At 37.6% G+C, this 288,358-nt stretch overlaps 4 protein-coding genes and 1 pseudogene across 17 annotated transcripts; 1 reads left to right on the top strand and 4 right to left on the bottom strand.

Annotated features, from left to right (window-relative positions):
* The first annotated feature begins 153,524 nt into the window (after positions 1-153,524).
* On the top strand, positions 153,525-269,305 carry LOC308553266 (uncharacterized protein). 3 transcript variants are annotated; one of them, XM_081129072.1, is made up of 8 exons: positions 153,525-153,760; positions 197,867-197,983; positions 204,316-204,410; positions 212,214-212,277; positions 212,368-212,457; positions 224,599-224,676; positions 227,587-227,686; positions 228,036-232,920. In XM_081129072.1, exons 1-3 carry the CDS (start codon positions 153,579-153,581, stop codon positions 204,320-204,322), a joined length of 306 nt encoding a protein of 101 aa, XP_080985198.1. In that variant the 5' UTR covers positions 153,525-153,578; the 3' UTR covers positions 204,323-204,410; positions 212,214-212,277; positions 212,368-212,457; positions 224,599-224,676; positions 227,587-227,686; positions 228,036-232,920. The 3 variants fall into 3 exon arrangements, with proteins under 3 accessions (XP_080985198.1, XP_080985199.1, XP_080985200.1); XM_081129073.1 differs by lacking the exons at positions 224,599-224,676; positions 227,587-227,686; positions 228,036-232,920 and adding exons at positions 241,461-241,637; positions 266,915-269,305; XM_081129074.1 differs by lacking the exons at positions 212,214-212,277; positions 212,368-212,457; positions 224,599-224,676; positions 227,587-227,686; positions 228,036-232,920 and adding an exon at positions 209,710-209,977.
* On the bottom strand, positions 158,285-197,956 carry LOC308553265 (uncharacterized protein). 6 transcript variants are annotated; one of them, XM_081129068.1, is made up of 8 exons: positions 197,648-197,956; positions 191,932-192,022; positions 188,883-189,027; positions 186,758-186,887; positions 182,906-183,007; positions 160,765-160,828; positions 158,994-159,100; positions 158,285-158,355 (listed from the first exon to the last, which is right to left on the bottom strand). In XM_081129068.1, exons 4-8 carry the CDS (start codon positions 186,761-186,763, stop codon positions 158,308-158,310), a joined length of 327 nt encoding a protein of 108 aa, XP_080985194.1. In that variant the 5' UTR covers positions 186,764-186,887; positions 188,883-189,027; positions 191,932-192,022; positions 197,648-197,956; the 3' UTR covers positions 158,285-158,307. The 6 variants fall into 6 exon arrangements, 5 of the variants coding, with proteins under 5 accessions (XP_080985194.1, XP_080985195.1, XP_080985196.1 ...); XM_081129069.1 differs by having other exon boundaries at positions 188,883-189,021; positions 197,648-197,735; XM_081129070.1 differs by lacking the exon at positions 186,758-186,887.
* LOC308553331 (ATP synthase F(0) complex subunit C2, mitochondrial-like) lies at positions 172,878-173,387 on the bottom strand (annotated as a pseudogene). The gene is made up of 2 exons: positions 173,082-173,387; positions 172,878-172,974 (listed from the first exon to the last, which is right to left on the bottom strand). The product of its transcript is annotated as an ATP synthase F(0) complex subunit C2, mitochondrial-like (transcript).
* Positions 248,715-253,516, bottom strand: KCNRG (potassium channel regulator; the record flags this gene model as incomplete). Its single annotated transcript, XM_081127895.1, has 2 exons — positions 248,715-249,267; positions 252,936-253,516. The coding sequence occupies 2 exons, from the start codon at positions 253,514-253,516 to the stop codon at positions 249,027-249,029; spliced, it is 822 nt and encodes a 273-aa protein (XP_080984021.1). The 3' UTR covers positions 248,715-249,026.
* Positions 254,715-267,574, bottom strand: TRIM13 (tripartite motif containing 13). 6 transcript variants are annotated; one of them, XM_081129061.1, is made up of 3 exons: positions 267,408-267,574; positions 266,615-266,716; positions 254,715-256,597 (listed from the first exon to the last, which is right to left on the bottom strand). In XM_081129061.1, exon 3 carries the CDS (start codon positions 256,589-256,591, stop codon positions 255,368-255,370), a length of 1,224 nt encoding a protein of 407 aa, XP_080985187.1. In that variant the 5' UTR covers positions 256,592-256,597; positions 266,615-266,716; positions 267,408-267,574; the 3' UTR covers positions 254,715-255,367. The 6 variants fall into 6 exon arrangements, with proteins under 6 accessions (XP_080985187.1, XP_080985188.1, XP_080985191.1 ...); XM_081129062.1 differs by having other exon boundaries at positions 254,821-256,597; positions 267,348-267,436; XM_081129065.1 differs by having other exon boundaries at positions 254,821-256,597; positions 267,355-267,432.
* Positions 269,306-288,358: the final 19,053 nt, after the last annotated feature.

Genomic DNA, 288,358 nt, shown 5'->3' with positions numbered 1-288,358 from the left:
CTCCAAGACGGGCTTAGGCAGGTGGGCTAAGCCATGTGCCATAACTGCAATCAGGTAGATGGAATGCTTTGATGCCCCAGGTCTGAGTCATGTGCCTGCCTCTGGGTTCAGTGTGGAGTCAGCTCCATTAGAACCTCAAGGCCCAAGTATTGGGAACAAATGGTACCCACAGGCAGACAAAAATCTTGCCCACCACAATAACTACATCGCATGGTACTACTCTGGCAGTCAAGACTGCAGCCTAAGGCTCTGGAAATTTATCAAGTGTCACTTCTCAACTATATGTACAGTGTTACTAACCTGAGATTGTAAAATGCCTAGTCTTGAATCATAGCCAGAGGGAAAGTTTAAGGAAGACCTGCAGGGGCCACCAGGGCTCTGAATTTAGATGAGAAATGTTTGCAATGAGATGTATCTGAGTGCTAGAGTCTTAACTCCTGGTTTAGCATATGTATCAGCATGCATATCAGCACAACTCCACTACAGCTTCCCGACTTGGGATGCAATGCTGTGAAATTCAACGAAATGGCATTCATATTATTTTGATGTACATGTGAAAACATTACGATGACACATCTTTGGATATCTTTTTGGCAGCTTTATGTCATACAAAGGACCAAGATTTCTGCAGGCTATAAGGACCAAAGTTGATAGTCTTAATTTTTTATATAGATCTCTCTAGATGTTATATTATTTGTTTTCTTAATACTGTATTATATCACCAGCCATTTAAGAAAAAAAATATTCTTGTCAACATGAATATTTTGAAAATACAATTCAGAATATAACTGTACTTATAGCTTTAGCATATTACTCAGTATTTATCATGAATCTCTTGTCACAAAAATGTATCTTTTGAAACAAATGCTCTAGAAAATCAGAATATCTCCAACCAGGTTCCTAATAATTAGCCCCAGAATATGTAATATATGTGCAGTGTCCCAAGAATTTTAATGTTCAAACAAGGGAAAGTAGACTCATAATATGAACGAACAGTGTAACACCATGACCAATTTGAACAGCAGACCCTTGGCTTTTCTAGTGAGAGATAAGGCTATGATGAGGGATAGGGATTCTAGTTTGAGCTTAAGCTGTATCTACTGCTAGAATTCAGACTTCTGGGGTCATGTCTAAAAAATAAGTGAAACATCTCTACTATAATGTATTAGTTAGAAGTGAGAAACAAGTTAAAAATAATTCATTGTGAGGTGAAAAAATTTGCATAAGCTTGGCCCAAGATTAATGCCCCAGGCTTAGAGGGCACAGCATGGTGTCAGACTAGCAAAAAAAAAAAAAAAAGGTGGGGGAGGACACAAAAGCTGTAAAAGGTTTTCTGTTGAAAATGATGGACAGAACACACACTTAAGAATTTGCTGCATCCCAAAACCATACTAAAATAAGAATAAAGAGATTTTCTTAATGGCATAAGCCCATAAAGATAAATGTGAAGATGAAAAAGATGATAACAGCAAAAAATTTAGACCCTAAAAAGCTGATGAAAATATGATAACTGACATCACAGAACAAAAAAAGTTGAATCCTTATATGACATTTGGGGAAAGCCCAGAAGCAACCCAATTTATACCTCAGAACCTACTAAAGGCTTGGGCATCTCTGAAAATAGAGAAAAAGGACAGACTAAAATAGATTTGTTTATAAGTCTTCAGGTCCCAACACTTTCCCCCATCCCCACCCCCAAGATGACAAAGGCTTGTTCTGAAGAGAGGGTAGAACAGATCTCTGTGTTGCAAGACAACAGCCACCACTGAGGCGGGTGTGCCATATTGAAAACAAGACTCCAGGACCTTTCCTCACTCAGTTCCCATAACACTAATAGTCAGGCTCATACCCTCTGGCAAGAGGTTGGAAGAGCCTGTTCTGGGAAATCTAAGCAGCCCAAGAGAAAAAAAAACACCTAGTTATTTAACATCAGAAATTCACCCCACAAGCTGCCCAGGCACATCACCCTCAAGTGCACCACACATACACAAAGGGTTTCCAATCTGCTCCTGATACCCCATATTTGCATATGAGCAGGCAATTAAGGATACCAGACACTGGAAGAGAAGTTCTATTGTGAAACACAAATACAAAATAAACAAAAAGAAAATAGCACCTTGGAGGAAACTGACAGTGCAAAACAGACATGCAGGGAAAAGAATGTTTTACCAAAACAATAACAACAACAAAATATATATCTATCAGTAATAACCTCAGAGAGAGAAGGGAGAATATTGCACTTAAGAAAAAAAAGAAACCTGATGTTTTAAAGTATTCAGAGAACAAAATAAAGAAACTCTTAGAAATTAAAAATGTATAGCAGAAATGAAAAACTCATTAAAAGGGCTAGAAGTTAAAATTCAGAAAACCTTCCATTAAGTACAAAAAGAAACAAAACTAAGATGAAAAATAGGGGAGAAAATATTAAAAATGTATTAAGTATAACAACATATATAAATATATTGAAATATATTGATATATAAAATACAATACATCAATATACATACATAAAAAATATATGAAACACCTCCCAACTCCACACACCAAAACATATTTCAAATGTGTGTATATATATAAATATTATATATTTATGTGCCATATATGTATATCATCTAGATATTATAAGCAAGCATAGAAAATCTTATAAATTCTTCCCCTAAGCAGCTAACCAAACATGCTCCTTCAATGGAAATGGTAGAGAACGAGGAGAGAGGTGCTGCAGAGGATGAAGAGACTGCCACCCAAGGACAGTCACTGGATCCTCTGGAATCTTGATGATGATGGCAAAGAGTGATTTAAATCTCAACAGGAATGACTGAGGTGGCATCTATTTGGGTGGGGGCCACTTTGGGTCACAGTTCTAGGGGCTAACTGTGAACTCCAGGAAGGCAAGAATGGTGCCTGCTTGGATTGTATAATCAGACCATTTCAAAAGCCTGATTCCAGCCTCTGTGTCAGGGAAGCTTCATTTCCATTGAGCCACTTAGAACACATGAACTCCCCTCCATTCACACAACCGCCAAGCCTTACTCACAGCACTTAGCTAAGAAGGGTGGGAAGTGTTCTTCAGTTGCATTCTCAGGGCACAAGCATGATTCTATAGAATTCTTCAAGGGGGACAGGCCAGAGCATGGGAACAAATATGGAGGTATGCTCCAGGGGTCCGTGGGGGTAAACACAGACCTGGAGGATCAAAGCTCAAGGCATGGCACATGTAAGCTCTTCACCCCACTCACTCCCACCAGTGCCATAACATGCATTTACACCATGTGATGTGTTTAAAATGAACATTATAGACTATATCTATATCTCTATAAGGTTTATAAGACCACCCTACTTGTGGCTGAATCCCAATTCATGCAACCAAAAGTAATTTCAAAATAATTCAAACAGCAGGAAGAACATACATAGATCCCATTCACACTGCTTAATATCACCTTCCTCCTTCTCCCTCTATTGCCTTCACATACTAAAACTTCTCCCAAACCTGTCTCCTGAGTACTTAATCCCAAATGCTCTTCCAGCCCTTGACCTGCGGCTGCTGGGATAGGTCACCTCCCTTCCCCCAGACCCAGAAGAGCAGAATCTTGCAAGTAGGGGGACAAGTTTAAAAACAGGGCCTGGCCAACATGGCTCAGTGGTTGAGCATTGACTTATGATCCAGGAGATTGCTGTTCGATTCCAGGTCAGGGCACATGCCCAGGTTGTGGGCTCAATCCCCAGTGGGGGGCATGCAGGAGGCAGCCGATCAATTAGTCTATCTCATCATTGATGTTTCTATCTCACTACTCCTCTACCTTCTTCTCTCTGAAATCAATAAAATATATATTTTAAAAAAAAACACTAGAAGTGTTCTTATATTAAAAATTTTTATTCTGTCACATTCCAAAAAAGAAACAGGAAAGACATTAGCCAAAGAGGTCTTCTAAGCAGGGTGTGTGTGTGTGTGTGTGTGTGTGTGTGTGTGTGTGTGTGTGTGTAAGACAGGAGAGATTTAAGCTTGTCTTCAGACAAGTGATGTTGTTGGGTACACCTGCATTCTATAAACTGGATTTAGGAAATGAAAATGACTGTCAAGAGAAATTGTGGAGAGTGACTAATGTACAATTCATAACCTGGTCAAGTCTGTTCACACGGAGAGCTCCAACACTAGTGCAAACACAGTAAATAAATATATTCAACACCAATAAAGCCAAGCTGAAGTTGAAAAGAAACTTGGAAAGTCAAAAATCCTGCTGGTTGAGATAAATTTTCTCCAGTGAATTGAAAACCAGCTTCGGGGACAGTCCACAGAGAGAACAGATGGCTAGAGATATGACCACTGGCTCTCATTAGCTACTTCAAGCTTGCTATGAACAACTTAAAGAGAAAAGAAAAACCATAATAAGGCTGTGTTGATTATATTTCACTTGTAGTGCTTTTATTTTGGTGAGCTATTCTTTCCTTTAACTTGACCACACAAATGACATGTGGTTTGGTTTATCATGTTGTGAAAGGAAAGAAAACTGGAGCAGAGGTGCAAAGCAGAGAGGACAGTGGTGTGAGATACTGTTGTCCTATATCAACATAAAGTCAAGTCCCCAAGAGCACACACAGACCATACAAAAACACAGTCTCCATAAAAGGAACATTTTTCTCTTAACATTAAATGGGCCTTTTCCAAGTTGTGTGCAATAAGCAAGGATCACTTTTATAATCAGAAAAATAAATTAATATTGAATGGGCCTTCTTTCTTTGCTGCTTTAACTTTTCAACTCTGTATGCATGCAGCATTGCTTAAAATCTCTTAATAGTTCTAAATGTGCTAGTCAGTGAATTCTTTAATGACAATATCAGTGCTTGAGAGATTTCAAATGGCTGTGACACTATTTGGAGGTATCACTGGGCTGTCATTCCCAAAGTATTACAACAGCAACAACCTATAATAGTCATTCCAGGTCCAGTTGACTGATAACTTGCCTGTCACCAACTTAGCAGACTAAGGCTTCCTGCCCAGAAACTCCTGAAAATGCTCGACATTTGACCATTCAAAGAGAGAATACGAGAGAAACAAGGGGCAAAAGCAATACCAAGAACAAGAATGAGTTCATCGTGCAGGTTATTGTGGTACTTTCCTTGAAAGAATAATACTTCACTTTTGAGAGATTTTCATTCTAAAAATAAAGAATGCAAATAGGAACACACAGTCCAGAACAGATGGAAATATTCAGAGACTGAAAAATAAATATATGTTGACCTTTATTCTATTAGGCATCTTGCTAATAACATTCCTCAAGACAAGACCTTTCTCTTTCTCATTAGCTTCCCAGTTGTTCCCAAAGAGTAAGAAGGCATCCCATCCCCACAGCTTTTCCAAACACTAATTCATTCCAAATTGAGGGAAGGCTAGCTGGGCAGAACTGAGTCCATTGCACCTGTGCATGAAATTAAAGATTCTGTTGACTCTTACTCTCCTTTTGAACAGCAAAACAATATTTCTTTAACTTTGATTTTTTAATTATTATTATTGATTTCAGAGAGAGGAAGGGAGAGGGAGAGATAGAAACATCAATGATAAGAATCATCGATCGACTGCCTCCTGCATGCCCCCTACTGGGGATTGAGCTGGCAATGCAGGCCTGTGCCCTGACTGGGAACTGAACTGGCGACCTCTTGGTGCACAGGACAATGCTCAATCAACTTACTACACTGGTGGGCTAACCTTGATTTTTTAGTTTCACATTACTATTATATATATTGTTCACTTTTTCAAGTTATCAACTCTTTGTGTGCACAGAATTGTATTAGAAGAGCAAATATATGTTCATTCTTTTAACATCGCTTGGATGTACTTAGGTAGGGATTTCCTGAATCACAAGATTTGTGTAAATGAGACTAACCTTTGATGTCACAACTATTCTCTATAAAGTTAAAACGTGTTAGAGTGGGGAGATACAGGCATTAGGAGAAGGCAGTACTTAGCGCCAAGGTCCCTGCTTAGAAATGCTATTGCTAGCATACTTTCTTCCAGTGAATTATACCGTAACATGCACTGAATTTTGACAGTGGGCTATCTGAAGTATATATGAACCATTTTTTCTATGAAATTTTTAAAAATTTCTTGGGGAATGTCTCTGAAAATAGACTTAAAAGACACTCTTCAGAGCTTGCATAAATTCTCATTCTTAGAGCTCTTTCTAAAAAGCATCCTGGCAGGCAGCTACATGCTATAGATTGAATGTCACTCCTGAAGTGCATAGACAATACACTGAAACCATAAGGACAAGAGTGAGAGGGGGACTTTCCAGTCCCAACAAGTATGTCCCAAAGCCACTGAGCTCTCTAGACTTTTCCCCCAAACTAATTCTCAGCTAGGGAACACTAGGTTGAGAAACATCATAAGCTGCATGTGATCAGAAGATTGATATGCCTTAAAGGGCAATGGATACACTGAAAACGAATAATAGGGTGTAGGTAAACAAAAGCATTTGAGGAATATGCTTTTTACACTAGTGGAGGACCTTCCAAAATTTGTATGTGGTCTGCATAATGTTTTCCCAATTTATTAGTGTTGTTTAAATATAACAGTAGAATCAACTCAATGTGTATCCTGGAAATTCCAGCCCTTTTTCCAAAAACACTCTCTTGTCACCTGAGACATCGCAATCCTAATCAATGTCATGTCTCAGACAATAAAATGGCAGAGGAAGAGAAAGAAGAAAAAAAATATTGCTCAGAAACCTAACCACTACTAAGCCCAACACCTCCAAATTAGGAGGTGTTGCACAGTTACCACCTCCCTCTGAGCTGAATCACCTCAACTTAGGCTTCATCTTGCATGGCTAAGTGAAGACATTTTTCCAATGTCACATCATAAGACACATCAGTTGTTTACATTTCTTCATCTCCCACTCACTCCTCAACCCATTCCAATCTGCCCTTATTATTCCACCAAAACAGCTTTTATTAAGTCCACCAAGATCTGAGATGACCATGTGTCCAAACCTCACCTTACTAGATTTCTCAGCAGCAGTAGACCCTGGTGACCACTCCTTCCTTGAAGCCCTGTCTTCCTTTGGTGTCATTGACATCACTCTCCTGGTTTGCCTCCCAGCTCTATGTTGCTTCTCTTCACTCTCCCTTAATAACTCTTTCCTCCCTTCTGGTCCTTAAATGTTGAACTTATTCAAAATTTCGTCATAAAAGCTCACTTTTCTACTCACTCTATATTCCTTTCCTAGGTCATCTTTCCACATCCATGGCCACCACTTTGCACAGTTCAAGAGACACTATTTACATTTACCACAGTTTATGTAAATGGCTCCCCCTCGAGTTTTACAGTGCATGGATTGTGTGGTCATAAGAGCTATTCTATCCACATCTATAGCTTTAATTACTATCTATACATCAATAACTGCAGAATGTATATCACAGGTCAAGACAATGATGAAACTTGAACCCCCATACACAACGGACAACTTGAGATCCACTTGTTCATCTCAAAGGCACTTCAAATAACATTTCCAAAATTGAACCCATGCTCTTCATGGACAAATATGATACTCCTTCAGGATTCCTTATGTGGGTGAATGGCACCAACATCCATCCAGTTTCCCAACCTAGAACTTGAACACAATCTGTCACTTCCCCCTCTGGAGCCATCAACAAAAGATCTGTTTGCATGTTTTTCTCTCTCTCTTCCTCCATTATGATGTAATCCCTTCAAATGTTGAAATCTGTCATTCACCATCACATCTCTAGAACTAAAGGGATGTCTGGAATATGACATTTGTTGAATGAAACAATAGAGTTCTATTGATTTTACCACGTATTTCTCTCTTACATCATCTCTTTCACCACCCAGTAGCTTTGCCTAGATTGTTCTTTCAAGTTTCTCCCCCTTTTTAGTTAATGTCTATTCATCTTTCAGATCTCAACTCAATATCACTCTCTCAAGGAACTTCCTCTGATGCCCCAAACTGGATCAGGTCCCCTTTATATGCTATCATGGCTCTTCTTACTTGACACTTCTTCCCCTCTGTTTTCTACAACATTTTTATATTTTGTCTAACCTCTATCTAAATCATTCTTCCCTCTTCCACTCCTTCAAAATTTTTCCTTAATTCATCCAAAAATGTAGCAAATCCGGGGTACTGAGAATCCTGAGAGAATACATCTGAATAAGTAGTTCAGAGAAGGATAGGAGAAAAGGACATGCAAACAGACATATAAGACAATATGTAATATCTGCCACATGTAAATATGAGAGATCACAGAAGAAAAGGTGACTAATCCCATCCAGATAGGGGTGGTCAAAGAAGTCTCAGTGAGTGGGTTTTGCAAGGTAGATCTTTCATTCTTACATCCTCACAGACTATTCAATATTCAGAACATTTGTGAAAATTGTTGAAATTTTCAATATTTTCTTTTAACCCAACCCTCAGGGCCAGGTTTAGACAATTTGAATATGGAAAACCTTGCTGTCCATCTCCAAGACCTCTCCTTCATATGGACTCACCACAACCTTGAGTGTCTTCATTCTCCTTTAATTTCTGTTTATTTTCCCCACCCTAAGTTTTTTGCCCATTCTCTCCTTTCTCTTTCTTCAAAAAAGTAATCTATTGCACTCACTCCCAGTATGTGTTAAAAGTTGTATCTTCTTAGAGTAAGTAAATTTAACAAGAAATTCTTGAAATTGCTACTTGAAAAATGAGTCTCCATGTGAGTGGAGGGTCTACTTCAAACATTTAATTCACAACAACAGGCAAGACCTTGTATTCTGCCTGTAAGGCCAACATTACCAAAACAAACATGACTTTCCAAGTTTGCTGATTCTGTGCACTTCTTGGGTTATTTCTCTTTCCAACAAATATGAAAACAACTTGAAATAATCATCACCTTCTACTTTTGCAAAAAACCCTTACCTATTGTGAAAGATTTTGAATTTCAAGAAAATCTGACAACCCTCAGCTCATCCGTGATACTTGCCTGGGCTGCTCTACTGCTTTGTACATGTTTGACCAACTCGTATACTTCACTCAGCCTAAGCTCAAACATCTTTAAGAAAGCCTTTTTGAAGACTCTCCTGACTCTCACTCTCATGTGCTTCCCCTTCCAAAATATTTACACACATGTGTAATTACATGTTTAATCTCCACAAGAGATGTCTATATCTTGTCTTCAGCTGTATCCCTGGGCTTAACACAGTGCCTGGCACATAAAAAGTCCTCAAAGCCAGTATTTATTGAATTGAATTGCTATATCTGTGCCCTATACATGCTTCTATTGCTACAGCTATCACACTATATTGTAATTTATTTGTTTCCATGTCTATCTACTTCTCTTCACAGCAAGTCTCTTAAAAGAAATAATAAATTATTCTTTGTTTTTTTAAATCCTCACCCGAGGATATTTTTTCCATTGCTTTTCAGAGAGAGTGGAAGGGAGGAAGAGAGAGAGGAAACATCAATGTGAGAGAGACACATTGGTTGCCTCCCTCTCACACCCTGACTTGGGGGGAGCCTGCAACCGAGGTGTGTGCCGTTGGCCAGAATCAAACCCAAGACCCTTAAATCCTTTGGGGAATGCTCTAACCACTGAGCCAAACCGACCAAGGCCAAATTGTTCACTTTTGAATCCCCAGAGTCTATCACATTGCCAAGGCCCTCAATAAATGTGGAAGGAAAAGATCAAGGAAAGAAGGGAAGTAGGGAAAAAGAAAGGGAGATCTCACTGGTTGACATTTCTACAATTCCACTAAGGCCTTAATAAAAAACAAGCCAATATATCTGTAAGGAACCACAATAAACACTGTAAAAGCAGAGAATAAAACTTTCAGTTTTTGAAGATTCAAAGATTCAGAAAAATTTCCAATTTCTTGAAAGGTTCTTTAGTCAGCGTGTTTACCAAGACCTATAGCATTCTGATCACTCTCCTGTGAAAAAAGAAGAGAAACCTAACATTTCTGAACACCTATGATATGCCAGGTTCTTTACATACACCATCATTAGTTCAGCAATAGCCTAACTGAATATGCATTGAGTTGCTACTAGGTTCCTTGCACATGACCCTGATGATCAAAGATTTGTTAGTATCTATTTAAAAAAATATGACTGCTAGAACTAAACACAGTATTTCTGCTGTATTCTGACCAATGCAAGGGTTTGGGATGCTCTGTCTTTATTACTTCAGCCTAGGATTCCACTAGACCATATCACAACTATAGACTTTGGGTTCCTAACAGCACTTGTGGTCAACTAACTCACAAGATTATTATAATTTAAACACCCTCAAATCAGGTTTTCCCCAGCTTGTATTGGGTCAATTGATTTCAAAATCTAAGTGGAATACTTTACACTTTTTGCTTTACATTGATTTTACCATTTCTCAAGCTTGTCAAAAATGTTTAATTCTTGATTCTATCATCAAAAATATAAGACTGGCAACCTGAAACTAAAAAGCCTCTTAACTTCTCTGAACAGAGCTGCCATGTTGAATAACTTCAGGGGACCCCATTCACACCATATTCTATGCAAATGGCACCTTCTGAAGTTGAGCAGTGGCTCAGGCTTGGGATCTGCCATTGCTCATCTATAAAATCAATGGGTTGGATCAAAACCTCATTCCATGATTTTGGGTTTACTTACACTTTTGATAAATATTCCTTGTATGCTTTCATCCTATTTAATGATAAAATTACTGAGTAAGGGCAAAATGACAAAGAAGCATGTGTGTACCCCAGGTTTCATGTTCTGTTCTTGGGAGGCTGCTCTAACTAGGTCAGCTTCACTTCCTTTAGAGCACCATAGGCCTTCAAGAGTGTGGAGAAGAGCAAATTGCCACTTCCGTGTCACACTGAGCAAAATCCTCATGAGCTACAACATGTAACAATGTGAAACATATATTCTGAAAATCCCTGAAAGAAGAAAGCTGATTTTCATTCAATCAATCTTATCAACCAAGGTAGTAGAATAATTGGTCTGAAAGTCACTGATATTTGGCATTGCAATCTATTGTGTGCCTTTCTCTTTCTGTTTTGCTTAGGCTAACATCTGTAATAGCAAAACCTGATTGGCTGTTCCTGAAAAGACAGAGAAATGCCATGCAACATAGTGCTGGTTGAAGATGAAACCAATAGTATTATATGCCTTTAAGTTACTAATTATATTTCTTGAAAATGAGTACTAAATTAGCAAAAAGTGAAAGGAAATATGGTAAATGTGCTTTTATCTATAAAAGTCAAAACATGGATGTGCAAAAGCCTTGCCTACAATGGAAAAGAGCTTAGTGGATTCAAGAACCAAGATGGTAGGAAAATAGTGGGAGATAAGCCAAGAAGTACCAGATAATACACATTTGTAGGCCATCTTAAGGATCTTGGGCTTTATCCCAAGTGTGATTGAATTCCATTGTCCAACAGTATAGGAATGGGTTAGTAAATTAGGTTATCTCAATACCAAGACTACTACCCATTAGTGATTTCCAAGGTGTGTTCTAAACACTTATTTGTGGAACAGATATTTCACTGTATATATTTTTTAAGTTTCATGTTAAAGTTACTTGAAGAAAATGTCATATTTTCATCTTATTTCTTTATATAATATTATAGGCTTTGAAAAACCCTACAGTAAAGGATATGTTTACTTTTACAACCTCTCAAAGTTATCTGACCTCAGAGATGTTTTCTTTTCCCCCAAGTAACATCAGTTAAAATCCCTAGAAAACTAGAGTTCTATAAAGTATCTTTTGTAAACATTTCTATATATACATTTTAAATGATCATAGATAGAAAGTCCATAGAAAAATAAAAGGGATATCATGATTGCAATTATATAAAAATATGTATCCATGAGAAGGTAACATGAAACAATTAAAATATCTGTTGCTAAAGATGACAGATTTCTCAGTGATTTTATTTCCTTACTGTACTTCTTTAATTCTGATATTAAATCATTTTTTCAATTAAAATTATAAAGTAATAAAAAGTTATGAGCCGTATCTTTTAATGTACTTGAAGTTTTGCCAATTCAATCTATGGGCTGCTGCACAAACTTCACTTCATTAGTGTGTCTAGAGACTGTGCAAGCTAAATACTTTATGATGGAGAATAAACTAGTCATCTTAATACCAGTTCTAATCCCCTTGCTGGCAGGGTGATCTAATTAACATCTCTTAATTGGATGAATTAATTTAAACCAAAACACAGCTTGATTCATACCATATTTAACTACATACTTTCTTCATACGATTCATGGAATCCTCTGAACTTACCTTTTAATCCTATTACTACCCAGAAAGCCATTTCAAAGAGTATTTCATATGTACCAATCAAAACCTTTTTATAACTTTGGTGTTGGGGCAGAAATTAAATCCTGTATTTTTATTCATTCAACAAACATTGTTGAGATCATTAGACTATGCCTAAGAACATAAAAATTTTAAAGACAAAATTCTTGTCCTGGCCAGTGTGGCTCAAGGGTTAGAGTCTCAGTTGTGCACTGAAGGGTCACAGGTTCGATTCCCAGTCAAGGATGTGTACCTGGGTTACAGGTCAGATCCCTGCTCCTGTCGTGGTATGTGGGCAAGGTAACCAATGGATGTAAGGGAAATGTTTCTCTCTCTCTTTTCCCTTACCTCTCCCTCCCTCCCTTCCACTCTCCCTGAAAAGTCTCTAAAAAGCAATAGAAAAAATATCCTAGGGTGTGGATTAACAAAAAAATAAATTTAAAAAAAAAAGACAAAAATTCTTATCCACAATTAATCCTCAGTAGGTGATACAGACATGCAAAAACAAACCAAAAAAAACAACAAAAAACATAATACAGAATAAATACTTTGTCTTTGCTATATATTGGCAGGAAGAGAAACTGGTTCTTCCCAAAATAGGGAGAGTGGGTCAGAAAGCCTTCAAAAAGGATGAAATGTTTGAGACACACCTTCAAAAATGAGCAAGAGTTTGCAAGACAGATGAAGTTGGGAGCATTCCAGGCAGATGAGAGCATGTACAAAGTATAGATGTATGATCCAGCACAAGTACCAGGTGGGACATATAGTAAGAGGGCACAGGAAATCTGCCATGGATCCACCAAATAACATAAAGATTAACAAGTGACCAAGAAGCAGCACCCACTATAAAGCAAGATTATTTTCAGAGAACTGAGGAAGGCACAAACTGCTGTCAAGTGAAGAGTGAATGGTCTCAGGGGCACACTGAGTAAGCCCAGTCATTTGTGGGGTAACATTTTGACAAGTGATATTCTTAACTCATGTAATAAGCAGGCGCTTATAATGGGATTCTGTTGTGCATATATATAATCATACAAAATATATTTTGTAACTCTGGGCTTTTAATCTATGGCACTAACAGAATCTAAAGTATAGAAGATTCTTACGATGTCGAGCAGACTATCCTTTCACTTCTTTAAAAACAATAGTACTTAATGACAGGTTGTAGACAAATCTTTATATCCTCAGATGAAAAATGCTATATAAATATAAAGGGTAATTTATTCAATTCACTTCAAGTCCAAAGATTACCACAGTACCTGGCACAGAAGCACAAGATCCAAGATCTTCCCTGAAACAAAGAGAGTGATGCATATTCATAGTGCTACTACACTTTAAATGTTTGTGACAGCATTTCTCTAAGGGTTGCAGGACACTTTCTAAGTATAAAGAGAATGGTCTGTGCTCACATTTAATGAGGGGTAAAGAGGTCACATTATAAAATGCAAGAATTGCAAGGGATCTGAGGAACATCTATCCAACCTCTTCATTCTATAAATGAAGAAACAGAATCAGATAGGTTATTTAGGTTGCCCACATCTCACACAGTGAGTCAGAGCTGAAACTAAGACTGTAACACAAGATCCCAGCTTCCAGTAGTCTGGTGTGTTTGTTTTCACTGCACCCTCCTGGCCCATCCCAAAAGCCAAACTAAATCAGAAACAGACCTAAGAAGTCAGTTAAAAATTGAGTCAACAATACAGTGATCCTCTTACCCCTCACCCTGTGACTTAAAATGTATTTATAGTGAGTGTGGGGAAAGGAAAGTCACTGTGAACACCTGATATATGCCAGCCACTTTGTTGGGTACTGACCATACATTCACAATACAATGATGTAAATTTATTCTCTCATTATTTCATAGTCAGTCAGTAAACAGATATTTCCTAGAGGGATACTTTGTACCAAAGACAGTCCTAGGCCCGAGATATCATCCTGAACAAGATAGAGTCTCTTCCTACATAGAATAACATTCAAGTTGGGGGAGACTGATAATTAATAAGTCAAATAATGAATACACAAGAGAGTAATAAGTTACTAGACAGAGAAATAAAATGCAATGATGCAATAAAGTGTGATAAGAGGGAAGGCAGGAGAGTGGGCACTGCCTCATCTTGTATGGTCAGCGAAGGCTTCCTCCAGATCTTCTCCTCACTAGCTGATAAGGACATGCAATAGGACATCAGGCATGACCCTTCACAGGCCTAGAACCTGAAGTCATAGGGGTAAACCAAGTCACAAGTTAAGGCAGGGCATGTGTAAGCCTATGTGTGGAGGCACATATCTGTCCAAGTATCACCAACAGAAGCAGGAGGGAATGGGCTGAAAATTCAAAATAATTTTCTGTAATAGTTTGGGGCTGTTTCCTTTGGCTTTTATTAAGCTGAGCTACTTAATATGCAATGGTTTTCACCTTGTGGCCTTCATTCCTCAAGGCTCCAATAATGTTCAATTGCCCCCCTTCTTCTTTCTACATGACTCCTCTCTTGTTTTAACTGGATATGACTGTTTCATAGCTGAGGGGTTGAAGAAAAGTGATAGAGATAAGATCAAGATCCCCATGCTAATCACAAGCATTTCCTTGACCAAGATGGATGGGGCAGAAGGGTGGAAATGTGGGTCTAATGGGCTTTCAAATAAGCATAAACAGATTGAACCCAAAATGTGTTCAATACCATCAGGACTTCTTAAGGGAAAACAGCAACAAGATGTTGGAATTAATTTGAGGCCTCTGACACTGACAGAGTTGGAAGCAATATGTAGCTCAAAAAGTCAATCTGCTTTGGGAATGTTAAAAGGAAACACTTGTTTGGAAAGAATTTTTAAGTATGAAGAAGAAAGACTATTTTCAGTGGAATTTCTGAGAGTAATCCTGACCACACACTGGGGTCTGAGAAAAGATGTATCACTGAGGGAACTGTGGATCAGCTCCCAGGAGTTTTCATGCCCAGCACCCAACTGAGAAATCGTGTGCTCTGATTAACGTCCGCAACATGCCAGAGAAGTCCACATCAGACTCTCAACTCCAATCTCGGTCTTGTTGACATTCTTTTTTCCTTGCCCCAGCAGTCCCTAGTTTCTTCATTCCGTGGTACACTTAATGACCACACACCTTGAGTTTTACTGTTTCACAAATCACTTCCCCATTCTCTACTGGTAAGTACTATGCATGTTCACACAGAATGCAGGATTTCTGTGAGAAGATTCTGTTTGTACCCATTAGATCACACTTCCTCTAGCACAGCCCAGACCAGGCTGAAGTCATGTGAAGGGAGTCCACACCTGAAGCAGGTCTGCCCACTGCACATCTGGGCTAGCTGTGGTGTGTTTTATGACATCTCTCCCTACTATTCCTTAGTGTTAGGAGGGACACTCAATCCTTTATTTGCCTTTTGGTGTGATATTCAGGAACATTTGGGATCACTGAAGTAAAAGATTATATACTTCTCCAGTTCATCATCTTGGTTAGCTTTTTCTACCACTGCACTAAGGACCAGCGTATCCCTTTTATGATCAACATGCATTGAAAATGTCCAGTCATCTCCCTGACTCCATCATTCTCCTGCACCCATGAAGATGAGGTGACAATTTTATACGTGCCCTATGACACTGAGTTACAAGAGAAGCTGAAATACATCTGGGAAGCCTCTGTTGCAGACCAAAGGGTGTCTTCCTATTCTGAAACCTCTATTTCCTATTTCTTTGTTCTGTTAATCCAAAAAGACAAAACTCCCCTTTGCCTCTCAGTGAAAGTTCCTAATAATGTATTCCATATGATCACTGTCCTTGGAATGGTTAATTTTCCACTTAAAAGTTAAGGCAACTTGGCTTCATAGTATTTGAAATATAAAAGTTCTTTGCCCTTTGAAGAGATTAGAGACATAAACTTGGAAATGATTTTTATAGTGTGATAATAACAATAGATATCTCCTGCTGACCATTCTTCACCATGGTGAAGGAGGAAAATTTTTAAATATTTTAGGTTAGATTTACAGTGTTTAGATTTTAATATTTTTTAGATATAAAAACAGTATTTCAGGTAATAGCTAAAAATTGTCTCAGTTCAACTTTTTCCACTGAAATAAAGGAAATTTTTACATTGTGAGCTATACAGATGGTGAAATATGATGTGCTATAAAAATATAAAAAAGGCCTGGCTGGGCATGGCTCAGCAGTTGGGCATTAACCTAGGATCCAGGAGATCAAAGTTCGATTCCAGGTAAGGGCACATGCCCAGGTTGCAGGCTCGATCCCCAGTGTGGGGCGTGCAGGAGGTGGCCGATCAATGACTCTCTCATCACTGATGTTTCTATCTCTCTCCCTCTCCCTTCCTCTCTCTGAAATCAATAAAGATTTTTTTTTTAAACATACAAAAAAGTATAATAATATATACAATATTTATCGCCTAGAGGTTTAAAGCTTAACAGATCGTATATTTTAAATTTTTGTCGCTCACCTCATAATCTAATTTTCTCATTTCAGACCTTCTGAATCAAAGATATGGAATTAAGAACCATGATTTATATAGTTATATATAATATTTTATAACATACATGTAATAAATTGCATGTTTTGTTTTATTAAATATAATGATATACTGTGCACATTTAATGAATATACAGTCAATCTTCATTATTCACGGATTCCATATCTGCAAATTCCCCTACTTGCTAAATTTATTTGAAACCCCAAAAGCAATATTCACAGCCCTTCTATGGTCATTTGCAGGCATGAGGAGCTGTGAAAATTTTGGATCATCTGATGCACACATTTCCGGATGGGGTCCAACAAGGGTGACACTCTGCCTTCTCGTTCAGCTTTTACAGTATAAACAAGTGTCCTTTTCACAGTCTTTTTAGTGTCCTGTTTTTTGCATTTTTGTGCTTTTTATTGGTAATTTCACTGTTTAAAAAGGCAGCCAAACAGTGCTGGTGTGCTGTCTAGTGTTCCTAAGTGCAAAAAGGCTGTGATATGCCCTACAGAGAACGTACCAAGAGCTGAGTGCAGTTCAGAGGCTGCGTCCCACAGGAGCTATGACAGGACTGAGGCATGACCAGGTTATCTCACCTGACTGGGGCAAGATGAGAAGGGAGAGACAAGAGGAGAACCAAAAGGGTCAGAAAGTGAGCTGGGCAGAGGTTCACTGGGAAGACAGGAAGGCAGGGTCTGGAGGGATGACTGTGTGGGGGTCGAAGAGTTTTCAGAGCAGTTAGATGTGGAGATCATGACCTTTGGCCTGGAGGAAAAGAGCAAAGCAGCCAAAGTGCTGACAGGGAGTGAATGCTGCTGATGGCTGCCTGAGGAACCTCTGAGGGAGGTGAACAAAGTCATCCCCAAGGTCCTTCCATTTCTTTGGGTGAATGATGATAGGATGATGATAAGAAGAATAGTGCAGATCAGCTTTGTTCATTTTTATTGGAATGTTTGCCTGCCATCAGTGCCCTTAAAAGAAACAAATGTATTTTGGGGACCATGGTTTCACCAGTCTCTAGTAGTAAGTAGTGTTAAGTAATGTCTTTTTACTTTCTTAAGCTGCAGCAAAACAAATGATACAAATATATTTTCTATTGCCTGTTTATCTCCAATTGTTACATCAGTATAGTCTTTTAACTTTTATTATAAAACTTCTCAATCATACATAAAAATAAAGAAAATCATCTAAAGGACTCTTATGTACTTACCACGTAGTTTCAATAATTTTCAACATTTTAGCCCAGATTTTTCATCCTCTTATTTGACTAACAACACTTCCATATATTTTTCCACTTAACAACTATTTATTAAGAAACTGTTATGTCAGGTACTTTTAAAGTACTAGAGATCTATGAGTGGGGGAAAAAAGAAAGAAAAAATATCTCCTGTCAAGAAACTTGTATCCTAGGAAGATAAATAATAGCTATTTTACTAATAGCAATAGGCCATCACTGTTCTGGACACTTTACTTCATGTATTCCTCACAACAATCCAGTGAGGTAGGAGCTCTTATTTTCCCGCTTTAGGCTGATGAGGAAATTATAATACAGAGAGGTTAGGTAACTTGCCCAAGGTCACAAAACCATCAAATATAGATGGTGTTCAGACTAGCTCCAGAGTCTGTGCCTTTAACCACCATGCACACTGCTTCCCAATGCCTCAGTAAGTCCTACCTCTTTCAAAACCCACTTCTATGCAGAATGTTGAGCATCTCTGACTTCTCTGACATAATAAGAATTACAACAACTGAGTAGATGTTAGCTATATAAACCTTTTTCTTCATTTATTTTTACATCATGGAATTTTTATTTTTTTAATTTATCTTTATTGTTGAAAGTATTACAAATGTCCCCTTTTTTCCCCCATTGGTCCCCTCTGCCTTGCACTCCCTCCCTCCAGGCCTTCACTACATTATTATCTGTGTCCCTGTATCATGCAAAAATGCATATAAGTTCTTAAGTTATTCTCTCCCCAACCACCTCCCCATGTCTGCCTTCCCTCTGAGATTCATCAGTTTATTCCATGCTTCTATGTCTCTGGATCTATTTGTTCATCATTTTATTCTGTGTGTTAGAGTCCACATATGAGTAAGGTCATGTGATACTTGTCTTTCTCGACTGTCTTATTTCCCTTAGCATATACTCTCCAGGTCCCACCATGCTGTCTCAAAGGGTAAGGGATCCTTCTTTTTCACAGCTACATAGTATTCCATAGTAAATGTCTGAGAAAGTGCTTGATGTAATTTCAATCTTCTTGAACTTGTTGAGACTTGTCCTAACATGTGGTCTATCTTTGAGAATGTCCTGTGTGCATTTAAGGAGAATGTATATCCTGCAGCTATGGGTGAAATGTTCTGTAAATGTCAATTAAATCCATCTGATCTAGTGTGTCATTTAGAGTCACTGTTTCCTTATTGATTTTTCCTCTGGAAAATAATTCCAGTAATGTCAGTGGGGTGTTAAAGTCCTCTACTATGACTGTATTGCAGTCGATCTCTCCTTCAAAGACCTCTAGAAGTTTTTTGGGATTTTTTTCATCCTGTGTGAGTCTTCTGTTCTGAGGTGGGACTCTTGTAGACAGCATATATTTGGGTCATGTTTTCTTATTCATTCAGCTACCCTATATCTTTTGATTGGAACATTTAATCCATTTATATTTAAGGTTGTTATTGATAGGTACTTATCTATTGCCATTTTATTTCTTTATGACTATGTTTCTCTTTCTACTTCAGCTTCTTATTTCAGCAGTCCCTTTAACATTTCTTGCAATGCTGGGTTGGTAGTGATAAACTCCTTTAACCTTTTTTTGTCTGGGAAGCTCTTTATTTCACCATCTATTTTGAATAATAACCTTGCTGGATAGAGTAATCTTGGTTTCAGGTCCTTGCTTTTCATTATTTTGAATACTTCATGCCATTCCCTTCTGGCCTGTAAAGCTTCTGATGAGAAACCAGCTGACAGCCTTATGGGAGCTCCTTTGTAGGGAACTGATTGCTTTTCTCTTGCTGCCTTTAAGATTCTCTCCTTGTCTTGAATTTTTTGGCATCTTAATTATGATGTGCCTGGGCATGGGCCTCTTTGGGTTCTTCCTGCTTGGGACTCTCTGTGCCTCCTAAACTTGTGTGACTTTTTCCTTGACCAGGTTAGGGAAGTTTCCTGCCATTATTTCTTCAAACAGATTCTCTAACACTAGTCTACTTTCTTCCTTTTCTGGCACTCCTATGATGCGAATATTGTTACATTTCATGTTGTCCCACAGCTCCTTTAAACTGTCCTCCTGTTTTTTAATTGTTTGTTTCTTTTTGGTTCTCTGATGGAGAGATTTTTCCTATCCTGTCTTCTAATTCGATGATCCAATCCTCAGCTTCCCCTATTCTGTTATTTATTCCTTCCATTGTTTGTTTTTTTAAATTTCTATTATGTAATTCCTAATTTCCTTCATAGTTTCCATTTCTTTTCTCATGCTGTTGAGCATCCTTATGATCAGTATTCTGATCTCTATAGATTGCTTATCTCCATTTCATTTAGTTCTTCTTCTGGAGAATTATTTTGTTCTTTCACCTGGGGCTTGTCTTTTGTCTGCCTATTTTGGCTGCCTGTTTGGATTTGTTTCTATGTATTAGGTAGGTCTGCTAGACTCCCAGTCTTTTGGATGGTCTCTGGTGCAAGTCAATGTCAGACACTGTTTGTGACTGGCCTTGAGTACCCTGTTTGAAGCTTTCTGCACTTCACAGCTTATGGTTCCTTCTGCTGGGGCAGGGTGCATTTGGAAAGGACCAAGGTGCACACCAAGGTCTGCTTTTCCAAGCCATGGATTCAGAAGCAAATCATGTAAAGACTCAAAGCACTCAGAGGCTGACTGTTATTCAGTCTCTAAATGAGCCTCAGGCTGTAGAAACTCCACAGGGTGAGGTGAGAGGTTTTCAATGGGTGAGGCAATTGCTATCCCTCCACCCCAGGCAAAAGCTGCTTGGTCAGTAAATGTCTACCTGAGAAAGATGTCTTCTGCTATATGGGGGAATGACTCAGCACAGGAATCCAGATAGCTGCCCTCTGAGCTCTATCCCCCAAACCAGCAGGCCTCATGGAATCTTTAGATTAAAAAATTGTGGCCATTTGTCCTTGTTGATCCTATATCCTCTTAAAAGACTTTCTTGTGTAGATTCCAGTCCAAACATTATAGCAAATTAGAATACTTTTTCTTAATTATCAAAATCCTAAGTTTTCTACACTAATATTAGAACAGTTAATGTTTATTGAGCCTTTGCCATGTGCCAGGCATTGAGTTGAGTACTTCGGGTACCTTCACATAGACCTCATAACAACTTTATAAGATAATTATTATTGCCATGCTACAGATGGACAAATAGAGGCACAGATTATGTAACCTATCCAAATTCACGTGTCCAGAAAGTGGCAGAACCAGAACTTGTCCTTATTCTACATTCTTAACTACACTGCACCCCTCCCACATACACCTTAGAGAAATTCTCTATACTATAAAATCCAGAACTCTTCTGAGGTTCAGTAAAAATATTTTACATGTATTATATAATAATATTTTTCAAGACAAAGCTTTTCAGCTTTGTATCATCCCAATCTACATTTCAAATTTCATTAGAAACTTGAGTTAGTTCTCTAAAGAGCCTTGGGAGTATTAATTTTTGAATTAATTATCTCATCCTATTTTATCATGTAAGACTGCAGCAAACCAACACATGTGGAGTTCTTATGACTAGGCTATGCTCTCATATTAAAGGTGACTGGAGAGACAGCAAAGGGACACAGAACCAGAACAGAAATCACATACTGAGGAAAACAATCTGTAAGGTAAATCCTATTTTAAGCCATAAGTCACCAAAATAAGGACTAGTAGAGTGCATGGCACATAAAAAATGCTTTCTAAGTTTGATTTAATTAATTAATTGGCTTTAAAGTCATATGCAAATAAATCAGACTTTCCTTTTGAAATCCCATAACAAGCTATTTATGTAACTGAGAAGGTGGGGTTATTTAATATGTTCCACTGGGTAATAAAAACCTCCCTAACCTCCACTCTGGGTTAGATGCACCTATTGGATGCTCTTATACTTCTCTGCACATCTTGTAGATTTAGCACTCTGTAATAATTTGTCTATACTCCTTCCCAAGAAAATAATAAGTGCCATGAAGGTAAAGATTTCTGGATCATGTTCACTGCTATATTTCTAGGGCTCAGTACAGTGCCAAGTTAATACAAGATAAATCAAATAAATTTCATTATAATGAGTGAATTAATGAATAAATTAATGAAGGAATGAAACAGGTATTCTAGTATTAGACAGAACAATGAAAGCTATCCATTTTAGCTTGGATCCATCTTTCCTCAAGCCACAAGAAAGTTCAAGTACTAATATTAACAGTCAGGCTTTTTTCAGAGGAGTTCTCACTGCTGTCCTATCATCCTCTCTTTCTTCCTTTCTTCTTTCTATTTTTTGTTCTGAGTTCATCTCTTTTCGTCTTAGTGTATCTATCTATGTTCTTTCTTTTTCAATATATCTTTATTGATTCCAGAGAGAGAAAAGGAGAGGGAGAGACAGAGATAGAAACATCAATGATGAGAGTCACTGATCGGCTAGCCCACAACCCGGGCATGTGCCCCTACCGGGAATCGAACCTTGATCGCCTGGATCCCAGGTCGACGCTCAACCACCGAGCCAAGCCCGGCCGGGCAATCTATGTTCTTTCTTAAACCATTTTAACTCTTCTTTATTAAAAAACACATAAAGCTAAATTAATAAATAACCTATAAATATTCCACTTTAACTTATGATGAGTAACATGACTACTAGAGAATTCTCTATGCAAAAGAAATGTTCCAAATCCTTATTTCTGGCCAAAGACCTGTGTATTATTTTGACTTTCCCAGAGTCAATAACATAACCTTTATGTTATTGAATTTTTCACATATGGTTAGATGATTTGCACACTGATGATTTGGGAATTACATTGACCCTAAATTGACCCTTTTCTGTCTAAAATTAAACTGTGTAGCTATCCCAAAACATTAGGAAATATAATGTCCCTGAAGGCTTTGTATTTAAAGCCATAACACAAGGGCTTAACATTAATAGGACCCATTTCTGATTTTCTGGAATTATTTTGAATTTATAAAATGAAAAAAAGGGGGAGAAAGAGGGGAAATGGTAAAAAGGCGTCATGCTTTCCTGGTATTTCTCAACATTACTGGCACCTCCTTTTCATTCCTTTCAATGAAGCCACTGGACTCTGAAGTGAGTTCAGAGATGGGGTTAGAGAGCATTCTGGACTGGACTCTGACTTCCCTAGTCAGTTATTCTCCCTGACCCAGGTTCAGAAAAAAATCTCCATCCATGGCCAGGAAGTAAAAACTCACCTGACCACCTGACTCAGGTGCTATACCTCCAGCCACCTCCAGATGAAACTAGACCTGTGGATCATGAGTCTACAATATTTCTCATCCCTGCTATTTTGCAGAATGCTAATAACAGGCTCATCAATGGAGACCTAAGGTTTGGACACAAACCTATGAAGGGGATCATTTGATTCTGAGAATGTCACATAATAGGAAGGGTGCTGTGCTCAGAGTCTGATATATAAGTCTTAACGCCAGTTCTACCACTAGCTTGTGTGACAGAGATAGGTTACTTTATCTCTCTGCACTGTAGGAAAGGGAGACTTACTCTGCCAACTTCACCCATATTTTGTGAAAACAAATCAGCAGATGACAGTACTTTGAAAAGTTAAAGCACCTTGCTAATGAACACATTAGTATGCAGCACTCTCCCACATCCCGTTTCCAAAACTCATTGGGTTTTTATTTGTTTTTGTTTTTGTTTTTTTGCTAAGACCCTCCAAAAAGCCCTCTTAGGCAACAGAACAAAGCCTTCCCTTCAGCACACTGGTAATCTCCCAAGGTGTAGACTGGAAGGGAAAAAATCCCCCACCATATTAATGGCCTATTCTTCCTCCTCCTCTTCCTCCTATCAAAAAGAAAAATAGCAACAACTACAACTATCACTATTGAGCATTATATCAAATATTCATTTTGCATTGTCTCATTTGATTTCCATGAGCAACACTTTGGTAAGAATCAGTTGCCTTATTTTAAGTATCAGTATCATTTTACCAATTACTAATCAGTTGTAAGTATCAGTAGCTTCATTTTACCCATGAGACTGAAAATGAGTTTAAAAACTTGCCCCACTAAAATATCCAGGGACTCCCAAACCCTAGTGTTGGGGAGGAAGAAATCCCTTCAGGTCAGAATTTCAGGCATTGTGGCAAGCAGGTCAGAAAGAGTATTTTTGTTTGAGGATCAGGAGACTAACTTTTCTAAATTATCCTTCAAACCTCCCTTCAGGGAGGACTTATAAAAATAAGTCAATTCCGGAGTTCTCACCCAAATCTCAGTTTTGAGAGCCCTGGCTTCCAAAACAAAAAAGTATCCAGTGTGATTTAAAAAGAGGAGAGGCACACAAGAAAGAAGAATGTCAAAGTATGCACAAACAAGTTTTCATTCCACCACCAGGCATATTTACAAGTGACCACGTAAATTGTGATTTAATGGTCCAGCATGTGGTATAAAATGTCAGCAACTTTCACAGTTTTGAAAACTGAGCAAAAGAGAGACAGAGAGAGAAGTCTGCTCTTTACACCCACACAGTATTGTACACATGGCTTGAGCGCCCCGAAAATTCCCCTCAGCATTTTTATCGTTACGTATCACTTATATCACTTCACAATTTAGTCAGCCAAACCATATCCTTTTCCAGCTTTAGATAAATTGCCTTTTGAAAAACTGCAACAGACAAAATATCACAAAGTCTCCAAGTTGTAATCTCTACCCTGTTTTTCTACCAAGATGAGTAAGATTTTCCTATTTAGTTTTTTTAATTACATAAGCAGCAGATGTATATAACATACGAGTGTCATCATTAGTATGTTTACTCACTCTTTTCTTGCGTTGTATTGTTTTATCACTCCCTTTGCCTGATTACAGCACTTGCAAAATGTAATAAAGAAAATTACAGTGCAAGAATATATTGTTTGGAAAAAGAGGTGGTTTTTGCCCTTTCTAACTCTTGTTATAATGGATAAAGCTTTAGCTGTATTTTGGGAGAAAATAGAATCAAAAAGTGCAAGATGCTTTGTCACTTTTACCAAATTTATAGTCAACATTTAAATAAACCCTTTAGGACACTATAGAGAAGCCAAACTTTATAAACCACTACAAAATGTTTAAGCATAATTCATTTTAGCAAAGTCAAATAAGAAGTCAACTCACCTTTCTGTGCTGTGAACAGAGTTTGTTAATATTGAAGAGGATACAGTAACTAAAATTTTATTCATCCAGCTAACATTAATCTTAAAACTAGTGTTAGAGAGAGAAAAATAAGTTCAAAATCCCTGGTGAGCCTACACCTATTAAGGCTGCAAACATATTAGAAAGGTATTTGTCACATAAATAAGTAAATACAGCACTTTGCCAAGCTAATGAAACTGTTGTAATAGGACACACACACACTTGGAAAGACTAGCAGCCACTGGCAAAATAGACCAGTAATTGCTCTAAGAACAGCAGTAGAAACAACACTGATACCTGGTGCCTAACAATGCCTGGCACATGGCAGGAACTCTATTTGTTCATGGATACTGATGTGTTTTAACCCTGATATAAATTTCTTAGGGAGAACTGTAAAAATGCTGGACACCAGGAGTAAGTAAAAGGCAAAAGTGTTGAACATTTTTCACATCTCAGTTTTGTTTCACTTGTTTTTTACAAATTTCCTTCTTGAAATTAGTGTTACACAAGTTGCTGAGTTTATTTTCACATCCTAAGGTGTATGAGTTTTACTTTCAGTTTTTACCTAATGTGATGCATGTTTAATCAATACACATTTAATTCACACAATTCTCTACAAGGTCAAGTGCTTTCAAAATGATTGTACTCTGTACTTTTAGAGCACCTTAGAGTTTTCAATCATTTTCGTGCCCTTTATCTCATTTAATGCAAATAGCAACCACTGGAGTAAAAAATAAAAACAGCTTCATTGTCCCCACTTTACAAGTGGGAAAACAGCTCAGAGAAATCAAAGTGTCTGGGCCAACATCACAGAACTGAATGACAAAACTAGGACTAGACTCCAAGCCTTCTGGGTTTTCCTTTAACGTGCCCCCCATACATAGTCAGAACAACAAACTACAACCATAAAATTAATCACAGAGAAACTATTTTTTACTGTCTCCAATCATTGAACAAGTGTCTGTGCACTACTTATACAGGTTAGACACTGAACTAGAAAGATAGAGAGTAGTTCAACAGCTCTGCATGCTTTTCCAGGAGTTTTGTTTGATTCTTTTCTTTCTTCTCCCAGTTTCCAAGAGTAGCCTGGACTTTCTTCCTTAAGCTGTCCAAAATAAACATGGCAACAGCTTGAAGTCAGAGCATGCAATGTGAGTACTGCAATGAAAGCATCTCAAAGTTCATTTTGGGGAAATTTTCGAGGCCTTCCTTGAAACCTCAACCTACTGAATATTGCAGATACAGTAGAGAGACATGACTCTGTTCTGCTTAGGAAACATGATTTCGTGATACAGGAAGATTATCTATTTAATGCCCCACTGATTTCCTCCCCCATCATCTATATGACTACATCATAAAAGGTGACTTGTTAATTGTCCTCCCACTGCCCATTCACTTCTTTGGGTGCATGCCATTCACTAATCCCCCACTCACTCACCTAGGTCTGAACATCTAGCCAGGACTGTTCATGTTGGTACTTTGTAGATATCTAAGAATATCAAAATTTCTTAATACAAAATTTCTCCTTTCTGAAATAATATCATTCTAGTTTTATTTTTTTGTTGTTACATACTGTTCCCTTCATTCAGTTTGTTTTTAAAATGTTAATGCTGGCCCTGCCAGGCGTGGCTCAGCGGTTGAGCGTCGACCTAGGATCCAGGCGATCGGAGTTTGATTCCCGGTCAGGGCACATGCCTGGGTTGTGGGCTCAATCAATGACTGTCTCATCATTGATGTTTCTGTCTCTCTCTCTCCCTCTCCTTTCCTCTCTCTGAAATCAATAAAGATATATTAAATAAATAAATAAATTTTAAAAATAAATAAATAAATAAAATGTTAATGCTGTCAGAAAAACTACTATAAGAAGTTTCTATTGCCTTAACATGAATTTGATTACTGTGAGCTTTCCCTTCCTTTGCAGGCAGGGAAGAGAACAGGAAGGAGAGGGCTGCCTCAAATAAAGCTCTCCAAATTCTCAGTTGTGTCCAATGAAGCTCTGAAATAATATTTGCTCCTGAAGATATAATATCCATTGGGCAATTTTTCTGCCTTTGGTTCTTTCTTAATTAATTTTTAATGAAAAAATGGAACTCTGTCTTTTATGGGGAAAATGCATGAATTATTTTATGTTTGAAAATTCCCAGGTGTGGGAGAGGGAAGATGGCGGCCCTGTGAGAAACAGCAGAGGCCCTGCTCCCAGCCACAGACTTGATTTACTCCTAAAATCCTATGTAGCCAGCTTGGAAAAAACAGAGAAACATACCTGAGTGGATGGAGTGCAAGGAGGGAGCACTGAAGAAACATCATGGAGTCTGGTAAGAGAGGGGGGGGTGTAGAAACGGGGTGTCCCTCTGAAGCCTGTGCTGGCCTCCGAGCCCAGAGGCTTGGAGGCTGCAAAGCTCCCTCCCCTCAGGAGTGCGGACGGCATCCAAAAGCGGGGATTTCACACCCGGAGTGAAGAGAGGGGAAGGAGCACCCCGCGCACAGGGCAGAGGGACCCAGGGGAGCTGTGAGTCCCAGAGGGGGGACGGTGCCTTCCTAGGAAACAAAGCCTCTAGTGGCTGACGCAACCAGGGTCTAGTGCTCGAGGTGCCAACCATAGAAAGGGCTGTCCCAAAGTATGTGGCACCCGAGTAGTAAGGGACCAGAGGACTGCACTGAAGAGCCTCACACAGGGACCCTCTGCCTGCCTGTGGGGCATTGTGTTAAGCCCCAGAAAGCATTGAATCTGCATAGCGTGGGGGAGGAGAGGAGCTCTCCTGCCCTAAGCTCCCAGTGCCCAGGGAGTGGGATCTGTGACCAGCCCTGAGGGTGCCCTGGTGCCCCTGAGCTCCTGGTGCAGAGAGTCTGGGATCTGTGACCAGTCCTGAGGGGCACCATGGTGGCACATCAAACTGCCCCAACTTTGCTGACATAAGGGGTGTGGGAAGCTGCGTTGACCTGACTTTTGGTCCCCTCCCATTGGGCACCTTGGCCCACAGGCAGTGGGGCCTTGCGGTGCACTCTTTGCCTGGGTGTTGCTTTGTGCGTTTTTGAGTTTCTGATCCCTGAACTGGCTCCCACCTTCACAGCGTGAACTGTGCAGACAGACCAGCAGAGGCTGGTATTGGGGTGTACACAACAGACTGATTGAGGGACAGGCCTGGTGCGACCAGCTAACCAGAGCTGAGCAGGGAGGGGTGGAGCCCGCCTGCCTCTCCTGCAGCTGGGAGCACCACCCCCAATAGGAAAGGGGTGGGTCCCGCTCACTGAGGCCCCAGGCACCTCCTCAGGGCACAGTCCTGAGGGGGAAGGGAGAGCAGCTCACAGGAGGACATTACAATAATAAGACTCTCAGGGACTGTTGTTTGGGAACTGGAGGAAATGCTGAAAACCCTTGCTGGGGGCTGGGCAGGCAAAGGGCTCACCAGAATGTTCTTTAATCAAATCCCCTGAGTCCAGGCTGCTGAAAGGGCCCATATAGAAAAGGCGACAGACTAATATCAGTCTGAAGCTGCAGCAGGCCAGTGCATGGGGAACTAGAATCAGAGGACAAGGTAGGGACTGAGGAGCTGGCGGTGGAACAGAGACTAACTCCAGCAGAGTAAGTGCCTGACAGCGAAACCTCTAAATGGAGTGATATCCTGAGCTGCACTAGCCCTCGTGCACACTAAAGACTCTACAGAAGATTCTGGAGTAAGACCAGGCAACTACAAGGTTACAAAATAGCTGACAAGAGGAGGTGGTCCACAGAGAACCTCAGATCAACCATCTACCTAAGGACACCAGAGCCAAACCTAGACGGCTCCTCACATTGGCTGATACACAAGGACCTCCCAGGAAAACTGAAATCAGCACACAAAACAGTGACCCTCAGACAGCATAAGTTGCCCAGAAGAAACTCACCTGACTGACAGTTTTTCTTCTTTTTTTGTTTGTTTTCTTTTTGGGTTTGGGTTCCTTTTGTTTGTATGTTTGCTTGTTTTTTCTCTTTTTCCTAAGGGAAGGCGGAAATTTTTATTTGTTTTTTCTTCTTTTTTAAATTTTATAATTTTAAAAAAAATTTTTTAAAAACATTTTTTAACTAAATTTTTATTTTTTTATAAAAGAATTTTGTCTTGCTTAGCTTGTTTTTAGCTTTGTTACTGTTTTGTTTTATTTGCTTTGTTTTGTTGTATTCTTGCTTATACTATCAAGAATTTCTTGATATCCCTGCTTACTGACTGGGACTTTATCATTATAACCAAGTTTACTGCTTTTCTCTATACTTTCCCTCAAATCTCTTACCAGACTCCCTCCCTGCCCAGGCTTTATCTCTCTCTCCTCTCAATCCATTGAAATAGCTTTTTTTCTTCTTCTTCTTTTTTCCTTTTCTTCTTTTCTTTCGTTCTTTTGTTCTCCTCCATTCAGTCTTCCTGTCTTTTTGTTCGATTGTTAGTTGCTCTTATTCTCTTTATTGTATTTTTATTTTCTCATTTTCAACTATTACCCTATTCCTATTCTCTCCCTTAATTTTTTGCTTTCCCTCATTCAGAATCTTTTCTTTGATTCGGTTATCTCCCAGTAGATTCTCCATTTTTTACATTTTAGTTTATTATTATTTTCTAAATTTTAATCACTATTAAAAACAATATACATCTCTCTCTCTAAGCATTACTTTTCTTTCTCTCTTTCTTTTTTTTAACGTTTTTTATGTGTGAGTTCTCCCTTCACACTCTGAGTTCTATTTTTACTTGAGTTGTTTTCATTGTGACTGTCAAGATATTTTGTAAGATACCCCTTGTTTTCTGGAAGTTTAGTTGTGTATTGTCCTGCCTTGCCAGCACATGTACAACAGCTTACACGATGAGGTTGGGGCTGAGACACAGTTAGCCAACCTGAGAGGAGAATCCTCCCAAGGATTGGTCAACAACAATCTAGACCCAACCACAACAGGAGAATATAAAGAAGCCACAAAAGGGACATCCATAAAAGGGACACGCCTAGAACAAAGAGATCAGAAGAATAAGGAAAACACACCTCTGGGTTCCACTGGACCCACAAGACAAAATCCCACCCCACAAGACTGGGAAACAGTAAATATATCTAATATATAGATACAAACACTAAGAACTACCAAAAGGGAAGAAACAACCCCCAAATTAAAGAAAAGGAAACATCACCAGAAAAAGGCTTTGATGAGATGGAGTTAAGCAGCCTATCAGAAACAGAGTTCAGAGTATTGATGATGAAGATATTCAAGGAACTTAAAGAGAAAAACAAGGAAACAGAGGATAAGATCGAGGACTTTAGGGAAAACATGAAAAAAGAGAAACATAACATAAACAAAAATCAAACAGAAATAAAGAATGCTGTATCTGATATCAAGAATGCACTGGAAGGAATTAAAAGTAGGCTCAATAAAGCAAAAGATAGAATAAGTGACTAAGAAAACAAGATAGAAAAAATCAATCAGAGCAGCAAAAAGAAAAAACACTTAAAAAGTATGAGGACAGTCCAAGGGAGCTTTGGGACAACATGAAGCAAAACAACATTCGCATTATAGGAGTACTAGAGGGGGAGGAAAGAGAGCAAAGGATAGAGAACTTGGTGGAGGAACTTCCTAGGTTGGTGAGGGAGAAAGTCAAACAAGTTCAGGAAGCACAGAGGGTTCCAAACAAGAGGGACCCAAAGAGACCCACTCCAAGACACATCATAATTAAAATGGTGAATGGAAAGGACAAAAAGAAAATATTAAGGGCTGCAAGAGAGAGACAAGCAGTGACCTACAAGGGAACCCACATAAGTCTGACAGCTGATTGCTCAACAGAAACTCTTCAGGCCAGAAGGGAGTGGCATGAAGTTCTCAAAGTAATGAAAAGCAAGAACATGCCACCAAGATTGTTTTATCCAGCAAGACTATCACTTAAAATTGAAGGTAAGATAAAGAACTTCCCAGACAAAAAAAGGCTAAAGGAGTTCAGTACCACCAAACCAGCATTGCAAGAAATGCTTAAAAGGCTACTTTAAGAAAAAGAAGAAATAGTGAGAGAAAGGTACATAAGCATAAAGGGGGAAAATGGCATTAAGTAACTTTATATCAATAGTAACCTTAAATGTAAATAAAATAAATGGTCCAATCAAAAGACATAGAGTAGCTGAATTGATAAGAAAATAGGACCCAAGTATATGCTGTCTACAAGAGACCCACCTGAGAGCAAAAGAACACACAGGCTAAAAGTGAAGAGATGGAATAAAATATTCCATACAAATGGAAAGGAAAAGAATACTGGAGTAGCAATTCTTATTTCTGACAAAATAAACTTCAAAATAAACATCATAACAAGAGACAAAGATGGTCACTACATAATACTAAAGGGAAAAATTCCAACAGGTGGAAATAACCCTTAAAAACATTTATGTACCCATTAGGGGAGCATCTAAATATATAAAAAATTTCTTGGAGGACTTTAAGGAAGATATTGACAGTAATACAACCATAGTAGGTACTTTAACATCCCATTGTCAGCATTGAACAGATCATGAAGACAAAAATCGACAGGGGAAAAAAGACCTTAAATGACTCACTACACCTAATGGATTTAATTGACATTTTCAGAACATTTCATCCCAAAGCAGCAGAATACACATTCTTCTCAAGTGCACATGGAACATTCTCAAAAATAGACCACATGTTAGGGCACAAGGCAAGACTCTATAAATATAAGAAGAATGAAATCATATCAAGCATCTTCTCAGATCACATTGCCGTGAAACTAGAAATCAACCACTATAAAAAAACTCAAAAATATTCAAACACATGGAGGCTAAATAGTATGTTATTAAACAATGAATGGGTTACCAATGAGACCAAGGAAGAAATCAAGCACTTCATGAAAAGTAACGAAAATGAACAGACAACAACCCCAAATCTATGGGACACGGCAAAAGAAGTCCTAAGAGGAAAATTCATAGCATTACAAGCATATCTCAAGAAACAAGAAAAAGATCTAATGAACCATCTAACACAACAACTAAAGGAACTAAAACAAGAACAGCAAGAAAAGCCCCAAGGAAGTAGAAGAAAGAGAGCAGAAATTAATGACATAGAGACTTAAAAAAAACAATAAAAAATCAATGTAACCAAGAGCTAATTCTTTGAAAAGATAAATAAGATTGATGCACCTTTAGCCAGACTCACTAAGAAACAAAGAGAGAGGACCCAAATAAATAAAATCAGAAATGAAAGAGGCGATATAACAACTGACTCAATAAAAATACAAAGGATTGTAAGAAAATACTATGAGCAACTATATGCCAACAAATTGGACAACATGGGGGAAATGGACAAATTCCTAGAAGCATATAATCTTCCAAAGCTAAATTAAGAAGAGGCAGGAAACCTGAACAGGCCAATAACAACTAATGAAATTGAAGCAGTAATCAAAAAACTCCCAGAAAACAAAAGTCCTGGACGAGATGGATTTACAAGCGAGTTTTACCAAACATTCAAAGAAGAATTAACACTTATTCTATTCAAACTATTCCAGAAAATTCAAGAGGAGGGAAAACTTCCAAATTCTTTTAATGAGGCCAGCGTCATCCTAATCCCAAAACCATATAAAGACACTACAAAGAAAGAAAATTAATTACAGGCCAATATCCCTGATGAACATAGATACTAAAATCCTTAACAATGTAGTAGCAAACCAGATCCAGCAATACATTAAAAAGATCATACACCACGACCAAGTGGGATTTATTCTGGGGATGCAAGGATGGTACAACATTCACAATTCAATAAATGTGATACATCACATAAACAAAATAAAGGAAAAAAACATATGATCATATCAATAGATGCAGAAAAAGCATTCAACAAAATCCTGCACCTGCTTCTGATAAAAACTCCCAGCAAAGTGGGAATAGGGGGATCATACCTCGACATAATAAGGGCCATATACGACAGACCTACAGCCACCATCATACTCAATCGGAAAAAACTAAAACCATTTCCATTAAAAACAGGAACCAGATAGGGATGTCCACTTTCACCACTCTTATTCAACATAGTACTGGAAGTCCTAGCCACAGCCATGACAAGAAGAAAACATAAAAGTATCCAAATTGGAAAGGAGGAAGTAAAACTGTCATTATTTGCAGATGACATAATATTGTACAGAGAAAACCCTAAAGACTCCATCAGAGGACTACTAGATTTGATAAACGAATTCGGCAAAGTAGCAGGATACAAAATCAACATCTGGAAATCAATGGCATTCTTATACACCAACAATGAACTCTCAGAAAGAGAAACTAAAAAAAAATACCATTTACCATTGCAACTAAAAAATAAGATACCTAGGAATAAACTTAACCAAGGATGTAAAAGACCTGTACTAGAAAAACTACGTGATGCTGAAAAAAGAAATAGAGGAAGATTTAAACAGGTGGACGAATATACCATGCTCATGGATAGGAAGAATTAATACCATTGAAATGTCCATACTACCCAAAGCAATTTATAAATTCAATGCAATTCCTATTAAAATTCCAACAGCATATTTTCACAGACCTAGAACAAACATTTTGAAAATTTATATGGAACTAAAAAGGACCCTGAATAGCTGCAGCCATCTTGAGAAAAAAGAACAGAGTGAGAGTGAACATATTACCAGATTTCAAGCTGTATTACAAAGCCATTGTAATTAAAAAGGCCTGGTATTGGTACAACACAGACATATAGATCAATGGAACAGAACAGAGACCCCAGAAAGAGATCCACACCATTATGGTCAGTTAATATTTGACAAAGGAAGCAAGATGATCCAGTGGAGTAAAGACAGTCTCTTCAATAAGTGGTGCTGGGAAAATTGGACAGATACATGCAAAAAAATGAAACTATACCGCCAGCTTTCACCATACACAATAATAAACTCCAAATGGATAAAAGACTTAAATGTAAGTCATTAAACCATAAAAATCCTGGAAGAAAACATAGGCAGTAAAGTCACAGGCATCCCACATAATGGAATTTTCACTGATACGTTTCCTAGCGCAATAGAAACAAAAGAAAAAATAAATATATGGGACTACATTAAACTAAAAAGTTCCTGCACAGCAAAAGAAAACAGCCTCGAAATACAAAGGAACTCCATGGTCTGGGAACCATATTTGCCAAGGATGTATCTGATAAGGGGCTAATTTTCAAAGTGTACAAAGAACTCACACTACTCAGCAAGAGGAAAACAAACAACCCAATTAAGAAATGGGCAAAGGACCTGAATAGACACTTCGTCAAAGAGGACATACAGATGGAAAAGAGACACATGAGAAAATGCTCAACATCACTCATCATCAGAGAGATGCAAATTAAAACCACAATGAGGTATCACTTCACACCTGTAAGAATGGCTCCATCAACAAATCAACAAACGACTTGTGCTGGCGAGGGTGTGGAGAAAGGGGAACCCTGGTACACTGCTAGTGGGAATGCAGACTGATGCAACCACTTTGGAAAACAGTATGGAGGTTCCTCAAAAAATTAAAAATGGAGCTGCCTTTTAACCCAGTGATTCCACTCCTGGGAATGTATTAAGAATCCTGAAACACTAATCAGAAAAAATATATGTACCCCTATGTTCACAGCAGCACAGTTTACAATAGCTAAGATCTGGAAACAGCCCAAGTGCCCATCAGTTGATGAGTGGATAAAAAAGCTGTGGGACATATACACCATGGAATACTATGCAGCTGCAAAGAAGAAGGACCTCTTACCCTTTGGGACAGTATGGATTAACCTGGAGAAAATTATGCTAAGGGAAATAAGCCAGGCAGAGAAAGACAAACATTACATGATCTCACTTATATGTGGAATCTAAAGAACTTAATAAACTGATGAACAGAATAGATTCAATGACATGGAAGCATAGATCAGACTGAGGAATGTCAGAAGGATGGAAGAGGGTGGGTGGGTGGAGGGGGAGATAGTAACCAAAGAATTTATATGCATATATGCACAGCTCAAGGACATAAACAATGGTGTGGAGAGGGACGGGGGAGGGGGAGGGGTGGGGTGGAATGGGTCATTGGGGAGAAAAAGGGACATCTGTAATATTTTTAACAAAAATAAAATTAAAGACATAAACTTTTAAAAAAATAGTAAGAAAATTCCCAGGTGCCTAAGAAATTTCTACCCAAGTATATTACCAAATCATCCAAAAAAATTATCACCCTCAAATTTTTCCCAGAAACTGCCCCATAAGTATTGTTTTTCCACAAATCCACAATTTAGTCTAAGACCTTAGGAATCTTTCGATCCATTCTTTGTCTTTCTCTCTATATCTGATCTATCACTGATCCCTGATGTTTCTCTCTTCAAGCCATCCAATTTGTTTGATTCCCTGTGACCTCTTTCCTTTTCGTTTCACCCCTGGACTACAGCAGTGGCCTGAGTTGCATCCCATGATTCTCTGCCTTGGTTTAACCTGAGGAAGTTTTAAAATACAGATACCTGTGGTTCACCACAGAGATTCTAATTTAATTCTTTGTGGTACAGCCTGGGAATTAGAGTTTGTTTTTGTTGTTGTTTGTTTTTAATTGTAGTAAAATACATAATAAATAAAATAACAAAATTTACCATCTTAACCATTTTTAGGTGTATAGTTCAGTAGTGTTAAGTATATTTACATGGTCTATAACCTATCTCCAGAATTCTTTTCATCTTGTAAAACTGAAATTCTCTGCCCATTAAACAATAACTGCCTATTCTCACCTTCCCAATCCTCTGGCAACCACCATTCTACTTTTTGTCTATGATTTTTACTATTCTATGTACCTCATATAAGAAAAATCATACAGTATTTAGCTTGTTACTGGCTCATTTCACTAGTCCTCAAAGGTCATTCATGCTGTAAGCTGAGTAATATTTCATTGTCTGTATAAACCACATTTTGCTTATCCATTCATCCATCAATGAACACTTGCGTTGTTTCCATTTCTTGGTTATTGTAATCATGCTGATATGAACATGAGCATGTAAATATCTCTTTGAGACCCTGTTTTCAATTCTTTGAGGGTATACCCTGAAGTGGAATTTCTGCCTTTGGCCTTTTTTTAATTATTGAGTTTATTGGGATGACAATGGTTAATATGAACATATAGGTTTCAGGTGTGGGATTCAATGTTATAAGATCTGTATATTGCTCTGTGTGCCCACTACCCAAAGTCATATCTTCTCCCATCACTATATATTAAGACCCTCTTCACTCTCCACCCCCTCATCTCTGGCAACCACCACACTGCTGTTTGTGTCCACAAGTTTCAGTTTTATATCCCACATATGTTTGAAATCACATGATTCTTAACTTTTTCTGACTGACTTATTTCACTTAGCATAATATTCTCAAGGTCTATCCATGTTGTTGCAAATGGAAGTATTTCATCCTTTCTTATGGCTAAGTAGGATTCCATTGTGTACATGCACCACACCTTCTTTATCCAGTCCTCTATCACAGGACACTTTGATTGTTTGCATGTCTTGGCCACCATGAATAATGCTGCAGTGAACATAAGGGTGCATATATCTTTGTGAATACATGTTTTCAAGTTTTGGGGGTATGTACCCAGGAGAGGGGTTGCTGAGTTGGCCTTTTAAATGCCCATACTGGTGGTGATAATTTATTCTGCTGTCAACAAACTGGGTATGACTTGAAACATTACACCCCAATAGATGAGCATTCCCTTCCCAGGGCTTCTGAGTCTGGCAGCACCTTTTCTTTAGTACAAATAGTATGCAGAGCCTCACACTGTCCTGATGGCATGGAGGCTGAGCTTGAGCTATGTCTTCACCAACATGGAAAACGGAAAAGGTGGGAATGGACGAGAAAGGATGGCAGGGACAATCCTGGTTCTCTGGGATGGAGGGGCAGATCCTGCATCAATGATTTAAGGGCTTCTAAGGCCATGAGCACTGAAAAGATTATTATGCCCACTCTCCAGTTGTAATTAAAATTGCAAACAACTTCAAGGTTTAGATCTTAAAATAAGTATAATGGAAACCTACCAAGTTTTGGTGTTCCCCTATCATATATATCAATCTCAATGTTTTTATATACACACATATACACACACAGACTTATAGGCATAACTCAAAGATATTGCAGGTTTGTTCCAGACCACTGCAATAAGTAAGCATCACAAGAAAGCAAGAATAAATCAAGTCATAATCTTTTCAAAGAGAGGAAGGGAGAAGGAGAGACAGAGATAGAAACATCAATGATGAGAGAGTCATTGATCGAGCCCGCAACCCGGGCATGTGCCCTGCCCGGGAATCGAACCCCAATAGCTTGGATCCTAGGTCGACGCTCAATCGCTGAGCCACGCCTGGCTGGGCAAGCAAGCCATAATCTTTTTGCTGGTAGAGAGTCTTGCCATTAATTTGTTTAAAAAAAGAGAAAAAAAAAGAGGAAAAGCAACATCTGTGAATTGCTATAATGTGAAGCTCAAAACAAGGCATCAACTATTTTATACATATATAATATAGATCTCAAATATTTAAAGCTTTTCAAGACATTATTTTCTTCCTTGAGGGCCTCCTTCTTGCCATTGCTAACAGCCATGTTGACTCTACCATCTGGACACCCAGTACTGTCCATCACTCTGGTGAAAATTAAGGTTGGAACCCAGTGAATGATTCGGCATCTGGCTCAACTCAAAAAACCCTGAATAACACTTCCTGGCCCTCTACATATTTGACAGGGTCTGAAAGCAGGATATTATGACCTAGTCCTAATGCTTTATATTTTTCAGGGCACCTCCCATATATTACACCACTAAATCTTGAGGGGAGGAGGTGCTGTGTTTGCACACATTTATGACAAGAAAGTCAAAACCTAGCCAAAAGTCACACAGAAAATCAGTGTCTCAGCCTGCTGTCCTGCCTCAGTCAACTGCTCTTGTCCACAGTACTCTTGGCACAAATACTCCACCCTACTGCTTTTTCTAGAGGCAACCAGAAACCGTGGAGACAGCTACTCTCCCTCAGTAGTGTACTGAGTCTTAATTCCCCTGTGATCCCTGAGAACTAGCCCATCCCTACCACAGTTTCTCCTAGGGTGGCCTAAGTGAGGCCATAATTTGAACAGATGTTTCACAGTAGAAAAAAATAGGGTAGCAATAGAAATTATCAGAAAAGTGCCACAACACCTTAAATAAAAGAGAATTTTTAAAAATTGATTGAAATATCTAAAAAGGTAAGAAATCAGGTCACCTCAAAGGTATCTTTCCCTAGAGATCAACCAAACAGAAATCCAATGAGGAAATATCGGCCTTAAATGACACATTAGGCCAAATAGGCATAATCAATATTTACAGAACTTTCCATCCCAAAATGACAGAGTATACATTTTTCACAAATTCACAAGGAACATTCTCAAGGGTAGACTATACACTGGGCACAAGCTTAGTCTCAATACATTTTAAAAGACTGCAATCATATCAGAAAGAAAGCTGGCCCGTCAGGGAGTGGCTCAGCGGTTGAGCGTCGACCTAGGATCCAGACGATCGGGGTTCAATTCCTGGTCAAGGCACATGCCCGGGTTGGGGGCTGCAACCGATCAATGACTCTCTCATCATTGATGTTTCTATCCCTCTCTCTCCCTCTCCTCTCTGAAATCAATAAAGATATATTTAAAAAAAAAAAGAAAGAAAGAAAGAAAGCTGGAAAAACCACAAATATGTGAAGATTAAAAACATGCTACTGAACAATTACTCAGTCAAAAAAAAAAAAAGAAGAAATCAAAAGATACATAGAGACAAATGAGAATGACAGTAGGACATAACAAAATTGTTAGCGTGTAGCAAAAGCAGTAATAAGAGGGAAGTTTATAGCATTACAAACATACCTCAAAAAACAAGAAAAATCTCAAATAAACAATACAACATCCATCTTAAAGAACTAGAAAAAGAAGAAAAATGAAGCCCAAAGTCAGCAGAAAGAAGGAAATAATAAAAAAATACAGAAAAATTAAATGAAATAGAGGACAAAAGACTATTTAAAATTAATTTTTTTAAAAAGCAGTGGTTCTTTGAAAAGATAAATAAAGTTGACAGACCTATGGCTAGACTCACCAAAGAAAAAAGAGAAAAGATTCAAATAAATAAATTAGAAGGACAGAGAAGTTGCAATGGACACCACAGAAATACAAGAGATTATACAAGAATACTATGAAAGGCCATGCACCACTGAATTTGATAGTCTGGAAGAAATGAACAAATTCATACAAATATATAACCTTCCTGATTGAACCATGAAGGACTGAAAACCTTAAGGCAATCAACAGTAAAGAAGTTGGCCAGGCCCACCCCTTTGACGGGGCATTCACAGTTTGCCTGCTGGCCTGACTATCCTGCTGGGCCACCTTGACGTGGTGCACGCAGCCTCCCTGCCTGCCTGCCTCGCCTCCTAGACAAGACCCACCAGGCCTGCCTTCTGGACTCCCTGACTCCTGGATACAGAGTGACCAACCTACCTGCCTACCTGGCCTACAGCCTTGACTACCAGACCTGGCTTTGCCATCATGACCCAACACCTCCCAAACACATTGGCCTACCATCAGGACCTGGCTGATGGACCCAGGGCCCTGGGACTACTGGAAACAAGGCCCTGTTCATGCCCTGCAGCCTTGACCTGGTACCCTGGGACAACCAGCACAATAAAATGGGGAGACAAAGAAACAACACCCAAATGAAAGAAAAGGAGAAATTGCCAGAAAAAGAACTAGGTGAAATGGAGGTAAGCAAATTATCAAATATAGAGTTCAAAATAATGCTTATAAGGATGCTCAAGCAACTTAATAAGAATCAATTGGAAATTAAGAATGACATAGCTGAAATAAAGAATACACTGGAAGGAATCAACAGTAGATTAAAAGAAGCTGAAGACCAAGTCAATGAATTAGAAGTCAGGGTAGGAATAAACAACCAATCAGAGCAGCAATTAGAAAAGTAAATTAAAAAGCAAGAAGAAGGCAGTTTTAGGTAGTTTTGGGACAACCTGAAATATAACAATATTCACATCATAGAGGATCCAGAAGGAAAAGAATCCAAGCAAAGATTAGAGAATGTGTTTGAGGAAATAATGATGGAAAACTTTCCTAACCTGGTGAAGGAAAAAGTCACTCAAGTTTGGGAAGCACAGAGAGTCCCAATCAAAATGAACCCAAAAAGATCCACACCTAGACACATCATAATTAGAATGGCAAACATTAAAGATAAAGTATCTTAAAAGCAGCAAGAGAGAGACAGAAAGTTACCTACAAGGGAGCACCCATTAGATAGACAGCTGATTTCTCAATAGAAACACTTCAGGCCAGAGGGAGTGGCATGAAGTATTAAAAGTAATGAAAAATAAGAGACTGAACCCAAGACTACTCTATCCAGGAAGGCTACCATTCAAAATTGAAGGTGAAATAAAGAGCTTCACAGATAAACACACACACACACACACACACACACACAAAAGTCTAAAGGAGTTCTTTACTATCAAACCAGCACTAAAAGAAATGCTAAAGGGGCTGGTATAAGAAGAAGAAATGTAGAGAAAGAGGAACAGAGGCATAAAAAGAAAGAATGGCAATAAATAAGTACCTATCAATAATAATATTAAATGTAAACAGCTTAAATGCTAAAATCAAAAGACATAGGGTAGCTGAATAGATAAGAAAACATGACCCATATATATGCTGTCTATAAGAGACCCACCTCAGAACAAAAGACACACACAGAATAAAAGTGAAAGGATGGAAAATAATATTCCATGCAAATGGAAATGAAAAAAAAAGGGGAGGGGATAGCAATACTCATTTCTGACAAAATAAACTTCAAAATGAAGACCATAAGGAGAGACAATGATGGTCACTACATGATACTAAAGGGATCAATCCAACAAGAGAATATAACTCTGATAAACATATATACGCCCAATATAGGTGCAACCAAATATATTAAAAAAACTTCTGTAGGACTTTATGGGAGAGATGACAGCAATACAATCATAGTAATAGTAGGAGGCTTTAACAGCCCATTGACATCACTGGATAGATCTTCTAGACAAAAAATCTCAAGGACACAGCGATCCTAAATGACACACTATATCACAAGGAATTAACTAACATTTACAAAACATTTGACCCCAAAGATACACAATATACATTCTTCTCAAGTGCACATGGGACATTCTAAAAGATAGACCACATGTTAGGGCACAAAGCAAGTCTCTACAAGTTCAAGAAGATTGAAATCATATCAAGCATCTTCTCAGATCACAATGGCATAATATTAAAAATCAACTACAATAAAAACACTAAAAAACATTCAAACACATGGAGGCTAAATAACATGCTATTAAACAATGAATGGGTTTCCAAAGAGATCAGGGAATAAATTTTAAAATTCTTGAAAAAAACAAAAATAAACAGACAACAACCCAAAATCTATGGGACACAGCAAAGGCAGTCCTAAAAGGGAAATTCATAGTACTACAGGCCTACATAAAAAAAAAAAAAAAAAACTTCTAATAAATTACCTAACCCTACAACTAAAAGGCTTAGGAAGAAAACAAGAAAAGCCCAAAGTAGGCAGGAGGAAAGAAATAGTAAAGCTCAGAGTGGAAATAAATTGCATAGAGACTAAAAAACATTACAAAAGATCAATGAAACCAAGAACTGGTTCTTTGAAAAGATAAATAAAATTGATCACCTTTAGCATGACTTACCAAGAAACAAAGAGAGAGCCCCCAAATAAAATCCAAAATGAAAGAAGCGATATAACTGACCCAGCAAAAATAGAAAGGATTGTAAAAAAATACTATGAGCAACTATATGCCAACAAACTGGACAACCTGGGTGAAATGGACAAATTCTTAGAAGCATACAATCCTCCAAAACTGAATCAGGAGAAATCAGAAAACCTGAATAGGTTGATAAAAACTAATGAAATTGAAGCAGTAATCAAAAAACTCCCAGCAAAAAAACACACCTCTGGACCAGATATATTTACAGGAGAGTTTTACCAAACATTTAAAGAATAATTAACACCTATTTTCCTCAAACTATTCCAGAAAATTCAAGAGGAGGTAATACTTCCAAGATCTTTTTATGAAGCCAGCATTATCCTAATCCCAAAATCAGATGAAGACACTACAAAGATAAAAAATTACAGACCAATATCCCTGATGAACACAGATGCTAAAATGCTCAACAAAATATTACCAAACCGGATCCAGCAGTACATTAAAAATATCATACACTATGACCAAGTGTGATTTATCCCAGGGAGGCAAAGCTGGTATAATATTTGCAAATCAATAAATGTGATACTTCATATAAACAAAATGAAGGACAAAAATCATATGATCATATCAATAGATGCAGAAAAAGCATTCTACAAAATCCAGCATCCACTTCTGATAAAAACTTTCAGCAAAGTGGCAGTAGAGGGGTCATATCTCAACATAATAAAGCCCATGTATGACAAACCTACAGCCAACCTCATACTCAATGTTCAAAAACTAAAACCATTTCTCTTAACAACAGGAACAAGACAGGGTTGTTGGCTTTCACCAATATTACTCAACATAGTACTGAAAGTCCTTGCCACCACGATGAGATAGGAAGAAAACATAAAAGGCATCCAAATTGGAAAGAAAGAAGTAAAACTGTCATTATTCACAGATGACATGATATTGTACATAGAAAACTCTAAAGACTCCACCAAAATACTACTAGATTTGATAAATGAATTTGACAAGGTAGACGGATACAAAATTAACATCTGAAAATTGAAGGCATTTTTACAGACCAGCAATGAACTTTCCGAAAGAGAAACGAAAAAAACAACACCATTTACCATTACAATTTAAAAAATTAGATACCTAGGAATAAAATTAACCAAGTATGTAAAAGACCTCTACTCAGAAAACTACAGTACACTGAAAAAAGAAATACAGGAAGACATAAACAAGAAGAAGAATATACCATGTTCATGGATTGGAAGAATTAACATCATTAAAATGTACATACTACCCAAAGCAATCTATGGATTCAATGCAATTCCTATTAAAATACCAACAATGTATTTCACATAGCTAGAACAAATATTCGAAAAATTTATATGGAACCAAAAGAGACCCTGAATAGCCACAGCCATCTTGAGAAAGAACAAAGTTGGAGGGATCACTTTACCAGATATCAAACTATACTACAAAGCCATTGTAATCAAAACATCCTGGTATGGGTACAACAACAGACATATAGATCAATGGAACAGAACAGAGACCACAGAAATCAACCCAAGACATTATGGTCAATTAATATTTGACAAAGGAGGCAAGAGCATACAATGGAGCAAAGAGAGTCTGTTTAATAAATGGTGCTTGGAAAATTTGAAAGGTACATGCAAAAAAATGACACAAGATCATCAAATTATTCCATACACAAGAATAAATTCAAAATGGATAAAAGACTTAAATATAAGTCATGAAACCATAAAAATTCTGGAAGTAAACATAAGCAGTAAAGTCACAGACATCCCACATAGTGGAATTTTCACTGATACATCTCCTAGGGTAAGAGAAACAATGGAAAAAATAAACAAATGGGACTACACCAAACTAAAAAGCTTCTGCACAGCAAAAGAAAACAGCCTCAAAATACAAAGGAACCCCAGGGTATGGGAGAACATATTTGCCAAGGATGTATCTGATAAGGGGTTAATTTTCCAAAGTGTACAAAGAACTCAAAAATCCAATTAAAAAATGGGCAAAGGATCTGAATAGACACTTCTCCAAAGAGGGCATAAAGATGCCCAAGAAACATATGAAAAAAATGCTCAATGTCACTAATCATCAGGGAGATGCAAACTAAAACCACCATGAGGTTTCACTTCACACCTTTAAGAATGGCTACCATTAACAAATCAACAAACAACAAGTGCTGGCAAGCATGTGGAGAAAGGGAACCATGGTACACTGCTAGTGGGAATGCAGAATGGTGAAGCCACAATGGAAAATCGTATGGAGGTTCCTAAAAGAAATTAAAAATAGACCCAGTGATCCCACTTTTAGGAATGTATCCTAAGAACCCTGAAACACTAATCAAAAGAATGTATGCACCCATATATTCATAGGAGCCTGATATACAATAGCTAAGATCTGGAAATAACCCAAGTGTCCATCAGTAGATGAGTGGATAAAAAAGTTGTGGGACATTTACACCATGGAATACTATGCATCTGTAAAGAAGAAGGATCTCTTACCTTTTGGGAAGTATGGATGGACTTGGAGAAAATTATGCTAAGGGAAATAAGCCAAGCAGAGAACAATAAATATCACATGCTCTCACTTATATGTGGACTCTAAAGAACATAATAAACTGATGAACAAAATAGATTCAGTGACATAGAAGCATGGAACAGACTTAAGAATCTCCGAGGGCAGGTGGGTGTGTGGGGGTGGGGGTGGGGAATGATTAACCAAAAAATTTATATGCATATATGTATAACCCATGGACACAGACAATAGTGTGGTGAAAACCTGGGGTGGGGAGTGGGTAGGGTGTGGAAGGGGTTAATGGGGTAAAATAGGGGACATTTGTAATATTTTCAACAATAAAGATGAATTTAAATAAGTAGTAAGGAATTTCAAGCTCTTATCAAAAACTTCCCAAAAAACAAAAGTCCAGGACCAGATGCTTTCACTAGTCCATCTGGTATAATGTTTGGTGAATGCTACCAAATATTCAAAGAAGACTTACTACCTATTCTTCTCAAGCTCTTCCAAAAAATTGAAGAGGCAATACTTCCTAACTCATTTTTTGAGGCCAACATTACCCTGATACTAAAACCAAGCAAAGACAACACAAAGAAAATAAATGAACATAAATGCAAAAATCCTCAACAAAATACAAGCAAATCAAATACAAAAATACATTGAAAAGATAATACATCATAATTAAGTGGGATTCATTCCAGGGATGCAAGGATGGTTCAACTTTTGCAAATCAATGAATTTGATAAACCACATTAACAAAATAAAAGATAAGAATTATATGATCATATCAATAGGCGCATAAAAAAGCATTTGACAAGATACAATACCCACTTATGATTAAAACACTCAATAAAATGAGTATAATAGAAAAGTACCTCAACATAATAAAGGCCATATATGATAGAGCTTCAGTTAATATCATATTCAATGGTGGAAAATAAAAGCTTTCCCTCCAAGACCAGGAAAAAGACACTCTCACTGCTGTTATTCAACATAGTACTGGAAGTCCTAGCCAGGGCAATTAGGCAAGAGAAAGAAATAAAAGGCATCCAAACTGAGAATAAAAAAATAAAACTGTCACTTTTTTGGACAGTGTGATTCTATATATAGAAAACCCTAAAGCTCACCTGGTATGGCTCAGTAGATTGAGTCATCCCAAGCACCAGGAGGTCACGGTTCAATTCCCTGTCAGGGTACATGCCCTGGTTAGGGGATCCAATTCCAGTAGGGGGCGTGCAGGAGGCAGCCAATTGATGTTTCTTTCTCATTGATGTTTCTATCTCTCTCTTCCTCTCCATTTCTCTCTTTCTAAAAAATCAATAAAAACATTTTTTTAAATGTAAATGTGTGTGCATATGTGCATACATCTACTTTAAAAAAGAAAACAGGAAAACCCTAAAGACTGCAGCAAAAGACCATTAGAAACAATAAAAAATATAGTAAAGTCACGAAATATAAAAACAATGTACAAAAATCTGTTGTGTTCTTATATACAAACAATAAAATACCAGGAAAAGAAATGAAGAAAACATCCCATTTTCAATTGCAACAAAAAAGATAAAATACCTACCAATAAATCTTAACAAAAGAAGTGAAGAACCAATACACTGAAAACTATAAGACAATGTTGAAAGAAACTGAAAAAAAACACACAAAGAAATAGAAAGATATTCCGTGTTCATGGATGAGAAGAATTAACGTAGTTAAAATGGCCATATTATCTAAAGCAATATACAGATTTAATACAATCCCCATCAAAATCCCAATGGCATTTTTCAAAGAAATAGAACCAAAAAATCTTCAAATTTGTATGAAGCCACAAAAGACCCTGAATAGCAAAAGCAATCCTGAGGAAAAAAAGAACAAAGCTGAAGGTATCACACTCCCTGACTTCAAATTATACTATAAAGCTACAATAATCAGAACAGTAAAGTATTGGCAGAAAAATAGACACAAGAAACTAATGGAACAGAATTGAGAGCTTAGAAATAAGCCCACACATACAGTGGGAACTAATTTTCAAGAAAGGAGCCAAAAATATACCAAGGAGAAAGGAAAGCCTCTTCAATAAATGGTAATGGGAAAATTGGAAAGCCAAATGCAAAAGAATGAAACTAGACTGCTATCTGACACCACAGACAAAAATTAACTCAAAATGGATTAAAGACTTGAGTATAAGACCTGAAACAATAAAATACATAGAAGAAAACAGATCCTAAACTTATGGACGTTGGTCTCAGAGGGGTTTTTGTGAATTTGACTTCAAATGCAAAGGAAGTAAAAGCAAAAATAAATAAATAGGACTACATCAAATTAAAAAGATTCTGCAGAGCAAAAGAAACCTTCAATAAAACAAAAAGGCAACCAACTGAATGGAAGAAATATTTATAAATGATACTTCCAATAAGGGGCTAATATCCAAAATCTACAAAGAACTCAACAACAAGAAAACAATCCAATTAAAAAATGAGCAGAGGACCTGAACAGACGCACTTATCAAGAAGACATGCGGATGGCCAACAGATATGTAAAAGCTCTAAAGTGAGAGCTTCACCTCCTCATACCTGTTAGAATGACTACTATCCATAAGGCAGGAAATAACAAATGTTGGAGAGGTTGCGGAGAAAAGGGAATCCTTGACACTCCTGATGGGAATGTAAATTGGTGCAGCCACTATGGAAAACAATATGAAGGTTCCTCAAAAAATTAAGAATAGAGCTACCATATGACCTACGAATCCCTCTCCTGGGTATCAACCTGAAATAATTGAAAACACTTATTCATAAAGATATATGTACCCTATGTATGATTTATAACAGCCAAGACATGGAAAGCAACCTAAGTGTCCTTTGACAGATGATTGGATAAAGAAGATATGGTGTAGATATGCAGTGAAATACTACTCAATGACTTTGGCTGGTTTTGATATTAGGGTAATGCTGGCCTCATAGAATAAGTTTGAAGGTACTTCAAACTTTTGTCTTCTGAAAGACATTGTAGAGAACTGGTATTATTTCTTCCTTAAATGTTTGGTAGAATTTACCAGTGAACCCATCTGGGCCTGGTACTTTATGTTTTGGAAGGTTATTGATTATTGATGGAATTTATTTAATAAATATAGGCCTATTCAAGTAGTATATTTCTTCTTGTGTGAGTTTTACCGGATTGTGTCTTTCAAAGAATTGATACAGTTCACCTAAGTTACCAAATTTGTGAGTATAAAGTAGTTCATATATTCTAGCATGGTCCTTTTAATGTCAATGGGCTCCGTAGTGATGTAGTAAATGTATCTTTCCCTAGCTTTAAACAACACTAACATCCCATAAGACTATAGGTTAAATTCTCCAACTGGACCCTACACATCCCCCTTCATAAAATTCCAGCAATTTGTCTCTGTTTTCTGTCTTGTTACTGGACAGCAAGTTTTTCCAGTGTAAAAACCACATCTGTTTTATTCTTGCTCGAATCCCCAGCAGGTTCCACAGTCCTAGATTATCATAAGTGCTTGATAAAATATTTAATTGTTTTCTTGACCAGTTGTGGAAACTTGAGTAAGTCATGTCCTCTCTTTGAATTTCATTTCCTTCATTTATCAGCTCACAGGTTTGATCTCTATAGTCAAAAAATCTAACCATGTGTGTGGCTAACATTTCCCAAAAAGAAATGGGTTGAAATGAGGCACGCCCAACCTAGGACAGAGCCAGAGACCCTGCCCCTACTTTCATTGTGCAACACCAATCTCAAGGGGACACCTGATGTGGGATTTGAAGGACAGACAGAAGATTCAGGACCCATTGTGAAAAGACCCCCAATTGGGAATTAGGAGACCTGGTTCCACTACTGGTTCTGCTAGTCCCATCTGTTACCCAGAGAAAATCCACTGTGGGCTTCATATTTCCTAGTCCATAAAATGACTGGGTGAGCACCAAGGAAAGTTCCCTCCAGATATAAGAGCTCTTTTTTTCTCTTCAGAGCCAAAAGTTGCTCAGTCAGAGCTGTGATGGCCGTAGAAGAGATCTGAACCCATTATTATTGCTAATATTCCTACAGTCTCCTGAGCTCCAGATCTGCACATTTTCACAGGGGTATGGATGGGAGGTTGGATCAACCAGAATAAAAAAAGAGACTCAGTTTCCTCTAACCTAAACCATATTACACTACCGGGGGGGGGGGGGGGGGGGCAGGCTATCAGTAAGGAAAATTTGGAACATCAATATAATAACTCCCCAAGCTGGAATAAATGCACTTTTCAATTTTGCATCTGTGTTGTCACTGGGGAGTTATCCTACTATGTCTGTGTTTTAACATCTGTCAGCTAAATCAGAGACTTAACTGCAAAAATTGTAGAGCTCAGAAGCACCATGTGGTTTTGACACTCCCTAGATGACACAGGGTCAAGAAAGCAATAAATGAATTGCCATGAGACCCAATATAACATTTTCATCAGTAACACAGCCCTTGTTTGTTCTAAAAAGCTTTTGCTCCAAATAACGTGTACCCATTTTCTCCAAAACCATATTTGGAAATTTCAAAGGAGCAGTCCATAACAACTAGCATCTGGGATGAACAAATGGCTTTCTATTTAAAGAGTGTCATGTCTCTAAACATAACAGAATTGACATTGCTCATCAGAATCTACTCCAGGTATGTGGAGTATCATCTTGAGACAATATATGTGTGCTTTATTATCTACTACACAGTATTACAGGTACTCTAGCCATGTGGGCATACATTAGTATGTAACTGCTTCCTATGGTCCCACTGTTTTAACCAGAAACCTTCAACTTCCTCTGTTTTGTACATAAAAAATTAAGCTAGGAGGCAGTGAAGTGACCCATCATCTCAAACAGTCTGATTTACATTACACTTTATGTTACACTTTACATTTCAGGATTTGAAATCACAGAATTCTCAAGATTCATATAAAAATTGAGTTACCAAATCACTCTCACTTACACAAAGCAGAAGTGCAGTATCAATGTTTCAGAACACCAGGTGGCCCATCAGCAAACCCACATAGCAAGTCTTCCTTTGGGGTGGCATTTCCTCCCCTAAAGGAGCCCACATTTTTAATACTACCTACTAATTCCAAGCAGGATCTCTTGACTCTAAATGTGATAACTAAAACCCTATGAAAAGAATAATCAATTTCTATACTACATTTCCACTTAAGCTTCTATTTCAAAAGTTAATGTTTGCTAAAATGAGGGATTCTGAGTTCCTTTGCTTTTCGCAAGTTTTGAACTCTACACCCAGTAGACATAACAGAAGGCCTCACTTAAACACTTACTCTGTACTAACCAGAAACATGAATGTTTTCTTGCTTTCCCTGCCCTTGGACAGCAGCTATAGCTCATTTGATATATAATTGTAAATATTTAGTTCTTACTATAATGCACCCACTGTTGTAAGCTCTATAGATGTATTGCCTCATTTAATCTTCAAAACAACCTTAGGAAGTAAGTACAATTTTGTCATCCCATTTTATAGACATAGAAACCAAAGACATGGGAAGGTTAACTTATTCAAGGTAAAGTAACTCAGTAAGCTAATAACTGATGAAATCAGGATTTGAACTCAGGCTTTTCTGCTGTAATAACTAAGCTCCATGAGAACACAGACTTTTTAATTTTCTACTGTGTTCTCAGCCATCGACACAATACTTAAAGCCCTATGAAAAGAATAATCAATTTCTATACTACATTTCCAATACTTAATATAGAGTATGTGCCTAATAAATATTTATTGAATGAATACACTGTACATCCTCAAACCAAGAGAATAACCCAGTATCACAAGCACCAACTTGAACCAAGAGTAAGTTGCTTAGAGAAGAATTTGGGAGATAATTCTTCATGCTACACCTAGGCTTTGCATAATGCAAAAGCCCCTTGTGTCTGCCTGAGAAGAACTGGGAGAAATCCTTCTGACTCATTTCTTATAAGCTGCTGCCTAGACCCCTTCTCCCAGGCCACTCTGATTAGGTCACTGCTGAAATAAGGTCAGTATTTAAACACTGTAGTCATCTTCCAATGCTTTAATCATTCAAGTTTACGCAATCATCTGCACATTAAAGAAAGTAACTGCTACTCCAAATCACAACCCCCAGAATCTCCTTTAGATCTGTCTACAGAATCATGTTAAGACATAGACTTAGAGTTTGCCTTTAGTTTATCACAAAGTAACTCTTCCAGAACTTGACTGAAGACCATGCGGCCTCACTCTTCCACTCCCCACCCTTCATCAGAAGGCCACCTAACTCCTGTCTTCTGCCACTCTCCCAGGCTCCTTCTTAAATTAAAATTTTGGCTTACCCAGACTATAATGCCTATTTAAAATAAAACCTAAATTACTACCTTATGTTTGGGGCAAGTCAACACTACGTCTGGCATCTCTCATTTCTGTATGAGATTTGAACAACCCACCCGGCACAAGGGGAAAATTGGTCTTGCATCACACACTCGGTTGGGATCACCACATTTGGAATTCTAGGTTTATTCTCCCACAGAGTCAAATTTAGCCCAACCCTAGAGAACAGTTCTGTGCACTTTGACATTCAAAATAATATTTGCTAAAAAGTGTGGGGGTTTGCAAGCAACTTGAGCTGCAGCAAGAGGCATGTTATTACTGACTCAACTCCTACATGGGTCCCATCTTAATCATCAGGCACATGGTCACAGCCTTGGCTTGGTTTCACAACCTCCCCCTCTTTTTCAGTTCAACCTCAGAGGACACAGGTATGTTTTATGGAGTTATTGTTTTGCTTTGTGAAAGCCTAAGAGTAAGCTTTAATGGTTATAGTATTTCCTTTTAAGAAAAACTCACCAAAGGTGAGACTAAACCTATATAGAGGCAAGTATGCCTTGGATAAATAGAAATAATGTTGGTTGTCTCCAAAGTAGCCAGCACTGAAGAAGGAAGTGGTAATCTTTAAAACTCTGCCTGATTTAAAACCAAATTTCATAGCTATGCTTGATTCCCAGTTGGATTTATCCCTCCTGCTGCCAGTTTTCACTGTTCATCAGCCACACTGGCAGATGGCATTGTGAAGGATAATTTCTCTTTTGTAGTAAAGATTAAGCATATTTAGGTTAGCTCATTTATTTAAGTGATAAGTGAGCTAGACCTGGCTCAGAAAGTATCAGAATCCTAGGTAGTCATTCTCTTCCTTCTCTCTATAATCACATCTCTCCCTCTTGACATGTTAGTTTCATTCTTTCCCTTTACCAACTGACCTCCATGTAACTTCAACTTGCATCTAACCAAAACGGCTGCCTTGGTTTGAAGACCACCACATGACCTTTTTAGCTAGCCGACCTAAGCTGTGGTCCCCCATCTTCTGATTCTGAAGGACCCATAATATCTTTGTGGGCCAGTGTACACAGGTGCTGGTAACTGGTCAGTAAGGCTGGAGAAGTCCCTGGATATGAAGTCAAGAACCCAACAAGATCCAGAGAGACAAGGCGAGATTGTGTAGTATACAATGTAATTATTAAGGGACTGTGGGTGGTCAAGGAATGCCTGGCATCTGCAGTACAAATGTTTTTAAATTTTTGTTCTCATTGAGAGCAAATTTGTGTTCAGCCACCATTTAAAATTAAGGTTTAATACTACTCTATTTTTTAATCCTCTCTCATTCTTCTTTGTAATTGAGCTAAAATTAACATATTATCCTCCCTCATTCTTAAAAGTAAAATTGGACAAAAACTTTAAATGGTAAATATGGTCATAATTTGAAAATCTCTGAGAGTCTTTGATCCAGTGGAATAATGTCTGAACTCTTGAGTCTTTCAGAAAGCTGTTTGTCAGTAAATGTCCTCTCCAAATTATCCCAGTATCACCAAGAACCTAAAACATGTAGGATGCACACAGTTTGAAGTAAAATCAATAAACATTGGTTAATGTCTCTCAGCATCTCTGTTTTCTACAACCTGCACCTACCTCCTGCAGTTCACAAATGCTCAGAAAATAATAAGACTGCCTATTGGCAATTCTATCACAGTTTCACATGCCAGTTCTTGACACTCTCTCCAATTTTCTTTCTGATATTAAGAATAACATTTACAATGTGATAACAGCACATTCCCAGTGTGAGTATGGCCAACAGTCATAAAAGCAAACACCTAGGGCCATCTCTGCAGAATGTGCTTTACAGGACTTGATCCCCATGGGACAAAGTAGCCCAGTGTGGTGAGGGAATTGTAGAATAAGTATCCATTGACCTGCCGTTGAACTTACCACTTGCTGTTTTTCTCTTATAATCTAAATCTGGAAATGTGCTGTCTGGTCAGCAGTACACTATCAAGTTATTCAGCAAAGTGCTCCAGATGACATAAAAGCGTGCCTGTGTGTTAGAAAATGGACTTGTAAAATATAGTCTAAGGATTGTGTGAAGGCCATATTTCAGACAGCCAAACTGCTTCTGCCCAGACACCTTTGTAATGCAGCCAGGCGGCAGCTATGTGTATTGTAGACCCTGTGGGTGTGAGTCTGTCTGTGGAGTCACAGCTGACCTTGCCACTAGCCTGCCTTGTCACTGAACACCCTCGCTGGGACAGCATCCTGAATCCATCTCACTGGGCACTGACAACTTTCCAGGCCTGCCTCAGAGAGTTCCTTTCTAATCAACACTCTCTTTAGTCTAACTTCATAAGACACATCACTACTCTCCAACCACTGCAAAGTAAAACACAGACACAAATCATGTGACAAATCTTATATAATTTGATAAAGAGCAAGCCAATTTAAAAAAACAAAAAACCGTAGTATCTATTTTGATGGAATAAATTGTGCTCAAAAATATACCAAGCAGTCCATAATTATACTTGGGATTTTTGTTTTTCACATGGGGACTTGGTTTTAATTTATCCTTGGGTATATTAGTTAAGTTGTTGTTTTGTCTTTTCTTTTGCTTTTTAATAAATACTATGTGTAGATTTTTTTAATAAAGCTACCTGTGTATTTATGTTATCTGTATCTATAAATTATGTTATCGCTCCACAAACATTTTTGTTGACTCTGTCTCCTAATTTCCCCTCAATTCAGTTGACTAATCTTCAGAACAATCACCCTGTCTAAGCCTCCATCAGTATTAGCCTCTTAACTAGTCCGCTCACTTGCCATTGCTCTCCCAATCCATTCTATATGCTGCACGCAGAGTATTGGTTTTTAAATACAGGTTCCCCCCACTATCCGAAATGGTGTCAAGTGAAGAAGCAATTACCATTAACAGTCATTTATATGGAAAAAGTTTGAGTGTTCCTAGACCCAAAAAATAACCTACCAAATCATATCAAATTCGCTTAATTACATCCAGTTTTACACTAAGTATAACACCCTTACAAACTCTCTTAGGCTTTTCTGATAACTCAGGACACATTTTGCTAATAATGCACAAAATAAATTGAGATAAAGCACAGATGCTCACAGACACAGTTCAAAGCTCTGGCAGCTGATACTGAGATACCCCGTATGGTTCCAAGGCAGGAGCTGGCGGGGCCACTCTCCCTGCTTGGAGTGCCACCGCCTCCATATGGCTCTCTGCAAAACAAACGCAGGACACCATTTTTTATTTTCACCTTTTTACATAAAAGTGAAAATCCCCTTTTGATTTTGTGTGTGTGTGTGTGAAAACAGGTACTAATTTAGATCTTTCATGAAAGCAAAGGGGCGTAACTTTTCAGAAAGCAAAGGATACCTCTACATATCTGACCAAGACACCTCAGGGCTTAAGAACTTTCAGTGACTACCTAATGACCCCCTTCCTATTTCCTCACTTTAATTTCACGTCAACCTTCTCTTTCTATCCCCCAACCCAGCACCTGTCCCTGCACCTCAGGGCTACAGGAGTTTTCTTTCATTCCTCCTGAACCCTTGTCCCTTCAAACATCCCCTCTGCCAGAAACACCCTCCCCACCACTTCACCTGAAGTACTCCCATTGGTCCTTCCTCTCAACTTAAACTATACGCCCTGCAGAACCTTCTCCAACTGCCAATCCAGGCAAGATCTTGTCATTTACTCTGAAAGCACCCTGTTTTTCATCATGCATATGATCATATTTGTACTTAATTATGTGCAATTAGCAGTTGAATGTGAGGTTTCTGCCTGTGTTCGCCTTGGTCTCTCCCAAACGTCTGACATAATAGGCACTCAGCAAATACCTGCCACGGTGGAGTGCATCACCTTCACAAGATATGATAAAAGTTCAAAAGGACAAATTAAGCTGCACATACAGTAAGGCTCGGAGGTGGGTCTGAGAGGGCTTTCCACTAACGCAAACAATTTTCCCTCAGTACTTCCTGTTGCCCTGAAGTCCACAAATAGAATGAGAGGCTAACTGGTGAAACTTAGAGCCCAAACTCAACTGGTCAAACTGTATGGGAATCTTGAGCTAAATAGAAGGAGTCTCAAGACTTTATTTCTTTCTAGATGTTAATGTCTAACAATCCAATAAGCTCTTAATTACATTTTCCCATTACTTACTTTTCTCTTAATAAACTTTTAATTTTAGAACATTTTTTAATTATTGTGAAAATAGTACAACTTCTCATATACCCCACACCTAGTCTCCCCTATTATAAGCATCTTATACTAGTATACTGTGTATGTTTTTCACAATTAATGAGCCAATAGCCATACATTATAATTAACTAAAGTCCATACTTTCAAATTTCCTCAGATTTTCCCTAGTGTCCTTTTTCTAACCCAGGATCCTATCCAAGACACTAAATTACATTAAGCAATCAGGTTTCCTTGGGCTCTTCTTGGATGTGACAGTTTCTCAGACCTCACCTGTTTTTAATGACCTTGACAATTTTGAAGATTACTAAACAAGTATTTTGTATACTCTCTTAATTGGCATTTTCTTAAATTGAGATGTAATTCATATACATAAAATTCACCCTTTTAAAGAGTACAGTTCAGTGGTTTATAGCAGACTCAAAATGCTGTACAACTATCACCGCTATCCAATTCCAGAACATTTTCATCACCCTAAAAAATAAAAATCCAGTATCCATTAATAGTCACTTCCCATTTCCCTGTCCCCTCAACACCTGCCAACCACTGATCCATTTTCTGTTGCTACAGATTTGCCTATTCTAGACATTTTATAGAAATGGAATCATACAATATATGGCCTTTTGTGTCTGACTTCTTTCAAGTAGAATGTTATTCATTCACATTGCAGCATATGCCAGTACTTAATTCCTTTTTATAGATGCATACTATTTCAATGTAAGAATATACAACATTTTGTTTATCTCTTCATCAGTTGATGAACATTTGGATTGTTTGCATTTTTTAGCTTATGAATAATGTTGCTATGAACATTCATGTACAAGTTCTTGTGTGGACAAGTCCTTTCAGTTCTCTTAGGTAATACCTAGGAGTGGGATTGCTGGGTTGTACATAGTAACTCTATGTTTAAAATTTTTAAAAACCACAAAACTGTTTCTAAAGCAGCTACAACATTTATATTACCAACTTCTACACATCCTCACCAACACTTCTTGCCTGTTTTTTTTACTTTTAACCTTTCTATTGGATGTTAGATGGTATTACATTGTAGTTTTGATTTGCATTTTTTTAATGTCAAATGATGTTAAACATCTTTTCATGTGCTTATTGGCCAATTGTAGGCTTCTTTGGAGAAATATCTATTCAAATGTATTGCCCATTTTTAAATTGAGCTATTTATCTTTTTATTGTTAAATCAGAACAATGCTTTGTATATTCTGGCCACCTTTATCCGATGGATGATTTGCAAATGTTTTTATCCATTATGTGAGTTTATTTTCACTTTCTTGATAGTGTCCTTTATGTCCAAAGTTTTTTATTTTGCTGAAACCCAACTTATCTATGTTTTCTTTGTTTGCTCATGATTTGGGTGCCTTACCTAAGAAACCACTGCCTAACCCAAGGACAAAGATTTGCCCCTGTTTTTTCCTAAGAGTTTTATACTTTTAGCTATTACATTTGGGGTTTTTTTTAGTATGTTGATTAGACAGTAAAATTTTCAATAAGGAACAAAACTATATTTAATATGAACAACCACAGCAATGTAAATTGAAAGGTCTGTATTACAGGTCCTGTTGTACCTCTGAACAATTGTGTGAATGAAGGGAGCACTTCACCTTTCTTACCTTGTTTTTCTTATCTATAACATGGGGTAATGAAATACTGTCTCTAAGGGAAATATCAGCTCTAATAATCTATAAAATAATAAAATCAGGTGGAACAAGGCACATTATTTGTAGAAGAAAATATTGACTATGAAATTAGACATAAGAATCATGTTAATCATGACACTAAATCATGTCAGCAAGATTTCTTCAATTGATGTTCATACTTGCTGAGAAACAAAGGTATAAAATATTCAAGAAATACCACAAAAAGAAGACATAAATCCAAGTCTATGGTTTGGGATATTTATCTAGATATTTGGGGTATTGACACTTTTTTAGTTAATTTTTGTATATAGTACAACTTCATTCTTTTGCATGTAGATATCCAGTTGTTCCAGTACCATTTGTTGAAAATGGCTATTGTTTCCCCAATTGAACTAACACTTTTGTCAAAAATTAATTGACCATACAATTAATCTATGACAAAGGAGGCAAGAATATATAATGGGGTAAAGACAGTCTCTTCAATAAATAGTATTGGAAAAATTGGACAGATACATATAAAAAGAAATGGAACTCTATCACTTTCTCATACCTTATACAAAAATAAACTCAAAATGGATTAAAGACTTATGTGTGAGACCACAGAACTCCTAAGAGAAAACATAGGTAGTAAACTCCTTGACATTGTTCTTAGTAATAATTTTTTGGATATGTCTTCTCAAACAAGAGAAACAAACAAACAAAAATAAACAAATGGGACTTCATCAAACTAAAAAGATTTTGCACAGTGAAGGAAACCATCAAAATAAAAAGACAACCTACCGAATGGAAGAAGATAGTTGCCAATGATACGTCCAATAAGGAGTTAATATTCAGCATATATAAGGAACTCTACAACTTAACACCAAAAAAAAAAAAAAAAATTCTGATTAAGAAATGGGCAGAGGACCTGAATAAACATTTCAACAAAGAGGACATACAAATGGTCAATAGACATATAAAAAGATGTTCAATATCACTAACATCATAGAAATGCAAATTAAAACCACAATGAGGTATCACCTCACAACTGTCAGAATGGCTGTTATCAAAAAATCAGCGAACAAGTGTTGCTGAAGATGTGGAGAAAAGGGAACCCTTGTGCACTGTTGGTGGGATAGTAAATTGGTGCAGCCACTATGGAAAATGATATGGAGTTTCCTCAAAAAAATTAGTAAGAGAATTACCACATGACCCAGCAATTTATTCCACTTCTGGGTATTTATATGAAGAAACCCAAAACACTAATTCAAAAAGACATATGAACCTCTATGTTCACTGCAGCATTATTTACAATAATCCAGAGATGGAAGCAACCTAAGTGTCCATCAATAGATGAATGGATAAAGGAGAGTGCATATACACAGTGGAATCTGATTCAGCCACAATGAGAATGAAATCCTACCATGTGCAACAACATGGATGGACGTAGAGTATTATGCTAAATGAAATAAGTCAGAGAAAGACAAATAACATATGATTTCACTTATATGTAGAATCTAAGATAACAAAATAGATGAACAAACAAAACAGAAACAAACTCATAGAAACAAAGAAAAAATTGATGGTTGCCAGATGGGAGGGGGTTCGGGGGATGGGTGAAAAAGGTGAAACAGGTTAAGGAGTACAAATTGCCAGTTATAAAAACAGTCATGGGAGGTAGAGTACAGCATAGGAAATATAGTCAATAATATTGTAATGCCCTGCCGGGAGTGGTTCAGAGGTTGAGCGTTGACCTGGGACCCAGGCGATTGGGGTTCGATTCCCGGTCAGGGCACATGCCCTGGTTGTGGGCTCGATCAATGCCTCTCTCATCATTGATGTTTCTGTCTCTCTCTCTCCCTCTCCTTTCCTCTCTCTGAAATCAATAAAGATATATTTTTTAAAAAAACCAAAAAAAAAACCCTTCTTTAATAAATAAATAAATAAATAAATAAATAAATAATATTGTAATGAATGTGTATGGTGTCAAATGGGTACTAGACTTATTGGAGTGACCACTTCATAAGGTATATAAATATCTAATCACTATGTTGTACACCTAAAACTAATATAATCCTATATGTCAACTGTAATTGAAAAATAAAGTTTAATAATAAAATAAAATTAGATAAATAATCCTTTTTAACAAATGATCATAAATGCATGTATTTATTTCTAGACTCTCAGTTCTGTTCCACTGATCTATATGTCTATTGTTACACTATATAATCTTTTGCTTTGTGTTAATTTTCTAAATTAAAAAGTGAGAATACTCTGTTCTTTTTTAGATTGTTTTGGCTATTCTGGGTTCTTGTATTTCTGTATGAGCTGTAGAATTAGTGATAACTGCAAAAAAAAGCTAAGATTTTGATAAGAATTGCACTGAAACTATATATCAATTTGGAAAAAATTGCCATCTTAAAAATTTTATGTCTTCTAATCCATAAAGTTGGAATAACATTTCATTATTTAGGCCTTACTTAATTTATTACCACAATGTTTTATAGTTTTCAGTGTATAGGTCTTACACTTCCTTCACAAAATCTATTCCTAAGTATTTTATTCTTTTTGATTCCTTTTTAAATTATTTTATTAATTTATTTTTAGATTGTTCATTACTAGTGTGTAGAAATATAATTGATTTTTGCATGTTCATCTTGCATCATATAAATTTGCTGAGTTGCTTTATTATCTCTAATAATTTTTTGTAGCTTCCTTTGGATTTTCTATATACAAAATCATGAATCTACAATAGAGATCATTTTAATTCTTCCTTCTCAATTTGGGCACCAGATTTCTTTTTCTTGACTAATTATCCTGGCTAGAATTTCCAGGATAATGTTGAATACAAGTAGTGGGAGCAGATATCCTTGTCTTATTCCTAATCTTAAGGGAAATCTTTCAGTTTTTCACTACTAAGTTTAATGTTGGCTTTGGATCAGACTGATGAATATTAGAGTAAAGGTGGGGGGTGGGTTGGTGGGTGGGTTGGGAGAGATTAACCAAATAATTTATATGCATTTATGCACATAACCCAAGGACACAGACAATGGTGTGGTGAAGGACTGGGTAGGGGGATGGAAGGGTGGAAGGGATCAATGGGGGGAAAAAGGGACATCTGTAATATTTTGAACAATAAAAAAATATAGACTATTTCAATTAAGTTATTGTTTTGAGATCTTTCATCTTTTTTAATATGAGCATTTAGAGCTGTAAATTTTCCTCTAAGCACTGCTTTAGCTGTGTCCCATAAGTTTTGGTATGCTGTATCCTCCTTTTCATTCATTTCCTTTCTGATTTATTTTACCCATTGGTATTTTGTAATGCTTTGTTTAACATTTTCTCAAATTTGGAAAGTTTGTGGCCATTATTTCTTTATAAGAATAATATTCTTTCTGCCCCTTCCTTTCTCTTTTGTTATTCTGGGATTCTCATTATGTGTATGTTGGTACTTTTGGTGGTGTCCCGCAGGTCTCTGAAGTTCTGTTCATTTTTCATAGATCTTGTTACTTCTCTTCAGACTAGATAATCTCAATTGACTTATCTTCAAGCTCTCTGATTCTTCTGCTTACTCAAATCTACTGCTGAGCCTCTCTGTAAATGTTTTATTTCACTTACTGTAATTTTCAAGTCAATAATCTCTACTTGGCTCTTTTTAATAATTTCTATCTCTTTTTGATAGTTTCTATTTGGTGAGACATCATTTCCCTATGTTCCTTTAGTTCCTTAAATATATATAAAATCAATTTATTTAAAATATTTTTCAAGGAAACCCAGTATCTGGGGTTCTTCAGATACAGGTTCTGTTGACTACTTTTTTCCTGTGTATGAGCTATACTTTCTTGTTTCTTTGCATAGCTCATCATTTTCTGTTGAGAACTGGTATTGTAAATAATATAATGTGGCAACTCCAGAATACAGATTATCCCCCTTCCCTAGGGTTTAGCTCTTATTGTTGTTATTGCTATTTGGTGGGGTGATTTAGTAACTTTCCTGAACCAATATTATAAAGTCTGTATTCTTTGTCATGTGGCCATTGAAATCTTTGCTCAATTAGGTGTTCAACTAATACTTAGAAATTTCTTAAGATGTCTGGAATCAACAAATTTCCCAGTCTTTGCTGAAGGATTCTGCATGCCAATATTTGGGCATACTTTCAACCATCAGCCAGGCAATTTACAACTCCACCTTAGCCTTTACATTTTGCTTGTGCAGAGCCTCAAGATTAGCCAGAAGTAACAAAATGTGAGAACTTACGGGTCTTTCTTGATTATATGAACAGCCTTAGGCCTGCACAAACCTATGCATGCATGTGGCCTTTTAGATTCTCAGGAATAAGAGCTTTCTAAAGTCCCCTATGTACATCTCATTCCCCAGGTTTTCCTTTTAAGCCTTTAGGTTATCCCATTGTTTGCCACAACTGTTATCTATTGCTTCAAGCATTTGAGATTTCAACATTTGCACAAAGTTCTAGATTCTTACAAAATTCAATCATTTTTCTTAAATAAATGCTCCCTGAATTGCTTCAAGCCCTTAGATCTGAGAAGCTCAATGAATCACAAGTCAGATAAATACACATATATAAACACCAGGGTACATCATTATCAAGTTGCTGGAAACCTCAAAACAGAGAAACAAGATATATCATAGAGAACAATAATTAAAAATATCACTGACTTACACCGGAAATAATGCGAACCAAAATACAATGGAATATCATCTATAAAGCACTGAGAGAAAAGGTTATAAGCTAAAATTCTATATGCAGTAAAAAATATATTTCAAAAATGAAGGGAAAATAAAGGCATATGCAGAAAAAATAAAGATGAGAGAATCCATTGCCAACAGACCTTAAGGTGGAAGATACATATGTGAATAATATTGTCAACCAATGGTCATTGGTGCAATTTAATGCCAAGAGGAACATCCAATTTGGGGAGTAGTGAAGGAGGAGATTTTTATTCAGCACAAACAGCTCAATTGTGATACAGTACAGCTGTGAAACAGCATGATTGTGAATCAGCCTTCAGGAGAGGCCCCTGTCCCGCTAGACAGCTGTGCTCTGCTCCGTTCTAGTCCTCTCTGCTCCTCTCTACTGAGACAGGATAGCTCCACTCCTCTTTGGCAGAGACTTCAATGTTTCAGCTCTGTGTTTCAGCTCCAGTGGGAGAAAACAGTCTTTAGTCTTCTGTGGAAATGGAAAGTGAGCTCCCTGAGCCAGAGGGAAGCTGATTTATATAGACAGAATTCCCCACTCCTGGTTCCTGATTGGTCAGTCCTCATGCAAATGAGGACTCCAAATCTTCAATCTGGATAATCTGAAACTCTCCAACAGAATCCACTGTCCTAATTGGTCAGAACGGAACTGCTCTGATTAGTAGGTAAAGATGCTAATGAGAATATAGATGTGCAGCTCCAATTGGCCATGGAAAGTTTCAATCCTATTGGTTGAAATAGGATTCCAGGAACTCCTTTATAAAGGTTGGCTCAAAAGGCAGGAACTCAGTGCAGGCAGGTAGGTCAGTGGAAAAGAAAGGCAACTTAGCGCAGGCTTCTCCCTGAAGTGTGGCTTGTGTAAGAGGCCCCGGTTTAGCAATGGCTGCTAAGCTCTATTTATAAATTAGAGCTCTGTTAGCCACCAGGAGCCCTTCTCAACAGGTACATTCATTCTTGGGGTCAACAATATGAATGACCTTTTTCTCATTTATTAATTCATTAAAAGTTTACTGATTATTTAAAGAAAAAATAATTACAGTGTAGTATGTGATTCATAACATAAGTCTTCTGGTCTCAAGGCTCCCCTCTGTCTGTGGATTTCTTTTAATCAGCATGGAATGATAAACTGACATATATTGCTAAGTAATATAGCAGCAGAGAACAGAGACACCAGGCCTGCATTTGAGCCTAAACAATACCCCCCCACACAAAATTCATCAGAAGCAGATATACTTTTTTATTACCCACATACACCTTGTACTTCTCAAGCTTTTGCTCCCTTTCCCTTTTCCTCTGTAGCTTGAAATAACTTCCCCTACCTGTCTGAAATCTGACTCTCAGAATCCCATTCAAATCCTTCATCTTTTATGAAGCTTCTCTTGACTTACCCAGGAATATCTAGCTGGTTAATGGCAATGCTAGAGTTAGAACTTAGTCCTCCAGACACTTTGTTCAATGTTCTTTATATCATATCAATGGTTCTCAAAGTTTTTCTGGTGGAGGGTTGCATGAAAGTAATGATATTCTTGCAAAGCACTCTGAAATATTTATATATTTAAATTTTTTTAAATCCTTAGCTGAAGGCATGTTTTGTTTTGTTTTTAATTGTTTTTTTGTGTGTGTGGTGTTGTTTTTTTTTTCAGAGAGAAACATCGATCAGCTGCCTCCTGTATGCACCTTGACCAGGGATTAAACCCACAATTTAGCTATGTGCCTTGACTGGGAATTGAACCTGCAACCTTTTGGTGCACGGATGACACTCCAACCAACTGAGCCACCTGGCCAGAGTTATACATTTAAGGTTTTTAAAGTTAATGTGCTATGATTAATCAAATACTCTCTTACACTAAATTATAGTAGAAATCAGATATCAAAGCTTAAGAAAATATTGGGCCCTGGCCAGGTGGCTGTTGGTTGGGCACCATCCTGTGCACCAGGAGGTTGCTGGTTAGATTCCCAAAGGCACATGCCCAGGTTTGGGGCTCTATCCCTGGTAGGGGGTGTGCAGGAGGCAGCCAACTGATGTGCTCTCACATTGATGTTTCTCTCTCTCTCCCCCTTCCTCTCTCTCTAAAAATCAATAAACTATTTTTTTAAAAAAGAAAAAAAATATTGGAGTAAAATATTGCTAGGAAAATTTTTTTTCTTTAAATCAAGGAAAGGCATTCATTTTTCCAGTATTTTAGTGGCAAAACAACTTGGTTTTGCCTAAAGAATAACAGTGTTCTGCACAACAATTCAAATCATTGTACCAGGTGCCATCCTGAAATTTTACTCTCTATGAAAGTTTCTGAGCAACACTTTACTGAGACCAAACTTCATCCTGGTTTCCAAGGAGATATACAGAAAAAGAATTTTCCTCGTATCATATTGCCCTAAAATAAAACGAGCTCTTTGTAATTGGGCAATGTTTTATTTTAGAACAACAATATTTGGATTGATGGCCTAGGGTATAGTTTGTTCCATTATTCTAGATGTAAGCTCAAATAGACTCTCTAGTCTCAGGACACGTTCTCTAATGTGTCTCATAACAAACTAATGTTAAAGTGAGAAAAACCTGACATAGAGAAGAGATCCCGTTTCTACTTCATATGGCACTAATTAAGGATCTTGGTGCTGAAAGTTTGGCTCTGTCTGGAGCACATGTGGAGTTCTAGGGGCATGTGAAGTACTCCATTACCTGTTGTGCTTGTTACCAAGAGAGGTGCCAAAATGTTTGCTATTCATTCCTGAAAGAAGTCCACCTTTCTCACCAGAGGCCTGATAAATCACATATCACCCCACTGAGATATGCAGTATGACTTACGCTATAACCAAGTCTGAAGAAAAGTAATTCCATGTTCTCCATAGAGGAGACAAGGACACGGGCCAGGCTGGTTCTCCAAGGTTAGGCCCCTTTGGAAAAGCTACAGCTTCCAAGTTCCCAGAGTATTCAGAGGTGGGCGTACAGCTGGCTTTAGCCACCACTAAGTACAGAACAAGGGGAAATGAATCTAAACCACATCAAAAGAAATTTAGGTTAGACAAAAATGATAATCGATAAAGACCGTTAGCAGGACACAATGCCCATGTGTTTGCCCAGCATTTTGAAAATTAGTCAATTGTCCTCACCAGTGGCTCTGACTAATTAAAAATCATGTCACCATATCCAGAAATGAAAATTGGCTATCACCACAGTCAATATCAAGAATATATTATTATGCCTTGGGAACTGATATAAAAGTCTTGTTCAACCCAGAAATGGTTCCTGGAATATTTCTATACAATGTGAAAAATCCAAAAATTTAGTTTTAAGTGACTACTGAAATTAACTGTGTGAAGCAAGCAAGCTACATGAAGATAAGTAAATCAGAGGGTGTTTTAAAATGTGTTTATTCAAAATTGGAGAAAAGCTACATAATTCACTATATAGCAAGCCTAAGCTTAGATATCTCAACAAAACAGTCAGAACCCCCTATCAGTAATAAGGAATCTTTGATTTCAAAAGTGCACACTGTTCTTTGACTAAAAAGCTTAATCACTTATATACAGAGTAATCTCTTATCTCTTTAATTTATTGCACTTCCTAGGACCAACAAAAACTTACCAAATACCTATTATGTGCCTATTTGGTGTAAAGCTTTTTATAAACATAAAACTAAAAATTTAAATATAAGAAAAAAGTTAAGGAAGAAAAATACCTCTTAAAGATTTTTAAAACTATTTAGCATGTTTTGACAATTGCATTATACATTTTAGACATGATAATGTAATTTAACTAGTTCCTGTGTTTTTCCTTCTCCAGCTTGTAAGACCCATATAAAATTCATTTTCGAATAATATTTTTAAGAGCCGAAAGAACGCACTTTAGAACACTAGTTCACACAAGTAAATCCAGCGATGTGTATATGCAATCAATACTACCCCCAGCCCGCCCTCCCACCTCTCACTTCCCTCCCCTCTACTCTCCGCCCCCCCTCATTCCCCCGCGATCCCCGCCTCCCCCACCCACCCCTGGGGATGTCTGATCTCCAGTCTGGGAAAGGAAAGTGCCTCCTCCACTTCCTCTCCCAGGGTCTCTCCCCAGGCCGGCGTCCACGGGGAGAAACGCTGACTCACAGCCTCCCGAGTTAGAAGCTCTCCCTTCCCTAGCCCTGCTAAGTGGGAAAACAAAGCAGAGCAACCCCGTGGGTGTGGAGAAATTGTCCTTAAGTTCTCCGGAGGGCTGTGAGAAAAAACACCCCAAAGCCTAGTGAGTCTGGCAGACTATAGGAGCTACAAGCAAAACCTCAAGCACAGGGGTCAGAATGTTCCGCCGCCACAGGGGAATGACAGAAAGGGAAGAGAAAGAAAAGAAAGGAAATTAGAACTCAAGAGCACAAAGAAGGTAGAAAGAAAAGAGAAAAAAAGGCGTGCCTAAGGTGAAGTCATCAGCGACCTGCACACTTTTCTTGGGGGTTCACTGCTCTTCCCGTGCCTCTCCCCCCAAGGTTGGGGTCCTCTCTGGAAGATGTGTCCCTGCGCCTAGGGCAACCAGCCAGCAGAATGGCTCCCTGCTTTCAGCCGACTGAAAAATACAGTAATCTTTGGCCAGACACCTGCAAAATTGTGATTGTTTGCTCACTAGATTCCTTTCCAAAAGCTCTTCACTTCTTCATTCCATAAAGGAGAAAATTTAATGAAAGTGACTTGCCCAAGAACATAGCTCAAACTGTTTTCCTCAACCAGACCCAAGAGTAAGCTACTGCTCTGCCCCATAAAACTCCACTGGTAATACTCTATGATTCTGTGTACTTTAAGACCCTAAGATGTATGGTTCGTCATCCCAAAAATTTAAAGTGTTAACAATAAAATAAAATAAAAATTTATTCTCTAAAGCATTTGTAAAATTCTAGTTGTAAGTTCTAGAATAGGTAAAACTAATCTATGATAGGAAAAAATCAGAGCAGTTGTTGCAGGGGGAGGGGAGGAGGTGGAGAATGTGGATTGGCTGGGAAAGACCAGGAAGGGAGCTTTCTGAAATGATAGTAATATAGTAATGCTATATATTTAATACTACTTTGGGTTACACAGCTATATGCATTTCTCAAAGCTTTTCCAGTGGTACATTTAAGATTTGTGCATTTTACTGTATGTAGATTTTATATCAAAGGGGGGAAAAATCATAGAAAATATTTACCTCAAGTTAAAGATAATGCATACTGAAGTGTGTAAGGATAAAGTGTTTTGATGTCTGCAAGTTACTTTGAAATGTATCCAAAAAAATCAGATGTGTTGAAAGGATAAAGGGGTAGGCATATGGAGATCTATATGTGATAAAGCAAGCAGAGTAAAATGTTAATTATGAAATCTAAATAGTGGGCATATCATTATTCACTCTAAAACTTTTTCAACTTTTCTGGAATTTTGAAATTTATATAATGAAATAATGAAAAAAAGCATTTGACAAGTGTTACTGGGTGTGAGATTTTATATATTTAGGTATATCCTTATGGAGCAAGTGTTATATCTGACTCATATCTATAAGATATATACATATAATGCACCTATTATATGTATACATATGCTACAGATACACACACACATAATGTGTTTTATGTTAAAATAGAGTGCTTTAAAAGGCATAATGAATTAATAAATAGTATCAAAATTTTATATTACATTCCCAAGATGACTTTTGTTAACATGACACAATAATTTTTATCTATTGATTCACAGTTTTATGTGCAAAGAGCAAGCAGAGAAGTATACTGGGCACCAAATTTATGGATAGATTTCTAGGGAGCTGTTACATAATGTTATATGTGGGGTGACAGAAAAATATCCCTTACATCTCCCCTGTGTTTATCCTTATATGACATATGACATTTCCACATTGCTAACTCCTTTACATTACAAGTGGCCATTTTAAAACTAACTTAAAAAAGACACGTGGAAACAGATATGAGTATGTGGGGGAATTGGGGAATTAAACTCATATTGAATAGTAACAACTTGGTATCTATTTATGACTGGAATCCCTCTCTAAAGATTTTGAAATGCAATAATTGATAAAACTAAATAGGAAGAACATTAGGACTAAGGAAAATATGAATGATTGTGGTGGTTTTAGACCAACACAAAGAAAAACATAGGGGAGAGGATAAGATGGTGGAGGAATAGGCAGACCTTTCTTCCACCTTCTCTGAAGGCCAGGCTGGAAATAAAACTAAACTAGGGAACATTCACCCAGAATTACCAACTGAGGTCCAGCTGAGGAGCAGCCTTATAACAAGAAAGGGCAGAAACCACCTGAAGACTGGTAGGAAGGGCAAGGTCAAGAGAGGGGTTGGCCAGCTTCCATGGGCAGCAGGCTGAGAGTGAGAAGGGACCTCTGGCTGCAGGGAGAGTTTTCCCTGAAAGGATTGAGGCCTGGACCCCAGGTTGGACTCCCCAGTCTGGAGCACCAGAACTGAAAACAGCAGCCCACGTAATATCCAGCTGTGAGAGAGGTGGTGGGGCTTCTGGCTGCCAGGGAGAAGAAGCTAGGCAGAGATAAAGCCACAGTTTGTTTTTTAAACCCAGAACACAGGATTTTCATTTGCAGCTACTCACCTGAGGCTGGGGGGGTGGGTAGCGTGTGGACTGGAGTTCCCTGAGGAGAGGCTGGGGCGGGAAGCAGTGGGGAGAGATGTGGAAAAGTGGCAGCTGGGAGACCTGTAATCGGTTGTACCTCCCCAAAACGAAGCAGCCATTCTTCCGAGAAGCCCAGGCCCCTCCCAGCAGCCACAGCTCAGGAAAAGGAATATAGCCCACCTTAAGGGATACAGCTTACCCCTCCCTACCTCCCTCAGGAGGCCTGCCTGCCACAACCTGCATCTTAACCTTTGCTGAGGAGACAGTAGCAGAGGCCAAGCCTACCAGTCTGAACAGTCTTAGGGAGCGTCAGTGACTGGCTTGGGGGTTAGGCCATCTGCTACACTGTCCCAGGAACCTCACTGGCACTTCCCCTTCAAGGAAGAGCTGATAGAAACTCCCAGTTTCCAGCAGATCCCATTGGACTGCCCAGCCGAGGTTAGGGAAATACTCTGGGAAACTCTCAGAGGAGTAGCTCTGGAACAGGAAAACACACCCACAACTTAAATCTGAATAGCACCTCCGGTCCACAGGAGATCCAGAGGTCTTATACTCCTGATTCTGCCTAAATCCCTTACAGAAACAGACTTTTCAGTGATTAAAACTGAATAGCTGGCTGGCAGGCGAAGGTGGGTGGAGGCAGAGCCTGGGGAACCTGGGGGAGTTTGATGACCTGTCGCTGGGCCCCATGCTGCTAACAAACTAGCCTCAGAGCACAGTTTGGCCCATTGATCACAACCAAGTCCTGTGGAGACAGCCACAAACTGTGGAGCACTTGAAGCTTCAAACTGGCTGCTGAGAGCAAAAGGAAGACAGTTTCTGACAGGGGCTAGCACCAAAGTACCTCCCAGGAGGCCCAGAATCGGCAGACAAAACAGCTTCAGTCATCAGAAGAGCAGGATCTGAAGGGAGCTCCCAGGAGGCACTAAACTTTGCTGAGATGAATGCCACTTTTTTTTCCCTTTATCTTTATCTGTCCTCTTTGTTGATTTGTTATTATTGTACTCTCTATTTTTTCTTTCATACATCTAATTTTTTTCTTCCCTTTTCTTACTCTATTTTTTTCTTCTTTCTCCTGCTTTCTCTTCTCTTTTCCTTTTCTTATTTTTTGTCTTTCTGCTTTCTCTTCTTTTTCCCTTTTCATAATTTTTTTTTCCTCTTTTCTTTTATACCATTTTCCTCCTCCAGTTCTTAATTTTTATTTTCTCTCTTTCACCTCTGCCCTTTCATATTCCTTTTTCTTCCCCTTTTTTCCCTTTCTCATACTTTATTTCTTTTCTTCTATTTTCTCTTTTCTCTTTCCTAATTCTCTTTGCTTTGGGGGTTGCTTTTGTTGTTGTAGGGGGTCTTATGTATGTTTTTGTTTTGTTGTGTTGTGTTGTTCTATCATCACCTGCACAGCAACTTGCACAAAATAGTCAGGAGTGAGCCTTGCAGTCAACCAGCCTAAGAGGAGATCTCGCCCATGAACAGGAAATATCAAGACACAGTTACAACAGGAGATCTCAAATAATCCACACAAGGGACATTCTTAGAGCACTCAGCTCAGGAAGTCAAAGAGACTGACCACTGGATTCAGCAGAACACTTGCCACATAAGGCAACACCATGAAGACTAGGAGGCATAGCAGTTTGATCCAAAACATGGAAACAAATGCAAAGGGATAGCAAAACTAGGGAGACAAAGAAACAACCCTGAAATGAAAGAAGAGGAGGCAATTCCAAAAAAAAGAGCTAAATGAAATGGAGGCAAACAATTTATCAGAGGTAGAGTTCAAAGTAATGGTTATAAGGATGCTCAAAAAACTTAGTAAGAATTATAAAAAACTTAGTTGGATCTACAACAGTATGAAACAAGAAATATAAACTATAAATAAGAGTAAGTCAGAAATGAAGAATAACATATTTGACATCAAGAAAACACTGGAAGGAATCAAAAGTAGATTGATTGAGGCAGAAGAAAGGATCAATGATTTGGAAGACAAGGTAGAAAAAATCACCCAATTAGAGCAGCAAAAAAAAAAAAATTAAAAAGGATAGTTTAAAGGAGCTTTGGGACAACATGCAACAAAAAGACATCCACATCATTGAGAATGCAGAAGGAGAAGGAAGTGAGCAAGAAATAAAGAACTTGATTAAAGAAATAATGAAAGAAAACTTCCCTAACCTGGTGAAGGAAAATGACAAACATTAAAGACCAAGAAAGAATCTTAACAGCAGCAAGACAGAAACAGAAAGTTATATCAAGGGTGTACTCATTAGAATGTCAGCTGATTTCTCAGCAGAAACACCTCAGGCCAGAAGGGATTGGGATAAAGTATTCAAAGTAATGAAAAGCAAGGACTTGAACCCAAGACTACTCTATCCAGGAAGGCTATCATTTAAAATTGAAGGGGGAATAAAGAGCTTCCCTAACAACAAGAAAAGGCTAAAGGAGTACATTACCATCAAACTAGTATTGCAGGAAATATAAAAGGGAGGGCTTTAAGAAGAGAAAGAAATAGAAAGAGGAGCATAGTTATAAAGAAAAAATGACAATAAATAATTTCTATCAACAACAACCTTAAAAGTAAATGGTCTAAATACTCCAACCAAAAGACATAGGGTAGCTGAATGGATAAGAAAACAAGACCCATATATATGCTGTCTATAAGAGACCCACCTCAGAATAAAATATTCACACTGAAAGTGAAGGGATCCGTAAAAAATATTCTATGCAAATGGAAATGAAAAAAAAGCTGGGGTAGCAATACTTATATCTGACAAAAGTGATTTCAAAACAAAGGACATAAAAGAGACAAAGAAGGACACTACATAATAATAAAATAATACTAAAGAGATGGTTCCAAAAAGAGGAACCACACTGGTACACATATGTGCACCCAATATAGGAGCACCTAAATATATTATTAAAAAACTCTTGGAAGACTATAAGGCAGAGATAGATAGCAATAGAGTCATAGTAGGGAACTTTAACACCATACTGACATCATTAAATAGATCTTCCAGACAAAAAATCAGCAAGGAAACAGAGAGCTTAAACAACACACTAGATCAGATGGATTTAATTGATATTTACAGAACATTTTATCCCAAAGCAGTATAATATACATTCTTCTCAAGTGCACATGGATCATTCACAAAGATAGACCACATGTTCACACAAAGCTAGTCTTAACAAATTCAATAAAATTGAAGTCATATCAACCATCTTCTCAGATCACAATGGCATGAAACTAGAAATCAACTACAATAAAAAAGCTCAAAAACATTCAAACACATAGAGACTAAATAGCTTGTTATTAAACAATGAATGGATTACCAGTGAGATCAAGGCAGAAATCAAAAACTTCCTGGAAACAAATGAAAATGAATACACAACAACCCAAAATCTGTGGGACACAGCAAAAGCAGTCCTGAGAGGAAAGTTCATAGCATTACAGGCCTACTTCAAAAAATGAGGAAAAGCTCAAGTAAATGATCCAACCCTACAACTAAAGAATTAGAAAGAGAACAATGAGAGAAGCCTAGAGTAAGTAGAAGGAAGGACATATAAAGATCCTAGCAAAAATAAATGACATAGAGACTAAAAAAAAAATACAAAAGATCAATGAAACCAAGAGCTCATTCTTTGAAGAAAAAAAAAAAAAAATTGGTGAACCTTTAGCTAGACTTATCAAGAAACAAAGAAAGAGGACCCAAATAAATAAAACCAGAAATGAAAGAGGTGAAGTAACAACTGACATCACAGAAATACAAAGGATTGTAAAAAAAAATACTTTGAACATCTATATGCCAAAAAACTGGACAACCTGGGCAAAATGGACAAATTCTTAGAAACACACAATCTGTCAAAACTCAATCAGGATGAATCAGATACCCCGAATAGGCCCATAACAACTAATGAAATTAAAGCAGTAATCAAAAAAACTCCCAGTAATAAAAGTCCTGGACTGGATGACTGCACAGGTGAGTTTTACCAAACATTCAAGGAAAAATTAACAATAATCCATTCCAAACTGTTCTATAAAATTTAAGAGGTGGGAAGACTTGCAAGTCCTTTCTACAAGAGGCCAGCATTATCCTAATTCCAAAACCAGATAAAGACACGACAAAGACACAGAATTACAGGCCAATATCCCTGATGAACACAGATACTAAAATCCTCAACAAAATATTAACAAATGGAATCCAGCAATACATTAAAAAGATCATACAACTTGACCAGGTGGGATTTATTCTGGGGATGCAAGAATGTTTAAATGTTCACAAACCAATAAACGTGATACAACACATAAACAAAATGAAGGACAAAAATCATGTGATCATATCAATAGACACAGAAAAGGCATTTGACAATATCCAGCACCCATTTTTGATAAAAACTCTCAGCAAAGTGGGAATAAGAGGGATCATACCGAATAAAGGCCATATGTGACAAACCCACAGCCAACATCATACTCAATGGGCAAAAACTAAAAGGTATCCAAGTTGGAAAGGAGGAAGCAAAACTGTCATTATTCACAGATGACATATTGTTCATAGAAAATCCTAAAGACTCCACCAAAAACCTGCTACATTTAATAAATAAATTTAGCAAAGGAGCAGGACACAAAATTAACACCAGGAAATCAATGGCATTTTTATATGCTAATAATGATCCCTCAGAAAGAGAAACTGAAAAAACAATCCCATTTACCATTGCAGCTATGAAAAATAAGATGCCTGAGAATAAGCTTAACCAAGGAGGTAAAAGACCTGTACTTAGAAAACTATAGGACATTGAAAAAGGAAATAGAGGAAGACACAAAAAAGTGGAAGCATACGCAGTGTTCAAATAGGCGGATTTAACATCATTAAAATGTCCATACTACCCACAGCAATCTATAGATTCAATGCAATCCCTATTAAAATACCAATGGCATATTTCACAGACCTAGAACAAATGCTCCAAAAATTTATTTGGAACCAAAAAAGACCCTGAATAGCTGCAGCAATCTTGAGAAAGAACAAAGTTGGGGGGATCACAACACTGGATATAATACTATACTACAAAGCCATTGTAATCAAACAGTCTGGTACTGGCACAAGAAAAGGAATATAGACAAAATGGAACAGAACGAAGGCCCCAGAAATTGACCAACACCCATATCATCACTTAATATTTGACAAAGGAGGTAAGAGCATACAATGGAGTAAAGATAGTCTCTTCAATAAATGGTGTTGGAAAAATTGGACAGGTACATCCAAAAAAATGAAACTAGATCACCAACTTACTCCATACACAAGAATAAACTCAAAATGGATAATAGACTTAAATGCAAGTCATGAAACCATAAAAGTCCTAGAAGGAAACAGGCAGTAAAATCTCAGACATCTAACATAGCAGTATTTTCACTGATACATTTCTTAGGCAAGAGAAACAAAGAAAAAAATTAACAAATGGGACTACATCAAACCACAAAGCTTCTGCACAGCAAAAGAAATCAACAAAATGAAAAGGGAGCCCACTGTAGGGGAAAATATATTGGCCAATGATACTTCTGATAAGGGTTTAGTTTCCAAAATATACAAAGAACTCATACACCTCAACACCAGGAAGACAAGCAATCCAATTAAAAATAGGCAAAGGACCTGAATAGACACTGCTTCAAAGAGGGTATACAAATGGCTAATAGACATATGAAAAAATGTTCAAAGTCACTAGTTATCAGAGAAATGCAAATTAAAACAACAATGAGGTATCACCTCACACCTGTTAGAATGGCTACAGTCAATAAATCAACAAACAACAAGTGCTGGCAAGGATGTGGAGAAAGGGAACCCTAATATATGTTGGTAGGAATGCAGACTGGTGCAACCACTGTGGAAAACAGTATGGAGTCACCTCAAAAAATTAAAATTGGAACTGCCATTTGACCTAGCAATCCCACTTCTGGAAATATATCCTAAGAATCCCAAATCACCAATCAGAAAGAATATATGCACCCCTATGTTTATAGCAGTATTGTTTACAATAGCTAAGATCTGGAAACACCTCATGTGCCCATCAGTAGATGAGTTGATTAAAAACAAACAAACAAACAAACAAAAAACTGTGGTCATTTACACATGGAATCCTATGTAGCTATAAAAAGAAGGATCTCTTACCCATTGAGACAGCATGGATGGACCTGGAGACTATTATGTTAAGTGAAATAAAGCAGTTAGAGAAAGTCAAATATCACATGATCTCACTTATATGTGGAATATAATGAACAAAATAAACTGACCAACAAAATAAGTCCAAAGGTATGGATGCATGGAATAGAATAATTTATCTCAGTGTGTGGGGGGGAATGGTGCAGGAAGAGATTAAGCAGAAAACATATATGCATATATACATAACTCATGGACAGGACATAGCATGGGGAAGGCCTGGTCTGGGATGGGGATTGGATAGAGGGGGGTAAAGAGGGAGAAAATGGGAGATGTCTATAATACTGTCAACAACAAAATAAATTTTTAAATAAACAAATATCACAATATAGGAGCCTAGAATAATAGCTATAGATGAGCTTTATATCTGTCTCTGAGCCACAGAAAAATGTATGTTATATTTAACTTTCTAATTTAATATTTACCACAATGTTCTAAAGCAATTTTGTCATATGAAACATTCCAATTATTCAGTGATGTCACTGACAGTCCCCTCAATACCATCCCTACCAGAAAAAAATGGACTAAATTACTTTCTATGTCTATTTCTTGTCATATTCTTTAATAAAAGCATCTGCCAACCAATGGTTGTTGACACTTGTTCAATGGTAATAGGAATCCCCAATTTAGGGTGTGGTGAAGGAAGAGACTTTATTTAGTGCAAATAGTTCAATTGTGATGCAGCACAGATGTGGGACAGTTCATGTTACAGCTCATTTATGAAACAGCACAGCGAAACAGCTCTACTATGCTCTAGTAAGGTAGAGATGGCTTTAGTGTTTAGCTCCAGCCAGTGGAACACAGTCTTCTGTCTTCAGTGAAAAGAGAAAGTGTGCTCCCTGAGCCAGAGGGGAGTTGACTTATAGAGACAGAAATCCCCACCCCTGGTCTCTGATTGCTTAGTCCTCATGCAAAAAAGGACTCCAAATCCTCACAGTTTGATTGGTCCAAGATGAACTGTCCTGATTGGTCAGAGTAGAGCTGCTCTAATTGGTTGGTGAAGATACTAATGAATATATACCAGCACTGCTCCAATTGAATGGGGGAAGTCTCAATCCTATTGGTTGAAATACAATTCCAGAAACTCCTGTATAAAGATTGGCTCAGAAGACAAACACAATGCAGTCAGGAAGTTCAGTGCAGAAATCAGGCAATTTAATGCAGGCTTCTGCTTGAAGCATGGCTTGTATGAGCGGCCCCTGCTCAGTAGTGGCTACTAGGCTCTTGTTTTGTTTTGTTTTGTGTTTTAATTTGAGCTCAACTAACCACCAGGAGTCCTTCTTGATAGGTATTTTATTTCTTCAGGTCAACACAGCTAAGACATAATGGTTATCCTGAAAGCAAAAACTTTTAGTAATGGGAATTTCAGGTGATAGAAATATATACCACCTCCAAAAGCTGTTTAAGTGGATAGAAGTAGGTAAAATAGAAGTAAATAAGTTTTTTTTCATGGTCTGTGCCCTGTAAAAGATAAAAACATGGCAATATTTTTTTCTTTAAACATACTAGAATGTAATAGATGCCCTTTCTCTGAAAACTATCCACTTCCTCTATCTGCTCCTCTCCCCAGCCCTAGCCAATAACATTGAGGGGGTGCACAAACCAACTTGTTTACTCTGCTCATAGACATGTGGGTTCCTGAATCAAAGATGTTCAGAAGGCTGGGTCTGCAAGGAAATAAAGGAATGAAGCAGTAACTAGAGGTGCAGATGAGTCTTTCTGATCTTTGGTCTTCTCATTGGTCTTCCCTAAGACCTGGGGGAATTCTTCCAGAGAGTTCTGTGAGACAACACCATTGTGGCTATTTAATAAACTTCCTGGTTTTTCTAGTTTAATATTAAAATGCAACCAATGAATATAATTTCATGAGAAACTTAGAAAATATATTCCAAGAATGAAAATGTCTGTTGGTTTGGCTTGATTCAAGCATAGAACTTGTAGCATCTAAAGGAAAAAATGAATTCAAAATCATCTTCCATAAATATACTTTTCTCAGCCAAACTTTGATGAAGGTGTTGAAGAGTAGACAATTTGACATGTTATGCTCATGTAGGGCCTGGGATGCTGGTGCTCTGTGCTGATCCATTTGCTCCAAAAACCTCACAAGAAAATGATGAGGTATTATCTTTTTTGAAAACTGGGTAGACTCTGCTCTGGATTCATCCAGATGAACTCAGTCAGACCCATAAGGATAATCAAGGTCAGCAATCTAGGGATAATCAGAACTCACCAGGTAGAATGGATTTTAAACAGTTTTAGTAGCAATAGGTAGTCCTTGAGCTTTAATAAATGTAATCCTCTTGATCAAAAGTATAGAGGTTCACTATGTCAGAGTCTAAATGGGGCTAATTGTTCAAGAACTACAGAGTTTGGAGAAGCAAAACTTCCAGATGTAAAGTGGCCATCCAGAGTCTCCAAGGACAATTTTCATATTGATTCATTGTTATTTTTACTATAAAAATAATACATACTTATTGCAAAAATTTCAGAAAATGTGGGAAAATGTTTTTAATAGAAGGTAATTTATAACTCAATCTCTTAGAATAATCATTATCAATATTTGGCTGTATATCTTTCTAGACTTTTTTCTAAGCTTATGAAAACAATTTTTCCTATAAAAATGTTTCACTTATACATACTGTTTTACAACCTTAACAATATATTATAAATATGTGTCAATGTTAATAGCTTCTACATCATTATTTTAATAACTACACATAACATTCCAGTGAATGCATATACCATCATAATTTATTTAATTGGTCCATTACTATTGGGTGTTTAAATGATTTTTTATTTTTGATTATTATAAAAATCACTGAAATGAACATTCTTATACATAAGTTCAAATTTACTTGTCCAATCATCTTCTTGGGATAAATTCCCAGCACAATTCTTCAGTCAAAGAAGCTTAAAAAGCTCTTTCAAGTTTGCTGTGTTACACTCACCAGAAGGATGTTCTTGTGGAAAGTTCATAATAAGATTAAATCAGATGAATTTGCAAATGGTTCTTCCATGTTCTTTCTTGCAGCATGACACCTTACACTGACCAACATTTTCTAGGGCTTACAGGTTTTGTTTGGCAACTTTTGGTTCTTGTGGGCACCAATCATTTTTTTCAAATTACAAGTCTATGAGCAGGCTCATATTTACTCCAACAAGAAGCTTCTTCTTGAGGGAAATCCAGATGCTCCGACAACTGGAAAGCACTGGGTTAACTGAAAAGCCCTTCCTTCCACCACAGTCTGTGTAATGACCTAATTTCAAATGTACAATTATGTGTGCAAATGGGACCAGGAATGACACAGTCAAACACATGACAAAGAAATGCCTGTTTTTGGAACACTAGGGATGCTGTTAGACTCATTCAATACCATCTATACTTGCCTGTACAATGGAGACACTAGTAAAGACAAAGGTAAGATAAATTTTGTGACACTTAGCAATATTAATGATATAAGTTCATTGAGCAGAAAATTCATTTTCTGCCTCAAATTTTATAACTACATCAAGAGGAGTGATCCATGGAGAAATAATTCTCATAACCTTCATCACATAAGGCCTTATCATCAGAGAATTATAGCCACTGCTTACTCAAAACACATGAAGATGAAAAGATTATCAAATGGTGGCCAGATATGCAAACAGACACCTTGGAAGAAAGGATGGAAACATATGACATGCTGATACCACCTCCAACAAAGCAACAGAATCTGGAAAAAACTGGTCCTTGTTGTATGAGCAAGATACACAAAGACCACTTTCAAACCTCCTGTTATGGATTGAATTGTGTCCCCCTAAAATCCATATGTTGAAATTCTAGCCACCAATATCTCAGAATGTGACTTTATTTGGAAATAGGGTCATTGCAAATATAATTACTTAAGTTAGGATGAGGTGATACTGTAGTAGAAATAGCCATATAAAAAGGGGAAAATTTGGACACAGACAGACACGGAGAGAACTATCAGAAGCTAAGAGGCACAAATTTCTCCTTCACAGCCCTCAGAAGGAGGCAACCCTGCTGACATCTTGACTTCAGACTTCTGGCCTCCAGAACTGTGAGATAATAAATTTCTGTTGTTCTAAACCACCCACTTTGTGGCACTTTGTTACAGCAGCCCTAGCAAAATAATAAACCTTTCTATCCACCTTTGACACCAAAAAGAAGAAAGGGATGAAACACTAAAAAATAAAGGAATTCAATTGCCAAAATCCTGCTCCTTTTTGGAGATATAAAAATGTTAAACTACAGAAATGAAGTCATAGCATCAGCTATTTGATTAGAGCCCAAAAGAGAAAAATCCCTATCATTAGGAAATGAAATAAATCGCTCGCAGAGCTATTAGGTGAAAGAGCTGAGGTTCGGCCTAAGCCTGTTCAGAGACAGTCATCCCACTCTGTGATACCTTTCGCAAGCCTTTCGCCTCTCTTCTGAGCCCTAACCCATCTCCCTTTTACCTCTTTTTGGCCCTCAGATACACAACACCCACATGCTGCCTCCAGCCATAGCCCTCACTGCAGCACCCTACCCAAACCAACCCTCCTCCAGAAAGCCACATTTCAAAATGCACCTTCCTTCCTCCCCTTTGATCCACAGACAAAACTCCTAGGCCTTCAGAATCTGCTCTCTGCTAGATTTTCAGAAGAAATCAATATGAACGTCTAAAGCATTTTACACAAACTTGTATATAACATATACAAATGGCAGAGGAATTTGTAAATCAAAATATCTCTATTTGGCAAAATGTATGGGGCAAATAACAGAAGGCACATTTTGGGTGTTACTTGATGATTCTGAACAACTTCCTTTACTCTTCTACCCTCCCCCTTTCTCAGAGTCTACAACTCCTGGTCAGGGATCTAGGAAGTCATTAACCAGGCCCACAAATACCTTTCTTAATTACATTCATTCTTTTATCCTGTGTTAAAATGTACATGTCCCTGGGAAATTTGGCCTCTTCCAAGACCCACTGAGAGTTGAAAGGAAAAGTGCCCATACCCCAGGTTGGAGGGTGAGGGAGATATGTCACGGGGAAGAAGGTGACAAAAGATAGCCTATCTATAAGAACTGAAAGATCATATTTAGCCTGTCCCACCATTTGGCCTACCACAGAAATAAAAAATTTGGTGAGAGGTTTGTCTCTCAAGTGCTTTTAGATGCCATGTCAATAGCAGCTTTACTGAGCATTTCCAATGTCTCTCAGCCACCACCCGCAGCACTTTTTAGGTATTAACTCATTTCACCTTTTTTTTTTAATTTATTGGGTGACACTGGTTAACAAAATTATACAGATTTCAGGTGCACAATTCTACAACACATCGTCTGCACACTGTACTGTGTGTCCCCCACATTAGGTCAAGTCTCCTTCCATCATAATTTATCTCCCTTTTACCCTCCTCCACCTTCCCCCAGCAATCACTGTCCATGAGTTTTTTCTCTTTTTTTTCTTTTTTTGCTCAATACCTCCACCACCCCCAGACCCCCAACCACCGCCCGGATATTGTGAGCCTGCTCTCTATCTATGAGCCTGTTTCTATCCTGCTTGTTAGTTCATTTTGTTCATTAGATTCCACATATGAGTGAACTCGTATGGTACTTGTCTTTGCCTGACTGTCATATTTCACTTAGCATAATGCTCTCCAGGTCCATCAATACTGTCACAAAGGGGAAGATATTCTTCTTTTATTAATTTATCTTTATTGTTGAAAATATTACAGGTGTCACATTTTTTTCCCCATTGACCCCTTCCACCCCACACTGCACCACCACACACACCCCCCCCCCCCCGGGCCTTCACCACACTATTCTCTGTGTCCATGGGTTATGTATATATGCAAATAAATTCTTTGGTTAATCTCTTCCCACCCCCCACCACCCCCACCTTCCCTCTGAGGTCCCTCAGTCTGTTCCATGCCTTTATGTCTCTGGATTTATTTTGTTCATTAGATTCCACATATGAGTAAGATCATGTGGCACTTGTCTTTCTCTGACTGGCTTATTTCGCTTAGCATAATACTCTCCAGTTCCATCTATGCTGTCCCAAAGGATAAGAGATCCTTCTTTTATACAGCTGCATAGTATTCCATCGTGTAAATGTATCACAGCTTTTTTATCCACTCATCTACTGATGGGCACTTGGGCTGTTTCCAGATCATAGCTATTGTAAATTGTGCTGCTATGAACATAGGGGTGCATATATTCTTTCTGGTTGGTATTTCAGGTCTCTTAGAATATATTCCTGGAAATGGGATCACTGGGTCAAATGGCAGTTTCATATTTAATTTTTTGAGGAAACTCCATACTGTATTTCATAGTAGCTACATCAGTCTGCATTCCTATCAGCAATGTACTAGGGTTCCCTTTTCTCTACACCTTCTCCAGCACTTATTTGTTGATTTGTTGATGGTAGCCATTCTGATAGGTGTGAGGTGATTCCTCATTGTCGTTTTTAATTTGCATCTCTCTGATGATTGATGATTTTGAGCGTTTTTTCATATATCTCTTGGCCATCTGTATGTCCTCTTTGGAGAAGTGTCTATTTAGGTCCTTTTACCATTTGTTAATTGGATTGTTTGTCTTCTTTTGTTAAATTATATGAGTTCCTTATATATTTTGGATATTAACCCCTTATCAGAGTATCACTGGCAAATATGTTCTCCCATACAGTGGGCTCCCTTTTCGTTTTGTTGATGGTTTCTTTTGCTGTGCAGAAGCTTTTTATTTGATGTAGTCCCACTTGTTTACTTTCTCCTTTGTTTCTCTTGCCCTAGAAGATGTATTGGCAAACATACTGCTACGAGAGATGTCTGAGATTTTGCTGCCTATGGTTTCTTCTAGGATTTTTGTTGTTTCACAACTTACATTTAAGTCATTTATCCATTTTGAGTTTATTCTTGTGTATGGTGTAAGTTGGTGGTCTAGTTTCATATTTTTGGATGTACCTGTCCAATTTTCCCAACACCATTTATTGAAGAGACTGTCTTTACTCCATTGTATGTTCTTGCCTCCTTTGTCAAATATTAATGTACCATATGGGCATGGGTCGATTTCTGGGGTCTCTGTTCTTTTCCATTTGTCTATATTCCTGTTCTTGTGCCAGGACCAGGCTGTTCTGATTACAGTGGCTTTGTAGTATGACTTGATATCTGGTATTGTGGTCCCCCCAACTTTATTCTTCTTTCTCAAGACTGCTGTGGCTATTCAGGGTCTTTCTTGGTTCCATATAAATTTTCGAAGTGTTTGTTCTAGATCTGTGAAATATGCAGTTGGTATTTTAATAGGGATTGCATTGAATTATAGATTGCTTTGGGCCATATGGACATTTTAATGATGTTAATTCTTCCAGTCCATGTACACAGTATATTCTTCCACTTGTTTATATTTTCCTCTATCTCTTTTTTGGAAGTCATGTTGTTTTCTGAGTACATGTCTTTTACCTCCTTGGTTAAATTTATTCCTAAGTATCTTAATTTTTTTGTTGCAATGGTAAATGGGAATATTTTAGTTTCTCTTTCTGAGAATTCATTACTTGTGTATAAAAATGCCACAGACTTCTGGACGTTAATTTTGTAGCCTGCTACTTTGCTGAATTCATTTATTCAATCTAGACTCTTTGGTGGAGTCTTTAGGGTTCTCTATGTACAATATCATGTCATCCATGAATAATGAGTTTTACTTCCTCCTTTCCAATTTGGATGCCTTTTATGTTTTCTTCTCCTCTGATCACTGTGGCTAGGACTTTCAGTAATATGTTGAATAAGAATGGTGGATGTGGACATCCCTTCTTGTTCCTGTTCTTAGGGGGAAATGGTTTTAGTTTTTGCCCATTGAGTATGATGTTAGCTGAAGGTTCATCATATATGCCTTTATTATGTTGAGGTGTGATCCCTCTATTTCCACTTTGCTAAGAGTTTTTATCAAAAATGGGTGTTAGATTTTGGTAAATTCTTTTTCTGTGTCTATTGGTATGATCATGGAATTTTTTACTTTAAATCTGTTTATGTGATGTATCACATTTATTGATTTGTGAATATTGTGCCAGCCTTGTATTCCCCAGAATAAATCCCACCTGGTCATAGTGTATAATCTTTTTAACATATTGCTGTATTATATTTGTTAATATTTTGTTGAAGGCTTTAGCGTCTATGTTCATCAGGGATATAGGCCTATAATTCTCTTTCTTTGTGGTGTCTTTGTCTGGTTTTTGAATTAGGATGATGCTGGCCTCATAAAAAGAGCTTAGAAGTGTTCCTTCCTCTTGGATTTTTTTGAATAATTTGAGGAGGATAGGTGTTAGTTCTTCTTTGAGTGTTTGGTACAACTCCCCTGTGAAGCCATCCAGACCAAGGTTTTTGTTTGCTGGGAGTTTTTTTTATTACTGCTTTCATTTCATTAGTTATTATGGGCCTATTCAGGGTTTCTGATTCTTCCCAACTCAACTTTGGAAGGTTGTGTTTTCCTAGCAATTTGTCCATTTCATACAGGTTGTCCAGGTTGGCATATAGTTGTTCATAGTATTTTCTTACAATCCTTTGTATTTCTGTGGTATCTGTTGTTCTTCCACCTCTTTCGTTTCTGATTTTATTTATTTGGCTCCTATCTCTTTGTTTCTTGATAAGTCTGGCTAAAAGTTCATCAATCTTGTTATCTTTTCAAAGAATCAGCTCTTGGATTCATTGATCTTTTGTATTGTTTTTTAGTTTATATGTCATTTGTTTCCTCTCTGACTTTTATTATTTCCTTCCTTCTACTTACTCTGGGCTTCTCTTGTTCTCATTCTAATTCTTTAAGTTGTAGGGTTAGTTTATTAAAATTTGTTCTTGTTTTTTGAGGTAGGCCTGTAGTGTTATGAACTTCCCTCTTAAGACTGCTTTTGCTGTGTCCCATAGATTTTGGGTTGTTGTGCGTTCATTTTCATTTGTTTCCAGGAAGTTTTTTATTTCTTTCTTGATCTCCTTGGTAACCCATTCGTTGTTTAATAACATGCTATTTAGCCTCCATGGGTTTAAATGTTTTTGAGTGTTTTCACTGTAGTTGATTTCTAATTTCATGCCATTGTGATCTAAGAAGAATGCTTGATGTGATTTCAATCTTCTTGAACATGTTGAGACTTGTTTTGTGTCCTAACATGTGGTCTATCTTTGAGAATGTTCCATGTGCACTTGAGAATGTATATTCTGCAGCTTTGGGGCAAAATATTCTATTAATGTCAATTAAAATCTATCTGATCTAATGTGTCATTTAGCGTCACTGTTTTCTTGTTGATTTTTTGTCTGGAAGGTCTATCCAGTGAAGTCAGTGGGGTGTTAAAATCTCCTACTATGACTGTATTGCTGTCAGTCTCTTCCTCAAAGTACTCCAGAAGTTTTCTAGATTTCCTTCTTTTTTACAACCAAGTAGTATTCCGTTGTAAATGTACCACAGCTTTTTATATACACTCATCTACTGATGGGCATTTGGGCTGCTTCCAAATCTTGGCTATTGTAGGTAATGCTGCAATGAACACAGAGGTGCATATTCTTTAGAATAGTGTTTCGAGTGAATTAGAATAAATTCCCAATAGTGGAACCACTAGATCATAAGGCAGTTCCATTTTTAATTTTTTGAGTAACAGCCATACTATTTTCCACAGTGGCTACACCAATCTACATTCCCATCAAAAGCGCACAAGGATTCCCTTTTCTCCACCTCCTCACCAAAATTTGTTTGTTGAGTTATTGATAGCAACCATTCTGACAGGTGTGAGGTGATATCTCATTGTAGTTTTAATTTGCATTTCTCTGATAATCAGTGGTGTTGAGCATCTTTTCATATGTCTATTGACCATCTGTATGTCTTCTTTGGAGAAATGTATGTTCAAGTCCTCTGCCCATTTTTTAACCAGTTTGTTTGTGGTGTTTAGTTTTATAAGTTTTTTATAAATTTTGGATACCAACTCCTTATTGGATGTACCATTGGTGAATATGTTCTCCCATTCTGTGGTTTGACTTTTCATTTTGTTGATGGTTTCCTTCACTGTGAAAAAACTTTTTAGTTAGATGTAGTCCCATTTGTTTATTTTTTCCTTTGTTTCCCTTGCTTGAGGAGATATATCAGAAAAAGTATTGCTACAAGAACTGTCTGAGATTTTACTCCCTATGCTTTTTTTGAGGATTTTTATGGTTTCAAGTCTAACATTTTAGTCTCTAATCCATTTTGAGTTTATTCTTGTATATGCTGTAAGAAGGTGGTCTGGTTTCATTTTTTTGCATGTATCAGTCTATTCAGTAAATGATGTTGGGAAAAATGGACAATCTTTACCCCGTTGTATGTTTTTGTCTCCTTTGTCATTATTAATTGACTATAAGGCATAAGTTTATTTTGGGGCTCTCTATTCTTTCCATTGATCTATATGTCTGTTTTTATGCCAGTACCATGCTGTTTTGATTACTATGGCCTTGTAATATAGTTTGATTATCAGGTAGCATAATTCCTCCAACTTTGTTTTTCCTTTTCAAGATTACTGTGGCTATTTGAGGTCTTTTGTAGTTCTATATAAATTTTTTGTTTGTTTGTTTTGTTTTGTTTTTTAACATATCTTTATTGATTTCAGAGAGAGGGAAGGAGAGGGAGAGAGAGAGATAGAAACATCAATGATGAGAGAGTCATTGATCGAGCCCGCATCCCGGGCATGTGCCCTGACTGGGAATCAAACCCTGATCGCCTGGATCCTAGGTCGACGCTCAACCGCTGAGCCATGCCCGGCTGGGCTCTACATAAATTTTTGAAATAATTGTTCTAGTTCTATGAAATATGCCATTGGTATCTTGATAAGAACTATGTTGCACCTATAGATTGCTTTGAGTAGTATGGACATTATAATTATGTTAATTCTTCCTATCTATGAACAGGGTATATGCTTCCACTTATTTGTATCTTCTTCAATTTATTTCTTCAGTGTCTTATAATTTCCAAATTACAGGTCTTTTACATCCTTGGTTAAATTTATTCCTGGTTATTTTTAAGCAGTTATAAATGAGATTGTTTTCTTACTTTTCCTTTCTGATAGTTCATTATTGGTGTATAAAAATTCAACTGAGTCCTGGCCAGTGTGGCTCAGTTGTTTGGAGCATCATCTCATGCACTGAAGGTCACGGATTTGATTCCCATTCAGGGCACATACCTAGGTTGTAGGTTTGATCTTCAGTCGGGGTGCATACAGGAGGCAAGCAATAGATGTATCTCTCTCACATTGATGTTTGCTCCTTCTCTCTCTCCCTTCCTCCTTATCTAAAATAAAAATAAATAAAAATTTAAAAATTAAAAATAAAATCATTTAAATGCAAATGATTTCTGGATATTTATTTTGTACCATGCTTCTTTACTGAATTCATTTATCAGTGCTAGTAGATTTTTGGTGGGATCCTTAGGGTACTCTAGATACAGCATCATATTATCTGCAAATAATGACAGTTTTACTTCTTCCTTTCCAAATTGGATGTTTTTATTTATTCTTCCTGTCTGACTTCTGTTGCTAGGACTTCCAGTACTATGTCGAATATAGTGGTGAAAGCGGACATCCCTGTCTTCTTCCCAATCTTAAGGAAAATGCTTGTAGTGTTCGCTGATTGAGTATAATGCTGACTGTGGGTTTTTAATATATGGCCTTTATTACATTGAAGTATGTTCCTTCTATTCCCACTTTGCTGAGAGTTTTTATCATAAATAGGTGCTGGGTTTTATCAAATGCTCTTTCTACATCTATTGATTGGTTTTTATCTTTCATTTTATGTGATGTGTCACGTTTATTGATTTATAGATATTGTACCAACCTTGCATTTTGGGAATAAATCCCACTTCATCATAGTATATGACCTTTTAATGTATCTGCTAATATATGGTTAAGAATATGCACCTATGTTCATCAGTGATATTGGCCTATAATTTTCTTTCTTTGTAGTGTCTTTGGTTTTGGAATTAAGCTAAAGCTGACATGGTAAAATCAGCTTGGGAGTCATCATCCTCTTGAACTTTTTGGAATTGCTTGAGAAGGATAAGTGTTAGTTCTTCTTTGAATGTTTAGTAAAATTCATCTGTGAATCCATTTGGTCCAGAACTTTTGTTTGTTGGGAGTTTTTTTTATTACTGCTTCTTTTTTACTAGTTATAATCTGTGTATTTAGAGACTCTGATTCTTCCTGATTTAGTTTTGGAAGATTGAAATTATCCATTTCTTCCAGATTGTCCAGTTTGTTGATATACAGTTGGTCATAATCTTTTCTTACAATCTTTTGTATTTCTTTGGTGTCAATTGTTACTTCTCCTCTTTCATTTCTGATTTTATTTATTTGGGTCCTCTTTTTCTTGATGAGTCTGGTAAGAGGTTTGTCTATCTTGTTTATCTTTTCAATGAACCAGGTCTTGGTTTCACTGATCTTTTGTATTGTTGTGTTTTGTTTTTACTCTATTTTGTTTATTTCTGCTCTGATCATTATTATTTCCTTCCTCTACACACTTTGGGCTTTGTTTGTTGTTCTTTTTCAAGTTCATTTAAGCATAAAGTTAGATTGTTTGAGATTTTTCTTGTTTTTTGAGATAGGCCTCTAATGCTATGAATTTCCCTTTTAGGACAGCTTTCACTGTGTCCCACAGATTTTTGGGTTGTTGTATTCTCATTTTCATTTGTTTCAAGGTATCTTTTAATTTCTTCCTTGATCTCATTGTCAACTATTCATTGTTTAGTAAAATGTTATTTAGCCTCCATGTCTTTGTGTTTAGTGCCTGCTGAGATCTCCCTTTGGATATGCCATTTGTGAAGCTTATTTGATCCTTATTTGATGCTGTCTGAAGCTGGCCTTTGGGTGTGCTGGTCCTGGGCCTCCTGAGAGGGACTCTTGTGCAAACCAATATAAGACGCTGCCTGTGACTGGCCCTCAGCAACCGAGTTGGAGCTACAAGCAATCCACAGTTTGTGGTTGCCTCTGCTGGGCCTAAGTGTGCACAGGAAGGACCAAACTGTGCACCAAGACTGGCTTTCTCCAGCCCCACGCCCCTGAGACAGGTTGGTAAAAGTCCCAAGGCACCCTGATATCCACTGCTGCCTGCCTCCACCTGCAGCTTCCTGTTAAGCTCAGTCACTGAAAGGACCTTTGATGGTACTTCAGTTGCATGAGAAAGGTTCTCAGTGAGTCACCAAGTAGGGGCAAGAGGTGTTCACCAGATTGTTACACATTCAAACTCATTGCCAGTGCTGGATCTGGGGCCACTCAGCAAAAGCCCCAGGGTATACCAAGTCTAGTTGTCACCCACCAGGTGCTGGCAGAGCCTTGAGATGGAGTGGGGTTCTCAGGAAGTCTTCAGAATAATGCCAGCAGAGTTTATCAGGTCCAAACAGGCCAAGATTTGTCCATATGAAAGGAGAGCTCTGCTCCGGTTAAGGGTGCAAGGGAAAAAATGGCCAATGTTCTAGAGCCACACAGTTTTATAGCCTATCCCAGATTTTGCCAGGAAGATTCAGAGCTAAGTAGGGTGGGGTTCCTGGGAGTTGGGAGAATGGGGCTAGTGGATCTCCCATGAGTGGGAGGTGCTGGTCAGGCTTCAGGGAAGATGGGAGATGTGGCCCCTACTGCAGAGCCACACCACTCCATCTCTCCTGGATTTTTCCCTGACCTTGAACAGGGCAGAGCTACTAGGAGTCGAGTAGGTGGAGCTTCTGTAGCCAGAGTCTGGAGGGTAGGTCTGTTGGAAGCCCCGAGGGTGGTTCTAGCAGATCTCCCATGAGGTGGAAGTGCCAGTCAGGTTCATGGAAAAGTGAGGGAAATGGTTCCCATCCCAAAGCCTCACAACTCAGTCACTGGCACCCCCTAAATCTGCCCAGGCCTCTACACCCTGATCAAGGCAGCTGACTCCTCAGCAAGGCATAAGCACTTCAGGGTAAGGTGAGAGGAAGTTCAGAGGGTGAGGCTATTGCTTTATCTCAGACTGATGCTTCAAGGAAAGGAGTATTCCACTCAATAAAAACGGCACCTGTGGGATGGGAGAATAACTCAGCACAGGCATCTTGGTGGCTGTCCCTTAAGCTCTCTCCCCAGAAGCACAAGCCCCAGACTCTCCTCATGTGACTCTAGTCCACTCTGCCTTCCCTCTTCTAGAGGCCAGGGTGAGTGGCTATGAATTAAATTTTGTGTTTTAGCTCTTTAAGAGGGTGTCTATATCTCTAGCAGTCTCCCATCTCTCCCTGGTGGACAGAAACCCCTCTGCTTTTCACAGCCACGTTATGTGGGCACCTCTTCCAGGTTCTGGTGCTCTGGGCTGGGAAGCCTGGCTTGGGGTTGAGATCCCACACTTCTCAGGAGGAACCCCCTGCAGTTGAGATATTCCCTGCAGAACCTCAGTTGCCACCAGTTGGGGCAGGGCCAGGCCTTTTCATGTCTCTAGCCTTCCTGCCAGTGTCAATGTGGCTTCTTCTGTATATCCTTGGTGATAAGACTTCTGTTCAGCAAGTCTTCAGTTGATTATTCAGGATGATTGTTCTACAATTTAGTTGTAATTGCACTTTTGTCCTAGGAGGAGGTGAGCATAGCTTCCACCTTCTCTGCCACCATATTGGATCTTCTTATTTCATCTTTATAATAACCCTCAAACGTGAATGCCATTGTCCCTCCTTTATAAATGGAAAAACAAAGCACCAAAGGGCTAAGTAATTTGCCTAATAGGGAATGAAACAAATATCAAAAGCTAGGCAGGCTAACCCCATAGGATCTTGCTCTAACCACTGTACTGTGCAGGGAAACCTCATATGTGACTTGGGGCGTTATTATTTCAGCAAAAACATAGTGGTAAATTGAAGCATTTGCTGTCCCATTTTCAATACAGCAAATGTTTCCACTTAGATTCCCAAAGCAGACATCAGTAGCTCAGACGAGCCAGCCTTACAAAGCCACCAGCCATGCCTCTATATCCCAATTACTTAAGTCTCACTCAAATGATACCTAGGAATGACTACCAGAGCCTTGCCTTGGAACCTAGTTTAAATAACTAAGCAAATCCAAAAAGAAGACTTTGGTCTGAGAACTCAAGCTATTCCTTGTGGGTCAGATTCCAAATGTGCCTTTTCACTGTATTTCACTGGAGATGGCTAAGTGGAGCTCCTGACATAGTCACACCTTAATCATAGAATCAAAAGTCCTCCTCTGGAGCATTCCACAGTGGCAGTCCAAACAATTTCAGTGAACTGTGGCACTAAGGGAATTTATTCCCAAACAGCACAGAAGAAAAAAAAAATCCCAAATCTTTTCTCTACTTCCAAGATTTAAAAGACTTAATGCAAGAAATTAAAAATAACAAAAATTATATGTGAAATTCTAGTGAGTATATATTGTCTCCAATAATTTGTTTTACCATAAATTCTTAATCTGCCTGTGCCTTTCACTTCAGTAAAGCACATCCATGCTTGACTCTAAAAGAGCTGTGGCTGAATCTAAGAATGGCTCTATCAGACTGGCTGTGATTTCAGACTGTAAATCTGAGCTTGTCATGGTTTTCAGTTTTATTCCTCAACAAAAAAGGCAGCTCTAAGAATTTCATGCACACACATGCTTCTTTTACAGAGTGATCCTAATGATAAAAAACAAAACACAATACTGTGAAGTGAATGCCTCCCCAGGACAGGCCCCACTCAGCCTTTCAGAAAGAGCCTGAGAGCTATTCTTAGTGCTCCTCAAAGTTGTGCTCAGCCAACCCCACCCAGCCCCAAGAGAGAAGAAACTTCTGAGTACCCCACGTCTAGAGCCCAGCAAGCTTTCTGCATACAAGCCTACAGTCCAACCCTTCCCCCCAGGAAAGGTACTCCTTCAGCTGCCAGCAGGCCTGACAAGCTGAAGTGTGTAAGATATGAAAAGGGGTGAAAGAGCACTTCCTAAGGGAAGGTGTAGGTCACCAGGACTGGGAGCTTGAAAAGAAGGCTGGGGAAGAAGAACGGGATTCAGTGGGAGCAAGAAAGGGAGGCAGGGTAAGGGATGCCTACTCTAGGCAATGGGAGTAGTGTGTCTTCTCCCAAAGAGTAAAAATAGAACTATCTTATGACCCAGCAATTCCTCTTCTGGGTATTTATTTGAAGAAATCCAAGACACTAATTTGAAAAGATATATGCACCCCTATGTTCACTGCAATATTATTTACAATAGCCAAGATATGGAGGCAACCTAAGTGTTCATCAATAGACGATTGGACAAAGATGTGATACATATATACAAGAGACTATTACTCGAACATAAAAAAGAATGAAATCTTACCATTTGCAATAAACACAGATAGACCTAGAGGTTATTATGCTAAGTGAAATAAGTCAGACAGAAAGTATATGATTTCACTCATATGTAGAATCTAAAGAATAAAATAAATGAACAAACAAAATAGAAACAGACTCATAGAGTCTGAGAGTTGCCAAATGGGAGGGGGGTTGAGGGTTGGGTGAAAAAGGTGAAAGGATTAACTATTACAAATTGGTAGTTACAAAATAGTACAGCATAGGGAATATAGTCAGTAATATTGTAATAACTATGAATGGTGTCAGGTGGGTACTAGACTTATGAGGGGATCACTTCTTAAATTATATAAATGTCTAACCACTATGTTTTACACCTGAAACTAATATAAAATAATACTGAATGTGAACTATAATTTTTTAAAAAGTTTTAAAAAAAGAATGGGCTACTCTGTGGATTAGAGCTGAAGACCTAAGTGTCACTAGCTGTAAGGGGTGGAGGTAGAGGAACCAGTAGTCCTGTAGCAGCCGGGATACCTCAACCCCAGGGAAAGGAGACAGCAACACTGCACTTTCTGATGTTCTCTGCCTACAACAGATTGACAATCAACAACCTGGAGAGATGAAAAAAGGTGGAGCTCCTGCTGCACAGGAGTTATATTGCTTACTTCTACATTATTCTGTTTGCTCTCCTCTCTATTTGCTCCTTTTTAGTTAAAGAGCTCTGAAGTCTTTAAACAAAAATGGTATTTGCTGATTCATGTAGACAGAAAGTAGAATGGTGGTTGCCAAGCGACTGGAGAAGGCAGACTGAGGAATTGTTTAATGAGTATAGAGTTTCAGTTTTGCCAAGTTAAAAGAGTTCTGGAGATGAAGGGTGGAGATGGTTGTACAATAACATGAATGTACTTAATGCCACTGAAGTGTACATTTGAACATGGTTAGCCCTAGCTGGTTTGGCTCTGTGGTTAGTGCGTCGGCCCACAGACTGATGGGTCTTGGGTTCAGTTCTGGTCAAGAGCATGTGCCTTGGTTGCAGACTCCATCCCCAGGACTGGTTAGGGTGCATGCGGGAGGCAACCAATCGATGAGTCTCTCTCACATTGATGTTTCTCTCTCTTTGTCTGTCCCTTCCACTCTCTCTGAAAAGCAATAGAAAAAATGTCCTCAGGTGAGGATTAAAAAAAAAGTTAAACATGGTTATGGTAAATTTTACGTATGTGTGTTTTACCACAGTTTTTTTTTTAAATGGTATTTGAAGATCAATGGTATTGATCTTCAGGGTCAATACAGAAAAGGGAACGATAACCAGGTGAATGTGTCCCACTCCACAGCTAATTTTGAGATCAGAAACTTAAGGGAAAGAAGAAGTAGCAATTGCTAAAAAAAAAAAAGAAAGAAAGAAAAAAGAATAGTAAACTCTACCCCAAGTCTGAAGCGTAGAAAAAGGGGGAAAAATGTTTTTTGAGAGGTAGGATAAGCCTATGAATTGGCCTTGGGGTTGGCAGTAGAAAAGCCTTTGAGTGACCCCCATGAAAAGGCCACTCACTCTCTTACTCTTCATTGTCTTTTCCAAACCACTGCTGTACTCTCTTTCCTTGAGAGCCGTGTGCTATCCTGTAACACCATCCCTTTCCATCCTCTCCCTCAGTGCACCAGAAGACCTTGGTGTCAAGCTCAAAGTCTCTCTCTTTTGGACTCCTGCCAGCCTCTGGGGAACTTCAGTTGATGACTTAGCCTATGATTTCCTTGGTAGTCACTGAGTGCCAAGCACCATATCAGCAACTTTGCATCATTATCTACAACCTCACAACAAACCTAAAGTTCAGTTATAGCCCCACTATTTAGAGATAGCAGGGACTGGGATTCTAAACCATGTTGGTCAGACTCCTAAGTTCATGCTCTCCTCCTCTACAACACTGCCTTTTAGAATGCATCTAAAATGTAAACCTGAAAATCCTTCCCTCTGACCATATACTCTTACATTGGTACCTCTCCCACTAAACCTTTTCCTCCATTTCATCAAGGTTCCAACCCATCAAACCTTCCTTTACTCCCAGTTTATCAGTCCTTTCTGACACTTCTTCCTTCCAGACCTATGGCCAGAAGAAATACCAGGAAAACCCCTCATGAAACTGTTTCTTTGGCTCAATGCTTGTGTAGTGAACACCCTCCCTTTGATCAAAAGACTACTGATCAAGTAAGTGAAATCCTCTAGGCCTAGAATTATAAGCAACATTATGATGGTGATGTAAGTTCTAGTTTGAACTTTTAATAAGTGTGTGAGATTGGTTGGAACCAAGTAGAGAGAAAACAGCTGACAGCAGGTGGCACTGGTACAAACTATGGCCACTCCGAGTTAGCCTCATAAAAATGAGACCCTCTACTTCCTCTTGAGGGTTTTCATCTAACAGGAGTACTCTCACCATGATGTTACTGCTGTCATCCACTGAAAGACATGTTGTCTTTCTCCATCCTAAAGACAGTGATTCAGCACTCCAGGGGTCCTACAGGTGGCTGGAAAAATTCCTCACTCCCTTCACCTTCCATCAACATATATCCATTACTATGAGGCAAAAAAATACACCCTTCAATAAGGACCTCCCTCCCTCTTATCCAGAACCAAGGATTGCAAGGGGAGTTTAAAAGTGAATAAAGTGACCTTTTGTAATTTAATGTGAAAGCATATTTATGCCTATGTGTTCTATGCCATTAGACATAATAAAAATGTAAAAGAATATGAGATAGATCTATAACAAGTTTTGAACTCTTGGTCATCAATAATACCTGGTCAATCACATCAACAACATTCTCATCAACATCTCCAGTATCTTGCTCTGTTGTTCTGTCCTGACCCCTCTCCCTAACAATCCCCAGAAGCTCTATGACTTCCTCAGTTCTGGGCATTCTGTTACTATTGGAGAGAATCACAAAATTTAAGAGCTTCAAAAATACAAATTTAAGAGCTTCAACTTCAACTTTGCCCTAAATATTCCTCTATTTTATTTCCCTATAGCAGCACTTCCAAAGCTATTCCATGTAGCTTCCAAAGCTATTCCATGTTCCCTATAGCAGCACTTCCAAAGCTATTCCATGGGTAGCTATTCCCTACCCAACCATAGCCCCTAACTTCAAAAAAAAAAAAAAAAAAGTCATCTACAGCTCCCATCCCATCCACTTTTCAAGTTTTATGTTCATTCACCTTCCCCACTTCTTTCTTGCTCCAAAACAAAAGTATCCTACTCCTTTCCAGGGCCAGTCATTCTATCTGAATTTTTATCCCATCCTTTCCTTCCTTTTCTAGGATGTTTCATCAGTTCTTGCATCTTCTCCATCAAATAACCAATAAAGCAAACCTTTCCTCAATTCCACCTACTCCTCAAACCACCATTCGTAGCTTTCCTTCCATTTGCCACCAAGCCTATTTGTGGTACTCATGCCCTCCACTGCTTCACCTCCCATTCACTCCTCAGCTTGTCATAATTTATTTTCCAATCCTACTCCTATATTGAACTTTTCTTGGCAACATAAAAAATTTCTTACTTATACACACTCTTTGACCTTGAGTTGAGTTACTCAACCTACCTGTACCTCAGTTTCCTCATCCTTAAAATGGAGAATATGCTAATAATAGCTCATGACACTTAAGGCTTATTGGCTAGCTTAATAAATTAAGAGGTGTAATCTAAGATAGTGAAAAGCCAGATTGGGAGTCTGGAGAACAAGGGTGCAATCTCAGCTATAGAATCTTTGTAATAACAATATCTCTGGGTTTCATTTTTTAAATAGACTGAGTTATTATGAAAGTCCTTCCTGGCCCTAAACACTTCTATGAGATATTAAAAAGTTTAGAAAATGTGCAAATGGGAGTCAAATGAACAACTTGTAAGGGCTTCAGAGAAAAGGAAAGGTACTAGGAGCAGGAAATTTGAAGGAGGTTGAACAAGTAAAACTTCAGTGAATCCTAAAAGATGGAGAGGGTTTTGATAGATGTAAAAGAGGAGGGGAAATGTTTCTGGGTTTGAGAAGCAAATAACAAAGGCATGAAGTGATTTAAGGCACACCAGGAAGACCTCCATGACAAAGATATCTTCCCCATGACCTCCCCATGTCAACAGGTTCTGAATTTCAGTTAATGGTTTTGCAGTTATAATTAAACTATAAATGAGTTATTTATAATTGATAAAATGAATGTAACCTATACTCTGCCACCATTTAAAGAAATTTGTAGAAGATTGGTTAATGAAGGATGTACACCAAGGTATTGATGGTGGTTGTCTCTAGGCAGTGGTTGTGACATTTTTATATTTATCTGTAGTTTCTAAAATGAACATGAATTGTCATTTATAACTAGAAAGAATAAAGGCATATATAAGGTTTAAATTCAGTTAAGAAGGTGGCAACCTCTTAAGCTGTTAGTAGTGGGAGAGTTTGACAGATGGCTGGGACTCAGTTGAAGACATAGAGATGCCAGGGACACTGAGAGAGCTGTTGAAAGAGGGGATAGCAAAGCATTGGCTCTTTGCTTAGTTCCTAAACTTGCCCCTGCAACAGTATATTTAACCTCTTCAAGGCCATTTAATTCCTTTTTATCCCCACTTTTATTTCTAGTACCCAAAAGGATTCAAGGATTTTATTAATTGCAAACTATCTTTTTCTAAGTACTGATATATAAAGGGTAATACAACTACTCATTCTTTTTCGATGTTTTTTCAGTAACAAATGTCTGTCAGTTATTACTCCCCTCAGTCTTTCCTCTCAGATTTGTGGCACATTGGAGAAGTTACTGGAGTTCTGAGGAGTGAAAGGCTAGACAAGATGACTCATAAACAAGCATGATGGAGATTGTTTTTATATACATTAAGATGTATTTTAATTCATTTTTTCCATTCAGGTTTTCTGAGCCTTTCCACCATTATGGTCTCAGAGAAAAGAAAAAAGCAACTCTTTCCTCAGGAATGAGGACACTACTTAGGAATATTTCCTACCAACCAGAGAGGAAATTAAAGAAAACTTTCCAGAGGCTTGAAAAAAAGAGACAAGCAGGGACACAATTATGGCATGGTTTCTATGCCTTGGGCCTAAATCTCAAAGTGAGAGGTTGTTAGGTAGAGACTGAGAGGAAAGTCAAAAATAGAGGGGTTTCCGCCCCCACTTCCTGTTGGGACTCCAAGAAGAAATCTCATCCCAGAACAACTTCTTCACCAATATGGAGAGGAAAAACAGTATGATTAAAAGAAAGGAGTTCTGAGGTAGCACCCCAAAGTTTTCCTCAGCTTCCATGTGGCATGGAAGGGATCCACAAATTCCCATGTGCCCCATGGAGGGATTCCTGCTGGATTTCCAAAGAGGTTGTCTGGGCAACAGTGAAAATACCCTGTGGCCAAGGACCACAGAGCAAACCACCCAGTCTGGGAATAAGTGAGAATCCCAGCAGGCCTCAGGAGCATGTGTGGCACCAGCAAGAGATGAGGTGGATCAGGTCACCTAGGGAAGACCAACCACCAGGGCCCAACTGAAAGGAGAGAAACTCAAGTTGGCTGGAAGCAGATAGCAGCAGACAAGCAGAGACCTACAGACAAATGACACTGGTATGGAGCACAGAGGGCAACACAAAGGCCTAAGTCTCTGCCCAGACCTTGAGGTAACTTAATATGAGTGGCACTATGGTAACTGTTTAACAACAAACTCGCCAGAGAGGAAAAGCTTTAATCTGTAACATTTGGGGATTTCCGTGGTGGTGTGAACACTGCCACCAATGCAGACTTCAAGCTACCATTGAGCTTGGAGTTGGGAAGGGGTGAGATACCATTATACAGTATTTCTACTTATAGCTATAACTTGGATAGCATAGATAATAGTAAAAGTAGTCAAATAACTTGGAAGTAAAGAGTTTTGAGCATTATCTTTTATTTAATTGTAAATTTATATAACTTAATTGTTCATAAAGATTGTGTTTAAAAAGGGACTTGCAAAATTTCCAAAAGTTTACCAGTCAGTTCTAGTAAACCAATGCAAGCCAGCTGGAGCATGCCACTGCTTAAGAACACCTACGCATTTTCTCCAAATGTCATCTTGGAGCAGTATAGGGGGAGTGCAAGGAAAATCAAACAACTGGATCCTTCACCCAATATCAATTATCATTGATTTACATATGTAAGTGTCTACTATCACATCCAACACCATCACTGCCAACCTTGAAGGCTCAGGAAGAAGATGAAATTAGTCACACAAGAAATTAAAGAAACTATATTTTCTTGGCACATCCACATTTTAGTGAGTGTCAACTAGAAATTCTATGCCAAATAATGAATCCTGCAATGACAGTAACATATGTGGGTGGGGCTCTATTGTTCTTACGTAGTGAGGAGTCAGGCTTGTACTTCAGAGTCACAAAATGGCTTCCCCAGCTCCAGGCAACATATTTGCATTCAAGGCAAGATGAAAAAGCAAAAAATCCAACAGTTTCTGTACCCTTTTATCAGGAGCACAAAAACTTTCCCAGGAATCTGCCTTCTCTTGCCCTTCCTCATCACTTCCTCCCAGTGGACGTCTTCTGCTTAAGTCTTACTGGTCAGAACTAGATTATTCAGTCATCCCTAGCTGCAAGGAAGACTGGAGAGAATATCCTAATTGGCTTAGGCCAGTCAGGATCCACTGTCCTAACTTGGACATGTTTCTGCCAATATATGAACAAAATCAGGATTCTAGTAGCAACAATGAAGGCAGTAGTGGAGAATAGGCAAGATGGAAGCAAGTCTAGCACAACGTAAGTCAATATTTCTAATCCCAATTCACCCAAGAAAGTGGAAGGATTGTTTTAAATGGAGAAGAACCAAGGTTGCATTGGTTTGCCACAGCATAAGATGGAAATGCAGGAAGATTCTGGAAGTCTCTCTCATATCTAAGGCAAAGGTTTTTAGGGGTACAAACAGAAGTGAGGCCTGGAAGCCTTAGCTGCCTGAGCAGCAATCCTCTCAGACTCCTAGAGGAAAGCATTTCCTTTTAGCCATTTCAAGAGCAGGAAATGGGGTAAAGACAATAAAGAACAATGTTAAAGAGGTTTCCCTGTCAGGAAATATTAGGGAATAACAGATTCTTGTTTAGTATTAAGGTTGCTCAGAGCTTTAGCCAAGCAATGCTTTCCAAGGACCTGAGTTCCACTTGCTCCTTCCTGAGCACACATTCAGGTGTCATTCCTAAAGCAGGGGAATGCTTAGGAACAGTAGAACTGAGAGGGAAAATGAAAGGAAGATCCTTGCTTCCCTGCCTCTGGTGAACCTCTAGACTGGCAAAGGTTAATTACTTAAGAGACTGGAGCTTATTCCTTGGGAAAGGAGCTGAATGACTAAACATTCGTTGGTGTAGGTGCCGAGTCTCACAGCCCATAAGCAAATGAAGCCTGTCCTACCCTGAGTGGGCGTGTGACTGTCATTTGGCCAATCAACTAATTGTAGGAGTCAAACTAGATCCAGGAAAAAAGCAAGTCACAGATGCTCAGGACTGGGGCAGGTGGGGGCAGGCAGGGTGAAAGACTAACTACTAGTCAGGAATCAAACGTTAAATTAAAAATTCCACGTTAGCTTTTGTGAAATAAAATATAGGTCCTTTAATTGAAAAAGCTGAATAAATACAAATAATTTCAATAGAAAAGATCTAAGATTCATCTGCCCACATTACAAAAATTACACATGTGAAATAAGTTTATTCTTCTAGTGTAATGAATCTAATGCTTTCCCCCTTTCATATAGTTTAGCTTGTTTAAAGAACATTTACACAATAGCATTTTGAATTTATTATCTTCTGTGTTTCTCAAAGTTTTCTCCTTAAAGTCTTGATTTGTGGCGGGGGGAAAGAAAACAGTTGCTGTGTCTTTAAACAAGTGCTCAGACTTGAAAATGTTAACTAATTTCGTTTCCTTGATAAAGTTTGTCTGCGATCAGAACTGAGTCATACCAAAAGTACTTCTACAAGATTTGACCTTTTACTTAAATCCCATATTGAGATGATATACTTAAAATAGTTATAAAGAAAACCTTTGTTTTTTAAAGCACATTTAAAATAAATCACTTTTTAAAAGCAGAACACTGTTTTCAATTAAGTTCTTTACAGGCAATCTGTTTGAAAGTTATGTTTGCTCTTCTATTTTCTTTATATTTAAATTATTCCCTAGAGTGCCATGATAACAGTGCTATACAAACTACACTTCACCTTTGTATTATTCCTTGTCAAAATAAGCTCTACAAATTAATTTGTTCTTAAAGCGCTTTATGATCAATCAGCCCCAGGGTAAAAACAATGCAAGCAATAACTATTTTTATTGTTAATAAGAAAAAACTTGTCCAATTATATGAAGATAATTAATTCTTAATTACTTCTGGTGAAGAGTTTTATTGCAGTAGAAAAATTTCACTCCATTCTAACAATGTTTTATCATTTAGAAAAGTTCTGAAGACAGACTTTTTGCTGAGCAAAGTAGCCCTGTGACACCTAAATGGGGCTAACTACTAGGCTTGGCCTCCTTTATGTTTTAACCACAGAACACTTTTGTCATCAGACTTCTGTTTGCCCCTTAAAATGCTGGGAGCTTACTAGATAGATATGTAATATAAAAAGTATCCATTCCAAAATAGATATTTTTCTTATTTCTCATATTTCTTATTTTTCTCTCTTTGGTTTGGCCCTCTAGTCATCCATGTTAGAGGCTGTTTATGAGTGGCAGATTTTGCCTTTCCCTTAGCGATTTACTATTAATGTCCTAAAGAAGCAAAATTCTGGACTGAGTTATTACAAGTCAGGAAGGAAAATAATCTAGAAATAAAATAATATTACATATGTATATTTATTTTTATATATACTTTATGTAGAAATTTAATCCAAGTCATTATAAAATGAGCTTGTTACTTCTAAAATTGGCTGTGGTAAATGCAATATATATTTTTTTAATATATCTTTATTGATTTCAGAGAGAGGAAGGGAGAGGGAGAGACAGAGAAACATCAATGATGAGAGAGTCATTGATCGAGCCCGCAACCCGGGCATGTGCCCTGACCGGGAATCAAACCCCGATTGCCTGGATCCTAGGTCAACGTTCAACTGCTGAGCCACGCCTGGCCAGGCTAGATGCAATATTTTTAAAAATTGGATTTCATAGGGTATTTGTTAGATTCCTCCTCCTTTATCCCTAATACCATGGCCTAGGTATGTTAATACAGGATGAAGCCTCCCACCCCACCCCCAGAGCCCAGAGTGGGGTTGGAAGACATATTTATTCCAAGAACCTAGAAATTAGAAAAGCTAAAGAAGAGTCGAGAGTGGAGAAGCTGAAAAATCTCATCAACCCAAAAGAGTAAGCACAGGCTAGAAAGGAAAAACAAAGGTCAAGTTTGAGATGTTGGTTAGAGGGAAGCAAAAAACAGTCTAGGAGAGGGTCTGGAACAACTAAAGCACACTTGTACCAGGCACAAACCACACCAAGGAAGGGACATGGGTGGGAGAGAGGTCAGGTTACCAAGTAGGGGGTCTGATTTGAAGGCATAACAACAAGAATGACCATAAACTGTAAGTAAAGCCAATCTTCCTCAAGTCTTTCTTTTGGGTCAGTTGCTGGACCAAAGATCTCTCAGAAGGTTTACCACAGAAAGAATACAACTACAGTATATTTTACCTCCAGGGAATTGGATTAGGAAAGTTAGGAGCTACATCTCCACCTCTCTGAAAGAAAGAACCCCACACTCAGAAGGCCCATCTTACCCAACAGGGATTTCCCTGTGCTGTGCCCCAACAGCTGCACCAATTGGATCAAGCTGTAATCTGTTGACAGACTTCCCTCCCAGTCAAATTCTCAGATGAAAAAAGCTGACAATACAAAACCTAAAAGACATCATATTGAAGTGAGTCAGCTCAAGCAGAGTTCTCTGAAACAACCCAAGTTAGATAAACCTAATGGGGGGAAAAACATAGGATTTCTTAGCCTATCATTCAGGCAGAAATTCTGGCCTGTTTTGTTTGTTTGTTTGTTTTGTTTTTCTGAGGTGGGTAAACCATTTAGAGACTTTATGGAGAGGATATAAGCATCTTCTAGTGAGAAAAAGAGGACATTGTTTTTAATAGAACAGAGAAAGATCTATCACATCATTTCCTGATACCAAGGATGACAATATAAAGTATATACCCTAAGTTATTAAATGGAGGAAAGGAGATCTACAGATTAATATAACTGAGAAAAAACTGAAAATAATTTTATTATTATTGTATCATGCCTTTTCTTTCACTGAGCTCTAAAATCATGATCATATCCAACAAGTAATAAGCATGTATATGAATGTAAATTGAATTGTAAACTGTACCTTCCTATATTCTTCATGAATACTGTAATGGATAAATTTGTGTGTCAACTTGACTGGGCCAGGGGTTTTATCAAACATTATTCTGAGTGTGTCTATGAGGGTGTTTTTATTAACATTTGACTTGGTAGACTCAGTAAAGCAGACTGTCTTTGTTACTATGGATGGGTCCTATCCAATCAGTTGAAGGTCAAAATAGGAAAAAAGGGCTGAGTAATAGAGAATTCCTTCTGCCTGACTGCCTCCAAGCTGGACATCAGTTTTTTTCCTCCTTCCAAACTAACTAAAACACCAGCTCTTACTGGGTCTCAAGCCTGACAGCCTTCAGACTAGAACTACACCATTGGCTTTCCTGAGTCTCCAGTTTGCCAACTTACCCTGCAGATCTTGGGACTTGTCAGCTTCCACAATCACATGAGCCAATTCCATGTATGCATGTATGTATGTATTCCATACACATACACACACACACACGTCTTACTGGTTCTGTTTCTTTGGAGAACCCTGCTTAGTATAGATGCTTCCATAAACTTTATAGCAAGGTTGTGTGAAGGATCAAGATATATCAAGCAACCTTAGTTTCCTCTTCCCCAGACCCCCAGCCATATGTCCTGCTCTAACGGAAACTCAAAGAATTATTTGAAATAGAAGTCACACCCAGATTAAAAAGGAACTAGATGCAGCACCACACCCCACAACCACCATATTCAGAGCTGCCACCTTCAGTCAGGGTGATTTACATCTAAATCCACCACCTGCATATGGCCTTCTGGAGACAAGCTGTTTTAAATAACATCATTTCTAAAAAGAAACCAAGAGGTAAGTGAAGAGTATTCTTTGGGACCACTTCTAGTATATACTGTAACTGTAATGGTATATCGCCCCTCATAGTGACCTCACTTATTTAGTGAAAGAGTGAAGGTGGATTGGTCTGGCTTGCAGGGTCTTAGATGACTTGACTTGACTGAACATATCATATCAACATAAGAGCAAGCAATATGTTTCAAGCCAAGATCAAAGATGAAATAAAAGCAAAACTTTTATACTGATATGCAAATTTTATTTACCAGAATTCTGGGTAAGGGTAGCTTATGCTCACAAAACAAACAAACAAAAACACCTCCAGAGCTAGATAGTACATGTTCCAGAGGACTGTGTACACCAGAGAAGGTCAGTGTGGTATGCAAAGGCATAGGATGGGGGAGCCACCCAGAATTGCACACTAGGCAGAACAAGAGAGAGATTTTTGCAGTTGTCCTGAGTGGGGAGCTGGTGAGAAGGAAAAAGTTGTAAAGCAAATTTTTAGAAAGCTTTCTGTATGTGAAAGCCTTATATTGAAATCCCTTAAAAATAGACCTAGAATAAATATTTACATTATTCTTCAAGGTTTCTCAAGCTAGATTGATATTGAATGTTGCAGTTAATATATATTAGACCTATAAGGAGGCCTGGCTCTATGTGAGTTTCATTTCATTTAGACAAAACCCATCCTCAGATTTCAACATCTTTCCCAATCTCCAGGCAGTGCAGACCTTTCTTATTTCTGTAACAACTTAGAATCTGCAGTAAACAATGGAGTCATTATCAGGAATGATAAAAGATTGCACTTTGGTGCTTTTTGGTGTCTACCTTCAGAAATCTTAATTTATTTTTGTGACTCTTCATAACTCTAAAAAAGTAAACTGGGGTGAGTCCAATATTTTGGCTCCAGGCATGACTCTAAGTTTCCTCCATAATGTTTCAGATCAATAGAAAGGTTACCTAGACCTCATATAGCAATTGTAAAGAAGGCAACAAATACTGGCTCAAATTATATTCTCATAACCTAAAAAGACTACAAAACATTAAAAATTAGAAAAGATTTAAAAAGGAATGCAGAATGTCACCAGTCTGTGAATTATCTGTCACAAAAGGCACCATAAAGAGAAATCTGATACAACTGTGATGTAATATCTTAGGCGATGGATTGTAAAGTGAGCACTTAGAGCTAAAACTATGTATTATCAAAATTACCCTTGAAAATCTCTAAAGAGTGCACCATGTTGTAGGCACAGTCTCTCAGTTTAGCCTAAAGCATCTAGATTTCCCTCCAAAGGTGGAACAGGTGACTATGGCTTTTGTTAAGACCAGAGACCTAGCTTCTGTTTAGAAACTATGTGGTAACAACAATATATTGTTCAAATCAATATTAGACTCACACTCAGCACAATGAAAAGTTCAAGCCATGAACGGTACATGGAAACTAAGACAACCAAGGGAACAGAAGATTCTTTTTTCTCATTTCCTGTGTGCTCCAAGGCAAACACTCACTGGTTGGAGTAGAGAGCAAAATTATTTAAGCATGATTGTGTTTATTTAAATTGAACATACATTTGATAGGATTCCACTCTATGCAGAAGAAAACAATACCTTGGGAAAGAAGACACATCAAAGGGGTGACTTTGACCCTGCAAGTAAACCCAGTGTCACTCACTCTGAGTCTGTTTGAATGCTTAAACTCACCAGCAAATACATTTGGCAAAAAGTCCAAAAGATACCAAATTTTCCTTAGATTCTCAGAATTATCCTAAAGGTAGAGGAAAGATAAACTCAGGCACTGCCCCACAAGAGTTTAAGAAAATACCTAAGAAAAGCCACAGTCTATTTCCCACTGACTTTACAGATAGTTGTGGCCACATGAAAGCCAGAAATGACAATGGTAACACACACAAACCATGTTCTAAAAAGCTGAAAAGTTAGAGAAGAACACTTCCTTGTTCCAGAGTCAAGAGCATGCAATTCATCCAAAGGTTGCCAGAATAAAGAGATGTGTGTGAACACAGCTAATTTTAAACGCCTCGGCTAACAATGCATTAGAAACCCAACTTAGATACTGAACAGTCAAATTTCTATGAAAGCCTTTTGGCCACCTATGACCATCCCACCTATCCAAGCATCAGGACAGAACAGCCCAATGTAGAGGTAGGTGTCAATGTCTGCATTTGAGAGGAGCTGTATAGGAATCTGGTTATGAAGCATCCTCACTCTGTCTTCTAATTGCCATCAGTCCATTACTGCCTAAGAATGTGATTCCCGGACTAGCCCTTGTCTTTCCCCTTGGGTTAGAGAAGAAAAGGCACTGTAAACAATGGGACAGTAATGATGGTGGGGGCGGGGGGGGGGGGAGAAGGTCTGAGAGGGTAAACAGATACAGCTCCAAAGACAGAGGGGCTGAGCTGAGAATAGCATGACTGCCATCCTCTGCTGCACTCATTCATCTATTCATTCAACAAACACTGATTGAGTGTCTAATGGTGCACAGTGCTCTGTTGGGCATTTCTCATGTTTGACTTCTTAGGGGGGATTGTTTCCAGTGCCTTTTTTTATTGAGGCTCACCACTTCATTGGGTGAGCATGCATTCGCTTTTCCTTATGGTGGGTCACGCTTACCCCACCTTCATATAGAGGCTCCTGGCCCTGGAGGCAATGAAAAGAAGAGAAGAATTCAGCTACAGCTGTAGATCAGGAGAACTGCATCAGATATAGTCAGCTTCAAAATCAAAGCAAAAACTGGGTTCACACAGTGTTCAATAGTTAAACAGCACTTCATTTTCACTGCAGATCCCTGGAGGGGCATTTTTAGAACAAACATTTGAAAACACTTGGATTATTCACTAAAGCTAAAAAAGGAACCCAATGAGGGTAATTTATTGTATTACAAGAGATTTTCAAGTTCAGAGATCAAGGATAAAGTCTATAAGATTTCAATGCTAGTTAACATAAAGCAAGGGTTGTATGTGGTGAGGATGCCTGAGGATCCATTTCATCTTCTGATGGAAGAAAGATGCCTGCAGCCTGGTTTCCACTTCTCAAAAAGACCTTATTCTGCCTGTGGTTAAACAATTGAGAAAAAACATGTTCCAAAGCCACAGAATTCACATTTTCCTTGATCTAGCAAAAATGTGCCCATTTGTGACAACGCAGATATGGACAGTTAGAAAACAAGATCGTAAACAAGGAAAATGCAGCTATTTTCTGAAAGCTGTCCTCAAGGCCCAGACTAGGGTCTTTGCTCTCCTTGACACTGTTTATTGGTCTATTTTCCCTTTCTGTCAAAAACTATATCTCTTAAAAGGGGGAGGAATAACACTGACAAGCTAATGTCCTACTGTACCTATACCTACATGAAGCAAAGCTGAGAGCAGATAATAAAAAAGTACCTGGACAAGGGCTGCAAGTAAGGGAAAGAAGAAAGCAGAAGGGGAAGCCTCTCTCACTTCAGTTAATGTTTGTTCCAAAAGCATCCCCTCTCAAGCAGTCTGGTTATTTATATCACTAAATGAAGGAATAGACCACACTAAAACCATAAAGCACAGCACAAAATAACTTACATCATTATTATTCCATTAGCTTGAGTCTGATAAGGAAGAAAAATTTCTAATGAAATGAACACTGAGAAACACAGAACTGCTGGTTGTCTAACTCTAACCTGTAGCTTGTCATCTAATTAGAGCAGCTCTTAAGTTGAATGTGACAACTGTTAATGACAGGGAATAAAAATAAAAAATAGACAAGAACTTGGCACTCATTATATCACAAGTGTCTTTAAGATCTTGCTCCTATTTTAAAAAAACAAACTGAATGGGTGATTCATTTTGAGTATGGTTTCTGTAAGAGAGAGAATATGAATAATATTTGGCCCATTTTCAAAAAAAATGTCTTGACCCTACATTAAAATATTGGCTAATAGAATGTACATTGATACATCTTATTTTAAAAGATTGTCTCATTTTCTATGATTCCTCATTTTAACCAACTTTTTATGATTAATCAATGAACTACTGATTCGGATCACAAGATATAAGAAGGCCAGTGCTAAAAACAAATCAACGTGGAAACAACCCAAGTGCCCATCAGTAGGTGAGTGGATAAAAAAGCTGTGGCACATTTACACCATGGAATACTATGCAGCTGTAAAGAGGGATGATCTTTTACTCTTTGGCACAGATTGGAGGGAACTAGAAAGTATTATGCTAAGTGAAACAAGCCAGTCAGAAAAAGACAAGTACCACATGATCTTACTTATATATGGAATATAATAAACAAAATAAACTGATGAACAAAGTAGATCCAGAGACACAGAAACATGGAACAAACTGAGGGATCTCAGAGAGAAGGCAGGGAGGGGGAAGTTGGTGGGGAGAGCTTAATCAAAGAACTTATATGTTTATAAGCATAATCTATAGACACAGACATTGGTATGGGGAAAGCTTGAAGGTGGGATGGATGTGGGGTGGAGGGGATCAATGGGGATAAAAAGGAGACATCTGTAATATTCTCAACAATAAAGATAAAGGAACTAAAAAAAAAGTTATCTCTGAAAAAAAGAAAAAACAAAAAACAAATCAACAGAGCTATTAAAAGATATTATGGTTATACCAACAGCATATTTCACTGATCTAGAACAAACACTTCAAAAATTTATATGGAACTAAAACAGACCCTGAAGAGGCACAGCAATCTTGAAAAAGAAGGACAAAGTTGAAGGGATCACAATACCAGATATCAAGTTATACTACAAAGCCACTGCAATCAGAACAAACTGGTACTGGCACAAGAACAGACATATAGATCAGTGGAACAGAAGAGGGAACCCAGAAATTGACCCATGTCAATTAATATTTGACAAAGGAGGCAAGAACATACAATGGAGTAAAAACAGTCTCTTCAATAAATGGTGTTAGGAAAATTGGACAGGTACATGCAAAAAAATGAAACTAGACCACCAACTTACACCATACACAAAAAATAAATTCAAAGTGGATAAGACTTAAGTGTAAGATATGAAATCATAAAAATCCTAGAAGAAACCATAGGCAGCAAAATCTCAGGCATCTCTCGTAGCAATATGTTTGCAAATACCACTCCTAGGGCAAGAGAAACAAAGAAGAAAATAAACAAATGGGACTGCATCAAAACAAAGACCTTCAGCACAGCAAAAGAAACCATCAACAAAACAAAAAGGGAGCCCACTGTATGGGAGAACATATTTGCCAAAGACACATCTGATAAAGGGTTAATATCCAAAATACATAAGGAGCTCATACAACTTAACAAAAGGAAGACAAACAACCCAATTAAAAAAATAAGAAAAGGACCTAAATAGACACTTCTCCAAAGAGGACATACATATGGCTAAGAAACATATGAAAAAATGCTCAAAGTCACTGATCATCAGAGAGATGCAGATTAAAACCACAATGAGGTATCACTTCACACCTGTAAGAATGGCTACCATCAACAAATCAACAAATGACACGTGATGGTGAGGGTGTGGAGAAAAGGGCACACTAGTACACTGCTGGTAGGAATGCAGACTGGTGCAGCCACCATGGAAAACAGTATGGAGTTTCCTCAAAAAATTAAAAATTGAACTGCCATTTGACCCAGTGTTCCCACTTCCAGGAATATATCCTAAGAAACCCAAAACACCAATCAGAAACAACTTATGCACCCCAAGTTCATAGCATCACAACTTATAATAGCTAAGATCTGGAAACAGCCCAAGTGCCCATCAGTAGATGAGTGGATAAAAAAGCTGTGGTACATTTATACCATGGACTACTACACAGCTGTAAAATAGAAGAATATCTTACCCTTTGAGACAGCATGGATGCACCTGGAGAGTATCATGCTAAGCGAAATAAGCCAGTCAGAGAAAGACAAGTACCACATGATCTCACTCATAAGTGAAATATAATTAACAAAGTAAACTGATGAACAAAATAGACCCAGAGACATAGAAGCATGGAACAGACTGAGGGATCTCAGAGGGAAGGTGGGGGTGAGGGAGTGGATAAGGAAAGATTAATCAAAGAACTTATATACTTATATGCATAACCTATGAACATAGACCTTGGTATGGGGAAGACCTGGGGTGGGGTGGATGCTGGGTGGAGGGGTTCAGTGGGGGAAAAGGGGAACATCTTTAATATTTTCAACAATAAAGATAATTTTTTGAAAAGATATTATGGTTCAAATAGAGAGGACAGATCTGAAAAATAAAAGGAAATTATTCCCTTTGATTTACTACAAGGGAGAGAAGTCATTGTAAAATTTTTTGGAAGCTAATTTGCCAAATAATCAGTCCCCTAACAACTAATTCAATGAATGACCAATCTACTGAACAATCATCTGACAAATACTTTAGACAGGGCAATTTGTCATAGTCGTTGCACCAGGCCTATGCAGGGACAGAGGTAGGGGCAGAAGCAGAACGACAGGGGCAGTGTTTTTAAGACAAAAACTAGTGTTTAAAAAAAACTTGATCATTCTACAGAAAATGTTGAACATTCTAGATGTGCTCAGGGTCTGGAATATAAAATACTGGCAGGAGAAGAACTGCAATGACACAAAGGAAAAATCTTTTTTAAAACTCAATTTTTCAGCAAATTCATCATTTGGTCAAATGATTACTGGAGAATTAGCTTTTAGTAAGTTGGTCATTCACCAAATGATTGTGGCAATTTCATGTTGGGTGAAGCAGCCAGCTTCCAAGGTGAAAGAGGAGAGCATTCTGGTTTGAACAAAGAAATCACTGATCTCCAAAGTCAGTTCCATGGGGTAAGGGTCCAGGTCTGTTTGGTTTATTGCTGCATCTGTAGCACTTATCTCAGGGCCCAACACATACCAAACATTCAAAAAATATTTGTTTCATGAGTAAATGTTGAGGATTAATAATGGACAGTAATATTCTATACCCAGGTCAGGACCCAGATAAGGGAAAGCTATGGGTGCTAGACTATGAATGCTACACCTGATCCCATGTAAGAAGGAATTCATTGAAGACCTCTGAGAAGTCTAGTAAGACAACTGAAGTAGACATAGGAAGATTAATCTGTTTTCAATTAGTAGCACATGTTAAAAGAGGAGAAACTACAATCCAAATGTCCCTTGATAAGTGATGGATAAACAAAATGTGATGTATACATATGATGAAGTGTTATTCAGCCTTAAAAGTGAAGGAAATTTTGCCACATGCTACAACATGGATGAACCTTGAAGGCAAAATAAGCCAGACACAAAATGTCAAATATTATATAATTCCACTTATGCGAAGTACCTAGAGTAGTCTAATCCAAAGAAAGAGTAAAATGATGGTTGACAGAGGTTGGAGGAGAGGGTAATGGAGAGCTATTGTTTAGTGGGTATAGAGTTCAGTTTGGGAAGATTAGAAAGTTCTGAAGATGGACAGGTGGTGATGGTGCACAACAATGTGAATGTACTTAATGCCACTGAACTGTACACTTTTTACCAAAATTTACCAATTTTTTTAAACAAAATGTTAAATTTTATGTTATGTATACTTTACCACAATTTTTTTTAAAAAGATCTAAAAGTCAGAGGGAATAGCTAGATTGGGAAATTGCATTTTCCATATGATTGGAGCAAAGCATCTGAAGTATACAAGATCTGAGAGCGGTGATCAAATAGGATATCACTGAGGAACCAAGGCAACCCCTATACAGAGTATGGACTTGGTACTGATGTTTTAATAATTCTGACTAAAATGTATTCATAGTCATTCATGAGTGGGGGAGGAAAAACTGGTAATAAGATGATCCAGGAGGCTGTTTCATGCATGTGAGGTCTAACCCAGGGTCTTGGTAATAGGAATGGAAAGGAATAAAAACAAAAACAAAAGCATCACAAAGGAAGTATAAATGATTTGTTGATATATTGGATGAATGAAGGGGTTAAGAAAAAGAAAACATCAAAGTTTTTAGCCTGGAACTAGAAAAATAATGGTTCCATCAAGAGAAAAAGTATGGCCAGAAGAAGAAAGTGGTTTAGTGGTTTACAGGTAAAAATGATTTCCTTTTTTGACATGTTAAGTTGGAGGTGGCAAAAGAAAAACCAAAATGGGGAAGTCCAGTAAGCAGCTGAAGATATAAGTGATGAATAAAAGGTAGCCAGCTCAATCTACCGAAGGCCAGCTGAGGACCTGAGCCTCGCCATGTGGCCCCTGGTGAACTAATAGCCTTCAAATAAAAAGAATTAGGCCCAGCTGGCTCAGTGGTTGAGCATCAACCTAGGATCCAGGAGATAGGGGTTCAATTCCCAGTCAGGGCACATGCCCGGATTGCGGGCTGCAGCCAATCAATGACTCTCTCATCATTGAGGTTTCTATCTCTCTCTCTCCCTCTTCATTCCCCTCTCTCTAAAAAATCAATTAAAATATATTTAAAAAAAAAAAAAAAAGAATTAGTATGAGCGTAGTAAACAAACCGTCTTCACTGGAAAAGATTTATTACTACCACAGAAACAAATTATTGAAAAGGTTATGAAATAAAGAATAGTATAGTCCTGGCTGGGTGGCTCAGTTGGTTGGAGTCATCCCATACACCAAAAGGTTTCGGGTTCGATTCCCATCAGTGCACACACCTAGGTTGAGGGTTCAATCCACAGTCAGGGCATGTATGGGAAGCAACCAATCAGTGCTTCTCTCTCACACTGATGTTTCTCTTTTTTTTCTCTCTCTCTCCCTCCCTCTCTCTCTAAAATCAATAAAATGCATCCTCTGGTGAAGATTTAAAAAAAGAATAATATATATAGCCTTTGGTCTAAAATAAAGCACATTCTATTTAGATGAATTATGTTATTCATGTATTATTCTTAAATAAATTTTTGAGACAAATTTCCTTGGATGAACTAATGGAATCAAAAGAGAAAAATTTCAGAATCTATGCTATCAACTTTTCAATCCAATTTTTTGAATAATTCTGAGATTTCTTAGTCTAACATCAGCACACATTCTAACAACATCATGCATGAAAGATTGCCAATACCCTATCCTTTGGTGATATTATCATTCACTTAGTTATTCAACACACATGTATGAGAACTCACTAAAGATATAGACACAAAATTAGAGTGGCAGGAATGGAAAGGGGAATACCACATACTCTGTGCCTTAGAAGAAGTCACAGTCTACAGGATAAAACAAAGTAGATGAAGCATTGATCCTGATCTAGCACATTAATATACTCTTATCCAAGCTCCTGGTGTAACTCTCCTAGAAAAATGCCCACTTGTAGTGTTTACCTTAATTTTTAGAAAAAAGCTAGTACAGTATCAGTTGATTATATAGCAAATTATTACAACAAATTGTTACATCCTTGGTTAAGCAATACACAGGTAATTATTATAATTATTACTTTACATCTTTGGAGAAAGATAAGTGATAGAAGTTAGCAAGAAAGGAAAGAATGAGCCATTGAGTTACCAAATAATTTTAAAGGTTTTTTCTATTTAAACATGTAAAAAGTCTTCTTTGATTAACCCAGAATCACCAATACTACACAGCCCCTCCAGCTGGAACTTTGCAGCTTTGCTATCTAGTGTTTCAATCTGACATGGTAAAAAGGACGACTCATCCTCTTCTCCCTAGAGATCATGCCGGCTCCTTAAGGGTAAGAATCGTGCCTTACTTTTCTTTTGAGATTCCTATGAGCTTAGAGTGGGTCTTAGTAAATATCTGTTTAATCTAATTAAAATAAATTAATTGTGTGCCTCGAAATCCCTTGTCAGTTACAGTATATTGTAGAACGTTGCCAAATTAGTAATTAAATATGTCGTCCTTGGTTAGCACCAAATGATTTCTTCACTTTTAGTTGTTTTTTAATATCCAAAATGCTACTTTTCCCTCTCACAGCTAGTTCCTACAACTTTGGAATTTACAATATTTTCATATTTCCATAATGACACCTGCTGGTAGGAGAAGAATGGATGAACTGCAGGAATTTTATGCATCTAGTTATAGCCAGTTATAGTCCAGTCTGAAACAACTAATGTTTCTGAACAAAGAGTAAATCTCAATGACTCCAATTATACAAGTGCTAAAAATTTGACAAAATAAGATAAATACTATTTCAATGCTATTTTCTAACTATAATTAAAAGATCACTATAATCTCTGCCCAAAGCAAAACTGATCTAGGACAGTCATTATTAAGGGTCTTAAAAATTATCAATAAACTTATATTGATATTTAACAATATTTGTTAAATATTTCACTCCATTTGAGAGTAGGCATTTAAAATATGACTATTTAAGAAATTATCATTCTTTTAAACTCTTTCTGTTCTTTTACAAAATTAATGGATCAAGGTTTCAGTGGCCCAGGAGACAATGAAGTGGGACATCTGCCTCAGTGGTTGCCTGCACATCTTGGAAGAGCAAGTGAAGAAAAGCAGCAAGCCTGAACACATCTGAAAATACTGCTAAAAGCTTAGTATGAGCCCTAGGTCTCCTGTGATACCCAAATAAGAGACGTGGCCGCTGTGCTCATCTGCTCTACACTGTAAGCTTCAAGAGGGTCAAGATCATGCATGGCTCACACTCTAAGTACTCAGCACTCTAAGCACTCAACACATTCCCTGACACAAAATGGGAATCATGAATAATTTTAAATAAACGGGTACGCTCATGCTCGCCTGTGAGTGTGTGTGTGTGTGTGTGTGTGTGTGTATTTAGTGGCCAAATAGACTAGATTCTGGGTAGATTTTGTCCAGACACCAAGATGTTAACCAGATTAGTTGTACTCACTTTGGCAATACCTAAGTGAGCTTATTTATGTAACTCAGTAATTTTGAAAGCAGAAAAATTAACCAAGGTAGCTTCAAATACTATACGGGAAAGCTGTACGAACCCAGGTTTCTTAAGCAATTTGGAGGTATATATATAACTCATTATGACATGTATTACACAGACTCTTTCTTATTTAACCGACAGCTCCTCATTAGAAATCAATCATGTGTGCCAGCGACAAGAAATGGGTGGTCTTAGGACAAGTTTTCTTTCTAACTGTCTGTGGGTGAGAGTCCACACTGGCCTTCACTCAGCTGACAGTCTACTTGGGATTGTTTTCTCTTTACAAGTGTGCTAGCTTTTCGGACCTCCCTGGACTTCTTCAGATTGATTTCTTTCACACAGAGAAGGAAAGTTTATAGGCAAAGTGTGTGAAATAGACTGTTTTTGATTCCCTATTTCAAAAACATACCCCTTCTTCCAAAACAGCAGCAGAGGGGACATAATCATCATGCCTATTAATCAAAAGTTGCAGTTTTCTTTCAAAAAAGAAAACCCATGGGGCACTTTAACGTTTATCCTTTTTATACCCTTGCTGTATGTAGACTATAAAACCATTAAATAAATATTATAAATACCTACTAGGTACCAGCCCTCAAAGACACTGAAAAAGAAAGTATTTTTGGATTTTGCCCTTAAAGAAAAGAGTTCATTGTCCAGTATCACAGGCTAGCCTCGTCTGCTATGAGGACTGAGAGCAAGTCAGTTCCTAACTTTGTCAGTTCCCACCCCCATCTCTGTGTGCATGTGGCTGAAGCAACATATCAGGAAGACTGTGCTGTCCCAGGGTACTATGGCTCATTAGGACACCCCGTGAATGGCAAAGCATAGTTCCCAGATTCCTACATGTCATGTGAATTCAGCACCTGGCTTGGGGCTTTGCTCATCCATATGTTTTTATGGATAGATGAAGCTTTGTAGAAAAACTGCAGTGACTCAGAACAATCTAATCCTTGGGCCATATCAAACAAAAGTGTGTGTGTGTGAGTGTGTGTGTGTCTGTGAGTGTGGTGGCAAACACACTAAATTGAAACTTTCAGCCCAATACTCTAGACAGCTGATGAAAGCACTTCATTCTCTGCTTTAAACCCAGAAAAAATATTGTGATTCATTTTGTCTAGGGCTTTTTAAAAACAAGAATCAAGGGGAAACCCCAACTCTCTTTTTCATACCCTTATATCAAAATTCCTCCCCTGGGTCCCTGACCTAAGATAAACCTACAAACCATTCGAGAAAGATTGAGGATAAAAAGGGAAATATTTATTGAGTGCCGAGCACTATGCTAAGTATTCCTTTAACAAAACAATCCTGGTAAAGTATTATCATCTAAACTTTACAGCTGAGGAAGCTAAAGTTCAGAGAGGCTAAGAAACTTGCTGAAGCCACACAGCTTACAGGTGGCAGAATCAAGGTTTCTCCTTCCATGACAGCATGCTGCTTCCTCTCTACACCTGTACTCCCAGCCGCTGCTGATCATGTCCACATGAGAGTGAAGCTATGGAACACGGCAGACCTGGGTTTTATGGGACTTAAAGCTTATACAAATTTTGTGTCTCTCTATAAAAAAATTAAATACAAAATTTGTTACAAAAATGAATATGTATGGAGAAGTAAAGAAATTACACAAATTTAAAAAAATGTTTAAACATGACAAATATTTTCTTGCAATGTACTCTTTTGGTTTTCATAAGGATATGTCCTCCCTATCATATATGAATTTTTATATGAACAATTATTCTGGGGGGGAAAAGTATCCTGAAATTAAGGTATGCACAGGATAATTCAAATATCCCTACATTGCACTGAGCTATACAATTCGATAAATGGGTTCCTCTTATACTGCATACTGTGACTTCTTGAGAGATTTTTCATCAGAACATTTATTTCTCAGGGCATTTTGCTTCCTTTGGCAGCAATTTTACACAGCCTTTCCTCTGAAATCACCAAGCTTTGTCAGGACAAGATGCAATCGACACAATTAGACAAGATCCGTGATGGGATGCAGAAAACATGCAATTTCTCACACAGACATGTTTGCTGTACTGCCTAGAGGCTGTGCCCTGCAAACACAAGAATTCTGATAAAATCTATTCCATACTATTCACACGAAGAAAAGAAAAAATATGTAGTGGGTTTATAATTGTATATTTGGTATAACCAAGAATATTCCAGAGAGAACATACTGGGCTAGGCATCAATCTTCTGCTTCCAATTTTATGTCTGTTGAAGGTAAGAATTCCCCACAGTTGAGCTTCTCAAGCCTTGCTTGAAACCTTTTTTATTCTCCACTACCCCTTACTTCCAGCGACGAGTGTCCTAGGGCTGACTCCTATCTTTAAGACCTCAGGTCCTCACCTCTGCTCACCATTCATGCTGGGTGAGTCATCCACTGGGTGGTAGGAGTATTCCTAGAAGCCAATCTTCACTCAGGTGGCCACAAAAGGGACTGTAAGCTACATTAAAATATCCCAATAAACTGTGTGTATTCCCAATTCAACTTCTTCTTAGCCAGCTCCAAAACATGCCCATCGCTCAGGTGCAGCCGACAAACAGTGATGGAGAAGGAGTCAGAGTGGAAAGGAGTGGTCTTCAGTGACTGCATGTTTTTCTAATTTATTTATTTTAGTGACTGCATGTAAAACATCTTGCTTTTGCAAAATTTAGAAGCACACATGATCGTGTGAACACACCGGTAGCACCCCTTGCAGAACCTTCATTAGATTGCTGGAGGCTGGCTGCTGATGTGGAATAGATCATGTTACAGAAAAATAGAATTGAAAGAGAAGCAATCCAAGGACTGAGAAGACATTTAATGAGACTAACAAGGTCTCTGGGTGCCCCTATCAATCAGACAGGCTTAGTTCAAAGCAGACACAGAGTAAGGGAAGAAGAGTAAAGGTCCAGCAATCATCTGTTTCTGTAATTTTAACAAACTACAGTCATCCAGTGAAACAGTCTCCTCCAAATGTTGCCTCCACATTCCACTCTAAAAAAAACTTTGGAGACCAGTACACAGCACAGCTCCATGGTTAAGATTAGCCTTTTGGCCTTTTTATTTTTTCTCCCAGGGTGGTAGTATTTTATCTCCCTCAAATGTGTGTAAGGGATGACTTTTCAGAAAAACTTTGCAGTACTATTGTCCCATGAATAATTATTATTATTATTATTATTATTATTATTTTAATCCTTACCTGAGGATACCCTCTCCATTGCTTTGCAAAAAACTGGAAGCAGGAGAGAGAGAGAGAGAGAGAGAGAGAGAGAGAGAGAGAGAGACATGGATTGGTTGCCTCCTGCACATGCCCCGGGCTGGGGCTGGAAATCAAGCCTGCAACCAAGGTGCATGCCCTTGAATCAAACCCAGGACCCTTCAGTCCATGGTCCAAAGCATTAACCAGTAAGCCAAACCAGCTAGGGCCATGAATTCTTTTTAAGAGCTGACATAGACTGGAAGGTTGTTGCTGTTGTCTTTTTCCCCCTCTTATCAGCTCATCAAAGCTTACATGTATAGTTTCAAGGAAGGCAAATTGGTTTTCATCAAGGATTGAAAAAATAAATATGATCCCTCACAGAAAGACTGTGAGGTCCCTTTATTCCATTAGATACTACCCGTAGAGTTGATCTTTCAAAGGGAAATATCCATTAATTTCAGCTCCAAATGACACACAAAATTGACCCCTTAGAATGTGAGGCCTTCATTTATATGTCTTATATAAACAACTGCCTCTTTCCCCTCCTGTTGCTACCTGATTTGGGTAAGATGGACCAGGGAGCTTGTGAATGCCTCTCTTCCCAGACACAGATATTCTCCAAACAAATCCCACAATCTGGCAGCCTTCTCCTATCCCCTAAGCCCAAAGGCATAACACAGGCTTTGCTGACAGTCGTGAGGTTGGAAAAAAAAAAATGCCTTGCCATACTTGCTTAGGGATCTACAACAAAATCACATCATAGATTTTCTGGTCATAATGCTGTTTCATGAAAGAAATGAAACACAAAATTTATTTGCTGGCTATCATGTGCCAGGAACTTTCATATATTCTTCATACATACCCTTTTGAAGTAAACACTATTATTCATACCTTATGGATAAGGTAACTGAGGCACAACGAAATTAAGACATTTTCCCCAAGATCTTGCAGCTGTAAAGGGAAGGAACAGTATTCAAACAGAAGACAACATCTGGTGAAGTAGTACTCACAGCATAAAGTGAGGAGACCATGGGCTTTGGACTTAGCTCCTGGCTTTACACATAAAAGCAGTGTGACCTGAGACAAACTATGGTGCCCCTTTCCTCATCATAAAATAGGTGTAAAAACAGCACTACCTCAGAGGTGCTACAAATACTGAATGGATTCTTGATGTAAAAGACTAGCACTTAAAAGATATTCAGTAATTTTTGTTACTTTTCCTTCTTCTCAAGTTTCTTGGAGGCAGAGGTTACATCTTTTTTCTTATTTTGCACACAGTCTTCCCTAAGCAAGTATTTATGAAAATGAACCCTGCCATGTCCAGTCCTTTTTGGTGACAGCTGACATAGTATTTTCCAAAGCAACACTGTCATCCGTATGCCCAAAATATTAAAATTCTCATTTCAACAGATTGATTGGATTAAATACCTCACATGACAATACAAGCAAAGTAGGAAATGGGTGGGGAAAGCATTTTGCAATTAAGCCATCAGTTCCAGCATCTCTTTTTTATTAAAAAATATTTTAAGCCCTGGCTGGCATGGCTCAGTGGTTAGAGCATCGGCCTGTGCACCAGAGGGTCATGGGTTCAATTCCCAGTCAAGGGCATGTACCTGGGTTGCAGGCTCGATCCTTAGCCCCAGCTGGGGTGCATGGAGAAGGCAACCAATAAATTTGTTTCTCTCACACTGATGTTTCTCTCTCTCCTCCTCCTCCTCCCCCCCTTCTACTCTCTGAAAATCAATGGAAAAAATATCCTCAAGTGAGGATTAACAAAAATTATACATATATAATTTTTTTTTAAGCCAGGGGAATGCAAGGTGAAACAATCAAGTTATCAAACAAGCATTCCGAGCACTATCATGCCTCTAAGACAGGCATGAAAGGCTGTTAGGCCAGGATTGCTATCAGGCCTGGCTTTTAGGATCCCAAACCAGCTGCTCAAACACTAGCTTAAGCACATGAATGCTGAAGGCAGCCCCTAGCCCTAAATGAAGGCTACACTAGTATAAGAAATAGGGTTTGGCCTACAAATATATATTTTGGCAAGAATTAGTCCACTTCTTTCTATTTCCACTTTGAACACCCTAGTTTAAGCCATCATTATCTCTAGCCTAGAATTCTTCAATAGCTTCTCTAACTAATCTCCTGCTCCTGCCTCTTTCATCCATTCTCACACTGCAGCTAGACAGAATTTTTAAAAGCACAAATCAGACCATGTCAGCCCCCTTTTCTCCCACAGTCCTTAGACTTAAAACTAAACTCTTCATTATAGCCTGGAAGGCCGAATGGTATCTGGCTTCTGCTTACCTCTGTATTCAGTGAGTGAGTGAATGAATGAATGAATGAATGAATGAACAAGTGAATAAGTGAGATATAGCAACACTCTACCTATCTAGGATGAAGCCCAGAATGTCTTTCAGAAGACAGGTAACTGTTATTGCTCTCGCTTAATGTTTATGGAGTCTTGAGCACACTGGGATACATACAGAAAAACAGAGGTAATTCAACCCCTATACTTCAAGAGCTATATCCCAGTAGGTGGTTTTCCAAACACAAAAGCAAGGGAAGGTTCTTGCTTGGTTACATTTGTTTCATTCTTTGTTCTTCTTCAGACTTATACAGAGACAATGGTGTATATAGAGCCATGAACAGTTGTAAGAAAGAAACTAGGAATGCTAAGAAAAAGTAGATAAACTGCTAAGAGGAAGGGAGAGAAATAAATCAGTAAAAAAATAAGGAATCAAGCAGGGAAGTCACAGGAGGGAGGCAGCAATGAGGAAGAAGGGAAAGTCCATATTTGGCTCTCTCTCTCTCTGCCTGAAATGGCCACTTGACTGGGACTCATTTGAAAAACCATAAATTAAGGTGAGTTCCTGTGACCTCAGACAAATTGTGACCATCTGGGAATGGACTGCAATAGCTAGAAGAGTACATAAGTACACTTGACTCTCTGGGTTGATGGACTGAAGGCAAGAGGCATAGCTGGTTAATATTCTACCATTACTGCCTTACCTCTATTTCTTAAATTTCTTATTATCTTTAAAAACCCTCTCTCAAGGGCACGAGAATTTACAACCTGACATTAGAGAAGAAACTGAGAAAGAATCTCAGCCAAAATGTCAACAGTAATCTCAATAAATCAATACACTCAACTTCCTCATCTGCATAGCTGGTGTATCAGAACAAAAAACACTCTGATTGCTCATGATGTCCATCCAGTTGCCATGTCAACACTGAGGAGCTAGCCCATCAATAGGTTTGCTGGAAATGCTGATCCAGTTCTAAAAATATAACTTCCTTTTCTCTTCAAGAGCAATTTTCCAAGTTAATACAAATATGTAAGAATACTGAGGCCCATCAAGCCTTCCATAACTCTTGTAGGTTCATTAGCTAAATACCCCAAGAGCTTCTTACACTTGTGAGGACTGAACTGAGTTGTCACCGCTATTGCTGACCTACTAAATTGTCAAAAATGCAGCATAATCTAAGGTTGTGATGACCATTTCTTCCCTTGAGCCCAAGGGCAGGAATCATGAAATTCTTTCTCCTGAGTCTGGACTTGGCCTCAGAAATTCTCTAGACCCAGCACCCCAACCCAAGCAGCCTCAAACAAGCAGAGTGAAAACTTAAGATTAAGCCTTTTTCCCATATCTAAGCTAAGGCCTCGTAATCTCCCAAAAAGAGCTACTGTAAAGACCAAATTCTAAATCAGACTGTGAAACAGGTTACATTTGTCTTCAGTGGCACCTAACCCCTCTTTACAGGAGTTACCCCCATTGTTTCTGTCATCCCATCCCCAACAAAGCTATCATTCTAGGATGTTCATGCTAAATCAAGATGCCAAAATTCCATCCTGTGTGCCTATCCCTGGCCTTCCTTCCACAGGTGTTATTATATTCTCAGAATGTTTCTTCCTCCAACTTTCTTCTCTGTTAACACCTGAATGTCTATTGTCTTACTCCTCCTGGACCCTTTTTTCTTAGTTCCATAGATGATAACTGCTTAGCCTGACAAACTCACCTAAACCAATGTGCTAATGCTCCAAAGGGACATACTTGAATTTTAGCAGGGCCCTTCTAGAAACAATGGCCTCAATAATAATGGGGAAATTTTCAGACCTTGATGTTAATTGGCTAGATGAGAGATTTGGAAGCCTGAGAGAGAAGCTGCTCGTTGTCACACCTCCTTGTTTTTCTTTCTGAGTGCCCACTTCACACACTTAACAACTCTTTTTTAATCTGTCACTGCCCTGGGTCTTTTCTAGATCCATTTCAGCAAGCCAACTTAACTACCACATAAGAACGTAAACCATGAAACACCTAAAATTTTCCAAGAAAAGCTACTGTAGTTGAGAAGAGAAGTACCTGATTCTGTGGACCTTTGGGCACATGTTAACTGGAAGAGTTTGTGAGTAACCCCCTACCACCGCCACCACCAAAATGTAAAATCCTTCCTTTATAAGCATTAACCTGGAACCTTCCAGAAGATGAATAAAAACTACCCAATACCACTTAGGTTAAGTGGCTTACTGTTTTCACCGGATCTGAATAGGCCTAGACAACAAAAAGTGGATGGGTATGAACGTGTATTTTCACTTCTTTCATGAGCCCTATTCTCTGTGGACAGGTTGTTTTTAAAACTACACTCACAAAAAGCTTTAACTGCTTGAGTAATTCTTGTTTTGCTGTACATTATTATTCACTTTCGATCATGCAACTCAAAAATGACTTAAAGGATTACAAGAGTGTAGTATAAAGTTTCTAATACTATTCAATGGCCCTTAAGTAAAAACATGAACACCATCAACTGCAGTTATCTTGTGCAATGGCAGAAAACTGTCAAGCCCAATTATGTGAAAATGCAAGAGAACTGTTTAGACAAGTTCCTCACCAAGACTTTCCATTCATACAATAGAGGATGCTTAAAATCAGAACTCTAATTACATTAAATGTTTTCTGGTTCTAAAACATGCTAATATATCCTACCTGTTAGGATAAACATTAAAATAGTTATTCCTAGAAGGAAGATCACAGAAGTCACTTGCCAATCAAAATTTGTGCATTCCAGGTGAAGCTAGAGAAAATTCTTGAGGCAAATTTACTACTGAAGAGTGATTTATGAATGTGAAATGCTTGAGACACACATACCCAAACCCCTAGTTGTGGGTCCTGTTTTATTAAATGTAATCCACTTCCTTATATACTTGTTCATTTGAGGTTTTGGAAAACTACCAGATTAATATTGAGCATATAGTAAGTGCACATAAAAAATGTCTAATGAATGAATGAGTATACTGAGATATATTAAGGAGCTCCAATAAATGTAGAAAATTTATAGAACCATATCTCACTTTCTTCAAAGCTGCTGTTACTACTCTGTTAATTACTCTCCTTATGGCAATTTCTCTTTTTGAAATGTTTTAAGGCTTTTATTTTCCCAGAAATGAATTAAATATTGCCTAGCCCGGCCAGGCTTGGCTCAGCAGTTGAACGTCGACCTAGGATCCAGGCCATCAGGGTTTGATTCCCGGTCAGGGCACATGCCCGGGTTGTGGGCTTGATCAATGATTTTCTCATCATTGATGTTTCTATCTCTCTCTCTTCCTCTCCTTTCCTCTCTCTGAAATCAATAAAGATATATATTTTTTTAAAAATTTGATGCCGTCTAAGCATCTGCATATCTATACCATTTAGATATAGCATGTTTTTTTCCATTTCATAGATTTCATAAAATGCAAATGTTGAATAATCCTGCCAGTGTTAAGTCATTAGCACACAAAGATGAAGACTCATGAGCTTCCTGTTTTAGTTTATCTCACATTCTACTTCATAGCCCAAGTAGGTTTCATAATAAACATTTCCATCAGCTGGTGCCTCAAATTCTTTATTTTTAAAATACAAAGGATTTGAGCAATATCACTATGGTTTAGAAATGTTTTTCTCCCTGTTGGTCTCTGCCATGATCTCCTCTGGATGTCGTTCAATTAGATGCCTTCTCACTTTTTCACAAGTAGCCTGTTTTTGTCAAAGTTTGAAAAACTTTGTAAAAGAACTATAAAACGTTTTCACTGTCTATAGAGAAAAAAATGGATTGCTTGAGCCAGACACAGCTCCCCATAGAGCTAACCTTTTGATCCTGGAATCCTTTCATGCACTTAAGTCTTCTCTAGAGTCAATGGAAGTGTTGTGTATGCAAGGGCAGCAGGATCAAGTTCAGTCTCTTCTTTAGTACTCTGTAGCCAAGTGGGATAGCCAGCTGAATCTGGTTTAGTAAAAAAAAAAAAGAGCGAGAGAGAGAGAGAGAGAGAGAGAGAGAGAGAGAGAGAGAGAGAGAGAGAGAGAGAAAAGAGGGGAAAAAAACCCTTTCCTGATGCTTTGAAGTTGGGGGGTGGGGGGGGAGTATAATAATATCAGGATTTGTAGGTTATTTTGCATAATCCTTAAAAGATATTCTTATGGCTTCAAAAGTTAGTGTGATAAGAAAAGCAAGAATCTCCAGTACTCATAGAAAGTATTTCTTTTAAGTTCTGTGCAGAAATAACCCAAAATGTATTCTAGGAAGATGTGAAATTATAGGCAGGAGTGCACCTAAAACTATTCCTGATAGATGGATTTCTATTTTTAAAAGAGATATAATACAATATCCCTCAAAAAAAAAAAAAAAGTCTCCACATAAAGTAGATGGTGGTTGCCAGGGGCTGGGGGGAGGGAGGAACGGGAAGTTGTTGTTTAATGGGTACAGAGTTTCAGTTTTGAAAGATGAAAAGGGTTCTGGAGATGGATGGTGATGAGGACAGCTCAGTGTGAATGTACTTAATGGTACTGACCTATACACTTAAAGTTAAAATGATAAATTTTATGTTATGTTTATGTTAACTGCAATTTAAAATATATAAAAATAAATTTTTTTAAATATCCAAATGCTTACACTATTTCGAATCAGCAAAATTAGAACTGTTAACTGGATAATTTCTTCATGGTTTGCATTCACTTGTTCTTTTTTTTCCTTGAAATGAGTACAAAATACTCTGATGAACACAAAGAAGCTTGCTGGAGGATTCTACTATTTGTAAGTGGATTAAGTATCTCTGTGACTAATCCAGCTATTTGAATTGAAACAAGGCACTCTTTACTTTAGAATCCTTATCACTCTAACCCCACAAGTACTCACTGATGAGACCAGAGGCTGAGCAAGGTGACACTGCACTGCCAAGTGGAAAAGGCGGCTGGCAAAGAGAGAAGGAAAGGGGCGTGACACAGAAGCCTTAGAATCTCTCCACTGGAAGCCTGTTCAGTCAAGAGACTGAATTTCATTTTCTGGCATTTTGACCTGGGCATGAAGAATTTAAATTAACACCACTGGATACAACTTACTGTTTTTAAAAATAAGCATTTTAGCCCGGCTAGGCGTGGCTCAGTGGTTGAGCATCAACCTAGGATCCAGGAGATAGTGGTTTGATTCCCGGTCAGGGCACATGCCCGGGCTGGGGGCTCAATCCCCAGTCAGGGGCGTGCAGGAGGCAGCCGATCAATGACAACTCTTTCATCATTGATGTTTCTAACTCTCTCTCTCTCTCTCTCTCTCTCTCTCTCTCTCTCTCCCTTCCTCTCTCTGAAATCAGTAAAGATAGATTTTTAAAATTTTTTTTTAAAATGAGCATTTTATTATCAGTTTGTGGGAGGGTACTAAAACCCATGTGATTTATTCATATTGGGAATCCAGCAGCAACTTGGGTCTGGAAAACAAAGTGGCTTCACTAAATAAGTGATGGTCTCAACACTAAATGAGAGGTTGAGAATTACCTTCTTTCTGGTTAAATTCGCATACACACACACACAGAGAGAGGGAGGGAGAGAGAGAGGGAGGGAGGGAGGATGATAAAGCTGAAACAAACAGAAGAAAGGTGAGCACTCTATTCAGTAGCTGGTAATAGAGTGTAACTTTAATACAGATGAATAATTAATTTTCCCCCACTTTTTGGAATCCAGACGTTTGTCAACCTAATCTTTGTTCCAAACAATGATTGCCTCTTTAACAAGTCTCTTAAAACTTTAGTAGTGGTCCTCAGACAAAAAGAAACTGTTCTAAGAGGCAAAATCTCCAAATTCTCTTCTTTGCTGTCTTTGACAAGTGAGATCTATGGCTCCTTGTGTTCACTTACCAGTCTATACAACTAAAGGAAGTATTTTTTTTTATCTGTTTAGGGTATATTATAGGATTATAAAATTAAATGACTTCGGCAGAATAAAACAGGTCTCTGGTGCTCCACGGAAAATCACTGGACAAAGAACCCACAATGCACAATGGACAACAAACGTGCAGAACGACCTTCAGCTTTGTCCGTAATGTAAACAATGCAAATAAAACCAGTACATTCTTTTTTTTCTATCACAAAGGTAAATTCTAAAACATTGGTGACGATGAGAGTGTAGGAGAGAATGCGTGGAACAGATATCTTTGTGTACTGTTGATAATAAGTGTAAACTGTTACAACTTGAGCATAAATTTAGCAACTCAGCAAGTGTATCACTGTCAAACTGATAAATATCTGTACTTTTTGACCCAGCAATTCCACTTCTAAGAAGTTTCTTTAGACAGATCATTGTACATGTGAACAAAGAAGATGCAAAAGGATATTCATTGCAGTGTAATTTACAATAATAAAAATTTGGAAACAAATCATGTCCATAAGTAAGAGACTAACTAAATAAGTCATTTCTCATTCATTCATCAGCTATTGGTTGAGGGACTACTAAGTACCAGGCAGTATTCTATATGTCACATACATAATGCACCTATTAAAATAATGATGTAGATCTATAGTTATTAGTATGAGAATTACAAGATAGTCCTTATAGTATTATCTCATTTATATAAAAGTGAGTGTATATTTACTCATATATATTTATATGGAAATATATATACATTGAGAGACATCTATAAGGATGATCACTAATGTGTTGTCATATTGCAAGTTATATGTAACTTTTTTGTTGTTAATCTTGATACTTTTCTATACTGTTTATTTTTACAACAAAGCTATATCATTTTTATAATCTAAAAATATTAAGGGTATATTCATTCTGAAGAGATGAAAAGAGAACCATTGGCACAACTTAATCATATTAATGTGCAGAAGAAAATACCAGACAGCCACAGGATTCCAGAAATCCAGCTGCACTTCTAAGAAGTAAGACACAAAAGCAGATGCTTTCCCACAAAGATGAGGTAAATAGGGATGAAGCACAAGGATTCCATAGAACTCAAGTGCACAACGCAGCTGAATGTACTCTACTGAACTAGAAATCCAAGCCAACAAAGTCCCCAAAGACAGCAAAGCCTAAAAACTAATAACAATAAACATATTATACACAGGGCTTTTATATAACTTGGATGTTTATTTGTATTGAAGTCTTGGTCCTTTAACAGTTTATAATGTTGCTTTTTAACTCTGTATATCATTCTTTTTCCTTTAAAAAGTATTTCCCATGAACTCTCCCATCCCTTTAATCCTACAAGACAATTTTTAGTCTGAGCAGGTGGAGAAGGCATATCTTGGTTAAAAAGTTAAAATACACTGGGTTTTATCTGATTTATGATTGTCTTAGACAAAGTATCAAGCGCATACAATAGCACAATCATCATCCAAATTAATTCCTTTTTCTGCCATAATGAATAGAATCAACAGGATGTGAATCATTAAGACATACAGAAACTGTAGCACAGAATGATATATGAGAACTCATGCTAGAAATTCTCCCATGATACTACTGAATCTCAATACAGTATATGAATAATAAGAGGACAGAAACATAACCCTGTCAGATCTCTAACTGATAAGAACGAATGTTCAGAGATTTCTCATGTTAAAAGCATGCAGCAATCCTTTAAAAGTCTGGGTTTCTATTGTGAAAGGGTACTAAGTATTTGATTTTGAATATTTTTTTAGTTTTCATCATGTTGTTGTTTACTCTTACTGGGTTAGTTTACATTTTTAGACCTTGTACTATACACGCATCATAAAACATCAACTTTATGAAACCCGTATGAAACTTCAGCTCCAAGCCTTTAAGATGGAATCAAATCTTGCATTCATGGTTTTTATGATAAAAATTGAAAACAAAACTTGAAGTCATTTGGTTAAGTCAAATAGAACAAACAAAGCAGTCTGGTGTCTTTTATTAGGCCCGCTTTCAGTTTTGAACAGCAAGCTCTCTTGGCCACATAGAAATCTTAAGCACAAGTGTGCGTGTGCACAAGTGTAAAACTCTATCATAGTTGCATTAGACACATCAAACGTTCTAGCTTTACTCCTTTCAAAATGTTTCAAAGAATCAGGATAACCTGCCAGTAGATTTTTAAAAGATGAAAAAATATTCTATCATATATGACCTTTCTGATTAGAGAGCGGGCACATACAGTCTTACTGACAGAACCCATGCTTCAGGCTGCCATTGTTAGCAAAGCTGAAAGACATATGGACTGAACTGTTACCTGGGCTGGAAGCATCAAGCTCTCTCTGGTTTCTCGCCCATACCTGCCCATTTGTTATATTCTTTAGACGAAAAATCCAACTTCGAGCAGTCTGCTGGCGTTCGTTCCTAAGAACAAATCAAGTTTCACCAGGTTAACACGCATAGGTCCAGTTACCCCAGTTGGGAAAGGAAAAGGTAAAAGTTCAGGTTTCTGGGCTTTACATTAATAGTTCAAAGCTAGACAGCAGGGTGGGAGGTTGAGCACAAGTCCCCTCCTTGCCTGCCAAAGCAAGTCCTCGCCGCAGTTGCCTCTTTATGAGTCTTTGTTAATGGAGCATTAAAGGAAATGACTAAAATAGAAAGAATACACCATGTTCATTAGTTTGATGCTGCACAGTAAAATGTTACTTCCATTTTCTTTAATGACATTTTTGTAGAATGATGTCAGAAATAAAGTTTAAAACACAGTTTTAACCTCAAAACTTCTTAAAATAGTTGGAGAAATATCTCTGGGCTGAAAAGTGCAGTAGCATAATCTTTCATCTTAACTGTTCAGGAACGAAGGGTTTACATTTGGTTTAGTATGTGTGTGCGTTTTCATCAGCAGCAATTTGTATTGAATCAGTCCTTCCCAGTGGTTCTACTGCAATAATTATGTTTGAAGTGACCAAGAATATTTTATTAGCCAGTATTCAAATTTTTAGTACTTAAAACTGAGTAAATATTATCAAATCTCTTAGGCTGTATCTAAATGATAATTTAAATTTAAAAAAAGAAAAAAGAAAAGCTCACTTCAGTAGAAAGTATTATACTAACAGTTTATTTAATAAAATAACAGCGAGTTGTTTATAATATGATTTTACTTAAATTCTTGTGGTAATATTTTCAATAATGTATTTAGTACTGTCATGGCAATACAATTTTGGGATTATTGATAAGGGTAGAAAAATTCACCCACTGTGTTAAAATAAGTGGTCTCTCTGTGGAACTTAATGAACAAACTGAACTACCAAGCAAAATAGACTCATAGATAGAGTAGGCAGAGAACTGGGGGGGAGGGGGACAATTGAGCAAAAATGGGGGGAAAAAGAGAAAACTCCTAGACATGGACAACAGTGTTGGGGCGAGGGGAGTGAGGGGAGATGGAAGAGGACATAGAGGGGATACATGGTGATGAGGGGGGGAAATAAATAAAGTTAAAAAGAGATTCCATACTAGTCTAAAATCCTACAGTTCTAAGCAGTTTATTAATAAGAACTAAATGAAACACTTCTTCAAAAACATATACTTCTATCTCAAAAGCTTCAAGGAAGGAGCAGTTTTCATGAACACACAGAATCTATACACTGTTGAGAAAAAATGTATTTTTTTCTTCAAAAGGAAAAAAATTAAGAGGGCCCTTCACACTTCACAGCCTTGCCCTTCCTCACTCAGAATTCTGTGAAGGCAGCCGACGTATGCTTTAGCCTGTGACACGGCTGTACTCTTTACCCCCTTCCCACTCCTGCTGCAATCACCACTTCCCACCAAATAACAATTAGCTACCAATAAAACTGAGCCTGTGGCAAAGCGAACACTGATTCAGCATCTTCGGAAAAAAACAAAGGCAGGAACTGGACTGGTACTTCATACTTTGTCGGGCTGAGGTCCAGTTGGCTTGGTGTAGACTTCAAGGACCAGCAAACAGCTTCCCCAGGTCACCTGGTTGATTCCTAGGCAAGGTCCCACCTAGCTAAATCATTTCTCCAACATGAGTTTCTTTCTTATTGCCAAACATCTCTAGAAAAAGACTCCATAGTAATCATTCCGATGTTTAACAAACCTCTTCCCTAGTCCAACCTACCTCCCTCCTGCTGAAGTGAAAGACCTTTTCCTTTTGTTCTCTTCTCTGCAGCAAGGAGAACAGCTGGTCTCCATACAATATCCCTTCATACTCTTGAAATTTTTATTAAACCTCTCATCAGTTTCTCTCTTCCAAGCTGAATAATCTAAACCTCATAAGTTCTATTTTTCTAACCTTTTGATCAGTTTTTTTCTTTCTTCTGTATTCTCTTCTTGCTCTAATGTATGTAATAGGCCTGGACTACTGAAAGTGAAATCTTAGATGTAGAGGCATTAAAGTGAACTTAAGAGGTTTTGAGGATTGTTAAACAGGGTCTAGGGATGGCAATATGGGATGACAGAAAACTGAAGAAAGATATACTGGAATTTAATTTATAAAGCCAAGATAGTCTTGGAAATGTAAGTCTTAGTCATTCTAAATTTTCCACAATTTCTTGCAGAGTCATTGTATTTTCAAGACTAGCACTGGATAATGTTACATTCAGCTGCAAGTTTTGTGAATGTGAGTCTTGCCCAACACTTGGAAAACATGCTGTCCAAGGCACTCTTCAGTGCAATTTTAGACTGCAATAAAACAGCTAGATAATATTGGCTGACTCAAAAAATGCAAATCTCCAATAACTCGTTACCTAATAAATGCTGAATTCAAATGTTAAAGTCACACACCAAGACACATGGTTTGACTCTATCCCAATCTTTTATCAAGACATACAGCATAATCAATGGCTGAGATGAATCATTCCTTGTCCCAAGATGGTCAGATGTGCCTTGCAGGGGTTTTTTTAATCCTCATCAGAGGATTTTCTTTTTATTGATTTTTAGGGGGGGAGAGAGAGAGGGAGAGAGAAAGAAGCAACGTTTGCCTCCTGTATGTGCCCTGACCTGGGATCAAACCCACAAGCTAGGTATGTGCCCTGACCAAGAATTGAACCTGCAACCTTTTTGGTGTATGGGACTATGCTCCTACCAACTGAGCCACCTGACCAAGGCATGCCTTGAAGTTTTGATCTAAATACCAGGTGGCATGAAGTCCTGAAAATGTCAAAGTGTTTCTAAGAAAACCCTAGGATCCTGTGCTCAAAGAATGTGCTACACATAACACACTAAGTGTATTATTTATGTGGTGGTTTTTTCAATTTTTATTAAATAAGAACCCAAGAATAAATGTATTCAAATGCATGAAGTTAAACGTTTTACTCTTGATTATAACCAGATACTTATTTTTAAAAAAGAAAAAAATTATTTTCTCAAAATTAAAAATAAAACCTTCCCTATTTCTGGCCTCAATAAGGTTAAATAATGGTTAGATACACTTTGGAAAGATGCCATTTCTATTATGCCAATTTTGACAAAGACAAAGTGTGCTGCTTTACTAGTTCTTGTTTCTCAAATACCACATTTCTGCCTCAGAACTTTTTTTTCTGAAGGTATAACTTTCCCCCCAAATATACATGACTCAGTCTATATTTCCCAATTGTGGGTCAAATTCTAATTTTAAGGACCAAAGCAGGGTGTCTTAACAGTGATATGCATGTTCCCGAACACACTTGTGAACTGTGTGTATAAATGTGTATTTGAAATGTCTTTAATTTACCATCTTATTGGTAGACAAGTTGGTCTTTCACTGACTGAAAAGGAATTGAGCTATTTATCAAAAACAAATTGCTGCCATCTGTGAAATAAACAACTAAGAAATTAGTACCATAATGAAATTCATATATCAAGATCGATGAGGAGAAGGATACTTTTAATATCCAAAATTTGTGCTTTTTTCTCCCTTCCAACCTCTGCATACTGAAAGAAGGTTCAGGCAGCAAAAACTGCAGAGATAGGCCTTATCCTCCCACTGTGAAGCCAAGGGTGAAATTCTTGACAGGCTTGGGTTATTTGCATTGTAATGCAAAATACAAGGTGCCAGATGTAGGGTGGGTTCCTTTTATGTGTGTCTTCCAGCCTTACTCCCCTGACTCCTAACAATGTAAATTTAATTGGGTAGCACGTGAATGAAGAAAAAAAGATTATAGATTCTAAATCATGTCTTATTGGTACCAACATTTTGCTATGAAATGTTGGAGAAAGTCAGGCAAAGAGGAATAACAGGCCTGTCAGTATGGCATAAACCAAATTTGGCGGTCAGGTGTTCTTTTTATCCAGTTGCATTTTGACCACCTGGTTTAATGAAGATATCATGAGATGTTAGGACCTTAAACTGAATTGCTTGGTCATACCACTATTTATTAGATGCCTACATTGTCATGACCTACATTACCTGCCCAGAGTAATCCTGGCTATTAATTAACTCAGGGCCAAGAATCAAACACAAGCATCTTGGCTTAGGGTTGAACCGGCTCCCCATTACACCACATTCTCAATTCCTTGATGGCTAGTTATTGCTGCATTCCACTGTCATAAACTGAACCCTCACAGTAGAGTGCTATATTAAAATGGTGTTGGCTGTATTTCAAAACATTTCCTATTCATGAGCTCTCTTTCCTAGGAAAAAGGCCTAGTAATAACTTCAGTGTAGCACCAGAGTCACAAAATCTAAAGATCAGGAAAACATTCAACTGAAATGTAACACAGGACTTTAATGATTGAATACAATTGTAGCTTGCTCTTAATCGTCACAGTTCACTAAAATCAAAGTGCTAAAATGCGTTATTGAATGCAGATAAAATATGATTACCTTTATTGTTATATGCTTAAAAGAAAGCACTGAACCTTGGTCATTTTAAATTCCAATGTATTTGAACTGCCATTCATTACACTGAATCTCCATTTGTTCCCCCTTTTTCCTCCAACAATGACTCTTCCCCCTTGGATAGAGGGTCCTATCTGCCAATCTTGGGCTCTCTTCCTCTACCCCACTAACAAGGATTTTTAGAAGCTCAATCAAACCAAACACTGTTCCTGGAATATAAATGACAATATATTTTAATAGGTTCTTATTCCCAAAGGACTTTATATTTTAATAGAAGAAAAATCTAAGCCAGCCAGTTTCAAACTTTAAAGGAAGGAATATATAAATTATTAATCTATAAGTTTGTTATACTAAATAAAAATAGAAATATAGTACAGTTGAACTTAAAATTCCCAAGAATCACTTTATGAAGTCTCACCAGAAGAATCAAAGATGATCAAGGCTACAGAGTACACACAATGTGCTATATACATGCGACTTTTGGTATCTATTGCCAGTTCTCCTATGAAGGGTCAAGCTGGTTTACATTCCTACAAGCCTTCTACAAAAAATTCTGTCCTCATCTTTTCCAACTCTGAACTGGTCAAAATTTAAGATACAGTTTTCATCACCGCTGCACCAATTTTCACCTCAATTTTAGTTCAAGACATTCCTTTCAAAGTGTAGGAAAAAAAGTAATTTTAGAAGCTCAGTCAAACCAAATACTGTTACTGGAATATAAATGACAATATACTTTGTGTGTAGTGAACACACAATACGGTGCACAGATGATGTGTTGTAGAAATGTGCACATGATACCTGTATAATTTTGTTAACCAGTGTCACTCCAATAAATGCAATAAAAAGGAAAATATTGTTTTAAAAAAGAAAATATCTACACCGTAATGCTTGCTGCCTGAAAAATCACAAACTGTAAAGTGGCATGAGTGGAATGACCTTTTTTAAGAAAAAACTCTCACACACAGACATACATATACATTTATATACTAACTTTAAAAAAAAAAATAGCTGTAAGAATATACCCCAAGCTTTCAATGGAGTTACTTCATTGGCAGTGTGTGGAAAGAGAAAAAGGTTAATTTTTTGCTTTATAAAACTAGATTGCCTAAATCTTTATATCTAGCTATCTGTTTTGTAGTTTAAAAACAAAAATTAAAAAGCTTTAAAGAATTGTGTTTCAGAATAAGGACATGGGAAGCAGCTCACAATGTTTCCTCAAGTAAAAAAAAAAACAAAAAACAACACAAACCAAGATACAAATAGCACAAACAATACAATTCCAAAATTGTAAAAATAAATCATATATGGCATTAAATATAAGAGAAATATAAAGAGCCAAAAGAAATGAAAACATATCAAAATATTACTGGTTAGTTCTGAGTGGTGAGATTAAAATCAATTTTTTTTTCTGAATTTCATAAAATTTCTGCTATGAACATAGATTACTATCATAACAGAGAAAAACAAATATTATTCTAATATATTTAAATTTTTAACTGCTTTTCTTTTTAAAAAAAAAAAAATAATCTTTACTGATTTCAGAGAAAGAAAAGGAGAGGGAGAGAGAGAGATAGAAACATCAATGATGAGAGAGTGATTGATTGGCTGCCTCCTGCACAGCCCAGACTGGGGAACAAGCCCGCAACCCAGGCATGTGCCCTGACAGGGAATCGAACCCTCATAGCCTGGATCCCAGGTCAACGCTCAACCGCTAAGCCATGCCCGGCTGGGCTAACTGCTTTTCAATAAGTTAATGGTATTTGCTTTTCTTTTTTTAAATTCAACCCCATTTTTTTATTTTAAATCATTTTTTATTTTTCAATCACATTTGACATACATTATTATATTAGTTTCAAGTGTACACCCCAGTGACTAGACATTACATAACTTACTAAGCAATCATCCCAATAAATCTTGCATCCATCTAACACCAGAGTTATTAGAATATTATTGACTATATTCCCTATGTTGTATTTTACATCCCAATGACTATTCTGGAACAACCAATTTTTTCACTCATCCTCCCCAAACCTCTGCCCATCTGGCAACCATCAAAATATTCTCTATATCTATGTCTATTTCTGTTCTGCTTTTCTATTTTGTTTTCTAGAGTCAATCGTTGATAGATATGTATTTTTGCCATTTTATTGTTCATATTTTTACCTTTTTTTCTTATTATTATTCTTAAAGAAGACCTTTTAACATTTCATATAATACTGGTTTTGGTGGTGATGAACTTCTTTAGTTTTTTCTTGTCTGGGAACCTCTTTATCTGTTCTTCAGTTCTAAATGATAGGTTTGCTGGGTAGAGTGATCTTGGTTGTAGGTCCTTGCTTTTCATTACTTTGAATATTTACTGCCACTCCCTTCTGGCCTACAAAGTTTCTGTTGAGAAATCAGCTGTCTTATGGGATCTCTCCTATAAGTAACTGCTTTTCTCTTGCTGCTTTTAAGATTCTTTCTTTGTCTTTAATCTTTTGCATTTTAATTATGATGTGTCTTGGTATGGAACTCTTTGAATTCATCTTGCTTGGGACTCTCTCTGCTTCCTGGACTTGTATGCTTATTTTCTTCACCAAGTTAGGTAAGTTTTCTTTCATTATTTTTCAAATAGGTTTTCAATTCCTTGCTCTCACTCTTTTCCTTCCTGTCTCCCATGATGCGAATGTTGGTATGCTTGAAGTTGTTCAAGAGGCTCCTTACACTATCCTCATTTTTTTTGGATTCTTTTTTCTTTTTGCTGTTCTGATTGGGTGTTTGTGTTGTTGTTTTTTTGCTTCCTTATATTCCAAATCACAGTTTTGATTCTTGGCTTCATCTACTCTACTGTTGATTCCATGTCAATCCTTTTTCATTTCAGTTCATGTATCCTTCATTTTCTGACTGTCCTTTTTTTATGCCATTGAGGTTCTCACCAAGTTCATTGAGCATCCTTATAACCAGTTTTTTGAACTCTGCCTCTAGTAGATTGCTTGTCTCCATTTTGTTTAATTCTTTTTCTGGACTTTGTTCTGTTCTTTCATCTGGGACATGTTTCTTTGTCTCATCATTTTGGCAGCCTCCCTGTGTTTGTTTCTATGTATTAGAGCTGCTACATCTCCCAGGCTTGGTAGAGTGGCCTAATGTCGTAAGTGTTTTGCAAGGTCCAGTGGCACAGCCTCCTCAATCACCCAAGCTGGGCACTTGAGATGTGCCCCCCATGTGTGGCATGTACACCCTCCTCTTGTAGTTGAGCCTTGATTGCTTTTGGTGTATCAGTTGGAGGGATTTACAATCAAGCTAATCAGCTGCAAGGACTGGCTGCAACCACCAACCACCGACCTCCAATCACCTTAGATGATCAGCTATGCAGGGGCCCACCCTACAGAGCAGGACTTACTTCAGAGGGCTCTGGTGCCCACTGAGTCCACAACTTGAGTGTGTCACTTGTGGAGGTGATTGGGTGGTGGTGCTCTGACACAGTCTGAAGCTGTCCACTGGGTGCACTGGCTCTGGGGCCTCTGCTTGTGTTCAGCCTGGGACCACTCAACATGAGCTACAAAGTGATTTGTAGATGGCTGCTACTTCTGCTGAACTTGGAGGTGCCCAGGTGAGGCCAAGCTGTGAATCAAGGCTGGCTGCTGCTAGCACTGAGCCTGGGGCCACTCAGCGAGAGGTACAGTACTCACCGAGGCTAGATGCTACTTGTTTGAATCGGAAGCATGAGCCAAAACAGGCCATTCCTATGGAAAAGCCACTGGAAACAGCCTGAGTGGGCTGTAAAGTTGGGTGGAGCAGGGTCTCAAGGAATCAGCAGGGCTAAACAGTGTGAGGCAGGTTGGTGGATGCTCAGATATGGTGCCTGACTGTTGGCTCTGTTGGAGGGTTGTCTCAGAAAAGGAACAATGGCCTCTGCCAGCACTTTTGTCCCGCAGAAAGACACCCCTCACCCCCATCTCTTGTCCTGATGCCAGACAGTTTAGTTTTTTCCCATATGTCTCTGGTGCCTTTCAAGCTGCTGCCCCAGTGCTGGAGCTCAGAGGGATTAAATCCAAGTAAATCCATGTGTGGGCCCTTTTAGAGGAACTGCCTGGGCTCCAGAAGCTCTCTCTCTCCCTCAGCCTCAATCCTCATTGGTTTTTACAGCCAGAAGTTATGGAGACTTCTCTTCCTGGCACTAGAACCCTAGGCTGTGGGGCCTGGTATGAGGTTGGGACCCCTTGTTCCTGAGGGGGGACCTATGTTGCAGAAGTATCCCTCCTGATTTTTATCCACCATAGGTGCATGTGGGGCCAGCCCTTTCTGTGTCTCCACCCCTCTACCAGTCTTAATATGGCTTCTTCAGTTCCCTAGTTGTAGGACTTCCATTTGGCTCAGTTTCAGGCAGTTCTGAACAATGACTGTTCTACAGTTTAGTTGTAATTTTGATGTGGTTGTGGGAGGAGAAGAGTACCTCATTTACCTATGCCACCATCTTGACTGGAAGTCTGGTATTCACTTTTCTAATCTAAGACTACTGCCAACATTGACAGTCACTTTAAATGCTAACCAGTATTATTCTAGAGCTTGAGATGTCACATTTCTATAGATGAGTATTCTTTTAGCTATGATGTGCATGTTCTACTAAAGACTTAAAATGTTATATTAAAAAAGAGACCTAATATAGCAGATCAACAATCTGATGAAATTGAGGTCCAAGTAGTTCATGTGGTTTCCCAAAAGCTCAAATCTTTTTCATTAATGGAAAGACTCAGAATTGGTTCTCCCAATCCAGGGGTTTTCCATGACATGATGCTGCAATGTTTTGGATGAGAATCACTGAAACCACAACAAAAATAACACTTTAAGAAATGTACAACAAAATGGCAAATGGACAAACTGCATGTATCATCATAGAGAACTATTAAAATACCAAGTTCCACTCTCAAAATGCCATTGGCCTTTCTGAGAATTCTACCTAGATAAATGATTAGATTGGACCTAGAAGGATACTTAAAGAAACTTGATTTTTATTTTAATAGTAACACAATTCAAAGCTTAAATGAAAACATCTGTTTTCATTTTCTTTACTGATTACGATAGCTAGAGATTCTAAGACATCAAGCATGACTGTCATTTATTTGATATGCAAATATATTTCTTGACTTGAGTGTAAATCTTATACTCTTGATTATGTCCCTCATAGCTAATTATTTTTTATATTCCCTTCTGGGTCCAAAAAAAAAAGTTTGAGGTAGAGTTAATCATTAAGAAATGCACCCGTCCCACAAAACGCCTACAGGCACAATTCCAAAAAAAAAAGCAGACCTTAATGAATTAGAATCCAGATCGCTGGGATAATTGCCAATTCTGCTTTTTTCCACCCTTCCCCAAAGGTTGTGACCCAAACCCAAGGATGAAAGGCCAAATGGATAGAAAGGGGAACCAGGGAGAAGGCAACCACATGGCAAAGGGATCAATTTCTACAGCAGTTATAAAGCAGATCCATTTATTAAGGAGCAAGCATTGTGCTAAGTGATAGTCATAGTTTACCAGGGTCAGATGAAAAAGTTGGAGCTGTTCTCAAAGAGATCAGACCCCCATAACAGTTCCCACACTGACTGGATCACCAAATACCATATACACATACAACACACACCACAACATCCATAGCTCTCAGCCCTCTCATTAATCAAATAAGTTTGATTTAACAGAGTATTAGACACTTTCACTCTTGCTAATGCTTTGATTCTGTGTACCCCAAAGCCAAACAGATAATTCTGGATCTCAAAAATGAACTACTTCTGGGACTTGTTGTAACACATCCTCATACTTAAAGGGCTTAGGCGTCTCTTTTCCTCACAGGGCATCCTTTCCTAGTAGGTATATGTACATATATTCACTGACATTCGCAAAGTATGACTATGTATTCATTCATGTCAAGCAACATGACATTTCAGAACATGGGGAACTGAGAGGCCCCCTTCCTCAGTTTTTGTTTCACCAAGCCTAGATATAAACTTGATAATTCCATCTGAACCAAAAAGAGACACTGAGGAGAAAACCCAGTTAATAAGGTACAAATATATACCTTTCCACAGTCAAGTATCATAGTCTCACTTCACAGTATTCCTAAATTTGAGGTGGAAAAAAACAAATCCAGAATATTCTTTCATTCATTTAAGCAAACAGATTAAATCAATAGAGGAAAAAGAAGCGACCCACAAATCACAATTAATTACTGTTTCACTTTTTTAAAACAAATAAGTAAACTAGCCAGTTAATATAGCTAAAATTTTTAAAAATATGTTCTGCAAATACTTTTTTGAGATGAGGGCAAATGACCAGCATTCATACTGGCAGCAGGATATTCAAATAGGCAACTGCCAGGTTATAATACTAAATTTGTATCTATTAAGCCCAATCTCCACACTTTCATGTCCAATACTGCATAGTAACAACTGTTGTTTATAACCTATTGAAGTCCTCAGTAGCAACTGTAATGTCCTAAAATACTTACTAAATAAATCAACTAGATTAAATTCTATTAGGATAGTTATACTAATTAATATATCTCATACCTTTTCTCATGTTTTAATTGATTGTAAACTGGCAAGTCACATATGATAATACAGTCCAATTAGTGCAAAACAGCCCAGTCCTGAACATTTAAAACCACACTTACTTTACTTACTACAAATGTGATAAGTAAAATAGAAAAAGAAACAGAACCACACTTATAATCCAGGAAGCAATAAATGCTGCACTCTCTCATTATCTGATATTATATACTGAAATATTTAAGTATGTCCAAGTTTTTATATCAGTCTAGATCTCACGTCCCTAAATAGACATAAACTATTTTCCAAGTGCAGAAATCAGGCTGGCTTCTTCTCATCCTAGCTTCCTGAGTATTCTGACCACTGCCCTCCAGCACACATACATGTTCACCATCTGGGACACTGCAGGTGAGGGAGAAAAAGGAGAAAGAAATTTCATGACTTCTGAAATGGAAAGAAGAATTAAGTTCTGAGAAGGAAAAAGAGAATGACAGTTTTTCTTAATTCAAGCATTGAGTAAATATTGTTGCTTAATTATTTTTAAAAGATACACTAGATCTTATTGAACATTTTTTAAAGTGTATTTTTAAAATATACTAGATCTTATTAACCATTTATTTCTTTAATTTATAAAAAATGAAACTATAATGTAATGAAACTTGTTCTACATGCAGAAACATTTTGCTTCTCACATCTGATCCCTGCCCCTGCTTCCTGCAAATCTTAGCTTGAGTGATCCAGGGGCCTTACCCCTGTCCTTAAATGGTAAGTAATCTAACTGCTAAAATGAAGACCCTGACACAGCTGAACTGGGGAAAACACAAAGTGGAAATTTATCCCCCTAGGAAAAATAAGTAAAATACATGTTAAGGAAATGGGTAATTCAGGGAACCAGAGTATTAAATAAATTCCCAGATGTTTGTGCTGCTGTTTGTACTTTTTAAAAAGGAAATAGTTTTTCATTACTTCATGAACCCTCCCTCATTATGAAAATTATTTCAAAACCCCCAGCATTCAAAAGAGAAAGCCTATTCTCAGAGTTGTCAGGTTCTTGCTGTGTCTCAGGTACCACTAATGTTCCAGAAGCCCACAGAAAAAGCCCAGGCCAGAAAACAAGCCTGATTTGGACCTCTCAACCCTTGAGTTTGTGCTTATATAATTCATGATTAGGATGGATTTCTTAAGCTCTGATAAAATCATATTCCACATTTCCCCAATCAGTATTTCAAAACAATAGTCCATTTTAACATTAAGAGCACATATAGGATGGCCATAAATCCCCACACCTACCCCTGGACATCACACACCTTCACTGGAAAGCTCTGCCTCTGTCAGTGCCAGTGAAAGTGGTCAAAAATCAAGCCGAAAACATCTGAATGTGCACACTCAGCTTCATGATTTTCACCGTCTAGAGTAAAAAAAAAATTCTCAAGCAATTTCCACCCAACTTGGCTTGCCTTTCTTGCCTGTAAATTGCAATTCTGCCAAGTTACAAATTAAAGATTCTGCCAGTTTTTCAGTTTTGTAAGCAAAGAAAGAAAAGAAGGTCAGCATACTTTCCCTAAATGGGTAAAGTGTGTGTGTGTGTATGTTGAGTTCATACTTGGTTATAGCAGTATACTATAACAACATATGGAACTCTTATTCAAAATTTCCAAAATAACACACACACACACACACACACACACTCTTTGTATATAGATCATTAAAAAAAAAAGTCAAACCCAGATTGAACTGAGAGAGACTAGGAGAGATGGTGTTTGTAGCTATAAATGCTAATATCCACAGTCATTATTGCTGTAATTTAGGCAGAACAATTTGCCACCCTTCTAGATCTTTATTCTGTGACCCATATCACAACTGTAGTCAAGTGACTACTTTCAGCCTCCACAAAAATAAATTTAACATCTCGAAAAGTCCCCAAAGCAATTTACAGCCCAAAATAGACTAAGTTAGGAGTGGTGGTGGTCATGGTGGCAGAGGTTCTTCTAGGATAATGTTTCATTTAGGCCCAGGATGAAGCTCTGAAGTCAAGAAGGAAACCCTCAGAATGCCCTGTGGGTATTAAGAGCAGCTGCCAGGGAGCCAGCTAAACATCCTTCCTTAGACTTCACTGCTTTTTAAGAAAAAAGACTTTTTCTTTTTTTTTTCTTTTGACACACTCCTCTACCCCCCTTTCCCTTGGCAACCATCAGCTTGTTCTCTGTATCTATGGGTCTGTAGAAAAACAAAATATTGAGATAGATTTTTAATTGTAAATTCTGGAAAATATCTACATAAGGCTTTTAACAGCCTCTCTTCCCAAAGCTAGGAAAGTGGTGTGTGTTCACTGTCAAATAACCAATACTGATAATAAATAGTCAGAATGTCATTGCAGTTGAAGAGTAAAACTCTGTTGTGAGAAGCAAGAATTTGAATGCACAGTCAGCAGGAGTCTATCTTGGTACAATCATTCTGGAAAGCAATTTGGCCATATATGTCAAAAGCCTTAAAAAATGCACATACCTCAAATACTGAGACACAGACACACACACAAAAATTAAAGGGTATTAATGTCCCACTGTTCATAATAGTGAAAAAAAAAAAAAACCCAAATGTTCAACAATAAGAAATTTGTTTGACAAAATAGGATACACTTTTCCATACATTATGATGCAAAAAATTTTAAATCATGTTATAGAACAATATTTAATAATAGGAAATATTCATGTATATTATTTAGTGATAAAAGATGCTAATAACAGCATTATCTCAGGAAAAGTAGTTTTATTTCTTTCTTTGTACTTTACTGTATTTTCCAAAATTGCTACACTGAAAATATATTATTGTTGTAATCAGGTAAAAAATAAATTTTATTTTTAAAATTAATCATGTATGAATCTTAAAAAGAAATTCTTTTCTTTCTTCCTTTTTGTCCTATCCTACGACCAACTCCACACACACACACACACACACACACACACACACACACAAAGCAGCCTGAATTTTGCCAGTTTTCCTGATTTCACCTGGGTTCTTTTCCTGAGGAAGTCAAGAGGAAATAGTCCCAGAGGACATGGGACTGTAAAAGCCAAATGCTTACTAACTTCATATTTTAAAAAGGGAAGCAAGACCATGAGTGGCTAAGATAATTTGGTGATGAAAATGAGCCACTAAATGGATTAGTTATCTTGGTCTTTACTGATAAAAATATTAACAAGGTGTTTGTCCTTCAATTATATTTTGAAGCAAAGATAATGGCATTTCACTAATTTATTCATTCAGTCATTGTCTTAGTTCATTTGGGTTGCTATAAGAGAACAGCAGAGACTGGGTAACTTAAGAACAAAAGAAATTTATTTCTCAGTTTTGGAGGCTGGGAAGTCCAAGACCCTGGTGCCAGCAAATTCAGTGTGTGGTAAGGGCGGGCTTCCTGGTTCACAGACAGAAATATTTTGTTGTTGTTAATCTTCACCCTAGGATATTTTTTTCCCATTGATTTTTTTAGAGAGAGTGGAAGAGAGAGGGAGAGACACAGAGAGAGAAACATCTATGTGAGAGAGACACATTAATTGGTTGCCTCTGCATGCACCCCGATCGGGGCCGGGGTGGTGCCTACAACTGAGATATGTGCCCTTGATGGGAAATCAAACCCGAGACCCTTCAGTTGGCGGGCTGATGCTCTAACCACTGAGCAAAATGAGCTAGGGCACAGACAGAAATCTTTTCACTGTATCCTCACATGGTGGAAGAGGTGAAGGAGCTCTCTGGGGTCTCCTTTATAAGGGCACTAATGCCATACATGAGGGCTCCACTCTCATAATCTATCACCTTCCAAAGACTTCACGTCCAAACTACCATCACACTGGGGATTAGCTTTCAACATATGAATTGGGGGGGAGGGGGACACATTCAGTCCATGGCAGTCATCAAATACTGTGCATCTCTTATGTGCCTACATGGTGCCAGGCCTGGAATACAAAAAAGGCAAGCTTAGTCCCTGGCTTAAGTCCCTCACAGGTTGTTGACTACATGGCTGACTGCATGGTGGTTTTCTGGGCACTCACCTCTTCTTCATCCATCCTCTTCTTCAGCCACAGCAGTTCCTCTTTATTCGTCAGCCTTTCATTAAAGTTTTCTTTGAATAAAAGACTCCTTAGCTTAAAAAAAAATTGGAACTCTCTGCTAAACTCTTATTTAATTAGTTAGATGCTCTGGAGTTGAGTAGCATCCACTAACAGTTTTAAATGATATAACGGATAAAACTATTAGCCAAATGCTCCCCCAACCCATATGATGTGTTATAAATTATGTCATCTATATCTGCTTTGAAGATTTCCTGTCAATCTTTCTCACTCCTTAGCACACCAAATTCCCTAAATGGGTTTGGATTCTTAACCTTTGCTGGTAGAAGCTAGGGGGCTATTTTTCCTTAGGCAACTTGACTATAATCAAGGGTCAAGCTCTTTTTCCCAAATTCTGGTCTCCGCAGGCTTCATAAGAACTACTGGGGAATTTGTTTAAAATAGAGTCAGGCTGCACCTCCAGGAATCTGACTCTGCAAGAGGTGAAGTGGTATTGCTTTTAACAAGCATCCCAGGTGTCTTCTAGCTTGACACTTTTAGGAGGCAAAGCTTCTAGCTTAGGTGAGGGAGGCTCAGAATGTTGTTAGCTCTCAAGAGACTTTGAGCATCTGTTACCACACGTTTTCATAATTTCCCTGTCTATATGTCTCTTTCACCCACTTTTGAACAAGGAACTTGCCCTAATTTCTTACCTACAGGCTCAGTGCAATTCTACAGTGTCCAATAAATATTTGGCATTAAGTTAATTACTAAAGCAAAGGACAACAGTTATTCACCAAATTCTGATCCTACTGAATTAGTTTTTTTATCAATAAATTATTATAATAAACTTGTTATTAGAACGCATATGCTTTTTCTCCTGTAAGATTACATGGAGCTAAACTATTAGAAACAGCTTTTTTTATTATTATTGTTCAAAGTATTACAGATGTCTTTTTTCCTCCCCATTGACCCATTCCACCCTGTCCCATTCTCCTCCCCAATCCCTCACCACACCATTGTCTGTGTCCTTGCATATATGTTCTTTGGTTAATCTCTCCCCCTCAACCTCCCACCCCCTTCATCCCTCTGAGATTCCTCAGTCTGATCCATGCTTCCATGTCACTGTCATTTCTGTCCATCAGTTTATTAAAAAACAGCTTTTAAAAAATAAAAATTTTACATTGCTTTTGGGTTTTAAGAGTGCTCCTAGAGGTAAACAGGATAAGAATCACTATCCAGCTATTTTCTTGAGGAAAGAGACCAAAGATGGATAAAATGACTAGCAAGTACTCAAAATTTTTAGTATTTGCATAGTTAAGGATGCAGTGTAGCATAGTGAAAAAGCACAGTCTTTATTGCTGGATTTGAAGTGGTGCTCTGCCATTTACTGCTTTGTGATCTGACCAAGTTATTTAAATTTTGTGAGCCTCCCTTTTTTGTGCATGTACTGTATATGAAAGGACAGACAGGCTTGTCTGAAGGATTAAATGAGTTTAGGAGAGTGTTGGGCACATAGCAGGAGTTGATCAAGCACTATTTCCCTTTCTTCCTTATATACTTTCCACAGCAAAGACTCAGTTTGTCTTGATCAATGTCATATTGTCAGCACACAGCACAGTACTTGACAGGTAGTACATGTTCAACAGATAGCTATTGAATTGATTGACTGTTTAATGGAATCTTAAGACTTAAAAAAGCAAAACTTTCCTTTTACATATCAAATGTTATCATTCTATAAAATTATAATATTACCATAATCCCTCCCCCAATCACAAACCTCAGATGGTCTACATACTAATGGCAAGCCATCTTCAGTCAAAACCCAAGGCAAGTGACCTAAAAACTACACATTAGAATATCAAACATTTCCATTTCCATTTAAATGTAAGACTACACATGCATTATCTGTATCAGGAAACGAAACATCTCTTTATTCTGAAAATGTTTTAGCAAGTAAAGGATGGTAAAGAGAAATTAATCATATTGTGTGAATTCAACTTGTATAAAACATTCCTAGTGTACTACTTATTGTGATCTCTTAATTTTTGTACTGGCAACCATAAAATATAATTTGTAGGGATACTATAAATTCACACAATCTCACTTTTTCCACGGGGATGTGAAGTCCTCAAATGTGAATTCTCTTAATATGATTATCTTTTTTAGGATCATTACCCTCTGGGTTGGGAAGAGAGTCCATGAGGAGAGTGAGAACACCGACTTGGAATCAGATAGCTCTTCCACTTATTCACCAAGCAACCTTCGTAAACTCACTGAACCTCAGTTTCCTAATCTCTAAAATGGAAATAAAAACACCTACTTTGTGGAGTTGTTATGAGGCTTAGGAAAGGCAAAATGTGTGGAGTGCCTATGAAACATAGCAGGCACTCAATGAATTGTTCCCTCCTGCTACAAAAGGAATCAGTAGCTTTAATTAGGAGTTTAAATTTTTTTAAAAGTACCACATCTAGGTACTTTCATTATTTACAATTGTGATATCAAAGTAACACTTTTTTTAAAGCCTAGTTAGTTGCAAGATCTTTCTTTTGTCTCTCTAGAGCAGTTATTAGCTTATAGCAGTCCTGAAACTCATAAATGTGAAGGCTGAAACATTTCTAAGAGGCTGTATCAATCCACAAAAGCTTTCTCTTTCCGATGGATAGTCTCTCAGATATCCCCACGGGACTTCCCAGAGCTACCCTGAGCTAAATGTCCCACCCCCATGACCTCGATATCTGAGAGTTTAGAGCCTGCCCTGTCCGCTGCCCTTTAAATTCCAGGGATGTTGAACATCTTGTATTTAGTTCTCTTGATCTTCCATTGGATGGTAAATTCCATGAGGACAGGAGAGTGTCCTCTTCACTAAGGTTTAATCTAAAACACAATTCTCTAACTGAATATTTTCACAAAATTTTCTGCTAGATGGGTTCTCTTATAATTAGTTTTTAGTTTTTTCTTTTCTTTTCAAGATCTTTTCAGTGGGTCTTGGCACACAATTACCAAGCTATCTTAATAAAGTAAAAATGAATCCTTCAAATCTTAGCACCAGAAGCAAAACCCAGGGGGCATCTGATCGAGTGCAGTACCACAGCCTCCTCAGCTTTGTTTCCTGTCCTAGTGCTATGAAGGCCTCATGGTGCACTGGGCCCCTCTTGGGTCCAGGCTAATCACCTGAGGCTGTCTCTCTATCCCATTCCTGTGCATGGCGTACAGTAGGCTCTCAGTAAATATCCGTTAATTGAATGACTTCTTTGGGTAAGATTTTTGAAAACACTAAAGAGTAAGTGGAAAATAAATAGGGAAGAACCTTAAAACTCAAGAAATTCGGACAGAAAAATACAGATTTGGGATCCTAACTTGGTCTCTGGAATCTCAGGCCTTGTCCCAACCATCTTTAGACTGGCCATAGCCACACTGTCTTCTTACCAAGGCAGCAAATCTCCCAGCCCCCTTTTTCACACAGAGATAACTATCCTAACCACCCCCAGCCCTCCACAGACGCTCTGGGTCCTGTCTCCTGGTCCTTTACGTGGCTCCCTGTTGTTCACTCTCAAGTCTGCCAGGTTGATGGCTCACCCCCATGTCAGACTAGTCTTGCAGGGAAGCCCCCCTCCTCAACACAGTGCAGGACCTCCCTTGGCAAGCCTAGGAGTGTGGGGAACATGCAAGTCCCAAGGTGGAGAAACATGCCTGAACAGTGGTTAAATCCTTCCCAGGCCTTTAACCCACCTTTGGTCAGTGTGACCATCTCACTGGAGGGAAGGAGAAAATCCCAAATCCACTTCTACGAGCAAAAATACTGATAAGATCCTAAGAAAGTAGTCAGCCCCTGAGTTCACCAATTACAGATTAGAGAAACTTGTGTAATTCTTTTTTGGTGGAAGAAGAAACCTGACTTTGAGCTAACTAACCGCTGGCCAGAAGCTACTGGGGCCTCGAAATTCCTTTGTGGCTTCTCCGCGTCCAGGCCGGTGCCCGAGGGTCCTCTGCCCCGGGCCCTCTGCGGAGGCTCTCTGAGGGCTAGGCCCGTCTCAGCTGGGCCACCTGCGGCCCACTGCGCCCAGCACCCAGGAGGCCGAGGCCCCTGCACTCCCTTGGCTGGAAGCTCCGCCGGGTCGCTCAGGTCAGGCCCAGCTAGATGCTAGAAGCTATCAGGCTCCTGCGACCCCCACCCCAAGTGTTTCCGCTGACCGGCCCAGACCCACAAGATCCACGAGAAGAACAGAGAGTTCCTGCCTGCTCACTGCCCACCAGACTTGCCTGCGCCACGAAGCTGGAGAAGCAATTTCCCTGCGCTCCCCTCAGTCCAGGCCCAGCCTGGAAGCGCCTCCGCCTTCTGCGGCGCCGGAACCAGAGTGGGCTGCCCTCCCACGCGGCTCTGTGCGGGGGCTGCCCTCCCACGCCGCTCTGTGCGGGGGCTGCGCTCCCACGCCGCTCTCTGTGCCCTGGGCTCCGCGCGCGACGCGGTCCTCGCAGGCCCGCTGCCTGCGTCCCTGCGTGCGAGGCCCCGGAGACGCGAGGGATCCTGAGAGCCGTGGCCGCCGCGACCCCTCGACGTCCAGATGGGAGAGCCCCGGAGTTCTTCCCGGCCGCGGGGTGGGATGGACAATGGGAGCTCACTCCAAGTCTCCGTTTGCAGAAACAGTATGTCCGTGGCTCAGCGATGTCAGGCCCCCACGGAAGGCGAGCGCGAGATTCCGCGGGCCTTCAGGCTGGTGTCCATTCGTGGAGAGGAGAATAACCCCCAACTTCCGCGCTCAGAGCAGGATTTTGAGGGGACTCTGGGCTGAGCCCCTGGCTGCAGTCCCTGGCCAGACTAGTATTTTGTTTTTCTCAGTTCTGACTGGGCTCGCAGCTCTGAACTCGCCGTGACCCCCACGCCCCGCCTGGAGCTCTGCGTGAGCAGGAACCCTCGGGACTCCGGAGGACTCACGCTCCCACCCGGGCTCGCAGACCCCTGGACCGGAGGGCGAGGAGATACTTATCTATGTCCATTAACGGTGTATTTTTCTAGAACGAGCTAAATAGATTTCAAAAGAGTTCAGTTCTGGCCCCGAAATCACAACTGCGCCCCTCTGTCTCTCCATACTCCCCGAGGGCGCTGATCTCAGGAGAGGGTATCGGTGCCCCTAGTTTTCCTCATACCCAGCCTGGCGACCCCGGGTTTGGCTTTCCAGGCGCGCGCATGGTGCCCACGCTCACCGCTGCGGGCGCCGGGCGCGGGAAGCTGAGGAGGTGCCACTGTTCCGCGTCTCAGCCCACAGGGCAGCGGGCTCCAGGAGGCTGAGACCTGCCTGGGCGGCGGAGGTCACCCGCCACGGCCCGCCCCGTTTCTTAGAAGGAGAAAGAGCAAAAAAGCTGCGCTGAACACTTTAAATTCTTAACAGTTTGAGGCAAGAAAGCCTGTAAGCGGAGGCGAATGTGCGGGAATTCTCCTTCACAAAAGCAGTGCAGAGTTGCCAGGAAACTCACTAAAAAGTTACTTTGTTCCCCGCAGAATGGGCCCCAAAGAAAAGGCGCCCCAACCAGGTGACCTGCCGGGGATCCGAAAAGCCGCGCCCCGCGCCTGTCTTCTCCGGCAACTCCGAAACCAGCGCGGGAGGAGCGGGCAGGTGGGTTTTCGCCACCGTGAGTATTACAATCTCCTCTATTTTTTTCATTTTATTTTTTAAAAGAAAAAAATGAGCACAAGTCTCAAAAGTGGGTAGCTGAACAGCGTCCAGATAAAATTTTCACTATGAAAATGTGAGGTAGAGAGAGAGGGGTTGTGGGTGAAGGCTGCTCTAACAGAAATGCGGGAAGTGAGCAGAAACCCACGATTTTCGTTTTTACTGTAGAAATCGGTAAACGAAATGAAATAATAGTTGCCTCTTACAGCCACAGAAAAGTTTGAAATAATTTAATGTGTTTCGGATTTATATGTATGTAACCACTACACTTTTTATTTTGTCTAGCTATTTCCATTAAGTTTTAAAACGCTATTAAATAGTTCCCTGGATACATTTTGTGACTTTTTTTTTTTTTTTCAAGTAAGTGGAGATTACATGAACCAGAAGCGGAGTCTGAGCATAACTTCCTTAGCCACTGGGAAGCCTGTCTCTTCTGCCAAAATGTCCAAGAATGAGGAGAAGAAATAGAGAGAGGGAGACTAAATATTTATTGAGTACCTACTATGTGCAGGCACCCTGACAGGGCTAGCTTTACACATTTTATTTCATATTAATAATTGTGTATCAATAAGAACCTTTTTAAATAAAAAGACGGAAACTTCCTTCTTCTACATCCGCACCTCAGATAGATAGCTTCCATAACTTTGTTTCATTCTCAAGAATTTCGTTTTCACTTCCTTCTTCGAGGTGACATAATTGCCAAGGTTAATGGAGAGATCAGTGTTTAATGATATTAAAGTCTGTTTTGTTTAACTGATTACATCATTTAGTGTTAATCCTGTCTGAGAGAAAAAAAAAAACACCGTGAAGGTGAGCCAGCACAAGATGAATTTCTTCTAACTCCTTAGGTCCCTGTAAAAATAAAGAAATCCCAAACTGTTTGGGAGGAGAGGGAACTTGCAACTGGAAGGAGAGCATGGTTGCTGAACGCTATGTGAAAAAAGCAAAAGCTTTCCATCGCTATGGTTCACAGGAACCGAAAATGTGACCTGTTTTGAGAGAGCTATGCAAACACTGTGGCTTATAGTGAATAGTGATAAAGACTGAGTTAGACTAGCGGCTACAGGTGTTATAATGGATACGTGGAATTGAGTGCCTAGAACTTAAAAAAAAAAAGGAAGTTAAGGAAGGACTTGATAACCAGAGGAAGTGGGAAAGGGGAAAAGGAGAATACACCCAGGAGCTCCAGCAGGCAGGTAAATCATCAAAAACTCAGTTCCTGCAACTAATGAAAAAAACAATCTCACTATATACTCCAGGGGAAATTGTTCTCTGACGCAAGCCTGACGGTAGGTCTATTTGTCCAGTTTCTTTTACGGAGTATCAAAACCGTTATTTCAGAGATTCAGCCAGATGTTTTGACTGGGAGACCAAACAAGTAAACAAACAAAAACAAAACAAAACAAAAACAGAACAAAGCGTTTCCTGCTATAGCTAGCGCGCGGGCCTCGGCGGGGCCCAGAGCCCAGGAGCCCCAAGCCGCGCGCTTCCCGCCCCAGGCTGCTTAGACAGGACGCTCCCCGCGGCCCGGGGAGAAGTGTGCGGGAGGGCGGGCGGCCGGCCGGGGCCGCTCCGGTTCCCTGGGGGCCTGAACTTTAGTCTTCCTTTGGAGGTACACTCCTTTAGTTCTGTTCTGGAAGGGGGAATGGGCGCAATTCCAGAGCTATCAAGATTCCCACTCACACTTGATAAACTTGGAAACCCTGGGAAGTTCTAAACTGCGCTTCCTTCTTCCCTGAGTCCCCTTCTATCTCCTTTACCAGGGCCACAGGGCAGTTTGCCAAGGGGGTGCGCTTTTAGATGATTTTTTTCCACGTAGACTGGAGAAGCGCCTCCGCTCGATCCGAAGGCGACTTGCAGACCTCAGAGTCCAGGGCTCCGCGTGGCGCTGTGCCCGCCCCCTCCGAGCCCGCCCAGCCTCAACCTCGGAGTGAGCCGGAGGGGGGAGTATCATCTCCAGCCCTAGCACCGTGCCAGCGCGCTCTCCTGACATAACCCCGTCCAGGGGGCCGGGAGGTGCACTAACCTTTGCTTGGTTCCCCACCCCCCACCCCTCCTGCGGGCTACATCCCTGTTCCCCGCAGGTTTCCTCTTTGGAAGCAGCTCCCAAGAGCAGAAACTCTCGCCTCCCCCCTCCCCCCTCCCCCCCCCCCCCCGCGTCCCCACTTTCCGGCCCTTTCCCGGCTTTCACAGCCCCACCCTGCGTCTCCCACCCGTCCACGCCAACCCTGACACCACTCCTCAGGCCCACCCCGAGGCGCCGTTTTAACCCCTTAAAGGTTTCCTGCCGCAGAGGGGAGGGGAAACAGAGACGGTCCAGCCTCCCCACCTCACCCCACCCCCACCCTGCCTGGGTCACGCCTAAAATGCCGCCCAAAAGGTATTGTGAAATAACCCCACGGTGGACGGGGGTGGTGGAGCGGTCACGCTACCTCCAAACTCTGGAAACTCTGGCAAAGTCTCGGGAACACTTGTGCTCCCCCAGGACAGTTTTCTTTCCCTGGCGGGGAGTGCGGGGTGTCTGAGTTTCTCGGCAGTAACTGAGAAGAGCCTCTCCTTTTCCCCAGCCCCTTTAAGGACATGTGATCTTCAGCCTCAAACTTTCTCCTCTGCCCTAAAAGCACAGTTAGCCGCGGAGAGCGACCCCAGGCGAGGCAGAGAAGGCAGAGCACTGGTGTGGGGTTAACCCAAACCAGGACGCCTCCAGGTTAGCTGAGGCCCCTGGGCGCGCTGTTTGCTCGAGGGAGCCCCCGGGATGGCAAGGGGCATGCTGCCGTGCCTGAAACAGTCATTCCCTTTTCCAGATCGTATTCCCATAAAATCTAAAGCCAGATGCATCGCTTGGGCAAGTTCCGATTTCACCGCGAAAAGCACAGATTTGTTTCCAAACTGGACTCCAAAGCGAGCTTTCTGGTGCGGGTTCCAGGGGTGTGAGTGAGGTTGAGCTTTCGATGGCTCAAGGGACTGCCCGGGTGGGCAACGTTTTAGACACTGAAGTCTGAACTTAACCCAGGCAAAGCACCATGTGCGAATGCGGAGGTTATTATTTTAAGTAGGGTGCACAATAAAGACAACTATGGGCTTTCAAAGTCGTGCGTGTGTGTGCGCGCGTGCGTGCGTGTGTGTGTGTGTGTGTGTGTGTGTGTGTGTACTTTTTGTTTAAATGGGTAGAGGAGAAAAGACCAACTTCATAATTATAGACGCCCAGTTTAACAAGATAATGTGACGGACTCTATTTTTCACAAAAATAAGTTACAAGGGGAAAAACTTGCAAGAAAGTGAGAGCAGTGGCCACGTATGCAACCTAAGGGCAGGCATGATGAAAGGCGTTTTTATAAGTCTGTTGCGTCGAAAACAGCTTTTGCTGAGTTTTTTGTTGTATGTGTGTTTAAGAAACAGAGGCTCTTTTTAAAAGGAATTAGCTTAAGGGTCTATTTCACCTACAGCATTCCTCTAATCATTATATAAAGAAATTTTGGTGGAGTAAGCCATCTTTTTTACAGTTAGAATTTTCTGGTATTTGCAGCTGTGGTGAAGAGTGAAGGAGTAAAAACGAACAAAGCCACTCTGAGATTGACTACTGCCTATTACTAGCAAAACAGAAGGAAACCAAGACTGCCTTCCCAAAGTTCTCCTAAGGGAACTCAATTTTGCATCTTTTAAGATTATAGCTGTTTTTTAGTCCTGTTAGTGAAATAAATAGGCAGCAATACAGAATTTAAACAGCGCAAACAAGTACCCAATTCCAGGTCTCCCTATTTAAAAGCGAAAGAGCTCAGTGTGAACTTGCTTCTGAACAGCTAGAGGTGTAACAGCAGTGGGTGCCCCATGCATTAGGTGCTAGTGAGAGAGTACAGATCCAACTACTGGTATAAACTGTTTTCACATTCAACTCATTTAGGATCAAATTATTTTTTAACACTTGCCAAAATCACAGATTGCTACAATAAAGGTGCCATTAAATAGAATAAAGTTAATTGTCTGGCTGCATAAATGTACTGGAGTGACAGAGCGTGCATCTCGCAGGTCAATCTTCCCGTGCTGGTTCACTGCCAGAGAGGATGGGATAGGCTGACCAGACTGGGGCTGGCTGACATCCCTGAGGAGTGGCTGTGAGGGGTTACCTTTACTTCCTGAAGATATTCTCATGCCTTTTCTTAACTGAAAGGTCTGTGGCCTTGGTAAGGCCGCCCACACTGGCTGCGCTTCTATCCAAATCTGCCCAGGCCACCTTGTCCCGCAGTGAAGACTGCAAGGGAGGAGGGCGGGGCCGGAGGATATTACCAAAGTTTCCTGAAGTCTTTATAGCTCTTAGAGCTCTTTTGTTTTTTTTTCTTTTCTTTTTTTTTGTTTTTTTTTCTTAATGAGAGGCGGGGTACTAAGCTAATATCAGTGGAGCAACAATTCGGTGGGCCTCCAGTGCCCCCCGGCTTCTGGGAGCCCTGCCACCCTCCTCCCCTGGGTCTCTCCGGGAGATCCGCCACTGGGGGCCAACGCTAGCCTTCGAGCTACACTCCTTTGCCTCTGTGTCCCCTCCTCAGGGTCCAATCAGTCTCGAATTTCAACTCAAGACCCAGACCAAACGTTCCCTTCTGAGCTCGTATATTATTAGACCATTGACTTTTCGCGGGGTGAGGAGGAGTTTCCTCGCGCCCTCCTGCTACCACCCACGACCCGGTTTCCGCAAAGCTGGGGCGCTCACCCTTGCCTCTCGACCCCAAACCTTGGTCACCCCCAGCTGCGCTCTGGGAAGCTGCTGCGACTGATGCTGCCGGGTGCTTTCGTTTTGCTTTCGCTCCCTCCTCTCTGCAGCTGGGAAGATTGCGGAAGAACAAAGTGGGGGTGAAAAGCGCCTGTCAGACAAAGTGGCGGGACACCTTGGTTCACCGAAAACTGGGCCCGGACTGGGGGGTAGCAAGGCTAAAGCTGAGGCCTGCGCACCCTTGTTCCTAGCAGGGGCCAGAATGGCCAAGAGGCCTTGGCTTGTTTTCTTCTTGCAAAGAAACGGGCTTTGAAGATATACATCAAAACTGGTGGGGAAACGAAAAGGCAGGCAATGTCTTTCAAATACAGACGACAAGGCAAAGTAGAGGGGCTGGAAGAGGGGTGGCCGGTGGGCCTTTCACTGCATTGTAAGCAAACCTGGAGAGAAGGTGCGAGAGCAGAGAGAATACAACAGGCTCCAGCACCAGGATCTGAACACGCGTCCAGTTTGCTGCGGGCGGACTCCGCTCTGCGCTTTGGAAACCCAGCAACCAATACGCAGGTTGGCTTTATTTCATCTCGCCTGCCTCTTTACCGGGAGCGAAGCACACATTGCCAAACTGATGAACTTATGGCATAAGGTCTCCCCATTAGGGGTAAAAAAAAAAAAAAAGAGAGAGAGAGAGAGGAAGAGGGAGAGAGAGAGATCCAAACCTGGAGAGGTTTCTCAGACAGAGGCAAACATATTGCTGCTGGGTGTGGCCCCTTCGAAAGCGTTCCTGGGTTAAGACGAGCCCAGTGCCCGGCCAGGAAGCACGGCCGGGTGGGGGTGGGGTGGACTTGTGCAGAGTCCCACTCTGACCCCTTCCCCAGTCTGCTCTTGAGACCAAGGAGGGTGAGTGCTGGGAACTCTCTCCAAACTCCTTAGAAAATAACGTAACCCTTCTAGACTGTTTACCACACTGTCCAGCTGCCTGGAAAAGTCCGACGTGTTTCCTGCACTCGTCCCAGCTCAGCCCCCAGCTTCCTACCACCCCTGATCTGATGGTCTAAATTATTTTATTCCGACTCTGCGAAGTTCAGCTATGATCTAAATAAATCACTTAGGGAAAAGACCGGAAGCTGCAAAGGTAAATTACACTCAAACTAGCTACTTGTACTTCTATTTACTGCCCTCCTTGTTTACATTGAACTCAGGAACTGAGGCTTTAGGCCGGCCAGGAGCTCAGTTTCACTTCACGGGTATGACGGGGCCTATCATTTCGCCGCCACGTTTTAAAGGAAAGTTCAAAGGTTTTTATCACAGATCTAACTCCCAGTAACTCCTCAAGAACTATATCCCCCACCCCCCGCACTGCAGCCCAGGTCTAAAAACTGCTCGGTCCCTAGATGTCCGGGAAGCGGTGAGCTCAAGCAAGGTTCGCTGCACCTGCGGAGCCCGGAGAGCGTCTGGGGAGAGCGTCTCCGCGGTCTTGTAACGGCCCCACCGGGCTTGCGGCGCTCGGCCGGCCACTCTGCGAGCTGAAGCGAGCCACCCCCACACTCCCCAGACTCCCGCCCCCACTCAACCACGCGCGGCCCGGGAGATACTGGCATCCCAAGGCCTGGGAAAGGGGGGGGCGCCAGAGACAAGTCCGGCCCCTGCCTCCCATGAGAGGCCCAAACGCGCGCACACTCCGAGACCAGGGCGGTGGCGCTCCTAAGCCGGAGGGGAGGAAGAGGGCGGAAACTCATAAAGCTAGGGAACACGCCCAGGAGCCTGGGGCCCAGGGGTACCCGCTGGGAGGCTAGAGCGAGGGTGCCCACGCTGTGCGCGACGCCGGTGCCACGGCCCGAGCCCAGGAGCTAGGCGCACGGGTGAGCGAGACAGCCGCTGCCTCCACGAAGCCTGGCAGGCTCCACAGAGCCCCCGGTAGCTGGTTTTCCCGGGCGAACACGTGACGGGGTTGGCAGCGCTCAGGAGGAGGGGGAAGCGGCGAGCTGGAGGCCAGGGGCAGGCGGGCGACTAGCGCGCTGTGTACTTAGGTCGTGTGCTGGGGATTTTCTCTCTCCAGAGCCGGTGGGGGCAGGGGGAGGGGCCACCGCTCCGCCTTCTTCTTTTCGCAATGTTGACGCAATCTATAAATAGTGGAACAAAAGGACCAACTTCCTCGGAGCTTTGCTGAAACTGCACAAAAATATCGAGCTGGGGGTTCCCTGGTCCCTGGCTATGAGGCTGGGAGCGCGGCACCCGGGTAGGGGGCGGGCGCAGCGGGGCCGCGCCGCCGAGGGGGGACACCTAGCTGAGGCACAGCTGCCGCCGCGCCGCTCCGCGCGAACCCAGGGCTCCAGTCCCTGCGCGGGCTCGAAAACTCGCCCTGACCAGGGGTCTTCCTCTTCCACCGATGACAGGTCAGTCCGTACCGCCCCTTTCTGCACTGGGTTTTCTTTTCCCTCCCCCAAGCCTCTACTTTTAGAAGGGAACTGAGGGAAAAAATAGAACGAGGCGCAGCAGTGACAGCCACCAAATCTGTAATCCCAGGAGGCCACGGAGCGGTGGCCGAGGGGACTCAAGGAGGAGGTCTGCGCCTGGCCCCCGGTCATACAACCATTGCCCGCGCGGCCGCCGGAGAAGAAACCCGGCGGGACTAGAGAGCGCCGCCCAGGCGGCAGGGAAAGCGGAGGCGAGAGCGCCGAGGAGGTGGTGGCCGCCGGGCAGGGGTCCAGGGCGGGTCCCCTGCTGCGGCTCCCGCCTGGGGGCAGACCCACGGCGGAGACGTGCCAGGCACTCGCCCCCTCGGAGCTCGGACCTGGCTGAGCAGAAAATCGCTGTTACCGAAGCCGCCGTGCACCCTGGATCCCGTGCCCACGCACCCACGGCGCCAGGAATTGGGCTAAGTGGAGGCAGGGGCACGCTCCTCCAGGAGCCGGGGACCTCAGCGCGACAGCCCGCCACGCCGCCGCGGCGGTTACACTGGGCGAGGGGGAGGGGGCGGAGCTGGCACTGTTGACAGCCCTGCTAGAGAAGGGCGGGAGGGCGAAAGTGGGGAGCCAGGGCTGGGGAACGGAGCGGGCGCAGGATTCGGTGGGGGAGGGAGAGGAGGGTTGAGGTCACATGACAGGCAGACGCCCCCGCTACAGGCTAACCGTAGCGGTGACGTCACCGTCCCCTGACTGCTGGGGGTGGCACTTCCGCTCCCTCCCCCATCTTTGCTCCCCAAACCGCAGCACCGGCGGGCAGCCTTTTCCAAGGGTGGGAGTGGGCGGAGGATGTACCGGGGTTTTCCTAATAGCTCCAGCCCGGGCATGCTTCCCCAGCTCCCCGGAGTCCCGGGCTTGGGACGTGAGCAGCAGCCTTAGTCGCCCGCTACCGACGCTCTCCATTGTGTGAGCCGTGGGGCGGCGCAGGGCGGCGGGCGGTGCTGGCCCCCCGCGGCTCCAGGCCTCGGAGGGGGCGGGGACGGCCCTGGAGCGGTCTGGGCCGCGCTCGCGGGCTCCTCGCGGGCGCCTTCCGCGCTCCTGCAGCCCCGCGCTCGGCTCGCGGCAGGGGGTCGGCGCCTGCCCGCGTTCCCGGGGCGCCGCGGCCCCGCGCTCGCGCGGCTGAGCGGGCCTGGGTCCCGCGCCCCGGGTGTGCGGTCGGAGCCTGTCTCCGCTCCAGGGACGGGATCCCAGCAGTCGTTACGAGCTATTTGGGGAAACTCGGGGGTTTGGTGATTCACCGCGGTGAGCGCTGTTTACAAGTTGATGCGTTACTAGCAGAGACATACACTTAGCCTAGATCTTCGGCCCAAAGAGGGCAAAGAGCTGCGTTGGAGGCAACAACAGACTTTTTTGAGAGAGAAAAGGTTTGACTGTGAGGGCTTGTACTGTAAGACATTAGCAGACTAGTCAGAACAGGGTCTAAAAAAGTTGGAACGTCTCCCAGGGTAGATAATTTCAGAGACACGTTATGATAGTAGGCTACCTTTTTTGGGTGGTGTTGAGGTGAACCAGGAACAATAATTCAGATAAATTACCTCCTAGTGGTTCGCTGAATATTAAAATTACAGGATTTGTTAAATATGCAACACCCATACGGTGGCTAGGTATTAAATAAAACTGATACTGAAAATTCCCATACAACATTCTGTAACAGGAAGGTGTGTGTGGGATTTGTTATCAAAATCTGCTGGCAACTATCAGTTATACATTTACCACCCAACTTCTCCTAAGAAAGCACTACAAAAATACAGCCTGGGGTTCAATTTGGAAATCCAGGAGGAAAATACTAGGAAAAAGAGCAATTAGTAGGCTGGCTTCAAGGAGGCAAGAATTCACTCCCCATTTGCCTATGCTGCACAGCTATTTTGTAGGTAATGTGACCTGGGGTGTTTTTTGAAAGAAAAAAGGTAACTTCCTGGATAGCAAAAATTAGGCCAGCTAAGAAAAAGAAAAGGGCTCCCCAAGCTGAGAAGCAAAGCAGCATGTACAAAGGCCTACAGTGAAGAATTAAGGTGAGATAAGTATGGGTGGGACATGTGGGGAGTGAAAAGAGGGATGAGAAAGGAAGCTGGAAGGATGGGGCTGGCAGGCCATCCAGGGCTTGTATTCTATACTGAGGAGTTTGGACTTTTAGCCTGAGATCTACATAGTTTTAGCCTTTTGGGGTACACATACCCTTTTGAAAACCTATGGAAAGCAGTGCACCTAATACAATTTTGCATACAATTTCAAAGGCTTTACTGTGCTTGTGAGTAAGTAACTTTTGGGCCTCAGGATTAAAACCTGTAGCAGAGATTTTTCAACCAATGTGCCTCAAGATTTTTTAAAACATGCAATACCTATTTAGTCAGGGGCACTGACCCCTTTTCCCTTAGATTGTCATAAAAAAAAAAAAATAACAGCCAACACAATAGCCGGTGTGAATGAATCAAAATTATACCTTTTTTTTTTTTTTTGGTAAGATTAGCCAAAAATATATTTTTTGTTGTGCCATAGAATTTTAGTAATTAGTTTGTGTGTGCCATGAGATGAAAAAGGTTGAAAATCGCTGACCTATAGGAAAGGGAAAACCATAAAAAGATTTTTTTTTTTTTAATGGAAAAGCATGGTCAGGGGTGAAAGATTATAGGTCTTTGAAAAGATTACACGGGTTGAGGTTCTGGAAATGGACTGTAAAACAGCATGTGATCTAAGTAAGAATTGACTAGGACCACTGCTGTGTACCTCATGGCAGTGGGGATTGAGAGAAGAGGGGTTCAAGAAAAGTAATTAAAAAGATTCAGTGGCATGGGAAACTGATTGGCTGTGTGGGGCAAGTAATTCCCAAGTTTCTGGTCCTGGGTGTGGGCTGGGCAGAGAAGTGACCTCAAGTCCAGGAGCAGGAACTGTGTTTTGTCCCTGTGGAATTTGAGGTATCAGGGAACATTCCAGGAGGGTTGGAACAGAAGTCTGGCTCTTTGGAGTCATTAAAACGTCGGTAGTAGCTAAAGCCGCAGAAGTGAATAAATGGATCAGAGAGAGTGTTAAGTGAGAAGAGTTCTTAGAAAGGAACCTGGGGATCCACCTACATTTAGGGAAAGGGGAAGAGCCAGAGGAACCTTGGAAGGATAGTGATGAGTGACTAAAGACAGCAAGGTGTCCCTAGTTTATAATTTTGATTAGTAAATCCTGCTTCCTTGATAAGGAATGAAAACACATTGCTGGTTTGGTCCCTTTATAAGATTGAAAAGGCTGTATACTCTTTCAATGAAAAAGAAAGTATCTTTTGAAAGATTCTAATTCAGAAGGGAGATGAATGCAGGAGAGGGTTTAATCTTGCTTCCCCCTTTTTTTTGAAACTAGGGTTACATGGGGAAGAAGAAAAGAAGTACTGTATAGGGAATCAAACTTTCTCTTTCCCTTCTCCCTTACAACCATCCCTTCCCCTCTAAGTCTGACCTTACTGACACATTAGGCCAGTAAGCTTTCAAGAAAAGGAGTTCATATAGATTGGTCCCCATGATGGTGTTTTTTGTTCTCAGTGGCACTGCAAAATCACACTTAATCACCAACAATTAGTACTAGGAGGTGCTCAGATTTCAGTCTGGCTAAGGAAACAAGGAAAAGTTTTTCTTTTGCTTCCTCCATCTACCTACTTGTTACAGCTAACCTGAACTACAGATTGATTGGAAGCGGGGACTCAAGTACATAACAAACCACCCACTCCAGAACTTAGTGGTTTCAAATAACATTACTTTACTCATGAATATGCAATTTGGGTAGGGCTTTGTAGGGACAGCTTGGACAGCTCGTAGGCTGGAGGCGAGCTAGCATCAACTAAAGGGTCTTCACTTGCATGTCTCCAGATAAGGACTGACTGAAGTCTAGGACCTTAGCTGGAGCTATTAGCCAGAACACCTACACTTGGCCTCCCCTTGTGTTCTGGGGTCCTCACAGCAGGGCTGCTGGGTTCCATTTATGACCCAATTTTAGAAGTTATGCAGCATCGTCTCCATCAGATTCTATTCATTAGAGGCAAATCACTAATGTCATACATATTCTAGAAAGGGGAATTAGACTCTACCTTTTAATGGGAGGAGGGTCAAAGTTTACTATGTGTTTAAATCACTACATATATTAACTTCAGATGAAACAATTTATAAACATGTGTTAGACTTGGTATGACCAGTGTTGAGTATGAATTTAGATGGTTTTGTCACTTGCATTTTATGTATATACACTCTTGTGGTGTATTCACCTATCCTGCATCCATAATGCAAATTAAGGTTGCTCTCTGCAGGAAATTTCCAGTGATTCCAATATGGTATGTCTGTATATAGAAGACACGGACTTGGGTTAGGTACCCTGACTTTCTCATACACTGTCTCAGGTAAAGAAGGCATTGCAAATCTCTGAAAATTTTCTGCAAAGATTAAAAAAAGTAAACAGATTCAATCACATACAAGAAGCAGCCTTGAGTTTTCAAATATGTTTTTATTTTACCAAGGAAGAGTCACATTCTGATTGAAAATCCAAGAGGCATTTTTCTAAGATACAAACAAAAAGAAATAAGGAGACACAATGCAGGAAGACCACCATAAGGCTCAGAGATAACTTACATTAAACACACACACACACACAATGTGTTGTATATGAAAAATGCTTAAATATAAGAAAACAAACATCCTCTTTTTGATATTAGAATGAAATATAAAACTCCAAACATTTCATTGTTTTTTAATTACTTTTAGCTCTATATTTTATTTTTATTTTTTAAATTCACTTTTATTGTTGAAAGTATTACAGATGTCCTCTTTTCAAACATTTCATTGTTACAGCAAAGCTAATCCCCAGCGCATTTGAGTAGGCAGTTTGTCTCATAATGTGCCCCCTTGTCCCTTATGACCATTCCCCCTCCTCCAGGTCAGGCCTCCTGAACACAGATACCTCTCTCTCCCAAAGTAGGTAGGACCCCCACAGCATCTATACTTCCAGGGCAATGATCAGGTCCTAAACGTTTTTTCTGTTCCCTTCTTAGATTTTTCTTGACTTTAGGCCTCACTAGCAAGGCTATTACTTCTCAAAGTTAAAGGGCAAAATGATAGAGATTATTCCAGTAAGTAATTTTATAATAAATTCTTGTTACATAATTAAAACAAAATGACATTTCTAAAAAAGGACTTACGTTTTCAGATGTCAGGATCTTGACTTGGACTTGTTTATTCATAACGCTCAGTAATTCCAAAAGGATGGTGGAGATTTTAGGTAGTTTATAAGAATTTGCATGTGTTCCTTGAAGGTGATATAACACTTGATTATTACAGTATGAGATTTAAGTGACCCTTTTCCCACTTTTACGATGAACATTGCATTATTTTTAAAAAAATACATGTAGTGTTTGAAGTAGCATGCTTTTAAAAAACATTTAGTTGGTAAATGAGCTCGAGTTCTCTAAGGAACTGAAAATACTTCCTTTCCTTGAGTAATCAAGAGTAAATAATCTTTTTAAAAATTGATTATAGAGAGAGGGAAAAGGAGAGAGAGAGCAAGAGAGAAGCTATTGATTTGTTGTTCCACTTATTTATGTGTTCATTGGTTGATTCTTGTATGTGCCCTGACTGGGAATCAAACCTGCAGCCTTGACATATCAGGATGATGCTCTAACCAAGTGAGCTACCAGCCAGGGCAATAACCTAGAACCTTTTTAAATTCTCCTAAAACTGACATAATTTATACATCTTTGATGTTCTCTTAGAAAGATTTCCTTTATGGCTTAGAGAAAGTAGTAGTGCTTAGGCCATTTTAATAATTTATACTTTCCTAATGCTCTCTAATACCTTTATATATTTTGCTGATTTTGCATAATTATTTACAGTTATATTGAATCAAAATCACACCGTAAATTCATACTATAGAATGTAGGGCTTAAAATCGGTACATCTAGACAATGAGCAAGTGTACATTTATGAACACTTTGCTTTATGCGTGTATTTCTTAGTGGTTTTTGAAGTAGTATGCTTTTAAAAAAACAAAATGTATTAAGTATATCTCTGTTTTTAAAGTTTCTTATTAGCAACCATAAAAAAAAATTGACACAGTGTTCATGTCAAGCTAACAGACTTTGTTATCAGGCCAAAACTGTTCTTGACTGTGACTTCACAGCTACCATGGAGGCAGCCCAAAGGAACTTAAGTAAACACTTTAAAATTACGTAATGCAGTTCCGATGGAGGAACAACTGCAACCAAACTGTGCCATGTAGTTTTACAGATGCTATTTTTCTGTATGCCAGAATGTATTACCCTATCTATACAATGATTTCATAGTAATTATAGCATGAAAGAAAATTGGAAGTGAGCCAGTCTGTTTCTAAGCATCTTGATGAAGGTATGGTTGAGGAAATTATTTCAGAGTAGTTATCTAGTGGATGATTTTCTTAACCTTATAAACTAAGCATTTAGAAGCATTTTAGAAAGTGGTATAGTGAAAATGGCACATTAAGCAATAAAATCAATATGATTTCAATAAAGAAATAAGTTCAATAAATAAAATATATTGCTAACTGATAGTAATAATAGTCTATTATGTTAAGAACTAAATACAGTCTTACTTTTTATTAAGTAAATAATTTGGATCCTTTATATTAGTTTTCTCCACCTTTCTAAGTGTTCAAAATGTAATTTATTTTACAAGGAATATTGCCAAAGCCAATAAAAAATGCATTACTTCAACATCTGGGCAAGGCTCTGTGATAAGGAAGCATCATGGAGAAAACAAAACAATTATAAGTCCTTAAGGTAGTAAAGTTATGAATATGATTATATGAGCAACAATTCAGCTTCACCAAATTGAATTACAGAGTCTCTCCATCAGATGACAAAGATTGAAAACAAGTGCTCATAACCAATGTTGCTAAGAGAGCAATGAAATTTACAATCTCACTAATAGTAATATTACCTTTCAGTGGTCTAAAAAAATGTCCAAATCTTTGATACAGTAGTTCCACTTCCAGGAACCAATCCTAAGGAAATAATCAAATATGAAGTAAAAGATTTATATATACTACAGTATCTATACAGAGAAACAATCTAAATATTCAACAGTAAAAGAATGGTAAATAAACCAAGGTGTATCAATCTAGTGGAATACCACACAACCACTAAAAATATTTAATGTCACAGAGAAATATTTAATTTAATGTACAGTTAAAATTTTTAGGTTATAGAACTATTTCTCATTTATTTAGAAATGCATTGATTTATATGCATAGAAAAATGATGGGGAAAAATAGATATAGGTATGTAATGTGATACAAAATTTCATGGTAAAAATTTTTACCTTCTTTTTCATGTTTTCTAAAATGAGTACATATTATTTTAACAATCAGAAAAAAATCATTAAAATTAAAACTTTTCTCCCAAATATGTAAATCAAATTACATATATTTACATTCTTGCAACATAACATATTGAATAAAGTAACACAACATATTAGTTACTTTTTATAAATACCTTTTCATTTCACATACGTATAACAGTGTTTGCCAGTGAATATCTCTGCTTTCTAAAATTAAATTAGATAAGGTATAGGCAAGTGCAGAGTATTGTGTATAATTTGAGGGGTAAAGTTTGGTGGCAAAGTTGATTTGGGGAAAATTTGGTAGAGTCAAAATCCAACTAAAGTTACTGTAATGGCTAGATCTATTTTATAAGTTTTATAGTAGCACTTAAAAATTTCTTAATTGTGGTAAAAAATATTAAAAATTAACAGTCTTAACCGTTTTAAAATGTACAGTTCAGTAGTGTTTGGTATATCATATTGTTGTGTATAATAGTATTTTAAGGATAATATCTTTATTGGTTTCCTAAAAACAATACATATTCATTTATAAATAATTTAAACAATATAGAAAGTTACAGGAAAATTTTAAATTCTCCATAGATATCAGGTTTTACCATCAATATTAAATGAACTTCATGGTAGGCATATTTCTATGAATTTATATGAATAAGATAATCTTAAGGTGAGAACATGCACGCTACTTTTAAGTAATAAAGTATTAAATTTCAATTTCAATTTGGTAGTAGCAAGATCAGCTTAAGGAATCGCTGAACTTTTAAATAATGTTTCTTTGCCACAAAAGATCTTAGTTCCTAAAATATTTAAAGTTGCAAAAAGTATAAGAGTTTGGAGACTTTTTTATCTATATGTTTCAAATGTAGAAATGCCAGTAGACTCTGATATGAAAAAATGTGTTTTATTGGTTATGTCATTATTTTTACAAAGTCAAGGTATTAATGTTTATTTCTCTTTTGTAATCCTAATTACTTTGGTCATTTGGTCTTGGTCTGTATTTTAAAATCCAGTGCTCATAACATGCCTTGATTCTCCAAATCCTAGTTATTAATTTTCATTCACTAAGCAGGTCTAAGTAACTCCTCCCCCTCCATCACCCCCATCCCTCCTTCTTTTTCTTCATGGACTTATGGGTGTTATGTTTGCTTTTTTGTTAATTCTTGAATGACCCTTATTTAGATATAACAGTTTGGGTCATCCTGACTTTGCTTTAAAACTGTGCATTTTTCCTTTGTTTTCTGGCTTTGAATACTGCTTAGAGGAAGTCTAAGGCCAACATGATTTCCTCCCTCTTTAAGTTATTTCATTTTCTGTCTAAAGGTCCGAAAAGGTTTTCCATCCTTCTTTATGATTAATAGCTTAATCATCAGGAGCCTCAGTATTAAATATTATGTGTCTATTTGTCTTTGGACATATTATACTACAGTTTCAGTTCTTTTTATTTCGTGGAAATTTTCTCCTATTACATTTTTAAGTGCTTTTTCTTACCCATTTATTGTATCATGTACTCAGGGAGACGAATCAGGCTACAATATGTTGTCTTTGTCTCACTTGCATATTATCTTCTTTGCATTTACTTTGGTCTAGTTTGCTACTGTATTCACTTCAATTCATTTATTAAATTCATTTGTCAGCTGGAATTTACTAAGTGCCAGCAGTAAATAAGATCACATACATGCTTTTATGAAGCTATGAACATTTTAGTTAGGATGGGTGAGGAAGAAATAAACAAACTTAATATCCAGTATGAAGGGTTTGAATTTTGTTCTAAGTGTGATGAGAAGCAGGGACATGGTGAGTGCTTTAGAGGAGTCACTCTTGCTGCCAATAAGTATTTCAACAGCAGTGAACTGAATATAGTAGTCCCTCATTATCAGTGGGGGTGCAGGAGGCAGCTGACCAATGTTTCACTTAACCCCAGTTGGTGCCCCCCAAATTACCCCGAAATCATAGATAATCCCGAACCCTATGTATACTCTTTCTTCATATACTTACCTATGATAAAGTTTAGTTTATAAATTAGGCACAGTAAGAGATTAAACACAATAACTAATAATAAAGTAGAACAACTTAACAATATACTGTAATAAGTTATGTAAATGTGGTCTCTCAAAATATCTCATTGCACTGTTACTGCCCCTTCTTGTGATGATGTGAGATGATAAATGCCTATGTGATGAGGTAGATGTGACGAAGACATTGTGATGAAGTATTAGGCTATTACAAGTGTTACTTGAACACAAGCACTTCCACCCCAACAGTTGATCTGGTCACTGAGAGGGCTGTTAGATAGCTCACGGGAGGGAGTGTGCACAGAGTGGGTTCGCTGGACAAAGGGATGGCTCATGTGCTGGGCAGGATGGAGCAGGATAGAGAGAGATCTCATCACCCTACTCAGAATGGCTTGCATTTTTAAATTTATTGTTTATTTCTGGAATTTTCCATTTAATATTTTCAGGCTGCAGTTGACCGTGGGTAACTGAAGTCATAGAATGTAAAACTGTGGATAAGGGGGGGCTACTATATAAATAATTGGTCAAATAGGTGGTGTAGAACTGAAAAAGGGAGTACTGAGATAATAGAGTAACTCTAGGAACAATCCATTACCCCTGGCACTGGATAAACACAGGGAAGACCTGAAGTTACTAGAACCCAGAAGCTATGAGGAAAGACTCAGCAGAGCTGGAACCCTGACCTCAGAGGAGGGAGTGTTGCCCATTTGCTGGTGGTATCTCTGCAAGGATATGTAGGGGCTGGTTACAGGAGAGTAGAAAATAGTTGAAATTTGGAGCTAACTGCTGCTATCAGGACAAAGGACCTTAACTGAGGCAATGCTGACAGGTGCAGAAAACCAAGGAGCAAGTTCTTATTCTCTTGTCTTGACTCTTTTTTTCTAAATATGTTTTTATTGATTTTTTATCGAGAGAGAGGAAGGGAAAGAGATAGAGAAACATCAATGTGAGATTGAAACATTGATTGGTTGCCTCCTGCACGCCTCTTACTGGGGATCGAGCTGGCAACCTAGGCATATGCCCTGACTGGGAATGGAACTGATGACCTCTTGGTTCATGGGTCAATACTCAACCACTAAGCAACACTGGCTGGGCTCTCTTCTTGACCATTAGTCTTTCTCTAATGCCCCTATTGAGAGACTGTAGCAGGGATTCAACAGGCAAAGTAGATATGTAGTTTAGTTTGTAAAGTCCCAGTCCCAGCATCACAAAGCAGAGTATGGAAGGGTTTATTGCTAAGAGACAACAGCTTAATAACTGGCACAAAGAGGGATTAAGGGTGATTTCTAGGTTTTTGCCTTGAGCGAATAGATGAAAATAATGCCATTTACTGATGTGGAAGAGACATAAATTGAACTGGAGAAGAAAATTAAGAGATTTGTTTTGAATGTGCTAACTTTGGTGTCCTTATTAGGCATCTGGAGTTCCTGGGTAGAAGGTTGGATATGAGTTCGCAACTCAACCGAGGGAGAGAATACAAATTTTAGGATTCCTGAGAACACAGACAATATAACAGAAAATTGGATGAGATAACCTAGGGGGAAATGAATGTTGATGGGGAAAAAGAAAAAGAATGAGGAATATGCATGGGGGCCCCAAATGTTTGGGAACAGTAAAAGGACCCGGCAGGAAGGTAATCATGATCTCAACAGGAGCAGATTAGGGGAGCTGCGGAGACAGTAATCCTAATAGGAATAGAATGAAGAGACATGTAAAGTGAGGAAGTGGAGACTGCAAGTATACACAGTCTTTGAAAAGTTTTGTTATATAGGGGAGCAGAAAAATGGACTCCTACTCACCGTGTAAGTGGAGGGGGATCTGGGGTCTTAGGGTGATGCTATTTTTAGGATGGGAAATATTACAGTATGTTTACTGATTGGAATAATCCAGTAGAGAGGGAGAAACTGAGGATGCAGTACATGGAGAGGATAATCACAGGAATATAATCCTTGACTATGCAAAACAAGATGGGATCTGGGACACAAGTCAAGGGGCTTTCCTTAGATAAGAGCAGGGATAGTAGATCCTTTATAAAGGAAGAGAGAGTATATGTGAGTAGAGATGAAGCAGGTTGGTTGATATAGCATGAGAAACATAAGTTTCTCTTGTGACAGCTTCTATTTATCAATGAAACAAGAATTTGGAGTGAGGAGCAGGGAGATGCGGGAGATTCCAGAGAGAGAGAAGTCATAATTGTCTTGGAGAACAGAAGAATGAGTCGACTAGGGGAATGTGCTGGAATTACCAGTTTTTTTCTTTTGGTGAGAATTCAATTTCCAGCCATGTCTATTTCATTTCTTGCTGTCCCAAATTTATTTGTTTTGAAATAACAATATTACTTTGGCCTTCATTGGTTTAGGTTGTGGATATTTTCTGGCTACTTCTAGTAATGCTGTTAAAAGAATTTTTACTGTTCTTTGTTTTGCTCATCTTGTAAAGTGTTTGAGTAGGAAGATTTTGTGGTCTTCCTTCACTCCCTATCTTTATCTGAAAGTTTAGAAAAATGTTTTTAAATAGACTGTACTTTGTATTTTTTAATTCACCCTATATGTAGGAATATAATAGATAAGAAATCATAGTAATATTATATGTTATTATAATAGCCACCATTTACTGTGCTAGGTACTTTGCATATATGATCTCGAAAACTTATAACAACCCTACAAGGTAAGTATTGTTGCCAGTTATTTCCCCAAGAAACTTTTTTTGTTGGTGATATCAGATCACAGAATATTAACCTGGAGCTCTCAGATGGCTAAAATAAACAAGGTAAGAACAAATTTCTCTCTCTTTTGTGTTAGTAAAAAATTAGCACTTAAGAGACTATTCTTTTTGATGTACAAAAGAGTAGTTTGCAAAAGTGCACCACACAAACTAATGGCAATTTTATGGACAGCTTTTTGATATCATACCATATCATTAAACTCTTACTGGGAGACTTATTAACTGACAGATTCAAGGAACTTGGTAAATGACTTGAGGTATCTCCATCATCAACCATGAACAAATATAGGGAGAGCCCACCATGTCAAAATAATTAGTAAATTATACTAAACTATTATAATTTTACAAATTATAGGATATGTATCAGTGTTTGTTTTAAAAACTCCATTACTTGGATTTAAAGAATATCAGATTTTTCTTTTGGTCAACAATATTTATACTCACATGATGACAATGAAAACATCATTGGAATATAATCACATATCTATGACAAGTAATGGATTTCTCTTTTTGATTATACAAATTGTACACAGAGGTAAAGAAAATTTTGAAAATATTTTAAAATGACAACAGGAAAACAATAATTCCTTTATTTAGATTCAGATGACTATTGCAGTTCACATATTTTCATGCAGTTTTTTTAAGCTTTATGAAGCTTAAATTGTTTGCTTGAGTACACTGCCTTTTTTCATAACAATTTATCAGAAATGTTTCCTCAAATTATTTAAAACTATGCAAAAACATTTTCAAGACTGCATAATGTTCCTTGTATAGAGTACTGTTTCCTTAAGTGGTCATTTGTGCTATTTTCCTTACTTTTTATAAGTGGTGTTGCTATGAACTTTTTGATGCATAAATCTGTTTTAACATATCAGATTATTTCCTAAATTAGGATAAATTCTTAGAAATGGTCTATAAGGCCAACATTTTAAAGCTTCTTCATCTGGCAAAATTTTGCTGTAAAAAAAGTAAATATCCTTTAATTTTCTTATACATTTTTATATTGGAAATAAATCTAAGAAGAAAAATTTATGTGCAATACCTTTTAAAACTGAGATTATTATTTAAATTTAAGCTCAGTGTTTTGGTTTTGGTTTATTTTTGTTTAATTATCTTACCAGTAAGGAAAAATGTGCTTTTTAAAATATTATTTACTTCTTTTTGTCAGGTTTGAGACATTTAATTTGAGGATATAGGTTTAAATGTATACTTATTTCAGCCTAATGCTTCTATTTTTCAATAGGCATCACCACCTCTCTCTTTTTTCTATTTCTAAACATGCTCACCCAACAGTGTTGCTTCCTAACTCATCATCAGTTTAATATCACATATATACCACTAGTTCATGGTATAAGTATACACATTCATCTGTGGATAAAAATATAAATAAAATTAAAATTACTGGTCAAGGTTATTCCCAAACTTAGCAAATTTGGCACAAGAGTTTTAAGAGTGTTTAAATTAATATTATAAAAAGTTCACTTGTGCTAGACTGAAATGCAGAGCATATGAAGAATAGAGCAGATTTACCCAATTCTAAACTTTATTCAGAGTGGTGATGGAATGACAAACTTGGGGAAATTTCCAGAAGAAATCTAATCAAAGTAAATAAAGGATTACTGCATTTTAGTGGCTATCATTGCCTGTTGAACTTATTGAAATACCTATTGAACATCCTTTATGGTCAAACACTTGCTAGGCCCTGGAGTCAACAAAAAAAGAAATAAACCTGCCCTCCTGAAAGATACATTCTAGTGGAAGAGACAGGCAAAAGCAAACGAATAAAATAGTTGTAAATTGTAATCTAGTCATTTCTGTTACTCAGTATTATTTATGTGAGACAAGAAATGATTTGGTTCTTACCCAAGAATTTTTAAAGTTGTACTGAGTAAGAAAACAGTTAAAGATTTAGAATTATGAAAAAGTATAGATGATCTCTATAGATATTTTATGACTGATCATTATCATTCCCTTGTGCCCTGTACTGCCTACTCCCAAAAAAGAGGAGAGACTAGGATAAAGTTCTTACTCTTTGGCCTAACCTTCAGTACTCCTTTATCCCTGGTTTTGCTTCCCAAGGTTTCAGTTACCAGGGGTCAACAAATATGGTCCAAAAATATTAAATGGAAAATTCCAGAAATAAACAATTCATAAGTTTTAAATTGCACATTGTGCTGAGTAGCATGAGGAAATCTCATGCCATCCTGCTCTGTCCCACCTAGGACATGAATCATCCCTTTGTCCAGCGTATCCACATGTATGTGCCATAGGCCTGTTAGTCATTTAGTAGCCATCTCTGTTCAGATCAGCTGTCGTGGTATCACAGTGCTTGTATTCAAGTAACTGTCATTTTCCTTATTAATTGCAGCCAAGTACAAGAGCAGTGATGCTTGGCAATTTGGATGTGCCAAAGAGAAGCTGTAAGGTACTTCCTTGAAGTGACAAAGTATGTATGTATAGGAAAAAATATAGCATATAAAGGATGGGGCAAAGTAGGTTTACAGTTGTTTGTGTGGAAAATAATTAATAAATAATAATACAAGAATAAACTCTGTGTTTTGCATACTCACAACTGTAAACCTGCTTTTGCCCCGCCCTGTACAGGGTTCAGTAGAATTCCAGGTTTCAGGCACCCACTGGGGGTCTTGGAACATACCTGCTGTGGATAAGCGGGGACTACTGTAATCTGGTCTGACCCAGCCTCAAATGTAGCATTTGTAGTAGAAGGTACAATGTTCCAAATTTGGGGAGTAAGAAAACCTAGGTTTCAGCAAGTGGCAATGCTGGGATTGAGACCTTAGATGAGACATTTAATTTTCCAGAGTGTCAGTTTCCTTTGCAAAATGATGGATTTTGACTAGGTGATCTCTGAAATCCCTTTAAGCTTTAAAATTCACTACCCATGCATATCCTCTTAAAACATTTCTTCCTTTATGCTCCTATTTATACTGGGACTGGGGAGGAAATGGCATGTGGAAGAGTATAGGGTTGGAAAGAATAAGATTGATTCCTGTTTGATAGGAATAATGGATTTATAGTCTGTAATGACCATTCTCTCATATTATTGGATACTTTGAAAACATGTTTTTAATATCTTCATATTGTTCTAACATATGGATATACCAAAATTTATTTATCCATATTTCATTTTAAAGATTGTTTCCTAATTTTTGCAATTATGTAATGATATTTTACAATCCACACTTGTCTTCTAGTACTTAAAATAATATTGCAGGCTTTCTCTTTTGTGTTGTTCTTTTGTGGAAAAAAAATGTTACTATGATTCCTTCTTATCTACTCCAGCTTATACACGGCTTTCACTTAACAATCAAATCTCCACTTTGTACAATGTTATAGCGCCTGCCCTTTCTCCTTTATAAAATAGTATCAACCCTGAGTGAGGTCCACATTTCTGCAGCTCTCTTGCAGCAAAAGAATGTGAATGAAAGCCAATTCCATGCCTGCATCTAGTCTGGATAATGAATATTTTAGTTTTAACCAAAGTTGAAATCCATGAGATCAGAACCCCACCAGCAGTCAAACAGGTAAAGATTCATTTCTGTCAACTATACCCAAAATTTGACTTAGCACTAAGCCATGTATATATGACTTGGTTAACTATAACAAAAATAATTATGACTTTGGTGATTTTGCCATGATCCTAAACTTGCTATAGTATTATTACATTGAAACATTAGAGTATAAGTATATAAAAGAAGTAAAATTTAAGATTTTAGCCCTGGCTGGATAGCTTAGTTGGTTAGAGCATCATTCCGATACACCAAGGTTGTGGGTTCGATCCAGGGTCAGAGCACATACAAGAATCAACCAGTGAGTGCATTAAGTAAGTGGAACAATAAATTGATGTTTCTTTCTTTCTCTGCCTCTCTTTATAATCAATAAATAAAAATTTTAAGATTTTATCTGCTAAATTCAGTGAACAACTAAATTTGGTGAATAACCACATAACCTATTTAGTTTTTTACTTTTTTATAATATGATATATCATTTCAATAGATATTGTTATCAGTGGGGTGCCATCTGTGTCCTTAACCTGTTACTGGTGGAAGTGGAGCTCTTGGGGTTCTGCAGGAATAAGAGCTTTCTGAGGCCCCCATGGGAGGTGAGGTATTGTGGAAAGCTTTATTGATCATGTAACATTAAGGGAGTTCCCTTCCAAAGTCCCATCTCCCTCAATTCCGCCATGGAAAAAGTCCCATCTTGTCTTTAGCAGAGCTAGAATTAAAGCCACTGCCCAGAGTTTTCACTCCATATTAAAGCATAGTCTAGTCCAGCATCTGGGTAGCTTAGCTTATGTTCTCAGCTGCAGTTGCATGTGCAGTCCACATGGCCATGGCCATGAGACTTCTTAGGCCAGTGTGGGTCACAGCAAGCAAGTGGAAGGAAGCAGAAGCAAAGCAAGAGGGACAAGAACAAGCAAGAATTCCTTTGTCTGAGGATTTTAACTGGGAGCTTAACCAATGAACCCTTCAGCATTCTGTGTGCTTGCATTGGCTCCATCCTCCTAGCCAATTATCTTTTCTCCAGGCTAGACTGACAGGCAAGCACCTTCCCTATGTCACCCTGGCTTCACTGCACATGACCCCATCTTCTACTTTGTTGGCTCCCTTCCCCCAGTGTTTTGCAGGGAATGGACTGGTGGTTCCTGGGGAGTGTGAAGTTGCAGCTTCCTGGTGAAGCTGCCTAGATGACCATGCTTACAATGTCTGGCCTTCCCTTTGCTTCCTTCCTATTATTAATATTAACTAGCTAGTTATGATGGTAACAATATCAATTCTACATTAACTTTGGTACTTCTCCACCCACTGGGTAATCAACGAGGTAACACACTGCTTTAAAATTACTCTAAAAAATATCCTGAGTGAGTTAAAATATTTTCAATTTAATAGTTTTTGTTTGGGAGAATAGAATCTTTGTAGTCATAGATGTAATTTTAGTGAAGGGATCTTTGAGGTCATATACAGATGAGGACAAGTGAAGCCCAGAATTGTTTTTTTTACTCATACCAGTAAGTTTGGAGGGTGTGTGGGGGGTGTTACTCTCTTTTCGCCTAATACATGCCAGAGGGTCATAGTCTGTAAGAACAGTATGTAGCTAACACAGTTGAACAAATCCAAGAAAGATGTCTGATTTGATCCTAATTTTCCCCTTAAGATTCTTATTGTATGATCCATTCCACCTTAATCTGTTACCACCAACACAAAAAGGAAGTGCCTTTACACAAATTTATGCTCATATGCAATAAAACCCAAAAGGGAAGTTGGAGTTAGTTTTGACAGAGCTACATCATTGCACAACTCCTTGGAGGGGAACATTTATGTCTATCTATATGTATACATACCTGTAGCCTCTTCATCATTTTTCTTTTATTTTAGAGAGTAAGGCAGGGAGAGAAAGAAAAATATCAATTGGTTGCCTGCTGCATGTGCCCCAACCAGAGATTGAACTCGCAACCTGGGTATGGGCCCTGATCAGGAATCAAACTCGCCACCTTTTGGTATACAGGTTGATGCTCCAACCAACTGAACCACACTGGCCAGAGCCGTACTTGTAGCCTCTTAAGTGTGCTTCAGGAAATACCATTTACATACATTATAATGTAAATGGTGTTCCCTGTGGTTGTGCATCACGGGGGCACTGCAGATATAAGGGTTGTGTATTGAATTAATTAGGGCAGGCTAACTGCCATAACAGATCAATCCCCAAGTGTATAATGACTCAAATTTGTTTCTTGCTGAAATAAGTAATTCAATATTTAGTTTCCAAGGTCTTTCAGGACCTAGACTTTCAGTACCAAATTCCAAGGTCTCCCTGGGGGTTCCTCTCTATTTCAGTCTGTTGGAAGGGGAATTTTTTAGGCAGGGGGACTGAAAGTAGTGCATATAACTCCCATTCTCATTCCAGGGCCCATGGTTTAGTCACATGCCCACACCTTAGCTGCAAGGGAGGCCAGGAAGTGAGAACATGGGTTTTGATGTCTAGGGAGCAGTCATTGCTCACGTAGGTTCTCTATCCTCCCTCCTCCTTCCTCCTCTTCCTCCCCCTCCTCTTCCTTCTCCTTGCTCTCCCTCCTCCCTCCTCTTTCTCCCCCTCCTCCTTCCTTCCTCCTTCTCCTCCTTCTCCTTCCTTCCCCTCCTTCATCTTCCTTTCTCCTTCTTCCTTCCCCTTCCTCCTCTCCTCTCCCCTCCCCACCACACACACACAAATCCTGAAGTGGTCACACAAAAAATAAACTCACTAATAGTGAAGTAAAGGGACTTTTATTTAACAGTTGCATTCACCTCTCCCCTTTCCCTCCTTCTGGCAGAATTGTTAATGAATATATAACAATAGTCCACTGAAACCTCAACATGAGGAAAAAAGCAAATTTTTGCAAACATAACCTTTACACATAAAATGTATACCTTAACTTAAACATGTGTATTGAGGTGGTTTGGCTTGGTTTTCATATTCCATTAACTAGTCAGATTCAGAACAAAGACTCATATCTGGTTGCTTGTTTTAGGGGCACAAAGCCATCAAGCTCCTTTTTAACTACACTATTAGTAAATGATGTCTGAGAAACATTCAACTTTGTATGCAACAAAGATAAGAATTCCAGAAATAAAGGCAGCAGTTTAGTGTTTTTTCCCCCCTTTGGGTAAGTTATCATTGTAATCCTCAAAGTGTTCTCAGTTATTCTGTTTTTAATAGAAGCATTGCATGGTTGCACTTCTGAAGTCATAAACAGGAAGTGTGATATATAAATGTCAGTGAAACTAACATTGATGTTTGATGTTTTCTTCCCTTCATATTTTCCCGTTTCCCCCTCTTATTAATACAGTGTTTATTTGTCTTCCCTCTGTCAAGCCCTGAGCCAACTACTTTCCCCAGGCTGCCTGGGGACGTAAAGGAAAAGGAACATATAGGGCAGACAGGACAGGGCAGAAGGAACTATGGGAGGCGGAGACAGCTCCTTCACATGGAGAACAGGATCAGAATGACCACCGTCAGGCAAAAGAGCCCCATGGCCTCTGAGAGGGCAAAGCCCAGAATGGCTGTTGCTTCAGGAGAGCTGCTCCCAGTCCAGAGAGCCCTTCATATTTTCATGTTAATGTCTAATTTTGTATGTACTGAGAGACTACATGAAGGCAAGTAATAATATTACCTGATCAGTTTTACCTGGCATAACCAATGATGAGGCTCCCAAACACAGTCTAATTCCAGCCCCATAGCCTGCCACCCCTACTGTGGCAACCCCAGCCCCAGCCCCAATGAACTTGGTTCTTGTGTCAATGTCCCTTGAAATGGCCCTGGTTTGGAAGCTGCAGCTATAAGTGAAGTCAGGGGACGTGGGGCTGCCAAGCTGCTGAGGCTCTCATCTGTCAGTGTCTCTGGTCATTTCCAGCACCACTGCAGACTGACCAATTCAGCAGCAGAGAGGTGCTCCTGACCAAGGAGGGGGTCAAACTTGACACAGGCATACATCTTCAGAGGGTGAGGGGCTGTGGCAGGTGAGCTGCTCCCAGTCCAGAGAGCCCTTCATATTTTCATGTTAATGTCTAATTTTGTATGTACTTAGAGACTACATGAAGGCAAGTAGTAGTATTACTTGATGGATTTTCTTTGGCAACCAAACACTTTGGGGTATAGGGGAAATACACGGAATAACCTAAATGTTGTACACTTTCATGAAGGAGGGAAAAGAAATGACCTAGAAACTGCTGTTTATTCCGCATAATTAGAAATTGCTTTAATGTATAAATTACCCAACTTCATTGTTGCCAGGAGACTGTAGATGGAGAGGGCAGAGAGTGAGTGACTTAATTTAGCTATTTGGAAATCTTACACTTCGTACAGTCTTATTATGGCACCTCAGCCATTCCTTGACTATGTTTTACTACATTAATTACTTCGCAAGACAACTGAGGAATAGCTTAAGTATTGTAAAAACCCAGGATATTATCTCTCATTCTCTTTGAATAAATTATGTTTTTTAATAGTTAATAATATTTTCTATATAACACTCTTTCACTGTTTCTGGTACAAACATTTCTATGGAGTCTATGAGAAAAGATTCAAATTGACCAGTCCAGAGCTTTTATATTACATTAAATATTTCTGGAGAAATGTTACCAACATATAGATGCTTCTGTAACTTTAAAATGTTTTTCTTTTAAGAAACTGCTTCTTTTCTTAAATTTTTCTTAAACTAAACACTGAAGGAACAATTTTACTCAGTTATAATATATGAGCCCTGGCCAGTGGGCTCAGTTGGTTGAGCATCGGCCCTTACACTGAAAGGTCACAGGTTCGATTTCCCATCAGGACACACACCTAGGCTGCAGGTTTGATCCCTGTTGGGGGTGCATATGGAAGGCCGGAGATCAATGTTCCTCTCTCACATCAATGTTTCTTTCTCCCTCCCTCCCTTCCCCTCTCTCTAAAATAAATAAGTATATCCTGAGGATAAAAAAGAAATCACAATATATGAGTGAAACAGCAAAAATTAGAACCTGTGTATTTAAACTCTCTTTCAAGACAGACCACACTGATCCAGACAATATGTCTAAAGAGAGGAAGCCTGCACATCTATTGAGTGTCTACTTTTCCGTAGCACAAGGCGTGTAAAATATAAAACACTTGAGGCATTATCTTTTAGTTGAAAATTCAACATATGGCTGTAGGAGTATGTAAAAAGTAACATAATGAAAGTATATAATGAAGTGTAAACTATAAATAATCACTAAGGGGATGGGCAAAATGAAGTGATTTAAAACTAGATTGATAATGGATAGATGTTTTTGGAATAGGCCAATCTTATGTAGAATATTTTTAAGTGGTGATGGAATTAGATTGCCAGAGAGAAAAGACACCCATTTATCCTGTTATCAGATATTTATTGAGTGCTTACTATGTGCTAGGCACTATTCAAGGCTCTAGAGATATAGCAATGTACAAAACTATTGCAGAGCAGGAACAGGCGGGTCATCTTCCAGACATGATATTTGATAGAACACAGAACACAAATAACAGAATAGAGAGAAATGAAATAGAAAGTAAAAGAACTGGTAATGGGCTTAAATTACAAGGCCTTAAATGCTATGATGTTTCTAACCAGGAGAAAGATATTTGGTGTGAATTGAACTCTTTTTGTCACTACAGTTAGAACAGGCTTCGCTCCTAGCCTCCTAGATAACTTTATAACCAGTATAACACAAACAAAATAAATACTGCATTTATAGACTCCCAGCTGAGGTGTGTGGAGGGCAAAAAGGGAAAGAATAGCTAGCAAGAGCTGAATTTATGTCTCCCCTTTTAACTTTCCAATGGTTATTATCATATAGTATCAGTCTCTTCCTAGCAACAATCTCCCATTCGGTATTTGTCTAAGTTGTGATTCAGTTCCTGAAAGTTCTGTTCTTCTTTCCTTCCAGGTAGAATCAATGAAAGGAAAGGAAATTCCATTTAAATTCCCTTTTTCTAGTCAGTCAGGTTTTCCTTATTCACCCAGAAACTTCTCTACACAGTGTTCCATGAAAAGTATTTTATATTTTGTAAAGGCTAGTTGGAGAAGATGTAAGACAGAAAGGGGGCCGGGGAGAATACCAAGAGTCTGCAATATAATACAATACAATACTAGAGGCTACAACACAAACTTAGTATTTAAGAGCTTGGGTTAAATGGGCATTTTAAAAATGAAAAGAACATACCTGAAGTGCATTATAAAGAAGTAACTATTAAGAAGTAACAAGTTTAGCAATTGTTTACTTTTGGGAAGGAAAAAAAACTAAGGTGATGAACCTAACATTCTAAGCTTACAGGTCCAAAAAAGTTGTGTTGTCACCAATAACAGCCAAGAAATTTGGAAGAAACAGCTTGAAGGAAAAAAATGAACTTAATGTCAGGTCTAAGTGGGATGTCACTAGAACACAGAGGACTCAAGCTTTCTTGATAAACTGTTGGGCCTGTTGATATACATGTGAAAGTCATCATACAGAAAAATTGGTTGAAACCCTATGAACTAATGAGAGAATGCAATGAAAACCAAATGGCTATTATGAACTTTGATTGTAAGATGAACTATCAATTTCAGAGCAATTTCAAAGGAGGTGATCTAGCTTCGGAACCTTTCCTTCAGATCAGACAAAGCTGGCCTTTATTAAGCATTATCTCGTCATTTGGCTGATCCCTTAGTGCGTGGGAATAACAATGAATAAAACCGAAAGACTTAGTTTTTCTGGACTATCTCATTCAGTGTTCTGAATTTTTAATTGCATGTGCTCCTAGCCAGCTTACAAATTATATGCCTAAAGATAAAACATACAACATACAAAATAAATACCCGATATTAGCCTGAAAAGAGCCTCCAAAGTCACATATTCAATTTTTTAGTTTCAACCAATACAGCTATACTATGAATATTGAAAATGGAATTGTATCAAAACTATAAGTTGCTTACTGGTGCTATATACATTCTAATCTATATCTAACAAACATACCAGACAACATATTGAACGGTATCGGGGCGTGGGAGAAGTGGGTAACACCGAAGTGGGTAAGACTGAGCTATTAGTTATCAGTAGTATTACAGCATCCCTCAGTCCTGCTATTTAACTACAAATCTAAATGGAGGTAATCTAGTATAGAATGTATATTTTGAAGTAAAACAAATTTGAGTTTAAATCTTGACTACATTACTAACAAATTCTGTGACTTTGAAAAAGTTACTGCCTTTGTGAGGCAGTCTTGTCATTTTGTAAACTAGAAACAAAATTATGTAGCTTAATGGGTGTCATAAAGATCTACTGAAACACCAGACTGCCCAGGTTCAAATCTTAGTTACCTCACTCAATTTTTTGCCTCCATTTCATTTGTAAAATGAAGATACTAGTCCCTACCTCAAGGAATTATGAGGATTAAATACCTTTATATAAAGTGCACACAACAGTGCCTCGCACACAGCAAATGATATTATTTGTTTATACTATAATTCTTATTTAAAGCACCTATCCAGTACTTGCCCCTTAGTGTGTTTAAAATAAATGTTAATTCCCTTTTATTTTACAATTGAAATTATTTTCCTTTTCTCTAGATACATTTTAAAAATATATATTTATTAAGATTTATTAAGGTATAACTGATATTCAGTAAGCCACACATATTCAAGGTGTACAACTGATAACTTTTAACATGTGTATTTAAAGTGTACAATTGATGTTTAACATGTATACACTCGTGAAACCATCACCAGAATAAGAGAGTGAACATATCCAACATCCCTAGAGATTTCCCCTGCCTCTTTGTAATCCCTCCCTCCTTGCACCTCTCCCCTCAGGCAACCATTGGGCTTTTGTTCCTATAGATTAGTTTGTATTTTCTAGAATTTTATATATGTAGAATTATATGGTATGTTCTCAGCTTTTTGTCTCTTCACTCGGAATATTATTTTGAGATTCATCCATGTTGTTGCATGTAATAGTTCATTCCCTTTTATTGCTGAGTAATAGTACATTGTATGAATATATCACAATTTATCTGTTCACCTGTTGATGGACATCTGAGTTGCTTCTAATTTGATACTTAAAAAATAAAGCTGCTATGAACATTCATGTACAGATCTTTGTAGGAACACATGCTTTCTTTTCTTGGGAAAATACCTAGACTGAAATGACTAGATCATATGTTGGTGTATATTTAACTTGTTAAAGAAATTGACAAACTATTTTGCAGATTGCCTGTATCATTTTACATTCCTACTAGAAGTGTATTAGAGTTCCAATTCCTCCACATCCTCAACACCACTTTTAACTTTAGCTGTTCTAATAGATATGTATATATATATTTTGTATATAGATAACTAGTTATTGCATCATGGTTTTACTTAGTGTTTCCCTAAAGACTAATGAGATCAATACAGTTGAGTGCTTTTTCATATGCATGTTTGCTATCCAGGTATCTTCTTGGTGAAGTGACTATTCAAGTCTCTTGTCCATTTTTTAATTGAGACTTTTGTTTTCTCTTTCAGTTTTGAGAGTGTCTTATTATCTTGATACAAATCCTTTATTATATGCTTTGCAAATATTTCTCCCAATCTGTGGTTTGTTCTTTCTTTTAGCAGTGTCTTTTGAAGAAAAGAAGTTTGTAAAATTTAAGTCCAATTTATCAATTTGTTCATTTACAAATTGCGCTTTTGGTGTCCGATCTAAGAAACCTTTGCCTAACTCAGAGTCACAAAAATTTTCTTTTATTTTCTTCTATAAGTTGTATAGTAACTTTAGGTTTTACATTTACGTCTGTCATCACTTTTGAGTTAATTTTTGTATATGGTATGACATATGAATCAAAGTTCATATTTTTGTATGTGGATATCCAGTTCTTCCACCACCATGTATTGAAAAATGTCTATTCTTTCTTCACTCAATTACCTTTGCACTTTGTAAAAAATCTGTTGTCTTTATGTATGTGGGTCTTTCTGGACTCTGTATTCTGCTGCATTTATCTATTTGTCTATTTCATACTAACAGACTATTTTGATTACTGTAGATTTATGGTAAGTCTTAAAATCAGGTAGTGTGAGCCCTACAACTTTGATCTTTTTGTCAAAATTAGTTTCAGCTATTCTAGATTTTTGCATTTCTATATAAATTTTAGACTGAGCTTGTCAATTTTTTTAAAAGCCTACTGGGATTTTAATTTGGATTGTATTGAACCTATAGATCAATTTGGGAGAAGTGGCATCTTAACAATATGAATCCATGAGGCAGATATATCTTTCCAATTATTTAAGTCATCTTTAATTCTTCTCAGCAATATTTACAGCTTTCAGTGTACAGATCTTTCATGCCTTTTGCCAGATTTATCCCTATTTATTTTTTAAAATTTTTATTGTTGAAAGTATTACAGATGTCCCCCTTTTTTCCCTCATTGACCCCTTCCACCCTGTTCCCACCCCCTCCAGGACTTCACCGCACATGCACTATTGTCTGTGTCCATGGGTTATGCATATATGCATAGAAGTTCTTTGGTTAATCTCTTCCCACCCCTCCCCCAGATTTATCCCTATTTCATATTTTATGCTATTGTAAATGCTATATACTTTTTTGCATTTTCATTTGTTTGCTGCTAGAATGTAGAGCTATAAATAATTGTTATATATTTATCATGTAGCCTGCAATCTTGCTAAACTTATTAGTTCTAGTAACTTTTTGTAGAGACCACCAAGTTGAATAGATGGATGATTATGTCAGTTTTATTTCTTCCTTTCCAATCTGAATGTGTTTTCTTTTTTGCCTGTTTACACTGGTCAGAACCTACAATGTTGAATAAAAATGGTAAGAGCAGACATCCTTGTATTGCTCCTGATCTTAAGGGGTAAGCATGCAGTCTTTCACCATTAGGTATGAGGTTATCTGCACGTTTTTTGTAAAAGCCCTTTACCTGGTTGAAGAAGTATCCTTCCATTCTTAGTTTGCTGAGAGTTTTAAAAAAATCAGGAATATTAGATTTTGTTGGATGTTTTTCTACATCTAGTGAGATGATCAGTTTTTTGTTTGTTTTTGTTTGTTTGTTTGTTTTTAGTTTAATTTGGTGAATTTCATTGATTGATTTTTGAATCTTAAACCAATCCTATATTTTTGGGATAAACCTCACCCAATATTATCCTTCTTATATATTGTTGGATTTGATAAAATTCTGTTTAGAATTTTTATAGCTATATTCATGGGGGAAACTTTCTGAACTTTCTTTTTTTGCATTTCTATATGAATTTTAGAATCAGCTTGTCAATTTTTTTAAAAGCCTACTGGGATTTTAATTTGGATTGTATTGAACCTATAGATCAATTTGGGGAGAAGTGACATCTTAACAATATGAATCCATGAGGCAGATATATCTTTCCAATTGTTTAAGTCATCTTTAATTCTTCTCAGCAACATTTACTGAACTTTCTTTTTTTGTAATGTCTTTGTGTGGTTTGGGTATCAGGATAATGCTGACTTCAAAGAACATTTTCATTTTTCTGGAAGAGTTTATGTATATGTGTGTGTTTTTCCCCTAAATGTTTGGAAGGATTTACCAGTGAAGCCGTATGAATCAGAAGTTTTCTTTGTGGTAATGTTTTAAACCCCTAATTCACCTTTTAAAAAACAGATAAATAACTATTCAGGTTATTTCTTCTTGAGTGAGCTTTGTTAGTTTATGTCTTTCAAGGAATTGGCCATGTCATCTAAGTTGTTGAAATTTTTTGCCTAAAATTGTTCAGAATATTGCCTTATTGTCCTTTAAATGTCTGTAGAATTTGTAATTATGTCACCTCTCTCCTTCCTGATATTGGTCTTCCTGATGTGTGCCTTCTTACTTTTTTTTCCCTGACCAGTCTGGCTAAAGGCTTATCTATGTTACTGATCTCAAAGGACCAGATTTTGATTACATTGATATCCCCAATTGATTTTTGTTTCCATTTCATTTATCTCCACTTTGATCTTTATTTCATTTATTTTGCTTTGTTGAGTTAATTTGCACTTCTTTTCTAGTTTCTTTTTTTAAAAAAATATTTTTATTGATTTTTTTGAGAGAGAGGAAGGGAGAGAAAGAGAAACATCAATGTGAGAGTGGAACATTGATTGGCTGCCTCCTGCATGCCCCTACTAGGGATCAAGCCCATAATGCAGGCTTGTGCCCTGACTGAGAATGGAATCAGCAACATTTTGGTGTATGAGATGATGCCCAACCAACTGAGCCACACCAGCCAGGGCCTTTTTTAGTTTCTTAAGGTGGAAGTTGAGACCACTGATTTGAGACTTTTTGTATTTTCTAATATAGGCATTTCATTTATACAAAACTTGTTATGTTGCATTTTTATTTTCCTTCAGTTCAAAATACTTTCTAACTTCATTTTTTATTCCTTCTTTAATCAATGGGTTATATAGAAGCATGCTATTTTGGTTTCAAATATTTGGGGATATTCCAGTTAGCTTTCTGTTATTGATTTCTAATTTAATTCCATTGTGGTCAGAGAAAATACTTGACATGACTTGAGTCCTTTAGAATGTACTAAGACACGCTTTATGGCCTAAAACAGAGGTCAGTAGGCAAACTTTTCCTATAAAGAGTCCAATAGTAAAATATTTTAAGCTTTGTAGGTCACATACAGTCTCTGGCACATATTTTCTTCTTTTTTTTAAAGAAACCTCTCAACTTGTAAAAACCATGTTTAGTTTATGGGCCATACAAAACCAGGCTAGATTTGGCCCCGAGGCCATAATTTGCTGACCCCTAGCCTTGAATATAGTTTCTCTGGGTAAATGTTTCATGTACACTTTAAAGAGAATATGTATTCTTTTATTGTGAATGTTACAGAAAAGTCAATTAGGTAATATTGGTGGAAAACACTGAGTTTACTATATCTTTGCTAAATTTCAAGTTATTCTAGCAATTATTGAAAAAGAGGTACTAAAATCTCTATCACTGTGGATTTGTCTGTTTCCTCCTTGTGGTTCCATCAGTTTTTGCTTCACATATTTTGAAGGTCTGTTATTTGGGGCATAAATATTTAGGATTGTTATACTCTTCTCATTAACTGGCCCTTTTATTATTATGGAATGGCCTTCTTTATCCCTGGTAATAATCTTTGCTCTGCAATCTACTTTCTTCATGTTAATATAGCTACACCAGTTTTCTTTTTATTAGTGTCCGCAGTGGCATGTAGATTATTTCCATCTTCTCATTCTTAAAGGTTTTGTGTCTTTGTATGTAAAGTGTGTTGGGTCTTGCTTTCCATCCAATCTGACAATCTCTGCCTTTTAATTAGGATTTTTTTTAGATCATTTACATTTAATGTGATTATTGATATTACATTTAAGTTTATCATTTTGCTATTTTCTATTTGTTCCATCTGTTCTATGAGTTCCATCTCTTCATTTTTCCTTTCCCCCTTTTTCTGCCTTCTTTTAGATTATTTTTTGTGAATCCATTTTTTCTCCTTTGTTGGCTTATTAGCTATAACTGTTTTGTTATTCTGTTGGTTGCTTTAGGATTTATAGTCTACATGTTCAACTTATCACAGTCTAAAGTGATATTACACAACTTCACATATAGCCAAAGAACCTTATATCATATTTCTATTTTACTCTTCCTGGCCTTTATAATAGTGTTGTCATGTATTTTGCTTATGCATATTATCAATCCCACAATACACTGTTATTATTTTTGTTTAAACAGTTGATTATCTTAAGAGAATTTTAAAAAATATTTCACATATACCCTGTTAACCTTTTCCAGTGCTCATCATTCCTCTATGTAGATCTATATTTCCATCTGGTATCATTTTCCTCTTGTTTGAAAAAACTTTCGTGCAGTCTGTTGGAGATGATAATTGAATTTTCACTATGAATTTTCAGTCTCTCTGCAACACTCCCAGGTTCAAAGTGAGCAAGCATCAATTAATCTATTCCCTGCCATACTACAAACAGCCTTGGCTAAACTGTAGAAGAGAAAAATGAAAAGGAGCATATTATACAACCACGAAATAGCCTAGAACCTTGCCTCAAAAGTCCAGCTTGGGGAAAGAACTTGTGGTATGCCAGGGTGTTAAAAGTGACTGAATAAACATGAGGCATCTTCTCAGATATCAATTTTACTCAGAGATTTTAAAGAGATTTATAAGCAGTATATTTATACTACACATAGGATTATTATGGTATATAATGCAACATTTATATTAAATTTAAGACAAAATGTGAAACTAAAGAAAATTATAGCTTGGGACCAACATTCTAGGCAATTTTTCTTCTCTGCTATTAACTACACTTTTGTAAAAAAGTTTGAGGAGCCATGACTTTGATGATTATTCATGATTAAAACGTCTCCTAAAATTGGATTCTGTCAACAAATGTAGATTATTCATAGAGGTTTTTATTTAATTTGAATATGCATTTCTGAATTGACCACTATATCTTGCTGTTCAGCTCATGAATCATCTCTAATGGTGCTCATGAAAAGTGTACTTGATTCCAAGTGTTTAAAACGCCCATAATTATTCCTGTGAAGAAGGACCAGTTCTCACTCTTCTGGCTGTTAGAAAAACTGTCCAATTTTCTGATTCCCATCTAGGATAGAATAAGAATGCACATAAAGAAACCTGTTAGAAATAGGCCTAAAATAGAGATAATGGGCTCGCTATAAAGATACTACCAAAAAAATCCACTTCTAAGACTGCATCATAAGGAAATAAAGCAAAAATTTAAATATTAGATTATTCCTTTACCAGTAGGAAAAAAATTGGTTGCAATCAATATAAATACCCCCAAATAAGAAAGTGTTTAAATTACAGTACATCCTTATATTCTATAATAGAATACATATTCAGCCATTAAAGTATATTATAGCTGAATATTTATTGCTAGGAATAATACATCTTACTCATTTGTATTTTCTTTAATATTAACTGCTTGTAGTAAGGAAAACCCAAAGTTTTCATAAATACTTATTCAATATGAATACTTATTCAAAATGATGACATCATTTGTTTATTCATTCATTTAACAAATATTGGCAGTATTAAATAAGACATAGTCCTTGCCCTCATGACTTAATTTGTGAGAAAAACAAGGGTGTGATCAACAATCTTGGAAAATTTTTATTGCTTTCATTCTCATTACTTAATTGCCCAATCATTCCCTCCCTTATTCATCAAGGACTTTGGCACTTGGCTTTCAGTATCCACCTCCTTGCATTTTCTGCTATTGTGTGACTCTTCAGTGTCCATATGGACAACCCATCCAACAACCTTGAATTCTTCACTCCACCCGCTCACATCTACTTCATTCAGCAATCCATACCCAGAGCCACACCCTCAACCTTCTGATTACCAGGAAATTGCTCCACAGCCTTAGACTCCAATATATTGATCTCTGACCACAACCATTTACTGTCCTAGTTTGTTTCACTCCATTACTCCCTAAACACCAGCTTTCTTTTTGAACCTCCATTCCTCAACTATTCTCTTTTCTTTCAAACCATGATCTCCCACATAGCTTCAAATATTTTCCCATCAGGCTAGATTCCCAGGTACATCAGTCTCTCCTGCTTATAACCTTGTCCACTGGTTTAATTCATCCTATCCCATTCCTTAGAGCATATATTTTATACTATCTTTTTTAAAAAAAATATATATCTTTATTGATTTCAGAGAGAGGAAAGGAGAGGGAGAGAGAGAGATAGAAACATCAACGATGAGAGAGTCATTAATCGGCTGCCTCCTGCATGCCCTGTCTGGGGATCGAGCCCACAACCCAGGCATGTGCCCTGCCGGGAATCGAACCCCGATCACCTGGATCCTACGTCAACGCTCAACCGCTGAGCCACGCCTGGCCGGGCTATACTATCTTAATTCAACTCAAACTTGCTACTTCACCAATGCCCTTATCTCTTTTATGCTTCCTTTATCAGAAAAAAATAAAAACTATTAGCTATTAACCTCCCTCATCCTCTTGTTCCACCTCTGCAAGTTATACACATATAACTACCTTCACCTGCTTCATTCTAATCACAGAGGAAGAATTATCCTTTCTCTTTTTCCAAGTCAGTTCCTTTATGTGCACCCTTGATCCCATAGTCCCTCTTCTCCTACAGAATCTTGCTTTACCTTTATCTCTCTTTTTCATCTCTCTTCTCTGCTGACCCTTTTCCCACATTTTATTTTTTTTATATTCCACATATGAGTAAGATCATGTGATATTGGTCTTTCTCTGACTGGCTTATTTTAGTTAGCATAACACTCTCCAGTTCCGTCCATGCTGTCCCAAAGGGTAAGAGATGCTTCTTTTTTATAGCTAAATAATATTCCATAGTGTAAATGTACCACGGCCTTTTTACCCACTCACCTACTGATGGGCACTTGGGCTGTTTCCAAATCTTAGCTATTATAAGTTGTGATGCTATGAACTTGGGGTGCATAAGTTGTTTCTGATTGGTGTTTCGGGTTTCTTAGGATATATTCCTAGAAGTGGGATCACTGGGTCAAATGGCAGTTCCATATTTAATTTTTTGAGGAAACTCCATACTGTTTTCCATAGTGGCTGCACCACTCAGCATTCCCACCAGCAATATACTAGGGTTCCCTTTTCTCCACGTCCTTGCCAGCACTTGTTTGTTGATTTGTTGATGGTAGCCATTCTGACAGGTGTGAAGTGATATCTCATTGTTGTTTTAATTTGCATCTTTCTCATGATTAGTGACTTTGAGCATTTTTTCATATGTCTCTTAGCCATCTGTATGTCCACTTTGGAGAAGTGTCTATTTAGGTCATTTTCCCACTTTTTAATCTGGTTGTTTGTCTTCCCTTTGTTTAGTTGTAATGTGTTCCTTATATATTTTGGATATTAACCTCTTATCAGATGTACCATTGGCAAATACGTTCTCCCATATAGTGGGCTCCCTTTTTGTTTTATTGATGGTTTCTTTTGCTCTCTTCACTGTAAAATCTCCTCAATTTTGTAATATCCAATTTTGTAATAACAGCACTCGTTATTTCCCTTTTAAAGAAGAAATGAAGAGCTTTGAAATAATATAAATCTATTGTAACCATTCTCAACTTTAATATACTTTTCAACCCAACACAACAGAATTCTGCCACCATCAATCCATTCAAAGTGTCCTGGCAAACATTACTAATAGCACAATTACCAAATCTCATGATCTTTTCAATTTATTTGACCTGTCTTATCTTCTGACTTCTTTCATTCTGAAACCTCTCCCCCAGTGGCTTCTCTAACACTGAGCACTGATGGTGCTCCCTTCCATCCCTCTGCTGTTTCTTCTCAGTTCTTTTGCTGCCTCCTCTTTGCCCACTTACTAATGTTGATTCTCATTTCCTCTCACTACATTCAGTCTCTATGAGCAATGACATCCATTATCCCCTTAATATCACCTATTTAGTGATAGCTACTTCCAGCCCAGGCCTTTTTCCAAAACCTCAGACACATATGTTGAGCTCCCTGCTCAACTTCTCTACATGAATATCCCACTGACACTTAATCTTCCATATTCATTCAAATATGTCCACATGGAGCATCTCATCTTCCTCCCCTTTCTTAGTTTTCCATCCCACACCCAAACACACACACGCGCACACACACACATCCCCCAAAGTCCAATTCTTCCTCTATTTGTCTCTATCCTAGTTAATTATACCACCATTGTACTCTACAACCAAGCCAGGGACCAGGTAGTCATTCTAGATTTCTCTCTCATCTCTAGCACTTTCGTAGCCCAAAATCTCATTATTCCCCACCATGACTGTAAAACCACACAAAAATACTTCCATTTATTAAAAATAATAATAAAGTACATTTTACAACATTGCTCCTAGTATCTAAATTATGAAATGACAAACACATTACATTATTATCAAACCATGAAGGTTTATGCAGGAACATATACAACTTGCACTATCCCCAGAGATCAGAAATCTTGTTCATACCCCTATACCTCACAGTGTTTAACACATAGTAGTTGTTGTTTAACTCTCTGATCACTTTTGAATAAAGTAAATATAGCATATTTAAATATATCCATAATAATTATTAGATGCATGTTAAATAGCTCAATAAATAATAATAGGATTCTTATTAATCTTATATAACAAAACGTAATTTTTACACCTTGTTAGTTCGCCAGAATTTCTTTAAAACATACCTCACACACAACGCCACATAGGAATTGGATTCCCTACAAACTGAGCTTCCTCTCACTCCTATTCTACTGTCATAGACAATACTTAATCTATCTGTGCTCCCTTAGTTTCTGCCCAGTCCTCATCCCCAAAATGATGAAAGTGAATGTACCCTTATGGATACCTTCATAGTAAGAAGAGTGTGACCTAGGTGGATCAGAGAGATCCCATTGTCTCCCCAAGTCTTTCCTACTTTGTTCTCTGATGCCTGAAAGATGGACCCTCTAGTCTACAAGATACGAACATCAATTTTCCTAAAGAAAAGAAACAAAATACAGTATTCAGTAATACAAAGTGAATCAAATTCAATAATGCTAATATACGAAAGACAAATATAGAGCCTTCCTTTGTCAATTGGGAAGAACAAAAGAAAGGGGTATATTATTAAGGGGCCTTCAGAAGCAATGCCTTCCGATCATTCCTGGTTTTTAAAAATTTTTCTTTAATGCATATTATTTTATAATTAGAGGGGAAATGTTCAAAAGCAAGTCCACGGGTCTAGTTTTAAGGGCAAATAAAAGTTATAATATGACCATATGTAGTACTAACATTTTTTACATCTAAATAATTAAAGGAATTTCAATTTTATATAAAAGGAAAGGAAATTTGAGTAGAAATAAAGATACATGAGGGATCATTAGATTTAGGCATATGTTACAAGAATTTCTTATCAGGAAAAGGTTTTGTATCTACCATACTATATTAGTAGTTTTGCAGTTTACTGAGTTCACTGGGTCAAAAGTTAACAGTATGGGGTCAACAAGTAAATGAAATATTAACATCAAAAATTAAAGGATTGGAATTAAAAACAGGGCATACTCCTATGATGAAGAAAAGGAAAAGGTGTTCCCACTAGAGCTGTAAACTATTCACCTATTTAAAATAAATTACTTCTTCAGAGCTGCCCTAAAAAGTTAATTTGTTTTAATCACATAAGCATTTCTTTGCCAAAACAGAGTGTGCTGTATTTTATTCTCATTTCCTTATGGATTTGTTCTACAAGAAATAATTTTTCACATATTAAGTAGTTCTCAACTGTCATAGAGAACTGGTCATACATCCTCAGTCATATCTTCCAGAAAGTAGAGGGCCTCAATTTTTGTTTGCTAAAAATAAGTAAGAAATGAATGTTAACAGATTCCTGGTCCCTGTCCTCTCAACTTCCAGGATAAGGCTCATCCCAAGTCAATAAACACTCTGAGAGAGTCATGAGTTATAGTATTTTAGTTTTTACCCATTGTAAAGTTTACTTTATTAAAACCCTTCTATTTTCTTTTGATAAAGGGCAAAGAATAGATCTATTTCTATTACTCATAGTCTTTTTTATTATTTAAAATTATTCCCCAAACATAAACATTTTAATGGCTATCACAAAAAGTTAACCAAACCTTGGTATATTTCAGACCAAATATGGTATATGATTTACCGTTCTGAGTGTCACTTTTGAGAGAGGCCCTATTAACCTGAAGAATAACCAGAAGAAGGGAGCTAAGACAGGTGAAGGGTTTAAAATAATAAAGCCATTAAAGAAACTAAAAGGATGTTTGGGGAATGGGGATTTAGATGTCTTCTGGTTGAAAATAACTGTGTTCATATTTAAAGGGTCATCACATATAGGTGGAAATGAATTTGTTCTCAGTTGCTACAGGGGGCACCCTGACAAGGGTGGCAGTTACAAAGTGATGTTTTTGCTCTTAACGATTCTATGATTCCAGAACTGAATAGATTAAATTTTCTTTATTAAGCTCTTATGAAATTTATATTATCTTAAAAGCAATGTTTCAAAACATTGTTTTTACTATTTCATCTAAGGCCAGCATTGTCACACTAATTTTTTAGAAAGTATATAACTGAAACAAATGGGTTTATCCATTTCCAGGTATCCTACTGGTAAAAAAGGGGGAAAGTTCAAACTTCTTCAATAAATACTAACCATTATTAATTGTAAAGTAATTTTAGTTCAGTCCCATAATCTGTGGCCAAGAATATGGAAGCAAAACAATTCTTCATATAGGGGAAAAACCTTATACCTCCATAATCTTAATAAAGTTTGAGTTGAAAATGCTATACATATATGAATCTGTTCTAGCCACTTCTAAAAATTAAGGCTCCAAGCCATGCAAAGTAAATTTCCCAAAACAAAAGTACATTTCCTGATGAATGTATAAATTTTCTCCCATGTAACTAATATTGACATACTTTAAAAATTACTTGCCCGGCCAGGTGTGGCTCAACGGTTGAGTACTGACCTAGGATCCAGGAGATTGCGGTTCGATTCCCGGTCAGGGCACGTGCCCGGGTTGCGTGCTCGATCCCCAGTCAGGGCATGCAGGAGGCAGCGGATCAATGACTCTCATCATTGATGTTTCTATCTCTCCCTCTCCTTTCCTTTCTCTGAAATCAATAAAGATATATTTTAAAAATTATGGCAAAAAACCCAAAACACTACTTTTAGTAGTTTCTAAACTGCTTTTAGTTTCTTTTTGCCTTATATGATTATTAAAGGGCCATCCAAATATTATGGATAATAAAGTACATATATTGATCTTCCATTAAAGAATCACAACTGCAGAATAAATCTGTTTCTAAACTGTATATTCTCTTAAACTGATACCTAATTAATTGAAGTATATAGTTATGAATCATTTAAGTAACCTCTGAGGAGGATTCTATAATTTTTTTAAAAAAATATATCTTTATTGATTTCAGAGAGAGGAAAGGAGAGGGAGAGAGATAGAAACATCAACGATGAGAGAGTCATTGATCAGCTGCCTCCTGCATGCCCCGACTGGGGATCGAGAACGCAACCCGGGCACCTGCCCTGACTGGGAATTGAACCCTGATCTCCGGGATCCTAGGTCGATGCTCAACTGCTGAGCCATGACCGGCCGGGCTATAATTTTTTTTAATGTACCAATTAGCTATAGGGAAAAGAAACTATCAAAGTTTTTTGACCAAACAGAGATATACTCAATATCTAAAATAAACTATAAGCTTGCACTTTGAAAACGGAATGTATACTGGTGAATTTGTAGGAAAAGCTCATCACATTCTTACTAACAATTTCAATAAATGTGCAATTTTATGATTTCAGTAATAGACTGGATGCTGGATCTAACTGCTGTCCAACTTGAGGTCTGACACTTCACAGACTTAAAAAGATAAAAAGTACTTTTTATGAATTTGTTACACAAAAAAGTACAGAAAAATACCTAGATTTAGCATTAAAAATATACTTGCCCTGGCTGGTGTGGCTCAGTTGCTTGGAGCATTGTCCTATGCATGGGAGGGTTGTGGGTTTGATCCCTGATCAGGGCATGTGTGGGAGGTGGTCCATCAATGTTTCTCTCTCATGTTGATGTTAGTATTTCTCCCCTCCCCCTTCTCCTTTCTCTAAAAAGATCAGTAAATATGTCCTTGGGTGAGGATTTTTTTTTTTTTTAAACAAGTATATACTTACAATGATTAGAAATTTAATTTGAAATTTTCAGGTAAATATTAACTTGAAAACTTAAAAACTCATAGTAGAAAGTAAATAGCTATAAGACACAGATTAGAAACATTTTTAAACCAGCTACTATTAAACTTTGTACTTTTTGCCTTTATTATAATTCTTGTAGTTTAGTAGATATAATATTTCTGGAGGGTAAAAATCCTAGCATAGCTATTTAGAGCACAATGTTTTAAATATATGATAATAAACAAGTACAAAACCATCTTAAAATACAATACCTTGTTTGTAATAGATACTCAGTAAACATCAATTTATTTCAATTAGAAAACCACCTTAATATTCAGTATGTAACAAATATTTACCACTTTATATTCTTTACAATTTTAATGCTCAGTTTGTAAGAATACATAGAATAAGTCATTCTCAGATTTGTTCAGGTGGCAGAGCAATTGGTGATCCTGTCTCTCTGCTGAATACCATTCATTCCCATTAAATATTTGTCAATGCCAATAACTGTGGTAAAGACACAGAACAAGAATATATACAGCCCCAGCTATTAGTAAACTGTCAAAACCAGGAAATATATTTATGTATATATATCTAAATATGTATGTATGAATATTCACTACCTCAGCCACACATCAATACATAGGCAAAATGGCTATTTATGTGTATATTAGTTTCTTATTGCCACTGTAACAAATTGCCCTAAACTTAGTGGCTTGAAACAATAGAAATTTACCATCTTACAGTTTTAGAGGTTAGAACTCTGAAATGGGTCTCAGTGGGCTAAAATCAAAGTGTAGGCAAAGCTGCATTCCTTCCTGGAGTCTCTAGGGGAGAATCTGTTTTCTTCCCTTCCAGCTTTTAGAGGCTGCCCTCATTTCCTGGCTCCTAGCCCCCTTCTATCTTCAAAACTAGCAATAGCTGGTTGAGTCTTTCTCACATTTTACCACTCTGACACTGACTCTTATGCTTCCGTCTTCCACATTTAGAAGAACCTTATAATTACAATAGTCCTACTCAGATAATCCAGGATAATCTATTTTTAGGTCACCTGAGTAGGAACCTTAATTCTATCTGCAACCTTTGCCATGTAACATAACATATTCATAGATTCTGGGACAGGGACATCTTTGGGAGGATCATTATTCTGCTATCATATATATATGAACAGTTTTTCCTGTTTTTCTTCAGGAACTTGCATCAGCCATCAGCCATCTCTGAAATTATGCAAACTGTTCACATGTGTGCATGATTCTAGAGAAAGGATTCATAACATTCAACAAATTCTCAGTTTCAGAATCACAAGACTAGCTCATAAAGCACCACTGTTCCTTAGAAGCATAGTTTGGTGGTGTCAACAGTTCCAAAGTTTAGATTGGCCTTTTAACATGTATATTTTTAACTTTGATTAGAAAACATTAATATGGGTTGAAAGTTTTTGCTGAAGTATATTTTTCTCTGTGTGTTTTAGAAGTAGTTGTAATCATACTAATTATACTTCTTTATATCTTGTACTTATAAACATTTTTCCATGTTGGTATGCATCATTTTTTTATGATGGTAACAGCAAATGCAGTAGATATTCCACAATTTACTTAATAATCTTCATAGTATTAAACATTTCATTCTCCTATCCCCCTTTTTTACTATTATATTTAATGCTTGAATGAGGCTCTTGTATAGATTTTTTTTCCTTATTTTGGATTTATTTCACCTAGGCTAAATTCCTGAAATTAGAGTTTTGAGCAGGAAAGATATGAATATTTTATAACCCTTTTTTATATATCACTAAATTATTTTCCAAAAGGTCTGTTTAAGTTTACATTGGCTTTACTTACCAATACCATCAATGTGAGGAGGGTTTTGTTTTTTCTTCATGTCTCTTGGATTTTCTAATATGTTCACCAGTACCCTTGTTAAAGTAAATTTCTAAAATATAAATACAATCATATTACTCATTGGTTTAAGATTTTTCAATTGCATCAATATAAAGGTGACATGCAAGGCCCTTCATGCTTTAACTTCTATCCACTTATGAGGCTAACCTTTCTGACCTTCTCCAAAGGCACCTAGGCAACAAATCATATTAACTACCTCAATTTTCTTGAACCTTCCTGTTTTCTTATACTCCAGTGATTCTGCTTTAAATGCCTCTATGGCTTAGTTGTACTCTCTCTTTTACACTGAGGTAACTCCAATCTTTTAAGGCTCCACTAAGGTATCCCTCAAGACAGCTCTATCAAGCTGTAACCTCCTCCTATAAAGTTTTTCTGAGCCATCTACTCCTAACCTGGGTTATATGCTCTTCCTCTATATTGATCAAACTACAATTTTCAAAAAATTTGTTTCTTCCATTAGACTTTCAGCTCCTTGCTAACAGAGACTACATCCTTTTCATCTCCATTTATCCAGTTCTGATATGGTAAATGTTTAATTCAGTGTGCCAGTGCATATCAAATCCATCAAAACATACCTACATTTTGGGAACTGCTATTCCCATATCTGGGAAATCTTCCAATAAATAGGCAAATAAATGAGAAAGTCAGTTAGGAAAAGTACACAAAAGACATAAAAACATTCAGTTCAGAATTTTTTACAATAGCTAAATATTGGAAACAACCTAAATGCCAGAAATAGATGAATAGGGTAGATGATATGAAATATGTAGCCCATCAATTTGGAATGAAGGTTGTAAAAATGGTACAGTAACTCAGACGTTTATGACATATTAAATTGAAAAAGACAAAGGAAACAATTTCCCACTAAAGCCCTATAAATTAGAGGTACAGACATTAACTAAAAGGGAAAGTGAAAAATGTATGAGTTGTTTGTATGGATTATGATTTTATTGCCTTAATTCAGAACTTCATGAATGTTGCTATGCATCTCAATTATAATAAAAATAATTTAAAGTTAAATCCATGCCATTAACGTATGTGTATATATTGGTGTATTCATATACACACACACACACACACACACACACACACACACACACACACACACACACATATGCATATGCATATATTTCCTAGCCCTGTCTCTGAAAGGTCCAAGAAGCAGAGATACCTCAGTAGCAATGAACATCCGTAGCCTTGGTCTCTAATACAGTTCTCCGTTAACAGGGCTCCTTAGAGAAAAGGCTAATTCCAGGGTGGGGCAGGGTAAGGATAAGATAAACATGGAACATCTTATTATACCACAAAGTTAAGAAGTGTAAAAAAAAAAAATGATGTAGGCATGTCACAAAGACACAGGAGCCAAACTAAAGGTCTTCCCTCTAGCTAAATCTGGGACAATTCGAACACCAAAATAATTAAATATAGATTTAAAGATTTAGAGGTGAGAAGTCATGATGTATATAACTTACCTTAAAGTGATTCAGAAAAAAAAAATTACAAAATATATACATATATAGATAGAACACACACATGAAAATGAAATACAGAAATGGAAAAACAGGAATTCTAAGTTAGTGCAGATAAAATTAATTAATTAATTAATTAAATAAATAAATTCTTTGTTTGCAGTAGAATGTTGTGGGCCAACTGTTAAATGTGGAGGGAGTACTAAGTTGGTCGAATCATTTTGCAACCATCATGGAAAAATTTTATCAGCAATAATGGATGCTAAATTTAAACAGGATTTTTGATGAAGAGCAGTATATATTTTCAAATGTCTCTCCAGAAATTGCTTATTAATTGCCAGGAAGAAAAAAAACACTATATGGTGGAAAATTCAAGCCACATATGGACCAGGTGATCAAAATTAATATCATCAGTGTAGGCTAGATGGATATCATGTGCTTCCAGAAGTGGTATCCTGAGAAGGACATATATCACCTGCACAGTAATCCAGGTTATGAGGTTATGAAATACATAACCTCAATCTGATCATGAGTAAACATCAGACAAAAACAAAATAAGAAGTGTTCTATTAAAATTGGGGGTGGGGAGACAAGCTGCATTCTTCAAAGATGTCAAGGTACAGTTTTTTCTAAGGCTATGAAAATATTCTAAAGTAAAGGATGTTAAAGGGTCAGGACAACTAAATGTAGTACCTAACCCTAGACTGAATCTGCCCAGGAGGGGGAAATGCTACAAGAATCAACCTACAAAATTGGAATATGACGGTAGATTAAAATATTATTTCAATGTAAATTTATGAAGTTTATAAGAAACACACTCTCAAGTATTTAGGAGTTGAAGGACCAGGATGTATGTACTAAACCTCAAATGGTTCAGGAAAAAAAACTGTGTATGAACACACATAAATGTGAAAAGAGAGAAGCTGTGCATAAGAGGAAGCAATTTTCCCCAACTTTTTGTAAATTTAAAATCATTTCCAAATAAAAAGGCTTTGTTTTGTTTTTTCAATTAAGTCCACTTCAGAGAAATACCAACAGGAAAATAAAAAGTACTCATCTAAGTAAGATTTTTTAAAAAAACCTTCAATAGTTTATACTGTTTTCTTTTTTTTAATATATCTTTATTGATTTCAGAGAGAGGAAAGGAGAGGGAGAGAGAGAGATAGAAACATCAATGATGAGAGAGTCATTGATCAAGCCCGCAACCCGGGCATGTGCCCTGACCGGGAATCGAACCCCGATCGCCTGGATCCTAGGTCGAGGCTCAACCGCTGAGCCACGCCTGGCCGGGCTATACTAAGTTTTCAAGTTACTTTTCAAAATGTCTTCTCTTTAAGAGTCTTCATTCTTTCTTATAAGATTTTATCAGCTTTTATCTATAGCTTTCACAGTTTTACCTAAATAAGTTAATATGCTGAAGCCAACATACCATCAGTTGTAGTATACTCATTAGAAATAGCAGGAGGGGAAAAAATAAACATTGAAAGTACAAGACCTCTGTTCTCCACACTACACCCATATTTACTATTCCTTAACTGGTGATTGCACTCCAGTTTCCAAGTAAAACTTCAGATTTTAAATTATGACTCCAGTTCTACTGTTATGACAAGTAAAGAGTATGCAGAGACACAAACTGGATGGGTGAAAGGGGTGAGGGAGGGATGATTAACTCTTCATTATATTCAAGAGGAAAGAAAGCTGAAAACTGCCCTGAGTACCTAAATAATCGAGTTATTTCTTTTCATAAAGTACATTATTTTGTGGAGTGTTAAAATATAGGGAAGGTATTCTTACTAGTTTTTAACCTGTGAATTTGATGGTCTGAAGTAAAAGCTCTTTCTTTTTTTTCTTTAAAATTCAACTCAGGAATTTGCACCCCCTTGTGGTCAAATAAAATTTTTCATTTGCACAGTACCATTTTTTCCAATTGGGCTTTTTGTTCAGGCATAGGAACCATGTTACTTGATTTTGTTTTCTCCCATTTAGGTGAATCAAGAGCTTTAATGAAGGATTTGGGGTGTACTAAATAAGATTTTAAACAAAATGGCTTAAATCTAAAAGTAACCTCCAAATAAACTTTAGTCTGTGCAAAATGGAGATAATAATTGCACCCACCTCATGGGTTAGTATGAGGATTCAAGGGGAAAATGCATATATACTTAGCACAGTACCTGGCACATAGTAGATATTCAATGCTATTATTTATCAACAATAACATCATCAATTGTATACAGTCATTCTCTTGACAGACTATACTAAAAGGGAGCTAGATAAAAATTTTTACCAATTCATGAAGTTTAATACAATCTTGCAAATAAGCTCCCAAAATATATCACTTATCAAAACTTCCCGTAGCTGATTCTCCCCACAGGTACATTATATTTTTAAAATACAAAGAATATGTAACTATCTCTGGATGATAGAAATTTGGATGGCTTTTACTTTATATGTTTTAGACTGGCCTGATTTTTTTCTTTAACTTTAATAATTAAAACGAGCAATAAAACCATTCCATTTCCATGTTACTCTTATGAAATTGTAAAACAAGTTACTATCCTTACTCATCTAACAGAAATCATTACTCATATTTGGCAAAAATCAGACACAAACTGAATGGGTTTGTGTCTACACAAACTGGCTAATTTATCATTTTAAGGGACTCTTGAACATGAATGCTAATCCTTAATGGCACTAACTACAGTTTGATTTTTAAAACACCTCTTAAAGAAGCCATTATGAAAGACCAGTGTAAAAGACTATTAGCTAATATTTACTAATACACCAAGCACTGTTCAATGCCTTAAATATATTAGCTCATTTATATCCTTACAACTACCCAATGAGGTACTAATATTACTCCTTTAACAGAAGATCAAAGTGAGAAAAAGTAACTCCTGTAGGGTCACAGCTAGCAAGTAGCAGAGCTGAGATTCAAACCCAGGCAGTTGAGTCCAGAGTCCACTCACTTAACCAGTGCAGAAAAGTACCATACAAATATAAGATATACATACTACTCAGCCATGTTATTTCTTGATCTGAAATTATTAAAATCCATTTCTTTTTCAACTGTACCTCAGTAATGCAAATTGTGCCAACCTTCTCCCATTTCCTCACTTCTTAGTACTTCCTGCACTTATATATTCATTGTTTTAACCCTCACAATCACATGTCTTCATATACTTTAACAGTTATGGTTCATCACAAGTTGTTTTGCAACAAAGTGGAAGAAAAAAACAACAACACAGCAATACCCCAGATTTTTAAACTGTTGTATTCTTTAGAAACTTCATTATAACCTGGAATTGGGAAAAAGGTAACCAACCAAAAATAATCTTAAAATCTATTTATGATCAATCGCAATTAAAAATTTTTTTTTTCATCTTGACTAGCCTGTTGGCATATAGGATAACTGTACGAAGCAAATGAACTATTGAAAGAAGTTTTTAAGGAAGGTGTATAAAATACAACTTTATCGTTATTTTAGTTGTATCATAGCGCCTGGATTTTGAAGGTGGACACAGATTTGCCTAGGTCTTGTGCTTCCACTTACTAGTTGTAAGACTTTGGGGCAAGTTTCTTGATCTGAGTCTGGGGTCTCGTGTACAATGATATTACCTACCTCTTAGGGCTGTCGTGAGATACAAACCATAAACAGTTTATTTAGCACCATGCCTATCACAGACAATACGTGGTAACTAGGCATTATTACTTTATCATTGTGTCTCACAACGGAAACCCATCTTTACTAGATTCAGTTCACTTAATACGCCGTTTTTTTTAATCACCCTACATGAAACCCAAAGACTACCCATTCACCCATTCACCTCTCCCATATGCGAGAATGCTTAAGGGCGAGTGGGATGGTGAGATAAACTGGATTCGATGAAAGCGTCTTTGCAACAGGACTCGGGAGGACTAGGGCAAATTTAAGCAGTGCGCGCGCGCGCGCGCGCACACACACACACACACACACACACACACACACACACACACACACACACACACACACACACACACACGTAGTGGAGCGGGGGAAACCACGCTGCCTGTGTGTGCTATGCCGCCGGCCCCATAATCTGACAGATGCGGATTCATTCACGCGCTTGCTACTTGTGCTCCTTTAGGCAAATTACTTAAAGTCTCTGAGCCTTGGTTTCCTCGTCTTCAAACAGAATAATAGTACCTACCTCATAAAGTTGTTCTGAGGCTTACGTGCAATAGCTCCTGAACAGCGTTGGCGTACAGCAAGAGCTCAGCACACAGGCTGGGCTGTTTTAAATACACGTGTATCCATGCAATACAGTTAGATGGTCTCGGAGACACACTCTGTTGTTACTTTTAGACACTGGCATTAAGACGTTTTTCTTTTCGCTTAAGCTGCACCCTTATCTGTTTTCCTCGAACAGCAAACTAAATGCCTATCGACTGATACATCGTCTATGGACCTTCAGGCCCACAATCGGCACAGTCCCTCTACCACCGAGGCTGAGTAAAGGACCTGCACGCAGGCGCAAGGAACAGAGGTAAGAGGATTGCCACCTAGGAAACGGAGGAGAGAGCTGAGAACAGCGATAATTCTGCGCATGTGCGAGGCGCGGGGGCTGGGGGGAGGGGTTGGCGCGTGCGCAAAATTGTCGAGAAAGCCAGAGAAGGGGGGTTGGAAGCCGTATTGACAGCTGTGAAGGCAGCCCGCGTTCCCGGCATGCCCCAGGGCGGCGGGGTTGGCTCTAACGAATTTGAATGAGGAGCCTCAGCGCTTTCGGCGCCATTTTCGAGTGGTGCCTGGTCCTATCAATCTAGCGGGAGAGATGGGATAACCTGTCCGAGAGTACGTCGCGACTGGGACTCCACTGAAAAATCACTAAAAAAATCGTCAAAAATTACTTTGAGCAAAGGGCAGTTCGCGGAGCTTGGCCAGGGTTGGCGCAGTCGGTAAGAGACTGAAGTAGCAGAGCGGGACTCGGGAGGCGGCAGTGGTGGGACCGGCAGGCGGTGAGGGGTGTAGGGAGTGGGCACTGAGTCCGCCTTCATTTTAATCACGAAAAATGCGAGGAGATAGGGTTGGGGGCAACTGGGTGTCTGCGAGTGGGCGGTGGCGGGCGGAATCTGGCGGGAGCGCGGAGAGACTGGGGTGTGGGGGGAGGGGAGTTGCAGTTTGAGCGGGACGCCGACGGGCTGTGGCTGAGCAGCCGCCGCCCAGCGGATCTGTCAGCAGGACCCCCGAGGACCCGGACGGGGCGCGGCGGGGCCCTGCAAGGCCGCGGCTCCTTGACAGGAGGAGTGGGACGAGCGCCTCCTCCCCCGTTGCGGAACCGAGCGGTCTTTTATCGCAGTTTTCCTGGCCTGCTGAGGGCCGGTCTTCTCGTGACAAGAAAGTTAAGGTCGGCGGAAAATAGAGGACCCGGAGTAGCGGGTGCCTCTCGTCCGTCGTGCGCGACCCAGCCCAGTATATTGTCGTCTTTGACGCTAAAACGTGAGGTACCCTAGGAATGTGAGTTTCACAATGCCGCCCTTCGGTTCTGAGCTCCGCGGTCCGGGCAGGGGTAGCACTGGCCGCTCTTAACAATTTGGGGCAGATGGGACTTTTGAGGTCTTAGCGGGCTCCTAGGAAAGATGCTAGACTTTCGCTTTTTGCTTGGGATTTTTTTCATTTGATCTCCCAGTGTTGTCCTTTCTTGGGGCAGGGGTCTTGGGTGAGATAAAAGATGGGGCTCTGAGCTTGCGATGTCCTCCGAGTCACTTTTCTTAGAAGACTTTTCTTCTCCAGTCTTTGAAACATGTCGCGAGGGAAAAAACAATCTGTGAAACAGTATTGATGTTTTCTTCTCTAAAAGTCTTTACCCGCACAACTTAACGGCAATTTTGCAAACCCCCCCCCCCCTTTTCTTAGGAACTCTCTTGACTCTGAGGCGGAGGGGAGAGGGATGTTATTTGTCTTTCCCTTTAGTGATTGCTTTTTTTTTTTTTTTTTTTTTTTTTAGCTCCCAGATTCTACCAATTCTTACTCCACAGCTCGAATGATTTGAGCCAGGGACGGCTTTAAGTAATACTTTATAGATAATGACCTTTGTAAATACATTGGATCTGGAATCCTTTTCTGCGGCGTAGGCGCCACTAGGTTAACTCTTTGCAGGCGTGATGTTTTGCGTGTGGAACGCACGGTTCTGAATTGCAAATACTAAGGAGATGGTTTTTGCAACAGCTATTCGATTGTTCGCTTGGAGGAATAACGTTTCAGGGAACCGCAGTCACACGCTTCTGGGCTGTATGCGTAAAGTCCCCTCCCCTGTTCCCTAAAATTGATGTAACGATTGATTTATTTTTTCTGTAAAGACCGGGGACCCGCCCTCACTTAAAATCTTTTTCCGAAGAGAGTAGGAAAACGAAATGTTACGTTTTTCAAATTGTGTCTAACGGAGCTCCCAAAACACTGGACATGTTATCCCCTGATTGGCTGGAAGAAAGCGGACTGAGGGGTTTGAATGTTAAACACTAGATTATAATTCTCGACTTTACGAAAAATTATATTTTTAGAGAACCACGGAAATAATTACAGAACGTTAATACGAGGAGTTAAAAAAAAAGTTGCTGTTTAATTTTTTCCACAAAATAACTTCGAATGATTCTGAAATGTATTATTAAAAGTAAAATTGAGACAATTTTCGTAAAATAGTAATTCTGCTGGCAGAAATTACAAGACTTTTATATATTTACCTCTGTTCTCTATTGATTAAAAACTGAGAAGCATTTAAGATTTTTTTATTCTTTTGTCAAATTTTTCATCTTAAGCTACATATATTACATGCAGATTGCAAAAGAATTGTTTTTTGTTTGGGGGATTTTTTAATAAAAAGAAACTTTAATTTTCTTAATGTTGAAAAACTTTTCCATATTTTTTTTTTTTACAAAAATTGGATATATTTTTAAAACTTTCCACATCTTTGAAATATATAGGTTTTCCTAATTCAGCCGTTGCAGTGGGCTTAAAACTTTATTTACAGGAAATTTATGTTGCTTAATTTACACAATACAACAGGTAAGTATGCACAGGTGCGTATATATGATTTTATTCCTTTGATAAGTTTATTATGAAGAAAATATTGCATACAACAGTGGATATGGTGTGTTTTATTTAGTTGGTTTTAGTTTGATTTTTGTTAAACGTTGCTTGAGACAGCCATCAATATATTTCTGTTTATTACCATGCTTGTCATTCTGTTTAATTGTATCTTGATGAAAGTCGGGTGTGGTTTTCAAAGAAAATCAGTAAACTCACTGATAAACAAGATAGCTGTTAATCTTTTTTAAAGTTTTTTTAATTTTATAGAAATCTATCTTATGAATAGTAGTTAAAATTTCGAAACTTAGAGTCTGTATTCTCACATTAGGTCCAGTATGCGTTGTTAGGAAATATTCAAATGACAAGATTATACATGACTTTTGTAAGTCTCTGCAGTGCTGTAAATATAATTTATATTAATAAGTGGAATAACTGATTTTATAAATCATACTATTTTGTATTGCCTCCATAACAAGAATTGCACAGAACCTGTGTTCATTTTTTTTTAAAAAAAAGCTGTTTTATTTTCAATCATCTCATGAAAATTTCATAGAAAATACGATCTTTTATTAAATTTGACTTGATGAAATTATAGGAAACTTCTATTTTTAATGTAATTTTATCTATGATACCAGGACTAGTGGGTTGTGTGTTGCTGTTGTTTTGCTTTTTGTGTTTTAATTTCCATTCAAATTATGTGACTTGGAGAATTTTGAGGGTGGGGGAAGCCTTTCAAATTCCACCAGGCTGGTTAAATTTAACCATACTTTTTTAGTGCTTTGGTTTATAGTTTTTGTTTGTTTTGGGGGTGATGGGTGAAGGATTGTTTTGCTTAATAAGCCATTTTTTAAAGAAGTGAAGAATTCCTTTATTTAAAACACTACACTTAAAGCTTGAAAACACACTAGCATCTAAATAAAATCCACAGCATTCAAAATATTTTCCCTTTTATGCAATGGTAGATAAGAGGAAGATTTTCGTTTTAGATTTGTGGGCATATAGGTCTGAGTTCCAACAGATGCATATGATTACTATATTATGTATATAATTATAATTTATTTTCTATTGTACTGTAAAGACTAGAAAAGTCTTAATACCACAGGAAAAGAATGGTGGAGAAAAGTGTTGCTACAGTAGCTCATCTCTTTTTTGAAGCTATATTTATATATTGAGGGGGAGAGGGAACTAGAGAAGGTATCAGTCTTTCTGGTAGCATTGATTTTCATTTTTGTCCTTACTATTTTTAAAAATCCAAATAAAAGTGCAGTTTTAGACTTTGTTTTAATGCTGTCAACTGTCTGAGTTGTACATTTACAAAATGTAGCCTCAGGTGTTTGTATATAACATTGTATTTTTTCTAATCAGATTAATAACACTTTTAATGTTTATCATGAACTACTAGAGCTAAAGATGAAAATTTCAAAATAACTTTCATATTTTGGATTTCTTGTATCATGTTTTGTATACTACATTTTTGTTTTGTGGAGACTTACGTATATATTTTTTGTTTGTTTATTTCTTTATTGGTATATAGTAATAGTTCAGAATGTAACAACATACTTTAGTCCAAAAATATTGATCAGTTGATTGGGTTTACAAAAACAAAATAGCCAGAAGACTGTGTTAGGTATTTCTTCTACATGATACATAAACTTCTTCCAATTAAAAAAATCAGAGTATAAATTTACACACTACTTTGAAATCTTTGAAATTTTATTCTACAAAAATTTGTCTCTTTAAAAAATTAGCAGCCTAAAATTGGCTCTTATCTTTTCTTTCTTTTGTTTAATGAAGCATAATGATCCCCTCATTTCTTTTTAACCCCTTTTTAAAAGAAACTATTAATCTGATTATAACTAGAAAACATGTGTTAGAAAGAATTGTCATATTTTAGACTATTAGTGTACATGCAATTTTGTTTTATTATTATTATTCAGCAGGCTTAGCTGTGTGCCAGACAACTAATCTGGACATGTAATTAGAATTCAAACTATGACTTGCTGAAATTTGTAGCCCCTCTTAAGACCAAAGGAAATCAGTAATAAACTACCTCTTTCTTTGAAATAAATTTCAAAAATGAGATTAAGCTGTTTTGCATTTTTTACAAATTACTATTAGAGCTCTAAAGTTGATTGTCTTAATATTATAAGAGTAACATCAGTTTTAGAATATCACATTACTAATATGTGTTTATATATTTGTCTGATTATTTGCATATACAAAGGACTGTAAAGCCTTCCTGTACATTTTGCTTTTTGTTGGGGAAATGATTTCCTTTTGCTTTTTTACCCCCCTTGACTGTCTTAGAGATGCTTTAAAAGATCTTCCTTTTAGAAAGATAAATTTCAAATATTAGAATTGATATTAAATACATATGAATTTATTCTAAAGATTTCTTATCAGTTTAATATACTTTTGTTTAATCCTGTCTCATTTTACTAAAGAATTTTTGCACTGGAAAGACATGGGTTCTAAGTGTAAATAATAAACTATTTTGTAATAGATTTGAGATTTGAGTTTTCCTATTTAAAGATTTTTTTATATCTTTTTTTTCTCATTTGGTTTAATATATTTGTCTTGTGTTTGAACTTCCTTTGTTTTTTATTATCTAGCATGTTTTTGTTTTCCTAATATTTAAAAACTTAACATTTGGCATGGAGTACATATTGGTATCTACTATTTTCTTTCTGTGATTTTTAAAGTTAAGCTACTTTTATTTTTAGAGTGCTCAAGTATGGAAAACTTTGTTTATATCTTTGAGGGAGGACTATGTAGATATGATTTTAATTTTTAAAAAATATAGTACTTGGTGTTTGTGGGTTATGTGTGTGGTTTTTGCCATTAAACAATCAAATATTTGGCAGCAGAGGATTAAAGGTTTATTTGTTTTTTATTTCTTTTCCTAAGCTATTTTTAAATAATAATGGCTAACTCAGAGCATTATGGTTCACATACGATACATTATAAATCTTTGTAGTTTAACAATTAATATTTTTATATAATTGATAGCCACTAAATCATTAAGATTTGGGTGAAACAAATTAAAAAGCTACTTATATACATTTGGTTACACCACCTCTGCTTGGAAACATTAAAAAACCATTGGCTCAATATTCATATGTTTATTACTTATATTTTAATTTGTTTAAAGAGTATATTCTAAAGTTTGTTCTGTTAGAATTGTAATGTTTTAAAATATTTGGAAATAATCAATATTATTGTTCCCTCAGGCATGGCAAAAGACAAAAGTTGGAAATAATGGTAATTTCTGTCATCCTTGAAAAGTTTGATAATTTGGAGAGAAAGGTAGTTAAAACTTTCTCTCCACCCCTTAAGTATTTTTTTAAACTTGGTTTTATAAGTTTCAGAAGCATGGACAAACTATATTTTCCTTGTGAGTCTGCTTTACCAGTTCTCTAACACCTACGTGTACACACCCACCCACACCCACCCACCCACACCCACCCACCCACACGCACCCACCCACACCCACCCCTACCCCTGTACTGCTTTGAAAATGAATGCCCTAAAGAGAAATGAAAGCAGAAACATATTAATCTGATTGTTTGAAGAGGCTTTGAATGACAAAACATATCACAGGTGTTTCTAATCAAGCTATTTCTATTTAACATTATTTTCAAGTTAGTATTTTTTGGTGTGTGTTTTTTTAACATAGGCAAGATTGAGGTCATTTTGAAGACCTTACCTCTGTGTTCAGGGATCCACTGTGGAACTGCAGGAGGGGGAAATCTGTTGAGTGTCTTCATGCTATAATACATGACATTTTTATTGCAGGTTTTGACCTTTAGGAGAGAGCCAATTCTGGAGAACAACCTAACTTCTTTGATTGAGCACTCACATAATGCATTGGAACATGTTAGGAGATTAAGGTATACTAATGAATTTTAAAAGCATACAATTTTATATCTTTGCAATATAATTGGGTTAGACCATTGGTAAAGCTAGAACTTTTAGGTAAGCTAAAAATCATTGAAGATTTAGTAATACATAAAAATCATCCTGTTAAGTGGCCAAGGTTGAATGTTCTTGTTTATTAAAACTCAAGATTTTTTTTATATAGTTGATGTTCTTATCATCTTGTATTAGGTCCAACTCCAACTGAATTTATTTAGTCTAAAAATAAGTATAAATAGTGATTTTTCTTTTTTCCTCTTAGGGTTGTTGATATAGTGTTATATGTAAAAGAATTAAATAGTGGATTTTTCATCTTACAAAAAAAGGTTTAAATCAAATGGAATTTGCTTGGCTGTGTAACAGGTTTAGTGGTAGGTAGAGCCTACAAAATTAGCTAAAACTAATGAGAATATTTTAAGAGTATTAAAGTATTCCAACTAGTATCCTAACTAAAAGTGGCAATTTGGTTGAAACTGAAAAACCCACTTTCTTAAGCAGAAAGTAGTATCTTACTCTTGGGTACTCCAAGTAAAAGATTTAAATTGTTCATATGAAAAGTTGCAAATTCTTTAAAAACAAATCGTAGATTGCCAGAATTTCTAGTGACTTACTGTCTTTTCCTCCAGAAAACTTTACAACAGAACCACTTTTATAGCATATTTATTTTCTTTGATTTGTATAGTTTTAGTTGAAAATTGTGGCTACTTAGCCAATAAAATTCTTGATTGTTTTCTAAATGGTAATCTGGTATAATGAAAATGAACTTCTTGAACAGAATTAGTATGATTTTTTTTAAAAACTACTTGCTACATAAAGTTCGCTGAAATATAACGTACTACAATTTTTCTTTAAATATTTTTTCACCTAAAAATGTTTACTTTATATACTTTAGATATAGGAAATTACAAGGATTTGTTTTCATTAGAAAAGTGTAATTTAGTCTTAAGAGTAAAGTGTAATTATCATGGTCATAAAACTGCTTTTATCTTTAAACAATATCTTTAAACAGCATTAAAATATTTTTAAAGAAAATTCTCAGATGTATGTTTAAGAATTTCTGAACATTGAGACACATATCAAAATGCTAAACTAACATTGGATGTTTCTGTATTAGTAGATATTAGATAGATAATCCAGGAATGTGAATCTATTAACAGTTAAAGTTAAATAAAATGTTAAAAGTTAACAGAAATTAGTTTAATATAAGGATGAAATTCAGGTGTTGATGTCATTATGCTATAAGTGATTGAGATAAATTTTGAATTGAGAATGTTAGGAAAAAGCAGCTGAGTTTGAATAGGAAGAGAATGAAAATTTTCTCCCCTCTAATTTAACCAGTGTTTTCCAGATTAAAGAATATTAAGATGAAAAGTTTAAAATATGATTTCTGAGTGTCTGGGGGGAAAAAAATCCAGGTTCAATTTATCACTTTCAATCCAGGTATCTTACACACAGCCTTATCAAATTAAATGGGTGAAGAGAGACAGCTTTTACATTTATATTGTAGATAAGGAGATAAATCCACAGAGTTGTTCCTAATTTAGAGAATTTATGATTTGTGTTCTTTGAAATTGTCAAAACTTATTGTTTGGACACAAATTTTTAGCATCATAAAATTGTTCTCTCTATATACTGGCTTATAAATTTCCAGATTTTGAGCTTAGGAAATAATTTAACATCTGAAAGAATTGATGCAGATATTAATAGTTTTCTTGTATTTGGTCAGTTCTTATATAGGGTGAGAAACTAATTTGTAGTATGTGTTATTTTAGGAGACATAGTAATAAAGTTTTTTACTGCAAAGTGTGATTGGCTATCTTTTAACTGTCCCTTAAAGGACGTTTTGTAAGGATTTTGGCTGTTGTAAATTTGCAGACCTCCTTATCTATATCTGACTAAGCCTTGATTTGTACTTCATTATGCCAGAATTTTGGGGAAGAATTTACTGTTATTTTTTCCAGTGATAAATATTTATCTTACTTGTGCAAATGTCTATATTTTTTGTTAAATGCATTTTTAGGGTTAAATAACATTTATTTTAAGGAGAAATTCTTAGTTGTTTCTAAAATATAGTTATACTGTCAGTGTTCCTATTTTATTGAAATAGTTATCCTTGGGTGGGGAGGAAGAATATTTGGATAAACTAGAATAGAGGTAATTTAACGTATCTGTATATGAAGGGACTTGAAGTTATTCATTATTTGTCATTGATGTATAATGCTAATTTATAAGAACAACTTATATCTTAAGCAGTTTGTTAGCTATAACAACTTGCCTTAATAGAGGTTTTATAGTGTTGCTGAGGATTCATTAAAGAGTAGATAAAGTTATCTTTCTTAATAAAAGTTTTTAAAATGTTTATTTGAAGCAGTTTTGTGCATGAGTATATTTTGTGTATTTTTTCTTGACTAGCAAGTATATCCTTGATCTATTTCTATTTTTTTCAAATAAGACATAATGCATCAGAATTACATTTTCCGATAAGCATTTTCAAAAGGCAGTATTTAATGTGAGGATTTAAATTTTTTAATTAAATATTACTTTGAAGTAGAATTTAAGTTTTCAGTATCACAAACCACATTTTTGATATTTCACTAACATATAATTTTGCTTAGTTTTACTTTCCTATTTTCATGGTTAGAATCACTTGGAACAGAAACATGCAGCATGTTTCAAATGTACCTGCTGATACGGATTAATCTTCTGGTTAATGGTTTATTGGTTTATTAGTTTGTAAATGTCTTAATTTTAAACATCCTTTGATATTTGCTCTTTTTTATTATATAGCTTTTATAATACATATATTTAGAAGTTTTATCCTGTGACCCTCAGAATTATTATTTTTTATTTTTATTATTAGTATTATTTATTATCGAGCTGCTAAGCAGAAAAATTGCGTTTGCAATTTTGAGGAAAATAAAAGATTGGGGTTTGTTTTTTTTTATAAAGTATTATGATCTTAATTTACTGTATTTTATACTTTTATTTTAAGAAATATCAAACCTAGCCTTTTTGGCTAAATATTTCTTAAAATTTATTGCCATTCTAGCACTTACAAAAAAAATTGATAGGTTTCCTAATTTTTCAGATTTTTAAAATATTTTTTAGAATCAAAAATTTCCCTAGGTGTTAAAGTTCATAAATAACATCACATTTAAATTTAAAGGTGATTTGGTGGAACAATTTATTTCTGTTGTTAATCATCCATTAATATTATGTACTGTTTTTAGCTTTGTATTACACATTTAAAGTAAGTAAATTACATGTAATAATTTTTAATAGTTGGAATTTTTGTAAAAACTTTATAGGCTAAAAAATCATTTTTTTGTGTGAATAGTATCTGATGTCAAACATGTGGTAGTGATTAGATATGTGGAACCTGGGAGCCTGGAGCTTTTTAATTTTATTTCCTGATTAAAGTTTAGATACTTTCTTATACTCCAGGAGAATAGCTAGGGAAAATACTCTTTATGAATTTATGCTGAACCTGGATAAAACAATCTGAGAATTTTGATAATTGAGCAGTTAAATCTAAACTAGGAGTTCTCATTAATTTATTTCCTTAGATACATTATAGGTTCCCTTTCTAATCAAAACACCAATTTTGTCTTTTTTTCTCCTCTTCCTGTCCAGCTTTTTAAAGAAAAAAATTCCTTCTAAATGTATTGTATAATGATGTAAGCAGACCTGTTAGGTAGGTCGGGCTGAACCGTTTTTTTTTCTTAGTTGTGTACACTTTTCTCAGTTTGCTGCTTGAGCAGCAGCAACAGTGAATAAACAAGTGTCACCACAGCCCTTGTTCTTGTCCCTTACAGCTGGGAACAGGGGCTGGGAGATTGCTGCTACTACTCAGCTGTTGTACATAATAACATCAAATATGCAATAATGGTGCCAAAAGAGCCCGCACCCACCAGTTTTTACAGACAAGGTATGAAGGGCCCAATTGTCAGTGTAACTCATATATAGTATAATGAATATATTCTTTGACAAAAAGGCATCTTCCCAGAAGAGCATAAAGAGAACAGTAGATACTTAATAGTTTTTAGACTTACTGTTTTTTACTATTACTCTGGTTTTACTTAATGTAATTTTTATTCAGTTAATTTCCTCTGAATGGAAACCTGTCTTCTGGAAGTGTGTATTGTGTTTCATGTTTTTCACTTTTAAGCTGGTAAACTGGAACAATTAGTAATTAGTTGCTAATAACACAAGTTAGCTAATATTGAGGAAAGAAAAGTTGACAGTGGCCACATAGGAGTGTTTCTTTTGCTTTGGGGCCATATTTGGGATCCATATTTTTGTTTTATATAGCCCATTCTAAACAAGGCCAACTTCTTGTTGGTTTCACTATGACTAAAAAGCACACCACTCTATACTACTTAGTATTGTATGTAACTAATACAAAGGACGCTGCAGTTAGAAACTCGTAAGTCTTTACTTTTTATCACTGTTAATGTCTTATATCTGGAAAATGCAGATTATTCTAAGTCTTTTGGCAATAGGACTTTGTAATTTCAAATAGTATAAACGAGTGTTTTTTATTTTTACAATTCGAATTGCACAGATTTACATCACCTAAATATCTGTACATTTTTCTCTTTTGTATCTAAATAATTCCAGTAGGTTGTAATTACAGGGAAGGGAATATTGAGTTTCTATTAAAGTTCTGATTTCATTTGTAACATTCTTGCTGGAAACCACAAATGACATTTTATTTTAGCTTAAGAGCCTAATGTCTTAATTTAAAGTCTGACGTTTGCAGTAGCATTTCTTTTAAAAGGTAACCATAGTTTTTCCCTGGTCATCTTCATTAAAATGAAAACCAATTACTTCTACTCTTAATGTTTTCCCTTACTAATTACAGTAAACTAAGAATATTAGTTCCCTGCCAATATTATTCAAAAAAGCTTTGTTGTACTATGTGCTTGGTTATCTGAAATGATAAATGAGCCCATAACCTGGTTTAACATTGTGAAGTCCAACATCTTCAACCATAAATTGCGGTTACTTTTTTTTTGGCTAATACTGTAATTTAACAGATAGCATTAAGTACTGTTAAATGACCCTTAACCAGAAAGTGAGTTCCAGAATCCTTTATATTGAAAATATCTTATTTTTACTGCTAATTATTGTGTAAAGTATCTGTCACTACCTGTACCAGAATAACCTAGAATAAAACATTTTCCACACCTACTGAATCAGAATCTAGAGCTGGGGCTCAGGAATTTGAGTTTTTTCCAAGCTGTGATTTTTGTTTATTTGTTTTGTTTTTAGAAGCACCACATGTAAAAAGCACTGCCCAAAATGAAATGAGGATTCTTCACACCAATAAACCATTTATATTTTCTGCTTTTTTTTCTCTTTGATCATTGTTTATCTAAGTTCAATAACTAATTATGAATCTTGTCATTTCTACCACAGTAGTTATAGATTAAGTCTTGGTATTTCAATTATGTGAAGAAAATCTATATTATGTGAGCTTTATTTTTGTGCAAGTATCTTGGGCCAAATTTTAGCCTATTCTCTTTCTTTGGAACACTTAGTATACCTACACTTGATGAATTGATCACTTAAGAATTTTTAAAATTTTCATCTACATAGTAGCTATTTTTCTTAAATGTGGTTTTATTTTTTTTTTATTTTTAATATATCTTTATTGATTTCAGAGAGAGGAAAAGAGAGGGAGAGATAGAAACATCAATGATGAGAGAGTCATTGATTGGCTGCCTCCTGTGCGCCCCCGACTAGGGATCGAGCCCACTACCCGGGCATGTGCCCTGACCAGGAATCGAACTCTGATTGCCTGGATCCTAGGTCGATGCTCAACCGCTGAGCCACGCCTGGCCGGGCTTAAATGTGGTTTTAAATATTGGAGAAAATACAGAAAGGGGAACTTTTCTTATGCTGCTTGTGGGAGCATTTGACAAAATTCTAGTAAAGTTGAAGATATACATAGGCTTGAACCCAACAATTCCATTCCGAGATGTCCTAGATAAACTAAGAGGTGTGAAAAAAATCTTACTTACTTTTACTTTTAATAGGAAAAAATTTGAGAACAGTGTGAATGTTAACCAACAGGAGATGGTAAATTATGACATAATCATATGATGAACTCTTTGTTATACTGCTATTTAAGTGAGAGCTGTGTGTATTCATGGATGAATGACAAAAATAAGTTGCAAAAGGTTATATACAATATAGCAACATTTATATAAAATATATATGGCATGGTAAATTTTTATTATAAGGCTTGAAAACAGTGATATATACTGTTTTAAATATTTGAATCTATAGTAATAATGTAAAAGAATGCGTAGGAAATAAAAATCAATTCAGGATTGTGATTGTATCAGGAGAGAGGTGAATGGGACCAGGATATGGTACAAGCGGGACTCAACTATGTGTAGTCTTTTTTTAAAAAAAATTAAGCAAAGTAAGCATGGCAGAATCTTAGAATTAAATACAGCTGGATTGGAGGGCCAGGGCTAAGACGTGGAGATTCATTTTGGTATTATCTTGGGTTTTCTTTGGATTTAAAATGTTGGGGTTTTTGTTTTGTTTTTCAAATTAATGAAACAATAGTGCTTTCCTTTTTGCGGGGGGCGGTGAAGACATTCTACAGTAAGATGTACAATTGGAATGAATGTTTCATTAAGAGCATTGATGGGTTTGTTCTCTCTATTCTATGATTTGTAGTAAGTGCTTAACTGTTAGTTGGTGTAAGAACAACTTATAATATGTACAATAGAAGTCAGACCTTTTAACCAACTTAAGTTTCCAGGATATTTTTCAGTTCTTTTATTTTTAAAGATAAGATGTAATGTTTTCCTTTTTTGTGTACTGGCTTTTAATCCTTCCTACTCTTAAAATTAAAGAACAACCATGAAAATAATTTCTCTTATTCTTCTCACTACTCTTTCATTTTACTCTTGAATTCAGACAGTTTCACAACTCCATTTCCTTTTGTTTTGGCCATAGATTATAACATTATTTTCAAAGATTTCTTTATGTATTTTTTTAATTCCACCTTCACCTTTGTATTCATAATAGAATTATTGAAATTGGGCAATATGTAGATTTTTAGCTTTTGCAGTAGCATGTATGTATGTATATGTGTGTGTGTGAGAGAGAGAGAGAGAGATTGGTCAATCTTGCAGTATGATCTTGAATTTATCTTAAAATATCTATAATTATGATGTTCTCCAGAAGCTCATTGTGCTTCAAGTTAGACACTGAAGAATGAGTTTTAATTACACTTACATATTTGACTTTTAAACTTTAAGAAGGTATTTGTAATAGAAAAGTGAGTTTCAAAAACTAACAATAATCCCTGGCCAGTATGGTTCCGTGGTTAGAGCATCAGTCACCTCCTTTCTCCCCAACCCGCCCAGCGCGCGCACACACACAGAGCAAGGTTGCCAGGGTTCGATTCCTGGTCAAGGGTACCCAGGTTGCAGGTTCCATCCCTGCCTGGGTAGGAGTATTTGCAGGAGGCATCTAATCTACATGTCTTTCTCACATGATGTTTCTCTCTCTCTCCCCCACTCCCTCCCTTCCTCTCTTTAAAAATCAGTGAAAAACAATATCCTTGGGTGATGATTGACAACAAAAATAACAGTAATACTCTGGACTGAAATATAGAAATGTTGCTGCTGGATTTTATAGTCTGTGATTGTTCTTTGCTTCATAGGGATCAGAAAACTGTCAACCTCAATTGAAAATTTTCTAACATATAATGTGAACAAATTTTTAAAGTCTTCACTTTTATTTTTTCCTAGGTTTGATAACAATAAAATGAAGACCGTAATAAAACAGCCCCATACTTAGTTCAATTCTTATCTTGTAAGTATTAACTCGCAGCCCCTCTACCATTGCTATAAAAAGTTACTTTTTGATGTCATTTCCTTTATTTCTAATTTTTTGCCATCCTAGAATGACAACTTGCTAACCTCCCCTTACCCTCTCTACACATTGAAGTTTGGTGTTTATTTAATCCAATTTAGAGAAAGAAAAATGCCATAGGTAAGTTTTCTTTTTATTTTATTTATTTATTTATTATTTAAAATATGTCTTTATTGGTTTTCAGAGAGAGGGAGGGAAAGGGAGACAGAGATAGAAACATCAATGATGAGGGAGTCATTGATCAGCTGCCTCCTGCACGACCCCTAGTGGGGATCAAGCCCCCAACCCGGGCATGTGCCCTCACCAGGAACTGAACCTCCATCTCCTGGATCATAGGTCCATGCTCCGCTGCTCAGCCACCCCGACTGGGCAGCCATAGGTAAGTTTTCTGTTTGGGAAAGGATCTTACAGCTAGGCTCTAGCATCTCTAAATCTGAGAATCACAATTTTACACCCTTTTCTTTTAAAGGAATTTATATATAAGTAATATTATTATTATCATTATTCAGGTTCATTGACATTTTATGGTTTTATAAATTGGAAGTATGCTCTCCATTTAAGAAGTTGTTTTTTCATTAATATTTTTTTACATTTCACTAGGTTATACTTCAGACTTTTTTGTGAAGTCCTTAAAATTTAGCTGTTAAACTTCAGGAGGTGGGAAAAACAGGAAGGCAATTCCTTTTCCTTCCTTCTATACATACACATGCACACCTCTTTTCTTAGAATATGAAACATTTTTACCCTGAGTCATTTAACCTTTGAGAAGCGAGTAAGTTCTACGGGAATAATTCTAACAGGTTAGCCAAAATTAATCTTATACCCCTAGAAAAAATCTCAAATCCAGGTTATGGTAAATGGAGAAGGTTCTTATTTCCTTAAAAGTATTTGAGACCCTTTACCAAAAAGATTCATTTTGATTTATTTCTTGAGCTAATTCTACATCTTTAAATGAAACTCAAGTGCAGCTGTTTCTGTTCTTGACGTTGAGGGATGGCCCTCTTTAAATGAAAACATTTGAGATGCTTTTCTTACATTATCTCATACCATTGCATTAGTGACCCAGTAAATAATGTCTCTCAGCTACTGAACTTGATAAGTAGTTTTTAGGGTGGAAATCAATTAAATATTGAAAACTTAATAATGAGCCAGTTTGAAGAGTAGTAGCCAAATGTCACAGGTCACTTCTTTTTTTAAATTTTTTCCCTTTATATTTTTGTCTCTGGAAAACTAGAATGGAAACATTTGCAAATCCCCAAAGAATCATATATAATCCAGGCTGGGCTTCTTAATTGGTCCCTTAGAATCCAGTTCAGCTTTTCTTCAACTTAAGTCTCAGAAAAAGAAGTCTTTTCAATTGATATTGCACTCTTACTATATAAGACTGGAAGACAGTCCACTTTTCAAAAAGAAATAGGCATATTTAACTTTTAACAAAATTTTAAGCACATATAATGTCACATTCTTCATCTCCTTTATAAATTTCTAAGCAAACATTTTTTCTTGGATACTCTGCAGTATTTTTTTAAACATGGGTCATTTGCAATGTTTCGTAGCTGGTATGCTTTCTGTTGTCTGTTCTAGGTAATATGCCTGGAATTCCCTTTAATCTAAGGTACTAAAATGGTGATGTTTCCAAATTAAACAATAACCAGAAAAATAGAACATAGTGACAGTAGTCAGTGATTCTGTATGATTGTATATGTATGCCCTCTTTTCTAATTTTTTAAATATTTTTAATGCCATTGATTCTTTAAAGTAGGGATATATTTTTTTTCAAGCTATTCACTTTTGGAATGTAGATGTTCCAGAAGTTGTGGAGTATTGGTATTTCATATATTTGATGCTGTCACAATTAAATAATGGCATTGTTTTGGGCATTTTTACAAATTGAGTAAAGAAATGAAATATATATTTTTTCTCTTTTTATTGATTTCAGAGAGAGGAAGGGAGAGGAGAGGGAGCGAGAGAGAGAAACATCATTGTTGAGTCATTGATCGGCTGCTTCCTCCATGCCCCCTACTGGGGATCAAGCCTGCAACCTGGGCATGTGCCCTGACTGGAAATTGAACCGTGGTCTCCTGGGATTATAGGTTGATGCTCAGCCACTGAGTCACTCCTCCAGGCGAGATGAAATATTTTTTAAGTTTCTTTTTCAATTTAAACTTTTGCCTGGCAGGGCATGGCTCAGCGGTTGAGCGTTGACCTAGGATCCATGCGATCAGGGTTTGATTCCCAGTCAGGGCACATGCCCGGGTTGCGGGCTTGATCAATGACTCTCTCATCATTAATGTTTGTATCGCTCTCTCTCCCTCTCTTTTCCTCTCTCTGAAATCAATAAAGATATATTTTTAAAAAATAAAAGAAATATTTTTTAAAAATAAATAAAGCTCTTAAACTTCTGTTGCTTAACATAAAACATTCAGAAATAGTCATATTTCTTTTCTTCCCACTTTTTCTTTTTTTGAGCTATGTTTTGATTTTTCACATTGTATTTTTGGATACGTAGACAAATTATATGGTTCTGTATAATTTAAAATATAGTTTGGTGCTAAATAAAATAACATCTTTAGTTGTATTGTCAGAGGTTAAGATCATTGCTTCATTGCTTCTATCTTTTTAATCTACAAAAAAAAAATCTTAAGATACTGACTTTATAATTAGGAAACAGAAAATAAAGCTGAAAATTCACCATTCATTACCATCAGTATTAGTAGTCCTGTAAGCAAAAGTGATAGAACACATTACTTTGTAATTCAGGAGACTTAGTAAATTTGCCTGTTCTCAAGAGCTGGGCTAGTAAAAGGAAATGATAAAAATTATTTCTCTCAGAGTGGTTATCTAGATAATTTTTTAGAAATGTTATTAAGTTAGCAATATTATAGCAATAGCATGTAATTATACCATTCTAGAAAATATTATCAGTTCTTGAATTATAAATAGAGTAAATGTAGGACTGACTGAAAGTACTACAAATAAAATAACAATATTGTAATCAAGTAAGTAATTGATAGGGCAAATGATATAAAATCTGTTTGCAATAGAAGTGTAATTCTTTTGGCATACATCACTAGATATAACTGAAATTTTTTCTATTTTTATTTCCCATGAAAATTCACTTTTGTGTAAGTTACTGTCTACCTGTGCCACTCGTGGGGACATTTTAATTATCTTGAATAGTTTTATAATATGAATGTTGCTGGGAGAAAGATATATGCCAAAAACGAAAATACCAAATTGCTCTTTTGGCACTTGTATTAGTAGTAAAGAGTGTTATGATCAAATTTAAGGAAGCTAGGTTTTCAGCATTTGGTGGTAAAGAAGGCTTTGTAAACTTACTGATACAATCAAGTGATATTTAGTAAATATGCCAAATCTAGGCTCTTAAGCTGTATATTGTTCTATAATTTATGAACATGGAGAAAGTTTACAATATACTACAGCCGTTTTTCAGTCATTGTTCAAATAACTGATGTTTTTGAGAATTTGGCAATGTTAAAACAAATGCCAGGTGTTCCTGACCTCAAAGTCATATATTTGACATTTATGTGTTTAACAACATGATTGAATGAAATCTGAGCTGTTACATTCAAGGCAAAGCTGTGTTTCTCTAAAAAAAACTATAACCATAAATTTTGAATTTTAGTGCCAGAATTCAAGAAAGGGGATGGATTTGTTTATTGTTTTTTCACCCTGAACAACTTCTCAGTTCAGGAGAAATGATTCAAAGAACAATAATGGAGAATTTCTTATTTATGAAATTGGATATTTTCTTAGGAAAATAAAAACATGGCAAAACTTAATAGCACAGGTCTTGATTTAAATAGGAAATAAACGTACAAACGTAATGAACTATAGTATAATAGGGATTTCAAGTTCTAAGCTTAAATACAATAGGTAACATCAACAGACTACTCAGTGCAGCCTTGCCCTTTGTCACTGATTTGTCTGAAACATTTGAGTTTTCAAAGTTATCTCCATATAAAAACAGAAATAAGTTGAATGCAGAATTGAAATAAATATATGTCCAGAAGTCAGCAATCACACCTTTTTGCCTAGGCTGTCAGTTTTACTTTTCCTGTTTATACAATAAATAAATTTATTAAAATTTTTTTCAATATTTTCCTTAGTTTGGCTCTTCAAGTTGTTTTTCTATGCCACTAGTATTTGCTGCTCTGGAGTCACAACTTAAAATTGGCAATTTGCCCTCCAAATTCTTAATAAGTCAGCTTAGTGAAATACATTGAATTTTTCTAAATGTAAAATTTTAAATCAATCTATAGTAATTTTATTTTAGCCTTGGCTTATTTTGCTTAGCATAATACTCTCCAGGTCCTACTGTGCTGTCTCAAAGGGTAAGGGACCCTTCCTTTTTACAACTGCATAATATTCCATGATGTAAATGTCCTCTGAGAAGACACTTGATATGATTTCAATCTTCTTGAACTTACAGAGAATTCTTTTGTGTCCTGACATGTGGTCTATCTTTGAGAATGTCCCATGTGCACTTAAGGAGAATGTATATTCTGCAGCTTTGGGATGAAATGTTCTGTAAATGTCAGTTAAATTCATCTGATCTAGTGTGTCATTTAGAGTTACTGTTTCCTTGTTGATTTCTTTGTGTGGAAGATCTATCCAGTAAAGTTAGTAGGGTATTAAAGTCCCCTACTATGACTGTATTGCTGTCTCTCTCTTCTTTAAAGTCATTCTGAAGTGGTGTTTTTTTTTTTACTTTCAGCCTATGTGAATCTCTTGTTCTGTGGTGGGACTCTTGTAGACAGCATATATTTAGGTTATGTTTTATTATCCATTCAGCTATTTCTTCATGCCTGTTTCTTGTTCTCTCTATTTCAACTTATTATTATAGCAGTCCCTGTAACATTTCTTGCATTGCTGGTTTGGTGGTGATAAACTCCCTTAGCCTTTTTTTGTCTGGGAAGCTCTGTATTTCACCATCTATTTTGAATGATAGCCTTGCTGCATGGAGTATTCTTGATTTCAGATCCTTGCTTCCATTACCTTGAATACTTCATGCCATTCCCTTCTGGCCTGTAAAGTTTCTGATGAGAAATCAGCTGACAGCCTTGTGGGAGCGCCTTTGTAGATAATAGATTGCTTTTCTCTTGCTGTCTTTAAGATTCTCTCTTTGTCCCGAATTTTTGGCATTTTAATTATGATGTGTCTCGGTTCTTTTTGCTTGGGACTCTCTGTGCCTCCTGAACTTGTGTGACTTTTCCCTTGACCAGGTTAGGGAAGTTTTCTGCCATTATTTCTTCCAACAGGTTCTTTATCCCTTGCTTTCTTTCTCTTCTGGTGCTCCTATGATGTGAATATTGTTACATTTAATGCTGTTCTACATGTCCCCTAAAGTGTACTGTTTTTTAATTGTTTTTTCTTTTTGGTTTTCGGATTGAGGGATTTTTCCTACCTTGTCTTCTAATTCACTGATCCAGTCCTCAGCTTCCACTAATCTATTGTTTATTCTATTATGTCATTCCTTATTTCCTTCATAGTTTCCATTTCTTTTCTCATGCTGTTGAGCATCCTTATGATCAGTATTCTGAACTCTATATCTGATAGAATTGCTTATCTCCATTTCATTTCGCTTTTCTTCTGGAGAATTATTTTGTTTCACTTGGGGCTTGTTTTTTATCTCCTCATTTTGGCTGCCTTTATGGATTTGTTTCTATGTGTTAGGTATATCTGTTAGGATTCACAGTCTTTTGAATGGTCTCTGGTGCAGGCCAGTGTCAGATGCTGTTTTTTATTGGCCTTGAGTACTGTGAAGATTTTCACACTTCACAGCCTCGTGGTTCCCTCTGCTGGTGCTCGGTGCGTTTGGAAAAGACCAAGATGCTCACCAAGGTCTGCTTTCCCAAGGCATGGGCCCAGAAGCAAGTCAGGCAAAGATTCAAATCACGCAGAGGCTATTTGTTATTCAGACTCTTAATGAACCTCAGGCTGTAGAAACTCCACAGGGTGGAGCAATAGGTTTTCCAACAGGGTGGGGCAATTGATTTCCCTCCCCCCAGGCAAAAGCTGTTTGCACAGTAATTGTCTGCCTGAGAAAGAAGTCCTCTTTCTCAGCACTGGGGAATGACTCAGCACAGGAATCCAGATGGCTACCTTCTGAGCTCCAGCCCCCAAACCAGCACCTGTTGATTCTTCCCACACAGTTCTAGTCCACACTGCCCTCCCTCCACCAGAGCCCAAGGTGAGTGGCTGCATATGAAATTTTGTGTGTTGGCCCTTTAAGAGGGTGTCTGCATTTTCAGCCCTCTCTCCCAGGCAGGCAGAAACCCTGCTGCTTTTCACAGCCATTCTCAGTTCTGGTGCTTGGGCTGGGAAGCCAGGTTTGGGTTTAGACCCCGGAGTTCTCAGTAGGAAACACCTGCAGCTGAGATATCCAGCTGGAACTTCTGCTGCCTGTGGGAGCCTGGCCAGCCCTCTTGTGCCTCTGCTCTTCCTACGAGTCTCTGTGCGGTCTCCGCTTTATGTCCTTGGTTATGAGGGTGATTTCCAGCTAGTGTTCAGGTGATTGTTCAGAATCATTTTTCTATATTTTAGTTATAATTCCAGTTTGGTCCTGGGAGAGTGTCAGTGTAGGATCCACTCAATCTGCTGCCATTTTGGAATCTCTTCATAATAGTTTAAGATTTTACAATCTTAACAGTAGGCCTATGAAGTAAGCACTAATAGGCCCATTTTACAAAGAGGAAACTGAGGCTCTGTGTAATGAAATAACACTCAAGATCAGGATTTCATCATAAGTCTTCTCGCTACATATTCGTTGTTCTGTACCATTGCTGCCTCAATAAACTATTTCAGCTCCTTATTGATAAAATTAGAAATACAGAAATTCACCAGTGATTTCTATTGCACTCAGGACGGTTTTAGAACTTAGGAGATATGCCTAGAATTTTTAATGTATCTTTTTTGCCGTATTTAAATTGTTTTTTAAATTTGTTACGTAATATGGAAAGAAAACTGAATTAAGGTGTTGAAAGATTCCCATTTACTCAGATTAATGTTTAAGTTGACTTCTTAAGCAGGACATTAATTTATTTTTTCTCACCTTTCAACATGACTTTTTTCTTAGAAGGTCATAAGAATAAAAAGTTGATATATATCAGAAGTGTTTAGAGATCATTAAGAGCCCACAGGCCAAAACCTCCAGCATGGAACTAACACTGTTGTGTAAAGATAAAGAACTGAATGGTTGGGTTTTTTTTGTTTTGTTTTGTTTTCTGATTTTTTAAAATAGCTCTATTTTTTTGGTTCTACCCCTAGCCATTAGGGCTCTTTTTATATCTAGTTAGGGAAGGTGGCTTTTCTTTTAGTCAGCAAACTTAGAAGCAGAGATTTAAGGCATGGAAGCACTATGATATTTACAGTGGACAAAAGATATAGGAGTGGAGAAATGGCTTGGCCCATACCAGGAATCATTACCACATAGCTAATCCAGTTCAAGTGGAGGATAGTTATGAAATCATGAAACCAAGTATCTCCTCAGCACAGTGCTCAATACTGAGAATAATTGTCTATATTTAAAAGTTCTTATGAATGGGCAAGTAACTATAATTTTGAGTGAAAAAGAATAATACCTAAGAAGAAAAAAATTTTAAGATAAATAGCATACAATGGAACCTTGGTTCTCAACTTAATTTGGTCCAGAAGTCTGTTCAAGAAACAATTTGTTCAAAAACCAAATCATTTTTTCCCCATTAGACATAATGCAAATTGAATTAATACATTTCAGACCCCCAAAAGCAAAAAATCATGAAATATTCACAGCAGAATTCCCTGAGATGTTTACAATGCAAGATTTGGCAGTAAACTGACTCACTCACGCATTCTCTCCGTTGTCACCTGAGAGACTGTTGATTGATCATACAAGTATTATCAGCATGAAAGGGTTGTGGGGTCGAGAACCGAAGTTTTGCTCAATAGCCAAGACATTTTTCCCCATACACAGCTTGGTCAAGAACCAAATTGTTTGAGATGGGAGATGTTTGAGAAGCAACATTTGACTATATTTATGGTCTTAAAACCTTTTGTATTTCTTGGCTGACATCATGGTATGTTTATGATTTATTCATAGTTAGAGAGTAAAATCATCAAAAATACTCCCGAAATATGAATGGTTTAGCTTCTAAATAGTGTAGGGGATCTAATAATAAAATGATAACATATTTGGGGGGCTTATATATAACTGTCCTGACTTTTCTGGAATAAATTGTGTAATTTGAAATCCACTTTACACACAGTTTCTAAACATTTATTCATTCATTAATTTCCCCATCAGAAAAAAATCACTGGAGTACAACTTTCTATTCACTTAAACACAAAAACTAGGTTTTTGAATGATGAAGCAGGCTTTTTGAATGTTATTTCATTGCATACACCTCATCACCACCCTGAATTTTAAATGTATCTTCTGTAGTTAAAATGCATCTTCTGTAGTTAATCTTTTCTTATTTAATCACTTGTATCCAGAAGACAGAAGTAAAAAAAAAAAAAAGGAAAACACATTTTTATCTGTTACCTGTGAATTTTATATATTTGTACATTTCATAAAACTTTCGATTTCTTAATGGGGGAATGAAAAAATTACCTTGTTCAGTGAAATTGTCATGCTGTTTGGTTTGACCCCATAATTAGGCCTTTGCTTAAAGATATTTAAGAATGACTAATTTAAAATGTTATTTTGGTATAATAATAAAGGGTGGGGCCCTGGCTGGTGTTGCTCAGTGGTTAGAGCATGGACCCAAGCGCCAAAGGATGGAGGGTTCCATTCGTAATCAAGGGCATGTACCTAGGTTGTGGGTTTGATCCCCAGCCCTGGTCCGGGTGCATGCGGGAGGCAGCCAATTGATGTGTCTCTCTCACAGCAATGTTTCTCTCCCTCTCCCTCCCTTCCACTGTCTCTCAAAATTAATGGAAAAAATATCTTCAGGTGAAGATTAACAAAAAGTAATAATTCAGGGTGGGGCAAAAGTTTAGTTCATATGGAAAGTAATACAATAATTAATAATACAAGAGTAAACTTGCGTACTCACAACTGTAAAGCTACTTTTGCCACACCCCATATATCATGACTTAAATAGTATTCCACTCTTCTAAACATTCTGCTGTCCAGGGGTTATATGTAGCCAGCTACTTAGAGGTTTATGTGCAAAATTTGAAGCATACTTGAACAAGTACTATTACAAATTGTGTTGAATCCAAATTAAAAGTGAAATTAATGTATACGAAAAATCTAAAGTAATGTAGTGACACATAAAGGATAGCTAAACAACAAAGTTGCGGAAATATTTTTGTGCCATGTAAAAAGACGCTCCTCTATCTGTCTGGAATTGCTCCACTGAAATCTTTTTATTAATAATTTAAATAAGAATTTCCATATTTGATGAAAAGAATTTCCATATTTGATGGAAATAAATTTTTTCTACTGGTTTAAATTTATCAGGCTTTCAAATAGAAAGTATTTAGTTTTAATTATCTAAGTGAAAAATAGGAACACAGTCTTTCTCCTCATGAGAGTGTTTATTAAAACATCTATGATAAAATTGCAATATATATTGTCGCAGGAAGCAATAATCTTTGCCCTGGCTGGTGTGGCTCTGTTGGTTAGATTGTCATCCTGTGCACTACAGGGTCTCAGTTTCAGTTCCTGGTCAGAGAGGCAACTGATCCATGTTTCCCTCTCTCCCTCCCTCTCTCTCCTTCCTCTCCCCCCCCCCACTCTCCCCCAGTCTCCCTCTCCTTCTCCCTCTTTCTGTCTCTAAAATCAGTGAAAACATATGCTTGGGTGTGGGTTAAAAAAATGGATCCAAGACCTAAATGTAAGAACTAAAACTCTTAGAAGAAAACATAGGGTAAACCTTTATGACATTGAACTTGGCAGTGATTTCTTAGATATGACACCAAAAGTACAGTCGTCCATAACAAAAAGATAAGTTGGACTTAATCAAAATTTAAAACTTTTGTACATAAAAGGACACTATCAAGAGAGTGAAAAAGCATCATACACAATGGGAGAAAATATTTGCAAATCATATCTGGTAAGAAATTAATGTACAGAATATATGAATAACTTAATAACAAAACACAAAAAAAGTTTTAAAAATGAGCAAAGGACTTGAATATGCATTTCTCCATAAATGACCGGTAAACTCAAGAAAAGATGCTCAACATCACTAATCATTTGGGATATGAAAATCAAAACCACAGTGAGGTACTACTTCACACCCATTAGGATGGCCATTATCAAAAAATGAAGAGAAAATAAGTGTTGGCAAAGATGTGAAGAAATTGGAACCACTTGTGCGTTGCTGGTGGAAGTGTAAAATGTTACAGCTAGTATGGCAATTCCTCAAAAAATTAAAAATAGAATTTCCATGTGAATCAGTGATACTGCTTTTAAGTATACAACCAAAAGAATTGAAAGCAGTACTCAAACACATTTGTATACCATGTTCATTGCAGCATTAATCATAATAACCAGAAGATCAAAACAACCGAAATGTCCATAAACAGATAAATAGGTAAACAATGTGTAGTACATACGTACTATTAAATACTACTCAGCCGTAAAGAGAGTCTGCTATATGCATCAACATGGATGAACCTTGAAAGTTATGCTAAGTGTGAAGTAAGCCAGATGAAAACAAATACTGTATAATTCCATTTATATGAGGTGCCTAGAATACGCAAATTTATAAAGACAGAAAGAATGGTGGTTTTCGGGGGGGAGATTGATAGGTAGTATTTAATGGGTATAGTTTCAGTTGGTGTAGATAAAAAGGTTCGAGAGAATGGAGGGTAGTGATGGTTGCACAACAATGTGAATGGTCTTAATGCTGTAGAACTGTACACTTTAAAATGGTAACATTTATGTTAGGTACATTTAACTACAAATGACATTCTTAGTGTGAAGTTTTTTTAATAAAGGTTTTAAAAGCTATTTGCATTTTAGAGTATTCACATTTCTTTCAAGTATGGTACATTTGGCTTAGTTTAAAATATAAAAAAAGGAAGGATTGGAATTGAAATTACTATTTTTTCTTGATTTTGAAATAATCATTCATTTGACTTTGGAGTAATCATTTAATGTATACATCTACCTTGCAGCAGGGTCAAAGAACAATATGTGATCTTGAACAATTATTTATTTCATGATTTTTGTCTCAATCTAAATGATTTTAAATTTTTTCTGGAAGGGATTTTGTCTGTTTGGTATATTAGTGTAAAGATTAGTGTAACAGCTGGGACTGTGCCTAGCTCGTACGTGTTCAATAAAGTATTTGTTAAATAAAAAATGTATATATATGTATATACTTTGTATATTTGAAAATGTCATGCTTACATTTTTGTCTGAAAAGTAGGTGTGCTTTATGTCTGGAAAGTGAGTTGAGGAAAGAGGGTATCCTAGGGGACAGTTTCTTAATGTAATTGGTAAATACAAATAAGTACTATGTATTTTCATGTTATTGCAAACATTTATTTTGGCTACATATTGAAAATTGTGCAGAAAAGTAAGACTAATAGAGTAATATGAAACAGGTGGCTCAGATAGGAGATTAGCTACAAATATTTTTTAATAATAGCAAAAGTATTCACAAGAAAATTAGTATGGACTATGGCAGTTGTGCTTTTTATAAACAATTAAATATTAGAAAGGATGTACAAATTTCAGTGTACATCACCTTATTCTGTAGAAGTATTGTATCTTTAGTATAGTTATTTTAATGGTGAGACAACTGGGGCAAAAGAGATTGTCAAGACTTGAGCTAGAGTGGTGACAGTTTTCTGGTATCTTGTAGAGAAGTACATAATTTCATTTCATTTCCAAAGCTGAATAAATGAAAACTGTTTAGGATTATATTTCCTTGCCTTCTGAAGAGGGGAGACAGGTAAGGGGTAGAAAGATAAAGAGCCACAGGATTGCTGTTTTATTTCTCATCTCTGGGTACAAAGTTAACTCATCTTTCCAAGGCTTCATATTCTAGAATTACTTCTTATATAAAGTTACATCCAACTTTGACAGAATAAATATTCTAGTAGGGAGATAAATGTTGAGGGTAAAATATTTGGGGTTTAAAATATAAATTATTTAAGAAAATTGATTTGTTTGGGGTTTTTTTGTATATTTTTACTTTATGTGGTATTAAAATTTTTCATGTGACTTCTTTGTGCTAGCTTAAGTTTATTGAAACTGAGCTCTTGTCTGTCATTTTTTATTTTTCTCTTGATATGAAGTCTTATCTACTTAATGAAGATGTCTTTTGAAAGGTACACTTCAAGAAATGAAAGGCTGTAATTTATGCTGTTAACAAGGTAAAGATTAAATTTTATGAATTTACTTTTTATAAAAGGAAAAAATGTGTTTAATACATTCAAAAATTTGATTAAATATTTAACTTTATTGACATAAGTTGACACAGGAAAAATACTTTTCTTTTCCTCATATTATGCATTTTGTGTTCCTAACAATAGCAAAGTGCTTGGCATGTAGTTGGCTTTCCTTTAGGTTTTGATATAGAAATAAATTATTATGCTACTCAAAAGCTTTCTAAGAAACAACTAATGCATACTATATCAATGTTAGAATCTTTAAATCTGGGTTTTTAAATGGTTTTATCTTTTTTTCTAAAAGAAAAATATTTTTTGTATCTTTAGGTGCTAATGTGTGTTTAAAAAAATAAAACCTTGGAGTAAAGTAGCAGCACATAATGGTTTGTGGGTTTTGAAAAGGTGCAGGCCATATTGTGCTGCCTCAAAAATACAAGGATTTGATCTTCTGAAGAAAATATATTTCTTTTTATTCATAGCTCTTATGATAGTGATGTCAACAGTGCCTTAGCAGCACGTAAATATTGGCGTTAAGATTCTAAAATTATCTCCAGTATTAACTGTGCTGCTGAAGTAAGGTTGACCATATTCTACAGTCGTATTTTAATGTATATTAATGTTACTAATGAACTTTCTGTTTTATTGATAATGTATTTTCAGTATTATTGATAACCTTGTTATGTTTATGATTCTTTAATCTGTAAAAATAAGTACTAACTTTTCAGTTGTATTGTGTTATATTGAAATAGTATAATTGCAGTTTAATAATTGTGTTGAATGCCATCAAGTGTTTACTGAAAGAGCTTATATAGCAAGTAAATTTATCTTAATGCACATTTATATTCAATGCAAGTATTCAAATTTTTATTTATGATTAAACAAATATTCGTTTTCCTTTTGTTTCTTTAGTAAAATGAAATTACTTTAAAGATATTTGCTTATCTCACAGTTAAATGTACATTATAAAATATACATTTGAACAGAACTTAAAGAACTACTTAGTAATGTTTCTAAATATTTACTTATAAAGGAAGGGGGAAAGTAGTGAAACATGTTAATTAAATTCCTGACATCCTGGGTCTCAAAATGCACTTAATCATAATTTTAAAGGTAGGGAAAATCTTACAGGTGACCAACCTATTCCTTGGGTAACTCAGGAAACAGTAACTCAAATTAAGTAATTTGCTACATAGATAGATTAGCATCTTAATCCTATGCCTTCTAACTTCATATTTTTTTTCTTGTTCTTATTAAATGTTTCTTTTTAAATAGTTGGCTGAAAATTTTTGTTGACAAGTCAAAAATATGAAGGCCTTGCTCTGGCCAGTGTGGCTCAGTGGTTAGAGTATCAACCCTGCCCACCAAAGGGTCTCAGGTTTGATTCCCAGTCAAGAGCATGTACCTGGGTTGTGCGTTCGCTCCCTCCCCCAGTCAGGGCACTTGTGGGAGGCAACCAATCGATGTGTCTGTCTCGATCTGTCTGTCTGTCTGTCTGTCTGTCTGTCTCCCTCCCTCCCTTCTACTCTGTCTCTGAAAAAGCAGTGGAAAAAATTTCCTCTGGTGAGAATTAACAAAATATGAAGGCCTTGTTTGCGTTTTAGATCCCAAAATTGAACTTCCCAATAAAAACAAAAATTGTAGTTAGTAATTTTATAGATGCAAAAACACAGTCAATGATTTTAATTAAAATTTGAAGGAAAATGTTTTCTTTACCTTTTATTTTTTATTTTTTTATTTGTTGGTGTTTTATTAAGTCATTCAACTAAAAAATAATGTTCAGGATGAGACAAGTGTCTGTGCAGTAGGTGATACGTCTGGTTTTATTTCTTGTCAGGAATATCTTACTCTTTTCTATATAACCAAGCAGAAAATCTACAAAATAAAAGTAGCTCTTAAGGAATCATTTCAGTTCTAATTGTCAGTTTTGAAAACCCTAAAAGTATATCAGATATAATTTAAGAAATTGTATATAAGTATCTTTTGCTTAAATTCTAATTTGGAGATAAAGAAAATATCGTATAAGATAAAACTCATTTTTTAGAACCTCACTTTTTTTCCAACAAGTTTTTTTTTCCAAAATAAGGAAGCAGTACACCATATTGTTAGAATTAAATGCCATCTTTCACATGGCAATAATATTGCCTGGTGCTTTTATAAATCATTCATCAAGCTCTTAACCTGTTTCCTTCATTTCAACCATTTTATGAAAGACTGTAGCAAATATATGATAGTTTCTGGTTTCACTAAAAATATTCTGGGACTTAACACATAGGTGCTTAGAAGTAGTTACTAAGTGAATTACATAGCTTGTCCAATATTTTCCAGAACACCCCAAGAGTTAGATTTCTTTGTTTCGTTTTGCTTTTGTTTTTCTAAATGTATTTGAAATTTTAGGAAATTATATTTAGTCTAATCTGCCTTCTAAATGACAGAGAAAACTTGGGTTTTACATTTACTAGGTGAATCTTTATATCTAGGTGCTCCAGATGTGAAGATGGACCATTTGGGGCTATGATAGCTAAAAGAAAACTTTCTTGTTTTAATCCTGAGAATAGATGAAAGAAAATTTGAAATACTCGGAGAATAAGACAATACTGCATTGAAATTTATTGTAACAGTATGCAGCTTCTTTCCAGTCTTTTATTAAAGAAGAGGAAATAGCCTATCAATACCTGATGAAACACATTAGGTAACTCAACAGGACTGGAAGTTTTATTTGTAAAAGTTAATATACTTCCATCTTTGTGTAATTTTGAAACATATAGAACAAATAGTAAAATAAAATGTTAATCTTAATTTGGCTATTTATTTTGCAAGGAAGAAATAGTTATATATAGGTGTATATTGTTTTTAGTTTTTCCATCTTTGGAAAAATTTCCTAATTTTTTTATTCAGGTTTCTTTTTAAGTTGATGCCAAATAATTCCAGCATTGAGCATCTTAAATCTGTTATTTGAAGTATGGATTGAGTTTGGTGCTAACTCAGAGGACTGCAGGCAAGTATCCAGGAGATAAGGAGAGGAATATTTTATTCAACAATTCAGTTTGCATCCTATAATCAAATGCAGATCTCTTAAGATCACACGTGTTGATATGTGATAGTAGATTTGAAAATTTGGCCATAGACTAAATTTCATACTTAACAGTAGATTTTCTTCATTTATATATTCTTTGGTGGTTATAGAATTATAGGTGTTTTAGCAACTAAGTATTATTACTGATACAAGCCCAGCTTAGACATAATTGGATTAGCAAGATTATATTTTCATAAACTGTGATCTCTAAAGTAATATATTTATTTATTTAGAAGTTAACATTCTAATTCAATTTTTTTTTCCTTTGCAGGTGGATATTACTACCCCTTATTTATGGAAAAAGTTTTATTTCTAAGTGTTTTTTCTCGTTGAGTATTAACAAAAGGGAGAAAAATTAATGTCCTAAACTTTTGAGATAGATTTGGCTCTAGTAAGTATTTAGACGTATTACTTTGCATATCTTGGAAGAGAAATAAGAAACCATCATCAGTACATTTCCAGCTAAAAAAAAATCTTATTTTCTTACCCCTTATCAAGGGAATTATAGTTTACAATAAAACAGTTTCTGTTTTATTGCTAATAACTGGAGCCCCTTTAATTTAATGAAGAATTAATTCCTCTACCAGAAATTTAAGAGTTTATGTTCTTAGCTTGTTTATTTATAAAATATATATCATGGATTTCTGATGTCTTTTTTTAGGTTATATGTGATGAAGAAAATGTTGGCAAAATAAATAAGTTTAAGCCTCTTCCATTAAAATTACTGTACAAGGTGACAAGTTAGTTGCTGTTTTTGTCTTAATTATCCTGAAATTAAATTCATAATTTCTATTTGGGTCTGTTGCTTGATTATTAACACATGCGATTTATGCAAAAACTTAATGAGTAGTGCACTTAGATTAGCATATTGATGAGCACAGGTCCCCTTAATTCAGTGGGGTTTTCAATAATTTGATAGTTAATTCTTTTCATATGATTGGACTTTTGAAAAAACATGTAAACTGCCTGTAGAACCTTATCATTGTTTATATTTATCTTATGCTATAGGGCTAGATTTTGAGAAATTGTGATTAAAGGTATTCATTTGTTCAGGAAATTGTTATTAAAGGTATTCTGTATATCTTTGGTTTATAACTTTATTCTGTTAAAGAATATCTTTAGAAAGTGGTAGAAATTTTAAATCACCCTAGTTGGTTTCCTTTTGTATTTCGTTATTTTAAAATCTTTGGGAATGCTTATATTTATGGAAGTAACATTTCAAGGATGTAAGTTCTTATAGTATTTTTTTTCTGGACTTAATTCATATAAAGTTGTGGGGTTTTCAAAGTTTTCATGTGATCAGTTCAAAATATCATTTTAGCCTGAAGCAATAAAGGTAGAGCATTTGTTGTTTGGTAATATACATCAAGAAAGTTTAAGTAACATCATTTCTTAAGAGAATTTATAAGTTTTAACGTAGTCTCTACAGATTTACATACTTGTTCATATTTTCATGTATTTTCTGGCAGTGTGAAAATGCTAATGTGGGACAAGGAGCATTAAGAATAGATTTGAAACTTCATAATGAAGAAAAAATAGATTTAAAACATTTATATAGAGAAAGGTACAAATTTATTTTATGTAGGTGCAGAGGATCAGCACTGAACAAAACATAGATTCCAACCCTCATGGAGCTTACAATCTTGAGAGTGAGGTGTGGGTAACAGAATAGACAAAATTGATAGGTACCATATGTCACTATCAGATGGTGATAAATTCTGTGGAAAAAAATAAACCAAGGGATGGTATAAAGGTGTTTGGAAGGCAGGAGATTTATATAAATATTTAATTCTCACAGGATCTTTTTTTCTGTTGCTTTTCTAAAAGAGTGAAAGGGAGGGTGGGTGAGGAGAGAGAAGCATCGACGTGTGAGAGAGAGAAACATCAACTGGTTGCCTCCCACACGCACCTGACCCGGTTTGGGGAGTGAATCCACAGATCAGGTATGAGAGCCCTTGACTGGGAATGGAACCCTGGACCCTTCAGTGCTCGGGCCGAGGCTCCAACCAGGGCAGGAGAGACGTATTTTTAAATAGTATAATGAGAAAATGCCTTACAGAGATTACATTTGAACAAAGACATAAACCATAAGGGAGAAAACCATTAGGTATCTGGGAGAAGAGGCTTTCAGGCAGATGATAGAGCAACTACAAAGACCTTGAGACAAGCATTTCTGGTGTGTAAAAGGAACAGCAAGGAGGTCTGGTTAGCTGTTACCAAATTATACAAGAGGGAGAATCATAGCTCATAGGATCGAAGACTTTATAGGGGCCACATCTTATGACTGTTTAATCCTTTAGCTTAATCTACAGATTTAATTTTTCATGCAGTTGGTTGTGTCTAAGCCTATTTGCCCTTTGTAAATAGACATAATAACCTCCATTTGAAACCATTTAGAATATAAAAAGTGTTTGATTGGTTGGTGAACAGGTATATGTGTGATGATCAGGTTTTTGTAAATTGTGCTTTGATGGCTCTGAAACTGTTTTCTACTTGAAGAGTTTAGTCAAAGCTATTGGTTCCAAAGAACACATTGAACTTGTTCATCATCTTTGACACCTCCATTCTTGGAATTGCTGCCATAGTTAAGTACTTCATTATTTCTTGCTTATTCCTATTCTGCATCATTTTAGCTGAGGAATTCTTTGTAATTGTTTCATCATCTGCTATAGTATATTCCATTAATTTAACCTTCCTTAAACCCTGCTTTTTATTGGATAAAATTTGAACTTTTTAGCTTGTACCTCATCATCTTGCCCCAACCTTTTCTAAAGTTTTTCCATATTTCTTCAGGTGGACTAGTCCTGATACATTCATATTTCTATCTCTGTGCCTTTATTTATGCCATTTCACCACCCCAATTCCTCCCCAACTAATTTCTGTGCATTTTGAAAAATCAGGCCAAACCTCTGGTATTTGCTGACTTTAAGTCTGGCGTTATCCCTCCTTCCCATGTATGAACAATTTATATCCCTAGTTCTTAACCTTGTTCTGTAACTTAACACACCTGAGGAACATAACACTTTTATCATTAATTGCACCTCATTTATTCATATATTTTAACCTGTTCATATTAGCAATAAAACAAAAATTTTAAAATTAAGAAGCAAAATGAAGAAAAGGCAGGTGGACTAAGACATCCAGAACTTCAAAACACCAGCCTAAATACCAGGTCCCAAAGTTCAAATATTAATCTTATGCTGACAAGTGATGTAGTTGCTTTTTTTCTGTTATATGAAAAACTGTATATAAATCACATAGAGTGTGGACCAGCCATAATATATTTTTAGGATTTTAGCACATTAAAAGAATAATTATATCAATTTTCTAATGTAAAATCAGTTAATAAATTCTTTTAAGAAGCCCATGTGTTTATTATAGTGTTTATAATACTAAAATATTAAGAGTTTTTTAAGTCTCTAACAATAAAAAGCTTCTTAAATAACATGTTGAATGGAATACTGTTCAGCTATTTTAATTAATGTAATTATATCAGTGAACTAGAAAGTTGTTCGTGATTAAGTGAAAAAGGTTACCAAGTAGTACGAGCAGGCTAATTAGAAGAATAGATTTGCTAAACTTATTACTGGTTTACTATGGGTACTATATCAATCTTATTAGCGTGGTAGGGAGTGTACTGTAAATAAGCATGTATGATTGTGAATGGGGGAAAGTTTGTTTTTTCTCTTTTTTTAAAAGAGTGAGAAATTCTTGAAAAGTAAACAGTTATTTGAAGCAGCCTTACCACCACGTAATCACCCCCTTTGGAAATCTGTAAATGGAAATTCTACTGGGCTCAGGAACTGTAGAGGTGATAATGAAGGATACTATCATGGGAAGAACTGAACAGATAATTTCAAAAATTAAATCATTTCAAAATAAGATCTTTTTAAAATAAGCTTCAGGGCAGCAATATTCCCTGTGTTCTCAAAGGAGTGTTAAAAAGGAATTCTTGAATTTGTTGAGAGGTTTTGCTGTCATTTCTCCATTCTTTCAGCCCCCAAATCTCAAAAGGTAAGTATAAGAAAAGGAGTAGTATATAAGTCTATTTTAATTTTGAAACTATATCAGTAAACTAAAGAAAAATCTGATTTATAATATATTTAGTAGCACAGTGAACCTGACTTTCAGATCTAAAAATTAAGGATTTTTCTGTTTAAAAGAAGTTTGTTTCAATTTTTCCTAGCATAAAAGTAATACATGGGCATAGAAACTTCAGAAAAAGCAAAACATTCTATTTAAAAATCACAGTTTTGCCACCCACTGGCAACTACTATTATTTGGCTTATATTATTCCCTTCTAGTTACATAGTTGGATTAGCAATTTTTTTTCTTAACCCAATTCATAACTGTGCCAGGAACTAGGAGCATTTCCTTCTAGAAAAGAGATACAGGATATGCTATGGCTCAAGTTTTTTCTTTGCATTTACCCAAAATATTACCAGAAAAATACCATGAATTGTAGAATTTGTTTCATAATATTTAAATACCTAAAATTTCTCAAAATATTTAGTAAACTTGAGCATATTAAAAGATGTATTGCGTTTACCCTGTGGTTTCCTCTGCCACATGTGCATATCCCTACAGGTGCCTTTCCGTAGTGTGAGAGGCATTCTGATGCAAGGGAAATCATTGAAGTGTTTTTAAACAGGAGAGAGTAAGGAAAGTTATTACTGAAATATGTGTACTGCTCAAGGAGAAATCGAAGATCAGTATATTATGAGTTTGTTTCTTTTGTACCCCAATCACAAAATTTATCAAAAAGCTGAGCTGTTTGGAAGGGATGGAATTTACGTTTGTTATTCAAAAAACCTCTATAAATAATTACGGCTATGGTTAAAAAAATGTACACATGACACAAATATGAATTCAGAGTGTATGATCAATTTATAATGTAGCAAAAATGGTATGTTTCAACCTATTTTATAAATTAAGTAAAACCCTTAAGGACTAGTAGTTTAGCCTGGCCAGGTGTTGTTCAGCGGTTGAGCATCGACCTAGGATCCAGGAGATCAGGGTTCGATTCCCGGTCAGGGCACATGCCCAGGTTGCGGGCTAGGCAGCCAATCAATGACTTTCTCATCATTGATGTTTCTCTCTCTCTCTCTCCCCCTCCTTTCCTCTCTCTGAAATCAATAGAGACATGTTTTATAAAAAATTTTAAAAAAAAGGAAAAGAAACTAGTAGTTTAATTGGAAAGGCAGGTTTAGAATCTGAAAACTTGGCTGATAGAATAAAGAAACAATATTATTTGGGAGTCTAAAAATCTGACTAAGGGGAATGGTGTTTGTCATCAAAAGAGGCCTATGGTACAGATTTCAAGTCGGACCTTGTTATGCTACTTTGTCAGCATTTTAATGGGTATTGCATCCTTTGAAAAAAAATAGGAAGGCTACCCAAGTAGGTATTACAGACCAAATAGGTCTTTAATAGTTATTGTACCATTTTTGAATAGGTGATTCTTAAATGTGTCTTTGTCTAAAACTCAAGGAATTTGGAGCTTTGAAAATTGGTGACTTATTTTTTCTACAAAGTTCTACATAGTTATAATTGTCAGGGAAATTTTGTGATTTTATAATACTTCCTCTATTCATTAAGAAAATGAATTCCTATAAAGAAAGAAAATACCTCTTTCACTATAATCTTTCTTATTTTCAACAATACCAGATGGTCTTGGTTTTTGGATAGCTAAATTAGATAATTTGTAGTTTAGGTAAAGGTTCAACAGATTTAAAAACTAGCATGGAAATTTATTCCAGTTAACTTACTGCTATATGCTAATAAATATATGTTCCCCCAAACCATTGTTCATTGGAAGTCTTGGTGTGTATGGCTCCTGTCAGGCCTAGATGTAGAGTATGAATGTGAACTAACTAGAGGGGATTCAGAGAATTGAAAAAATATGAGGTGGTGAAATGTATTATGGAGTGATTGAAAAAGAAGAGACATAATTTTGAGACTTGTTTATTCTGTATTGCACTGGATGACAATGGGAAATCAAACTTAAGGGTTTTATACCAACTGGATGTATGCACTAGACTGCTTTACCAAGAACCTTGAAAGTGATGAAATAAGGGTGGAAAGTAAGATTTAAAAACATTTGAAATGAAAATAAATACATTAACTGAACAAATCCTTGCCTTTAAAATGTGTGCTACCAAAGGACAATTTTTTACTAAAGGAAATTATAGGGAAACTTCTGGATATTTTGTTTTCCTTTAGGACAGTTTTTACTATAAATAACCATTGTTTTAACAGAACTGACAGTTTCTACAAAAGGTACTCTAAGTTCAAGATCAAGGTTTCCAGAAGCGTATGTCACTTGTCTGGGAACTATGAAAATGAAAATGTTAACATTTTCATTAAGTACTAGAGATGGAATATGATTTTTTTAAATACTAGAGGTTTTTATAAGTTGGCATTTGTTTTCAAGGAGGGTTACTTTTAGAGAGAGAGAAACATTGATTTGTTGTTCCACACTTACTTATGCGTTTATTGGTTGAATGCATAGATTAGTTGACTCTTGTATGTGCCCTGACTAGGAATCATACCCACAACCTTGGTGTAGTGGGACAGTGCTCTAACCAATTGTGCTACCCAGCCAGCGCCCAGGAGGGTTACCTTTTGAAGGCTCTTGGACAAGTACAGTACAGAACTGATCAAGTTTTCATTTTTCTCTTAAGACTTCAAAGAATAAATTTGAAGAATTTGGATAAATAGGAAGGAATCAATTCTACAGAAAAATTTTAATCATACAGTTTTGATTTGAGAAGGGTTATAGTGTTAATGAGGCATTCTTTGATGTTTATATTTTAGGATGTTTGGATATTAAGACTAAAGGGTCATAGTTTGGGCTTAGAATTAAATCTCTCTGAATTCTCTTCCTCTAGTTAAATATAGGGGAATTCAGTTTCAATTGGAGCTTTTCTCATCTTAACACACATACTATGTGCTCAGCCAATTATTAAATGGGGTATTTCCAGGAACATCAATCCCACTCTCAAACTGGCAGTGGGTCTCGCATCAAATTTGCAGGAAATAATCATTCTATATATCTACCAGTCTTGAGGACAGATCATTGTTGAGACTTTATTAAACAATGTTATAACTTGACTGAAAAGATAATTTTTATGAGAACATCTTTTAATTCAGGCTTCTTGGTTTTTACAGTTCAAGTACTTTTCAGACTATGGTTCTCTTCCAAATTATACAAGATTCTTGATATGAGAGAATTGTAAATATAATAAAGAACATCAACCCTGGCACATGTTAATGTTTATTTGCCCCTCTGGGAAATAGACCAGTAAGTTTTTGTTGTTTGAGTGGTTATTTTAGTGAAAATTATTCAAATCAATCAAATCAAAACATTTTATTTTAAATTTATTGTTGAAAGTATTACAGATGTCCCCCCTTTTTCCCCCTTGACCCCTTCTACCCCGCCCCTGCACCCTCTTCCCCAGGCCTTCACATTATTGGCTTTGTCCATGGGTTAATAATATGTATATAAATTCTTTGGTTAATCTCTTCTTACCCACCCTCCCACCCCACCTTCCTTCTGAGATTTGTTATCTTAATTACTACCCCATAGGGTTGTTGATTTTTTTAAAGTACATATAGAAACCACTCAAGCTTTAGGTCCTGCTGTTGGTGATAGAAATAATACCTAACACTGGTTGTGTAATCCTTTGCCTGAAATTTTATTTAATAACCCATTTAATTCTCATAACCACCTTATGAGGGAGGTACATAATTATCCCCATGTTATAGGTAAGGAAACTGAGTCACAGGGAAATAGCATGCCTAATGTCATATAACTAGTAAATGGAGTAAGGATTCAAATTCAGGTGGTTTGATTGCAGAGTTCATGCTCTTAGTAATTATATCTACGTCCTCTGTCCTATTGCCAACAAGAGATAGGGGAGATAAAATTAACACATTAAGTCATAAAATGCTCAAAGTGATGGTGATACCTTCCAAAGAATATCTCAAAGATAGGTTTGTATTTGATAGTACTATGCCAAACACAAATTATTTTCTCAGATATTCCAGGATGGTACTACTGTGTCCTGCAAGGAGGCATGCTATTAGAAGTGTGTTTCAGTAACACTGGACATGGGTGTTTGTGTCCATGTCCTCCTGCATGTATGTGTGGCCCATGGATATACATGCAGATTTATGTGAATTCAGTCAGCTCTTAATGTAATAATCATTCCCTGAGAAAACTGCCCTTACCCAACTGTCCATAGTAAGTACACAATCTATAGGTCGTGCTTGGTTGTATTTTTAAGGCATTTACAGCATCAAATATTGTCATGTTACTTAAGCACACTCTGGAAGCTCATCAAAATCTAAGAGAAAATGGACTTTTTGTAACTAAAAGACTGCAGGCAAACTACATAATACATCGAAATTGTAAACTTATTTTGGAGATTATGTATCTCTAAGCTATCATACACTTTTAAAAAAAATCTTGTCAATTTAAAGAATTATACTTCTGGCAAGGCTTAAAGATCATTAATTTCATTCTGTCTCCGAACAATTCCAGGCAATATAGCCTTCAGAAATATTCTCAGGTATTAACTCAGAAGGGCAACCTCCTCCCACCCCTTTCAGGTATAGACAGAAAATTAACTCCCTTTTCTGTATTACCACTCTTATAGTAGTTGTTTTACTGCTTATGACATGTCGTATTGTGATTGTTTTCTTCCTTATTTTTTCTACTATTAGGCTGTAAAACTAATAGGCTTAAGCCCAGAGGCTGCCTTAACTCAGCTCATTTGGTGACTAATGTAGTTGATGACCTCACATAGCACTCAGTAATATGTTTATTTCCTTATTATAGAATACATTAATACCAATTTGGATATGGCTACTCAAAACAACTCACTGATCAGGTAGCCAGAAGTTAGATCATTCAGTGGAATTCTCCCAGGCTCAATTAAGTCAAATCTATTTCTATAGATCACCTATATCACAACTACATTGAAGGATCAAAAGGAATGAGAAACATGAAATAGTACTTGCCAGATAATATAAGATTTATGTGGAAAAAGTGTATGTAAGGGCCCTTTATTTCTCATTGAGATAATTTACTAGTTAAGAAATAAAGAATTTTACAGCACATTTTATTTTATTTCTTACCAGGAAATTTTAACAAAATATCTGATGTAAGTCAAGAAAAATTGCCTATAGCAGGCTGAAATGGATTCCCAGATGTTCTTTCTGAGAAGTTAGGAAAAAGCACTATGGAGATCAGGAATAGTTTGCTTTGCAACCATCTCATAATTCAGGATTTTTAAAAGTATTAAGTACTTTTTAAAGTGTTAAAATTATTGAAGGATATTTTTTCTGCTTCATCCATGGTGTTGATATGCTTTGCCCTACATTAGGAAATCATCTGGCTTCTGGGCTCTACTTTTGTTTGGAGGACCCAAAACTATTCTCAAATGAACTGAATCTCTAGCCTTAATACCCTGTTTGTTGTATGCAGCCTCTTGGATCTATTTTACATGGTGGCCTCTGTTGCTCTTCATAGTTAATTCCTCCCAAATTAGGGATGGCCTTGCCTGTCAGTAAAATATTTGGGTATTTTATAGTTAATGAATGTATTTCTTAATAATATATCTGGTAGGTCTGCTACTCTAAAATTTTTAATTTTTAAGAAGTTTTGTAAAATTAACTATTTACTGCCAGATAATACTCATTGCGACGGTATTGAAGTATAATGAAGTATAAATATTTCATTTATAGACAAGAAAAAAGCCTAAGATATTGTTGCATTAGAATAGAATTATGACATCAAGATTCTAAAATAAAACACATAGCACTGTGCCAACGCTTAGTTAGCTTTAGGTAGGTAATTGCACATTTCAGTGAATCCAGAGACCTGTGAAAGCAAGCATGAGAATAATGAAATTGTCTTAAAATCTCATCTTCAACCCCGTCCTGCATAAATATTAGCCTGGGAGAGGTCTGAAGGGGTTGGAAATACCTTTTTCTTTTTTTTTTTAAATAAATTTACATTTCATCTTGTTTCATTTCCTATGATAATCTTTTGATATTAATCATGCTCTTTAAATTTTCATAGTTTTAATTTACTCATTTGCACAATATAATTATACAATTTGTGGTATCTGATATATTATTTCAAGTAACAATTTCCTTACAAATAAAAGGAAAACATTAAAATTAAAACATCTGACACAGATATCTAATAAGCATTTCAATTAATATTAAATGAATTAATAACTGATTTACTTAACATGGTGGGTAAAAGGTAAGTCAGAATTCTTAGAATTCAATTTTTAGCAAATCTTATATAGAGCGTTTATGTTTTCAAAGTACTTTTAATATTCAGTATTTTTATATGTAATTTATCATAGTTGAAAAGAGAGTCCTCATAGAAACAGTCAAATGAATTAGATTAAATCTTTTTAGACTATGCTTTTGGTTTTGTTATTTGCTCTTATGGAAAAGAAATTGTTCTCATAAAGGCATGTCTAAAGAAATAACTTAAAATTAGGGTTCATTTAAGAATTCATACAAGAATTAAGATTAATGTGGAAAAACAAATGATATAAAAGTGAAAATATCCATTCGATTAATTTGATGAGTCTAAACATGAGAATCTAAATTATTTTCCATCATTTTGTCCTCATTTTTAAAATCTCAGACAATGAAACTTCCACCGTGTCAGTCTCATTCAATGTATGTGCAGCTATTCATTCATCCCGTAAGTCACTTTGTTCAGAAGTACTTGCCTCTATACTAATACTAATTAAGATAACAAGCATGTAAGGAAAGCTGAAACTTTCCCACTGGCTTAGAAGACCATGAAATGAAGCAAAACAAAATATTATAATGCAGTAAAGTAAAATTCATTTATGAATATTATGCTAAAGGAGCGTTTAAGTAGCTTGGTTACTTTTTCAGAGGAATCACAATGCAAACAGAAGCTTACACTGTTCCTATCCCAGAGAAGTTAGTGTGGTCATATACTTAAAAATTGGCTCTGCTATTGGTTAGTTGTGTGACCCAAGTTGCTGTCTCTCCAGGCTTCAGTTTTAAGTAAGAGATTGAGTTTAGTTGTCCCAAATTTTTATAATCCTAGAGTTGTTGGCCTTCAATAATACAAGGTGAGGCAAAAGCAGGTTTACAGTTGTTTGTATGGAAAATAATATAATAATATAAGAAGAAACTGTTTAGCATATTCACAACTATAAACCTATTTTTGTCCACCCCGTATATTTGTTTTGCAAGTAATTCTGTACACTGACATATTACTCATAAAAGCGAAGGGAAAAGTAAAATCTTGCAGATTTATGTGGATACCTCTGGAAAGTGTATGTTTAACTTTGCCATTATAGAAAAAATGTTTAGGTTTCAATCATGGTCATGATACATACATGTGGTAGAGTGGAACAGTTTTATTCCTGCAAATCTGGTTTTGAATAGTGTAAATATCTGAAGCAGTGATAATTTGAGGTTTCAAATTCTGTAAATGAGAGTGAATATAATTTTATTTCATCAAAAATAGTTATTAGCCCAGCCGGGCATGGCTCAGCGGTTGAGTATCAACCTAGGATCCAGGCGATTAGGGTTCGATTCCCGGTCAGGGCACGTGCCCGGGTTGCGGGCTCACAGCCGATCAATGACTCTGTCATCATTGATGTTTCTGTCTCTCCCTCTCCTTTCCTCTCTGAAATCAATAAAGGTGTTTGTTTTTTTTTAAAAAAAAAAAAGTTATTAAATACTACTTTAAAATGCCTTAAGATTTTTCTGTTTGCATTTTTAAGTGAGATAATCTTTTATTTTTAAGGGCCTATTCTATGCCCAGTATTTCACTAATAGTCTAAAAAAAAAAAAGTCGTGTCTGTCAGCAAAGAACTTTAAGCCTAGATGGGAACATTATACTCATGTACAACAAGCAGCTAAAGAATAGCAGAATGTAAGGTCTGTCTTGCTGACTTGAAGTGCAGTAGAAGCTCAAAGAAATGTGGACTTAGACTCATCAGAGGAGACTTAGAGGAGGTGGAAGATGAGCTGGGCTTAAAGAATGGATTATAGCCTGGTTGGTGTGGCTCAGTGGGTTAGACATCCTCCCTTATACTGAAGGGTCTTGGATTCGATTCCCGGTTGGGGTGTGTACAGGAAGCAACCGATTGATGTTTCTCTGTCACATCAATGTTTCTTCCTCTCATCAATGTTTCTTCCCCTCCCCCTCCCTCTCCTCCTCCCTTTCCCTCTACCTTCCTCTCTAGAATCAATGAGGGGAAAAAAAATCCTCAGGTGAGAATATATGTATATGTATATGTATATGTATGCATGTATGTATATATGAAGGAAATATAGGCTTAAATTAGACAATTTTATCCTAAACAGAGGATATATGGCTTTTAACTAAGCAAATCAAGTGAGAAATCTTGAAAGGGTTGCATAGAAAAATACTGCTGTCAGGATATTTTTTGTCCTAGTAAAAATGACTTTTACCATTATGGGAATGATTGTGAATTGTTAAGCCAAATAGAAATACTCCTTTTCCAAACCACTCTTAATTTGCATCCAAGCCTTAGCTCAAGTTATTTACTCCCAGATTGTCCTTTCCTTCATCTTCAACTGTCTAAATCTTAGGCTATCTATCCCCTGCATGAAATTTTCCTAGTTCATTTTCTTCTTCAAATAGCATTTTTCTTTTGTGCTTCTACACCTAACTTAGAACAATGAATACATCCTGCCTTATGGGCAGGGGCTATCATTTTTTATTATGTATTCTGCAAGCCTAAAATAGAAGGTGCTTAATAAATGGCAGTTGGTTGCTGAAAATCAGCAGTAATGCCTGTATGATAAAATTAATATATTCTGGAAAGGCTAAATACCAGCTAGATAAATGTAACGTCTAGGCTCTTTCCTGGTAATTTAGGAGTTCTCCACCTTTTAGCACTTATTGAGGTTCTCATTCTGTGCTAAATATTTACATTCATGCCTCAGGTTTAAGCTACCTTACAGTGTCCTTTTTTTAAAAAATTTTAAGTCAGAAACCTATGGATGGGGTATGAATTGTTGGAAGGCCTGCAAAATTTTAATATCCCTTTCTGAGGGTTGTTAGTGATCTAACTGATCACCGAAAGCTTTCCGAAGTATAGTTTGTTTTCTGTTGGCCTTTATTAGTGTGTCTGAGGAGATTGAAAATAGTAGAATGAAAAGTCCTTACATTAAAAAATACTTTTCAAGAAACACCATTACCATAATCACAAAAACAAATGTATTAAGTATCAACTGCAGTTTTTTTAAGTGATTCTCTATAGAAAACGGTATGCTTCTGACCTCTGCTTACTGGAGCTAGCTTATTGAGTGGAATAGCTTTTCTTATAAACTTTGGATGATTTTATTAGAGACTAAATCACACCCAAAAAAAGCTTTAAGAAATCTAAGAAGACAAAATTGTGGACCAAATATGCAGCATTTGTTTTCTACTAGACATTTAAGTCATGTTCATAATGTGATAAGGATTTATTTTTTATGTACCCTAAGAGCTTTTATGTAAAATCTAAAGGACATGTCTATTTTTCCACAATCTAGGTATAAATTATGGTTAACATTTAGTTAAAAGTCAGGAATTTAACCAGCAATTAAATAATGGTTCCTATGGCAAAGCAGTTTCCCTAGATACTAATTTACTTTATAACCTGTTTTCTAGGCATAAGACACCATCCATAGAACTGACTATACCAGGGGTACGTAAGGCACATGAAGAAAGAATTGAGACCAGAAGCTGCAAACAGACATTGTCTGTTCTAAGCAGAGTTCCTGACAACAGACCACTCTAGTGAAGGGTAATAAATGCCATGTGAGATGATCCCCGCAACACAAAACTGTAAGTAACTTTTGGGAATTACAGGGGGATTAGAAAATTGTCTCTGCTGACTCAATAAAATCTTCATTTTGTAATTTGTGGCCTGTATGCTTGTAAATTAAGATACACTAGACCTCAAGTAGAGGTCTAGTTAGTGGGTGAGAATTTAAGCCAAAATACAGTGCAATAACTTGGGACCTTTTTCTTAAAACCTGAGGAAAAGGTTACATGAATTTGGATAACTAGATTAGAATTAAGTTATTGGACCTCTGCCTGGAAAACCAATTAGAGGACTTTAGTCTTGATATGGCAAGAAATAGGGAGGCAGAATAGCCCAGCCTTTTGAAATAACATAGTGGAAGTTGACAAAGTAATGGAATTTTTGTAAATTAAGTGTGGCTGTACTATATATAGGATTCTAAGAAATAAAGTCTAGTGGCAAGGAAACTGGCATGTGACTATTATAGTAATCTAGGAGTGAAGAAATCCTGAACAGAATTAGTGCCAATGAGAAGGGAGATGAAAGAATAAATTAAAGATATTTCAAAAGGAAAAACTGTAGAACATCACAATGAGTTGGATAAAAGGGTGGTGTCAAAAAATACATATTCTGTACTAGACAATCATGGTATCACTGAAAGTGGACAGTTAAGAGAAGCTGGTTTGAGAAGATGTTGAGTCCCATTTTTGTAATACTGAATTTAAGCTGATATGCAGGCATCTTATTTGAAATGCTTTGATTAAAAGTTGCTGACTCAGAGGGAAGGCGGGGCGGGGGAGTGGATGGGGAGAGATTAATCAATGAACTTATATGCATAAATGCATAACCCATGGACACAAACAAGGGTATGTGGAAGGACTGGGTGTGGGGTGGATTTGGAGTGGAGGGGGGTCAATGGGGAAAAAAAGGGGAAATCTGTAATACTTTCAACAATAAAGATAAATTTTTTTTAAAAGAGTTGCTGAACATATAGAACTAGAATTCTATGTAAAAGTCATTCTGGAGAGGTAAATTTGTCAGTATCCACATAAAGCTGATAGGGGTGGACAGGCTAACTGAAGCTCTTTATTATGGACAATAGATCCCTTTCTTTTAAAAAGAAATATATAAACACATGTAAATAAAAATTTTTATGTAAATAAATTATTTGACTAGGTATGCAATCTTAAATAAACATTTCCAAAACTGAATTAAAACTCTCCCTTTTTTCCTTTGAGTGTCATATCTCAAGCTTATGCCTGTAAGAAAATTAGTTATGAGGGTCAGTGACTAAAATGTGTTAATATTCTTGAACCTTAACCTCTGCTTCCATTAATAAAACAAAGATCTTTCCCAGTATTAGACTGAAGGAATGAAATTGAGAATTTAAAATCCAAATAATTCAGTCAGTTTAAACTTTGTAAAATTGACATGGCTTTAATTTCTCAAATGGAAAGGCAAGTAATTGAATTGTGGGAAATGTGCTGATCTCTAGTTTCAAGAAACAGTCCAGCACAAAGACCTGGCATTCTAGCTGAAGAGCTGTAATAATAAACAGAAATTTGAAAACCAGGAAGACAAGTTTTTTAAGAGTACAACTGTGGCATTTCAAAGGAGGTATAACAAGATATTCCAGAGCTGGCCAAAAATGGTTTTGATAATTGAGATTCTTTATTTGAATACTTGTTTTTGATGGAGAACACAGTCAAGAGAAAATGAAGGTTCTAAGAGATCTGGAACTTTTTGGGCTTGCTTCTGAAGAAAGTGTTAGCCAAAAATAATCAAATAGGAACTCAGTACTGCTTAAACTGTAGGCAGGAGTTTAAAAAGTGACAAAAGCCAAAAAAAAAATAAAATTATTTAATTAATTGAAAGCAAATATTTTGGTTTTCTAGGAGCTAAACCTTGTTTTGTAGGATTACTATTTAGAAAGGCAAAATACCTTGCTCTATTTACCTAGTTATTACCTGTCATGAAAAGTAGCCACATGTCATTAGACAGAAATACCATAATCTACATCTTTCTTTGATTTTTAATTTTCTACTTTAATGATATTTAGGAAACCTAAAATGTTCATTTGTGCTTCCAAACTGCCTTTTAAAAACTCAGTAATATGTCTTCTGGGTATACTACGATCTTTTAGACCAAATTCATCTCCATCCTTGAACCATTTGATTAATCCAAGTAGAGCGAACCTACGACTTCAAACTGGGTTATCCCAGTTTTTTCTATATTTCCATCCTAGTTACATCTAATTTACTTACATGCCTGATCTATTGACTTCTACTATCTTTTCATGACTAAATTTTGGAGGTGAGTCAAGATTTAATATCTATCATAGTCATGTAACATTTATTCTGAACTTATATTCCTTTAAAGTTTCTTTAATTACTAAGTACTCTTGTAGCATTACATTTTTATTAGCAAATTATGTATATTCCAATTTTGGCTGGGCTGTTTAACTGATTAAATGTATAATTTTATGTAGCTTTTAACTAGTATTTCTATATACATTTATATTTTCATCTTATTTGTAATCGCCCAAGTAAACATCTAATAGAAAAATACTATGGTTTGGTTTTTTCTTTAGTCTTTAACTTGAATCATGTCTTTCAGACTCTTTATGTAAAATATCCTCATCCATCTTTCAGTCAACTATAATTCTTGTTTTTCCAAGTGCCTGTTCACTAATAATGTAGCATTCCAAATTGTTCATTTCAGTTCAGTTTGGACTGTTGGATGTCCAGCACTGTGGGGGGAATATAAAGACCAGTATAAAGCACAGTCCCAGCCCGCATCTTGAAAAATCTTGTGGAACCTCAGACATTGCAGCCAGAATTTCTCAGGGTCTCTTATTACAAGGAGGGTAAGACAAACCTGTCCTGTTTGGCCTCCACCTTGGGAACCCAAAGAAATTCAAATTCTTACCAGAGTGTGAAAATGGAGAGTAACATGAAATAGAAACACTTGGTATTGGTGTGTTTAACTCAACTGGTAGAGGAAAAAGCCACTTTAAAACAATGTTTTCTGGATTTGAGGTACTGTTATGAAATCTGAAGGTACAGAATGCTGCCTACCTAAAAGCTCTCTCTAGTTAGGCAGGTCTTAGGTACATTTTAGTTTTGGGAGCAAAGTCCTATTTATTTTGTTGCATGTTACTGCTTTTTAGTTCTTTGCGATGCTTACTACTCATTTCCCATTTATCATGTAAGGTGTTAGCTTTTTACCCATTTAAAGGCTTCTGTGGTTGGATCTATCATAGTTTAGATAAATATTAATGCATTTTCTAAGCTTAACAATTATGAGATGATGAGTTTTTTGGTGGAGTTTGTACATAACTTTTCATCTCTAGTAGGTCCACTAGAAAGCCAAATAATTCTTGAAGTGTAGTTCTGTGGCAAAGCTGGTAATTATGTTCTATTTAAAACACTAAGTTTAATGTCACATTGTTCTTTTCATGGCTTCTTTGGTTCCAGGAAGGGGATAAAACTTCCTAAAAAATTTTTTTTTTATTTCCTTAGTGGCTTCTACATTGCTAAACTTGCTGTTACAGAGTCAACTTCCTCAACACAGAGGAAAAATAACAGTAGAATATGGGAGATTTAGAGTGCTCTTAGCAAGTCTTTTATTATCCCAGCAAAGTCTCTGGTGATGTGGCCATTTCTATTATTTATGATAGAGAATCAATACAAAAACTTACAAAGTGAAGCTGAAGTTTGTCAGATGTAAACAGTATACAAGACAAATTAGAAACAGCTATTATTCTCTAAACCATGTATTTCTCAAGCTGCTTTCCCTTGACCATTTTATATTACGTTGGGCTCCTGATTTCAGATATGTTTTCAAAGCAGCCCAAATTAATTCTGACTTAACATAACCTAAGAACTCTTTCTAATTATGAAATATATTACATCCAAGAGTAAAATTAAACACTAGAACTTCTCAGAAAATCTTTCTAGGGAGAACTTCCAATTGCTTATAAGGTAAATTACTGAGGTTGAAAATAAGCTAAAATCGTTAGTGCCTTACCAGAAATGAGATTGTGGGTGATGGAAAGAAGCTGAAACAAAAGAGAAGTTGGAGATTAGGGAGGCCTAACTATTGATGGTACAGTTAAGACTGACAAACATTAACATGTCGTTGTGATAATTTATACTTGTGTATATGAGATAGATTGATAGTGTATATGATTTGATGAACAAAGTTTTCAGCATAGTTGGACAAGACAAACTTCTGCCATTATTTTCTTATAATTGAAAATAAAATCATTTCATTTAAGAAGTTAAGAGTTAAGTGGTGCCCATATGAAAACGTCAGTCTTTTTTTTTTCCTAATGCAAGCAAGAGCTTTTAATTTCCCTGTGGTGTATCTAACACATTCCTGTTTTCTTCAAACTACAATTGCCTGCCTCCCTTTCTTAAACAAGACACAATTTTTTGCATGTCTACATCTCAATCACAGTGTCCCACTCTATTTTGGAGTGAACACCAGAGGCTTACTGAGGTGATCTTCAGAGATGTATCTCCAGATGAGAAAAATCTCTAAAATACTTACTAAAATAAGAAACTCAATCCACTCTAAAAGTCATTTCCCCATAATGAATTTTTAAGTGTGGCAATATGTCTCCTAAAAATCTCTACACTGTGAACTCATGACTTTTAGACACTATTAATAAAAGATTTAAGTTATTTTCATTTAAACCCATTGTCAATGTTATCAGTTATATTTGTAGTAAGCTCTAGAAGGAAGGCATTGTTTTGTTCCTTGAAAGTATCTCCAATGTCCAGAATAGTATTCAGCACACAGCAGATGCCAATAAATATTTATTCAATGAATTAATAAATGTTATATATATTTTATGTTTCCACAGGCAATATGTTTCTGTTAGCACATTAAAAAGAACATTTCTTATCAAACTAGTTTTCTGCACATATGAATGACTAAGAACACATTAATAACAGTTTAAATATTTCCTGTTACAATATTCTGTTTCAGTATTTTTAACCAGTTATCAGTTTTTAACAATCTTACCAGCAAAGCACTATAGAGAAATAAAGTGTTATGTATATAATCATGCCAACTATACTCAACTAGTTAAATCATATACATGCCAAAAACTTAGCAGAATAGAAATATTGTGCCCAAGAATATTATGCTAGCAAGGGAACCAGACCAAATACATCATCCCCAAAACTAAGATGACACATTAAAACAACTAAGTTGACTTTTCTACAGAAAAGAGAAGTGCCACCAAAACCAAAACACTTATTCATAAAGCTTTTTTTTCTTATTTGGGTCATTATTTTCAATTGCTAACCTTAACATCACTAATCTTAAAGTATTTTGCACTTTTATGTTATACATAATCTTTTGAGGTGCTATTAGGAAATTTTTTTTTAATTATTTCTTCCCTACAACCTAGTACACAAATCTGTAAGTAATTACTAGAAATGTCTAGAATACAATTTCTTTACTAAGTGGAGGAGCTTCATAGGAAGGTTGGTAGAGTAAAATTTGTCATTATAATAGGCCATACTGTGCCATAACAGGCCCCCTTACTCTGCATACTATTTTTCAAGTATAGTTTTTTTTATTTTAAATAATTCATCTACATGGTCCAGTGAAAAGTAAGCCTTTCTCCCATACCTAAACCCTACTAACCCAGTTCCCTCTCCACAGGTGACCCGTATCTTTGCTGAAAATTGCATGGATATATAAGAAAATGAGCATTTTTTTTCCTTCACAAATGGAAACTATAAAGTGGAAATATATATTTTCCCACATTATACATTGTTCTACACCTTGCTTTCTCCCCTTATAAATACCTGACAGTACTTCCTTATCAGTTTGTGAACTGCTGCCCCATTCTTTTTAAGGGCTGCATAGTATTTCATTGTATGAACCATAATTTACCCATTCCCTACTGATGAACTTTGAGTGTATTTCTAATCTTTTGCTGTTACAATGATGTACATTACCAATTGAATGTGAGCTCCTTGAGAATAAGAATTTCTTACTTTTTTTTTTTTTAATATATCTTTATTGATTTCAGAGAGAGGAATGGAGAGGGAGAGAGAGAGATAGAAACATCAATGATGAGAGAGTCATTGATCAAGCCCGCAACCCGGGCATGTGCCCTGACCAGGAATCGAACCCTGATTGCCTGGATCCTAGGACGATGCTTAACCTCTGAGCCACGCCTGGCCGGGCTCTTACTCATTTTTTAATCTTGAAACTTAGTATAGTGTCCCACAAATGTTTAACAGACATTTTTGAATGAGTTAACTGTACTTTTTAAAATGATACTCAACTGCTTCCATTCAGTGGTTTTTTAACCCTACTATGTACAAAGTACTTGGTGCTCTTTGACGTAATGATTCCTTTTCTAGATGTTTATCCTGTTTAAAATGACACGTATAGCCCGGCCAAGCGTGGCTCAGCGGTTGAGCATCGATCCAGGATCCAGGCGATCGGGGTTCAATTCCCTGTCAGGGCACATGCCCGGGTTGCGGGCTCAATCCCCAGTAGGGGGCATGCAGGAGGCAGCCGATCAATGACTCTCTCATCATTGATGTTTCTATCTCTCTATCCCTCTCCTTTCCTCTCTATGAAATCAATAAAGATATATTTAAAAATAATAATAAAATGACACATATGGAAGAAGAATTCCTACAAGAGGAATCACTAAGTCAAAGTATATATGTATTTTAAATGTTAGTAGAGGTTATTCAAAAAGCTTTTCATCAAATGTAGGTGCTAATTAGTAACAAAGATATTATTCCTCTCACTAAATATTTAGCACAGTGCTTTACACATAGTAATGCTAACACTATTGAGTAGATTGAGCTCACATTGAAGTGAGAAAAATTTTGTTTTTATGGTGGCATATAAGTCTATGAAGAGGAAAGGGATCCATCTTATTCATCATCATCACTAATAGTTACTGAGTGCTTACCATATGCCAGGAGATGTGTTGAGCATATTATCTCCTTTAATCTTCATATATCCTAGAAGATATATATTTATTATACCCATTTGATAGATGAAGAAGTTGAGGCACAAATAGGTTAAATGACTTGCCCAAGTCATACAGTTTATAAGTGATTAAGTTGGGATTAGAAATCAATCAGTATGATTCCAGAGCCCATTCTTGAAAGCTGTATAAATGTTCAAGAAAAAGAGAAATGGAAAGAGGGACTGAAGGTAGAAAGAATATGTGCCAAAGCATCAATTGCACAGTATTGTTCAGAAAGCAGCAGTTGGATTGGCTTAAGCATTATTGAGGTGTGGCTGCCTAGAGATGGCATGAAAGGAGATAAGGCCAAAAAGTTAGGCTGAGTACATATTTGACTAACACAGATGCCTTAAATATGGAATCTCCCTACAAGAAAATAGCAATTTCCCTTTACTCTAAAAGAGAACAAAAAACCTCATTTCTTTTTCTGAGATTGCTCTGGCATGATGGTAGCCTCAGGTTTCACTGTTTTGTTTATGGCAAGAGCTTCAGGCCTTTTTATCCTTTCAAAACAGTAGCATTCGGTTTTGTCTTCAGAGGACACTGTTCTGCTGCTGACCAGATGGAAGCCTTCCATTAATAAAGTGTCAATGAGTAAGCCGAGGACATTAGTTCCATTGGCCAATTTTCGGTTATCAGGTTGTATAGAAACATACCTAGGACACACAAAATAAATGTTTAATAATAAAGCATCCCTTTAATAACTAGCAAAACTAGACACATAAATTTGACTTATAATCACACACTTCATTTATAAACCCAAATCAGTAATTTCAGGGTACTGAAAACAGGTATCTTACTGTGATTTCCAAAGTCATTTTAATTCTACATTTAGGAATATAACTGACATTGATGAATTTTCATTGAGAAACTATTTTCTGGAGCAAACAATTTGGTCAAACAATCAAATTTACTAAACATTGTTTAAATTAATTGATTTGTTCATTTCAATGAACATTTTATACATTTACAGTTTCCCCCCTAGATCTAATTTACCCATTATTAGAACTGGTATTACACATTTTTTAATGACTTATTCCTATCAAATGCATTTTCTTCAGGTAAATTTTGCAGATATAAAATACCAAGACTTTATTGTCCATACTCAATAACTGTCTAATGTTGCAAAGCAAAACATGGGGTCAAAAGGCCTCTGGCTATTTCCTGGGAAACTCCATAGAACCAATCCACATAATTCAAGAGAAATGTATCTGAACTTTTCAGATTGGTTATATGTTGGCTTTAATAATGTCAACACTAGCCCAGCCATGCATGGCTCAGCAGCTGAGCATCGACCTAGAATCCAAGAGATCGTGGTTCGATTCCCAGTCAGGGCACATGCCCAGGTTGTGGGCTTGATCCCCAGTCGGGGGTGTGAAGAAGGCAGCCAATCAATTACAACTTCTCTCATCATTGATGTTTCTATCCCTCTCCCTTCCTCTCTCTGAAATCAACAAAGATATATTTAAAAAATAATAATGTCGACATAACACATTCACATAGGTATGGCTGTATTACTCCTTTACTTACCATCAAGGTTATTTTTATGTGTTTGTATCTTCCCATCATTTGTCAATGAGATGTGAAGAAGAGGCTAACTTAAAATAGTTCTAGGCTGCATCCTAAACTATCTGCAGATTTATGGGATAAAAAGAGCCTTGGGGACATCCCTAGCCTCCTTTTAATTATGATTGAAATAGAGGGGCTTATTGTAGCTCACATATATAAAAGTTCATTCTAGGCAAATAAAGCAATTCAGTAATAAAATGTAAGAATTGTAAAACTACAAAGTACATATCAAAACAAATCCCGGGTTCAATTCCTGATCAAGGACACATACCTGGGTTGCAGGTTCGGTCCCTGCCCCAGGGCGTGTGGAAGGCAGCCAGTCGATGTGTCTCTTTCACATACACGTTTCTCTCTCCCTCTTTTTCTCTCTCCCTTCCACTCTTTGTGAAAAATCAATGAAAAAAATATCCTCAGGTGAGGATTTTTTTAAAAAACGTTTATTATGTCTGATAGAGTAAATTTTTAACCTTAGGAAATCATTCCATCTACCCCCACGTCCCAGATCTTGATTGTATAGCCTAGCAACATTTTTCAAAGAGAAAAGGAGTTATAGAACATCTCACAAAATTAAGATAGTGTACAGTAGTATAGTAGTATACAGTAGGCTATAACAAAGTGGAATGCACTTGCAAGAAATCACTGAGCCAAAGTACTTAATTCCCTGTGAGGCCAATTGAGAAATTACAGATTTCACGGAACCCAAAAAGGACAGAAGAAACCAAAGAGAAATAGAAAATCAAAACATATTTTAAAAACTTAAAAGGCAATTACACTTTTCCGTTTGACCCAGTTTAAAAAGGGAAAGTGAGATAGAATAAAAGGTTTAAGCTTAATAACATACCACATCTGCAAGATGCAAGCTAAGTATTTCTAGTACTGTGAACTTGAGAGATGATAACTGGGCAACCTGCTAGGTTAACAAGCCTTAGAGTAGTAAATCACATTAGTGGAACATACTAAACAGCTGGATGACACACCAGACTCTCTAGGAGCCATTCGGGCTTATTCTCCTCCACTTTCCACCTTCAAAAAACAATTGAATGGAGAGACACAGACCAAGGAGTGAGCAAGAAATAAATATGATTGCTAGCTAAGCAGTCATCTAAGGTGGGTCTTTTAAGGCTGGAGGTTTCATCCAGTCATCTGAAATCCCAGTGATGTCACTTTATTCAGGTTATCTGTCTCTACTTTGGAATTGGCACTATACCAAAAACAAACAAAAACAAACAAAAAACCTGCGGGACAGAAAAAATTCTAAACTTCAACTGAAAATACTATTTGGGGATGAAAAAATGTTTTAATTTTAAAACTAGCTTCTGGTTTGGGAATTATCTATTTTAGAAGTTTAAATAATACCATTATCACATTAAGATGAAAAAATTTTGTATTTCTAAAACACAAACCTTTAATAACAAAGGGGAAAACACTTGATGCTGTGTACATGCAAGAATATCCCAACCTGAATTTCTAATCTTGTTTTTCAAAATTACAATTATTTTCTCCAAATGCATAATTTTTAAAAAGCATTTAAGTATCTCCAGGATATCTTTTACCTTGCATGTTTCTTCTTAAAATCAGTAACACCGTTTTTCCTTAGGTTTCTTTAGGATCCCTTTTTCAAAAGGGATCCCCAAAGATCTTAACTCAAATTTTAAAAATTAAAAAACTGGTAATTTCCTCTCTATTTATGATAGTGCCTCACCAATGAAAAGAAAGTTGTGCAGAGAGGTATCTTAAAACCATTTGAGATAATGAGAGGGTCTTTTCTTCACAGCCAGCCTATTAATTTAACTGGCTCTCTTCTCCCAAAATGTCATTTCAACCTTTTTGGAAGGGCAGGAATTATAAAGTATAAAAAGTTAAAAATTATACTGCTGTGTTCTCTAGTTGCAAGACCAAGTGGTGTGTTGTGGAAGGGCAAACATTGGTCGTTCCTGATGGCTACTGCTAAAGTCAAGAAAATACCCCAAAATATGTCTACCTTTACCCACCCCCCAAAACATATGCAGACTTTTTTTTCCTCCTGAAAATTTAAGCCAACTTTCACACATAGTAAAATAACGGTGGGACATTAAAATATTTTTAAGGGGAAAAAAGATACTGACAGCAGAATGGAAATTAGCCTTAGTTTCCAGCCAAGAACAATAGGGGGAGAAAGTGAGTGAGTAATTGACTCAGGAGCAACTACCCTTAACATACTGACAGCCTATCCCAATATTTGGAGTTGTCTAAGAGTGCCAAAGATGATAAAGGATACCAGATTTGCCATGGGACAGATCTGCCTTAATAGTGTTTAAAAATAAAGTAGAAATGAGGAAAATCGGTAGTCAAATCATACGGCCTAAAAAAATATACATAGAGTGTGAGGAGATATCAGGATAAACTATTGAGCCTTTACTATATGCCAGCCATTAAAAATATCTCTGGGGGGTTAAAAAAAAAAGTGTTTGATTCCTAAGCCAAATTAGCAATGGAACATCATCTATAAAATTATTTCTTCCTACAAGTTTAGTGACCACAGTCCCAGTTTTCCCTGGACAGTCTTGGTTTATTCCTATTGTCCCACATAGTAACAAAACCCTTTTTCACTCTTTGGACAGTAATTATCTGGTCATTCTACGCATCTCTACTGGTTACCCCAAAACATTATTTTGAGTCATTTTTTCCAAGAAGTTTCAGGCATGAGAAACTTTCAGTTTTGAGGGGAAACATCATGAACTTGTGTAGAAGAGAGATGCTTCAAAGTACAAAATACCTGACTGCGGTTTGGTTATCAGTAATGCTGTCCGAGCCGCACTGGAAAACCAGGTCGTGGTAAGAAGGTCTTTGTGGAGGCAGTGGAAGTAAGGTCATCTGAGGAGGGCAAGCGTTACTGCTCCAGGTTGGCGCTGAAGGTTGCTCTATAAACACTGTAATCTTCCCAGTTAGCATCTCAATTGTTTTGCTGCAAGAGCCAAACACTCTGAAAAAAGCTTGAGTGTTTCGGCTTAGGAACCGCACCTCCACAAGAGCGGGTCTTGGCTGTAGCAGGAGTTCTTGGTTTAAGAGATCAACTAGAGGATCAAGTTCATAGAAAAGAGCCTCTCTCTGAAGCCTAAGATAGTCTGAAAAATCAGTAGGTAAAATAAGCTGTTGAGTTCTCAAAAAATCTAAGATGAAACTAAATAAAACACCATCTCTGTCCACAAAAATCTGGCCACCGTGCATCTTCAATTCCTGGTCTCTGCCATCTAACATTCGTGTGAGCCGAGAGGCAGGAAACTGCTTTATGGTAGAAAATCTTGTTGTGAATATCTTCCCTCCCACATTCAAAGTGACCAGTTCCTGATTACTCATTCTTTTGCTTCAGCCTAGAGGCTACAAACCATCCACCACAGATTTAGGAACTTGTAAATCGAACTATAACTATAAATGCTGCTAGTTATGTATGATTAATAAGTGGAGGGAAGGGAAAATAACAGAAAACGGAGACCTAGATTACCAGGTAACATACTGTAAAGCAAACAGTGTATCCACAGTTGTGTTTGCAAATCTGAGTTGCTTGGGAACATGCAGTATACAAAATAAAAAAGCTACAGATGAGAAACTGGATATTTTAAGGAAAACTGCCAATATATCTAGGGGTAGGTATCAAATAGATCCCTTTCTTGTATTCCATAAAAAAATTCTCCATGAAAAGCTATTGTAAATCTGTATTAAATATATATATATATATATACACACACACACACACACACACACACACACACTGGGAGCAGGAAAGCACCCTCCCCACCCACCCCCCAAACCTCTTATCTACTGAATCCTCATGGCAGAGGTTACGATTTACAGAGAAACGTCATTTCTTATGATCCCTTTAGCAATTTCAATCACAAATTGTCAGGAATGAGACAGCCATGACCTCAGCAGCTTACTTTGACTCTTCTTCTCATAACTAGAATGATTCTTCTGTACTTTAAATTTCATTGCCATCTTTTTTTTTTCTGTCCCCCTTGTATTATCTCTTCTCAACCAAGTTAAAGGACTGGGGTAAAGACACCTGGGGCTTTCAAAGAAATGTCTTGTTCCATGACAGATATATGATATACTAAAGAGCGGCTCTAAGATAAGGTCACTTTTGTTTTTATTTGAATTCTAAACAAGGAAATTAAAGTATTCTTTGGGAGATAGTGTGTCTTTATCTCATGTGAACAGATAAGACAGCATTAATGTTAGTGATTACTTTGTACTTCATAATGGATTGTTTTTTATATTGTCAAAAGTCTTACTCTTAAATTCTTCAAGCAAGTGGGTTGTTTGATTATACAGTTGCCAAGATACTTTGGGACAGCACATACTTAGCTGTCAGTAAAAAGGAGGCTTTCCCATTTCCTGCTTTGCCATGTTACTTTGTTTTTTTTTAAACCTATGCCTTTGTTTGGTCGGCCACCTAACACTTCTGAAGTTTATCACCAAACTCCTTTGGTGATAAATTTATAATACCTAAGAAGAAAAAGGCTAGTGCAAATCACCCTCCTAAAAATGTACAATTATAACAAGAAAATGCCAGTTTTTATTTACATAAACACTTTAGCAAAAAAGAAAATCAACCCTTAGTAGAAAAATCTGGAAATCCAATTCACCTGTTTTTGTTTGTTTTTAACATATCTTTATTGATTTCAGAGGGGGGGGGAGAAGACAGATGGAAACATCAATTATGAGAGAGTCATCATTTATCGGCTGCCTCCCACACCCCCGACTGGGGATCGAGCCCGCAACCTGGGCATATGCTGTTTCTTTGCTTTTTTAAAGAATGTTCACTGGAGAGAGAAAAAGTTGCTTTACAAGAGTAGTGTTTATTACATGCTTAAGTGAACAATCACTATTACATTACCTCATCAATACAATATTAGATCATGTGCTCTCTCACCTCCCCTTTTCACATAGCACAAACGCAATCAATACTGGGGAGTAAGATGCTTACTTCAAAAGTACTCTTTAAAAAGGAAGGAGGGTTCAAGGCTGTACGATTAAATTTCACTTTTATCTTTATGCTACCTAATTTGAACAACATATGTAAAACATTTTTGAAAGGAATACTTCTGGAGGAAAATATCTGACTGTAATCTTTCACCAAATCTGAACTACCACTCTGTTCTCTAACAAATGTCTAACAAAAAACAGAGAACTATGCAGTTAAAATGGGTTTTATAATAGTTTGTATTTGCACATAAATTCTGCCACATTATTCAGCACCACCAAAGTAAAATTCTTGAATCTTTCACTGAAAATGAAAAACCCATCTGTCACCTGTTCCCAGTAAAAAACTGATTGTTTTACAAAATCAGGTGATTTAGTCAGATAGGAACTTAAGTGTGAAAGGTGGTCTTTCCAGATTGAGAACTCATCAAATAAAGACCATTCTAGGAATGTAGTAGGATCGACGAAAATAAGAAGGCCAAGCAGAATGACTACCATAGAAAACTTATAAAAGTTCCAGGGAATCTTGCTAATCAATGTGCCAGTGTCCTGAGGCAAAGACAGTTTATCCACATCTACTAGTTTTATGTCTTCCCACTGACTGGTATCAAAGTTCTTCACTAAAGGGCTTGTGGGCAAATTAGAGGGAGGTAAAGGAGTTTCCTTGATTACTTTTATTTTTTCCCTGAACTCCTGCATCTGTTGCAGAAATATGATTGGTTCTGACACGTCTTTGAAGGCCTCAGCAATGTTAAAGGCCATTCGTTGTTCCTGCAAGATAGTGTTGAGTTTGTTAATCTCTGGGTCATAGGCTTGCATAACCGCAAGTTTCATGGTCTCAAAGTCAGATAGGATTTCATTCTTCTTTTGATCTAATGTGTGCTGTAACTTCTCAAAAAACTCCTTCACTTTATCTGAATCTTTAGTCAGTAGCTGTAGAGATTTCCTTTTGTTAGTTTCCAAGGTATCCAAGCGAGAAAGAGCATCTCCACGACGCCAGGTCTGAAAGCTTTGAAAGAGGGACTCAAAGGCATCCCTTTCCTGAGCATAGGCGTCTTCAATAGAACAGAAGACATGTTTGGTGTGGTCACCACGTGTAGCACAGATTCCACAAATCAGCTGCATATCAGTCAGGCAGAAAATGTTGAGAGGCTGCCCCAAGTGTCCTTTGCACACTGGCATTTTGGGAGAGATCTTGATTTTGTTATACTTCTCCACAATACCCTTCAGGGAGTAATTAACCTGCAGGCTATTGACTCCAGAGGCTGACGTTTCCTTACGGCATGTGGGGCACTTGAATGGAGATGACCTCCACAATGAGTTCCGCCCTGTCCCTTCTAAGATCCCTTCTAAGCATTTTTTGCAAAAGTTGTGCGAGCAAGGCAAAACGCGAGGATCATCAAACAGACTGCAACAGATTGGGCACGTAAGATCTTCTTCAAGCAGCTCCATCACATCCTACCATAGAGAAAGAAACATTTTATTTTATTCCAGTAATCCCCTCCACTTGCACTATGTAACCATCAGAAGAAACTATCTTCATAGATATTAAAAATGATCTTTCATTGAAATAACAAGGTAAACAAAGGAAATAAGAAAGCTGGAAAGGGAATGCACACCAAAGCAGATTTAATCTGCTGGGACTAGAACATGCTCCTTATTAGGGCTCCCTGTACACAAGGCCTTTGTGTGGGCTTGCCAACAAGTCTTTGGTTGAGACAGGGTTAGGACTAGGACAACTGCAAGTTGAGCCAGCAGCACCCAATTGATTGTTTTAAAACAGAGCTGACTACTAGCTGTCAGAAACAAAGCTGCTCAGTGTCTGAGGAGAATGAGTTCTTTAGTCTAGATCCACAATTATAAAATGTGGTATTTAAAAGAAAGCAGCACAGAAATATAAAGCCAAGCATGTACTCTCTTGCAAACTTTTATTTAAAAATGGCATTTTTTCTATTTCAAAGGTAAAATTACAATTATTAATATGATAGGTAAGAACATAAAATGAGAGTGTTGCATTCATTTTTCGAGATTTGAATGAATTTTAAACCACCAGAACAGTAATCAGAGCCATCTTGTACTGTCTAGAGCATCAGTATTCAAAATGTGGGCAGAAACCTGGGCGTCACTAGGACTCAGGGCATCTGTGAGGTCAATACTATTTTCATAATAATACTGAAACGTTACTTGCTTTTGGCACCGTGTTGACCACTGCGCTGTAAAACAATGGTGACACGCTGCTGGAGCCTTAGGAGGAATCAAGGCAACCCATAGTACCAAACTATACTGTTAGTCTGTATTCCTCACCACCATAACTGGGGGTAGCCAGTTTCATTTAAGAATGTTCTTGATGAAGCAGTAAAAAGTATCCATTTTATTAAACCTTGATCCTTGTGTGACAAAATAGGAAGTAAACACACAGCATTTCTGCCACATAACAGCAGATAATTGCCTGGAGGAAAAGCACTTATGTAACTGAGTAGCAAGCTGAAACAAACTGTTTTTGTCATAGAACACCATTTTTACTTGAAAGAACAAATTACAAAACTATGGCCATTCAGATTTAGGTATCTGGAAGACATTTTCTTGAAAATGAACAAAATGAGACTGTTACTGCAAGGAAAAAAATGACAGTATTTCTGCCAATGATAATAATTGAGTTTTTGAGTGAAAACTAGACTTATGGGAAACATTTTCGTTTAAGAGCTTGACAGCTTCCCATTAATTAAAGACTTTTCTAATGAGATAAGTGGTGATAATAATAAATGTAGGGTTTTTTTTAGGGGGAAGATTACTATAAAATAAAATATGTCAAGATGTGGATCTCTGCCCAACACAGTGAATGAACTAGTTCAAATCACCAATACATGTTACAAATCATGCAAGGGTAAAAGATTGAAAGACCAAATATGTTCAAAAATATGATTCTAGATTCCATACTGCAACTTACCTTTAAGAAACTACTGCTTGCTGACTTTTGGTAGAGTACCAAAGAATATCCACAATTATCAGAAAAGGCTATTAAAACATTCCCCCCCTCACCATTTACATATCTGTGGCAAGGCCAGATTTGATTTTCTTTGTATACTTCAGCCTGAAGAACTTATGACAGCAGAGGCAAATAAAAGACTCCAGATGTCTTCTATTAAACAGTAATTCCCCTTGGCATGCGTGGCACAGTGGTTAGAGTGTCAGTCTGCACACCAGAGGATTAAGGGTTCAATTCCCAGTCAAGAGCACATGCCCGGGTTGCAGGTTCGATCCCTGCCTCCAGTCAGGGCATGTGTGGGAGGCAACCAATCAGTGTCTCTCTCTCACATCGATGTTTCTCTCTCCCCCTCCCTATTCCCTTCCACTCTCTCTCAAAATCAATGGAAAAAATATCCTCTCTCTGGTGAGGATTAAAAATAATAAATAAATAAACAGTAATTCATTAAAAAGATCTATATGTAAAGCACTGCCACTCTTCTCACAAATGTTTCAAAAAAGTTACTTTTCACAATTTATGTTAATATGTAATAGGTTTATCATTGTTATTTAAATTAATATCTTAAATGTTGTCTGTTTTCATTTATAATACAGTAAATATCTACTGTTTTGTACATGTGTAAACAAAACCTCAATGCAAAGCTTATTTATTTTTATATGCACATTTTAAAACTTCTATCCCTGAAGTTTTAAAATAGTGCTATATATGTCCTCAGTTTTACTTAGGAATATATACACACACACACATACACATATATATAGAGAGAGTTACCACCAAATAAAAAACAGGGTCTAATAATCTGAAGGCCATCTTATAATAAAAAATAAGTAATTTTTTTAACATAATTTCAAGTCACAATTAGAGCTCAATCCAGAAGATAAATAGTATTTAAAAGATAAGCTGAGCTTGCAGGGTTAATTAGTTTACAGTTTTATGTTAAGTTGTGAAAGATCTAGATGTAGAATTAAAGCAAAGATTATTCTGTCAAATTTAGTGTCATGTGGTAAATGTGTGGCGAGCTACTTTTCTGAAAAATCTTGTGTGACACAGAAATCATATGACCTTTGAAGAGTTCTGGGAAGAGAATGGCTGTGGAGACTGGGTGTGAAGGGAGTCATCAAGCAGCTGTAAAACGCTGACTCTAGGACAGGGAGGGAAGAGTTTCGAATGTCCTCCTGACCTCGTCCTGTTCCACACTTGACTGCTTCTATCATCTTTCACCTGTGAATTCTATGCCAAGGCTAGATTTTGGAGCAGGCAGAATAAATAGGAAAGTTGTGGGGTTTACTTATCCTTGCAGGATTAGTATTTCCAGAGAATCCTATTCAAGCATATTAAATAAGGAAAAAAGCAAAGGAGACACATTTGGGTTGAGGAGCAGCAAAAGGGCAATCGAGGCAAAGGGAAACTTTGAAGAAAACTGAGGACACTGCAATAGGAGCCAAAAAGAATTTTAAGGCAATTAAGTATTATCAAAAGTAAAAAGGAAGCCCAGACGCTGTGGCTCAGTGGTTAGGCATCGACCCATGGACCTAGCGTCACGGTTCAATTCCAGGTCAGGGCACATGCCCAAACTGCAGGCTCAATCCCCAGTAGGGACGTGCAAAAGGCAGCCGATCAATAATTCTCTCTCATCATTGATGTATGTTTCTATCTCTCCCTCCCCCTTCCTCTCTGAAATCAATTAAAAAAAAAATAAAAACAGTAAAAAGGAAAATTTAGAAATAATACAGTCATCCCAAAGCCATAATCAACTTATAGCTCTTAAAATGAACCTGAGAAAAAAATTACTATTTGCAAAGTCCCTTTTTTATAAAGTGCATCAAAAGTATAATAGATCCTATTGTTTGAACTATTTTTAATAACATAGCTTAAAAAGTGTGGTTTATAATTTAAAGATTCTTGTTTTCATTCACTTTAAAAGCTAAACACTTTTCTTTTCTCAGCTTTATACTCAAAACTTTCTCTATGACAAAACTATGTGACCACTTCCACAGGTGACTTTCAGAGAAAATTGAGACATAATATCCTAATCCAAGACACCATGGCAAGTTTGTTGCCTCAAAAGTTTTAAATGAAGCCCTGGCCAGTGTGGCTGCTGGTTAGTGCGTCCTCTCATACACCAACGGGTCGAAGGTTTCATTCCCGGTCAGCGCGTGTGAGAGGCAACCAATCAATGTCTCTCTCTCTGTCTCTGTCTCCCACTTTCCTCCCTCTCCCTTCCTAAGATCAGTAAAAAAATAAAAAAGTTTTAAAAGAAAATACACAGTAAGATTTTTTAGTCTCACTATGTGAAGAGTATGCTTTACAGTAAAGGAATTTATAGACCTTTTTCTTAAAGTGTAGCTCACACAAATCAATAAAGTTTACTCCTTTGAAGAAACACATAGTTCCTCTTTTTGGGGCTAATTTTTCCCCAATGCAGAAATCAAGCTCTACTAACGTCAAGAGACTCTGTAAACAAAATTATTGTTCGATAAACATAAAATTTCAACTTAACCAATGTTAAGTGTATAAAGGCAACCAGTTTTCCAAGACTGATTTCTCTCTTGACTGTTTCTGAATACCAAAGAGGTCTCAATTTTGAAGCACCAAAATCTATTTTCCCGCCAATTAAAAATTTCCCAAGTGTTTTGGGTTTTTTTGTGTGTGTTTTTTTAAAAAGTCCTCACCCAAGGACATGCTTATTGACTTTAGAGAGAGGAAAGGAAAGGAGAGAGAGAAACACTGATCCTGTAGCCAGACGAACCCTGACTGTGGATGGAACCCACAACCTAGGTTATGTGCCCTGACTGGGAATTAAACCTGCAACCTGTTGGTGTATGGGAAGATGCTCCAACCAACTGAGCCACAATGACCAGGGCAAAAATTTCCCAAGTTTTATAGCAACAAAGAAAGTAAACAAATATATACCTTGTTGTCTACTACCTCTCTCGCTTTCAACTGTGTTTTCCTGACATATTTATAGTTTAAATATACTTTTTAATTTACATAAGTTAAATTCATTCTTTGGTGTACAGTTCTATGACTTTTGACAAATGCACAGTTGTATAACATAACCCAGATTTAGTTTTAAGCAAATTTTCAAGGTAGCTCCACTGAAGGAAAACTACAAAAACTACTTTAACAATTCTACCTGGAATGGGTATATAGCTTCAACAGTTGCTACAAATGTAAACTGAAACACAACCAAAATATTAAAAATGGAAAAGCCAGTATTTACAAAGGAAAGGAGTCATAAAATAGAAGTTAAAGCTAATCTGTGTGTATAGACTTCTCCCTCCTATAAGTCCTTTGTTTTTCAATGATCAAACCAAAATCATTACAATGCAAAAGGTGCTCATTTATTCATTCTTAAGCAAAAGTTAATTTTAATAAAAACTTATTAAAAGAAACACTCCTATAAAACCTTTAAATTTCATTGCTTGACAGCAATATAAAGTTGTTCAAAATATTTCCCATGATTTCTTTCCAAATCCCATTAGAGAACAAAAAGAAAAGCCAATGTTACACTTCATATATTAGGGATTTAAACCAAATTTCCACCCTGTTTTGAGGCATCTTTGAATTCAGGCATTTCAAAGCGGTGTCCAAATACCTAACAAGTAACTATATAACAAATATTGAAACTCAGTTCACAGATAAAACTTAGTATGTGAAGCTCTACTAAACTGAGAGATGTCAATCTTCTCTTGGAACAATGCATAAAGGGATTACCTTTTTTTTTAAATCACTTCCTCTAAGCATGCTAATTAAGCTTATTTAAGTAGTATAGTGTATTCTATTTTAGTATGAGATCCATTAATGCTTTCTTGAAACTTAATAAGGATCCAGTAAACAACTACTGAATGTAGGTAAGAATATTTATTATAGTATTTTTAATTTTTTCTGTACTTTTGAAACTTTTCACAATAAAAAGCTGGCAAAGCCCTGGCCAGTGTGGCTCAGTTGGCTGGAGTGCTGTCTCGTTACACCAAAAGGTGGTGGGTTTGATTCCCGGTCAGGGCACATACCCAGGTTGTGGGTTCAATCCCTGACATGCAAAAGGCAACTGATCAATGTTTCTCTCTCTTTCTTCCTCTCTCTAAAATCAATAAAGTAAAATGAAGGAAAAAAAAATTGGCAAAAAAGAAACTAAAAAGGGTGGCCAAGAAAACCATACTGAGCTAAAAAAGTAAGGCTTCAGAAACATTAAAAATGCTAAGCTTCACAAAGAGCTTAATCTGGTATTGTATATTTTATATTTTATAAATTAAAAAATGTATTATTCAAAATCTTTGGATCCAAGTCTGTGAGGAGACTGAAATACTGTACTTGTCTGGCTCTCAGCCTGTGATCTTTGACAAAACATTTACACATATTACAGTTTCTATCCCCACTGTACAACTGTTTGGAAAGGTATCTAATGATGTGTGAAAATTATTTACAAAGTTTTTAAGTACTCTGTATCAATGTGTTAGTATACTTCATTCTGGATTTTACATACTGTTCCATAACTTATTTTATCAAAACAGGACAAAGTAAAATAAGATCTCCAGTATCTCAAAAAAGGAATATTAAAATTAATATATTGCATATTGTGTCTAAAAATAGATTATCTGCCCAGGCCGGGTGGCTCCGATGGCTGGAGCATCATCATCCAGCAACCAAAAAAGTTGCAGGTTCTATCCCCAGTTGGGGCGCGTCCAGGAGGCAACTGATAGACCTTTCTCTTTCTCTCTCCCCGCTTTTCTAAAATCAATAAACATCCTCGGATGAGGATTAAAATAATAACAATAAATAAATAAATAGCTTATATAACTGTTATGTGGCTCTTGCAAACACCATACAAAAGTTAACTATGCATCCATGTAAGACAACAGTAGTTGAAATTTCCCCCAATATATTTCTAATCGATTCCTGGGAAGCCAGAGGGCTGGTCCAGTGGCTAGGAAGGGCCACCCACTCAGAAAGTTCAGTGTTTGGACTAAGGTAACAGTCTCAAACACAAAAACCAGGCGATTACCTAGCTACTCCAGGCCACGAAGAAAAGCTGTTTTATTTTTCCTTTTCTTCATTCTTTTATCTGTACCGCTCTTTCGCCTTGGCTCTTGCCTTTGTTCATTCTTTTAACTCATCTTCCCCATATTTGTTTCAATGAGGACAATCTTCTGATTTCCTTATTCTTCTCTTATTCCCCACCTTCTTTTTCTTTCCCTGTTCTACTTCTCCCTGTGACACTTAGTAATCACCCAAGATGTTGTTCTATAATCCTGTAAGTCTGCAGCATAAATCAGTAGGGTTTAAGATACCCGCTAGACAGGATACCGCCATCCCATTTACGTACAACTACTGAAAACTCTATGTGGGTTCCAAAAGTGTTGAATCCCATTCTCTCCCACAGAGATGAAATCAATTTGAATAAACCGAGTGTCTGGATTGCAGGTAAATATACATACAGATGAAATTATTCTCCTAGTCTCGTATCAATCAGACCCAGACGTTTATCTTTACCTACTCAGAGTTCAAATCTACTTCATTTAAGTTCAACTACTGACTTCTGCAAAGGTTTGAAGAACCAGAAATGTCTGTTTTCTTTTCTCCCAGAAAAACGGGTTTAAATGAAGGTGGCAAATTCTTATTCCTAAAACAAATTGTCTTCTTTACAACCATAAATTTAGCAATCACTGACCTAAATTATTATTGCAACAGGTTGGTACCTAGTAAAAGCTTCTATCATCTAACTCTGTATGTGAGGATAAATCCAGTTTTCAGAAAGTGCTGCCAAAGTCTAGCATTCAGTAGGTAACTAGCTAGATTTACCTAGATAAAATTATTTACATAGTATGTATCACTGCGCCAAGTGAAAATAGGCATTTAAATACATAACTGATAAGTACTACCTACCAACTAATAAGAACTGAGATTACTGGAAATGTAATTGGTACGAACAATGTTCCATTTGTTCAGTGTAGAGTGATACACACATCTTATTCTACAGAATACATCAACTTGAAAGCTAATGGTGCTAAACTTGAAGCAATTTTTAGGCTGGCTATATTATACTATGTTGCTACTCTGTGCTCATATTGAATACTGCAAATGTGCAGGGTACAAAGGAAAAGCTCTGGAAGCTACTGCCAAGTAGGATATACTTGTGGTGCTTATGTCACAGAAAAGACAATAATTTAAACTATCAGCAAAATTTTCAATTCAGCCTTTCCTTAGAAATGTATGTATTTATATCTATAATGGAAGTTAATTAAAAGAGTTCAGGTTATGGGAATTTGCTTTATAGAAGGCTTAACTGGAATGTAGCTATTCTGTATGTCAAAGGACACTTGTATTTGGTTAACTGTAATAAGAGGTAGGCATAGCACTCTATTCTTCTAGTACTATTCTAGTTATCTAGTCCCAGCCCTAAGTAATGACAACGGCAGTGCTTTCATGAATAACAAAAATGGATAGTCCAATGTTCTACTGATATTTATAAAGATTAGATATAAGCCAAAAGTCAATTCCTGCCCTAAATTTAGAAATACAGCACATTTACAAAGATACTGTTACTCTAAAAAGGTATAATAAATGCCTTATAAAAAGAACATAGAAAGCTGACATCATACTGAAGTTGGAGAGTCTTTCCATGCAATTAGCTTTTATGTTTTTCTTAAATTATGAAAGTAATTTGTGATGATTATGAAATTCAGAAAATACAGGAGAAAAATCTTAATTCCATTAGTAAGGAATAACCACTATTATTATTTTAGTATATTTCTTCCAATCTTGTGTGTGTGTACACACACATATTTTAAGAAAACTGGTAGCTTAACACAATTTTGTATCTAACTTTTTTCACTTATTTTATCACATGCATTTCTCCTATCATTATATATCCCTCTAAAACATGCTAGTGTACCTTATGAATATGCTCTTATTGGTTATTTTTCTGGTATCATGACACTTAAATGCACATCTTGTAGAAAAGTCTTGGTCCATAGCTCTGATTATTTCCTTAGACAATTCCTTTAAGTGTCTTGTTAGGTGGCTCAAAGAGTAGGAACATTTTTAAGGCTCTTGAAAAGATTGCCAAGATTCCCTCTAAAAAGGGTATACCAACTCTAACCAATGATGTATGAGTGCACCCCACATCTCCATGCAGTTCCTGACCTTACAACAGAACCATGCTTTTATAGAGCTTAATAAAAAACCAAGACAAGGCATACTTTCCATATCTATCCAAGTTTAAAATATAAAAGTGTAAGGCAGTTAGTGTTAGTAAGCACTTAACTTTATAAGTGAAAAAAACTGACATATATCCCTTCCCCCTACTCCCGCCAAATGGAGATTTCTCAATTGTACAGCAAGCTAGGCACAGGATAGAAGCTTTCTAATTCTTAGATCTTAAGCACTATCCAGGAAGTGGGTCAAGAACCTAGTGCCCTCATTAAATGGAGAAGTTTAATCCTGGGCTCTCTAAATCCCGTGGTTTTTACAATTTAGGTGTAACAGGCCTCTCCAGTGAAGGGGAAAGAACACTGAACCTACTTCTGAATACCTACGTTTAAGTACTAGTTTACCCTTCATAGAGTAAGGATTTTCATAGTACCTTCATAATGTTCTTGGAAAGATAATGTGTAGCAATCTCGTAAACTGCTAAACATATATATATATATATATATATATATATATATATATATATAAGGAGGTTTAATCTCATATGTTTACAAACCCTGAAAACTGTAAATACATTTAAAGTGTTATGTTTGAGCATGAGTGTATCAACCAAGAAAGGTCCTAAAAGAGAGCTGGATTCCTGAACTGTAATTTCAAGGGAAAGCAAAGCAAGTATTACATAGGATAACAACTACAACGCAATTTCATGGAAATGGGCATATCTGAACAAAAGCTGCAGCAGAAGTAAAGCAAGGTAACAAACCTATCATAAATGTAGAAAAAGAAGAGAATAATCTGGTGTTATGGAAGGACTTAGCAGGGAGATTCAGTACATCAGATGGTGCAAATAAAAGATGGTATTTTTAGGGAAAGATAGGAGAGCCTGAAGAAGTATCTTCTCATTGTGCAAGACAGATGTATTACCCCTTAATCAACAGCTGCATCGCGTTCTACCAGAGGGAGTGCCATGTAAATGAAATTCTGCTTTTAAAATATCTATTACATAGTCAGAAAACTCAAGCCCTGCTGTACAAGCTCTATCAGCATGGCATAAGAGAAGGAAAAAAACAACTTACAAAAAACGAAATAATGCTGAAGCCTCCTCCCTTTTCCTTTGCAATATAAACCTCTAGATTATAATACATTTCAGGTAATTGCCACAAAGAATTTCCAATCAGGAATCTTTTTTATTTTGAGTTTTGACAAAATATTAAAAGACAAAAGTCACCCATTTTTTGTGTAAAAAGGGTACATTTTACACAATTTTAAAAGGTTCTCGGCCTAAAGAAATTGGGTGCTTTTCTTTTTTTAATGTAGGGAAATGTGTTGTAGTTTACCTCTGTCCCTGCAAGCAGGTGTGTTCTTCAGGTTTACTATTTCCCACAGCAAAGGAACCCGGTTGGTTTTTTCCCCCACGTTGTAACTGACAAAGGAGGCTACTGCAAATAAAGAACAAAGAAGAGGGTGTTATGCATTAATTCGCACAGGATTCTTAGTCTTAACCCTCAGTTCTTTTCAATTGTCGCCCACAAACGAAACCAGCCTGCTAGGACCTGGTGAAAAAGCCAGGGGAGGCTGGAGATTTCTGTTCTAAGGAGCTTCTCGGTTCTGATTCACGGTCGCCTTCTCTTTTCTAGGCGATAGCGACGCGCTGGCAGTGGAGTCGAGCATGCTCCGCAGTGCAGCAGGTTTTCCGGGGGAGATGCACGCGGCCCCGGGACGCCCACCCGCACGCCGCTCCTCCGCACACCCTGTCCCGGTGCCTCGCTGGTTTCTGCCTTGTTGCGGGAACCGGAGCTCCTACTGAGCTCTCCGCCAGCTGCCCAACCCACCGCAGGTCCCCGCGCTGCCGCGACAAGCGCCCACCCGTGCAGCAGGCTCCAGGACCGCTCACGTCCTTGGCAGGAGCGCGGCGGCCGGTCCTAGGGTCGGACCTCCTGGGCCGCTGAAGAGGCCGGGCCTGGAGCCGCGCGGCCGCCCCCTTCCAGCGGCGGGGACCGCGTTACGCGCCCGGCACGGCGGCAAAATGGACTCGCGGGGCCCATGGGCTCCGCCCCACCGCCCTCCTACCCGGCACCTCGGTCCGCCTCCCGGCCGGGATTCGCCCCCGTTCGGCCTCCCGGGGCTTGCCTTTCCCAGGGAAAAGGAGCGGGTGAGGGGAGGCTGGAGTCCTTCCGGCGTCTCTAACCGCCCCCGCCGCGGTGCTCTCGGAAGAGGGGGAGGGTCCCCGGCTTCTCGCCGCCCTTCCCTCCAGGGGGTTGCGCGCGCCCGCGCCGCGCCCGGCCGAGCGCGCGGCCCAGGAAGCGGACGTCGGCGGGGAGAGGGCTCCGCCTAGACCGGTGGCGGCGCCGCCCCGGGGAGCCAGTCCGGAAGCCGGTGCGCAACGATACGGTTGGGTTTGGATTGTTGTACTTTTTTTTTTGTTCGTTGCATGTTTAGGAACAAAAAAAAAAGCCCAACCCTTCACACCACTTCAACTGCATCTCTCAAGACCAGAAGCCCGGCCACAGCGTCTTGGGGAGACAAAGACAACTGTCTGCCCCGCACCCCACAGCGGGGGGGGGGGGGGGGGGACGGGCACTGGTGCTGGGACCAAAGCCACGGCTCTAGCCGACCGTTCCAGCCACACAACCAAAGTGAAGTTAACTATTGTCACCCCGCCCAACCTTGCACCTATATCTTTGCAGCTTTAGGCTGAACACAACAATTCAATTTACGGTTTTGTTTTAGGAAAAACATCACTGCTCTTCCCTTCCGAGAGAAGAACTTAAAATTGGTTTTATCTGCCGCTAACGGTTTTTCAGTTGCTAATCTCTCTGTTCTGATGTCCAGCCTGGTGTATAAGGACCTTGTCTGCTATAAACACATTAAGCACTTACCAATGAGCACTTATAAGGATGATACAAAGACGAAGGAATGGCTTCTCCAAATTTTACAGTCTGGGGGAAGTGAAGCAAGGACAAAAATAACAGAATATGCCCTGGGTTGAGTTCACCCAGGTGGGGAAGTCTGGGCTTTGGGAACAGAATTTGGGGGAAAGGCATTCGAAGCCCACCATACATAGAACTTGGGCCCCATGACTAATAAATGTTTGGCTCAAACCCCATAAAAAGCACCTCCCAACTCTTCTGAGATGTCCAGTTCCTCACCATGCCCAAGGTCCCTTCAACCCAATTTTGTCTTTGTAGAACAGTTGCTATATTTATGTCATGTAGTCTTAATAAGAACACTGTGAGGTGGAAATTATCCTCATTCTATAGATGAGGAAAGGGGTGAAGTGAGTTCTCGAATGTAAAAAAAAAAAATAAGAGGCAGAGCTGGGACTTTAAAGTCAGATTTCAGGTTTAGGTTCTTTCTATGGCACAGAAACTGTCAGTGCCAATAAAACTGGACCCCAGTCTCCTATTAAATTAGTGTTATTTTTAAAGCCTGATTTATAGAAACATTTTAAATACCCCACTATTAAAATGATAGAAGAAAGTTAGGTTATTACACATAAATCACAATTTATCCTTTATGTAATTGTATAATACATATTTATATAGTTCTGGTTGGTGGTAGATACTAATTAAATACACTTCTGCCCAACTAAATGTAAAACACTGGTTAAATATGCATAGAAATCTCTAGGTTGTATAAAAAAATTACTAAGAGAACATTGTATATTTAAACTCTCCTAAGTATAGAAAACTAGGGAAGGAAGACTAGCCTCTCTCTCCTCCCATGATCCTAAATAAAATCAGTCAGGGAATCTCCACATATAGTATAACTGGAAAAGAGAGTAACGGCTGGGTTAAAACCTATATAAACAGCTACATCCTTCCTGGAAGAGCACAATGTAACTAGATCCTGTAAGAGATAACACCAAGGGATTGTCAAAATTCTGTCACACTGGAATTTCCTTCTATTGACTGGTCTTCGAATAAGTAACAAAGATTGGGATTCATGTGTTAGCATAGCAATGACTGTAGATGTAGTCTTTTTTCTGTCTTTTTCATAAATATATTTTATAGGTAGAATTTCATATATACATAATTTTATTTGTTGTATTATTTCATACTGTTGTTTTTGTGCCAAAGCATGACAAAAGGTAAACATTATCGCTTTTCTTCCACCTACCAAGATGTGATCAGATGTTCCATAACAAAAGGGACAGTGCCAATTTGGTGTACACTGAAATAGAAATTTTACTTAATAAGTAAGCCTGGAGCAATTGTGTGTTGGAGAGGGGTGCTGTTGAGCCTCCTCAGATATGCTTGAACATTTTTTTATTCTGTCCTTCCCTTCCCAAAGCTGCCAAAGTAAAGAGTGCAAGCCCCAGCATTCCCCTAGGAGAATTCCTAGCAGTAAAAGACACTAACATTGCAAGGTGTGAAAAGAGCAGAAGTTTGGAAGCAATTCTGAATCCATACTCTAGCTCTACACTTACTTACTAGTTGTTCAAGTTACATAGCATCTCAAAGCTTCAGTTTTCTTTTCTGTAAAATGGGGATCAATAATGGAAATAAGGTAATATGTAAAGCACCAACATTGTATCTGACACATAGGAGGTGCTTAATAAATGATTGCTATGGTTATATAAAAGAAGAAACCATGCTGGGTTTGGTTATAGTTGCCTTGGATTTATAAATTTGAGGCTCCCATGATAGTCTTAAGTGAAGATGAACTGTCTATGAAGTAGAGGAAGTGAGCATCATAATTTTTGGTTTTCCATACCAAAAGCATATATTGAAGCTATACTGATACTGTCCCAGGACCAAACTGGAATTACAATTAAAATATAGAAAAACCAGCCTGAATAATCAACTGAAGATTAGCTGGAGAGCACCCTCATAACCAAGGATGTAAACTGGAGACCACATAGAGACTGGTAGGAAGGGTGGAGGTGCAAGAGAGCTGGCTGGGCTCCCACAGGCAGCAGCTGCAAGTCCAGAGGGATATCTCAGCTATGGGAGGGTTCCCACTGAGAACTCTGGGGTCTAAACCCCAAGCTGGGCTACTCAGCACAGACCACCAGAACTAAAAAAGGTGCACACATAACATCTGGATGTGAAAAGTGGCAGGGTTTCTGTCTGTCAGGGAGAGACAGGTGGAAATTCAGGCACCCTTTTAAGAGGCACCGCACAAAGTTTTCTGTGCAGCTACTCACCTTGGGCTCCAGTGGAGGCAGAGCCCTGTGGACTAAAGTTGTGTGAGAAGAATCCAGAGCTGCTGACTTTGGGGATAGAGCTCAGAGAGCACCAATCTGGATTCTTCTGCTGAGTCATGCCCCCATACTTGCAGAGGACATCTTTCTCAGGCAGACTTTTACAAGCCAGGTAGCTTTTGCTGGGGGGGGGGGGGGCGGCAATTTCCCTATTCTGTTGGAAAACCACTCACACCAACCTGTGGAGTTTATGCCTTGCTGTGGTCTACAGCCTGAGGCTCATTAAGAGATGCAGAATAATCAGCCTGCAGGCAAAGTTAGATCACTGGATGCCTTGAGTCTTTGCCTTGGCTGCTTCTGGAAACAGAACTTGGAAAAGCAGATGTTGGTGTGCATCCTGGTCCTTTCCAAATGCACCCACCCCCAGCAAAGGGAGTCACAAGGTGTGGATCCTGGGTAGCTACAAACAGGGTATCAAGGCCAGTCACAAACAGAGTCTGACACTGATCTACACCAGAGACCCCTCAAAAAGACTGGGAGGCCTGGCAGATCTACCTATTACATAGAAACAAACCTAAACAGGCAGCCAAAATGAGGAGACAAAAAAACAAGCCCCAAATGAAAGAACAAAGAATTCTCCAGAAAAAGAGCTAAATGAAATGGAGATAAGTAATCTATCAGATATAAAGTTCAGAATACTGATTGTAAGGATGATCAACAGCATGAGAAAACACATGGAAACAATGAAGGAAATTAAGAATGACATAACAGAAATTAAAAATACATTGGAAGGAATAAACAGCAGATTAGGGGAAGCTGAGGATCAAATCAGCGAATTATAAGACAGGATAGGAAAAAATCACTCAAGCAGAGATCCAAAAAGAAGAAAAAAATTAAAAAACAGGAGAACAGTTTAAGGGAGCTGTGGGAAAACATGAAACAATATTCATATCATAGGAGTACCAGAAGGGAAAGAAAGTAAGCAAGGGATAGAGAACCTGTTGGAAGAAATAATGGCAGAAAGCTTCCCTAACCTGGTGAAGGAAAAAGTCACACAAATTCAGGAGGCACAGAGAGTCCCAAGCAAGAAAAACCCAAAGAGACCCAAGCACAGACACATCATAATTAAAATGCCAAAAATTCAAAACAAGAGAGAATCTTAAAGGCAGTAAGAGTAAAGCAATCTATTACCTACAAAGAAGCTCCCATAAGGCTGTCAGCTGATTTCTCACCAGATATTGTACAATCCAACAGGGAATGGCATGAAGTGTTCAAGGTAATGAAAAGCAAGGATCTAAAACCAAGAATACTCTATGCACCAAGGCTATCATTAAAAATAGATGGTGAAATAAAGAGCATCCCAGACACACACACACAAAAAAGCTAAAGTAGTTTACCACCAACAACTAGCATTGCAAGAAATGTTAAAGGGACTGCTGTAATAAGAAGTTGAAATACATAAGTACCTATCAATAATAACCTTAAATGTAAATGGATTAAATGCTCTAATCAAAAGACATAGGGTAGCTGAATGGATAAGAAAACATGACCCAAATATATACTGTCTACAAGAGACCCACCTCAGAACAAAAGACTCACACAGGATGAGAGTGAAGGGATGGGAAAATTTTTTCCATGCAAATGGAAATGAAAAAGAGCAAGGGTAGCAATACTCATATCTGACAAAATACACTTCAAAGCAAAGGCCATAAAAGAGACAAAGAAGGTCACTACATAATATTAAAGGGATCGATTCAACAATAAGACATAACCCTGGTAAAAATATATGCACCCAGTATAGGAGCACCTAAATATATTTAAAAAAAAAATTCTAGAAGAATTTAAGGGAGAGATCAACTGCAAACAATCATAGTAGGGGATTTTAACACCCCACTGACTTCACTGGTTAGATCTTCCAGACAAATCAACAAGGAAACAGTGACCCTAAATGACACACTAGATCAGATGGATTTAATTGACGTTTACAGAACATTTCACCCCAAAGCTGCAGAATATACATTCTTCTCAAGTGCACATAGGACATTCTCAAAGATAGACCGCATGTTAGGACACAAAACAAGTCTCTACAAGTTCAAGAAGACTGAAATCATATAAAGCATCTTCTCGGATGACAATGGCATGAAATTAGAAATAAAACAGTAAAAACTCAAAAATATTCAAACACATGGAGGCTAAATAGCATGTTATTAAACAATGAATGGGTTGCCAATGAGATCAAGGAAGAAATCAAAAACTTCCTGGAAACAAATGAAAATCAACACAAAACAAACCCAAATCTATGGGGCACCGTGAAAGCAGTCCTGAGAGGGAAGTTCATAGCACTACAGGCCTACCTCAAAAAACAAGAAACAATCTCTAATAAACTATCTAACCCTACAACTTAAAGAATTAGAAAGAGAACAATAAGAAAAGCCCAGAGTAAATAGAAGGAGGGAAATAATAAAGATCAGAGTGGAAATAAATGACATAGAGACTAAAAAAACAAAAAACAAAAGATCAATGAAACCAGGAGCTGGTTCTCTGAAAAGATAAACAAAATTGATTACCCAGACTCATCAAGAAACAAAGAAGGATCTTGTACCCTTTGAGATAACGTGGAGGGACCTGAAGATTATGGAGGGACCTGAAGATTAGTATGCTAAGCAAAATAAGCCAGGCAGAGAAAGACAACTATCACATGATCTCACTTCTATGTGGAATCTAATGAACAAAATAAACTGATGAACAAAATAGATCCAAAGACATGGAAGCATGCAACAAACAGACTGACAAATCTCAGAGGGAAGGGGTGGGGGGTCAGGCGGGAAGAGATTAACCAAAGAATTTACACGCAGCCCTATCCAGTTTGGCTCAGTGGTTAGAGCGTGGACTTGCGACTGAAGAGTTCCAGTTCGATTCCAGCTGAGGGCACATACCTCGATTGCACGCTCATCCCTGGCCCTGGTCAGGGGGCCTGTGGGAAGCAACCAATTGATGTGTCTCTCATGTCAGTGTTTTTTTCTCTCTCTTTCTCTCTCTCTCTCTCCCTCTCCCTTCCACTCTCTCTGAAAAGCAATGGAAAAACTATCCTTGGTTGAGAATTAAAAAAAAAAAAAAAGAACTTATATGCATAGCCTAGGGACACAGACAATAGTGCCCTGAAGGCCTGGGGAGGGGCCAGGAGCAGGTAGGAGGGGGTGAGTGCAGCGGGGAGAAAGTATTACACCTGTAAAACTTTCAACAATAAAGATAAATTAAAAAAAAAAAGAAAATGATATATTTTTAAAAATGCAATAATGTATTTAAAATGCAGCATATATGGTGAAGTCTTATTGAACATCAAATATATTATTTGTTAAAGTTCTCAATTTGTAAATGAAATGCAATGTTGAAAGAATTAACCGTGACAAATATTCTCCTAAAATCCTCCAAGAGGAAATTATATGTGTGTATGCATACAGGATGGGGCAAAAGTAGGTTTAGAGTTGTGAATACGGGAAAGAGTTTATTCTTGTATTATTATGAATCATTGTATTATTTTCTATATGAACTGTAAACCTACTTCTGTCCCATCCTGTATTTATATATTAGTTATATATGTAATTTATCTTGCAATAATGATCTTAACTATATTGTATGACTAAAGTTAATATGTACCTTAGCTATGTTTTAGAGCATGCCTCACTAGAGCTTTAAAATTCAATACTTGTATATACTCCGAAATGTAGTGCTCTGTTCTGATATTTTTAACAATGATTAATTACATTCAATTATGTTAATGTTTTTCTATATTTAATTCTCATTTATGTAGAATTTTATTCTACATATATGAATTTTACATATGAATTCTACATATGAATTTTATTCAACACACTATCTTTATCTAATATAAAGGTAACAGTACATAAAATATAATTTTATTCTACATATATGAGAATTAAATGAAGAGTAACTTTATGATGGTCTTAAGAAATGATTCACTCATGTAAAGATTAATAAATACTGTATATTTGCAGTTGTTTAAGAGAACTTGATTTGTCAAGACTTTATTTTGGAATCTTTCTGTTGAGTTCACTAATCTTTGTGTTCTATTTTTATCTTGAAAAATACCAATTATGATAAAGTCATAATTTTGATTTAGAAAACTACCTTCATCCGGTTCTATGGGACATTTTTTAGAATATTTTCTTCTACTAATAAGGGTACAACAGGGGTTTAGGACATGCAGTTTTCAGTAGCTGGTAATTTCTGTACCTTCGACGCACTATCTTTATCGAATAGAAAGGCAATGGTACATAAAATAGAATTTTGGTTCTGAATATCTAGGTTTATCAGATACCTACAAGAAATTGTACAAGTACTGGGCAAGAAATATGTTTCATGTTTTTCTTTTTTTTTTAAATTTATCTTTATTGTTGAGAGCATTTCAGATGTTTTTTAATGTGAACCCAGTTGACTCTGATGTCAAAGCATGTGGTAATAAGTACCCTGTCAAAAATGTGTTTTTCATATAATGCTTTTGTTTCTAACACTATGCTGGTTGTTGCTAGAATGTGGCTGGACCTCCAGGAGCTTGCACCAGATCTAAAGCAGTCCACACCCCTCCCAGGCAGGCAAAAGACACTGACAATTCAGAAGATGCGGGAACTCATTATACAATATCAGCAGAGTTTAGGCATTTTGTGAAGGTCATTGACCTGCATGTTGTGAAATTCAATGGACTTTTTTTTCAGTTCTCATTTGCCTTGATCTCTTAGCAGCACTTACTGCCTTCTCCTTAAAAGGCCCTCTTTCATTAACCAAAGAAGTTATATGCGTATATGCATAACCCATGGACACAGTCAGTCATGGGGTGAAGGCCTGGGGAGGGGGTGGGAGCGAAGTGGAGGGTGTCAATTGGGGGGGGGGAAATGGACATCTGTAATACTTCCAACAACAAAGATAAATTTTTTAAAAAGCCCTCTTTCCCGGGCCTTTAGTCATATCATGCTGACTCCTGGCTTTTCTTTTTTCAACTCAGGAACCCTTGCTGGGGCAATTGTCTTCTACACAGCATTTAAATTCTGGAATTCTTTGAACACTCAGTTTCAGGACACTCACAGGACTTCAACTATCATTTACTCACACAATCCGATAGCCTATAGTTACATCATTTTTGAATGATGAAAACTGTTTGAATTTAAATACTTTAACAGAGGCATGCTCCTTCTCCTTCCTCCCTGGGGCATTTGAGTTAGCCCTTGCGCAGCCCCCAAGGCTTATGCTCCTTCCAGCTTCAGGGTTCCTGCCCTCATAGTTTCTTCTCTCTGTAATGCACCCCCTCACCTGCCACCAAACCCACCTTCCCATTCCCACCCCCAACCACAGCACAAGTAAGACATGCCAGCTTAGCTTTCCATGATGTTCTAGGCCAAGGACAGATCCCTCCTAATCAGCTCATATCATCGTATACTCATCTTCTATTGCACACACTGCAGTTTATTATATATTTATTTGCATAATTATTTGAATAATGTTTGTCTCCCACTTAACTGTAAACTCTGTAAGAGCAAAGATTGTGTTTGTGGTCATCTGTGTATGTCTGTGTTTTCTCAGTGCATTCCTAGCACTTAACCCAGTGATTATGAATTTTTTCATGAATATTTTGGGGTAGTAAGAGTTCCCTCTTTCCAAGATAATTGATATATTTTAAACTTCTAAAAATTAGCTGTTGAGACCAGCTGAAATGGTAATGTATTCTGAATTTTAAAATAGGCACTTCAATGTATTTTATCAAAACAATATCTTCCCACATTCATTTGCAAAGTTTTTCCAGACTCCTCCTATAGTTTATAGAAATGTGTCTGTAGTCTTCACTCTTTCACAACATAGCTTGTTTTTTAAAATGAGGATAATTTCTTGAACAGTCCATCAGAGAATTCTTATAAAAAAATTGAGAACCTTCTTTCTAAGCATAAAAATTAAACAATATGCCATAAAAAACTTAATATGACTAAATAATAATGTAAAATTTACATGTTAAAAACAACACAGTTGTCATAGTATACAATTATTAAAAGAAGATAAAACTGTATGTGTTGACAATGAGATATGAGATATGGTAAGTGAAAATCAGGTTAAAAACAATATGTACACTATGATTCCAATTTTGAAAAGAAATGTAACTGGTAGCATCTGGATATGAAAAAATATTTGGAGGAATATACAACAAATTGTTAATTTGAGGGGATAGAATTTGGAGAATTTTCAACATCTGTGTCTTATATTATTATAAGTTTTTATATTTTTACAATGAGCATTTATTACTTTCTTAATGTATTTTTAAAAATAAATTTGTAAAAGAAAATAAACTCAATTAGAACAAATATATATAATATACAGAACTATGTCAGAAACTCTTTCTAAGGAATAAGAGGGCAAATACCAAGATAGAAAAGTGGGCCAAGTATATGAAAAACAGGACTTCAAAAGAAATGCAAATGATCAATAAGCATGAGAAAAAAAATTTATTCTCATTGATAAAGAAATACCAAGTAAGTCCTGGCCAGGGTGGCTCGGTGGAGAGAGTGTCTGTCCTCAGTGGACAGAGTGTCTGTCATAGTACACATATTGTTTTTAACCTGATTTAACCTGAAGAGTTGTGGGTTCAATTCCTGGATTGCAGGTTTGATTCCTGGCCCTGGTCAGGATGCAAGCGGGAGGCAACCAATTGATGTGTCTCTCTCACATCAATGTTTCTCTCTCTTTCTTTCCCTTCCCTCCCATTCTCTCTAAAAATCAATAGATAAAAATATCTTTGGCTGAGGATTAATAGAAGGGAGGGAGGGAGGGAGGGAGGGAGGGAGGGAGGGAGGGAGGGAGGGAGGGAGGGAGGGAGGGAGGGAAAGAGAAAGAAGAAAGAAAGAAAGAAAGAAAGAAAGAAAGAAAGAAAGAAAGAAAGAAGGAAGGAAGGAAGGAAGGAAGGAAGGAAGGAAGGAAGGAAGGAAGGAAGGAAGGAAGGAAGGAAGGAAGGAAGGCAAGCAAAACCATGATACAGCCTTCTTTAGTTCATTAAATTGGCAGAAATTTAAAGCATTATAATGACCAGTAGGCCAGCATGAAGTGGTACAGGCCATCTTGTTTGCTGCTGAAAACCAACATAGAAAGATGCAACCTTTCAGGAGATAGTTCGGCAATCTGTATCGAAAACACTCAAAATATATATATTTAATTCAATTTCTAGAAATTTATCCTAGGAAAATAATAATAAACACCACAATTTATATACCAAGTATATTTGTTATAAAGCTTTCAGGGAAAATTAGAAATATCCTAATTATTGATCAAAAGAATATAAGTTTAAATGAATCCTGGTACATTCATACTAAATAATAATACGAAGCCATTTAAAAATCATGTTTTAAAAAACTAACAACTTGAAAATTTCACAATCTTTTATTAAGTGAAGAAAAGCAAATTTCAAAACAATATATATAGCATGATTCTGATTATTAATGTATGTGCATGAACATGCACATATTAAAAAGACATCACAATGTTAACAACTGTTATCCATAAACAGTATAAAGTGAAAAGACTTATTTTGTCCTGATTCATTACAGGATTTTTCAAAGTTTCTATAATGGTTATATAATGTCTTACTTTTATAATAATATTTTTTAAAGTTATTTTAAAAGTTACTGGTCTATGCTTTGGAAAAAGTTTGACAGTTCTTCTAAAAATTAAACAGAATTACTACTTGATCCAGCAAATCTACACCTAGACATATACTCAAGAGAATTAAAAGCTCACATGACAACTGGTATATGAATGTTCACAGCATTATTTGAAACAGCCAGAATAAAAAGGTAACAACCCAAATGTTCATCAACTGATGGAAGGCTAAGCAAAATGTGGTGTATATATACAATGAAATATTACTCAGCCATAAAAAGGAACAAAATACTGATTCATGCTACATCCTGGATAAACCTTGAATTCATTGTGCTAAGTGAAAGGAGCTTACAAAAGGCCACATATTGTATGATTACATTCAGATGAATTGTCCAAAATTAGCACAACCATATAAACCAAAAGTTGATTAGTAGTTTCCGGGGGTGGGTAGAGGAAAGAATGATGAGTTGCTACTAATGGGTATAGAGTTTCTTTTGGGGGTGAGGAAAAAATTCTGGAATTAAATAGTGGTGATAGTTGTACAACCTTCTGAATATACTTAAACCCACTGAACTGTATACTTTCAAAGTGTGAATTTTATGGTATATGAATTATATCTCAACACATTTTAAATATAGAAAAAACTTTATGGCTTTGTTAAGGGTTAGGGTTAGGGTTAGTCTGATTACCTTATACAGAAATATATTAAATTTTTATTATGAAATAGTTTAAATGTACAAAAAAGTAGTAAACAAAAAATAGTCATGTACCCACATTTTCTCCATGTATGTTTTTTATACTTTTACCACACGTAAATGTCTATGAAAATACACAGTATTATTTTTCGAGTTTGAAAATCTTTTAAAAAATCTGTATCACAATATACAAGGGTGTACGTTTTTGAATATTAATGTTTCTAAAATAGTAATACATGTGGTCAACTGCTAGTTGAAGATGAAACTTTCCACCCTCTTAGCCCATCTTCCTCAGGAAGGGGTTATCAGGAGGTCAGAGCTGAGACTCTAGAGAGGCCTTGCCTGGACTGGAATCCAGAATCTTCTGTTCACAGGCAGCATAACATCAGATAAATTACTTAATTGCTCTGATCCTCAGTTTCCTCACATGTAAACAGAGGTAATGACAGTCCTTATCCCATAAAGCCATTTGAGTATAACTTAAGGTTATACTTGGTACAGTGAGGCATGCATAGTACCTAGAAGTGCTCAGTGGGTATTTATCATCATCATCACCATCTTTATTATTGCAAATATGAGCCCAGACATTATTCTCTCTTCCTACAATTAAACAGAGTGGGGCACATAACCAGGGCCAACACAGCAGGGTTTTTTTCTGCCTTCTCCCACTGGTGTGCTGATAAATAGTCAAATTGAGCTTTGGGTAAGGGATGGGGATGGGTAGCCATACTTCATGGTGTTTACCAATTTCTATGGTGTAAATACTCCTACCATGGCTGATTGCAAGCTACCAACTCCAGTTCACTGAATGCAGAGTTCAGAAGGGATGATCAGAATCAGCTCTCTAAAGCCAGTACGAGTCTGCTCCAGCAAAACTAAGAGAGGATCTCTCTTCTCTTTTGCTGCCACTTTGTTTGCTGCTAAATCATAGACGGAGGTGTGAGCATACTTACCTGATGTGCTCCTGCAGAGGTAAGAATCTGTTTATGCCTGGAAGATAAGGGAAGTCTTCAGACCTGAAGCCCAAAATAGTGCTGAGGACCAGCTTACCAGATTACTGATAGCAAATGGCACTTTAATTCACATTTGCTACTGTTCTCTACATATCTATTACCTTTGGGGGATCTTGGATGTGAGTGTGGGTGTTGCTATAGTCTAGAGGAAAATTCTATCATCTTTGGATCATGTGATCATAATGCCTTTTAACACCAACAGTACCTTCCTTATTATTTTGAACATTTCTTCATCTTTCCACAGTCTTTTATAATGATGCTTTTTGATGGCTGCATAATTCCATTAACATACCTTAGCATAAAGTGTCTGTAAAGGAAAAAAGAACCAGGGGGCAAAAACTGGGGAAAGTGGCATAAATATAGGAAGAGAATAAGAATTTCAAGAACTGAATATAGTCTTAACAACTGTTAACAAGAAAAGTAAATGAGCCCTGAAAAATGACCATTGAATCTTCCAATCAGGTTGCTAAAGATTTTAGGAGAAAGGTCATCTCTGTACTGGGGGCAGAGGTAGCTAGGAGAAGTGATGGGGTTAAAATCAAGTGTTTACTACATGTCAGGGACTGTGTCAGATGTTTTTCTTGTATTACCTCATTGAGAAGTCAAGTAGAGAAACTGAGGCTTGGAGCAGTTCATGAACCTGCCCAGGGCCACACAGGGTAGGTCACCCAGGTCAGTCTTCATCCAACTGCAGTTGGGAATGAATGAGAATTACGGCAGTGGAGACAGGAAGTATAAACAATTATTTCTAGAAGCATGATGGGGAAAGAAGAGAAAGTGCAGTAGCTAAATAAAATATATGGACATGGAATACTACTTTTATAATAAAACTAAGGCTCAAATCCTCCAAGAATGGCACTGAAAAAAGCCCCAGGTGACTGCAGAGTCAGAAGCAGAGATACCACCAAAGCCTAACCCTGTGCAAGAGGTTTGTCCTTCTTTAGGGAATCTTACTCTTTATCTTTGCTCCCTCAAAGCCTCCTCAGATCCTTTCTTCCTTTCACATCTGAGGCCCATACATGAGATGACAAAAAAATTTCTTAATGTCCATGGCATATCCAAGTCAAAGCTAGAAAGTTTAAACTACTTTTCTCAAGGCAAGGACAATGTTTCCTAACCTTGCCGGGCCATAGAAATTGCCTCAGACATTAGTTTAAATATATAGAATATTGAAAGATTTCAACTCAGAAGGTCTACAGTGGGGGCCTAGGAATGGGTATCTTAAAGTAATGCCACTTATCCTTAAATTCCTGCAAGTTCGAGTATCATTGTGTTGGCAAATAACAAAGAGAAATAAACACAGTAGCATAAATTCATGTAGTCTGACTCACAAAGAAAGGCCTACTTATAACTGTGCTGGCATCTTCACCCTGCCCCTGTAGGTTTAATGCCATTTGACACATGCTAGCTTTTTTAATCTCCAGCCCAGTGTGGGCCCAACAGAGGAAGGTCCCTTGTCAAATTATAAGAAGGCAGGGGAGGAGGGGAAGAAGTCTTCTTCCATGCTTAATATGTTTCAAAGACTGGATTATTAGTTCCTATTTAGCACACCAATAAAGACGAGGTCTGTCTTTGCCAACCCCATCCCCTTCTTTCTTGTCCCTCCAGCAGGTGCCTCTGTCCTCCGAGCATCTCAGTCTCACCAGGCATTAGTCTTGAGGGAGCGTGACCATATGTCCAGCTTCCTGGGGAAGATCCTTGACCTACTCCTAAGAGGCCAGAGTCCCCTCTCATTTGGTGCCCCTTTCATTCTCAAAAAGGCCCCGATTTGGATGATAAATTATATAGTCACACTATGAACAGAGCTAGGGAAAACACACACACACACACACACACACAAAAGCATGCAAAAAAGCAAGAAGTAGTCTGCCAGGAATTTACATAATGACTTCCATTTATCAAGCAAATCACTCTGACACCACACAGATCATTTCAATTAATCCTCACAGCAACCCACCAGAGTGTTTTGGGGGCATGGATTTTGCAGATGAGGAAAGTTAACAGGGTTAAATGACTTGATCAGGATCATTCAACTCTGAGGAGCAGAGCTGGATTCAAACATCCATCTGCCTGACTCCAACGTTTGCTTTTAAAAGGGCCCGCCTGCCTGCCTCCTCAGGGCATGTGGACACCTCACCCACCAATTTTTGGCTGTGTTAAGAAACAGAACCTTACCAAGAAGACTGGTTGGTTTCAACACTAAAGGAATACTCTCAATATTCATATTTTTCATCTTACATTTGGAAGTAGAAATCTGTTTCTGCAGCTGTGTGTATAATTCAGCTCTGTTTCTGTAACCTAATTTGAAAGAACATTTCCAAAAGAAGCAACCAAGTCTACAGAAGCAAAATTTGACTCAAATGAATCCAACTGACTCACAAATGGGATATAACGCTGAGGAATAAGTTTTGCATTACAAGTGCGGCTGCTCCAAGTCATTCCAATTGAAACTAAAAATTTAAATGTAACTCAGAAAATGGATGGTTCAAAATCTTTGCTTTGTATTTGCATAGCTTAATCTTCTAAACCAGTTGCACTCCCAGAAAAGGTGACAAAGTTGTAGCTTTTGCTTTTATTACCAGATAGTCCGTAGTTTGGGGTTTTCCCCCTTGTTTAAAAAAATGGGTCATTTAAAATTTTTCAATTCTAAGCACTCCCTTAATGCATTCACTTTGGAAAAAAATCACACATAAGGCTTATAGCATATTTCCCTTCCTCCTTTCAAACGCCTACCCTTATGGAGCCTACATTCTAGTGGGAGACATAGAATATAAACATATGAATACAGCATAATTTCAGGCGGCAATAAATGCCATGAAAAATGAAACGGGATCAGGTAACAGAGACTGCCCTTTAGGTGATCAGAGAAAACCTCCCTGAGGATATGACATTAGAGCAGAGAGCTGAGTATAGTTGGCGAACAAGCTATGCAAAGATGTGAAGAGAAGAGCAAGTGCAAAGGTCCTGAGGCAGAAACAAACTTCAAGTGTTGGAGGAACAGCAAAAAGATTAGTGAGCTGAAACAAAGTGTAGGAGAGAGAACGGTGGCACACGAAGCATCCCGCTTTCCACCATCCCCTCCCATTTTCCTGTAGTACCCCAACTCCAAAGTTTCTTCAACTCCAATGGATCCCGTAATCTACTGTATTACTACCTTTTAACTGTTCCTCTCCTCGCTCTTGTCCTCAATTCCCTCCTTAACCAGCATAGATCCAAGGTCATTGCTATAATCACTCCCCTGCAAACATTCAACTCCTTTCAGCTTCATACCATTTTTTCTTTCCTCAAACTTCCAGTCCGGCTCAGCGGTTGAGCATCAACCTAGGATCCATGCGATCCGGGTTCGATTCGGGTCGGGGCACATGCCCGGGTTGCGGGCGACAGCTGACCAATGGCTCTCTCATCATCGATGTTTCTCTCTCTCCCTCTCCTTTCCTCTCTCTGAAATCAATAAAGATATATTAAAAACAAAAACCAAAAAAAACTTCCAACACTTCCTCCCTAGTCCTCACTCTTCATTGACGAACTACCTATTTCACTAAGAAAATAAAAGCAAGCGGCAGAGACCATCCCCACGCCCCAGCGCCAGCCGCCCAGCCCGCCCGCCGCGCCGCTTCCCGCGGGCCCCGCGCCCCGGACGCCCTGCCCCCGCCGCTCCCGCACCCGGCCCCTCCCGCACGCTCCTTCCTCCGCCGCCCTCGGTCCCGCCGCGTCAGAGGCCGCTGTACCCTCTTCCATTTTAACCATCTTCTCCCCACCCCGCTTGCCCCTCTGCCACCGCCACGCTTCCCTGAGATTCCAGCCCGGCCGCTGTCACTCAGCCTCGCCCCCCCCGCCCCGCGCCCCGCCGCCAGGCTCCGGGCCACCCTCCCACGGAGGCTGTCCCGTGGCTGCATGCTCCGCCTTGGCGAATTCAGAAGTTAGCTACCTACCCTTGCTTGCCCCGCCGATGACAGCTTTTGGGCCCTTCTCTTCCTCTCCACAGTCACGCCCCTGCCCTGCTCGCCGCCCGCCCCCGGCTTCCCACCCTCTCCGTCGGAGCGCGAGTCCCGGCCGCGCGGCCGGGGTGGGGGGTTGGGGGTGGGGGGGGCTGCGAGTCCCCGCCGCGCGGCCGGGGTGGGGGGTTGGGGGTGGGGGGGGCTGCGAGTCCCGGCGCCCGCCTCCCCAGCCCGCCTCCCGGGCCTCGCTGCCCCCCCCCCCCCCTTCCCGCTCTGCTCCAGGCGCCCGCGCCTCCCTGCCGTTGCTCAGACCTGCCTGGCACACCTGGACCTTAGGGCCTTTGCACTTGCTCTGTCCTCTGCCTGGTATGCTCTCCTCCAGAACCCACTGGACTCACTCCTTCCTCTCCTTCAGGCTTCTGCGCCAACGTCACCACCTCGGGAAGGCCTTCCTGCCACACACTGAGCTCTCCCAGGGGCCCCTCACTGCCACTCGGCGCCCCACGTTCTCCGTTCCCACTTCATTTTTCTCCATAGCGTTTATCTTTGTCCAATACCCTCCACATTTCTTCGACTATTGTCTCCTCCCACGGTGCAACCTCTGTATAGCAACAATATGTTCAGTATCTAGAAGGTGCCTGGCACATAGTAAGCCCTCCATGAGTAATTGTTGAGAGAATGAAGAATCTGCACGCAGAGCCGAGTCACGTAGTAGGTCTTGTAAGTCCTCATAAGGAGATGAATTTTATTTTAAATGTGAAGGGGAGTCACTGGAGAGTATACGATCTGACAGAGTTTTAAAAAAACACTGGCTGTTTTGTGGAGGGAAGACTGTACTGGGGGTAAGAGTGACATGGGGCGGGGGGCATTTGGAGGCTAAAGAAACATCCAAGCAAGAAAGATAATGAGGACTTGAGCTAGGGTGGAACAAAGGTCAGATTTTTAAGTATATTTTGGAGTTATAGCTGACAGACTTGTTCATAAATTAGATGAGGGGTCTGAGAGAAATAGAGAAACTGAAGATAACATCTAGGTTTTTGGCCTCAATATTTAAACTTTCTGAGCCTGTTTCCTCTTCTATAAAATGGGTACAATTAGAGCATCTCCCTTGTGGGACTGTTGTGGAAAAGGGGGTTCAGTGCTCACAGTGTCAGGCATATGGTAAACACTCAGTAAACGTTAGCTCTAGTTATCTCCCAAAGGTAACTGGGATTCCTTGCTTCCTTGGTAACAGGATTATAAAAATATCCACCTCCACAGAGACTGAGGAAAAGAGAAACTTTTTGGAGAGTGAACCAACCCTTCCCTCCTAATCGATAGGCTTTTACTCTATTTAACAGAATACTTTACGTTAGTGTTGGAATCTTCTACTTGCACACAAACATAAAAGGATTCCTCAAAAGAATTATAAGCGTCCTTTAAGTAGTGTTTGTCCATTTAATAACTAGCAGAAGGAGTAACTAAAAGCTGAAATTACAAACCTCTGATGATTAAAAAATCAATCAAAATGTACGAAAAAGTACATCTGAATAATGAATTTTTAAAACAGATATTTACTGCATTTTTATACACCAGAACCTAAAATACCACACTGCCGGGTTCAATACAGGACACCTGTCAACACTATTTGTCAGTGTTCAACTCAGCTTTCTGTAAAGCCAACACCCAACCCTTTTTGGCTGCCTTGGCCTGTCCTCATTTCCCCCTGGAAAACTGTTTTAAACTTAGTGCAGATAACATTCTGCCTCTGTTACAATTAGCAGCTTCTCTCAATTGAGTCACCTGGTTTGGCCGGTGCTTGTGTGAAGTAACTGGGTATCTTCTTTCAAAGCCTCCCCATTGCAGCCTCCAGGTGGCATGTGAAAAGCTGCCTGTGGGGATTTTAGGGGCTGCTTTGGGGCTGGGACTTTCCTCCTAACATCTTCTTCTGCCTCACCAGATCTCCCTGATTATTGGTAACCTGGGCCTCACCCAACCATTCTCCTTCTCAGCCCCCGAGCACACTGGGAGGTCAGTGAAGGGTCCTTGAATCTGTGATTCCTTTCCCTCCTTGCCCCATAATTGAACCCCTCCTTAAATACTTTTACTCCTGGGAACCTGCAAAGACAACCTTGAATTTGAACTGCAGCTAGAAGGACCTCCTCCCAAAGAATGTGGCCTGTGTTTGAGTGTCTGTTCCATGACCTCCAGTGCTCAGCTTTCTCTCTTCTGAAGTCTAGATGAGACCCTGACTTCTGAAAGTGGGGGCTAGGGACCACCATCCTCACCAGGATGAAATGTAGACTGAGAGGCAACATTCTGAATCCGTTGAATCAGAATGAGTTTTAACAAGATCCCCAGGTGATTCCCATGCACCTGCAAGTTTGAGAAGCATAGGAGTGCTCAGGCCCCTCCCTTCCGCCGGCTCGGGACAGTTCTGATAACATGTCCTGTTTAAGTAAGCTCCAGCTATTTCACTGTCATCACTTTTCAAAGACTCCTGAACCGTGCCTTCAGACACCCTCTCTGCTTTGTTCCCTCAGCCAGCGCCTCTTTTGTGGACTTTCCCTGGCAGGGTGTGTCCTCCCAGTCCTCTGCTCAGGGGAAGCTTCTGGGGCATTTCCTCAAAGGCTGCTTTTCTCTTTTCTTCCAAGTAGGGTCTGTAACACCAACCCAAGTGCTGCCTGTGCTGCATCTCTCTGAGCTTCTCTGACCTCTCCAGTGACAGCCCCTAAAAGCTGGGTCCCACTGCCCTTGACCCTGGTCCTCAGCTGGGATCTGAGTGGCCTTTCACAGGGCCAGGGACTCCCCTTTCCCACACTAACCCTGAAGTGGAGGCTTCCCATGCTGCATGGATGTACTTTACTGTTCCTGTTCCTCTTTCCTGCCAGCCATTCCCTGCAGCCCCAACACACAGCAGAATACAAGCAATGGCCGTCTTCAAATGGAGACATGCAGGGAAGGGGGTGGCCATGCTGATTAAGAAGCAGCCTGGTCACCCTGCCAGGATGGCTCAGCGGTTGAGCATTGACCTATGATCCAGGAGATCAAGGTTCGATTCTCCCAGGGTTGCGGGCTTGATCCCCAGCAGAAGGTGTGCAGGAGGCAGCCGATCATGACTCTCTCTCATCATTGGTGTTTCTATTTCTCTCTCCCCCTCTCCCTCCTCTCTCTGAATCAATAAAATATATATATATTTTTTAAAAAGAATCAGCTTCGGTCATGTTTCCTCCAAAACAAGAGTGCAGGAGAGGCAGATAGTTTTAAAGTTTCCAAGCATGTGCTTCTTTGAAGGTTTGGTAACTTGACTTTGGGGTTGCTGTTTTTAAGCTTTCCAAAAGGAGAAGAAAAAAACCCAAAAAACAAAAAACAAGTCAGGTAACTTTCCTGGAAGGTGGAAACCAGAGCCTCACCTGGATCATAATGTAGGCTTTTTGGCTGTCCATCTGGTGGTCAGGTTCATTAACCACACCTTCCTTCTCACACCTTTATCACATATTACACAATTGATTTTCCCCAAGAGAGAGATATTAAAAGCTCACTTCTAATCATGTAAAAAGTACCCTTGAAACATTATTCTTTTTCATTAAAATAGCATCTTTCCAAATTTTTATGTATTTTGTTTATTATATTATATAATCATTATAGTGTTTATGTACCAAGCACTGTTCTAAATGCTTTCCAAATTTTAACTCATTGAATCCTTAAAATAATCTAATGAAACAGGTACTGTTAAGAACCTCAATTATAGGTGAGGAAATTAAATCATAGGGGCTTTAAGTAACTTGCTCAGGGTTACACAGCTACTAAGTGACAGAACTAGAATTCAAACCCAAACAGTCTGGGTGGTCCATATGTTGAACCAGTAGGCTATGCTGCCTCTCTAAGGGTCTGGAAAAATAAATATATACATATTTTATATATAGCATATTTATTATATATAAATATTACATATTTTATATATGTACATTATATACATATGTAAATATGTATAAGAGAGTGTGTGAGATACAAGGATCCTAGGTGCAATGTTACCAAATGGCCGCCTTTCCTCATGTTTTCAACACATGCCTAAAACCCAATTTTGAGAGATGTGTATAATTTTTCTGTAGCTAAATCCTCTTGAAGAGCGCATAGAAATGGTTTCATAAACCTCAGTTTCCTTACCTAAGAAACGAGGTAGTTGGATTGGATGAACTAGTTTGTCAAGTGAGTGTAAGGAGCCTTCCAAGTTTAAAATTATTAAAATTTCCTGGAAGACTGACCAGGTAGCTTTTCTACTTTAGCTTTGTCTCAGCCATAGATGTCATGGTTTTGTATTTTTTAACTAACTCTGGACTGCTTTTGTGCCTTTTGGACTAAACATAACACGGGTTTCTTCCGTACAACTAACTGGTGATGTCCTAATGCTTGTACAGGTTTAAGTTTAAATTTCTAGAGTCTCAGGCCTTAGGGGTCACGGAAAAGGTAATGCCCAAAGTAAACAAAGGGGGTGAGACCGAGGAAACAAGTCCTGTCTGCTGATGCAAGTCGCCCTCTGCCGGCCTGTGAAAGTAATCTACCCTCCTAAAGAGGCCTCTTCAGCGCCTAGGGTACAGCTCAAGCTTTTGCCCCTCCCCTCCTCCTGCAGCATTTGAGCTAAGCACTGTTTAGCATG

This window comes from Miniopterus schreibersii, assembly GCF_964146895.1.
Source record: "Miniopterus schreibersii genome assembly, chromosome: 2".
Lineage (NCBI taxonomy): Eukaryota > Metazoa > Chordata > Mammalia > Chiroptera > Miniopteridae > Miniopterus > Miniopterus schreibersii.
The sequence above is the reverse complement of the archived record's forward strand: the minus strand, read 5'-3'. Positions and strand labels throughout refer to the sequence as shown.

Excerpts from the sequence above, each read along its gene's own strand:
- TRIM13 (XM_081129061.1), bottom strand. The coding sequence starts at position 256,591 with ATGGAGCTGCTTGAAGAAGATCTTACGTGCCCAATCTGTTGCAGTCTG.
- LOC308553266 (XM_081129073.1), top strand. The coding sequence starts at position 153,579 with ATGAGGCTGGGAGCGCGGCACCCGGGTAGGGGGCGGGCGCAGCGGGGC. Across the intron at positions 153,761-197,866 it reads TCCTCTTCCACCGATGACAG|CAAACTAAATGCCTATCGAC; the intron begins GTCAGTCCGTAC and ends TTCCTCGAACAG.
- LOC308553265 (XM_081129067.1), bottom strand. Across the intron at positions 160,829-182,905 it reads TTTTAAACACTTGGAATCAA|GATTGGTTCCTGGAAGTGGA; the intron begins GTACACTTTTCA and ends TTATTTCCTTAG. Across the intron at positions 159,101-160,764 it reads TTTTTTTAGACCACTGAAAG|GAACACATGCAAATTCTTAT; the intron begins GTAATATTACTA and ends ATCACCTTCAAG.